Source organism: Equus quagga, chromosome 18 (assembly GCF_021613505.1).
Source record: "Equus quagga isolate Etosha38 chromosome 18, UCLA_HA_Equagga_1.0, whole genome shotgun sequence".
Taxonomy (NCBI): domain Eukaryota; kingdom Metazoa; phylum Chordata; class Mammalia; order Perissodactyla; family Equidae; genus Equus; species Equus quagga.
Genome location: NC_060284.1, coordinates 44543288 through 44831645, shown reverse-complemented (window position 1 = coordinate 44831645; position 288358 = coordinate 44543288). Strand labels below are relative to the sequence as shown.

The following is a 288358-nucleotide window of genomic DNA, read 5'->3' as shown; positions in this document are numbered from 1 at the left end:
TGGTGTCACTTCTCTTTGGCCCTCAGTCCCCGCTCCTTCACATTCCTCACTGTGGCATTTAAGGCCAGTGCCATTTGGCCTTACATGTCCTCCTCCTCTCTCACACAGGCTGCATTTCCTAAACACCTACGCATTTCCACTTCTCCATGACTCCGCTAACACTGTTCCCTCAACCCTAGAGTGTTATTCCATCCCTCCTTTGCCCCTTGAAACCTTTCTCATTCTTCATGTTCCTGCTCAAATGTCCTTTTTCCATCTTCTCTGGATTCCGCACCTCCCAGGTCAAAATTAACAGCTCCCTCTTCTCTGTGCCTGTAAATCCAATGTTTGTATCTCCTTTCTAGAACACATTTCATTCTGATGTACGTTATAGTTGGGTCTTCCCCATCAGAGTAGAGGCTGCTTGAGAGCTGATGTCCCCTCTGTACTTTGCATAGTGCCTGGCACATGCAAAATATCAAGTAGGTGCTTGATAAATGTTTGTTGGATAAATTGGAATGCGAATGAATGCATTGGTGACTTCTCCTACAGGCTGAAATCAACATCACCACAGTGACCCAGAATTATCCTACACCCTCCACAGAATACAGGGTCATTTCTGGGAGAAATAGGCTAAAGAGAACACACAGTTGGAAGGTTCTCTAAGTGCTCCCACTGCCCCCATGATCTACTGTGGCCACTTAGGACCACAATGGCCACTATCTTCCAATAATACTAACATTAATAATAGCAGCTATCATCTGTTAAATAATTATGATGTGCTAGTCACCATGTCAGCTTCTTTACATGCATTACCTGATTAGTTCTGACATCACTCCTATGAGGCAGGTACTGTTAGTATTGTCTCATTATAGATGAGAAAACAAGAGAAGTAAAGTGACTTGCCCAAGGCCAAGAGCAGGAACTGAGATTCAAACATAGATGAGTCTGACCCTAACTGCTCTATCAGGCCTCTGGAGGACTCGGCGCCCCTCAGCCTGCACCCCATTGGCTCTCCCTGAGCCATCAGCACAGACAACAGGTTTATCTCTTGCCAGGGAGACTGTGAGTTCCACAAGGCAGATTGGGCCCAGGCCACGAAGGACAGACCTCTGGCTGCTTGCCCTGCGGAAAGTACAGCTTCTTCCACAGGCCCCCAAACACTGCCCAGGAAACATCTTCCTTTCTGCCCTGGAAACCTGGGCCCATGCTGCTGAGTGTTACCCGACTGACAGCGCTGCTTCTGCCCCACGCCAGCCTTCTGCCCTCTGCAAGGCAGTACCTGGGATTGGGTGCCTCCTAGGATGGAAGCTTTCAATATTTTGGCCAGTCTCACTAAGAAGGTTTGAAAATAAACTGGGCCGGCAGGAAGAGGTAATTAGGTAGCGCTTTCCTGATGAGGTGGGAGGATGAGCAGGTGTAAGATCAGGGATCTGAGTCCTGGTGTGCATTTAATTAAGTATCGCTGTTCTGTTCACACATTGGATGGCAAAGCTTGAAAAAATCCCAACCAACCTCTTCCCTCATAACTCCAGGTGGGGGTAGAGGAAGGAGGCCAAGGTGCCGGGGAAAATCAACGAAACAAAACAGAGCAGCCAGAATGCCAAGCCTTCTTCTTCTATTCTTTTTCTACATGCTCAGCCCTTGATTATGAAAAGAATAACCAAGAAGGAACAGAGAGAGCCTTGGGGAGACAGCGCTCTAGACAACCCCCTGGCAGACAAAAGGGCTGGAGGGAGGGGAAGGAATGCTTAAAAATCAGTTAGGCAATAGCTGCGAGCCTTCCCATTTGAATTCTAACAAGGCCGGTATTGGGAGATAACAAAGGCCGCTGTGTTTAATTAAGGGTATAAATGGTAGAAATATGAGACGGGAGCTTTTACGGGCTGTTAATGAGGTGGATGGGAAACTCTAAAAATAAACCAGGCAAGTTGAAAGGGTAATTAGCGGTGCAAAAATAAACAGAGGATGTCAATTTGAGTGAAGTTAGCTGGAAAGACTCCTCCAACACGGCCTCAGTAGGTAGGGCAGGCAGAGGGGGTCAGGGCCTGTGGCAGGGCAGCAAGGAGTCTCTGGACTTGCCTTTTCTCCTTCCCAGACTTTTGAGAGCGATAATGAGCTCCCCCACCTGCCCCACCCCACTCCAGCCAACCACAGCCTGCAGGGCAAGCAATGCCTTATTTAACAGGGAGACCCCAAGGAGACCTGAGCAAATATTAGGGGATGAGAGACCTTAAGAGCTAAGTGATAAAAATCAATCTGGTTCCTGCCTTTGAGCTGATAGCTGGGAATTGTGCCTACGTGCGTGGGTGCATGGACACAAGCACACACCGACCACACACACACACAAACCCCCACTTATCCATCGAGATATCCAGTCAAGGCCAGTTGCTCGCACATAGAGAGTAGGTGGTTGCTAACCCTTGAGCAGCATTTGAGACGTTCTTGCAAGCCTCCGGCCTCCCACCTCCACAAGATCTTTCTCCCCTTCCCGGCTACTGCTTTAAACACTACCACTTTCGAAGCCATTCTGTGGTCAAGCAAGTTTGGAAAATTCTTCCCATAATATGCCCCTCGGGGAGATGCACATTAACACATTAAATGCTCTGAGAAGAACTGCGGTGAGGAAATCTCTTTGTGTCTGTTTAACTCAACATTTCCCAAACCATCTGATGGTGTAACCCTTTCTCAACAAAATACCATTTACCATCCTGCCCCATGACCCACCTCCAACTAGTAAAATTTGGGGACATTAAATACAGCCCCGAGGGAGTGGGAATTGACTTAGGGAGGGGTAATTTTGGAGCCCAGGCCTCTCCCTGCTCTGATGATGGGGCATTAGCGGTCTCCCCTAATGGTGCTGTAGAGCAGCAGCTGGTCATGGGCGCCAGAGAGGAGGAGACCCACAGAGGGAAACAGGGGCTCTGAGGGTAAACAGCCCTCATTTCATCTAATCTCTTGCCAACCTCTCTGCAAATATCAGGCAATGCCGGTTCTTAGAGTTACACGGTGGTGCCCACCTCAAAGGGAGAACTGTTCCTCCAGATTCCAGTCCAGAGCAGATAGCTCGACCCTGTGAATCCCTATCTGTTCCTAATGGGAGCTTAAAAATGGATCAGTCAGAAGACAGGGCCCATCACTGCTGTTGCTATAGGCTGTTTGGCCCAGGGAAAGTGACTTAGGGCTTTTTATCACTTTTCCTTATTTGTAAAATTAGGAAAATAATAATAATAGCTACCTCGCAGAGTTGTTTAGAAGGGTAAGTAAAATACTATACACAAGCGCTTAGTACCCTTAAAGCATGTAATGTGAAGTATTTATAATGATCAGAAGAGCAACATTTTCTGCTTCCCTCTGTACCTTCCTTGGGTGATTTCATCCACTCCCAGGGTCTTGACTCTACGGAAATGTAGATGGACCTAAAACCATATTTCTACTCAGATCGCTCTCCTGAACTCTAGATTTCTGCTACAGTTTGGGATTCATTGTAAGAAAGCAGAAATCCAATGAACTCCAAGAGCAGAATATAAAATATTGCCAGATCTGCAAGGATCTGGAATTAAAACCAGGGGAAATCCTTTAAGAACAGAAGCAGCAACTGTCTCTCCCTCTCCGGGCCTGCCCTGTTCTCCTCCCGCACCCCGACCCCCCACCTTCCTCTGCCCACTCATCATCCCCTAAGTGTATAGGACCCAACTCCAGAGCCCACTCCCAATGGCAATAGGCTTCATGTCTCCTTGTTCAAGTTTTGGGAAAAATTCTGCTTGGATGAGTCTCTCCATTCAACCTAGACAACAGAAGTCATAGGACTGGCTTCTGTGGCTTAGGTGGCCGTTGCACGTCCAAGAGCTGTGGCACGAGAGAGGGAGGGGATCATGTGGTATATAGAGCTGCCCCTTCCAGCAAGCATCACCAGACAGGACAAATATTAAAGGCTGCCAATTTCATTCTTCTGCTTGGCTGCCTGGCACACATCACCTTTTCCCTGTTGAGAGACTTCCAAAGATGCTCTCATCCAACTTAATCACATTTACAACTACAAATCATACATCTCCCCACCAGAAACAACGTGAAGTCACATTCTGCTCCTCAGTCAGGGTCACTGAGTGTCACAAGGCTGTCTCAAATGTTTCTTGGTTGCCTCAGAATCCACAATATTCAAGTTCTGTCCATTCCTCTTCTATTTCTGGCAGATCCTGTCCAAACGTAACTGCTCACCTTCTTACAACATCTTAGTCCTATGAACTAAGTGGTAAATTTAACCTCTGCCATCCCCCAAAATCCAACAATGGAGCAAAAACAGGGTGACAGCAGGAAAAAAAATCATTAGAAAAATAGAGGAAAGAAAGAGACCTCTAGGACAAGAACCACACAGTGGCTCCTGGCCCAAGAATATGTCAAATCCTAAAGCAACAGGGGACTGCTGGCTAGCACAGTAAGGCCAATGTCCTTGGGAGTCTGCCTATTCTTAACAGTCCAAATGAATCCTGGGGCCCAGGCCACAGATCTTCTGTTGTTCAGAACCCGGGATTAGCTTCTTCCATCTGACTGTCCTTCTCTCAATGGCTAATAACACACAGTACAGAGGGAATGTAGCTGAAAAGTGCTAGGTATGTCTTTCCTTATCCGTACTCCAGCCCCCTAGCTGTGAGACTTGCCTCTTAATGGGAAGATTCTTCTTTTGTGGGGAAGGCTAAGTAAGAAATGCCTGGGAAGAGCTTGTGGGGGTGTTATGCACCCAGGACCTCTTTTTCCTCCCATATAATCATTTTCCAAAGGCTTGAACATCCATCTTTGTCAATCAGAACTGTAACTTTGGCAACTAGAAACTCAATGAGACAGAAAATTAGGACCAGACCAGTTTGGCAAGGCCCATTGGTTTCTGCACTTGGCTGTAAGTAATCAGAGCTCCAGCTACAAGCAAACGGGATTCCTGCCCCGGTTACATAATCATCTGCTTTTTTATTTGCTCATAGACAGGCATTCTCGACAGAAACCTGTCTCTTTGCTCCTGGACTTTATCTAAAGTTAAAAGCAATAAATAATCTGCTTCATTATTTTTACATTCAGCCATCCGGCTTCCCAAAGCTTCACCTTTGGTGTGCATGATGGTCTGGGTCTCAAGGGCTAGCAGGTGACAACATAATTAGTTGTTTTTCCACTAGAAATCACAAACTGCAAAATTCCTATCCTATAATGAAAATTTTTTTGTTACATCTCATCCCAACGATGCCATAGCTAGTCTCATGTTTTAAGGCTTTATCACTTGAAACCCCACTCCTGGTACCAATTTCCCTCTTGATTATGGCTTTTCTCATTACACACCTGAAAGAACTAACATTTAAAAACTTAAATATAATTTTATTTAACATTCAAACAGAGAGAGGGAAAGAGAGAAAGAGAGAGAGAGAACAGGGACAGGCAGGCTCAAGGAAACTAGAACAGAAAAGTAGAAAATAAACCAGGCATCTTTTCATCTTTTATTTCTCTGCCTCTGTCTGTCTGTCTCTCTCAGGGGTGCTGACATGGTCACCCAGTTCTTCATCAATCTGTGTCTGTTTCATTCTCCTCTCTTTTCAGGCCTTTCAGGAAGACAATGGGGAACCAGTTCACCGCCTCTCAGCAACTCACATATGGCCTCAAGGGCTACCACAGCCCCTGACCCTGTAACACCTTCCAACACCAATGTCTATTAATGACTTGCACCACTCGGTGGCTTGCTTGAAATTCTCCAAAGACAAAATCTGATTGGCGTAACTCATTTATTTGAGCCAGATCACACACAAAAAGTTACTGGTCTGCCAGTGTATTCGCCAACTTTGTGTCTGACATCTAATCCATGTCTAGTCAGTATCAGCAGTCATATGAGAACCATATAGTCTGTAATTCTGTCCCTTCCTGGAGTTATGAGCAGCCAAGTGTCATAAAACATAAATAGCAGAATATACAAATACTGTGTATAGTTCTACACGGAATCCATAGCTGCTGAAAATGAGGCACAGCCCAAACTAAAATTATGATCTTTGTATACCCCAATCTTTCTCCTCCTTCCATGATGCTCATCTCAGCAAATGGCACCACCATCCATAAAGTTCTCCAAGTTAGACATGAGGGTGTTACCCTTCACTGTCTCTTCTATTTCAATCCCCATATCTAATTAAACATCAAATTTTATTGATTTTACCTCCCAAATATCTCTTGTATCCATCCACTTCTCTTCAACTCTCTAGCACTATGTTAGATCATGCTATTATAATCTCTTAACTAGCTTATCCCTTACCAATAGCCTTCTGATTTTTCTCATTCAGTCCTTCTTCCTTCTAAAAATTCCCCATATGGCTTCCAGACCAATGTGATCATGTTACTCTTAAAATCTTTCAATAGTGCCCCAATATTCCAAAACCTCCATAATCTAGCTTCTGCCTACCTCTCCAGCCTTGCCACTTGACTTCACTCTTAGAGCCATACTGAAAAATTCACAGTTCCCAGAAGCCACTATTTTCCTGTCTCTCTTTTGGCTCAGCTTTGCACATGCCAAACACTTCTTCCAGAAGGCCTTCTCTGACCTCTCTTAGTAGAGATTAGATGTGTTTTCTGAGCACTCTCATAAGGGATTTAGCATTACCAAAGTTCTTATCACTCTGTATTGTACACATCTATTTTCTTATCTGTATACACTACAAGACATTAAGTTGCTTAAAGTCAGTGCCTGTGTCATATTGATCATTGTGCTGGGCACATACATAATATAAGTATGTTGAATAAAAAAGACACACTTACCTGTTGCTGTATATATACCTCCCACCTCCTATAGACACTTCTTTGTTATTACAATGTTTGCTAGATTTTGTACAGAGTCTTATATTTTGCAAAGGATGTTCACAAATCATATCTCATTGGATCATCTCAGAAAATTCCCCACAAAGGCTTCCCGGCCCTGGCACGATGCCAAGAAAGAGGGACAGGAGGAATGTTCCTCTTCTTTGCCTAAAAAGGAAATATGATTCAATTATATGAAGTGACTTGACTGATGGCAAGCAGTTAAGGCTGCCTCCTGTTGGGGAAATCCATAAGCGATGGCCGGGGAGTAGGTGCCGGTCACTGGTAGCAGAGAAATCAAATGAATGAGCAAGTTCCAAAGAAAAATATGCTATGAGTAGTGAGATTTGAGACCCTAACTCAGGAGACACTGAAGTTGTTAAGACAATGGGGGATCTATTCCAGAAGCTCGCAACTGCCACTTGGACACAAGGGAGGGGATGACTTTGTGTTCTAACCACTAGAGTGGATATTATGGTCCTTCAGTGATGAGTTCTGGTGTTCTCTAGTGGAAGCACACATGGCTGGGCTGAGCAAGGATCAGATACAACACAACGAGCTCAATCAGCAGCTAAAAGTCATTAGCCAGGGAAGAGTTAGGCACAGGGTGACCTGATTTTCTAGGGAACAACGCAACTAGGTAGGCCAAGTGGAGGGAGGAAATCAAAGATCAGGGAGAATGGCAGAATCTAGAGCAGACTAAGCAGCTGCTGCCTGTGAGGGATGAGGTCTGCCCATCTCATATCGCACCGTCCCGGCTGTATTCCAAGCACCATTCAGAGCCTCTGCTCTTGATGATCAATATGAGCACTTTGTGTTTTTCTAAAACATATTTTAGTGCCAGGACATCAGAGCACTTTAGCAACCGAAAAAGTGCTTCACACATAGGGAAAAAAACTCGGGCAAGAAAGATCTGGCTCCATTAAACAAGATTACCTCCAGAAAACCCAAGCCATTGATAGATCCACAGTGACAGATGCACATCTCCATTTGTCTTACCAGTTGTACAGAAAGGAAAAGAAAAGAGTGACACCAAAAACAAATAACTACTAAAAAACAGCTTTGCCTCTGGGCAGATTGCAGGCAGTCGGGAGCTCCTTTGCCGGGACCAGTACTTGTGGCTGAATTAAAGCTCCCTAAATGCTGACATAGTGGTTCCAGCAGCTAAACACTGTTTGCATAATTGATCTAACCAAGAGTAAATATAACATCTGTGTTTCTGGGATCCACTGCTAAAATGCACTGTGGTACGGCCTAGTGTGGGAAAAATAATTTATTCTGGGAGCTGATAAACCAAGGGTGTTACCTAAAAGTTAAGAACTACAACTCCTGATGGGAAATGATTTCTTCCAGTTGCCCACCTTGTGGAATTACAGAAATTCCAGCTATTCCAAACTTCTAAGCCAGCCCTCCAGTACCCCTGCCTCTTTGCTAGCTCTCCACAGTGTTGCTAACTTGGGCTCAGCCCTGCCCCAAATCCAAGAACATAAATTTGACCTGAGAAATAAACAGTTTGAGAGGCTTAGTTCCCCATTTTCCCACCCCAATCTGGTGGAGATTAATTTGAGAATATAGGCCCTGGTGTGGAAAAACGGGCTCCCTCTTTGTCCCCAAAGTCACTTTCATGTTAGTCTTACCCGGGCTACTACCATATCCGTTACCTCCAGTCTGCAAGCTCTGTGGGCTCTATCTCTAAAATCTCTCTACCTTCTTTTCCATCTGCACCCCCACTGCCCTATGCTAAACCGCCAATCCTCTACTCGGATTGCGGCCCAGACCTCCTCGCCGCTCTCTTCGCTTCCACTCTTGCCTCCTGCAATCCATTCTCCACACAACAGCCAAATTCTTTTCTTTGTAACTTTTAATATGCGTTTTAAAAAAGAAACCTAAGTAGAAAGCATAGCATATTGGAGCCCTGGTTATTTGTGTGTGGTGTGTGTGTATGTGTGTGTTTGTGTGTGTGTGTGTGTATGTGGAATATGTCAAAGCAAATATTAGACGTCATGGCATATCGCCTATAAACACTTGTGCATTATGCATCTGAAACTAATACAGACTTTCTTTTAACCTAAGAATCGTGCTATTATCACACGACAAAATTAACAATAATAATTTAGTAGCATCTAATATCAAATCTATATTCAGATTTCCTGGGTAGTCTCAAAAATCTCTTTTCATAATTAGTTTGTTTGACTAAGGGTCCAAACTAGGCCTATAGGTTGTGTTTTTTTACGTCCTTTAAGGCTCTTTTATTCTATAATAGTCCCCCTCCTCCTTTCTTTCCACTCTATTGACTGGTCTCTTTAAAATATAAATCAGATCAGGTCATTCCGTGATCAAAACCCTCCAACAGCTTCACCTTGCGGTTAGAATAAGTCCAAACCCTTACCAGGCCCAAGGCCCTGCCAACCTCTCCATGTTCTCTTATCACTTGCTCAATTCAGTCCAGCCCCAGTGGCCTTCCTTGAACACGCCAAACCTGTTCCCACCTGGGATTCTGCAGCCACTGCCCGAAATGCTGCATCCTCCCCCAGCACACACACCCAGGTTTTGGCAGAACCGGCTCCTTGTCCTTCATGTCACAGCTCAAATTGCGAGCTCCTCAGAGACAGAGGCCTTCCCAGATCACAACTTCTGAATGAGCTCTTCTTTCTCCAGGCCACTCTCCATCACATGACACCGTTTCATTTCTTCATGGAGCTTATTACTGTCTGGAATTACCTTCTCTTTAATTTGTTTGTTTCCCTGTGTAACAGGACATTAAGGCAGAAGTTTCCACCAAAATGCCAAGAGACAGTAGATGTGAAGTTTCAAAGCTAGATAACCACATATAAAACCTACAAAGGAAATGGTCAAGAACATCTCCATGATTGTTGGTCCCCTTAGCCAGATCAAGTACATAAAAAAGAGATAAGAAAATGAAGAAGGAGGGATTTATAGAGGATTTCTTTGGAAGGAGCTGTCCTTCGAGAGACAACTCCTTCCGCCCAAGGGGAAGGGGTAAGACGGGGAGTGCTACCTCCTTCAAGCCTGGAGAGAGAGGGTCTTAGAGGGCCACTTAGAGAGCTTGCTCTGTCTTCTCTTAGGTTGGTGAGAGTGGGAAGGGGTGTTAGATCTTGGACTTATGCCTGACTCTCACCTGAGAAAACTTAAGTGGTTAGCCTAGGAAAACAGGATAGAGGGTGCTGTGTTGGGTTCAGTCTGCATTTCCAGAGCCTGTTGGGATGAGAGATGCTTGAGTATTTCCTATGGACCAATGTGAACCATGCAAGAAAAATCAGAGAGAGGCTGTCTTCAGTTCTGCCCAATGGGGGCTTCTAGAGGATGCAGTAATCCCAGCAACAAGACACTGAAAGAGAAGACGAGTTCCTAGTGGCTAAAAAAGAAAAGCAATTAAGATGCATCTACTCAGAACAAAGGAAGTTTCTAGGATAGCTATACTAGGTAGGATACGCTGACTGCCATAACAACAACCACCAAATATGACTGGATTAACACAATACAAGTTTATTTCTTATTCATGGAAAGTCTGATGAGAATGTTCCTAGGCTGCTCTCCTCCAAGCAGTGACTCAGGGATCCAGGCCCCTTCCCTGTTGTCACACTGCCATCATTAACATGCAGACTCCAGGACTGCTGTGGAAGTGAAGGGAGTCGGGGGAAGGCACAGCTAATAATCAATTGTCTCAGCTCGGAAGTGACACACATCATTTCTGCTTACATTCTTTTGGCCAGAGCTAGTCCTGTGGGCCCAGCTAGAGACAAGCGGACTGAGAACCATGGTGTCTGGCTGCATAGCTGCATCCTAACAACATCTCTACACTGTGGAAGGAGCACTTGAATCTGTGGTGGTCGGGTATCTTTGCTGTCACAGTAGCCAGTCACCTGGAAGGACTGACTAAAGCCTGTCTTACTTGCATAAATGAGACCTCCTTCCGGCAGAATGGAGTCCAGTCAATGACCCCAACCAGGTATCTGGGCCCAACAAATCCCAGACTCGCCTCCCTGATACCAGCTGTTACTTAGTCCAGCTTCCCCTCAGGATTCTCTACTATCCATAAGAACCCTGCTATTTCATCAGGGGTCTCAGAACTGAATATCTGCCTGCTACATCAGCAAAGGAAATAAAAAAGCCACATCCATCCCCATAGCTGGGTCAGCTGCCAAGCCCTAGTTTCACCTAGGCAGGCCCCTCCACTCTGACCCATACTACTGTGAGTAAACACCTGAGCCTCCAAGAGCCCTGAAATTCCTCCTTCACTTTACAGGTGAAGAACTGGGACCTGGCACTTGACTTGCCCAAGGTCACACAGCTGGTCAGTGGCAGAACTGGAATCAAAGCCTGGACTCCCGTCTACTCTTTCCATCACACCACACATCTTCAAAGCCTCTACCTTTAAAGACTGTCATCTCCGCTCAATCCTCAAATCACCTACTGTTCTACACAAGTTTTCCTTGACCCCATATCCCGGGAGCCTTTCTACATCTTTTACCTCAGCCGCACATCTTCCACTTGACTCCCAAGGCACCCCTTCCCCAGGAAGACTGCTCCTCCCTGGGATCTTACCCACCCTTTCCCCTCAGATCACATTTGGAAGTTTTGTTCTATGCAGAATGTGGGAATCAAAAGGGGCCTTAATGGCTGAGATTACTGTCCCATCTCCCTGCCCTCCCCCCACCTTTATGGATGAGGAAACCAAAGCCCCGAGGCCTGAAACGACCTGCCTGAGCTCACACTGCTGGTGTGGCAGTTTGAAGAAGGCAGGTACTGCATACACTCCTCTTCAGATGCTCTTGGCTGTACCTCTCTCTCCTCATGCAGCAGTCAGTCCCACGGCATGGGAAGTGGGCTAAGACCATCTTCATGCTGTTAAACCTGAGAGCCATCACCCAGCTCTGCTTGCTTCCCAGCCAGGACTTCTCTGCCTATATGGAGGGGAACCTGAAAGTGCTGAGGAGTTAACTTTTGGCCAGTTGGTGGAAGGATGGACCTCTGATGAGAGAGGAATGGGAACTAATGGATGAATGCTTTCTCTGCCTTTCCTCCAGATAGACAGTTCTGAGGTGCCTGTCAAATGGCTTCTCAGACAGTCCCACACAATCAGGCAACCAGGAAGTAGCTCAACTGATAACATATCTTTGAATTAGCTCTCTCCATCACTGTTTCTCTCCCTGACTCTCACGCATGCCCTCTGGTTCCCACTCTCCAGTAAAATCTCACATGTCAGCCTTGGTCTCAGGCTCTTCTTTTTGGGGAACCCAGACTCAGATAGAGACAGAGAGCGTGACCCTTAGGAATGCTTGGCTGCCCAGGTGGATCGCATGAGAGGCCATTGGTCTTGGTTAATTCACCATTCTCCATGTCTGGTCCTCAGCCTTGTTGGTTGAGAAATTTGATTTTTTCAGAACCGAATAGAGGAATTCCCCCGGGGCAGCTTATATTACCCAAGCTCACCAGGATAGGATACCCATCTACTTAGTTACCATACAAAATAAACTGTGAAACAGGCTGGAGACTTGAGTGCCCCTAACCCGTGCGTCTTCTCTCTGTAGGGAAGAAACTTGAGAGGCCACGTGACCAGACAGTCCCTCGGTGAACAGTGAATCTCCTAGCAATCCTAGGAGCTCTCATCATCTCGGAACATATCTCTCAGCTAAGTAGCTTGAGGACCTCTCAAGGCATCAGAAGTAGCCTTGTGAAAAAGATCTTAGCTGTAAGTCTGCTCGGCCAAGAGCTTCTTTCCCAGACAGAACTTAGATGGACACCATCCATATCTGCTCTTGTTGCATTCTTATTTTATGCTTTTATATCATTATTATTGTTTTTATTATTATTATAAAAAAGGCAATATTTTGAAAAATTTTTAATATGCATTTTTTCTTTTGCTTTTCAGACAATGTGACCGTCCCCCTCGTTAGCCCGAAGTATCCATCTGCCTGGAGAGACGTTAAATCACTACAGAAGAATGCAAACAGAAATAAAGAATTAATATTCTGCTATTGACATTAAAAAATGGATTCTCAGCAAGACACTAATCTTTAGATCCAGGCTATTGTCTTGAGAGAGTTAGAATTGCCAATTGGCTAAAATGACAGACTCAGAGACACAATATCTGGGCTCACATCCAGGTTCTGCCATTTACCAGCTGTGTGACCTTCAGACAGTTACTGAATTTCTCTGTGACTCAGTCTCCTTCTCTGTAAAATGGGAGTAACAATAGTACCTACCTCAGAGGATTGTTATGAGAATTTCACAAGCTAACACACATAAAGCATGCGTTCAATAAATTGGATTCCTTCCAGATACCAAGCACTGTAACACTTAGAAGTAGCTAGAAAGTGTCTGGAATGTAATAAGTATTCAATAAACATAGGCTATCATTTCCAAAATTCCTCTACCTTCCTCTGTAGTGTATCCAGAACAAGCTCTCAGAGGGCCAATGAAGTTCTCTCTGAGGTAGATGCAGAATCTGACATACAGAAAGTGATGAAAGCCTTCCTTTTCTGTCCTGCAGGATTATGGGGAAAGGAGGTGAGAAAGAGAGAGAGAAAGGAGAAAACGTCCCCCCTTCTCATGGCACAAACCACACGCACACACACCATACAAAACACACCACACACACACCACACACACCATACACACACCCCACAACACATACACACAAACACACACATGATCTATTGGCCCAGCCAAGTTGGCAATGACGTGCTGATGCTCTCACAGCACGGACACAGATAGCTGGAATTCCTGCAATCTGGGTTCATCATACTTTATTGTCAGTGCTTCATCAGTGTTGTTTTGAATTGACTGGGTTTTTTTTAAAGATTTTATTTTTCCTTTTTCTCCCAAAGCCCCCTGGTACATAGTTGTGTATTTTTAGTTGTGGGTCCTTCTAGTTGTGGCATGTGGGACACTGCCTCAGCATGGCTTGATGAGCGGTTCCCTGTCCGTGCCCAAGATTCAAACTGGTGAAACCCTGGGCTGCCAAAGCAGAGCGCGCGAACTTAACCACTCGCCCATGGGGCAGGCCCCTGACTGTTTTAATAGCTTAATTACACTGATCATTAATTATAAATTTGGCTTCTTGATTATTTTAGCTTTATAATTATCAGTTTAGTTTATTGTGGTTGTGTATAGAGATCTTTTGAACCTATCATTTTTCAAAAATTAGACTTTATGCATTGTAATTCAAATAGCATCACCATGCCCCTATATATACCTATCCATGCATAGTCCCCCTTGCAATTTTATTAGTACAGTAATAATTCACACAATACTGACTTTTATCCTCTGGAACTTGGGGATAATTGTAAGGTTTTGAGGTTTTTGCCCCTCTTCAGTGAGTCACAGTGAAAAACGTGAGACCTCTACTCTGGAGGACGGACCCACACATATCTCCTGTTAAGTCCCAACAGCCACCCTATTCTTACCCTTTTAGGCGGCTCAATGAGTCAGCTCCTTTTTTGATTCCATGATGCATACGATAAGTTTTTGTTTTGACTTAAACCAGCTTGAGTTGGTTTTGGTTACGTGTATCCAAAGAACCTTAACTAATAATTTCATTATATTTTACATAGGGACAAAAATATTAATGTATTCACAGTCTTTCCCCCTCCACCTGCATTCTAAGGAAAATTCTCCTACTTTTTTTTTGATTAGGGTGTGGGTGGAATGGCAGAGGTAAAAGCTAATCAGATTTGTTACAAGAGGCATGGCACCAGGAAAAAAAGAGAGACTCAGAGGGCAAGGGGCGGGAGGGTGAAATAGAGAGACCTGAAGAAGGAGCCAGATGAGTTGGGAGATTCTGGGAGGTGAGTGAGGAGAGTTTTGTAAAGAACAGCTGCCATAATGAGTAGGCAGATATGAGGACTTTTTAGGAAGTTTTACTGTGTGCAGAGACCACTCAAAAGTGGCCAGTGGTATTCAGGTTTGAACCTGACCAATCCCCTTCAGTGTACATAGATTTTTCTTAAAATGAGTGCAATAATTAGAACCTAATCACTAGATTAATACCCCCTAAATTACACTCCCATTTTAGTGTTTCTTCCCTGAGATTCCTCCCACAACACCTTGAGTGGTGTTCCAAGATTCTTCAACCTCACATTATTGACAGTCTCTTAGTTTATTCCCACAGACATACAATCACATCCATTGAAAGTTGTTTTTAGTAGTTTATCTCTGAGGCAACCATAATTCCAAGTTCTTATGGGGTTTTTCATTCCTGCTAAGTTGCCACTAGACCCTTTTTTCTGACTTCTGGACCTAAATGCATAGCTTCTGAGCCCAACTCTCAGCCTGGTGCTCTCTCCACTACCCACAAGGCTTACCTCACCTTTTGCTGATTACCAGAGTGTCTGTTTTCTCCATCTAGTCAACTAGACATCACCATGAGGCCAAGACCTATTAGATCAGCTGTTCCTGTCATGGTGGTAAATGAAAATCAATTAGAGGGCTTTCAAAAAGCATAGATTCCCAGGCCTTTACTCAAACTGACCAAATATGAATTTCCCTGGGAGAGGCTCAGTCATTTGGGAAAAACAAACAACAAAACCTTCCTTGCTGATGCTGATAGGTACTCCTGATTTTAAAACACTGAAGTGTGGTGCAGTCTTTAAGAACATTTCAATGTCCATGGTGTCATATATCCTATCTATAAACCGTGGAGTGTTAGGTACATTAAAATGTCAGCTAAATAAATTCTTGTTTGTTTGACTGAACAGCCTGTTCACTAATAAACACTCCTTTCACTTAGTAAATATTTGTTTACTACATTACCTAGCAAAGCAGAGGCCCTTGTGAAAGTGAAATGTGTGCGGAATTACAATATCAACAAATATTTACAATGGCATCATAAGGAATATAAAACAGACAAAAATCAGTGTTCTTAGTTGCAGATAACAGAATCCATGCTAACTAGTTTAAACAGAAAAGGAAGTTGTTAAAGAATCTTAGATAATTCAAAGAATCTCTAGAAGAGCCAGAGAATGGGCTCAGAAGCCACACAGTTGAGGACACTCCCCAAACACCCTCAGGGTGTTCCTATGAAGACACCACTGTCCCGGCCACTGGGAGGCTCTCAATGACGTTGCAGAGGACTGGAGGCAAGAAGTTCCACGATTGCTGTCCACGAAAAGCTGAAATCTCTGCCACCACTCTCATCCAAAGAAAAAGAAGTAGGTTCTCCTTTCTCCTGTCATTCAGTTCTGAACTGAAGCCTCACATAGGTCCAGCTGGTTGGTAGATTCACATGTCTGTGCCTGAGCTACATGGGAGGCTAAAAGAGGGAGTTGAATTTGTGGCTTCTGTCTTGGAAAGGGAGGACTCAATTTCCCAATGACAGAAAACCTGTCTGAAAGTTGATAAGGATCCCTCTTCTTCTTTCCACTCGTCTTCTCCTTTCCTTCTCTTCCTGAACAATTCAGTCCAAAAGCCATTAGATAGGCCAAACAAACTTGATGTGTGTACTGGGGAAGTGGGGATATCTGTGGTGTCACAGAGTGGGATGTTGGAACCTGAGTAAAATGAGGTCATCTACACTGGGAAGGAGGGGGCTGTCCAGTGCAGGGTATCAGAACCTGAGTGGGATGAAGAAAGCATCAGCAAGTGAGGGCAGGTAGCATGGGATAATGGAGCCTGAGCCGGGTAAAGAAGGAGGTGTCCATGCAGGAGAGAGTGTCAGAGTCCAAGAGAGTGAAGATGGCATGCATGTGGGTTACAGCCTACTGCAGGGTGTCCAAAGCTGAGCAGGATAAAGGGGGCATTTGCATAAAAAGGTGACCTGGGGCAGATGTCAGAGCCTGAGAGGCATGAGAAAGATATTCACATGGGAGCGGAGACATCCTAGCATGAGTATCAGAGCTTGAGAGGAATGAGGAGGGTTTAGATATAGGGGGTGATCCAATGTGGAGTTTTGGAGCCCAGGCAGGCTGAAGAGGGCGTCTATCCATGGGGCAGGGGGCAGTTGCAGTGGCTCAGTACTGGGTATCAGAGCCCAAAAGGGGAGAGGATGGGATCCTTGCTGTGGAGGTGCAGCAACAAAAGCCTGGTTACATATAGGGAAATTGATCAAATAAGTAAATTAATATCAAGTATAATGAAACTATGTTTCTCACTTTCGGAGATGGGAGTTACAAATATGAAAAGGGAGAAAACTAGAATGAACACTGTGGTTGGACTTGAAATGGAACTATTGGCTGAATTCATGGTTTTCAATATAAACAGATAGAGAAATAAATACATATGTAAATGTGTGTACATACACACACATACATGTGAGCATGTTCGTACATGCACTCTCTAGCTCTGCCTTCTGGGAGGGCAGCAGCACCTCTGTTGTACTGAGCATATATAGCACCCAGATGGTGGTTTCTAAACACCATTCTCAAGTAAAAACAACCAGGGCTTCTTAGAGAAACTGTTAATTCCATGAAGTCTCAGTCTACCTGGGCTGCCATAACAAAATACCACAGACTGAGTGGCTTAAACAGCAGAAATTTATTTTTCCACAGTTCAGGAGGCTGAGAAGGTCAAGATGAAGGTGCCAGCTTTGGCTCCTGGTGAAGTCTCTCTTCTTGGTTTGCAGGTGGCTGCCTTCTCACTATGTCTTCACACGGTGAAGAAAGAGAAAAAACGAGCTCTCTGGTGCTTCTTCTTATAAGGATACTGATCCTGTTGGGTCAAGACCCTACCTTTATGACCTCATTTAACCTTAGTTATCTCCTTGCAGGCTCCGTCTCCAAATAAAGTCAGATTGGGGGTTAGGACTTCGACACCATGAAATTTGGAGGAACACAACTCAGTCCATAACACATAACTGGAGCAGGGAAACTACAAGATGAGCCTGGAATACCACTTTTTTTGGTCAAAAATAAGGAAGTGCTCAAAGAATAATGGAGATGTGTCAAAAAAGACACAAAAGCCGGACTGAAGGGGATCTTAATGACCAAATCTGGAAAAAAAAATGAGCATGAAAAGAAATAATCATAGCAACATGTTACAACCCTTTGAATAAAATAGAAAACACATCACTATTGACATAATAAATAAAAGAATTGAAAGCTTGATAGGAAAGAAGATGTTTATAAAGTCTCTAAGTACCTCCTCACAAAATATTTATTAATTACAAAAGGAAAAAAGAGTAACTTTATAGTGAAGAAGGCTGTTAGACGTCACTGTAAGTAAGTGATTAAATTTAACGTCATCAGCAGTGGAACAAATAGAAATCATGTGTCACCTGAGAAGATGCAATGAGAAGAATATAGCTTTGCTCCTGTGATATTTGTACCAGAGGCTCATAACCTCTTCATATAATCATGGAGAAACAACAGACAAAATCAAGTTGAAGAACATTCTACAAAATAACTGGCCTGTAGTCTTCAAAAGTGTCAGGATCATTAAAATCAAGGAAAGACTAAGGAAACTTTTTCAGATTGAAAGAGACTAAAGAGACAGGACAAATAACACAACGTGATCCTAAAGTGAATCCTTTTGCTCTAATGAACACTATTGGAACAATCAGTGAAACTTTAATAGGGTTTGAGAGTTAGATAGTAGCAATGTATCCACCTGAGTTTCTCTATTTTGTGGTTGTGTTTATATGGGAGAATATTCTTTTCTATAGAAAATACACAGTAAAGTATTTGAGGGTGATGAGGCACCATGTTGACTATGCACTCTAATGATTCAGAAAAAGTACTTTGAACTGTACTGGCAACTTTCCTGTGTGAGATTGTTTCAAAATAAAAAAGAAATTTTAAAAAAGGCACCAGAGAACCGTAGCATGGCAAATGTGTACTCCACCCTCTATGTCATCACTTTTCTCTCAGATTCAGCAAACAACCTTACTTCCTCCTCAACAGAGAATATAGAGGCACCAGTACGACCTTCCTCCACCTCCCATGCACCTCCTTCGTTTCCATCTGGGTCTGTGAAAGCAGTGTCCCTCCACCTGTCCATAGCCTGTCCTGCCACGGCTGCCTTAGATCCCACTTCCCCACCTCCTCTTCCTCAAGAACATCCCTCCATCAATCATTCCTTCTCAACGCTTTATCTTCAGCCTTGTCTCTCTGTTGGTTCTTTCCCTTCAACCAAAGCCATGCTCACATATCTCCCACTGTTAAAAATGTTTTTTCAAATCCCTCTCCCTTTGTCCACAATTGCTATTTCAGATCTTCATCATTTTCCTCAAGCTTGCTGTTCCATCAAGGATTCTTAATTTTAGGCAACAGAACCCACTCTAGTAGTTAACTAGAAAAGAAAAAATTGTTATCAAGTATTATTAGATAACTCAGAGTATCTTTGGGAGTAACAGAAAGTAGGACTTCAAAGACATGTGACTAGAAACAACTCCTGCATTCATTCCTCTCTTACTAACCCCTCTCTTTCACTTCACAACCAAACTTCTTGCAAAATAAGTCTACACTGACTGACTCCACTGCCTTTTTGCCCCTTTACTCTCTGACCTCACATTCCCTTGAAACTGTCTTTGCCAAAATGGCTTACACCCTCCTAGTTGCTAAGTACATGGACTCTTTTCCACTCTTAACCCCTCAGAAATCTCTGCAGCATCTCAGACTGTTGCTCTTGTCCTCCTTCCTAACACTTTCTCTTCCTTGACTTCTCTCATCCCCTCTCCCCTCCAGGTTTTCCTCCTACTTCTCTGCCTGGCCTTTCTTATTCTCCTCCACAGGCTCTTCTTACTCACCCAGCTCATAAATTCTAGTGCTCCTCAAACTCAGCCACTTTCTTTCTCCTGTCAGTGTGTACTTTCTCCTAGGTGTACATCGACTTCACTGGCTTCAACTCCTACCCACACACTGTTGGCTCCTAAGTTTTTGTCTCCAGCTCAGCTTGTCTTGAGTTTCTGACTCATATATGGTATCCACCTGCCACCTAACATTTCTATCAAGATGGGTCCAAAAGATTTTGGCATCAGTGAATACTCTTGGTTACAAGTGAAAGAAAATCCAAAATGTTTTAAATGAAAAGGAAATTAATTGGAACAGCCGTAGGCAGTTTTGGGCTCACATACAACTTGATCCAGGAGCTCAAATGATGTCACCAGGACTGAGTTCTCTGTCTCTCCCTCTCCTCTCTGTGTTGGATGCGTTCTCATACTGACTTTCCATTTCTCATCAAAAGAGGGGTGTCAGCTGTGCTACCATCAAATCCGTCAAATCCAGTAGAAACATGATAGAGTCTGTGTTCCAGTATTCCCTTCAGAAATCATGAAATTCACTCTGTTTTGGCAAACTAAAGTCACAGACCCAAGCTTGAGTCCATCACTGTGGCTAGAGGACTATGAAGCATTGACCAATTTAGGCCAATGTCACTTGTAATAAAATGGGTAAAGGATGTATTCCCAAATAAAAATTGAAGCTCTGACAGAAAGAAGAGGAAAGGATACTGGAGTAAGCAGATAATATACACTACAGTGTCCAGATCTGAACCCCCACTCAGGAACCTTGAAATTGTCCTCATCTCCTCCTTTACCCTCAGTCCTACTGTTTCTCACTCTTAGAATATCTCTCCATTCTACTTCTTCCCCATTGCCACTGCTACTGTTTTTTTTTAGACCCTCATCATTTCTCACCTGGATAACTACTATAAGCCTTTAAATTGATGTTCTTGCTTCATTTTTTTCATTCATTTAACTAATCTATGCAGAGCAACTGCTACTCACCAGGCGCAGTCCCTGCCCTCACAGACCTCATAGGCCTGTGGGAGACAGGAAGAAAATAAACAAGTAAACAAATAAATAGAAAAATTGCAACTTGTTTAAGTGTTATGAAGGACACAAAGGGATTCACGAGAGAGACAAATGGGGAATCCGCCTAGATTGGGTGGTAAAAAAAGTCTTTCCATGACATAACACTTAAGCTGAGATCTGAAACACGAGGATGAAACAGTCACATAAGGAGATGGAGGCAAAGAGAGGAGAGGATCCAGGCAGAGGGGAAAGCCTGTGCCAGGGCCCGTAGGGTGTGTGAGAGCAACTGAAAGGACACGAAGATGACTAAAGCTTAGAGAGGGAGGGGGAGAGAAAACCAGAAGAGCCTGGAGAGGCAGGCAGGAGTCAGGCAGAAATTTATGGGTGTGGTAAGGAATCTGGATCTTGGATTTTATTCAAAGTAAAATGAAAATCCATTGAAAGGTTATTATTAGTAGCTTTATTGGGGAATAATTGACATGCAATAAACTATATACATTTAAAGTACATCATTTCATTCATTTACATGTATACCCATGAAACCATCACCACAATCAGATGTGAACATATCCATCACCCCCAAAAGTTTCCTCATGCCTCTTTGTAATTTCTCCCTTTTATCTCTCCCCAAAGACTCCCTGCCACACCCCTCCCCAGGCAACCACTCATCTGCTTTCTGTCACTATCGATTGGTCTACATTCTCTAAAGTTGTATAAGTGGAATCAGACACATGTATTCTTTCATTGTTTGGCTTCTTTCACTCAGTATAATTATTTTGAGATTCATTTGTGTTTTAAGCATCGATAGTTCATTCTTTTTTATTGCTAAGTAATATTCCATTGTAGGAATACACTACATTCACTTATCCACTCACTTATTGACAGATATTTGGGTTGTTTCCAGTTTTGGGCTCTTACAAATAAAACTGCCATGAACATTCATGTACAAGTCTTTGTATAGACATACACTTTTTCTTCTCTTGGATAAATACCTAGGAGTGGAGTGGCTGGATCATATTGAATGTGTATGTTTAACTTCTTAAGAAACTGACAAACTTCTTTTACAGAGTGGTTATATATTTTATAATCCCAAGAGCAGTGTATAAGAGTTCCAGTTCTTCCACATTCTTGTCAACACTCTGTGTGGTAAGTCTTTTTAGTTTTAGCCATTCTAATGGGTAGGTAATAGTGTCTCATTGTGGTTTTAATTTGCATTTTCCTAATGACTATTAATGTTGAGCATCTTTTCATGTGCTTATTTGCCATCTATACATCTTCTTTGGTAAAGTGTTCAAATATTTTGCTCTTTTATGATTAGGTTGTTTTCTTATTATTGAGGTTTGAAAATTTTTTATGTATTCTGACTACAGGTCTTTTATCAGATATATCATCTGCAAAGATTTTCTCTCAGTCTGTGGCTTGTCTTTTTGTTTTCTTAATAGTGTCTTTTGAAGAGAATACCTGAATTTTACTGACATGTAATTTATTAATTGTTTTCTTTTATGGATCGTGCTTTTGTTGTTGTATCTAAAAAGTATTTGTCTAACTCAAGCTCTCCCAAAGATTTGCTTTTATGTTTTTTTGTAGAAGTTTTATAGTTTTAGGTTTTACATTTCAGTCTGTAATCCATTATGAGTTAATTTTTGTCTTTGGTGTGAGGTATGGATCAAAGTTCATTTTCTTTAATGTGGATATCCAATAGCTCCAGTACCATTTTCTATAAAGACTATCCATTCTCCACGGAATTGCCTTTGCACATTCATCAAATATTAATTTTCCATATATGTGTGGGTCTATTTCTGGACTCTATCTTGTTCCATTAATCTATTTGTCTGTCTTTTACATCAATATCATGTAGTTTTGATCACAGCAGATTTATAATAAGCCAAAATTAGGTTGCATTAGATCTCTAACTTTGTTCTTCTTTTTCAAAGTTGTTTTAGCTATGCCACATCCTTTGTATCTCCATATGAATTTTTGGATCCATTTGTTATTTTCTGAAAAAAGAAAAGGTCTGCTGGAATTTATTTTTATTGGAATCTCACTGAATTTATGAACCAATCTGGGGAGAATTGACATCATAACCATATTGAGTTTTCTGATCCATGAACAAGGCATTTACTTAGGCCTTCTTTAATTTCTCTTAACAATATTTTACAGTTTTCACAGTATAGGTCTTTCACATCTTTTCTCAGATATATCTCTAAGTATTTCATATTTTTGATGCTATTGTAAGTGGTGTGATTATTATATATTTTCTTTTCCAATTGTTCATTTCTAGTATATATAAATACAATTGATTTTTGTATATTTGCATTCTACAACTTTGCTAAACTCTCTTATTAGTTCTACAGCTTTTTTTGTAGATTCCATCAGATTTCCTACATAGACAATCATGTCATCTGAGAATAAGGACATTTTCACTTCTTCCTCTCCAATCTGTACACCTTTTATTTCTCGTTCTTGCCTGATTATACTGGCAGGAACTTCCAGCACAATGTTGTGTTGACGAAAATAATCCATAACCAATCTATAAATGAAAATTTGGGTGAGTTTATTCTGAGCTTAAATCTGAGGATTATAACCCGGGGCCTTTCTTTCTGGAGAAAGAAAGGGCACCAAGGAAGTGGGGTGCACAGACTGGTTATATACCCCCAGAGAGGATGTTTCACATAGGATTGAAATGTCCCTTTTACAATAGTCGAGAGACTGCTCTGTCGGCACAGCGATTGATGGAAACAGCAGGTAGGTCTTCTGTCTCAGTGAACACAGCAGGGTGGCAGTCTGTTGTCTCCAGCTGAGTGGTCACAGGTGAGCTGGGTGGTCAAAGGTGAGTGCAGCAATAAGTTCCTAGCCTAAGGAAAAATGCTTATCCCTAAGGAAATGCTAATGTGGGGGGAAGTTGCACCTTTATCTCAAGGGCCTTTGTTCTGGCCATAGGAAATGTCTAAGCAGATATGCAATGCGTGCTCAGTGGCCAGTCAGGCCCTTTTGGAAAAAAAAAACAAAGTCAGGTCGAATTAGGTTTATACCAAATGGCTTCCTCATATACTCCAATACATCCTATTGCTTGCCATTTTTATTTGTCAGTTGGATAGAAGTGGTAAGAGAGGATGGGGATGGAATATTCTACAAATGTAGCTAGATCAAGTCAGTTAATAGTGTTATCAAATCTACTGTATCCTGACCTTAATGAGAAAGTGTTTGGTTTTTCATCGTTACGTATGATGGTAGCTCTGGGATTTTCATAGGTGCCCATTATGAAGTTGAGAAAGTTTTATTCTATTGCTGGCTTTTCAGAGTTTTCCTACACTTATTGAGATGATCATATAATTTTTCTTTTCAGTTTGTTAATATAGCAAATTACACTGACTGATTTTTTAATGGTAAACCAATCCGGCACTCTTGGGATAAAATACATTTGGTCATGATTTATTATCATTTTTATATATTGTTGGATTTGATTTGCTAAAATTTTAGGAATTTTTACATATATGTTGATGAGGGATATCTGTCTGTAGTTTTTTTTTCTTACGGTGTCTTTTTCTGGTTTTGGCATCTGGGTAATACTGGCCTCAGAGAATGAGTTGGAAAGTATTCCCTCCTCTTTCATTATGAAAGAGTTTGTATAAGAGTGGGATTATTTCTTTCTTAAATGTTTGATATAACTCACCAGTGAAACCATTTGGGCCCGGAGTTTTCTTTGTAAAAAAATTTTAAACTATAGATTCAGTTTATTTAGTATCTATTTCTTCTTGTAAGAGATTTAATAGTTTCTGACTTCCAATTTAATCTAAATTGTTGAATTTTTTCATATAAAGTTGTTCATAACAGTCCCTTGTTATCCTTTTAGTATCAGTAGTTATATTTTTAAGAGATCACTCTGTCTTCTCTGTGGAGAATAGAAAGGTGGGGGATGTTGGAGCTTGAGGGGGTAGAAACTTAACATTTGTTTACTCTCCAACTGGGTTCTGAATTATGTGAGAGACTCTAGAGTCATACATACAATAGGAAATCAAAATAGCATCTGCTTTTTGATAAAAGGAGGGTTGGAGAATGTGGTTTAAGTGTGGCAACAATGAGCTTTCTGATACTCTATCCCAGAATTGTAGTTACCAACTTCTTACTCCCAGGAACAGTCAGCTCTCTATGACAGTGGGTCCCCTTTGGGAGGCCATTCCTGTAAACTTCCGGTAGAGAAGCAGAACACAATACATGTCTTTTAGCAGTCAAACCCTAAGGTGACCCTCAGTGACTGCCTGCCTCCTAATGTCCAAGCTTTTGGGTAACTCCTTCCTTTCCCCTTGAGTGCAGGTGGAACCTGTGACTTGCTTCCAAGCCACAGAATGTGGTAAAGATGATAGTGTGTCATTCTGTGGTTACATTACCTTATATAAGATCACAGCAGATGGGCTAGATCAAGACACTCTCCTTACTGGCTTGATGAAGTCAGCAGCCATGCTGAGTAAGCCCACATGGCAAGGACCTGCAGGCTGCCCCTGGCAGCTGAGGGTGGCCTCCAGCTGATAGCCAGCAAAACGCCAGGCTCTCAGTAGTGCAACTCCAACTAAGTGAATTCTGCCAACAACCTGAATGAACTTGGAAGTGGACTCTTCCCCAGCCAAGCCTCCAAATGAAAACACAGCCTGGCTGATACCTTGATTGCAGCTTTGCAAGAACCTGCACAGAGGACCAAGCTAAACCATGCCTGGACTCCTGACTCACAGAAACTGTAAGGTAATATAAGTGTGTTGTTTTCAGCTGCTAAGTTTGTGGTAATTTGTTACACAGCATTAGAAAACTAAGACAGCCTCCCTGAGGCAGGCAGATCAATTCTGAAAGAAAGCTAAACTCCACTTGCTATTCCATTTCTTAAACTCATCACTCAGATTACTAAGAGAGGCCAGGACCACTCATCCAATGGAGGTGCCTCCACATGGAAACGTGAAGCCAATGAGAAGGAAAATTTACTTCTTCCCCCCATCCCTGTCTCCAGAGGAAGAAGAAGGAAAGAGAACTGTTAAGAGGTTACAACCATAGTCCAGACAAGGATGATGGTGGCCAGGATAAAGAGAAGTAAAAGGATCTGAGACACATTTGGAAAACACATAAATTGCCAGAGTTGCTAATTGACTGGATACAGAAGGTGAGAAAGAAGGGATCCGGAATGACCTCCAGGTTTCTAGCTTGAAGAACTGGAGCTATGGCGATGCTGCTAACCAAGACGGGAAACCCTGGGAGAGGCACAGTTTGGGGGAAGAGTGGAAATCAAGAGTTTCTTCTGGACATGTTAAGTTTGAGCTCCTGTGAGAAATCCAAGTGGAGATGTCACTTAGGGGGTTGGAGACGCCAATCTAGAGCTCAGAAGAGAGGATGGTGCTGGAGATAAAAATGTGTGAGTCATCAGCATAAAGATGTTATTTAAAGCCTTGGAAAGGGATGGAATCCCCTAGGGAGGGAATGTAGACGCTTGTCTTTCCAGTCTCTCCTTCACAGTGCCTGCTGACTCTCATTCTAAAATGTAAATCCCATCTTGTCCATCAGCTTAAAATTATGCAACAGAAGTCAGAGGGGGTTTTTTTTCTTCTTTTAAGTTTCAATTTTAGTAAAATGTTGTTTAAACTGTGAAAGGAAAGTTATGTTAACACGTTGTACATTGACCTAGTTTCACAGAAGAAATTATATAGCACTGATTAAAAGCCAGTACAATATTTGGAAAGTGGAGGAGAGACAGAGAACGCAAAGAAAATATAATGAAGGCAAGCGAATAATTAAATTACTGCAAATGTGTTGCTTTGAACATTCCTTTCTCAGAGTAACTGTGATAATTTATATACCCAGCCAAAGATTTTAATTGCTTCAAAGGCCACTTGCTAGCTGTGTGACCCTGTAGACTGCTTTAACCTTTCTACATCTCCTTTTGCTTTTTCTCTGAGGTGGGAATCATGATGTTTGCACTAGTTTCCTGGAAAGGTTGCTGAGAGGGCCAAATGAGATCATGGAAATAAAAACATCGAAAAGTTTACAGGAGGAGGAGGAGGTTACAAGCTCCTTAAGTTCAAGGACTGCAACATATCATGCTTACATCCTCTCTGCTCAGCAGAGTGCCTAGAGTTCATTATAGGATTATTATCAGAAAGGAAAAAAATGCTTCAAGGGCTCCCTATTGCCTTCAGAATAAATCTCAATTGCATTCCTTGAGAGCAGAGTTCAAGATTAAGACTTGGGTGCAGATAGTTTATGAAATTGTCCAGAAAGCAGGAGAGGAAGCAGGAAGAGAGAGACAAAGAGAATAAGCCAATGTGTGTTTACAATAGGGACACCACTGATGAAGGCAACCGGGCTGTCTGCTCTAAGATCCAAAACCTTTCACCTGACATCTACCCTCCCAGAGCTCGTAGCCCCTGCAAAGGGGATTTTCCTGCCATCACAGTCTCCCAAAGAGGCAACCCTATGAGGTTTTATACTTCATAGCCCTGCCTGCCTCCCTGTGCCAAGGCTGATTAAACCAAGAATAGGCACCTGTCCTGTCTTAGTCGACTCTGGCTGCTATAACAGAGTACCATAGACTAGGTGGCTTAAAAAATGGAAATTTATTTCCTATAGTTCTAAAGATTGAGAAGTTCAAGATCAAGGTGGTAGCCGATTCAGTTCCTGGTGAGAGCTCTCTCCCTGGCGTACAGGTGGCTGCCTTTTCATTATGTTCTCACACAGTGGAGAGACAGAGAGCTCTGGTCTCTTCTTATAAGGATATTAATGCCTTCATGGAGGCCCTACTCTCATGACCTCATCTAAACCTAATTAGCTCCCGAAGGTCCCCCCTCCAGATACCATCACATTGGAAGTTAGGGGCTTCAACATATGAGTTTTGAGGAGACACAAACATTCAGCCCATAACACATCCCAAGGGCAGCCAAACGTTAGGCTTACTGGTAACCTGTAACTAAATAAGACTGACCAACCAGTTTCTCTCTCTGGGGAAACTGAGCCGGGGAAAGCCAAGAGAATGAGCCCATCTGCAATGGGTATTGAAACTGACCAGATGAAAGGTAAAGATGGGGCTATAACAATAGATCGATTTTACCAGGGGGTGGGTTGATTAGGAAAATTTATCATAAAAGAGATGATTCTTGAACTGAATCTTGAAGGGCCACCATGTGTAAGGGTAACCATTCAGACAAAATGAACTGAAATTATGAGCAGACCAAGATGATGAGAAAATAAAAGGTACGAGAGAGAAAAGGTGAGTAAGGATGAGAATAAGCCAGTGGTGGTGGGTGGAGTGGAGATGCTTAGAGAGACTGAACTTCCAGAAAGGCCCAGCACTATCCTGAAGAGTTTCTTCCTGCTGCTCCTGAGGCCAGGTCAGGGGGCTTCCCCATGCCTGTGTCTTCTGACCACCCCTCACTCCTTCAAACAAAGGGGCTAAGGAGTTCCAGATACCCACAACTCTGGCGTTCTCCATATATCCCACAGTCCATCATGCCAGCCCTGCCTCAACTTCCTGGGCTACTCTGCTCATCCTTTAAAACTCAGCTCAGCCTTCAGAGCCTTTCCTGACTCCACTGTACCCTTAACACCCCGAGTTACAGGGCTTTCCTCTGTCCTCTCTAATACCCCATACTTATCTCTAATATAGCATTTTTTGAGTTCCAGTGATTAATATTCTTGTCTGCTACCATTACATTGAGAACTCTCTGAGGAGAGGAACAAGCAATTAATTATCTTCATTTAACAAATATATATTGACTGCTAACTGTGTGCCAGGCACAGTGATAGACATTGGGGACATGAAAATGAATGACGCAGAGAGAATTCTTGCTCTCATGGAGTTTACACTCTAAATGTTTTTTGAATGAATAGATTAATGGGGAGTTTGATGGGTGGGTGGATGAGTGGGAGGATGGATGTATGACTGGATAGATGAATGGACAGATGGATGGATGCATGGATGGACGTGTGGGTGAATAAGTAGCTGAAGCTTTGAGGTGGGTAGGTCCCCTGTAAAGGAACAAAAGAGCCTCTCTTCAATTAAACATTGTGAGCCACTTCTTAGTCCCAGGCCAGATCCATCTTCATCCCTGTATTAGTTATCTATTACTGCATAACAAATTGGCCCACGACCAAGTGTCTTAAAACAACAACAACCAATTATTATCCCAGTTTTTGTGTGTTGTGAGTTTAGACAGGGCACAGTAGGAATGACTTATCTCCACTCCACAATCTTTGGAGTCTCAGCTGGACAACTTGAAAGATGATCTTGAAAGGTCATCCTGAGATCATCTGCAGGTTTGACTGAGGGTGGAGGATTTGCTTCCAAGGCAGCTCGCTCACATGGCTATGGCAAGTTAGTTTCCCTCCAGGTGGGCTTCTCCTGGGGGCTGCTTGAGAGTCCTCAAGGTATGGCAGTTGGCTTTCCCCTGAATAAACAATTCCAACAGAAAGCAAGGCAGAAGCAGCAATGCATTTTATGACCCAGCCTGGGAAGTCACATACTGTCACTTTTGCCACATTCTAAGCATTAAAAGGAAGTTACTCGGTTTGGCCCACATTCAAGGAGATAGGAACTAAACTCCATTTTTTGAAGGGAGCAGTGTCAAAGAATTTGTGGGCATATCTTAAAACAACCATGATCCCTCTTCCTCAGGCCCCAAAATTGATGTGTTTTCTTTTTTCTGGCTGCCACCATCTACTGTGAGACTCCTCTCCACAGACTTCCTCTCAACCAGTAGGATGTAGTCTCCCCAGTTTCAGCCCTATGAGCCTTCTCTAAATAACTCTTTGCATTTTAAGGGTTTTATTGCTAGTTCCTATGGAAAAGCAAAGCAAATCGAGGTTAAAAATGCCAAAACTAGGGAAATAATAAAGTTATAAAAAAACTGATAAAGAATTGGTAAAGAGGGGTCAGACTCGGTGGCCTACTGGTTGAGTTCACAGCATTCACTTCAGCAGACTGGGTTCAGTTCCTGGGCACAGACCTGCATCACTCTGTTAGCAGCCATGCTGTGCTGGTGGCCCAAATACTAAAAAATAGAGAGGAAGATTAGCACGGATGTTAGCTCAAGGAGAATCTTCCTCAGAAGAAAAAAGAATTGGTAAAGAAGCTATTATCCCTGGGATTCCCTGAAACCACCATGAGTTCAGATCCGTGGCTCTTGGTGCCCCCCATGGATAGCCCCACAGGGAGTCAGTTCCCATCCTGGGGATTTGCCTGCAATTTCTGTCTGATTGGATGGCCGACTAAGCTACTTAGTCATTATCCCAAGAATATCTATGTTGACACCTCTTCTATATCTGATGGAATTTTTGGTCTCTTCCAGAACCTTCTTCCAAATCTCTTCACTCACTGTGGGCACCTCTAGTCTTGAGTTGTTCTGCTTTTAAATTCTCCAGCTGCCCATGCTGGCTCTTCTGGACTGTACCCTGATCCAGGGACACTGGAAAAGGAAGGCCTTCTCCAAAACAAATCTATAGACTTTTCTCCCGGTTTTGGGGAGTCCTACACAGACCTGAGGATCTCAGCACCAACATCTCTTGCTTGGAAAACTTCAACAGCACCCTAACTGGTCCCTCTCTAAGCTACCCTCCACAACTTAGCCAGGGTGACCTTGCTAAGTATGTATCTGATCTCACTCCTGCCACTCTTAAGACTCTTCAGTGGTTCCCCATTGCCCCAGGATAAAGTCCACACTCCTTGACAAAGTCTACACAGCCAATCATGATACTGCTTTGGCTCACCTTCCCTGACAGCTTTCAACCAGGAAGGACTAGGTTGTCCAAGTTCTGTCCCACCCATGCCTTCACTTTACGCATGCTGTTTGCCCCACCTGGAAAGTTCACCTCCCCTGCTACCGCCCCCAATCCTAGGCCTGCCTCACTCCTATTCACTTTCAGGTGTCAGCTTGAATATCACTGTTTCCAGGAACTTATGCCTGACCTCACCCCACGCAAGCTAGCAGACTAAGATTGCTCCCACTTTTCACACTTGATTAAATTTTCCCTGTTTGTTTATGTGCACTGTTAAAGCCTTGATGGCATAAAGCAGGTCCTGTATCTTTACCACTGTCGACGAAAATAATCCATATCCAATCTATAAGTGAAAATTTGGGTGAGTTTATTCTGAGCTTAAATCTGAGGATTATAACCCGGGAGAGACTTTCCACAAAGGAACAGAGCACTCCAAAGAGGTGGGGGGGTATACAGGGTCGTTATATACCCTCAAAGAGGATGTTTCACATGTGATTGGAATGTCCCTTTTACAATAGTCGCGAGACTACTCTGTCAGCACAGCGATTGATGGAAATAGCAGGTAGGTCTTCTGTCTCGGTGAACACAGCAGGGTGGCAGTCTGTTGTCTCCAGCTGGGTGGTCACAGGTGAGCTGGGAGGTGAGTGCAGCAATCAGTTCCTAGCCTAAGGAAAAATGCTAATGTCGGGGGGAAGTTGCATCTTTATCTCAAGGGCCTTTGTTCTGGCCATAGGAAATGTCTAAGCAGATATGCAATGCGTACTCAATAGCCAGTCAGGCCCTTTTGGAGGAAAAAAAAAAGAAGTCAGGCTGAATTAGGTTTATACCAAATGGCTTCCTCATATACTCCAATATATCCTATTGCTTGCCGTTTTTATTTGTCACCCCCTAACACAGGGCCTGGCTCACAGTACTCGCTCAATGAACGTTTGCTGATTGAGTGAATCGATGAACAGTGGTCCTTCACTGCTCTCCTCCAAGTGTCCATGACTGTTCTCTGGAAGACTTGCCTTGGCCCTGGCCTGTTTCTGTCACATACAGCTGCCTGAAGAGTGCTGACTTAGTAGACAGATGGCTACTAATGCGAGCCCAGCTCTTTTGTGACCTTTGCTGTCCTGGGTCACTATAGGAGCTGAGTCTTGTTCAGTGCCATGTGATGTGAGGGACTGGCACTGCCATCACCAGCTAGGTCCAGCTCTGTAATCCATGTGACAGGTCCCTCCACATCCCCAAGTGGCAGGAGAATTACCTGCCATCTGGTCATCCTCTCTGCCTGGGCAATCAAAGCTGTTGACTGGGGTGTCAGATGACCACTGGGTGGACTCTCCCTTTCATAGCATGGCCTGGGCACTCTTTGCCAGACTATACAGCACATCTCTGCTGGCAGTTGAAGCAGTTCTTTACCAAAGGCATCCAAAGCTGGAAAGACTCCAAGCTGTGGGGTTGCAACCATTTTATTTCTGTCTCCTTTTATCAGTACAGTGGAGGTTTGAGCACTGAGTTCTAGATTCATGCGGCCCGAGCTGGATCCTGGTTATACTACTGCCTAGTGGAGTGACCTGGGGCAAGTCACATGAGCTTTTTAACCCTTTGATTTCTCATCTATAAAATGAGATAAATAAGAATAGGGCCTTCTCTTAGAATTGTTGTGAGGGTTAAGTAAAGAGCTTAGAACAGACTAGGGCCTCAAAGAAATGACAGCTACTATTATTTGCACAAAAAGGGAGGCAAGGCTTGGGTGGAATGTTCCTCTTTCTCTAACTCTCTTCCTTGTCTCACTTCTTCCCCCCACCATCCTCCCTTCAAGCCTCTCCTCAGTCAGGATATTCTTACCCTCCCATAGGATGATGACAGACCCAGCCCAGTCTCTTCTTCGTGGCTACTGCAGGCTGATGTCAGCACGCTGTTCCTCTACCGGAAGCTCTGCTGGTCCACTGACAACTATGCATATCTCTGTGTGTTGAGGGAGAGATGATGAGCAGAGAGTGGGTATTTCAACCCCATTTCAGCTTCTCTCCATGAGCAAATGCCGCAGTCTGCTTTTCCCTGAATGACCTAAAAGCAAACACCCCTTGCTACAGCAACAATTAATTGTCTTCCAAAGACCACAGTGTAGGATACAGAAGGAGTGCATCTTCTTCCCATTAACACAGCTTTGACCCTACTCTTTGGTAAGTAATTACCCTAGCTTTATTATGCTAAAGGACCATTTGCCCACTTCCTGGCCTGGTTTTTATTACAAAGCATCTCTCTGTTAACTGAAAAGGCTTCCGCCTGAATCAGAAGACTAACAGCACCATCTCCTCAGTATAATCCCTCTTATCCCCAAATTTCTCTTTTAATGATAGCTGTTTTTCTTTCTGTTCATCCCACTATCCACTTCCATCTTGCCATGTGGAAGATACAGCCCCCTGTGGCAACTCCCACTCAGCCAGTTTCCAGCCTGAAAGGCACCTCTTGGGCCCAGCTCACTGTAGAGATGACTAACACATCCTAAACCCAAAGACGAATCAATCGCTCAGGGTACCAGCTCCAACCAGTTTTCCCACAGACCCTGTAACCTCCTTGGGCACCCACCTCATCCAATCCCTGTCCTCCTGGAACCGTGGTTCTCAACTTTGCCCTGGTCCACTCACCCTGTATGCATTTATGCCACATTCCTAGCACCAGGGCATCCCCACATGCTTTCCTTTTATGCTCTGTGGCATTACTAAGACAATCTTGAGGTAGTGCTCCATCCCCAGTTCAGACTCCACCTCCAAATCTTCCCACAGCCAAGCAACGCTCCCCGGCTGTTCTCAATTGTATTCTAGTGCCACAATCGCTACAAATTTCTTTCTTTTTTTTTTTTTTTTTTTAAAGATTGGCACCTGGCCGAACAACTGTGGCCAATCTTTTTTTTTTTTTTTTTTTCTGCTTTATTTCCCAACCCCCCCTGGTACATAGTTGTATATCTTAGTTGCAGGTCCTTCTAGTTGTGGGATGTGGGATGATGCCTCAACGTGGCCTGAGGAGAGGTGCCATGTCTGCACCCAGGATCCGAAACCTGGGCCGCCACAGCAGAGCGCATGAACTTAACCACTTGGCCACGGAGCCGGCCCCTACAAATTTCTTAAATATGCAATAACTACAAACATAATTCCTTCCATGGGGAGACAAGGCCCTCCCTATCCTCTAAGTCTCCAAGAAATCAAAGAGAGTTAATGCCGCCTAAATCCCAAGCCCCACACACTCCCAGAGGCTGCCAATAACCGGGGGCCCTAATGGGCACTCCAGCTCACCCCACCCCACCCTCCACCCCAATTTTCTAAGTCTGTTCAGCAGCCAGCGCCTTTAAACCTAGAAACTAATTTGCAAGGAAAACAATGAGGAGAGTAGTAGTCTTTCTGTAGGATTCCAGTGAAAGGTCCCCCTGGGACAGGTGCTCTGTAAAGAACGGAGAAGGGCCCTAGAGAGAAACATCTATTAACATTCAACGCCCCCCCCCAGTGGAATGGAAGCTGACCCTCTGCGAAATGGACATCTGCTCCAGCCCACAGGAGTCAGCGCTTGGGTTCACATTATTTATCCTGCAAACAGAGTTGCTAATAGGAAGCAATCGCAGGCCTGCTCCCACAGCTCAGGGGCAGCATGCAGAGCCGTCCTCAGGACACGTGCCTGGGTTGCTTTGGAGCAGTGCTATTTGAAAAAGGAGAAAAAGAAAAACAAAGTGGGAAAGTGGGAGGAGGAGACAGAGCAAGAAAGGGAGAGGAGAGAGTCAGGGGGCGGGCAGAAAGGGCAGACTTGTGGTCCTTGCAGGGCCCCTGAGGAGACAGCCAGCCTTGCCTGGAGGGAAATACTGATGTTATCTTCTGTGCTACATGGATGGGGGCCGGGGACTTGGAGATGGGTAGAGATTCACCTTGAGTCATCCCCTGAGTCATAGGCAGGAGGCAGAAATAGATCTTATGACCCAATGTTCCTTGTCACAGATGTCTTGTAGCATCTTTAGCTAGGACTCCTGAGTGGGGATGGATTCAGGTGCTCCTTGAAGCCAGTTGGTTCATTTGATGAGATGTCTCTCCTCTTCCATTCCAAAGGCAAGTGATTTAAAGTTAGGAAGGACCAGGATATTCAAACAAGTGTCCCTGGCCAAGCCTACCTCTCTACTCACATCACGTCCATCTGTTTACCATCATCGTAAGGTCCAACTCATTTGTTTCCTGTTTCTCCTTCGTGTCTACTGCCTTTTTGCTCCCTGCTTCCACATACCACACACACCAAGTCCATCTAGGACTTCTAGATCTCACTGGAAGCCCATGCACTCCAGGAAGCCTTCCCTGATTAGACCAAGCCAGTTTTCCTCTTTTCTCTTACTTGTATTCCTTTAGGGATCGTGACAGATAGTGTGGATGGCCTATGCAACAGCCAAGAGCCCTCATTGCCTTTGTCATCGGAACTCAGATTTAGTTCTGATATTCCCCCTCCCCCTGTGCTCAAGGAAGGTGTCCCTTCCTTAGTCCATTTACGTTTTGGACTTGTCATGTGAGGATATTACTGTTTTTAAAATGTAGATTTTTATTATTTTTCGTGTACGGTGAGGTCAACAGATCAGGAGACAATTACCATAGAAAAGACAGTTTGTTACTTACAGTTCCCAAGAGGAGGAAGCACACCACACCACACAGGCAGGAGGGCCACATGGGGAGGCACCAGGATCAGCAGGGAGGGAGAGGGACAGGGGAAAATGTAGATAAGAGCCTTTATTGCAGTTTCTGCAGGACAGAACAGGTGAGGTAGTGTAAGCAGGTTTAGGATTGGCTAGTTTGAATAATTTCAGTGGGCTCTGGGGCACAGTGGCTGTCCCTAGTTGCCTGGTACCTGGCTCCAGAGCAATTAGGCCAGATGGATGGTGGCCCAGAGTGTGAGAGCCTTGTGAAAGCCTGATAAATGAGGGTGATGGGGTATGGGTTATGGGCTCTGGATTGTTGGTTTGCACATGAAAGGCATGTTTTCTGGTGAGGAGTTTACTATCTTTAGGAATTAGCTAGCCCTGAGAGGTGCAGTGTCTCCAGGACCAGCAAGGGACCAAGAGATCAAAGTATCAGAAATGCAGAAAATAGAAAGGCATGATTAATACAATTACCCTTGGAGCTGCTGCACTCCTCTCATGACCACAGGATTCCCAAGAAGCCATTTCAGGCCACCTGAACTTGTTGAGCTCCTAAGTTAAGCTATCTTGAATTGCCTTGCTTTGGCCACTTTCATTCAGCTATTTTGTTACTTGCAGCTGAAAGCATCCTAACTGACATGACATTGAAGCCTTTGGTTTACTGTAAAGGTAAAAATTCTAAGTCCAACTTGCTTTGTTACACTAGAATTGCTTTTTTAAAGAATGAGTTGCTTGAAATAACACCATTCCCAGATTGCAGGAACTATGGATGAAGTCATAATAACTCATCACATTTGTTCAGAGTTTTATACTTTACAACCTCTCGGTTGCTGCCTAACATCTCCAGCGTCACATAGGGAGTGAAAAATAAATGTTCTGAATCCAGCTGAAGAAGCAAGGAGGTATCTTTTACCTCTCCTGACCCTTGGATCTTCTCATATGCTGTTTCCCTTTGGAGATAGGTTTGGACCTTAGGTAGGTGAGACGATTGGGAGGGGAAATGTTATTAGGAAGGGGAGAAGATAGTGAAATTCAATTGCTATTTGACTGTAGGACCAAATAAACATAGAGGGAGAAATATCTTAGAAGGGAGAAGACAAGCTTCCCAGACTTGGCGTAACTGCTGTCCAGATATGTGCCCTCTGCCAAATCACATCACATTTCTAGGCTTCAGTTTTCTCAATCACAGAAGAAGAAGCTGAACGAAGTTTTTCCTGGTCACTTCAAACTGTAAAAATTTCATGATTCTAGGTAGAAATAGCTCATCTCAACTCTCTTTCTGTTAAAATGCCAACCATATACACTCAAGTTCTTTATTAGAGACAAAGACAATTACACAAATTGGAAGAACTTTTTGTAAGTGGTTCTGTTTGGCAGGACCCTCTATCAAGATACAGAAATAACTTATCAGTGATATTATTAATACTACTGTTAACGGGTTGAATCATGTCCCTCTCCCTAACCTCTAGTACCTCAGAATGTGACCTTACTTGGAAATAAGGTCCTTGCAGATGAAATTAGTTAAGGTAAGATCATACTGGAGAAGAGTGAGCCCTTAGTCCAATGATTGGTGTCCTCATAAGAAAAGGAGACAGACACACACAGAGGGAACAAACACCATGTGAGGAGATAGAGACACACAGGGAGAAGACAGCCGTCTGACATCAGAGGCAGAGATTGAAGCGATGCATCTACAAGCTAAGGAAGGCAAGGATTGCCAGCAAACACCAGAAGCTAGAAGGGGCAAGGAGGATTCTCTCCTATGGCTGTCAGAGGGAGCATGACCCTGATGTTATCTCGACGTCAGACTCCCAGCCTCCAGCACTGTGAGACAATAAACTCCTGCTGCTATCTCGAAGCCACCCAGTTGGTGGTTCTCTGTCAGGGCAGCCCTGGAAAATAATTACAGTTACCAAAAGCTGACGTTTATTGAATGATTACCGTGTTCCAAGAGCTGTGCCAAGTAGGCTATGTGCAGAATATGTTGCAATCTTCACTACAGTCTTAGGAAGTTGATACTATTTGAATGCATGTTTTACAAGAATATAAGGTTTTAGCAGTTAAGTGCCCACAATTATTCAGCCAAACAGTGGAGTCGGAGCTCTGAGGTACAGGACCCTTTGTTGTAAGGATCTTATGTATTAAGGGGACTTTAGAGATTCGAGGCCTCTTGTGGATACCAAGCTTTCTATACTACTTGAGTTGTTTTGTCTGTTTATGATGTTTGTCCAACCAAGCTGTATAATACAGCACCTCAAATTTAACGTGTCCAAAATGGCACTCATCATTTTCCCCTCCAAACCTCTTCTTCAGTTTCCCACTAAAACATCTTCTCCCTTCTCCCCAGGCTTATTTGGTTGCTCTGTGCATTTGCTCAGGCTGAAATCCTGAGTCTTCCTCAACTCCTCAGTCCATCCCAAACACATGAACATCCAGCAAGTCCTGTCCCCTCAGGCTGTATATTAAATCCAATCATAGCTCACTGTCCCCACTGCCATCACCCTCGTCCTAGTCACCAACATCTCTCTTCTGAGCTTACTGCTCTAGCCTAACTAGTCTCCTTACTAGTAGCTTCCTCTCCTCCTCTCCTGGAGTCCATTCTCCACAAAGCAGCCAGGGTGGGCTTCCATATTTTAAAACAAGTCAGATCATACTGCTTTCCTGCTTGAAACCCTCCAAAGGCTTCTCATGACACTTAGAATAAAATCCACTCTTTCCATGGTCCGCGAGGCTCAGATGGTCTGGCCTTTACCCCGCTCTGCAGCCTCATGGACTGTCACTCCAGCTCTGCCACTGGTTTTGGAGTCCTCAGATATTCCCCAGCCTGGTAGTGTTTCTTTCACCTGCCGTGCTCTCCTCCAGGGCTTCCCTCAGCTGCCTCCTCCTTCTTCAGGCCTCAGAGATCCACCCTGACCACCATATTTAAAACAGTCCCTTTCTCCAACCCCATTTCACCTAGTTTAATTTCCTTTGTTCTCTGAAAATTAGCATATGTTTATTTTTTATTAACTTACTTTCTTGCTTGGTTTTTGTCTCTCTCCATTAGAATTTAAACTCCATGGGAGCAGGGGCCTCATCTGCTCTGGTTCGCTGCTTTATTCCAACACCTAGAATACTGTCTGGCACATAACAGGTGCTCCAGAAACGCTGGCTCAATGCGTGGAGGAAGCCTTAGGATTCTCAATGTGGGACCTGTGCTTTTGGTGACTCTGTCATGTCTTTTTCTGCTTCTGGTTCAGTGCTGTGGCTCAAGCAGGTGTTCACCAAATGCTTTCTGTTAGATGACCAGAGAAACTTTCTTTAGAGAATTTCTGATCTTCTTGAATATAGAACTTTCTGGGTGGTCCCAGAATTTCACATTCTGAAATCCATCACACAGTGTGCATAGGCGAGACTCAGAAATTTGTCCTCAACTTCTCCTCTAGAGGAAGTCCCTGTCCAGTGAGACAGATTCACTCTCCACACACGTGGGCTTGACCTGCCCCAAACTTGGGACCTTGCTGTCCTAAGAGAGCTCACGTATGTAAATATTTTCTGGATTTTTAATTACTTCCAACACAGAGAACACATTTGAGGCCCCTTGACAGTCATTCTGCATCATTTTCCACTCCAGACTGCTTGGGAAAATGAGTTTTTCTGCTGCAGGGGACGTAGAAGAATACTAAGGATTTTTTTTTTAATGAAGTCCATACTTGGTGCTGTTCTCAGATACATTGAGTCTATTTGTACTAAATGGAAGTGGACTTGTGTTTCTTGGAAACTGATTTCTCCATTCCCTTCAGTATTCTTTTTTTGCTGGTCATTGCCTTTTAAGCCCCTCCAAAAGCTGTTCTTAACTCCTGATGCCCTGGTAGGGGGGTGTGTCCAGGTCCAGCAGTAAGAACTGTGGCAGCAGCTTCCTTCAGACCCTTGAAAAGTCTGCAGGAAGCGGTCAGATGAGGGGAAACTCTGAGCCTTGGGTGATGAGTCCTGGGCGGCCACTGCTTTTCTGAGAATATAGCGTCACACAGGACATCAAGCCTCCAATACAGCTGCTTGTATCCTGTCCCCATCCCACTGTCACCACATTCACCCATTCCCATTCCAGGCTAATTACTCCAGATCAGGAAGGAGAAAGAGGGAAGTGATTTAAAGAAAGGTAAGTAAGTTGGCCATTAACCCCGAAGAAGGCAGCAGCTGTGTCTGTTTGGGGCACTATTACCTCTCAAAAAAACAATCCAAATTCCCCTTCCTTTGGTGAGAGGTGTCGGGAAAACAATCTGACTGGGCGATGTGTTTTGGTTACAGTTCTTTTGGTTGCAAATAACAAAAGCTCATTTGAGCTAGCTTAAACCAAACATGAAAATGGATTGTATGGGTATAAGAGTATCTCACAGAACCCAAGATCAGGGAGAGGATATGAGTCTCAGGAGAGATCTAAACCAGGAGCTGGAAATCCCTCAGGCACCAAATCGGCCCTCTTCTCTTTTCCTTCCACTCTAGGATCACATAGATGCTCGTCTCTGCTTCTCTCCGTACTTCTATTTCCTTCTTCTCTATCTCTGCAGACTGGCTCTTCCTGCTTCTCTCTACCTGATAGCCATCATTCAACAGTCAAGTTTACAGGTTCTCAGTTTAAGCCACATGCAGGCACTCACCCAGCCTGATCACAGCTCCAGGTTCCCGGGAGAGAGTCTGACTGGCTCAGCTCGAGTCTAGTACCCACTCCTGATCCATTCCAGTGCCAGCCAAATGAACCTCTACATATTGGGAAGCTGTCCTGACAAGTAGACAGGGCGGGGCAGGGTAGGTTCTCAGACACAGGGTCACTGAGGGCTAGGCTGCAATCCCCAGAAATAGCTATACCACATTATTATCCGGCGTGAACAGAGAGCCACCTCTTCATTTCACCACTGTTGCTGTTCTGTTTCCTTAACTCCAGTATTAAAAATGACTATAATCTGGCTCTTTATTTATGGCTTTTCTTATCTGAGAAAGTGTCATTTGTTATTAGAACTTTGTAAGGAATCCTAGAATCATTTTTTCTGGAGTAGTTTTTCCTTCTGTCTGAATGTCTGAACAGGGGTCTCCGAACCCCTACCTCATAATTACTCACTCTCAGACACTGGGAACTAAGGTAGGGGTCCTGGGATCATTTTAGTCAAGACTAAGAAATCATAACAAGAAGAAGAAGCAGGAAGGTAAAGAAGAAGAAATAGACAAGGGAGAGGAGGAGCGAACGTGTATTGAATACTTACCATCAAGCATTGTGGGAAGCATCTTAGGGACTCAGTAGCCACTCCTTTCCTCAAGCAAGTTAGAGATGCTGAGAGCCGTAACTGTACTATCCCCCCCACATTCAGGGCTGCTGCTCTCCCCTAGAGGCCCCTGCAAGTGCTTGGCTTGATTGCACAAAATACTACTGACTATTTTCATCTACACAAATAGCTTTCATTTGTACCTAATCACCATGTAGCACAAAGATGAATATTTGTTGATTAACTTTGCTTTAAGATTAATTTCAACAGTAAACTCTGCCTATTATTTTCAGGCTTCTTCGTTTATTGTTTGTGCAGAATTTATTATCTACTCACACTTAAAGATAATTAGAAGAAACATCATTTCTTGGGTTACTAGGCTGTAATATAGATGGCACATGGCTCCTTCACCGAGCAGCAGAGGATAATTGGATATTCTGGCGAATTGATCTTAACATATTTGGATATCTTGTTTGAAATGGAAAGAATATTAGTGTCCTGGAGCTATACGGTATGATCTAGTTGCATTTTAAAGGTACCAAATAAAGAGGTGGGCAGCACCAAGACTGTGGGAGAGTATTGGTTCTAAAGTCAAAACAACTCCTAGCTGTGACACCTAGGGAAGTGGGTGTGTGTAGAGGGAGTTAACATCTGTGGAATGTATACTATTATAAGTAATGGTACTGCAAATATTATTTTAGATATTAAATTTATTAAATATTTTAAATATTACTTTAGTAATAGTAGTGATAATAATGACAATAAAACAGAAACATTAGAAACAAGATCTATTGAGCTCTACGTGCCGTGCAATATCATATTTAATCCTCAGAATAGCCCTAAGGAATTGGTGCTATCATCATCCTCATTTTTCCAGAAGAGGAAACTAAAGCTCAGAGATGCTAAGTAACTTGACAAAGATCATGTTGATAATCCGTAGGTGGGTCTGTTGGGCATCAAAACTTAAGGTCTTTCCAGTCCTCCTGGGCTGTCTCCAAGGTTCAAAGATCCCTGATCTCCAAGAATCTCAGCTCCCTCATTTGTAAAGGTGGGTGGTAACATTTTACTTAAAATTCAAGGTCTTGAAGAGGGTCAACAGGATCACACACCTGAGAGCACTTGGTGAAAGCTAACAAACGTAATTTTCACAGAGTCTTAGAAAATTGACGTGTTTTCCTTGAAGAAAATAGGTAAACTTTGCTTCCTTCCTCCCTTTCTTCCTTCCTTCTTTTTTCCCCCTTTCTCGCCTTCTACTCCTTTTGTCCCTCTCTTTTGTTCTTCCTCCACTTTCTTTCCATCCTTCAACCACTCCACCTCACCTCTCTCCTTGCCTGGTTTGGGAAAGAATTAACCAGGAGCCCAGGAGAGCATGCATTTTAATTTGTCATCTATGATTCGCTGGGAGGTGGCTTTGTCGCCCTGAGGACAGAAGGAGACCTGAAAGTTTCTCACTTACACAGAGCTGGCTGCACACCCGGCAGGGGCTCGGGGCATAGTTGCTAAATGATGGATGATACTGTTGCTCCAGTTAGACTACTCATTGGATAGATATGAGCAATTTCCTTTTATAAGATCATCTTCCTGCTGAGTCTCGGGCATCAACCTGGAATTCTCCTAGAGCGAAACCTATCTGCCCTTGATGGGGTATACAGGATAAGGCATAGCACCTGTGATCAGAAGGTCTGGATCTGAGTCCCAAATGTGCTACTTTTTTGCTGTGTGATGTTAAGTAAGTTATTTACCCTTTCTGAGCCTCAATTTTCTCAACTTTGAAAAGGGGAGGGTGGTAAGAACGTGTGTTGGAGATGTGAGTATTAAATGATGTAATAGATACTCTATAAATAGCATGTTTGTGATTAATCACAAATATTAGTTGTGACTGGAATTATGTATTTTTCCAGTAGTAGGGAGAGGACGGGTGAAAGCAGTGGCCTGAGCCCCTGGAAACTCTTCCTCATGAGCAGCAACTAGAGAGATTTCACCTGGCTTTTTCTGGGAGGTTCACTTATAGTCCTTTATAATTTTTATTATTTAGAAGGACAAGCACAGATGTCACTTAGAACTTGCAGAGCAGATACCTGCACCTGAGACAGAGGCAGCGACAATGGCGAGCACTTAGGGTGAATTTAGGAGGACTGGGCTTTGCGAGGATGGTGGCCATCTCCTTGCAGGCGACTCAACAGTGGCTCAGGGAAGTAACTGACGAAGGGAGAGACAAGTGCCCGTTATTCACAATGAGCAATCACCCCACAGCCCTGGCCCCCATGAATTCCAACATCCCCAAAGTCATTGCCTTTACAGTGTCTCCCTTCTTACCTCCACTCCCGGCTGTCCAGACATCGATTTAACCTGACTAAGCTGAGGAGGCAGGAATGTTGGCAGGAGGAAGACATCTAGTGAGGTTTGCCCTGGGCCCCTCCTGCCCTTGACCATCAGGGCAAGCGCAGCTCTCCCACCTCCTTGGATACGGCAGTGACCACAGCGGGGCTGAGCAAGGGGTGCAAGCCTTGAGCATTCACTGAACTTGGTGTTAGAGGAAACGGAACTCCACTTGGGCTCTGCCACATAAATGCTGTGTGACTTGGTCAGGTCACTTAATCTCTCTGAGTCTCAGCTTCCTTCTGAGTAAAATGGAGATGCTAATATATGTCCTGACTTCCTCACATTGTTGATATGAGGATCAAATTAAAAAACAAACAAAAAAATCATGAGAACAAAAAAACCTGTTTAAATGTTTATTTTTCGGAGAACAATGAAGCAGTTAAAAGCAATAGGCAATATGTACGGAGTAACATGGTTGGGACTTAAAAATATGGCCTTGAATAAATGTGCAAGAAACATAATGAGCTATACAACACAATACTATTCACATAAGTTGAAAATATTTTCTCACAAAACAATCATATATGTTTTTGAAAGATTCAACATTAAACAGATTAGAACAGTAATAGGACTAAGGAATGGGAATAAAATGAATGAATGAATGAATAAATGAATGAATGAATGGTAGGGGTTTTGCATGGACCAATAGTGTGACATGAGGGGAGGAAGAGATTAATTCAACCCTGTGCACCTGAAATTCAAGGAAAAAATTTTGTTACTACGAAGAGTCAGCTTTGTGAAGTAAGAAGGGAGTATTGCCAACACCTTCTTCTGCAACCTACGTAGTCTTTCATTTACTCATTCATTCAATTAACATTTGTAAAACATCTACAACAGGCCTCATCGTGCCAGGTTTACAAAGCTCTAAAAACACAGGTCCTGCCCTCACATCCCTTGTTTACAGACAAGGAAACGAATGAGGACAGTGTGCAGCAATGGCATCTGATAGAAGGGAAGAGGGAGGACCCAGAGGAGAAGGCCCTCACCTAGCCTGGGCGCATGGAGGGGCTGGGGCAGCAAAGGCTGGAGAGAGCGCTTGAGCTGTGCTGGAAGGCTGAGTTGCCTCAATCTGGTGAGGAAGGTGGGCAGCGAGACTTTAGTTAGGTAGAAGAAACAGACTTCAGTGGCATTGAGACTTGGAGGAGCGACTAGCTCGTAACAGACTAGCGCAGATGGTGTCAAGCTCCTGAGAGCTGAGGGCAGAGATGCAGGCAGGACCCTTCTCTAAAGGGCCTTCGAGACCAAGATGGGGAGTTTGGATTTTCCCTAAATGCCTGGGAGCTGATGATGTGGCTTTACAAAGGAGAACATCACATCCAGATACAGATTTTTAATAAACACCCTGGACACAATGTAGAGACTGGGTTATAGGAAGGAAGCTTGAGGGTGGGAGATCATTTAGGAGGTTGTAGGAGCATTGGGGGCAGTGGCCACAGGGATGGAGAGAAGAGACCAAGGGCGTGAGATCGTAAGAGGTAGAATCCAGGATTATGTCGATTGGTGTCTGACTGGATGTAGGGGTAGGGGAGAGATGAGCGAGGGTCAGGGATGATTTTCCAGGTTCCCTGTCAGAAACCAAGGTAGCTGACCACGCCATTCTCTAGAATAGGAAATCCAGGGGGAGGAACAGGCTTGGGCGAGACGATGAATTCAGTTTTGGAGGGACTGAGTTGAGGGTGCAGAAGGTGGTTGTACACACATGTACACAACTTTGGAGAGGGCCCTGGGCTGGAAATATCTATTTTTGGCAGCACTGAAATGTAAAGCCACCGGAGGAGATGACACATGAGGGAGAACTTAGAGGTGAAGAGAGAAGAGGGCCAAGAATGGATCATTCATTTAAGGGATGGGTGGAGGAATTGGAACTGCAGAAAGAAGGAAAGAAGAGACCAGAGAGGAAGAGATGAAGTGAGTCATGGAAATCAAGGAGGAGGGAGGATTCAAGGAGGAGGAAGCAGAGGGCCAGCAGATAATGCAAACAGATCAAATAACCTCAAGACCGAGATGACAACAGCAACCCAATGGCCACTGGGCACAACAGGGAGTAGATCCACCCTAGAGTGGACTGAGAAACAGAGAGAGAAAGCAGAAGCAGCAGGTGCAGAAATCCTTTCAAGAAATCTGACTGGGAAGGGAAGGAGGGAGACAGAATTGTGACTAGGGAAGCAAATAAGGAATTTTTAAAGCATGAGAACAACTTGAGTATCTACAGAGAGGAAGAGATTGAAGATATAGAAGAGAAGCAAGAATGGATGGAAGGGGATCCTGGAGAAGGTGAGGAGGGTGGAGTGCAGGCCCCAGCTTCACGTGACTGGAAGAAGGGGCCTCTTCCCTGGATGCAAGCAGTTTTTCAGCTTTCCTAAAACAATACTGCATACACAGCTTTCTGCTCCCTGTAAAATAAGACTGGTATCTGTTAATGAGATTACTGTGAAGTTTGTTCCACTTCATCCTTTCCTCATTTCCTCACTCTCCAACTTCCTCCAAGAATGACAAGAACCAGCAGGTACCTGAGAGACCCAGAGCAGGACCAGTGGGGGGCCAGAGCAGGTGGGGAGGGAAAAAGGAGTCTCGCCTGTAAGGGGACACAGAGAGGCATCGACATCCCTCATAATCCCCAACTCAATGCCTCTGCCTAACCATAAGGCAAGCCGAGAGTCCTCACTAATTTACGGGGAGACTGTCCTGGTTTGAATCAGCTCTTACTTTCCCTGCCTCCCAACTCTGGATCCACCTCTCCATTTTTAACTTACTCCTGCTCCTTTGGCTTTTGGTGTTCTTTCAGTTCTGGCCGCTGATTCGTGGTTCCTCCTCAAGAGTTTTGCCTTGTATTCAGTACTTTGACACTCTAGCTTCTGTCTTTCTTGAGTAAAGGAATTTGAGATGGCTAATAAAGACATATTGAATATAACAAGATTTTTAAAAAATGAGATCACAAATAAGAAAAAAAAGCAAAGTTAAAAGAAATAGGATATATCCAAGGGTAAGGTGAAAATGCCAAAAATACGTTCCATAGGTTTCTGTGTACCTTACTTTAAATGGTCCTAGATTGAGTTCTGAGCTTCCTGGCAGCCAATGTAAAGAGGAAACATGATGAGGTATGCAAATCACTGTGGTTTTAAATAAAAATCAATGTATTGAGATACAAGAAAAAGGGAATCCAAGATAAGGAGAGGCAAAGGAAACCTCCAGAATGAGAGTGAAGGAAAGTCCTAGCTTATTAGCCATGTGGCAGGCCTAGAGAGCACCAGAACATTCCAGGAGCTGTCTCCAAACAGCTGTCTCCATCGGAGGAAGCTGATGGAAAACCTGATATGTTCGAAAGTATTGAAGAGCTTAGACAATTAGGGGAAAGCTCAGCATGAAATAATGATAAATACATAGAAATTAAGCATACAGAAAATAATTGCCCCCAGTATAAAAAAATAAAATAGTGCAAGAAGGAAAAACTAATAGCTCTGCTATAAATAGCATTTATATGGTCATAATAATGTAATCATTGAATATCAATATAAATGTTGTCAAATTTATGCTATAATATATTGAGAGGAGAAGAAGAAAGTGACTGTGAGAGATTATAATGTTTATTGTTTTTAATCTAAGTCTTCTTCAACATAAAAATGAGAAAGGAGAAAATCAATAGATAAAGCCTCAAACAGAAAGTTCAGGAAGTAGCTGTATAAGCTTGTTCTTTAAAGATATCAAAGCTAGTACCAGAAAAAAACAGCTTACAAAAGTTGGGGCTGGAGGATCAGCTTCCAAGATGATTTACTCACACGGCTGGCAAGTTATTGCTGGCTGGACGCGGGAGGCCTCAGTTCCTCACCACATGGACCTCTCCATTGGGCTGCTTGAGTGTTCTCACGACAAGCAGCCAACTTCCCCCAGAGTGCGCAGTACCCGAAAGAACATGGTGGAGGGTGCAGTATCTTTCATGATCTGGCTTCAGAAGTCACATCTGTCATTTCAGGTATATCCTATTGGATACACAGGTCAGCACTACTCAATGTGGGAGGTGATTACACAAAGACATGAAGTACCAGGAGGCACGGATCATTGGGGCCGCCATACAAGTATGCAAAAACTAGGAACTTGCCTAATAAAGAGAACCTCATCCTTAACATTCTTATAATAAGTACATCGTTGGGCCAGTCGTGCAGCAGAGAAGCCCTGTCGTTAAAAGCTAGCCAATCAGAGGCTAAAATTATGTGTTCAGGCACTCAACTATGAAGATCTCTGAAGGTCTGACTTAACCATGGATAAGACTTAGGGAATCCGGAGGAAATGGTGGGAATGCATGTCTTTTGCCTCCATTAAAGCTATTTTTTGCAACCGAGCATTTGGTAAATGTTGAGCTGCAGGGAGCTTGAGGTGATGCTATCTGACAAGTACACGGAGTTCGGCGCCACCCTGCTACCAATTAAGGGCAGATCCACATTCCTTAAGAGGCTGAGCTGGAGATGGGCTGTCATCCACCATCACCGTCTACCCTGTGCAAGTTCAGAAGCCTGGCTGGCACACATGCGTGGCTTGAAGGAGAGCCTCTTGTGCGTAATACTTGTCCTAGGCGCAGACGGCCTCGGCATTTAGGGCATCCCAACTTTAAATCCACACCCCTCCTCCTTGCCCAAGAGCAGAACAACTATCCATTCCCTCTTTTAAAGTTCTATCAGCCCTTCGAAGTCCAGCTGAAAAGCTCCCTGTCCCTCAAGCTTCCCTTGTTCCCTCCATACCTGCTCTTCCACCTCTTCCAGACCGGTGTCCAGGCCTCCCAGCCCCTTCTTTGCTCCCCCGGCCAACCTTCCTGACCCATACTTACTGACACGGAGGGAATTAACCAAGACTGCGGAGGAAAAGTGGGTACAAAGTGTGGTTAACAGGGCACACAGAGGTGGACGTATTGACCCCAAGAAACTCTACTGTCTCAGTCAGGTATGGGACAGGCCTCATCCACGTACCACCGGGTCAGCTTGTACCTTCCCAGACCTCAGGTCTGTTCACAAGAAACCCTTGTCACTTTTGTCTTTGCATAGTGTGCCTTTAGAAAAGGGTGACTCCAGGGGCGCAGAGATGCCCACAAAGGACATCCTCAATTTTTTGTTTGTTCAGGCATTGTTTTTCCCCAAGAAAAAGACCACAGTTTCATCACATTCTCAAGACCCAAAGAGGTTAAGAATCCTTGTCAGAGGACAGAAATCATGGTCTTCAGGCCAGATGTGGCCCTCTGAGGGTATTGCTTTGAACTGCACAGTGTTTGGGGGAGTTCTGGCAACATTTAAACAAAAATACAGATTTCTAGCTTTTAAAAAAATCGGAAAATGGGGCAACCCTGAGCCCACATTCCCTGGCGTCAAGAATTGGCTAGATGGGGGCAGCAGCTGCCCTTCAGATGGGGCACCAGCTCCCCACAGTCCCCACCAGACCAATTTCTTTTTGATGACTCTGCCTTCTTCACCACGGTTTAGGTCCTTTGTTTCAGATCTTTAAAAACGGGTAATATTTCTCTCCCAGCAGTTGGTTTTTACCGGTTTCGGGCCACTGCTCACCATTTTTAGTAACTCTCTCGACCTGGCGCCTGTGCTCTCACTCAGGAGCACACACTGATGCACACTCCCATCTGTCCCTGGGGAACTCTTCCTTCTATTGCCGGCAATTCCTTACCTGGGGTGGGACCTACCTGAGCTGACGCTCCCGCCTGACTCCGCCCCCCATTCCTGATTGGCCGGTGCCCGCCCTACCTTCCCACCCTGAGAGCCCTGTGTTTGCCTCGGTTTCTTCAGGCTGTGGGGGCCAGGTCCCCTGGTGGGAAGACCGTTAACAACCCCATTTTACTCTAGATGTAAGAGCTTTAATCTGTAATAAAGGTGACACTTTGTCCTCCATCAGTCTACACTTGTCTTTTTCCCTTTAGATTGTGGATTCAGGAATCACATTGCTCTTCACTAGCTGTGTGACCTTAGGCAAGTCATTCACTCTTCTCCTTCAGTTTCCTCGACTGTAGAAAGAGGATGCTAAGACTTGTGCCATCCTCAGTGAGTTGTCATGAGGAAAAAATGAGATAATCCAGCTTTAAATACTTACTTAGTCTAGTATCCAGGACATAATAAGAACTCAATAACCATAATCTATTATAATCTCTGATCTTGGTGATTTAAGTATTAAACCAGACAAAACAAGGAAACCAAACACAAAATAGATAAACGCAGATTTTCTCTTGTGGGAGCTCTCCCCTTCTTCCCTTCCAAGGTCTTTGAAGTGGTGCCAGGAAACCCCCAGGGATTCCCCCCACCACTCTCCCCCCCATCCCCCACCCAAGGATTTTCCAAACATAGTTAACACCACTGTGCTAGCTGCTTGAACGTTCCTCCACCAACCCAGTGGTGGAGCCAACACCCGAGTCACCCTCAGTTCCTCGCTCTCCCTTACCCACTACATTCAGCAACCCCAAGTCCTGTTGACAATCCCTCCTAAATTTCTTCCCAATTCTTCCCTTTTCTCAACCCCACTGCTACAACCTCTGCTTTCATGAATTTTTTCTTTCATCCATGAATTCAATATTCACTTATTTAGGAAATATTTATTGATACTGACTACTGCCAGGCACGGCAGTAAATGCTACAAATATAACAGTGAGTGAAACAGACACATCCCTGCCCTCAAGGAACTTCCATTCTACTGGAAGGAGACAGAAAATAAACAGGTAAGTAAAAGATACAGTGTGGTGGATGGAAAAAAACAAAACATGGAAGTGGGACAGGGCGTGGAGGATGGGGGAACTATTTTAACTAAAAGGACTGGGAAGTCTTCATTGAAAAGGAGACTTTAAGCAAAGGCTTGAAGGAGATGAGGGAGTGAATCATGTGAACACCAGAGGAAGACCATGCCAGAGAGAGGAAGACAAAGTGCAAAGGCCCTGAGATCAGTATGACAGGTATGTTCTGGGATCAGCCATCAGGTCAATGTGGCCGAGCCAGGAAAAACCGAGTGGGAGATGAGGTCGTTGAGGTAATGGCTCAGCCTGTGGGGGCCTGGGAGGTCATTGAATGGCTTTGGGCTTTCCTCTGAGTGCAGTGGGAAGCCTTAACTGAGCCCCCCTCCCCCCCGTTTTCACCTACATTGCTAACATAGCCTCCTGTCTGGCTTCCCTGACTCCAGTCTTCACCACCTGTCAGCGCTGCCAGAGTCAGCTTTCGGGACACATCACGCCCATTCTTACCCTTTAACAGGACCCCATTGCCGCCAGAAAACCTGTTTCATTGTTGAGGCTTTAAAGCTTTGTGATTTAGGCTTAGACTCGCCTCTGTAATCTTTCTACAGCCGCTACCCAAGGAGCAGCTCCTGCCCTCCCTAACGCGGAGCCGATTCTGATTCCCTGTCTGGGCCACCGCCTCTCGCCCTCGTTTGTTCCAGCTTCTTGCTCTGCATGCAGTGCTTCTGCCCTTCTCTCCCCTCTCTCATGACTGCTCACGCACTTCTCTGACCGCCCCGGAGGTGGGAGGGGACGTCCCCACTGGCCGGAGTGTCCCATCTTGTGTGTATCTCGACTGCTGTGCTCTTCCCTCTGCTTTCTCGTCCGTTCATTCCTCTGCCGGCGCTAGCAGAGCACTCTGAAGACCAGACAGCGCCTTCTTCATCTCAGTATCTCCAGTGACTGAACAATTCCTTGCACGTAGTAGCAGCTCCATTAGATTTTAGTTTAAAAATGAATAATCTCTTTCCTGCCCTCTTCAAACCCAGCCCATTAAGCTAGAATTAATCTTCCCTCTGCTCTTAAGCACTTCCTTGTATTTGATTTTTAGCAATCACAGTCCAACCTTCATTAGCGGTGTGTATACATGTGTTATAGCTCCTCCTGGGTTATAAACTAACCAACCAGGAACGTTGGAATTAATTTTTGTAACCACACTCCACCCTCATCCCTCCCCACATCACCTAGAAGGATGCCTCTCACAGATAGGTTCCTATAACATTAAGAGTACGGGCTTGGGGATCAGACTGGCTTTTGCATCTTGGCTTCCTGGGCAGTGTGGCCTTGTCCAGCCATTTTACCTCTAAGCTTTTTTCTCCTTTTTTTGAAAATGGGGATGGGGATGGTAATGCCTATTTCAGAGCGCTGTTGAAGGAGTTAAACAAGCAACTGTGCATGGTTTGCCATGGATTCAGGGCTCAACCCAGGCAGCTGAGATCATTAGAGGCACTGTGTAGTGTTTCTCAAATTTGTGTCAAGTTCAGTCTCTTTTAAAGGAGAAAAATTTTCATAACATCCCTGAGAACACATGCAAAAACACTGACAAAAGAAGTTTTGTCTTTGTAAATGGTGTAAAAAATTTTGTAAAACCTATCATAAAATTGAAGTAAAAATTCAAGCAATTCTTGAAGAACTTGCAGAAGCTAAGGCTGTGTCTGTAGATCCCAACCTTAGTAAACAAAGTTGACTTGGAGCAGAACCAAAAACAGAGGAAGGCAGGAGGCCACTTCCATGGCAGGCAGTGTGGTTTCCCTCCAGAGGACATTCTTTGTGGTGGTCTGCAGAGACCGGAGCCTTTTGTTCTTCCCTTGGGGGTGGGACTAGGGAGGAGGAGCCAAAAGGCCAGTGGTTTGTCCCTGGCAACTCTCCCCTGGTGTGGGTCCAGCCCGTGGGTGTGAGCAACCTCCCACCAGAGCCCTGGAGCCAGCAGCGCCTTGCATAAGACTGAGGGGAGATGGACTGTGGGGCAGAGGCAGAAAGTTCAGGGAAAACAATGTAACTCAGAAATTTTATATCTCCAGCAGATGGGAAAATCACCAAGGCAAGACAGGGTCATCCAAGCAGAAAAGAACTATAGCAAATAAGTATAAAGATGGACCCCATCCGCATTCCCTCCCTGCCCCAGATCAGGCTCGGCTGAGGATCCTTTGAGGTCTGCCGCACAGCTGGTCTCCAAATGCCACTTCTCAGCCCCACAAGGCCCAGAACACACTCCTCACCTCCTCCTTTCACCTAGCAGAAGCCAGTTTTTACAGACCCAGAGTAGAAACATCTAGAGATTTTCCAACTTGAATTTCTAAGAGATCTCGAGAGCTCCTTCCCCACCAGCAGCATATGGCAGCTTCTCCCATGTAGTCATACAGGCCGAGACCTCAGCAGTAATCAGACCAACCATTCACCATTTCCCTCTCTCAAAAACCTAAATAAAAGTCTAAATGATCATAACAGCAACTGGCAGACTCCTGCAAATGCAAACAGACATCATTTACATTCGGAAGGAATCTGCGGAGGGCAGCAGCCCCTCTGAAGCTCTTTTTCTCATTGGAAGAGGTTATCAAGCTTGGAATGTTATTTTCCTCCCCACAGGAGATTCTGGAAAGAATACAGACATTAAGCCGAGCCTAGCCCCTAAAATGTTCCCAGTGGCAACTTCGCAGGGGCCTACAGTGCCCTTGACCCACAGCAACCGAATGTGAAGCAGCTCCTGGAAGCTCCCCCTTCCCCAAGGCTGTCTGACACCCTGTGGCGGTGCTGGTGGAGGCAGAAAGGGCTGGGATGAGCTACCTCCCGGCCAGAGGCAGCAAAGGATGGGACGAGAGTTTTGAAGTAGTGGAAAAACAAGCTCTGTTCTAAATCACTGTAGTGCTCCATGATTGGAACGTATAAGAAAGAGAAACCCAACTGTTCACCCACAGAGCCCAAGGATCCCAGCAGAGTTCCTTCTTCTTCTTTCATTTTCCTCTCCTTCTCCCTCTGCTGCCTCCTTCCGCCCTCCCCCACAGCAAATTGGAACAGTTTTCCAGAGGGTGATTTGGTGATGTGTGCCAAAGGTCTTACTAACCCTGATTTCTAGGAATCTATCCCAAGAAAATAATCTGTCTTATTTTATTTTAAACTATAAGTGTTCTCTTTGGAATGTTATTTATAATAAACATAAATAAACCAACAATGTGGAATTGGTAAATGATGGTATCTTTTTACAGTACAATACTATAAAGGCCTTGAAAAAAAATATGAGGAGGGGCCGGCCGTGTTGCCAAGTGGTTAAGTTCACGCGCTCTGCTTCGGCGGCTCAGGGTTTTGCAGGTTCGAATCCTGGGCACAGACATGGCACTGTTCGTCAAACCACGCTGAGGCGGCATCCCACATGCCACAACTAGAAGGACCCACAACTAAAAATACACAACTATGTACTGAGGGGCTTTGGGAGAAAAAGGAAAAATAAAATCTTTAAAAAAAAAAATGGGGAAAAGCTCATGTTATACTGGGAATTTTTTCAAAGCATTTTCCAAAACATTATTTCAGCATACTTCCAATGATATAAAGACAGAGGAAGGCAAAAATATGTACAAAAAAAGACTGGAAAGATATGTTGTTGTGTGGTGGGTGTATGGATGATTTCTCCTTTGTACTTTTCAATTTTTCCACAATTAACATGTATTAGTCTTTAATCGGGTATAAAAAGCAATAAATTGTCCATCTTGCTAAAAGACAGACACAGACTTTTACCCAGTACACATACTTGAAGAGCAAACTTATGATCACTTTGCCCCCTGAGAAAAGCTGGAGTTGGAAAGGGCCAATGAACACAGGGCAGGTCATTGACCAGCAAAGGATCCCTTGGCAGGGCTGGCTACATGATTTGCAGGGTCCAGGGCAAAACAAAAACAGGGGCCCCTTTGTCAAAAATTAAGAATTTCAAGACAGCAACAGGAGAACATTAAACCAAGTTGGGGGCCCTTCTAAGTGGTGGGCCCTATGTGACTGCACCAGCCACATGCTCAGGAAGCTGGCCCTGCTCATTGGCCTGGAGCAGTATACTCTGGCCCAGTACGTGTGGGTTTGCAGACGGCCACCACGCCCGGAGGAGTTGACAGGAAGTCCCACTGCCTCCTCACTTGCTGCTGAATAGATTTTCATTCTTCATGAGTCCAGCTTCCCAGCAATCACCCTCTGGAACAGCGGCATACTTTATCATATATATGCAAATCAGAAGCCCGCCAAGGTTACTTAAACCCTGGATCATGACCTCCCTTTTCTTTTTTTAAGGTGATTGCTTATTTATTCTAAGGATACCAGAAAAAGGCCAAGCCATCTTCTACTCTGAAATTAATGACAGTTCCTACTGAGAACAGAATATGGGATTTTTTTAAAGAGCGATTTCTGATTATTTTCTTTCCAGAATCATTAAGAACCCTGATTTGCACAGTACCATGGTCTTTCTCTGGCCCGAGACCCTTTTTTTGCCAAACTCTTCTTTTTGGGAGCAGAGAGGAAATTCATTAACAAATTCACTACAGAACATTATTCATTCCACATGTCTCACACAGAGGTTTTTAATATCAGGAGTTACAGTAAATCACCTGAGTTGTGATCACATGAAGCTAACGAGGTGCGCAGAGCAGCGTGCCTGCTGATGACCAAGAGAAGGCAAGGTTGGAGGAAGCGTGTTGATTCCCCTTGTCTGGGGTGGAGAGCAAACTCATTAACTAACCCTTGGATTAAATTATGTGCAAAGCAAATCTCTCCCTTTGCAGCCAGTCCCAGACACTGCCTGCTGCAGAAATGCAAACAAATCAGATTCAAACTATAACCAGACACTTGTCTGAGCCAGAGCTTGTGAAAAATGGATGCAGAGTTGCTTAGGCAGAAACGCACACATTAACTTCTTCTTCCTCTAACTTCTCCAGGAGACTTCACCTGCCCAGATCGGGGAGGGGGTGGGGCAGGGTCGAGTTCTACCCCTCACCCCAGTGGCCAGAAGAACCTTATATCAGCATCTCCTCCTCCTGGACAATATTTGTCAACTGGTAACAGCTTACAGCTGCTTACTTTTTTTGAGCCCTTACTAAGTGTACTTGGCAGGTATCTTCCCACTTCACAACCACCTCTAACTGAGAATGAACCAGAGCTCTATTATCATCCCGGCCAGTCTCAAAAATAAAGCTGAGATTTAAAAAAATTGCATAAATGTATTTATAGAAGATATGTTTTATGCAAATTTTAAAACATACAAAATAATTCTACAAACCATATTGGTTCAGACGTATGCAATAAAGATATTTTTTTAAACACACGGGAATACAAACAAGGATGATGTGAGGGAGAGAGGAGAAGTTAGAATGGGGAGGGAGTTAACTGTATCTGTAAGCTTATAAGTGTTGTTTTTAAAACAGAGACGAAGATCTATAGCAAGCATCACAAATATTAACATTTTAAGTCTGAGTGGTGATTCATAGTTGCCAATTGTATTATTTTCTGTATATTCAAAAGATTTCATAATTAAAAGTACATTAAAAAAAAAAGTCTGCCAACCCTGCTTCTCCTTCCCTCCTCCCCGCTGCCCTCCTTGTCTGCCTGTTGATCATCAAGTTTCTTGCGTGGAGGAGCTGATGTTCCACTGCTGCCCTCTCCTCACTGACTTCCGTGCTCCACTGCAAATGCCCTCCAGACCCCTGAAGCTGTTGCCCTCTGCTTCCTGACCTCTCTGCATGTTTGCGACTCCTGGCTGCCTCTTCCTTCTTAGACGTCTCTCCTCTCTTGGATTTAGAGAGGAGAACTTTTCCTGGTTCTCCTCAGTCTCTCTCCCTCACCGCCTCCTCATCATTCCCCCAGCCCCTGAATACACATCCAGGCTTCCCTGAACCTCAAAACTCATTTTACATCCCTACTTTCTCCTTCGATGAGCTCACCCACTCCCATGCAGTTACTCCAGTGAAGGGGTCAAGAGCATGACCTTTGGTATAAGAGCCAGACAGACTTTGGTAGAATTCCTGGCTCTGCTACTTTCTAGGTGACAGGGAGGAAGGAATTTTCCTCTACCCTTCTAGGTTCTTCAGGCTGGTCTAAGAATTAAATTGACATGAGACAGATTAACAGGAGAAAATCAAATTTAATTTCAAATGTACAGGAACCCCACCTACATGAGAGGTTCAGAGACAGAAAGGTAAAATGAGGTATTCATGCCATCTTCAGCTAAGGAATGGGATAGGGACCTGTGGTTTCAGAGGGGAGGAGGGTAATTCACAGGACGATAAGAAGAGCAGATGCTCAGTAATTAGATGTTTGCCCTATCATACAGAGAAGTCAGAAAGTTATTTTTGGTAATAGCTCTCATTATAGGCAAGGCCCTCAATTTAAATTCTTTGAGAGAGAGGTAAAAGTTTCTCTTGAGCCTGCAAGGTCTCAAATGCTTTCAGCTCAAAATACTACACATGCCACCCAAAGTGACACATCTTGGGGCAGCCTGCCCTGAACCTCACCACTAGGTGTGTGACCTTAGACAAATCATGTATTTAAACCTCAGTTTTCTCATCTGTAGAATGGAGATAACAGTCCTAATCTGTAGGGTTGTTGTAAGGATCAAATGAGACAACATATTTACTGTTCATTCAATAAATGTGATTATTTACATAGCTTCTACATATTCACCTTAAATTGAAAGAGCTCCCTCAGCAATACGGCCCTGATTGGGTTTGTTTGGCTTTTATTTCCTTATATACCCCTAGAGGCAATTTACACTCTCACAAAACTAACCTATTAGCTGTTTCCTGGCTATGCCTGTGCCTAACGACTTCCACCCCTTTGCTCATGCTAGTCCTTCCTCTCGGTCCTTCCTCTAAGGGCGGCCTCAAAGGCTACCACTTTATGGAGCCTCCTCACATCTCTCTCATTGCAGTAGGACCACTTCCTCCTTGGAATTCTCATGAAGTGCCCTTCTCTTAAGCACTTACCTTAAACTACTCAGCTAGCCTTAGATAGTAGAGGGAAACTCATGCCTGTTTTATCATCCCACCCTTAACCATACCCCCCCATGTCCCCATCCCAACTGAGTTGTCAGTTCCTGAGACACAGAAGTCATCACCATGTCCTCCTCAACCGCCAGCACAAAGCCTGGCTCTCATTAAATATTTGTTGGTGGGATCAGTTGTTTCGAGGGTTAAGTGAAACCACTGTATTTGTCCTGTGCCTGCTGAGTGCAAAGGGCTCAGTAAACAGTGTTGCTGTTTATTATTTCTGTGCAGTGGCAGAGCGCGGAGGTGAGTGCCCTGCAGAAGCTACAGCCCAAGGCAAATGTGAATTCATGGGTGAATCCAGTGAGTCTAGGCTCCAGGTGACACAAGGCTAGCAACAAGGTCCTTTTCCCAGGAGACTTGCAAAGAAAACTGTGTGCAAAAGAACCCTGCTTGGGTTCTGGCTCTCTGGCTGCTGGTGTTCACACATATTTCTTTGTTTTTTTTAAAGATTGGCACCTGAGCTAACAACTGCTGCCAATCCTTTTTTTTCTGCTTTATCTCCCCAAATAACCCCCGGTACATAGTTGTATATCTTAGTTGTAGGTCCTTCTAGCTGTGGGATGTGGGACGCCGCCTCAACGTGGCCTGACAAGCAGTGCTATGTCCATGCCCAGGATTTGAACCAGTAAAACACTGGGCCACCACAGCAGAGAGCGCGAACTTAACCACTCGGCCACGGGGCCGGCTCCAGGCATATTTCTATGCTCAGGAGAGGGGCAGCTGCTTCAGGAGGAGCTTACACCTGTGAAAAAACGTAGTGTCTGGGGCACTTGCCTCTCAAGCTCATGGAGAACATCCTTGGAAGGAGAGACAATTCCTCCCTCTTCCTTTTTGTCTTCCAGCCTTTTCATCTCCTTATTCTCTTCAAACATCTGTTGAGCCAGAGCACCAGGTACTGATGCTGTAAGAGAAAGTTACTCTCCTGGCTCGCAAGGGACTGTTTTCCCACAGAAAAGGACAGTTTCACAGTCTAGTCTGGGGAGTTGGGTCCATGATTTGTTAAGACAGACAATGAGACATAATGACACATGTGCTGGAGCCAGGAGAGACTCTTGGGTAAGGAGGTCAATTGGGAGCCTCCTGAAATGGTCCAGTTGAGTGGTCATGACAGTGATGGTGGCAGTGGTATGGAGAGGAGCCCTCATGGCTGTCCCTCCGGCTCAGGCTGAGGAGCCTCCAGAAGCTGCTCCATCCCCCACCCCAAGCAAGGCTGGGGTAGAAGGTCCTCCTGTCACAGAACTCCTACCACGCTGTAATGCAATTGCCTACTTATTCATCTCTTTATCCCACCAGTCCGAGAGCTGTGAAGACGTGTCAAAGTCTGTCTTATTCACTGTTTTGAATAAGCACATAGCACATAGCAAATACTTCATCAATATTCATTAAATTTTTAATTAATAAATTGTCTGTCCCAGTTGGCTTTGACATTGAAGTGTTCCCACCGATGCTCTCGCATCTCCCCTCTCTCATGGGCTCCATTCAGACTTCAGCATCTCTCAATGGCCTTCCCTGACTCGGACCGTGTCTCAGCCCTGATTTTCTTCCTGCCCCATGAACTAGGCATCGGGCCACCCTCTACACTGTCATGGGGTTCTGACTTTGCAGTCTAAACACCATCCTTGGCTTTGTATTTTCTGCCTGCTGATGACCACTCACTGAGGTTCAATCCCACAATGGGGTCCAGGCAAGACAGACTTCAGATCCCCTTTTTGAATCTGGGATATCTACAATTTCCTTTCATCTGTAATAATTGACTCCCCTAATTATGACTTTTCATTTGTAGAGCTTCTCTTTGCTCCTTCTTGCTGGACAGGTTCCTCGGCTTGTCCCGTTCTTTGGCTGCTTGAAATCCAGCACAGATACAAAACACTCTGTGCTAAGTATGAGATGAGAAATGTGAACAGCTGGCATTTGTGTAGCTTTATGATTTACAAAACACTTTCACATACATCATCTCATTTAGTCATCACACCACCCCTGTGAGGGAGATATTAATGTTGTTGCTATCTTACAGATGAGGAAACTGAGATCGCACAGGCAGAAAAGAGCTGAACTGTAGTTCAGGTTGTAACTTGAACCTTGGATGTCTGCTCCCAGCCCTTCTGCGGCACTGCCTTCAGCAAGAGAGTAAGCCAGGCTGATACGATCCAGACCATGAATCAATAAGAGTGTCGAGCTGCCTCACTTGTGCTCATTAAAAACCCACAGAACATAAATCCCAATTTATGGCCGATAATTTGTCTGCAATTCACAGGCTTTCAAATGAATACTGAAGTTTGGTTTACATGAGATTGCTCCTATCTCAATTTAAAATCTAGAGATACAACTAACAGTTCCTCTATGCCTCCCCTTATCTACTTAATTATTAAACTAGTGTTTCTAGTTTACATCTTTAAAGCTTCCTCTAGATATGTAAGTAACATCCAACAGTAAAATATATCTCACCTCAATCAGGACTAATGAAGGCTGGAAAGGACCAAGAGAGGACGAGACGGGAATTTGCTAGATCATAATCAAGAATAAGAGAAATCCACATCCATGTGTGTTTACCTCCCATGTGCTGGGAGGGAAAAATTCTTAAGAATCCAGGTCACTGGGTAGAGATTCCAGGGGGTAGAAACTACCGCATCTTCAGCCACTACAAACATAAGACATGCACCTGCTTCACAAGCCACTGAGCAAACTGATCACACCATGTGTAGAACGCCCTGTACAGGGGTCCAGTGAGTTAGGAAATACTCATACGACCTGAGGGGCTAGACCCGTTGACTTTAAGTCCTCTTCAGGCTTAAAATAGGCTACGCTTCTGGTCTGTGGAATACTCTGCCACACATCTTGTGACTCCAATAAATGCAGCCGGCATGTATGCCAACTTTAAATCTTTCAAAGCCCTTTCACTCTTATTTTGTCCCAACCTAAAGTGGACAGCCGATTAGAAACAGTGACGGAGAGTTCTCAGAGAGGACCCAATGGCTACAGGGAGAGCTGACAGGTGACAGTGAGAGAGGAGAGAGAAGACACACGAAGTAGAAAAGCATAATAGCCACATTCTACACAGCATAATTGGTTCTGAATGGTATAGCAGCACAGTATAGTAATTAATATTGATAATAACTCTGAGTCATCACGAGAGGTTAAATCACAGATAAGGCACTGCATGCTGGTCACTCAACTCATTTACAAAATAATTATTGGACACGCAGTGTGCACCTGACTCTGGATGCCAAGGATAGAAAGATGTATAAGGCTGTCCCTGCCCTGAAAAGGCTCTCTGCACTTCAGTTTCTTCAATTGTAAAAGAAGAGAGCTGAACTCAGTGATTCCTAAGATTCCTTCCTGGAGGTCCTAAATGCTTGAATCTCAACAATCCTATCAGATGGTATTCAGGTAACAGAATCCTGTTTTGCAAATGAGCAAACTGAGGCTTGGAAGGGTTAGCATCTGGCTCAAGGTCACATAGTTAATGAGCAGCCTCAGAGCCAGGACACTCAGCCACATGGACCAATCACACTGAAATAGAAAGGCCTTCTTACTCCTATTCCTGTGCTCTTCCCACATCATCTTCCTTCCTGCAAAAGGGCAATCAGAATAGATGGAGAACAGCTCATGCATTTGATAACTGCATGGATGTACAGGTCTGGAATACAACATTCAGCAAGTACAAAACAAAAATCACATGCAATTCAACAGCGATAAACATCTGTAAGACCAAGGCAATCAAAATGGCATTGAAGGATCTGTCAAAATCAACAGCAAGATAAATCAAAAAAGTCAATAGTGGGGCTAGCCCAGGGACATAGCGGTTAAGTTCGCACGCTCCACTTTGGCAGCCCTGGGTTTGCCAGTTCGGATCCCGGACATGGACCTGTGCACTGCTTGCCAAGCCATGCTGTGGCAGGCTTCCCACATGTAGAGTGGAGGAAGATAGGCACAGATGTTGGCTCAGGGCCAATCTTCCTCAGCAAAAAGAAGAGGATTGGTGGTGGATGTTGGCTCAGGGCTGATCTTCCACACACACACACAAACACACACACAAGTCAATAGTGATGGCTACTAGGGACACGTGCTGAACAATTAAAATATCTTTGAGAGAAAATGCAGTAGAAGGAAAAAGGCAGCTGGGGAGCACTATGTTTAAAAAGGGAAGAAAGAAACCAAAAAACCAAACACACACATCACTGCTGGTAGAGTTGGTTCAGGCACAGAGAAAGGGGGATGCTTCCACATACCCTGCTTTCTTCCCCAATGGCTGGCGCAGGATGCCTGTCAACCCAACTGTTAACTGATAACGTAGAGATCTATGGCTGGAAACAGGTGCCATGTCTTCCCACAGACAATGTACAAAAGGAGAAAGAAGGGAGCTGAAGAGCCGCTGGATCAAGACAGATGGTTATAACACCAAATGGAGACGGCCACCAGCATACTGTCCAATATAAGACAGCAAGAGTCATAGCCCTGGGAATGAGCACTCATTGAGCACCGTTATTGTTCTGGATGCTCTGATAGGTATTTTTAAAACATTAGCTAGCCTATTCCTCACAATAAGTCTCTAGGGTAGGCAAGATTCAGTGAAGCTCAGAGAATTGATTTGCCCAGATTTATACAACTAGCAAGTGGCAGGGCAAAGACTTGACCTCAGCCTGAGTTCAGATCTCCAGCTCTCTCCACTCCTCCACACAGCTTCCAAGACATAGGTGTTGGCCCTTATACTTATTAGCTATGTGGCTTTAGACAAATCATTTTAATCTCTATAATCTTCAGATTCCTGAGAGTGCCTATCTCATGGAATTCTTGTAAAAATCAAAGGAGATAAAATGCATGAGCATTTTGCTATCTGAAAAGACGTCTGCAATCATGGTAATATTAATAACAATAACAATAATAATATTTATTAAGCATCTACTGTGTGCCAGGCACTGGGCTTACTGTTTTACAGGGATTATTCATTTAATTCTCACAACAATAGCTGAGATTGGTACTATTACCCACATTGTATAGATGAAGAGAGTGGGGCTCAGAGAAGTGAAGCTACTTGCTAGCAAGTGGCAGGGCTGGGGTGGAAGCAGGTGTAACTAACCCAGAACCTGTGCTGGGAGCCAAATGCTGAACAATAAAGGCCTTCCCACTACCTCCTGTGGTTTTATTGCCTTCCTCCCCTGTGGCCACAGGGCTTAGATGTGCTGGCCTAGTTTGAGACTGTCCCCTTAGATGCTGGAGTTAGAAATCATCACTGTGGGAAGGCCAGCATGTTCTGCAGTTGAAAGGAGAATTCTTCCAGTTTTTATCTGTAGTTGTCTTTGTCTAATTGAATTGAAAAATGCCATTAAGAACATTTATTCCTTGCTGGCAAAGTGCCACTCCTGAGTTAGGACCTGAGTTAGAAGACAAATATGCCCAGCGTTTCAAGGTTCACAGTCTAATGGGGGAAGACAAATACAAGTACTTATTGAGCCCCATCTATGAGCCGGGCTCTGTATTAGGCCTTGAGGACCCAAAGATGAGCAAGACACAGCACACTGTGGTACACTCCAACTGGGATGTGCACAAGGTAAATCAGGGCCTGCAGGAAAGTCACCTGACTCTGTTGGGTGGGAGTGGAAATGGTCAGAAAAGCCTCCCAAAGAAAGTGGGGTTTCAGAGCTGCATACTGATTGTCTGCACTGCTAAAGAGTTTGCATATATTGTCTCTAATTCTCACAGCATCAATCCTATTGGGCAGATATTATTATTACTTTATAGATAAGGTAACTTGCTCAAGGTATCATAGCAGTAAGTGTCAGAAGCAGACTCTGATCCTGGAAGCTCTGACTCCAAGTTTGCCAGACTCTAAAGTTTGTGCTCTTTCTAATATGTCTGCTTGCCTCAGAGGAAGAAACAACACACCATGAATGAACAGAACAGGAAAGGGGAACCAACCAGGGCATCTAGACGGCGTCATGGAGGAGGTGTGACTTGAGTGAGCCATGGTAGAATGATTCAAGACAGGCCTGCACAGGTTCTTGCACTATTCTAGTGAGTCCTTCGGGTCATGTGCAGAGAGGAACACTCTAAAGGGTTAAGGCCATCTGCCAGCAGTCCAGGGGATGGGGTGACTTTTTTGTTGGGGAGTCAGGGTCAAGATGAGGAGTTGTCTTTGGGTTGCAGGAAACAGAAACCCACTCATACTAACTTGAGCAGAGAGAAAAACAAACAAATAAGAAAAGGGAGTATTTATTTGAAGGATTCAGGCATTTGGTAGAACCCAAGGACTGGAAATGTACTGTGACCACAGAAGGGATGGTCAGTGATAGGACATGCACACCAGCCAGGATCAGCTGCCCTTTCACTCCTGCCTCTGCTGCTTCTGTACACCTCATCCCTTTCCCTCTGCAAGTCTGGCTTTCGCTGACTCCCAGTAGCGCAAAAGATGCTTCTAAAGACTTTCTCAGATCTAACATCTCTAATCTGCAATTCTAAATCCCCACGAGAGAGAATGTGACTTGTTCCCCTTGGGCCAAACAGCCTCGGCCAGGGAGTAAGGGTGTCCATCCTCAGAGAAGGTGGGTTTGGGCTGGGCAGACCCGCAGAAGTCATGCTGGAGTGTTCTGGAGATGTGTCCAACCCAAGATATTGTCAGAACCCATGTTCTGGAGAGAGGGTGCTGAGAGGTCTTTTTTCTACTTTCTCACTCTGTCTTTTAAAGTAATACATTGGCTTCCACATTTATAATTCTTCTATGGAGTTATTAAATCCATAAATAAAGATTTAATCTTTTAAGCTCTGCAATGTCAGAGCAGAAGTTAAAGAGCAGGCAGAGGAGAGCTTATCAGCCTTCGTGGCCGGGGTAGCAAAGGAGGAAGCTTCCGGGCTGCTGGGGCAGAGGGGCCAAGAGAGGTGGCAGCTGCTGATAGGGACTTGCCCTCTGGCTGAAGGAACAGAAAAACCCTTCTGGACCAGGGACCACTCTGCCAAGGCAGCCACAGAGAGGCTGGACAGCAGGTCCTAAAGAGACCTATCCTGAAGGCTAGAAGAAATGCAAGACAGTCTGAACAGCTCTCCAAATGAGCATGTTTTGACATAAACCAGGTAGAGAAATGGGGAACAGAGGAAAGGGATGCTCCCAGGAGCCTTGGGGAAGGGGCGCCTATACAAGGAGAGGGATTGAGAAGGGATCCAGAAAATCCGAGACTGGAGGAGGAGGAAAAGGGCAAGGGCTCTGGTTCCTATTTAGCTCAGAGCCCTATCAGAGGAAGCACTGACAGCTGAATCAACAACTTCATTCCTTACATCTCTGCTCTCTCCCTCCCCACCATCCAGGGTTCGGACAACATTGGCTTGGGTTCCTTGATGAAAATGACAAGGTAAACGCTTTGGTTTCTCTGGCAGACAGACACAAAGATCAGCTCCAGGGAGGAGAGGATATTGAGAACAAAGAGGAGAGCTTGGAATGTAGGGCAGGAAACTCCAGGGGCTAGAGTTGGGGCGAGTCCCTCCTGCTTCTTGACGCTATTCTGCATCCCCATCCCAGCTGTTTACTGTCTTGGGGCCAGGCGTTGGGGCAGATGTGGAACTTCTCTTTGGGCTTTTAGCTTCTCTTTCACATTAGGGCCTCTGCTTTCTACTGTCTTTTGTTCAAATCAAACCAGAGGTCATACCTGTTTCTGCCAAGTGATGGGCTGTGGAGGGTGTGAGATGGGGTCGGGAGGCTTGGTTTGATGGTAGGATTCAGCTACTGAGGCTCTCTCCTCGAGCAGCAGACAACTTAGCTCAATGAACTTGGACAGTTCCCTGGATCTGCCAACACAGTTCCACTCACCTTCCAAAACGCTTCCAAAATAGCACCAGCTATTGTACAGGAGCCAAAAAGAAAAAAAGCAAAAAGTAATAAATGACAAGGCCCCAGGGATTTCTGCCCTTTCAGAAAAGTCTGAGTGAACTTTTCCAAAGAAATTTTAAGCCCAGAAGAAAAAAGATTACTTTTTCGTTTCTCATTGAGGAATCAGTCAAAGAAAGATGCCACAAAGACAGGCACACAGGTGTGAGGCAGAAGGAGCCAGATTTTATACTCTGCTCCTCGCACTGATGTCATTTACACAACAGGGTCTCAGAGCTGTTCTCTCCTTAGGGTTGTCAAAAAGCCCTTCCTGATGTTTGGTGCTATATCAAGATAACTCCATAGACACAGCCTACCCTCTAGTAGCTTTCAGTCAGACACTGACACAGTGTCACACTAGGAAGAAGACAGGCGCCCCCCCATGTGCTCAAACACACACACAAGGCTGTGCCACCACCCCTCACGGCTTGGACCCCTCTCTCCAGGCCTCCACTGAGTGCTCCCTCCCTCCTCCACACCCCTCTGTGTGCACCGGGCGCTGGAGCCAGATGTGCCGTGGGCAGACCCCACTGTGGGCTGACAGGCAGTGATTACTGTTGCCAGCCCCACATTAGGAGAGAATTGAATGGGAGAGAGCCCCCACCCACCTCGGGCTCCCTACAATAACGCCTTTGTGAGGTGCCTCACTGTCTTTCTTTTCCCCTTCCTCACCACCCGACATCAGGAGCCACTCTGCCTGAGGAGAGAAAAAAAGAAGACAAAAGGAGGCTCACAGGGCCCTGACTGATCCACTCTATGCTGAGGTGGGAGGAGGGGTGTACTTTGGGAAGAAGACTGTGTTCCTTTCCCCTCCTCCACTGTGGTGAATAACCAGGAGGACTTCCAGGGCTGCCTGAGGTCAACTTACCCATAAAAGCCGTGGATCCTGTCCATCAGACAGCCCTGCTCCAGAGTGCTGAGCATGGAGTTGAGGCTGGGGTGGGGCCTGGTACAGAGCTCACAGATTCCTAGAGACTGAAGCGCAAAACCCAGGTTTTCCTCTTCCTGTCCCTTCTCCCTTCCCCAGACTGCTTTCTGTAATTCCAAACCAGGGGTCAGAGTACTGGGCAGGAAAGGGTTAAGTTTCCAGGCCTCCTGGACAGACTTCAGCCAGGTTCCAAGACTGGGGTGGGTAGGTGGGGGTGAGGAGGGTGGAGAGAGGCATGTGTTGGGAAACTGGTAAGACTAACATCTGGGATACGGTCTCTGCCCCTCCTCCTCGCCCAAACCGCAGACGCTGTGGCAGCAGGAAAATCAGAGCGGTTCAGACCAAGCACGATTGTGCAAGCCGGCCCTGGGGGCCAACCCAATGCTGGAGATGGGAGTGGGGTTCAGGGTTGGGGGCAGAGTCCACTTCAGAGGTGAGACTTAAATAAAGTTCTTACTAAAAACACATGCCTTCAGGGCTCTGGTTTCCACACCAGACTTCAATGCGACTAAGATCCATTTTCTGGTTCAAAACCTCTGAGAATTGGAACTGGAAGCTCTGCTCCTGGGCTCGAGTCTCATAGCCAGAGGCAGGGTGCCACTGGTGGTTGTGGGAGGGCTGCTGCGGATGACGTGGGTGTGGACGAGGTCTTTCGCCCAGCCTCCTAAATTGGCGGGATTCTGTCGTCTCACCAGGAGCCTCACAGTAAAATCTGTAACTAAACAAGTCCCCTCTCCCTCAGCAAAGAGAGCCCAGCCAAGTCCCTAATGTGGCCTAAGGAGTGGGGATCGGATAGAGGAAGAAAACGGAGGGTCACGGGGAGAAATTTGATCTGAGGACTACCCCAAACAAACACAGGCGAGGAGCAGTGGATTTTCCTTTTAATGCAAAATGTTGCAATACAAAATGATGTGGGGATAGTCCCATTCTTGAGAGTACTGAAGGGAGAAGGAGAGAGGGCAGAATTGAAAGTCTCTTTCTCCCAGTCCTCTCTCTCTCCGACTCAGCTGGGCAAGAAATATTCTGTTGCCTGTTCGCTGGGGTTGCCCCCATAGGGGGGTCAGAGCTCTGGGTCTGGGTCGTCTTTGGCCTGCAATGTGTTGACACAGGACAGGAGAGAAAGAGTGAACGTTCAGAGTTTTCTTTCTTTTGGCTCTAAAAGGATTACTCAAGATCTGGAATTCCATATGAAATGAAGGGACTATGAGAATTTGGCTTCCGTTGGCTAAAAATACAGGATTTGAACCACAATTTGCTCACATTTGGATGAGGAGCAGGAAATTTAGTGAGGATATAAATGTATGGAGGTGAAAGAGATACAAAAACCAAGGCTAGCTCTTCAAATTTCTTCCTCTTTCTTCCTCATCTCCAGCTTATAGACAATCTGGTAGCCATCATCCCAGGCATAGAGCTGGCGCTCTCGGGGGTTATAGCGGAGGCTGGAATGGGCACCATATCGGCGTGGAAAATAAGGGAGTGCTGCTCTTTCAGGCGTCAGGGTGCCACTGGCATCAAAGGAGCACTGGATGCGGGCCCGACTGGCAGGGCGGGTGTTATAGACGACGTATAGTGTCCCACAGATGACAAACGCAGCCTCAGCATTCTCTCTGGGACATGGTGTGTCCCACTGTTGTTCTGTGTCCAGTGTCTGAGGGTCTAACTTGGCCAGACACAAGTGCCTGTCATCCTCCCGGGTGGCATAGATAGCCCAAAGGCCCTCCTCATCAGCTGCCAGGTCAATGTACGTGTCTGCTGTCAGCCCGTATGGGGGAATCAAACCCTCTGCTGGGAACACTGAACTGTCCACCACCGTTCGGTTTGCCAGGTGGAATTTGATGAGCTGCAAGGTGTTCTCCAACTCACCACCCCCTCCAGGTCCTCCAGGAGGCCTCCGGGCATAATAAAGAAAGCCACCATATACCAGCTGCCCTGTGCCCACCCAGGGGAAAGGCACCCGGACTCGGGAAGCTTTCCGGGCAGCCATGGCAAGGGTGAAGTCACGCAGCCTTGGGAAGACAAAGGCTGTGTCATTCTGTGTCCCATCTAACACGTAGATCTTCTCTGTTGGCCCCATTGGATCCTTGGTCCATAGACCAGCTGGGCCACCGAACCGCTTCAGGATCTTCATTGATCTCACCTGAGAGATTGTGTAGCCACAGTCTGGTGGGGAAGGAGAAAAGCACAGGACAAAGAAATATAGGCAAGAGTTAGATGCCCATCGCAGGACCCCCCCTGGGTGGGGCATTTGGAGAACATTGGGACAGTGGATGCCTCCACTCTTATGGAAGATTGGGGAAAAGGGTATCACAGAGGCCTGGGTCCCCAGAAACTTTCCTTAATGGACCAGTCATTACAGAGCTTTCCCTAAAATAGATCCCAGAAGATAGAGGATAGAGCCAAGGTGGACTGGGACAAGGAGAAAAAGGGAACAAACCAAGGAAGAATACTGGTTCTGAGAGTGTTAGGGGTCTGCTCTCAGATTGCTTACCTGTCATCATATCATACTTCTCATTTCTTCTGCCCTTGCCTTTGGTCCCAGGGCCTCCGCTCACCTTCTCCTCAACCTCTACACAGGGTAGAGCTGGGTTCTGGGTCTCCAGGTAGTCCACTTCCCGCTCCAGACGGTCCACTCTCCCCGAGATGGTGTCAGCCTCAGTTCTAAGAGCCTCCCGCTCCTTTTCAGCCACCTCCAGCAGCGGCAGCATCTTGTTCTTGAAGTCCCGCAGCTCAGCAGCATGTCGACTGCTCTGGTCCTGGCACTGGGCCAGCCTTTCCTGAAGGGATGGGGGAGCGGGAGGGAGGGCTGCAGGGTTACAAATCCCAGGCAGGGAGAGGCCCAACCAGGGAGTCAGGAATGGGAAAAAGCACAAACGCAGCCAGGCATCAACATCCCCTTCAATCCCCACAGAAAGGAAACCAGATGTTCAGAGATGCTAAATGCGCAAAGAGCCCAGCTCAGATTCACCTAAGTCCCTACCCCCACTTCCTGTCCTCCAGCCTGTGTTCTCTGTGAGCAGTGCCACCGAGTCATCTGAGCCTCTAGGGCAGTCTAACAGTGTATGAGAGAGGGAAGGGGTCTCTGCTCCATTATACAGTTTTCCTTTTGGGAGTTAACATGCTACAGACTTTAAACTGTTAAAAAGGCAGAAAGTTTCAGATTCTCTGGGAACTCCCAACATTAACAGAATTATCATCTTGTCCTAAGATACATCTCCACAATCTTAGCTCTCATTTCTACTCTGTCCCCTTTTCCTATCTAATCCCAGGGGTAAAATACAAGGTCTGGTTGCTTTAGAATTGCTCTAAGCATGTAAGAAAAGAGGAGGGCTTGCAATTTTAAGGATCCTCTTATTAAAGATGCAGTTTTCTGTAGATTCTTACAGAGCCCTATCTTGTCATCCCTAGATCCTGACAAACTGGGTGAATCCACATATGTGGAATCCTTCCAGGCTGGGCTAGAAGAGAACAGGAGTTGCTCACCTCTAAGGCAGCTAGTCGTCGTTCCATGTACTCCACAAGGTGGTGCTGCTGTCCTTGAAGGGGTACTGACCACCACAAAACGAACAAGATGAGGAGAGGAGTGCAGGGCCCCATGGCAGCGGGAGAGTGGGGACAGAGAAGAACGAGTGTGCAGTAGTGTGCAGTTGGCCTCTTCCACTCAAGCCCGCGAGTTAGCTTTGGAGGCGGGGTGGGGGCGGTGCCTTCTCTCTTTCTGGATCTCCGGGTCTCTCTCACTACTCTGGAATGCTTTCAGTCTCTGTACAGCCCCCACCCGCTCCTTTCCGCCCGGACTGATCAAACACAGATGGCCCTATTGCAGAGCAGCCAGAAGCCTTAACCACCTCCCGCCTAGACTGTAGGCTCCCCAGGAGAGGAAAGTAGATGGAAACCCTAGGGCAGAGGCCTTCTGGGCAGTCACCCAGGAAAAGGGGCTAACTGCCGGAGGCAGAGGCCCCAGAGCAAACTCTATTCCCATGTGTTAGAATGCTTCCAGTGCTGACTTCTTAAGAAATACCCTTCACTAATCCTTCCCTTTCCCAGTAACAATAGTGTGGATTTTTTCCCCCTATTTCAGTGGAAGCTGGAAGAAGGGAAGATGAGATTTGAGGGGAAGAGGTAGAGAAAAAAGGCAACATTGGTCAAGTCTGTACTCCTTTCCTTTCTAGCTCACTGGCGCCATCTTGTGCTAAGCACCTGGTGTCATCTCAGGATTAATAAAGGAAACCAAGGCTTTCATTCACCTTATGTGGAAAATTCTCCACAAAGCAAGCCAGACTGAATTTACAGAGGTTTTCATCATTAAAACGCAGATTTCCCCATAGACTACCCAATTACTTAAGGGGCTATCCCAATTTCTCTCTGATTTAGCCTAAGGAAGAAAATATAACTGAGACAAAAACAAAACAAAAAAACAAAACCAGGTTATTGAGAAGTTAGTAAACTCTTGATTACTTGGCATTGAGATTGACAGCAGAGCCTCTCTATATAGCGTTCCTCTGTCTGAAAGCTTCTAGATGTATTCTCTTATCAAAACTGAGGAGTGTTCAGCAAGTTCACACTAATTTTACATTCATTTCTTTAGGCAAAAAATCTGAAAAATATACATGTTACAGTCTAAATCAATAAATGTATTCTCACTCCCCTACTAATGGGAGAGAATAGACTACTGATAATTTCTCTTGGTTATGGTCTAAAAAGGTGTTTCTAAATGTTTCTCATTTCTGTATACCAACTATGACGGTAGGAACTCAAAAGGAATTAGTGGCCAGTGTAGGGTAGACTTGGCTTTAAACACATGTGTCAAAAGAAGTCAAACAAATACAGCATTTATTCAGAGACCTGCAGTGATTAATCTAGATAAATCTCTAATTCTTTATCAGGAGAAATTTTCTTCACTTTAGAATCAAGAGAAATCTGATCAGAAGTGCTCCTTCTCTAAAAAGGACTATGCTTCTAATGGTGCAGCTTGAAAGGAAGGAATAATAGCATCTTCTTCTGGTGATTATTTTCATTCTGCTACTTTAGATGTTTGGTGGAAGGTAGTAAAAATAAAATTTAATTAGGGTGTGTCAGAAGTTTCTGCCTCTTTCAAAGGGCCAGATCCAGGTGATGTTAAGTTAGAGGGCTGGACACTCCATTCTTGGGAAGTGCTCCCTACCAACCCCTATTCATTTCTGTTGTGGAGGTTTGTGTGAAGAATGAATTTGTCTCTAGTACTCTACTGATGTGCAGATGCAATGCATTTAAACACTCCAAAGATGCCATTTGTTGATCCCCTTTGTACCCCTAAAACAGAAGTCAAAAACAGCCACATGAATCAGAAAATTTACCCATTTTATTGATGCATTGCAATTGCTCTACATTTTACCATATTATGTAGAAAATACTGAAAATACAAGCTACTTTGTAAAACCAAAGACAAACATTGAATCCAAAGATAAACTATGTTTTACACAATGGACCCTTTTCCCGTAGTTAGTATTAAATTTTAAATATCTATTTCTTTTGTTAAAATGATTATTTTACATACTCCCTAAGTACATCTGCATTACAAACATAGCTCAGTAATTCTCAGAAACTGTTTCTAGAGGCTTGTTGTAAAAGGAAGCGCACAACCAGAAAAGGGAGAAAGCAAAAGAAGTTTAAATCGCACACAATAACTAGCATATCAAATACATTTAGTAAAGTTGGGATTCCATTGCAATATCAAGGATTCAAAGCAGAAATACTAACATTACATATAATGTACATATAATGTACTGCTACATGTAGTGAGATTATTCTTCAAGCTGAATCAAAACCACACATTATATAAAGTTTAGCAACAAACAACCATGTAGACATGCTGCACCATCCATCAGTTAAAAAAAAAAAATCAAAATAGGAAGCAGGCTTGGGCCATTCCTGTCACCAAGAGGCAATTTCATTTCCTATCCTAAAACAAACCATCCTAACCAGTGGGGTTTTGCATAATAATGCTGAATAAAACACACATTACTGTGCTTGCCTGGCTAAGAGCAGTCAAACTTAGCCCCTCTAGTGGAGGTTGATGGATGGCCAGAACTGTTTGAAATGGAGTTCTCATTCTTGGGGCTGGTATTTTAGCTGAGCACTGACAGTAGATTCACCTCCTGGGAGCTATTAAAAACTCTGGAGGGGTCAAGTGTTCTGATGAGCCTAGAGTGGCTAGACTTAACCCTTCCCCACTTTCTCTCTCATTCTGAAGGGGAGAAGCTGGAAATGCAAGTTCTGAGAGGACTTAAAAAGCTTTAAGCCGGTCTGAGGTCAAGGCACGATGACCCAGGCCAGCTGCTCACTAAATTCACGGGGCTTCCCCCATCCTGTCAGGGCTGGCAATGCTAAGCCCCAGGGACAGAATCTAGAGCCACACTGAGCACACACACATTCAGTAGACACAGGTGGATTTTTAGCTTCGTAAATGTGAAATGCCAATTTGTAGACTAAGACTGTAAATCTCTAAAATTCTTAAAGCCACACACTGCTAGTAAGGTGATTAAGGTAACAATACAAGCTCTTGGTATTGTCTTTTCCCCGAGAAGTTAAGACTCTTATCTTAAACGGTATCTACTAATTGGACTGGGGGAGGAGAGCAGGAGTGGAGTGGGTTTTTTTTCCTGCATCTCATTTCTTACAAAAACAACAAATCTTATCCCTTGTAGAGGAAGGATAAGGAACAAAAAATGTTTCCATTAGAAACTAGGTCTGCCTTTGAGCAAGAAAATCAGAATGTGCTTGGCAAAAAAGGAGACACGATGATCACACACACTGACCAGAAAACTGTATAACACTAGTGACAGAAACTATACAAACTGCTTGGGTATCTTGACCAACATAGTGCTGAAAACACAACTCAATATAATGATAAAGAAAAATACACGGAAAACAGCGACATGTTCCTGGTAGGCTGTACTGACCATCTGCCCCATCTTGGAAGCCCTTACTCCTTACAATGAAGAAACTCCAAATACCTTAACAGCTCCTCGGTGTTCAACCTGGTACAGAGCTTGCTGACCAGGCTCCAGAAATCTCCCATCTCCATCCTGCACCTCCTTGACACCATCTCTACAAAGAACCAGTCCTAGACTTCTCTCTCAAATATGTAATTTTCAATTCAGATGGAACACATCTGTATCTTAGGGTTAACTTTCCTCTCCAAAATCTTTTTATGGGCAGGAACATCCCCATCCCCAGTACCCTCTACTTGACCCAGATCCATGCAGGAGCTGAGAGTACAAGGACAATTTCACAGTTTGAAGGGCCCCAAGAATATACAAGTTGTTAAAAAGAAACCTCAAAAGCCCAATGACTCAACAGGCTTTGGTTCCTTCTCAATATTCTTCACTGGCTGAGAAACCTTTCTGTGAGTTAGTTCCCTGTCACCAGCGGCATCACAAAACTCCTCCTCATAGTATGGGGACACGGCAAGTAATACAACAGGCTCTTTGGTATAAATACATCTGTTACATGTTTTCTTCAACGAGCAGATATTTTACTAGGAATGTCAACTATTTGCAGGAAGGACTGCCACATGGGAAAGGAAAAAAAAAATCTCATTCTAAAAGTGATTGCACATACCTTAAAAGAAGGAAAAAAAAATGCATATTTAATATTGGCTTGACTCCTCTCACCGGCTTCCTGAATTCTCACAGAAGCAAAGTAGCAACATACAGTGAGAGAGCCACATGGGGAAAATGCTTCTGTGAGAAGTCAGCTGAGATTCCAAAGTGGAAAGGGGTAGAAGTGATGGTAAAGGAGAAAAGCTGCTGTTTTTATTTTTCAATGTCGGCAGGAAAACTGAAAACAATGCATTTACACAACACAGCTACTAATCCTGTTCTGATAAATCCCAGTGAACAGTTTAGGGTCCCCGGGGGCTTGCTGGTCCATCCTAAGGCAAGCTCACTGTAAACTCTATTAACCACTATATTATCATATAAGGCACTACAATAAGGGAAGGAGGAGAAAGGGAAGGAAGAGACACACACTGAACAACTCCTCACCAGACACACCTGTGCAAAACAATTTGAAGGGTCTCCTCTCCTTGCAGGCAATGCCCCTGCTCATTCAGCACTACAGTAATATGCTCTAATATAATTGCAATTAGTTCACATACATTCCAACAAGTATCAGTTCATTTTGGTTTAAATACAATGGAGACATCAATTCCATCTCCGGGGTAACACTGGAGGATCAGATACACACTAAATACACAATTCAAGTGTAATCACTACACATTTGATTACAAATAACATGTTAGGTTAGCAGTAAAAGTTGCTTGTTATATTTTTCTAATCAATATGTACATATTTAATTATGCAAAATATTAAAACACCACCATTACAAAACTTCTAAAATATTTTTAAATTCAGTAATAAATTTTTAAAATATTTTTTGCAATTCCTACATGCACTTATTGTATAAGTCTTAATAAGAGAGCATTCAGTTTGCTGCTGGCATACAAAGGAAGCTACTTTAAAGTATAAAAGCTATACACAACGTTCTTATCTGGATTCAGATTCTTTAGCTTTCTCCCCAAATAAATCACATAGAACAGAAGGGAGAGATGAGGCAAAGAGAGAGAGGTGTATTATTGAAAATTCATACTAATCTTCAGGCAAAGCTCATCAATGCCAACAACCTTTAGGCATAGCTTATCAACGCCAGTATCGCATAATACAAGGAGATTTTGCATATAATAAAACCACCGCCACCAAAGAATAATAACTTCCTTCACGGCTTTTCCAATAATAAAATTTAAGCTGAACCAGAGAGAGAAGGACTTTTTAAAAATAATTTAAAAAGAACGCACGGTGCTTCACTGAAGAGAATACCTGGTGCTGTCACGGTAGGTACAGATTCTCCCACACTAAGTTATCAACAAACGGTGAGCTGCTTCCTACCATTACTTTACAATAAACACAGGAGCAACTGAGAGATCCCAATAGTAACAGGGTAGTATGTAACCAGTTTTGCAAAATAACAATCGTCCATTGAGTATAATGCAACATGAAAACAAAACTAACACGCTGTAAGTTTAAATGTCCCATAAACAAAAGTAAAATTTTAAGGAGAAATGCCTGATAGCAAAATACAGACTTGTGTAAAATGCTCTTAAAATAGGCAATTAAGTCTTGGTTTTTAAACAAGCAAAAAGTAGTAATTTTTCTTTTTTTACTTGTTTCCAGATTTCAAGTCCTTCTATCAGCATTTTCCCTTTGACCAGCAATTACAATAAAACAAACTTAAATAAAGAGGGGCTTCACTTGTTTTTAAAAGCATTTATAGAAATCACGTCAGAGAGAGAAAATATTTTTCAAAGGGTAACTTCAGAATGATCTCTCGTCCTTGGTAACTGAAGAAGATGGGCATCTGAACTCTTCCAAATACCAAAAATGCTGTCACAAAAATAAAGAATTAAAAAATAGGGCAGACTTTGGGAGACTACAATAATGCAGTCAACACTGAGACAGGTTCCCCAGAGAAAAACCTTCTGCTTCAGTGGGCCCCTGCAGAACAAGTTGCTGGCTAAGGAGTTTCAAGACAGAGTAAAGGAGGAGCTTATCCTTGCCCATTATTAAGAACTCAGGGCCAGGAACAGGCAGCCATGACCCCTCCTCCCTCATGGTCACCCACTACAAGTAGGAATACTGGCTGATCTTGGTAGGACTAAGTGGGTATCCAGTGTAAATTGCTGAGCCTCGGGAAGACCCAATGTAGGACTGGGTGGCAAACTGGTGTTGGTACTGAGCAGGGGCCACACTGGCAGAAGTGAGAAGGCTGGGCCCGACACTGACAGGGACCTGGTGCACCAGAGTGCTAGGGTGGGTGGTATAGGCTGCAGCATGCCTTGAGGAGCCCTGGGGGGAGAAGAGATGAGCAATGGAGCTGGTAGAGCCCAATGCAGCAGCAGAGGTGGGGGCAGCATACGTATACAGGTGAGGCTGGCTTGGCAGGTGAGCAGGGGCTGGGGCCAGGTGTGGGTGCCCCGTCGAGTGCAGTGGGCTGCCATGCTGGAAGGCGTAGGGGGCTTGGGAGAGTGGGGCCACAAACGCCTGCTGCCTGCGGGGGGCAGGGTTGCTGCTTCTCTCCTGCGAGGTTGGAGCTGACGAAGATTGCTGGTTCTGGAAGGAGGAAGAAAGGAGTGAGGAATCTTGAGATCACTCTGGTTCAGGACACCACAGGCCAAGTTGAGAGTTGAGGTTCTAACTTGCACTGCTTCTAGGCTGCCACAGCAGAGAATCTCCCAGGTTGGCAATGTTGTCAGAAGTCAGCCATCCATCCCTCTGCCTCTTGGCAGAATAGATCCTAACCCAGCCCAGATAGCAGCAGTTCGACAGAGGAAAGGGGGAAATCAAGAGTTCATAGGGTTACCCACTCCTGCAAGTTAGTAACTGTTAACCAAACTCACCCTATTCTGGCGTCAGTGAATTTGAATTTTTTCTAACCTTTCTTTCTTGCCAGTGTTTTCTTTTGTTCTCCTCTAAGTTCTTCATGTCCCTCTTGCAATGTGGAGCCTAAAACACATGCACTAACTCGAACTTACATTGGCACTTGAACGTGCTTCTCTCTCTCACACAAACACAAACACACACACACACAGTTACACATTCATATTTACACTACTGGTAGACATCACACAAGCATCAAAATTTTAGCTGAGGAAAGAGTGAACACAAACAGAATAGTGATCTTCCCAATCTCATCAGTGGATCAGATGGAGGGAAAAATCCCCAAATCCCAGACTCAACCAACAGGCAGGACTACAACCAGTTGATTAAGAGGCCAGAAAGCTTTTCACTGTCTCTTGCCTCAAATAAATAGTGTGAGGCTAGTTTATGACCTAGGAGATAAAGGAAGAGAATCTCGTCTCAAAGCATGTGGTGGGGCAGAACCAGGCATGGACTAAAGCATCTTAAGTTCTTTCTGAATTCCAGACATTTCTCTAATCTTCCAAGATAGACTGGGGAGGTCTGATGGAAAATCCAAAATGTACACTGAACACTTCCACAGAGAGTGAAAAAACACAGCACATGCAGATATGACACAGGCCACAGAACACCAAATTGTTTGACACAAAAGGGGCTTCATCTGGCTTTATTCAGCAGTCTAGCCAGAAGCAGGGTTCTCCAGAGAGTAATAAGAAGGGAGGGCCCAAACAGAAGGCAGCAGCCCCTTGCGCTTACCTGGCTAAGGTTGAGCGGCTGTGCTGCGCTGGTCCCCCCACGTTGAGCTCGATACCCTGTGGGGGTGATACAACATCCAGATGACTGCCCACTCACTGAGGCCACTGGCTTGGTCTTACTGCTCAGGAGACCTAAAAAAGGGTCAGGCCTTAGTAAGCTATGAGTAGACATCTGCTCAGTATCACTGAGCTAAACCTCAGATGGCATCATATTAATCAATCCAATTGCATGAGGTTTGCAAGAGTTAAGGTTTTACGTGTATCTTATTTCCTCAATTACATTTACACCAGAAGTTACAGTCACAAAAACTGTATTATCCATTTCTTTTCTGTCTTGCCACAAAGCTCCATAAAGGATCTTTAAAATGTTCACTTCAATAAATATTATCTAATCGCCTGCAACGTGCAAGGTACTACTGGAAATACAAACATGAGTTAAGACACAGTTCCTATCACCAAGGAGCCTGGAATTTTATGTAGGAAGTGATTAAACAAGTATAAAAATGACAGTGTGAAGCTGAGTAAGACACTGGCAATTCTTAGAACATTTAAGTGTCAAAAGGGTTTAAAGGAAGGCAAGATTATATCTTGCTGGGCACTCACTGTTTTCAAATTCTAAGAAACTGCAAGGCAGTTGAACGTAAGATCAATTTTCAAAATTTCGCTTCCTTCTGTATTCCCACTAGGAAAACCGGAGCATTTATTCAGAGACTTGCAGAGTAGCTTATAGTCTTTGGACCCAACAGTGGACAGAGTTCCTAATAACGTTGTTTAGTAGCCTGATATCAGGAAGTTTTGCCTTGTCTGCAATGTGACAGTTGCCTACTTCTGAGGAGGAGAACCTCATTGAAGCTGAACACAATATCCTCAAATGAGAACCCTGTTTACGTCTCTGGCAGTAACATAATTCATGGTAAAGCACTAATTTAGACAAGTATGGCAGAGATGGCTATACTGACACCAAAAATTCACGCTCCCCTCCTTTGATGTATGGAGTTGCCACTGGAAAACAGCTGCTTAGACAAGGACTACATCTCCTGGGCCCCCTTGCAGCTAGGTGGGGCCATGTGATTTCTTTTCACTGTTTCCAGGGCTAAAGAGGTTAAGAACCCTATGTGCCTCCTCCAAACTTTCTTTCTCCTTCTGATTGGATGCCGAAGATTCCAAGGCTCTGATCCTTAACTCACTGCAGGCCTACCCACAAGGAACACTTGCACTGGGAAGTCATGTGAATAAGAAGTAAACTTCTATTATGTCAAGCGAGGGAAATATGGGGCTCGTTACTGCAGCTAGCATTACCCAATAACTGAAGCAGGGAGCCCAAGCCCAGCAACGAACAGAGCAAGAAAGACGGAGATAACTAGGTTGATAATAAAATCCAAAAAAGCATCACTGCTATGACACTGGGTGAGAATAGATCTAAAGGACATATTGTTTTCCAAAACACTTTTGCAGTCTTTTTAATTTTTTTGTAAGGAAGACTGTCGCTGAGGTAACATCTGTGCTAGTCTTCCCCTAATTTTTTTTTTTTATGTGGGATGCTGCCATAGCACGGTGTGAAGAGCAGTGCTAGGTCTGCACCTGGGATCCAAACCTGCAAACCCTGGGCCACCAAAGCGGAGTGTGTGAACTTAACCACTATGCCACTGGACCGGCCCAGTTTTGCAGTCATTATTAATATTACCAGTTCCTGTCCACTCCTGGATTGTCAAATTTGAATCACCTGTGGCAAAAAAATCACCTGCTAATTCTCCCTGCCATACAACGTGTGTCTTATTCACCTTCTCCCATCAACAGTGAGTATATTTCTGAGACTAGAGATTTATTTTTATATTAATCCAAGCAAAATAAACATAGAAGGATAAACTATGGCCAAAAATAATTCACATCACAAGGAACTGATTTCTGAATTGAGTAATTTTTAAAGATTTTATTTTTTTCCTTTTTCTCCCAAAACCCCCCAGGTACATAGTTGTGTATTTTTTAGTTGTGGGTCCTTCTAGTTGTGGCATGTGGGATGCCACCTGAGCAGGGCTTGATGAGTGGTGTCATGTCCACACCCAGGATTTGAAATGGCAAAACCCTGGGCCACCAAAGCAGAGTGTGCAAACTTAACCACTTGGCCATGGGGTCGGTCCTGAATTGAGTAATTTTTAAGAAAATCTATACCACTGGTCTCTACCATTGGCATAAATAGATTATAACAAAATTTTAAGGCTACACGAATCAAAGGAGAATTCAACTCTAGCTGTGAAGATACTTACCTGAGGCCTGGGTTGCTACAGTGCAGTCACCAAGCTGAGTTTTCAGTGGAGGCACAATGATGGTGCGGGTGCCAGTGCCATCTCCCACGACTCTGCCGGGCCCCTCCAGAAGGGGTCCACTATTCCCCCGGAGTGCACTCAGGGTATCAGTGGAATACGGGCTGCTCAAGGAAGAGTCAGAGTCCGGAGAATCATTGACAGTGACATAACTGATGACATTAGACCTTGCCTTCAGGCCAGAGCTGAGGAAAAGAAAATACATGAAAATTCACTACCCTTTTAGCAATGTTTCTTTGATGGTCTCTGGTCCTCCCATGATAACAATGATGATGATGATGTTGATGACTGTCATAATAACAATAATAGCAGCAGCAAACTTTGGAGTGGTTATTATGCATCAGGTACTATTCTTACACTATACACACATCTCATTGAATCTTCACAACACTTCTATTATCTCCATTTTGCAGATGAGGAAACTGAGGCATAGGGAGATTAAGAAACTTGACCAAGGTCATACAAGAAGACAGAATTCAGATCCAGGACAGAATGACTCCAGAGGATACACCTCTAACAACTACTCCATGTTGTCTCTCAGCCATTCCCATTCACAGTTATTTCAATAGTTTGCTTCAAACGCCACTTTTTTTCCTTATCACCCTGCTGGATTATACACGATTCCTTATTAGATCTAATCAAACTTCTCACCACATGTTTCTTTTTGAAGAGTTCCTTCACAAACTGATCCCCACCTTATTAACTTCAGTTTTTCCTTATTTTTTTAATGTGCTTGGCTCCAGTGAAAGCAATCCTGCTGGTTACATAATTTTTGCCACTACTAGGCTACTTTTCCTCACTGGAAAGTTTACTTTTTCTCTTCCCCAAATCAGTTCAATGACCACTTTCAAAACTTAGTTTCAAGCCTACTTACTATTTGTAAATACCACTTCGTAATTGTAAATACCATGTGTAAATAGCCCTTTTGAAGTACTTCATTCTAAATTTACTGTTTCAAGTTTAAAACTTCATGCATGTATGACTTTGTAAAGTCTCCTAAATTACTTTCATGTGTGAATCCTACCTCCTCAGGTAAAAGTAGGGTTATTCCTCTTCTATATGCCTAATACCAAAAGCCCAGTGAAGAATACAACACAGATCAAGGCAAGTGACTATGTTCACACTGAGAGAAAGCTATATATCACAGTTCTTAAATGTATCTACTCTTACTTAGTTAACTGCCCAGTTAAAGACTTGGATTAAGGTGCTGGGATAAGAGAAAATAATCTGGTACTAAATTCTGAAGTTTTTGGACCATATAGCTGAGGGGAAACAGAAGGCAGCCCTACCTAAAGTGAAGAGGTGTTTCCAGATTAAAAAATTATACAAATTTCAAATTATCTCACATCTACTGACTCGTCCCAATTAACTGTTGCTTATACGCTTCTGTTATGGTATCTGTTTTCAGATCTAAAGTTGCTCAAAGGCAGGGGATCATGTTTGTTGTGTAATGTGCATTCCAAGCCAGAGTAGCTTGGCAACTTAATACATACCTTCTATCTAATGTATCTGAAAAGACTGATTTAACTAATGAACATGTATAATATTAAGAAAAACTTGTCAATGCTCAAGATACAGGAAACTTGAGTGTTCTGGCTCATTCATCCAAGGCCATCTGTTTTTAGTTGTTCCTTTCATAGCCCAAACTAGGCCACTTGCCTGAAGCTAACAGTCTAAGCCAAAGGGTAGGAACCACCAACCCAGGGAGCTATTCACCTGTCTTACCTACTGGGCTTATATTTGTTGTCCTCTTCCTCATCAGTGTCACTGCGGATAGTGATGACACTCACAGGAGGGCTGGGAGTATCTGGAATGATGATTGGCTGATGCTGATCTTGGACGGGGACTAGAGAATTATAAGAAGATGTAGTACGGAGGGGACTGCTCCCAACCAGAGAATAGACTTGAGAAGGCAGAACATCCAGAGAGGACCTGTAGGAAAGGTCATAAGAAAGACTGTTCAGTGCCTGGCTCCCAAAACTATACATCTTTTCCCCAAAACTCTTTGCAATTTGCTCTTTGATTCCTTTTTACCTAGTCATTAAGCCAATACACTTGACTATAAAAGTTCCAATAAAAAATAAACTCTGGCCAGAGTTTCCAGTGACAAGAACACCAAAATACAACACAAATTTTATTTTTGTATGCCCTTTACCCCACAGTTAATTTCACTCTGTAAAGTGGGCAGAAAAATAAATGCATCAGCATAAAGAAGGCCTGGATTCAAAGCGGCAGAGGGGAGAAAGGTTTAGCATAACCAGGACACACCTGTATGCATGTGAAAAAGAAAATGTTAGCTCCTCCTCAATTTGGCAGCTACTTGCTGCTTCACACCAAAAGTGTCTATACCACCACCCTCTAAATACCAGGCAACACGTCTCTCAAACTGGCACAGTATTAACTATCAGCTCTAACAGAGACTTACTTGGAAGAAACCGGAGCAGCCTGCTTATTCTTCTTTGAAGGGAGGGAACTGGATTGTTGTTGTCTGACAACATGGGCAACACCAACATTCAGGGGCTGAGCAGTGGCCAATGTCACATGGTTAGTCAGCAGGGATGGCTGCTGCATGATAGTGCTGTACTGGTTACCATGAGAGTGGGCACTCCTGTATCAACAGGAAGAAATAGAGAACAAATGCCTAAAACACTAGGAAATCAGGACCAAATAGGTATTAAAAGCAATTAAAACAACCAGATAGAGCTGCATTTTATTTTTAAGGCTAGGCACCTGGATTACGAGGTTTTCACTGTATGGTTTCTAATTGCATAAGACTTTCTTTAAATCTGAAGTAGGGGCTGACCCCGTGGCCGAGTGGTTAAGTTTGCGCGCTCCACTTTGGTGGCCCAGGGTTTCGCTGGTTCAGATCCTGGGCGCAGACATGGCACCGCTCATCAAGCCACACTGAGGCAGCATCCCACATGCCACAACTAGAAGGACGCACAACTAAAAATATACAACTATGTACAGTGGGGCTTTGAGAAGAAAAAGGAAAAATAAAATCTTAAAAAAAAAAATCTGAAGTAAATGATTTTTGATCTTAGAATCTACTGTTTTCCTGTATTCAAACTTTCCTTATCACTCCATCTCTTAGCCTGATAGGGGTTCTTTTTTTAAAGGATTTCACACAGAGATAAATCTCTCCCTTCTTTCTTTTCTTCTCAGTCTCCCCAAATCATCAACTGCTCCTACCCTAAGGGATCTGCCCTTACAAATCTCCCAGAAAGGAGCATAGGCCACTTGCCTCCAGTCCGCGAGCTGCTGGCCACTGCCCATGGCCTCTGGAATCACTGCTGTGGGCTGGACAGAGTTGTGGAGAGCTACCCCAGGCAACTGTTGCCAAGTTGAAGGCAGGAGAATTTGCTGGGTTCCTCCAGGCCAAGCCTGCTGTAAGGAAACACAAAAAGATCCAGACTTGACTCATTCTTGGTTTTTTCTCCTGTTTTTTTCAGATGAAAGAAAAATTCATATCTTAAAAGAAGTTGCTTGTAGATTGTTAACTTGCAGAGATTAAAAAAGAAAAGTCAGAGGGGCTCAAGGTTACAAGTCTTATGAATAGAGAAAGAGAACATGCTGCTTTCTCTTGGCTACCTCCATAACCTGACCACCAGGGTATTAAAGAAAAGATCCCCATGGTTAAGAGTTTCTATTATACTATAGAGTCAAGGAGGCTGAAAGTTCACAGGTAAGCTCTGGTTAAATGCTCCAGTATCATTTTTGCAAAGATTCTAAAAATATCCCTAGATAGAGTTAAGACAGCTCTCTTGAGATTAAAAATGGGAATTTTAAAATTTGAGTGCCAATCAGATAAGACATCAGGTCAATTCCATCTAGAAAACAAAGGAGAGAATTGTTCTTTTTTAAAAGGGTAGTACTTAGAAAATGGAGCCAGATGTGGATGACCAAAGGCCAAAATCCTTTGGCAAACAAGCTTATGGCAGAAAGAGAAAGCTGACTTCATCATTTATAGCCATATGATAGAACTTAATAATAAGGCAATAAGTAAAATATTTATGAAATAGATGCAGAGAGCACCAGATTTTGTTTCTAATAGTTACCTAAAATATATCATTTTATGTATCATTTATAGAAACATACTTCAACATAAAAATTAATCACTACAAGAAAATATAGCATTTCTAGTTTTTAACAAGCCATGTCACTTGCAATAGACAGCAACAAATATGTTTTCTGTACTTCTCACAGAAATTCTGAAAAAATGGGAACAGATTTGAAAGTTTCCTTTTTAAACTTGAATTCTACAGTACAATCACCTACAATGCTTGGTTACATATGGTTCTGTTTCTGGAATTTCAAACTGCAAGGCCATCAACACACTGTTTTAAAAATATTTCTGCAAGTAACAGATCCACTTGTTACAAATACCGGTTCCAAACAAGAAGCCTTCAAAGCAGAGAAACTGCAAACATGTCTGCTACCATAAGCAGAATTTAAAACAAAACAAAACTAAACAAAAAATAAGAGAAGTATGTTAAGTCACACCATGCGTCTTTCCATAAGCCAACACCTGCACAAGACAAAGCATGTAGTTTAATACAAAGCAAGAAATAACATTCCAATGTGAGGCAGAAATCTGGCGTTCCAAGCGACGAACTGTTTTGACAGAGGAAGAACAAAAATATGCAAAGCTTAGCAAATGGCTAGTGCAAACTTAAGAAAAGCAGCAAAGGAGAGTGTCAACTAACATTTCCAACCTCAAAACCATAGGTGAGCAAGTTAAAACTAGTGGCTTGGATCAATCAAATTGGAAATATATCTGACTCCCTTCCACTCAGGTTCTATGTTTATGATGTAATTAATCTGGAGGTAACAAAGGCTTTTAAAGTGAAAACCAAAGAAATTTCAACAAACAAAGTATGTTTCTGGAAGTGTTTTCACTCACATGAGTCCTTGAGAAACAACAAAAGAAATTCAAAGCTACTTTGAAAGACATAGAAATATCAGGATTCAATAGTATTAATTAGGTTTTCAAACGTTTAATTTTAAATTGCAAATAATGAAATGGTGGATGTCCAATAAACAATTCTAACTCCCCCAAATAAGCCAAAACACATCCAAAAATCACTCTTAAGGTTACAAATCCTGAAATACACCTCAAAGTCCTGTTTCCTTGTTTTTCCTATCTCTAAGGCCCATACATTTGCTACTGTATTTAGTAACTTTTCCCCATGACTTTTAGTAACAAAGATATTGTATTTGCATCAAGTTTTTCAGTCATTTTTTTCATCTTTTAATAAAGACTTATTTGCAAAATAATTTCCCCATAAACCCCTAGAAAGGAATTCACCTTTAATTTCAACCAACAAATGAAATACGATCTAAAAGAATTTTAAAGGGAACATATTTAAATGGAAGCTATAAGGTGCCACTGATCATGAGTGGCCAAAGAGTTATCTTCATGTGTTCAGAGAAGGAAAGTTAATATCAACTCATAAAGCAATAAATTAAGAGCATCTTTTAACATTTCTACATGCACAAAAGTTTTAGAAGTTTAAAACAGCAAATAAAGAAGGAAGCTAACTTGCCAAGGAGTTCAAATTTTGGCCATCCAGGTACCTGTAGCAGAGCCAAACTAAAGGCCATCTCCTTCAATCTCAAGGATCAGAGAGTACAAGATAGGGCAGAAAACAGGTAACAGTGTTGAAGCTCTTCTGAGGCTACACCAAGAGCTTTTATCACACTAGGCTGGCAAAGAAGAATCAAGGGATCTGGCTCCTCACAGAACCACATGAACATCAGAGTCAAACAGTGCTTCAGCAATGTTGGGGAGGAAAACAATGAGACATTAAAGATGTAGCAAGAACACAGCCACAAAATGGCACATGCTTCCATGCCCTCTGCGAAGACTAAGTTAAAAATTTTTTTGAAAAATGAGAAAACCAGAAGAAAACAGAACAAAAACAAACAGGAAAAAAAAAAGAAAGAAACCAAAGAAACTCCGTTAGTAACACAATCAAGTGAGGGGAATTACCAGTACAGCGGCAGTCTGTTCAACCAGCGCCGGCCGGCCGGCTGCGCAGCTCAGAGTAAAGGGCACCGCATACTGCGGTGTGATGGTGGCTACTTGAGGGTGGAGAGTTGCTACCATTAGTGGTGTACAGCTTCCCTGAAACGTAGATTAGGCAGGTGAGTGAAACAAACACGGAGGCAGGTATCTGGATTCAGAAGGGTTCGTTCCCCCCAGTTATTACCAACAATAAGCAGTAATTTCATATCACCTAAAATGCTTGTAACCAAACACAACTTTCCCCTTCAACTCTGCACAGCATCGGCCAACTAGGTCAAATGTCAATGGCCTAAAGCAAAAAAGTATAGGAATCCTTCTTGGGCCAGATTCAGTGATCAGTTCTACAAAACTCAGTTAACAAAAGCATGTATTAAGAATTTCTCTTCTTCCTACTCACAAAATAGGGGTTTTGGGTTTCAGAATTTCCTATGTGTCACGCGCCACAAACATTTACAGATAGAACTGTAAATACAGGGGCCAGCCCGGTGGCATAGCGGTTAAGTTCATATGCTCCGCTTCCGCAGCCCACAGTTCACCGGTTCAGATCCCAGGTGTGGACATGGCACCACTTGGCAAGCCACGCTGTGGCAGGCATCGTATGTATACAGTAGAGGAAGATGGGCACAGGTGTTAGCTCAGGCCCAGTCTTCCTCAGCAAAAAGAGGAGGATTAGCAGCAGATGTTAGCTCAGGGCTAATCTTCCTCAAAAAAAAAAAGAAAAAGAAAAAGAAAAGGAAATATAATATCTGTTGCTTATATGAATACTTCATGATTTTCTTGACCATCTTGGTTGCATGTTCCATGGCAGATATAAAGTTTTAAAGCTTTCTATAGCCGAGTTAAACATAAGTAATGAAGGAATATAATACTTGAAGAGGCATCCTGATATGATCCAGCCTCTCAACCATGATGAAATTCTGAAAGAGTGAGCAGAGGGGACTCTGAGGCGGCAAAATGGGATACTTTTATTTTTAGAATCAAAATGTTGTTAGATGTGTATTCTACCTTTAAGAGCACCAAGATAAAAAATTAACTTCACCCCACAAAATTAGAGTAAATTTACTCAGAAGACAATTTCTCAAAGTCTGCATATTTATCCCTGCAAGTCCAAGGAAGACATTGGCAGAGTTGCAATAGCGTTAAGAATGAGTATGTTGTTCCTTTATAGATGTTTCATTTTAAGTCCACTGAACCATGACCAAGAAAGACCTTATAGTCAAAGCAAATACCATTTCCTAGGACAAAATATCTGATTCTCAATAGTGCTTCAGCAATATTGAGTATCCAAGTTGCTATGGTTCTTACCTGTGTAAGAACTCCCGGCTGTATCTGTAGTGGCTGAGCAGCTGGCGCCTGGGGTACAATTGGCACAGCATTATCCATCCTCACAGGGAATCCAGAATGCTTTGTTGTTGCTTGTAGTCCAGCTGTAGAAAACAACATCACAGTTAAACTGTTACAGGGAATGCTGGTTTAAGAAAATTCAAAAAAAATTTTTTTAAGATTTTTTTATTTTTCCTTTTTCTCCCCAAAGTCCCCCGGTACATAGTTGTGTATTTTTAGTTGTGGATCCTTCTAGTTGTGGCATGTGGGATGCCACCTCAGCATGGCCTGATGAGCAGTGCCATGTCTGCACCAGGATCCAAACTGGCAAAACCCTGGGCCGCCACAGTGGAGCGCGTGAACTTAACCACTCAGCCATGGGGCCAGCCCCTCAAAATTTTTTTTATCCTACAAAACTTAAAACACAACATTCATCCCATTCCTATGAACAGTATAAGCAAAAACAAACAAAAAACCTTCACTTAGTAAGTTACGTTCACCTTTTAATCAACTAGGGGGGAAAAAAACGTGTTTTTAAAATGTAGTTTATTAAAAGGAGGACAAGTATAATTATAACTTGTGGTTAATTAGATAAGAAAAAATTATGAAAAACTCAATAATTTATCATCTAAGTTACCCTTTTGTTTAGAATATTTTAAGGGGATGTTTCACCCCACCCCTAAAAATATATAACCTAGTTCACAAATTAGTTATGTATTTTATCTTTAACCAGTATGTGAAAGGAACAAAATATGCCTAGGATAAAAATATTTAAAAAGTAGATATTTTGGTTTACAGAAACACTTCTTTCTACTTATTTTAGAAATCTGCTCATCATTGACAGCTTTCTAATGAAGCTCTTTTGTAGCTAATGGACAGCCAGGAAAATCAAGAATTTTTTGCTGCCTTTAAAACAGTGACCGTGTCTCATTTACCTTTTTATTCATTATGCTCTCACACAAATGTTGAATAAATATTTCCTACAAATAAGAATATCCCATTCTGGGCAAAAGAGAGGGTCAAGATATAGTTCTCCCTTTTGCCAAGAATTGAGAAGAGAGCCTTCAAAGTTTTCTTTTCAACCTACCCTATCAAAACTGTCAATGTAGAGAACTTTTCTATTTTGCCTCTAATTCACTAATGCCCACAGTTTGAAGTGAACATACAAACATTTTAATTAGAATACTCCTTCAGTGACACTTTCTTAGCTACCAGCCGCTAATTTCCCTAAATATTACTATGGAGGTATCAAATGAGCAAAACTCATAAACTCTAATACTGCTGTTTTCAGCAAGTTAAGTCTTCCAATTTTCTATTTCAGTAATTTACAAGCACTTTAGTAACAAGTTGTCATATAGGAAAACACGCTCCACAAATGTACAAAGTAAGAGAGACTAGTAAAATCAGAATTAAAACACTCTACTAACTTTTTTTAAAAAGTGCCACTTACATAAAAACAAAAAGTAACAAATCCAGATATCGGATTTATCTGATAAAAACATTTGTCAGCCTTTCTTCCTAAAGCAATGCTATCTAATAAGAAAGCTAAGCAACATCAAAATTCTTATCTACATGGCTAACTACAAGACAGTGTTATTCTAATAGCCTCCTACAAATTGGTAGGAACTGAGGAAGCAAAATTTAGGAAGAAATGTTTACTATAGAAGCTCATCTATGCATCCCAGGGTGATCAAGTAAAAGAGGACAAAATTACAGAATAACAGTTTCCACTGAGCAAAATGAGTATCTATCTTAGTCAAGTGGAATAGTATAGAAAGTGGTATTTATAGTACTGACCTACAAATGTGACTCTAAGTAAGTATTAGATTGCTATAGTAATTTAGGCTAAGCCACAGCAGTCAAGCTAGTTTAAAACTAGCTTCTTCAGGGAACTCCAAGTGGAAATAAAGAATTAACAAAAGGCAACACTTTTGGAAGGTTCTCCTTGAACCCTGAACTGAAGATTGAAATTTTGTTTTGTTTTGTCGTTTTTCTTGAACATAGCCCTTTAAATAAAAAACCATGGAAGTATAGAAAGAAGAGTAAAACTACCTAACTGATGAGGGTCTATTTTCCTTTAAGTATAGACATCTTATACAAGAGCAGATGGTGAAAGAAAAGTAGGCAACCTGGAATAGAGGACTGTTGGGCAGAAACCAGCATATGGATGTGGCTGCCATATCAATTGACAACACTTTATAGGTATTTGAGTTTAAATTCTGAGAGGTAGTATAGAATAATACTTCAAAATACATAAGCCCCATTGCCTGGCTTCAAATCATGGTTCTACCACTAACTAGTTACAAAGACTCTAGGCAGATGAGAGAATCATGATCAATTTTCTCATCCATAAATTGGGCATAATGACATTACCCACTTCCTAGGATTGTTTGTAAGAATGAATGAATACATGTAAAAGCACTTAGAACATCATCTGGGATGTAGTAATACATATCAGCTTTCATCATTATCATCACCTTAATTTTAAAACTTCCATTCATTTGGAAATTTTAAAATTTGCTCTACCTAGCTCCTCAGGTTATTTAGACTTCCTAAATAGGAAAAAAATTTCCAAAGCTCACAATTACCTGATTATACCAAAAGGGTATACCACTTTCCCCTCTACCTTTTCAGTTTACATTTTGTTTTGTTAAATGAACTAAAAAGTTCTTCTGCCTCATCTCCTAAATATCATCTGAGAAGAAGCACAAAACTTCAGAGTCCCACATATGAAAACTGTTTCAATGAAACTCACTTTGGAAGAGGTGAGGGGGAGTGGGGTGGCTATTTGCTAAGTTCAGCAGAAGATCACTTAATATAAGACAACCCAAAGTACAGAATTTACTATTATGAAGTATATGCAGAAAATAATTTGGTAAGTTAGGCTAAATTTGCATTTACGGGTTTTGAATCTGCTCCTCCGCTCTCCCTGTGGTTTCTCCCTGGTTTACATCGCTATCGCTCTCCTGTCCTCCCGGTAATCTCTCAGTCTCCCCTAGCCCCTCTTTTCCTTCTGCTTGCTCCGACTCTGTCAGAAACCAAACAAACAAAAGAGTCACAGTCAATAAGTAGCTGAAGTAAAAAGATAAAAATGCTATCTGCTTCTATGTAAAGTCCTATGAGAAACCTGAATCCTGGTTTATTCCCAGAGCACTGACACTGACTTTCTACTGGGAAAGTCAAGAGTGTCGTCAGAAAATATCCTTAAAATGATTTTAACTTTTTAAATGGCTCACCAGATCAATAACCACACATTTCCCATATTTCAGGAAAAAAAGGAACTATACAGACTGGATTAGAGAACAACAATGAGAAAATGAGGAAGGATGGGAATGTGAAAATTAAAATCTTATTGCAACACATCAGGTCAGAGCCTCCTTCTTCAGCTACTCAGCTCCTCTGCTGAAAGGAGTTTGCAGGAGCAATATGATTCACAAGCTGAAGCAGATAACCTTAGTGCCTTCCCCACACAAGTACCTCAGCTTGTAGAATTTTTCAGTGCAATAATGATCTTTATATCTGAATGCAACTTAAGAGGTTTCTACATTCTTAAATATGATTTTTACATTTTAGAATAAAATTACCTTTTATTTGGAACACTAATTTTATTTTAGGGTGAAATGACACAGGAAATAAGATTTAATATACAGCAATTCTATTTACAACAAATTTTTTCAAGATGTATATATTCTGCATATTGAGAGAGACACTTATACTAGATACATGACATTGGTACAAGGTCTCAATGGGTAAGAAAACTGGTATCAGGCAGTTCAAATAAAGAAATGTTAATTGAACGCCAATGTGTCAGGTAGTATCATAAACAGATAACCAATGTAAAAAGGGTAAATCCGCTTTCTTAATTTTAGTTACCTTCATAATCAGAGACAGAGTTTAAACTTGTCAGAAATCAAAACTAAACAACCAGATACCTAATAAAAATCTGCCTAAAGCAGGTAATTCTGATATAACACCATATGATACAGGAGTTTCCCCACTTACTCTGAAAAGCAGGTGGACATACTATAAATGTTTGTTGGAATGGATCTGTCTGAGTGCAAATCTGAGTGGTTCCAGGCTGCAATGAAACACCCTGCTGGGCAACTCCAGGAACTGGTGCTGCAGATGATGGGTACAAAGCCGACTGGTAGTTTAGCAGTGAGACATCTGAATTAGCCAGAGAAAGGGTAGCAGCTGCGGCAGTAGAACTGGAAGCTAGAACACTGGCCTAAAAACAAAAGGATTATAGTTGTATACTGGTATAAAGTGGAGATAATATTTTTACACACAGAAAACCTATCCAGAAAAACTGAGAGCGAACTTTTTAAATATGATGTTAACTGTCTTTGAAATAACTCTCTGCTTAAGAAATTTTCTCAGTCTCTAAACTTAAGGAATATTATAAGGTTGAGTAAGAAAACAAAGAATAAAAAATGGCCCTGGATGGGTTGAGACTATACAAATCCCTACCTCTCCTTTCTGTGCAAAAAGTTGCTGGATGTGAAATTCTACCAAATCTCTTATGTTCTTCCATTTAAAAAGCAGACCTAGCTAAGAAATGAGGAAACTTACATCTTCAGAAACAAACTTAAACGTAAATATAACTGTTTAGCAAACAAATGCAAAGCCACCCTTAAAGTTAATTACTGGAATCACCCAACCGAACTCATAGAAATGAAGAGTAGACTAAGGGGTTGCCAGGGGCAGGCGGTGGGGGTTGGGTGAGAGAACAGGTGAAGGTGGTCTAAGGGTCCAAACTGCCAGTTATAAGATGAATAAGTTCTGAGGATCTAATCTACACCAAGGAAAAAAAAATTATTGGAAATGCTTCAATACATGTAACAAGACATATAAAGTCCTTCTAACAGAAAGAAAGTCATTTGGCTAAAGTCAGTACAACTAACAGCAGTAAGTAGTTCAATAGCCAGGTGCTATTTATTTGACTATGCTAAGACTATGAGGGCATGGATTAGGCCTTTGTATTTAATTTTTGTCAGCAGATGACTGATAGGTATTATCAGTCTATCCTGTCTTCCATCACTTTGCCAAATAGAAAATTCTTAAGAAGCAACCTAGACCACCAAAGGAAAGACTGATTTCTTTACCTCACCCTGTCCTCTTGCTAGTTTCTAGCCCACTTAGGTTTGGGTTTCCAAAATTATTTACTAAATACCTGATTGTGCACTGTATTGAGCTGGTTGCTGAAGCTCATGGTTAGATTTGTGCTTGTATTTGGGGCAACATGAGTAGTGAAGGGACTCTTGATCTGACTCACTGTATCATACATGTGAACCCTCCGCTTGCAGATCTCCATGTTCTGAAAACAAGACTTAACACTGAAAAAAAGAAATTAAAGATCTATTGAAATGAATACTGAGATTTAAACAGATAGCAATTAAGATGAATATGAATCAACCTCCCCCTACCAAGTACTGTCAGATAAAATGAATCAAGAGGTTTTATAACCATAAAGAGGAAAATCACATATCTAAGTTTTAATCTCATGATTTTTCAATGAGAAAGGAAAGCATCAGTGAGCCGAACATGCAAGTACCAAAGCTGTAGCTCATGTGATAGTTTCATTTAGCTGTAAGATAGTAACTTAACAGAGAACCACATCATGGCAAAATGCCCCAGACCATACCATACTCACTGATTGCTATGTGGAAAATCCAAGAGGTGAGTCATTGTCACAAATTGATGGTTTAGAGTTTTCAGAGGAGTAATTCTCTTATCTGCATCAATTGTTAGCATTTTTTTTAACAGATCAATGTATTCTCTTCGATCTGCCTTCTCTGCCAACATGTCTGTTCCCTCTAAGTCTGTGGACATATTCACCTTCCGAAGAAAATTTAGAAATATTATGCTTCATGACTTAACCTTTAATGCTGACATTAAATATCTGCACTATATATACAGCTGAAGAGAAAAACCTGAGGAAATTCTTTTTATTACAGTATAATCATTTTCACAGGTGGAAGTTCTTCTTATGGTGTTCAATTAAAATCTTCAATTTGGTAGAGCTTGTTGGTAGAATGAAGGTGAATAAATTCTTTTAATTCAAAATTGGGACCAAACAAGTTAAATAAAACTGACTACTACAACTTAAATGTAAAAGTTTCTATTGTTGAAAAGATTAGATGACATACTAAGTGTAAAGTGTTTAAACAGAGTTTGGAACACAATAAGCATTCAATAAACATTAGCTCTTACTAAGTATTTAGTTAGCAGAGAAAATGGACAAGAAAGAAACCTTCATAAACAGTATTTCAAAATACTGACATGCAACAAGACCAGTTAAGCAAAACCAAAGGAGAAATATATCATTATAAAAGTTTCCTTTGGGGCCGGCCCTGTGGCCGAGTGGTTAAGTTCATGTGCTCCACTTCGGTGGCCCAGGGTTTTGCTGGTTCGGATCCTGGGCGCAGACATGGCACCACTCATCAAGCCATGCTGAGGTGGCATCCCACATAGGAGAGCCAGAAGGATCCACAACTAGAATATACAACTAGGTACCGGGGGGCTTTGGGGAGAAGAAGAAAAAACAATGAGAGAGAGAGAGAGAAGATTGGCAACAGATGTTAGCTCAGGTGCCAACGTTAAAAATAAATAAATAAAAGTATCCTTTGTTAGGATGCAAACATTCTTTTTAATACATAGCAGAATATTAGTGCATTTTTTTCTGTAAAAAATGAAAATATATACTAGAAGATAACAGATTGAATCTATCTTTAATATAACCAATGGAAGGAACTGTGTCTCTGATTAAAGAGAAACATAAATGTCTGGTTTTCTGAAACTTTCCATACTCACCTGAGCCATGTCATCTAAACAATTAAAAATGTACTTTCGGGCTTCTTTTGATTTGATTCCAGTCTCCAATTCATGTTCTTCAGGTGTCTATAAAGTACAGATTTTTAAAAAAATTCCATCTGTATGTTAGTTTCACATTTTATTCTAAACTAAAGCCAGAATACAAAGAAAGAAGTGTCATCACCTTGCCAACCAGAGATGGCAAACATGAAAGTAACTTACATCCAGAAAATCTTCCGGTAGAGAGCTGGGACCTTAATAGTTGGCCACCCTTTCAGTGGTGATAAAATAAACATGCAAGCAATAATGTACCACAGCTCCGGAAGAATGTCAGTTAAGGGACATTACCGTTTTTCTCTTAAAGCTACTTGCAAGTGAAATATTTCAAATGCTAATTATTCAACAGGCTCAGAGGCAGAGTCACAGAGTTAACCAAGTTACTCAGAGATCTCTCAAGTTAAAGGAGTAGGCCCAGAAGTAAAAAGCAGACATTTGTTTCAAGAAAATATATAAGCCCTTAAAGTGGGCAGTTAGAAAATTATGTCATTTTGTCATATTTATTGAAAAGCCTCTAAAAAAATAATCATTACTAAATTACTCTAGTTCTTCCTGTCACTTAATGGTACTACACCTCCTTCTCAGTTGCTGATTCAAATATACAAAATAATCTGAGCCAACTAAACTGTCATTTAATATTTTGTTTTGAACTAAGGATAAGGCCAAATGAGTACACTGAAATAATTTTTCCAAGTATTTCCTCCTGCAAACATACATCCACACCTTTTCCCTCCTCCATCTCAAGAACTTAATGACTACACTTGGAAATCAAAGTTGGGAGTGAGGAGTACAGGAATGGGTAGTATAGTAGAGGAGACAGACCTTAAGCCTCCACAGTGGGTACCCCAAATTAGGATCTCTGTTGAAAAACCTGGTTGTTTTTGTCCCGGCACTGAGAAGATATTCAGCTGGCAGGCCTTGTGTTTGTGAAATGTAACGAATCTGAAATGTCAAAACCATCAAAACATTGATTTGGAGTAAAAAGGGAAATTATTAAAAACTTTTACACAAAAACATTATTAGCTCTGCAATAAAAAGGTACTGCAAAGAAATTAACTTTGATCTATACAAATTAAATTTATCTATAAATACATATATATGCTAACCCACTCACAGGTTATTCCCAAATATTTATTCATTAACTTCCTTCTTACTATATCTGTTATTTACATAGAAAACTCAGTTTTGAAAATTTTGTGTGTAACTTTTTTTGCTTTTTTTGTAGACTTCTGATAGAAAGTTCAGAATACTTTAGGAGATTTCTAGGACAGAAGAGAATTGTTTCCAACAAACTATTTCACAGATTACCAAGTTTTTTTTGTTCATACATTATCAAATTTAAAAGATTAGGAAAAAATTTCCATAAACCTTTCTTCCCTGGCTACTCTAGCTCCTGTCAATTGTCCCTACTCTAAATTGCTACAGTACTTATCTTTCAAACCATAAAATTAAGCACTTAATTTAGCTTCTCTATCCTCAGATCAGTAGAGAGCAGGTACCATGTTCATTCATTCAACATTTATTGAACATCCACTATGAACTAGGCCAGCAGTTCTCAAAGTGTGGTCTGGGGACACCTGGCGGTCTCCAAGATCCTTTCAGGGAGCCTATGAAGTAAAACTATTTTCATAATAATACTATGAAGCTATTTGCCTTTTTCATTCTCTTCTCGTGGGTGTACAGTAGAGATTTCCAGAGGTGATGTGTGATGATGTCATTACCCTGATGGCTAATGAAACACGTGCTTGTACATCCTTGTGTTCTAAAAATTTCCCAGATTTACTGTTCACACTTTTTTTCAGTTTGTTTTTTATTGTGATAACATTGGTTCATAATATTATACAAATTTCAGGTGTACATTGTAATATATTTCAATTTCTGTGTAGATTACATCAGGTTCACCACCCAAATACTAATTACAATCCATCACCACACACACGTGTTCACACTTCTGTTTGCTTCCACAATTCTCCCTACCTAGAAAAGCAATAGCACAGGTAATTTGATTCTCTCCCAACTATTGAGAGCAATGCAAGAGGCAAATTTTTTTTTACCATCCCCCACATATATGAATGGCTATACTCAAGATGAAATGAGAGAGAAAGAAATTTATAAGGAAATAAATCTTACTTACCACGTCTCCCCAAAAAATCTTGTTTTAATTTCTAATACAGCATATATTAATAGCTCTAAGCTACATTAACAGAGCTCTTTGGAGTCCTCAACAATTTTTTAAGAGTGTAAAGCAGAGGTCAGTAAACTATGTCTTTCAGGCTAAATTTGGCCTGCTATCACAAGACAATTTTAGACAACAGCAGGCTATTATTCTGAATCTGTGGGAGCTGCATAAGTGGAAACCAAAATACAGCATTAGCAAAATAGAAAAAAAATTTTAAATGTGAATAAGAACATTTTAAATGTGAACTTCTTCTGCATACAAAAAGGGTGAAATGTCTTTTAAAATCCAGGATAAAAATCTGTACAAGCAAATACTCTGCAAACATTTAAAAGGATAGGATAGAATTATATTTATTGACATGTAAAGATATTTCACAACATATAGAAAGAGAGATTACAAATTAAATATAATCTCATTTTTTTAAAAAAAATTACTACATTTCACTGATTCTAAGAGGCATATTTTTTTCACATTAACATCTTTGAAATTAGGACATGTCTTAAAACTGACAGCTATCATGGTTTAATCGGCAGCATTCTTTCTTAGAGGTACAGAAAAATGGTGCATCTTTCAATAAATAGTGTCTCAGATTTTAGGAAATACAGTATATATGCTCCTCTACATCCATAAGTTTATATTTGGAACATAACTATATATAGTACATATTCATTCATTCTTTCAAAAAGTACTAATTGAGCCAGGCAGTGGTAACTTTAAAAAGAGACATGGTGGGGCCAGCCCGGTGGTGCAGCAGTTAAATGCGCATGTTCCGTTTCGGCTGCCCAGGGTTCACTGGTTTGGATCCCAGGTGTGGACATGGCACCACTTGGCACGCCATGCTGTGGCAGGCGGCCCATATACAAAGCAGAGGAAGATGGGCATGGATGTTAGCTCAGGGCCAGTCTTCCTCAGCAAAAAGAGGAGGATTGGCAGCAGTTAGCTCAGGGCTAACCTTCCTCAAAAAAAAAAAAAAAAAAGAGAGACATGGTTCCTGCTCTCACACACCCTGCAGCCCTGCAGGCAAGTGAGACAGACACTAAATACATAATTCAAACTGAGTTGGTATTCTGAAGAAAATAAAGAGGCTTCTATAAAAATACATAACAAAAGAACCTGACCAAGACTGGGGACTGGTGAGGAAAAGCTCATTGAAGAAGTGATACTTTAGCTAATAAATGAGTAAGCATTGACTAAATGAAATGAATGCATGGTGGAGAAGCATTCCAGACTATGAGAACAGTATGTGCAAGGGCCTGTGCTGGAAGGAAGCATATTCTTAACCAGTGCTGAAATGATGCCAATGGGGCTAGAGTATGAAAAGCAAGAAGAAATGGTGTAAGATCAATCTGGAGAAAGAGAAAGGAAGGGGAAGGACAACCCTTGTGGGTGCTCAGAGACCCTATTAAGTATTTAGCACTTTATTCTAAAAGTGATGGGAAACCACTAAAGAGCAGGAGAGTGACATGATCAAATTTGTGTTTTGAAAAAATTGCTCCGGAAAAAGACTGGAGGGAGGCCAGAGTAGATAAAGGGAGATTGCCTAGTAGCCTAGGTAAGTGATGAAGACAGCCCAGACTAGAGTAGTAGCAATGAAAAGAAAATCAGTATAATCAAGTCGCATAGGACATAATGATCAGAAGATATGTGCATGCACACACATAGCAAACGACAATTTTTCCTTCATCGAATTTATCTCCCACAACTAAAATGTACAACTATGTACTTGGGGGATTTGGGGAGAAAAAGTAGAAAAAAAAATCATACATTGAAGAAAAAAAAAATTTATCTCAATTGCATTATATAATTATTTGTATGATTAATTACTTAATGTCTGTTTCCCATCACCAAACTATAACCTTCATGAAGGCAAAGACAATGTTTTATTCAGCATTGTATCCCCAGTGACCAGAGTACCTGACACAAAGTAGCATCAATAAGCATCTGATGAAAATTAACAAATTATACATATAAATAAAATACAAAATAAACCACAACATAACAGGTTACCTCTGAGGGGTGGAACTACTGGAGGTTGAAATTTTTGTCTCCTGGCTTAATGCATCTTTTCTCATTTTTCTACAATGATGCACTTCTAAAATTAAAATACTTCAAAATTTTAATATTAAAGAATGAAAGAGTTTCATTGTGAAAGAATGGGAAGCTATCATCCAGATACTGCTTTTCAAACAGCTTAAAATAAAGCAACAAAAGCCCCACATTTATGCAAAGAACAAGTATTAGTGTCATTTATTTTAAACAATTAAAATGTCCCCACAAATTTGAACCCATTAGCTAACATCTAGAGAGGGTACACACATTTGACTTCAATACTCACAAACATCTGCTATAAAAACTCAGCTACAGCATTTATCAAAGAGCCACAGCTGACATCATACTTAATAGGGAAAGACTGAACGCTTTCCCTCTAAAATCAGGAACAAGACAAGGCCGTCCACTCTTGCTATTTCTATTCAACACTGTACTAGTGGTTCAATGCAAAGCAATCAGGCAAGGAAAAAAGGAAATCCAGATTGGAAACGAAGATGTAAAATGATCTTTACTTGTAGATGACCTGATCTTGTAGTAGAAAACTGCAAGGAACGCACCAAAAAAACTATTAGAACTAGAGTTGTATAAGAAAACGAGTGCAACAAGGTTGCAGAATACAAGATCAATTACAAAACTCATTGTATTTCTTTACACCAGCAACAAACAATCTGCAAATGAAATTAAAATAATTCCATTCATCATAGCATCAAAAAGAACAGGATACTTAGAAATAAATTCAACAAAAGAAGCATAAATCTTGTATTATGAAAATTACAAAACACTGCTAAAGAAAACCTAAGTAAATCTGATCATGTTTATGGATCAGGAGACAATATTGTCAAGATGGTGATACTTCCCAAAGTGATTTACAGATTCAATGCAACCCCTATTTAAAAAACCAATGATTTTCTTCGCAGAAATAGAAAAATTCACCATAAAATTCATACGGAATCTCAAGGGAACTTGAACAGCCAAAACAATCTTGAAAAAGAACAAAAAGGACTCAATTTCCTGGTTTCAAAACTACTATGAAGTTACAATAACCAAAACAGTGTGGTACTGGCATAATGATAGATACAAGATACATACCAATGGAACAGAATTACAGTCCAGAAATAAATCATTAAATTTATCATCAACTGATATTTGCTAGGATGCTAAGACAATTCAATGGGGAAAGAACAGTCTCTTAGCAAATGCTGCTGGGAAAACTGCATATCCACATACAAAAGAATGAAATTGGTCCCTTTCCTTATATCATATTTAAAAAATTAACTTAAAATGTCTCAAAGACCTATACGTAAGAGCTAAAACTACAAAACTCTTAGAGGAAAATGTAGGAGAAAACTTCATGACGCAGGATTTGGCAATGATTTCTTGGATATGACACCAAAAGTAAAAGCATCGAAAGAAAAAATGGACAAACTGGACTTAACAACTCAACAACAACAAACAACCTAATTCGAAAATGGGCAACATTCTTGAATAGACTTCTCCAAAGAAGATACACAGATGTCCAATAAGCACATCAAACAATGCTCAACATCACTAATCATTCAAGAAATGCAATCAAAACCACAATGAGATATCACTTCACATCCATAAGGATGGCTATTAAAAACGACAGCAGAAAATAACCAGTGTTGGCAAGGATGTGAAGAAATTGGAACTCTTGTGCCAATGTAATGTAAAATGTTAAAGGAATGTAAATGGTGTAACCACTGTGGAAAACAATTGGTTGGTTCCTCCAAAAGTTAAACACAGAATTACCATGTGACCCAGCAATTCTACTATATACCATTCTCCCATATACCCAAAAGAATTGAAAAGAGGGACTTAAAACACTTGTACGCCAATGTCCATAGCACCATTATTCACAACAGCCAAAAGGAGGTAACAAGCCAAATGTCCATCAAGAGACGAATGGATAAACAAAATGCAGTGTGTGTGTGTATATATATATATATATGTTTATGTATGTATGTATATGTATACACACACAATGGAACATTATTCAGCCATAAAAAGAAGTTCTGATTCACGCTACAGCACAGATGAAAAACACGCTAAGTAAAAGAAGCCCATCACAAAAGACCACATATTGTATGTGATGAATATGATATGTTAGAAAAGGCAAATCTAGGGACAGAAAGTAGATCACCCTAGTAGCTGCCCAGGGTGAGGGGTTAGAGGAGAATGGGTATTAACTGCTAATAGATATAGGGTTTCATTTTGGAGTCATGAAAATGTTCTAAAACTCATTGTGGTGATGGTTCACAACCCTGTGAACATACTAAAAACCAGTGAGTTGTACATTTTAAATGGCCGAATTACATGGTATACAAATTATATCTCAATAAAGTTGCTTAAAACTCAGCTGTGAGAACAAAGACGCTGCCATAGGAATCTTTTTGTATAACCAGAGATGTATCAAGATAAACTATCCCCAATCCAGCTCTGCAACAGCAGCATCCTATTTATTTAGCATGGGAAAAAATGACTTCTTCCTACTATCCACAGTTTTACATCTACGCACCAGGCAAAAATTCTCAAAACTACTCTAACATTTCTTTACAAGGAAAGCCCTAGTTGTACCTCAGCTTCTAAATCTAATTGCATTTGGTTCCACTCTGTAGCAATTTACAATACCAATGTATCTACTAGGGTTGAAAGGATGCCACAAAACACTTGGCCTAGGAATCGCATTTTGGAGGCTGTAATTGCTCAGAGCAATGTTTCTTAATCAGGGATCCATGAATCCCATAAATTTGTACACAAAACATTGTGCACAGATTTTTCTGAGAAGATCTATAGCTTCATCAGATTCTCAAAAGGGTCTAAGACGCAAAAGGAAGTATCAATGGCTTGATTCAGTCAACTGTAATTTTGCATCATACAACCTCCCTCACACTTCTTTGTTGTTGTCGTAAAATACAGAAGCTAGCTTGTTTCTCATGAGGTAAAAGAAAGACTAAAACTCACAAAGCTCAATGTAACTGGTTACTTATCACATGAGCAACCCATTTTTTATGTTTCACTCAAAAATATGCCCAAAGAGTCAAATTTTTGGAAGTTAGTAAATGTTCTATCACTCTAAAATGGATCAACAAGTCAAAATTCTAGGCCGAATAGGTAAAACATTGTTTCGCTCTTTTTTCCTTTTAATAATTACAGATAACCATTTACTTCTCTAAATAAATAAATAAATAAACAAATGTCACAATGTCAGGAGCTGAGGGTACACTGGTGGAATGAAACAGTCTCCGCCCTCAAAGAGATTACAGCATAGTCATTAGAACCATTTTTTTAAAGAACAAGAAATGAGAATTCATAAATTACTTCCATGGCAAAACTTCTTCCCTCAGGACCAGCTGCTTAAGAAATTATAGCATATCTTCTAAAGCTCATCTGTTTTGACACTTGACACATAGATCATTTATTAGAATACTTTTCAACTCATATGATTTGCCTCCTAAATCCTATTTTACAGAGACTCAATATACATTGCAGCTTCTGGGGTCCAACTTGTTTCAGTATGCAGAGAGTATTTATTCAGTGTGTGTCATGTATAAAAGGAAAGAATAGCTCCAAATGAGCCAAAGTTCACTCTTAAAATTCAAACTCTACATCTTTATTTTCATATCTTAACTCAAGACACATTAGTTAACCAAAGTCAAGTCTCCAATAAACCATTACAGATCTGGAAAAGTACCAATCTAAGGTAATATAAAATAAAATCCTTTTTTAAATGTAGAATTGCAAACATAACTTCAGACTAAGAAGCAGGTAGAGAAAATTCTAGTCTTTAAAAAATTCTTTCTAATTGGACTACTCTTTCCCTACTATCTAAATACTTCACTAGTACTTCTCTTCCTCCAGAATCTATTTCATTAGTAACTGCTTGCTTTCCATTTGCATCCAAATAAACACTCTTACCTGATCATATTCTGAAGCACCAGGATAAAGAGGCCATCCCAGGAACAGCTCAGCTATCACACACCCCAGTGACCACATATCAATAGCTTCACAAAATGGTAATCCAAGAATAATTTCAGGGGCTCTAGCAAAAACAAAAACAGCAGATAAAAAAACCCAAAAACATTATTTGGGGAAATTAACTAAGTCAACTAAGTCCTGTTTTACTACAGCTCAAGGTATGCTGATTTAATGAAAGTGAAAAGATTTTTAGCATAAAATCCATCATCTGAAACTCTTGGAGCCATACTGTTTTGGAATTCAGAATTTTTTGAATTTCAGAAAGGTACTACCATGCATAAACTACATATTGTATAATAATCCCAATGGAGTTTAGGGAAGCATCCCACAACCAAACACATTAATACTTCTACAACAAAATATATGAGCAGCACAACCAGAGGGACCTACAACTAGAATATACAACTATGTACTGGGGGGCTTTGAGGAAAAGAAGAAGAAAAATATATATATGAGCAGTCATACTAAGTCAGCTAAATAAAGACTCTAAATAGCCTACACTGGTCCAAGTCAGGTCTTGCCAATAAATGAATTTATACCAAACTTAGAAAAGGATTTCCAGTTTTGAGAGCTTTCTGAATTTTGAAATCACTTATAAGGGATCATAGATTTATTCTTTTTAGTCTTAGCATCTTTTTAATTATGAAAAAATCAATTAAATGGCCTGATCAACAAATACCCCTTTGTGACAGAAATGCCTTCTATGGAGACACGGTGGTTAACAGCACAGACTTTAGAGCCAGCCTATCAGGGTTCAAATCCTAGTTCCATTATTTAATAGCTGTAGGCAATTACTTAATCCCTTTGTGCCTCAGGTTCCTCATTCATAAAGTGGAGATAAGAGTACCTACTGCATAGGGTTGTTATAAGGTTTAAATAAATAAGTACTAAATAATAATAATAATGTTTAAATATTAAAGCTCTTGACCAGTGCCTGGCACATGGTAAGCACTATGTAAGTGTTAGATATAATTATTATTATTATTATATTATCATTATTTTAAAACTCTGAATACTTTGTGTGCTTTTAGAAATAGCAATCTCCATTAATATTCCAAGTGAGAAACCTAACACTAGGGGAATGTTAAAGAGAAGACTAAGGTAACAACATAAACTAATAGTTTTATATATATGAACACATCTAAGGCAAATTACTATCCCCATTTGTAGAGGAAGAAACTGAGACAAACACATCAAGTAATTTGCGCCAAATCACAAAGTTAATAAGTAGCAGAGCTAGAATTTGAATCTTGTCAGTCTGGCTCTGGAGTTGAGTATATCATACTGTCTCTAAATAAGAAAAAGTTAAGTACATTTATTTGCCACGGTAGTATACATGGCATTTTTCAGACTGTGACTAAAATTATGAGATAAATGGGTTCAAAAAGGGGATTATATGGGGCTGGCCTGGTGGTGCAGCAGTTAAGTGCGCACATTCCGCTTCAGTGGCCCGGGGTTCGCCGGTTCGGATCCCAGGTGCAGACATGGCACTGCTTGGCAAGCCATGCTGTGGTAGGCGTCCCACATAGAAAGTAGAGGAAGATGGGCATGGATGTTAGCTCAGGGCCAGTGTTCCTCAGCAAAAAGAGGAGGATTGGCGGCAGATGTTAGCTCAGGGCTAATCTTCCTCAAAAAAAAAAGGGGGTGGGGTGATAATAATAGGTAACACTAGTATTGATAATAATAATAGATGACACTGATATAGTGCTTACTATGTGCCATGCACTATTTTAAGTTCTTTATAAATGTGGTCACTTAATCCTTACGACAATCCTATGAAAGCAGGCATTATTACTGTTAAGTCCTCAATTATAAGATGCCTATTTTAACATCTCTGAAATTCAGAAGATTCTGGCAAATGAGGGTATATTTTAGTTTAATGACAGTGCTTTTATTTTCTTATTGGTACATAAATAATGTTTCATCTTATAATCAATGGTATCTTAGATTCTATGTAATAAGATATAATTTCCATTTTACAGATGAAGAAACTGGGCACTGAGACGTTAAGTAACTTGCCAAAGGCAAGACAACTACTAAAAGATGGAGCCCAGGCAGTTGATCCAAAGTCTGAGCTCTTAAAGACTTCATCATCTTCTCCAAATAATTTCCTTTCCTTCTTACAGGTCACAGAATTTGAATCTATAAGGATACTCTAGATCCAGAACCCTCATTTAACAGGAGATAAACGGAAAAGCAGATTTCACTATTAGGAAACATCTAAGAGGCTGGGTCTCCCCTCATGGAGTGCGTAGGTTTCTCAAACTTTTCTTTCAGGTAAAATGTGCTTTTTGTTGTTGTTGTTGTTGCTGGTGTGTGTGTGTGTATGTAAGGGAGGAGATTAAGCGGGGAGGGTATAAAGATATTTCCCTAAATAAGAATATCATCCCTAAGTAATTTTCTAAATAAAGAGCTCTTAGAAAACAGGGTAAATTAGACTCCATAGGGTCTGGAAGCTTTCCTGATCCTTGCACAAAAACAGCAGAAGATCCAGGCCTGTTGAGACTTACACTATTTGACAGCTATGGGTGGAACCACCACTATCAACAGTCTTTGTACTATTTGATGTGGACTGTGGTTTTGTTAGCCAAAGAAACAATCTTCAAAAGTGATAATCCTGTTGTAGGTGGCTAGAGGCACATATGACTGATGGAATTTCAGAGTTTAATTAAATCTCAACCACTGTGGCATGTTTTTAGGACAGCACAAGTTTGAGAACATTAACAACTAGAGGGTAAGAGTACCCAGAAACATAAAAGGCTTGCTAAAATTGAAAAGGAACAAAATTTTTACTTTGCGAGCAGAATCATTAATTTCCATGTTCATGACAGTGCCAAAAATAGCTGGCAGGGAGAACGCAAATGGCTTTGTGCCAAAATAAAAACTGGGCTTAGAACATTCTGAAGCATCAATTGAAGAGCAGCAGATTGAGTTTGCTATTCCCACTATAACAGGAAGACATTTTAAAATCCCAAAGGTAGGTCACAGGGAGAGGCCAGGCCACCCAATAACTTACTTCTTTAAAAAGATAGCAATAATATGCAATAAACCGTTAGGATTCTAAAGCTTCAAGTTTCAGGAAATAAAGAAAAACACTAATTCAGCCCCCAACTCCCAGTAAACAAAAAACCCCTAAGACTGGCTGGAATCAGTTTTTCCATTGGTCTCATCCTGCTTCTGGAGTTAGAAAAGCAGCTGAGGATTTCCAGCAAAAGCTCACTCAAAACGATAACTCTACCACACAAAAAGGTGAGTATCAAAAGAAAAAAATATGAAAGCAGTGAAAATAAAACAAAATAAGTCTTCTCAGTCTATTGAGAGTTTATTAGAGCCTAGAAACGTTATACATCTAAACTCTACGAAGTGAAAAAACTGGTTATTTTCTTTAAACAGAAAGAAATCATTTAGAGCAGGTTCATCTCTAAAGACTGAATATTTTAAACTGAATTCAGTTTATAATTCTTGGTAATATTTTCATTACTATATCATCTTTCCCCTTGGCCTCCATTATTTCTCAATCCCTCAATATACACTCTAGACACTGAAATTCTGGTTCTACTTCATCTGTATAATAAGAAGCCTGAGTTGGATAATTATTCTTCTACTCCCTTTCCAGCTCTGATATTCTAACACGCGGGCAGTAAAAAAGGTTACCTACTGAAGCACAGTATGGAGGAAAAAACCCACAAAACTGGCAGTATTCACTTTAGTAGGAAAATGGCATTAATTGTACTTTGGACATGGGGGGGGGGTGGTCTATCCTTTTTTTTTTTCTTCTCCCCAAAGCCCCCCAGTACATAACTGTATATTATAGCTGTGGTCCTGGTTGTGCTATGCAGGACATCACCTCAGCATGGCCTGATGAGTGGTGCCATTTCCATACCAAGGATCCAAGTGGGAGAAACCGCAGGCCGGCGAAGCAGAGCACGCAAACCCAACTACTCGGCCACAGGGCTGGCCCTGGGGCGGGGGGAATGGGGAGGGGTCTCCTCTTTGAAAATATATCCCACTGTTAAAGTAAAGATACTAAACAGGCTTTAATTACTATAACTAGGTGGTAGAAATAGCAATCCCTGCCTTTTGATTTCCCAACTTCAAACTTCTTTAAACTGAAAAATGCCTCCAAAGTCATAAAGCTTTATTTCACTGGAACCCAGAGCAAGCTGAGGTTAAGATCACTTAACAGCACAAATCATTCTCTGCTCATTTTCATGAACACTCTTATTTCTTCCTGCCCATCTCAGAGGCATCAAACTTACTTACCAGATCAGAGATGTTACATAAAGTATAACTTCCTGCATCTGTGGCTTAGGTGAAACTGTAGTTTCAGATGAAACTGGATTGTTTGTTGTCTAGGATAAAGTGAAAATATGCTTTGCTTCTCTAGACCTTGTCCTTCTTCACATAACAAATAAAGTGATCTCAACTTTAGATAAAGGCCAGCTAGTTCGTTCAGAATGGAAAAGCACTGAGCTTATAAGCATGGCAAATCTTTGTGCCTAAAACTCAAGCCCCAAAGACAACAACTTTTCTTGGAATTAGTCTACTTTTACATACAGTGGGCCAGGAAATAAAGTATATTATTTCCAACGCCTGAGTCACTTAGCCATGCCCATGGCCAAGAGAGGCAGCATGGTGGCAAAAATTTATGTCAACTGATAATATTTTGGCATATTATCAGCAAGATGAAGCAATCTAAACTAAAAAGAAGCATAAGAGAAAGGCAGCCTTTGGAGCCAGAATGTTTCACTAGCCAAAATGATTTTACAGAAGTTTTCTGAAAGACAAGAGGGCGAGGACTTAAAGGACTCTAGTAAGACCACAAAACAATATGAAGAGGACCACTGTGGATAAAACTAATGATGAAGAAGGAATGCCTTAGCTGCTATTCCATTTGCCTTAGGCTCATTATCAAGTATTCCTGTGACACAACAGAACACTCACGTTAAATCCTAAACATACTCAAGCCGTGGATACTGAACCCCAGTTTGCAAATTATATATCTGATAAGGGATTACTATCCAGAAAATATAAAGAACTGCTAATACTCAACAAAAAAACTAAACACAGGGCCAGCCTGGTGGTGTAGTGGTTATTAAGTTTGTGCGCTCCTCTTTGGTGGCCTGGGGTTCACAGGTTCAGATCCGGGGAATAGACCTACACACTGCTCATCAGGCCATGCTGTGACAGCATCCCATATACAAAATAGAAGAAGACTGGCACAGATGTTAGCTCAGTGATAATCTTCCTCAAGCAAAAAGAGGAAGACTGACAACAGATGTTAAGCTCAGGGCCAATCGTCCTCACTAAAAAAACCAAACACAATTTATAAATGGACAAAGAACTCGAATAGACATTTCTCCAAAGAACATATACAGATGGTAATAAGTACATGAAAAAATGCTCAAAATTACTAATCATTAGGGAAATGCAAATCAAAACCACAATGAGATATCATTTCACACACATAAAGATGGTTATTACTCAAAAAAACAAAAACTAACAAGTGTTGGTGAGGATGTGGAGAAATTGGAATCCTCTGCACTGCTGATGGGAATGTTAAATAGTGCAGCAGCTGGAAAACAGTTTAGTGGTTCTTCAAAAAGATAACAATGGAATTACCATATGATCCAGCAATTCTACTTCTAGCTATATATGCAAAAGAACTGAAAACTGGGACTTAAACACTTGAAGGCCAATGTTCATCACAGCATTATTCATAATAGCCAAAAATGTGGAAACAACCCAAGTGTCCATCAACAAATGAATGGATAAACAAAATGTGGTATATACATGCAATGGAATATTATTCAGTCATGAAAAGGAACAAAATTCTGATACATGCTACAGCATGGATTAACCTTGAAAACATTATGCTAAGTGAAATAAGCCAGATACAAAGGGACAAACATGCTATAATTCCACTTATGTGCAATATCTAGAACAGGCAAATTCATAGAAACAGAAAGTCAAACAGAGGTTATAAGGGGTGTGTGGGGCGGGGACAGAGTTACTGCTAACAGTTACAGAGTTTCTGTTTTTGGTGATGAAAAAATTTTGGAAACAGAGAGTGGTGATGGTTACACAACATTGTGACTGTACTTAACAACAATGAATGGTATACTTTAAAAAGGTTGAAATGGTAAACTTCATGTTAGGTAGATTTTACCACAATTGGAAAAAAAACGGAGATGGCATATTTTCTGAGTCCTTATACAGGTTAAAATATCCTTACATTATTTTCAAACGTAATATAAAATTCTTAGTTCAGAATTTCTATTTCCTCAAAATTAATTACAGACATTTGGAATGTTAGACATATCTCCCGACAAACATATTTCATAAGTTACCTATTTTTTTGTTTATTGTTTCACTTCTTGATTGGGTGAATGTACTATTCATATCTAGTGCATGAACATTAGAATATCAGATTCATTAAAATTAATAACTAGACAAATAAATAAAGGAGATACTAAGATATAAAAGCTCATTTAAAAAAACTTTCCCCTCTTCTTTCAGTAATACTCCTTGGTTACAGCACAGACAAAATTGTATATATAAGCATTTAAGTACTGTCCCAATAATTACTATATATTAAAAAGGTAGCTTTGTTAGAAGTATCAATCTAGGAATATAGGGGCTGGCCCCGTGGCCAAGTGGTTAAGTTCCTGCACTCCATTTCAGTGGCCCAGGGTTTTGCCGGTTCGAATCCTGGGCGCAGACGAGGCACCACTCATCAGGCCATGCTGAGGCAGCGTCCCACATAGCACAACCAGAGGGACCTACAACTAGAATATACAACTACATACTAGGGGACTTTGGGGAGAAGGAGGAGGAAAAAAAAAAGAAATTAAAAAAATCTGGAAATATAAATCACTAAAGTAGAAGATACTTGGGTCAAGGCCATTCTCAGATAACCAAGTAAGTTCAAAGTATTATGGAGAATGATAAAACAGAAAGAAACCTTAGCAATCATCTAATCTAATTCTATTACGTAAGAAAGAAAATGTAAAAGAATAAAATGTTGCTAAAGTTAAACCTGAATTATTCCCAAGGCATCTTACCTGCAAAGATATGAACTTGGAAAAAATAGCAGCATATGCCCAAATTCATTACAAATAAGTAAACATCTTTAATATTTAAAGAGTCTTTAAAATGAGAAAATTAGTTATAATGGTACTAAGGAAAGAACCAGATGCTAGGATAATTCAACTAGGAACAATCTTCAGAATCAGACAATTAACTTTTCTAGGGTTAAATAAAATTTCAGAAATAAAATAATGTTACATATAGGAATGCCACACACATGGAATGAACCAAAACATATCCTATTTTTATCCTGGAATCTGTAAATAAATTCATTGTTATATGTAGTCCCATGTAATATGTTAAATGAAAACACAGACTGCTAGTCTAAGATTTGTTTTTTAGCATTTGCCACTTGCCTGTAGTAACGTGACTGTAAGTAGGTTGAGCACACAGCTTTGGAAACATGACTAGCAGAACCAAAGTCAATGACCTTCACTCGGTAGGGTTGGCGCACTGGATCAACCAGCATTATGTTTTCAGGCTTAAGGTCAGCGTGAATCAAACCAAGGCTCTTGAGCTTCATCAGGGCTGTGGCCACCTGCTGCAAGATTGGTCTGATGTACTTGAGTGGCAGTGGGCTAAACTTGTTCTGCTTTAGAAAATCATATAAGTTCTGCTCCAGCATCTCGAACACAAGGCAGGTGTGATTCTTATGCTGAAAACATTCATAAGAACGGACAAAATTATACTCATCAGCATTTTCACTGCTTAGGCGGGAAAGGATGCTCACTTCAATCTGTCCTTGTCTGGCATACGAGGGATGGTTCTTCAAGATTTTAATAGCCACAATTTCCTTGGTGCTTCGCTTCCAGCACTTAGCCACCTGTCCAAATGTTCCCCTGCCTAGGAACTCCAAGACTTCATAGCTGTTGGTCATAGAGCAAAGGATCTCATGCTGGACCAGCTGGTAATCCCCTTCTCCGCTGGAACTGCTACTCTTTGTGGTCACAGTGGTGGTTGTGGCAGCAGCACCCACCACAGTCCTGTTTTGCAGCATGAGAGGGGGATGTTCTTCTATGATTTGCACACTACCGTTGCTGTCAACTTCTTCACTTTTCCTTTTCAATCCACATTTTTGATATGGCTCAAGCAAAGAAACGTTGCTTCTGTGAGTCAGGGTCTGGCTGCTTTGGAAGGTTGATGTAGCAGCGCTGGCCGAGCTATCAGCGGCTGTTACAACAATATGCTCCACTGCAGGGGCTGGGAGGAGGAGGCCCTGGTCGTAAGCAGGGATGTTGAAATTTGCTACCTGGTGAGAGGAGTTGGCTTGCCCTTGTGTGGTTGGGAGGGTTTTGCTGTGGGTATAATATTTGTCGTTGCTGCTCTGTCCAGAAACATCCCAGCCAGAGGGCTCTATTTTCAGTTTCTTCGCACTGCAGAAGGCACTCGACGACACTGATGGGGGGGAAAACACCTGCAGCTGTGATGCCATACCTACGTTGAGAGAGAGAGGAAGAATTAGACCCTCAATTTCATACAATGCCTCAATTAGATTATATAAGAAAACTTTTGGTTTAGAAAAACCACAAGTAAACATATATCTGGCTGGGGTTTTATTTTATACATTTTCCAAACTATGTTTCCTATTATAGAAGGATAAACTTTTTGGTCTAATTACATATCCTTAATCACTCTTTGAGACTCAGCAATAATAGGACACATTGTTAAAAGAGTATGAACATCTATGATGGTTTATAAAATAATCATCATGATAATATAATAATAATAGCTCAGATGACTGATCACTTCTATGTGCCAAGCAGCAGACTAAGCACTTCAAATGCATTACTCATTTAATTCTCACCACAACCCTTTGAAACAGATACTATCAATATTTCCATTTCACAGATGAGGAAACTAAGGCACAGAGTGGTTAAAGTAATTCACCCAAAATAACACAGCTATTAAGTGTCAGCGCTGGAATTCAAATCCAGGCTCTTTGACCCCAGAACTCATTCCAAAGCTCTGTCTTCATTCCTGCCCTGATTAACTTCTTAATCAATTATTTAAATTTAGACATAGATGGCATACTTGTAAAATTCACAGATGAACCAAATTTGGGCAGGATACTCAATACTGTTAAGCAACAGGTCCAAAAAGATCACAATAGGGTAGAAACAACAAGAAATATCTAGCAGACAAAATTTAATATAAATATAGAGTCCTACTTAGGTCCAAAATACGATTAGCACAAAGCACAAGGATATACAAGGTTTACCAGGAGCACATACGAAAAACACTTTCAGTTGGTAAGAAAAACATTACACAATAACGTTCCCCTCCCCTCACGAGTTAATTCAACCTTAAACCACAGTCACAGAAATCGTGTCCAAAATGTGGAAGACAAAGTGAAGGCTATCCACTCTCTCAGATCGGACATAAAATCGGGTCTAGCTATGTCCAGTACATTATAAGGGGACCACTGACGAACTGACCAGAAGAAAGTAATCAGGATGATGCGAAGCCTAGAGAGGATATTTTGAAGAACCACAGGATGTTCTTCCTAGAAAAATATGGGGAAAGGGAGTGAGAACAGCCCAGCTCTCCATCCCCAAATGTCCCATAGACATCGCAAGCTCAGTAAACCCAAGGACTAATCCCAAAGCTAATACTTTCAGAATAATGTCCAAACATTTGAAATAGTATACAAACCATTTCAAACTTATCTTTTTTCTCAACCACATAACCCTCAGATGACTTGGAGCTCTATACTAATCCCTTTTCTCTTGCTCCACATTTTCCCCCTTTTCAATAACTACTTCCCAGGATTAGTCATCTGTAAAAGATTCTCAAATCTCTATCTCTAACCTAGACTTCTCTCTCGAACCTCAAATCCTTATTTCCAAATAACCACTCCACACTGCAACTTGGACATCTTACAGACAACTTAAATTCAACATGTCCAAAATTAAACTTATGAGCTTCCACCGCATCCCCAGTCTTCTATCTCAATTATGAGATACCACTATATACCTATACCACAAGCCAAAAATCAGGGAGGCAGTGAGTCTCAGTTTCCTCATCTGTAAAATGGCGCTAGCAATATCTACACCTCACACTCCCCACAATCACCACCACTATTAGCACCCCCTACCCACCATGCAATCCCATAGCACCCTGTTTCTCCTTTATAACTTGAAATTATTTATTTAATGTTACATTCCCAGCTACAATATAAGTTCCATGAGGGCAGGTACCGTATCTGTCATGTTCTTAGCTCATGGCACAAGAACATACCACAGACTCTAGCAATATACAGACACTCCGTATTTGTTGGGTGATTTGACCTCTGCCAACCAACCTTATATTTGCCCCCTACCACTCGGATTAAACTGCAGGATTTTCAAATGTTTGTTTGTTTTTTCTGTCCCTCACTTTTATCTGTGCGGTCCTCGAGATATGGGGGAAGTCTCCAACACACACAGTACAAATTTACTAGTCATAAGAGAATAAACACACAACTAGAAAGGAAGGAAGCACGACAAAGGATGTTACAGAACATAAAAAAGCAATGTATACATTTCTTTGTGCCTAAATGCAACTAGAAACCATCTGCACCGGACTAGACAGCTGGAACAAAGAATAAACCCTGAGCCTTCGATTTCTAAAATGCAGTCCGGATTTACTTTAAACAAGAGTTTCTATAATTTACATGAACCTTGAAGAGAAAAAAGTGTAAATTAAAAGCTAAAGTCAGTACAATATAACTCTGAGGCTACGAATTTACAGATCATCTTGTTCTACCTATATCACTGATGTAATACCAAAGTATAATAAAAGAAAAATCTGAAATCAAGTAGTACCTTTAGAAAATTTACCTATTAAAATATATGCAAAAATACTTCTTGTCATCATAAAATTGAACCAATTTTTGAACAATGAAAAGAAGCAAATTTTCAAAATTTGTTTTCCATTGTACATCTGTTGAGCTACTAATTGTAACAATTCATCAAAAAACATGAGCACAAGCATACCTAAAAGTATCTAGTAAAAGAATTTGAATACAAAATTTGCAGTTTGTAGCTATGTCTAGGAATATGGGGGCTTAAAGTAATAATACTAAAAAGAATTTATGAAATACCAAATTTTTAAAAGTATATTCATAACTAGACACTTTTTAAAAATATTGCATTTACTAGAGTAATGTTGCTGACAACTTTTCACCCAATAAACAAAATAACAGGTATTGATGGTTTCAAATCTTCACACTGAGCACTGCAAAATGTACAAGTTCTACGAAATTTTTCTGAAAGTTTAAGTATATAAATGAATATAATTCTTATTCAGTAAGACAAACTTAAGTCCACCCAGAGGGAAAGAGGGAAAGAACCACCAAGAATTTCACTGGCCTTCCCCACAGCAAGGATGTGCAGTACTTAAGTCAATATACGCCACCAGGACTCTTACGGTGTGGCTGAAACTCATCACGACCTCAACTAGCACAAGGTGAGAAGAAAATAACGAACCAAAATTGCCTCAAAAAACCAACACTGTTATTTATATAACACTGAAATTCAGCTAAAACCAGCCATTTCTAGACACAAGATAAAGACATGTTCCAAAAAATTTGCCTTTGCAAATGGGGAGGCAACTGTCTTCCTAGGCTGAGACCTCCCAAACAAAAGTACTGGACGGAATTAATATCTGTGAATAACTTACTACGTATCAGACTCTGTTAAGCAAATTACAAATATTTTCAATTCGCATGAGAACAGCTTCCAATAAATTCAAAGCTATTTCTGACTTCCTGAAAATGTTATACCTCTTGACTACAGCAATAAACTAGTTATTTCATTTCAAACCTGACTTTCCAAAGATTTAACCATCTAAATATAATGACAAATTTGCCCACTGCACTGACCCCAACTAGAATAGGCAAAAGGCTACTGGTACTTGAACTTATTGCTAAAAATAGAATTGCCTTGCTAGAATCCTAGGCTTGCAAAAACAGTCAAATTAACAGCACCCCCACTCTCTGCCATGGTCACATCTATTTAACAACATTTACTGGGTGCCCACACTATGGGCACTACAGGCAGACAATCTTATCACAAAGAGTTCAAATATTATAACTATGAATGGAAAAGCTGGGTATGACAACCAAGGTAATCATTCGTCTATGTTTTGCCCTCAGTCTTCTGTAACTTCCATCTTTTCCCTGACACACCAATAATAAATTCCTCCTGCTTTTGCTTAGTGTCATCTTTGCCTCTTTGATACAATTTAACAACTGGTGACCTAAATAACCTAAAATTAGTACTGTATATTGATTTCTTTCCTCTACCACTTGTCCTTAGCTGACATGCACAGATATGTACATAGTCTCCAGCACACTGATATATAAAGAGTATTCATATCATTAAAGTAGGTAAGTAAGAATACATGTTTTTTAAAAATAAAGCAAGACAATGGGGCCAGTTCCGTGGCCGAGAAGTTAAGTTTGTGTGCTCCACTTTGGCAGTCTGGGGTTCACTAGTTTGGATCCTGGGTGCAGACCTACACACTACTGATCAAGCCATGCTGCGATGGCATCCCACAGAGAACTAGAATGACATACACCTAGGCTATACAACTATGTTCTGGTGCTTTGGGGAGGGGAAAAAAAAGGAAGACTGGCAACAGATGTTAGGTCAGGACCAATCTCTCCTCACACAAAACAAAACAAAAAACCCAAAAACAAACAAAAAAAAAGAAGATTAAAAAAAATAAAGCAAGACAAGTTTGGGAAGAAAATTCTTTCAGCACAACACCAAATTGCTCCCTACTCCAATCATTTTTCTCCACCCCTACGAGTGCACTACCCTAGATACTTACTTCAATAGCCTAACTTGTCTCTTCCAAATGATACTCTTAAGCCCTCTTTTTAAGCTCCCTTCTCCCAATTCATTCTTCACCTCATAAGTGAAGCTTTTAAAAATGCGTATCTGTCCCCTACCTAAAACCTTAGGATAAAGGCCAAAACCTCTAAGTTGGATTGCCAGGCCTCAGAACATCTGGACCCTGATTATTTATTTACTTATTTTTTTGCTGAGGAAGATTCACCCTGAGCTAATATCTGTTGCCAATCTTCCTCTTTTTGTTTAAGGAATATTCACCCTGAGCCAATATCTGTGCCAGTCTTCCTGCTTTATGTGGGTCACCACCACAGCAGAGTCGCCAATGAGTGGTGTAGGTCTGCACCCAGGAACCAAACCTGGGTTGTGGAAGCAGAGCCCACTGAACTTAACCACTAGGCCACAGGGCCAGCCACTGGACCCTGATTATTTTTGTAGCCTCATTTCATCCACTCTTTCCCACAGGCACTCTCTCTTCTAGTAGTACTAAATTTCTCTGGGTTCCTAGCATAGGCCTTGCTTTCTCCTGCCTTAGTTCCTTTACACATAATGTTCCCTCTCTGAACTTCATTTTCCCCTCTTAGCCTTCTCTTCTTCTAACTTCCACTTATCCTTTTAGTCTCTTTTTAAAGCTCACTTTTTCAGTATGGCACCGGCTGTTGGTCTGGATCAAAATCTACTCTCTCCTTCATCCCAGGCACATGGCTAGACTATGTTTACCAGTGTCTCTCTCCAATGGAAAGTGATGTGTGGGTGAGCCTTGCGTGTTCCTTTCCCTTTCCACCAGCAGGAACCTGTGGAGACCCAGCTTCCACCATGAAACAACATCCAAGGGATGTTGTAGAACAGAGCTGCCATGAGCTTCCACCATGAGACAACACCCAAGGGATGGTGTAGAGCACAGCCGCCTGCCCACCAGGTATGCTCACTTCAACCCTGGAACATTTACTTTAGATTGTTACATGAGAGAAATACTATTTTTTTTCAGCCAGATTATTGTTTAGTCAATCTTATGCTGACAAATACACTCAGAAAGCCTTCCCCGGACCACTTCTTAGGGTTCCTGGTAAAGGCTCCCATAGCATCCTCTATTACTTCTTAGCACCTATCCCACTCATACTTACTTATTTCATTTATTCATTTAACAAACATGCGTTGGGCACCTAGCATATCTGCCTAGCACTGTTCTAAACAGTAGGGATAACAGTGGTGTTTCAGATGTACAAGATCCTTTATCTCCTGGAGTTTACATTCTGCTGAGGAGACACTCACACATCCCAAGAAAATAGCAGCTAGTGATAAATGCTATGGTGAAAATTTAACACAATGATATGATAAAAATGGTGGGATGGAGAGAGAGACTCTAGATTTGGTGGTCAGGGAAGGCCTTGTAAGGTGGTGGCATTTAAGTTGAGACCTAATTGACAAGAAGGAGCCATTCCAGTGAAAGAGAACAGTTAGTGCCAAGATGCATTCTTGGCCTATCTGAAGAGGAGACCAGTATGGATGGAACGGATCAAGGGAGAAAAGAGTAGAAGTAGGACCCAAAGAGGCAGACAAGGGCCAGATCACATACTGACTTGTGGGCTATTCTTGATTTTATTCTAAGTATGACTATTTGTAATTATTTATTTAAAAGTTGATTTCTCTTCTAAACTGCAAGTTCCATGAGGGCAATTCTCAATAACAGAGTAGGCGCGTTTTTTTTTTGTATCACCAGCATCTATCACAATGGCTGGCCTACAGCATGTGTCAAATGTTTGTTAGAATAAAGGACTACAAAGAGATCACAGTAATTCTCCATGTATAAACATAAGGGGATCTCAGAAGTCATTCTGACTAAATTAGAGAAATACGTGATGAGATAGAAAATATAGCCTCTTGTCTACAAGAGAATATATAGTTTTCTAAGTATAGTAATACAGAAGGAAAAAATAAGCTTGAAACTCTAATGACACCATTTGAATCAAAGTTCCCCACCCCCTTTCCTGTAAGCACTTCCTTCATAAAGAGCTACGTGAAACAAGCCAGTTCCCTAACTAGTATGCAAAAATAGGGTGTGGAATAGGTGGAGCTAGCTGACATAGGAGTAACTCTACAATTCTATGTAATTTCCAGCCATTTAAACCAATTTTGTAATATTCTGGTAAACTGGTTGAGGGGTGCTCTCCTTCCAGGTAGGATATTTTTCCCTAAATTTCAATAGCTCTCAGATCTATTTGGAATGACGAATCTACAACGTATTATGTGCACAAGGACCGTCCACAAGGTCTATAAAGTTTAGAATAAAGAAAACTATACCTTGAGGATTTTCTAGCATGAGGAAAATGTCACATTAACAAAGCATAAATCAATAAGAAACATAAACACTGAGAGACCTCTGTTTAGATCAGCCAGCAAAGGCCTAAGGAAAATAGGACTTAAGGAAGGTAATAGCAGTTTGGCAGATGGAAGGTGGAAGTTCTTTCAGATGAATGAGATAACTTTTGCTAGAATGCCAAGGGATGTGGCAAAGTGAAAAACTGTTTAGATTAAGGAGATGTATTTGCCTGGAGCAGAAGACACTGGCAAAAAGGTACAGGGATTCTTACAGCTAAAACGAACCTTAAAAGATACTCTAAAGCTCCCTAATTCCAAGATGAGAAAAATGAGACCCAAGAAAGCCAAACAAGTTTTACACAGAGCTAATGAGTAGCAATGCTGGCAAAGAATTGAGGTCTTCTGATTCTTTTTCGTTAAACACTCTGGGACAGCACTATACCAGGTGCCCTTGAAGAACCCAAAAGAAACACACATAAGTTTCCCTATCTTCAAAGAGCTTAGGAAGTTGCTTAGGCGATATGAAACACAAGAAAAAGAAAAATATAAAAACAGGATGTGAATTTTTTTTAAGTGCCAAATTATGCTCTACAAAAATACATAAGGCCTTTAGGGAGCTGGGATGGGAGATGAGAAGCAAAAAACAAAAAAGGAACCAAACAGCAAATCAGTAATTGTTGAAGTGGTACCTGAAGGAAAAATGATTTTTATGACTTGTGTTCAGAATGGCCTGAAGTGTAACTTAGGAGGAATTAATAACTGTAACCTAAAAAAAAACTAAAAAAAAAAAAATATGGATTGCTTTATATAGTTATGAAAATGAAAATAAAAGGGCAGATCAGGAAGTCCATGTTTGCAAAATTACTTCAAATTACAAAAGGACCAGTTACAATATATAACTAACAACAAGTTGCACAAGTTCCAAGAGTAAGACGTTTACAAGGCAGATTTGGCTCTCTGATTTCTACCAACAACCACTGACTGAACTGTGCTGATGAAAACAAAACCACAGAATGAAAGAATTCTATTTTCCAGAGAATTTTGAGATCTTTTTTTCTTTTAGGAAAAAAAAATCAACTTGCTCTACAATCTACCAATCAACCTGCTATACAAACCATAAAACTACAATGTCCAAAGACATGATAAACTATTCATGAACATATCACCAGCAAAAGTCCTACTTACCAATCAGAGCCAGTATATTTACAAGATCTCATTCACCATTTACTCATCAGACACTTTACTGGCTTGGCTGCCTCCAATTCCAACCACAAGCACTTTACCAAAATATCCTTCAAGCCAGGCACAGTATCTTAAAGTCAATGTTACACTTCATCATACCAGTATTATACAGAACCCTAAGATAATTACATGAAAATCTCCAAAATCACCAGCTGAATAACAACTCTTAGGTAAAATGACTTGTTAGATTTGTAAACGGTTTACAGAAAGTTTTAGACCTATATATGAAAAAAAGCTGATAATGATTTGCATTCTCTATAATCTTAAAAAAAAAAACACTACAGACCAGGAATCAAAAATAGCTTTACACAAACAAGAGCAAAATTGTAGGTTTTGCTGAGGGCATCAGCAACTTAATTTAACCCCACTTCATCAGGAGCAGGAAGCCACGCTGCTGTTTTCATCAGAGTTACTAGGAAACAAATAAGATAAAGGATAGATTGGTGGGCAGCAGAGTCCACAATTGAAATGAATATTTTGATGCAATTACTGAAAATTCCCAAAGTGTCAATAAGAAAACCCATCCAGGGCTGCCTCAAAAGGAGTATATCTACAACTGAGTCAGTAGTTTAAGGGAAGGAAAGACATATTGGAGCTTGGGATTGTTTTTTCCCCTTGTCTCGCCCCTCCTCCCTTCCCCCACCTAAACAGGAAAGAAAGCGCGCCCAGCAATAAACACAGGCCAGTGCTCACAGTTTGTCACCACAACAAACTGGAGGTTAGACCAGCGCTCCTGGAGACCGAGTCCCACGTCTTGGTTGCTAGGCACAAAAAGGGCCTCCTTCCCACAGACGTGTGAGCAGTGCAGGCCTTACCCAAGAGTTTTGGCTGTTTCCTCACCTTTCCTTTCTTTTCTTTTCTTTCTTTTAATGAAAGCTTTGGGAAAGTGGCGACAGACAGCCAAAGTTTCCCTCAGAGCCAGATCTCCAGATCTGCCTTGCACAGACAGACATTAGGTGGGCTGGTCCCACGGAGTCTCCACCATCATTACAAATTACAAACCACGATGAAGCGCCTTCGCGGGAGGACGGGGAAGCTTCCACACCCACCCCACCACCTCCGTCCTTTCCAGACAGCGCTTCCTGGTCCCAAACCGCACAAACCACCCACAACCACGGTGATAAGCAGAGCGGTGACATACACACGCACAAGCCACACACTGGGAACCTGCCACGACAGCCGGGGAAAAACCGGCCGGGTGAGGAGACGCAAGGCGGCCCCCTGTCACTTGAGGACAACAACACGCCCAGCAGAGAAGTGGCAGGAGACTGGGGGAGTTGCCCCGAAAACGGGCCCGGAGCCTCCCCAGTTTTCTGGGAACGCAACCCCTCGGTGGCCGCGAGCGGCGGGCCGCCGACGCGGCGCCGGGTCCGGGGGGGGCCCGCTGAGGGAAGCGCCCCCCACAGGCCGGGCGCCCCCGGCCGGCCCGGCCCCGCCTCAGGAAGGTCGCTCCCGGCCGAGGCCTCTTCCCGCCCGTCCCCACTCACCGCCGGTGTGTCTGGTTCTCAGCCGCGAGCTGGGGCTGCCGTGAGGAGGCGGCGGAGGAGACGAGATCCGGGGCCCCGCCGCCGGGTCATCATACCCCCCGCGCGAGCCGGCTCGGGCCCCGGCCCCCGCCCCCCGGAGCCGTCCCCGCGCCCGTCCCGCGGGGGGGAGCCCCCCCAGCCTCCCGCCCGCTCCGCCGCCCGGCCCCTTGCCGCCGCCGCCGCCTCAGCCCCGCGCGCTCCCGCCTCGGCCTCCCGCTGCCGTCCGGGGCCACCTCCAGGCCCCTCGCTCCGCAGCCGCCGTTGTCGCCAGACCCGATGAGCTGAGCGCCGAGCGGCCGCCCCCATCCGGCCTGCCCCGCCTCGCGGGAACTCTTCACCCGCTCCGCGCCATGACACCTACTGAGGCGGAAGTGCCGAAGAGCGGGCCGATGAGGACTACCGCATAGTACTGGCGGGAGCGGGAGTGGGAGTGGGTGGGCCTCCGTGGGGAGCCAGCCTGGAACTAGTGCGGTGGCAGGATTCCCCGCCCCCTCCGCACGGCGGACTCCGCGGTGATTTAAAGGTGCTTGGTGGCGGTAGGGGGATCCAGCTGTAAAATGTCATCCCAGCCAGTGTGACATCACCACACTCTAGTGTGACACCCCCAGAGATTGGGCAGCGCGCGGGGAGGCAGTGCCTACCCGGGAAGCCCCCCTACTGGTTGAGGAATTACCCCCGTTTAGGCTTTAATGTTTCGTTGCCAACTAGAGACGTTCTAGCAGAGTGACATCCGTGTACGGGATCTGTAAGCCTCCAAGTCCATCAAGAGCCCCTTAGGGGTTCGCCCATTGCCGTCTTGGGAACCTGTGTTTGCATTAAGAGGTGAGAAAGCATAGCTGTGCTCTGAACACAACCCCTCAAAACATGCAGTGAGCGAATGCTGCCGTAATTTTCTTGCCTCTACCAGGAGATGGGAAGGCTGGGTATTCAGGAAACGGACTGCACTGGGCACACAACATTAAGGAAAAATGGACACTGCGTGAAAACTAGGTTACCCTAATAGAAAGACACTTGCCATCTCCCAGGGTCAAGAGATTTTGTAGGACTTCAAATATACCTCCCGCTGTGTAAAATGTTCTAATTCCTAAAGTGGGGGACATCTTTAGGGAGATAGTAGTATGATCTGTTTATTTTTTCCACCCTGCAAGTGCTGGAGGCAGCAATGATCTGAGCCCTAGAAAGTGACTGTCCAGAACCATGGGTATTTGCATGTACTCTTTCAGGAGGGGGGCAGGTGTGGTTAAGACGAGATTCTATCAGGCTGTATTTCTCAGATCTCACTCTTTATACATCCTTGACCTCTTTGGGTCCCCATCTCCTCACACAAAAAACAGATAAGGTTTGTGAAGATGTGCTAAAGTGGTTGTAGTACCTTCGGGTTTCTCTCCTGGCTTAACAACACTGGGAGCAGTTATGTTTTACTGGGCACAGGGAAGGTTATTTCCCTAGAGGACCAGGGCTAGCCAAAGTGTTCAATCCCACAGGGCAGTTTTGTTTGCTTATTTTCACAGAAACTTAGAAAAGGTTTGGGGTAGATATACACTGGGATGACCTGGGAAACATCAAGACATATGGAATGGGTGACCAGGCCTGTGTGGGGAGCCAGGAAAAAGGCAGAACTTGAGTTGTGGGGTAGAACAAATCCTGCTCAAAAAGCAGACTTCAGACACATTGCTTATCATCCCTTGGTTCAGTCCACCTCCATGACAGGCCTCTAAGCTCCTACTCTTTTCCAACGCATCTCAAAATTGTTTAGGGAGCCTTTCCTGATTGACCCCCACTTTATTCTAATTGTTCAGTTCTGCATCATTATCTGACTACTTAATTTACTTATTTGTACCTTATTTATTTATACTTGTTGATCTCTATTTTCATTGTTCTTAGGTCATTTCCTCAGTCTGTCTCACTATAAGAACGTCTTAAAATCTAGTAGTTTCCCCTCTGTAATATCATTCATTCATCATCTAACAAACTCCTTGTGTGCCTGCTCTATGCTCGGTATTCTCCTAGACACTGGGTCAGATGTAAGATGAATAAGACATTGTCTTTTCTCGCAGAGAGCTTTTCTCAGAGTAGGGGAAAAAAATGAGTAGAGACATATATAAGACGAATGATGGAGTCAGGGAACACCTTCAGAGAGCATGATATGGCCAAAGAAGTTTCAAAATTTAATGTAGCTGGAGTTCATTTGTCCATTCAGCAGATATCTTTTGAGTATCTTCTGTGTGCCAGGCACTATATTAGAAATTAAAGATACAAAGAAGAAAAGGCATGGTCCATGCCCTGAAGCAGCTTACAGTTCAGCAGAGAAGTGGCAGAATATGGAATTAGTAAAGGAGGTTGAGTCAGATTTTGAAAGACAATAAAATGCTATTAGAGGTTTGATCAGACAGCTAATATGAAGGAATCTGTGCTTTAAAGAGAGAACTGGTGGCAGTGAGGTGAATGGCTGGCTGGAATGGGTGAAGACTAGAGAAAGAGAGCCTACCTAGGAAACTATGATGAGGGTTTCATCCAGCAGGGAACATGGAGAGAAGGGGCAGAGATGTGAGCTATTTCCTCCCAGACAAAGTCAGGGCAGCTGGAGAGGGGGATGGAGCTGTTGCCAGTTGGAAGCACTGAAGTCTCATGTAGTGTGTGACATCCCTCTAGGACCTGGAGCCTAGATTCAGTGTTAGAAGTCAAGAAGTCACTTACTCAGGAGCTTCGGTACTTAAAGCCAAGTAGAAGTTGATCGAAAGGCTGTGTCTTGAGGGAAGCTGAATCAAAAAGCTAGGCAAACTATCCAAACAAGTAGTGAACCCAAGGGGCCAGGAAGAAAAAGAAAATTCAGGTAGAAGCCAACAGCTGTAAAACTGGGAAAACCAGATGAGAGTGAAGGTCTGAAGTAAAAGATAGGAGGCAGAACATGGAAAAATCCTTTGAACCAACAAGGGGGAATCCTCAATGATTTTTTTAATCTAGTCTCCAAAAATCTTTTTATTTGGAAATAATTTCAAATGTATAGAAAAGTTGCAAAATAAGAAAAAGAGCAGCCATATAACCTTCAGTCAGATTCACTTAACATTTTTCCCCTTTTGCTTTAACGTTTGCAATCTCAGATACGTAGATAGATAACACATGCATACTCACACTTTTTTTTTCTGACCATTTGAAAGTATATTGCATACATCATGCCCCTTATCCCTTAATACTTCAGTGTGTTAAGAATAAGTACATTCTTTTACATACACAAAATATACAATTATCAATTCTACGAAACTTAACATTGATATAATACTTTAATCTACCACCTATCTTCCAAATTTTGTCAATCCAACAATGTCCTTCTTACCTTTTTTTTCCCTTCCAGTACAAGACCCAGTTTAGGATCATATATGCACTTAATTGTCACGTCTCCTTAGTTTCCTTTAATCTGAAACAGTTTTTTTAGCTTTTCTTGGTATTTTTAAGAATACAGTCTTTGATATTTAAAAAAATACAGTCATACACTGCATAATGACATCTTGGTCAATGACGGCCTGTATATACACTGGTGCTCCCATAAGATTATTACCATATAGCCTAGGTGTGCAGTAGACCATACCATCTAGGTTTGCATAAGTACACTCTATGATGTTTGCCCAACGACAAAATCACCTAATGATGCATTTCTCAGAATGTACCCCCGTTAGAGAGGGTGTGACTGTACAGGCCCTTTTGTTTTTTTTAATAATAGAATGTTCCTCATTTTAGGTTTGTCATTTATGTTTGTCTCTTGTTTATTCATTATTAGATTCAGGTTATCCGTTTCTAGCCAGAATACTACATAAGTGTTATTGTGTCCTTCTCAGGATATCACATCCAAAGTCAGATGATGTCTCTGTCCCTCATTGGGTGATAATAATTTTGACTCACCTTGTTGAGGTGTCTGATTTCTCCACACTATATTTAATTTTTTTTCCTTGTAATAAGCAATCTGTTAGGAGACACTTTAGACCATGCAAATATACTGCTCCTCATTAAACATGTTCCCCTAGATTTACCATCTATTGATGATTCTTGCCTGTACCAATCCTCCCTTAACTCTTGTTAATGAATAAATTAATTTAAGGGCCGGCCCGGTGGTGTAGTGGTTAAGTGCGCACGTTCCGCTTCGGCAGCCCCGGGTTTGCCGGCTCAGATCCCAGGTGTGGACATGGCACTGCTTGGCAAGCCATGCTGTGGTAGGCGTCCCACAAATAAAGTAGAGGAAGATGGGTACGGATGTTAGCTCAGGGCCAATCTTCCTCAGCAAAAAGAGCAGGATTGGCAGCAGGTGTTAGTTCAGGGATAATCTTCCTCAAAAAAAAATTAATTTAGTTGTCTAGTTACTAATGATATAGACTGGTTTATAATTCCTTATTCTCCTTAATTATTTGGTTGCTGAAATTTTCCCAGATTCAGTCAGTGGGTGCCTTTTCAAGTTCCTGGATTTTTTTTTAGCATGTCCCCATAATGAGATGTTCCAGATTCATCTTGTACTTTCCCTCCGCAAGTCCTATAATAGCCATTTCTCTGAGAAGTCCTGGTTCCTTTCATGAGGAATTATATTAGAAAACAACATCTGGGCACCAGGCCCACAATGATTTCTTATAGGATGTTTTTTGCCTTGGGTATGAATGTCAACCCTGAATGGACAGTTTCCCTACTCATCCCTTCTCCTAGGGTAGCAAGGCTGAGGTTTCCCCAGGATTTTTCTTTCCAGGACTCCTTAGGGTATCTTTAGCAAAGAAAGCTTGGGAAGGGGTATGTGGCAGACATTGTTCATTGCCTATTCACTGAATAGTTAGGGTTAACTAACTGCTGTAGCAAACAACCCCCACATCTCAGTGGCTTAACACAATTAAGTTTTATTGGTTGCCCACATTGTCAGTCTATTGTAGGTGGTAGAGCAAAGTACCAGGGAGAAGAGGGTTGCTCTGCTCCATGAAGTCATTCAGGGGTTCAGGCACCTTCCATCTAGATTCTTGCAACTTCACTATTCCTTGGAACCTTGGATTTCTCCACTGCATGCTTAGCATCTGGCCAGAAAAAAAGGAAGGAGGAAATATAGATGACTTGTGTGGGAAGTTTTTATAGGCCAGGCCTGGAGGTAGCAAACACATACATCTATTCTGCACACATTCATCGGTAGGAACTCAAGAACATGGATGCTGCTAATTGCAGAGAGGTTAGGAGATGATGTAATCCAGCTGTGTGCCCAAGAGGAAAGGAGATATGAGTTAGTAGAAATTAAGCCAGTCTCTGCTATACTTATCCAATAGCCATTCCCTATTTTACTTCCTCCCTATTAATAGAACACAGTTTTGTTCAGATAGAATGAAGATCCTTTGATTTCAAGGAAGGTAAGTTCCTTCCCCCAAATCAGGAGATAAATCACATTTGATGTAAACCAATCCTGGTAATTCCATTTCTCTTTCCCAGTGATTAGTCTAGGAGTGGGTATAGGATTCAGTTCTGGTCAATGAAATATGAAAGGAAGTCTGCTGGGAGGCTCCTACAAAAATTTTTCTTGTGTGTAAAAAAGATAGCACCTTAAGAGAAGAAATTCTTTTGCTCCTGCCTCTGTCTTTTTGCTGAGACAAAGTAATGAAGACAAGAGGCCTGGAACTACCATGGCCATCTTGTGACCATAAATGCAACAGCAAATAGAGATGAAGATAAACAGTCAACATGCTGATGACAACAGAGGAGATGGATAGAAAGAGTTGGTCTTTGATGACATAGTTGAGCTTCTGATTAAACCTGGAACTACCTACTTCTGGACTTCTTTTTAAGTAAATGCGTTCTTATATTTTAAGAATACTGTTAGACAAGTTTCTATTATTTGCAGCCAAAATCAATCTTAACTGATACAGGAGAGAACTAGGAGAGATTTTCTAGAAGAAAGAGCTAATCTCTGGTGTCCAAATGTTCTGAGAAGTAAAGGAGAATAAGAATTGAAGAGTGGCCAGTGGATTTGGCAATTAGAAGTCACTGCTGATCTTGTTTTAGTAGCATAGTGGGGGCATAAGCCAGCCCTGGTGGTCTAGTGGGTAAGATTTGGTCTCTCATTGCCACAGCCTGGGTTCATTTCCTAGTCAGGGAACCACACCACCCTTCTGTCACTTGTCATACTTTGGCAGCTACATGTTGCTGTGATGCTAAAAGCTATGCCATTGGTATTTCAAATACCAGCAGGGTCACCCATGATACCAGCAGGGTCACCCATGGTAGACAGGTTTCAGCAGAGCTTCCAGACTAAGACAGACTATGAAGAAGGACATGCCACCCACTTCTGAAGAAACTGGCCATGAAAACCCTATGAATAACAGCAGAGCATTGACTAATATAGCACCAGAAGGTGAGAGGATGGCACAAAAAGACCAGGGAGGGTTCTGTTCTGCTATATACAGGGTTGCTAGGAGTTGTAATCAACTCGCTGGCACTAACAACATAAAGGGGGCAGAAGCAATATGGTTCCTACATAGGATATTTCATGGTATGAGGACTGACAAACTGGGAAGGATGGTTTGGTCCAACTTGGTGATAGAATCTATTTTGGTCATTTCCATATTCAGTTCTCAGTATCCAAGGAGGCTTCTTGGGTCTGCAGTCCACTTCAGCCACATCTGGGAAATCATGAACTGAATCATTTTGACTGCTCTATCGCTTCTTACAGGAATAAGCCAGGAAAAGTTGTTCTGGTCCCTTACCTGGTTTCATGAAGGGCAAATCCAGCATGCATGAAGCGGGTTAGACTCGGACTTTTAAAAATTTTGTATCTTCCAAGATTTACTGACTGTATAATAAGTCCCAGGCACTGAGTCGGACAGAATAAAACATGAATAAAGCACATTCCTTGCCCTCAAGGGCCTCACAATCTAGTTAAGAAGACAAATTAGGAACAATTATCACAAGATTGGTCCTCAAAGTGGTATTATAAAAGCTGAGGGATGTAACGGTTAACTGTGTTTGAAGGTCACTGTGGAAGCTTCCAGAAGTATCACCATTGACTGAGCAGGGACTTAAAGAAGATAACACGACTTCTGCTGGGCCATCAGTGAGATGTGGTTTGTTTTTAGTAACTATCTTAAGTATATTTTTCATGCAAAATGTGAACAGAGAATAAATATGCCATTGTATTATCATACACAAGGGACATGAGCTCTTAAGTATGACAGGTACTCTCTTGAGAAGAAGAGGTTATTGGTCTGTGCTAGGCTGCCAGAGAGCTGTGGGGTTAGAAACTAAAATCAGGGCAGAGATGAGTGTGGTATACAAAGCTGAGAAGTGAAGCCCCCACCTGCATAGGAACCCGTCCAGGGTAATCAGGTGAGTGAGTACTCTCCACTTCAGCAGGAAGGTCCTCTCTATTGTGAGAGGGCTTTGTCTCCTCACTGCCTCCATGCTTCCCTCCTCCCCCAGCATCTCCCCGCCAAAGCTGGGTTTCTTGCTGGGTGTTTGACTGCAGGTAGGAATCTGACTTGCCTGCTCTCAAGTTTAAGTTTTGCTCGTCTTTTTCCTTTTTGCATCAGAATAGGACATTTTAGGGACTGGGTCCCAGCAGAAACGATGGCTTTGGTGGAATAGGAGTCTGGATGAAGGCCATGCCTGTGGGATTAGAGAGGAAGAGTCAAATACAAGTAATTAGAAGAAAAAGAAGGTGAAACTGGAGAGGGGTGGTGGTTGCACAACGTTGTGAATGCACTAAATGCCACGGAATTGTATACTTTAAAAATGGTTAATTGTACGTTATGTGAATTTCAACTTGATTAAAAAAAAGGAGAGGATGGGAGGTTTTCAGGATTTAGAGATAATGGGCAAGAGACTTTACCCTGTAATTTTCCTAATTTTCAAGGGTCAACCCAGAGACTATTCTGGGGGAAGAACAAATACCTTGAATACTCATACAACCCATGTTTACTCCTCCTCAGACCCTCGTCCTCCCCACTTAATCATTTCTGTTTCCCCTCTCATCCACACATAACCATCTTACTCTCTCTCGTTTTCTTCATATACTAACCCATTATTCAGCAAAACCAATGAATAGTGCTTTTCTCTCTCTTTCCCTGGATCATCATCATTTCTCATTATCCTGCCTCTGCCATTCTCTAGCTTCTTACCTTTTCTTTGACCACTCTTACACAAGCTATCAGCACCTGCATTTCATATATCTTTCCCTATCATCTCTTCTAAGCAAAATCCAAAGGCAAAACAAATGCTCTGGGAAGGCACAGAGAGACCCACAAGGGAGAGGGCAATGCATCAGAACAGGAACTCAAAATTTAATAATGGAGTATTTGTGCTAAGTCATTTTGGACTTCCTACAAACTCGGAAATCAAAAAGCCCTAATGAAGTGTCCCTTGCCTAACACAATTCCTGACATGTGGTTGGTACTAATAACTATTTTGCTGAGTAAATTACTGAGTCTTTATTCACAGTGCTCAAAGCATCAGAATTCAGTTAACTATAGAACAGAGTTTAAGAAATCTCAAAATAACAATCTTCATCTTTGGCTGTGAATTCAACTTAAGTTTTTTATTAGTACTTTTGGAAATTCACTTTTATAAAGTCTGTAAGCTGTCACAAGTGGTTAGCAAGTGGTTCTCTCCGCTGGGGTGGGGTAGAAGGAGGTGCCCTATCAAAACCCTAGACGGCAGATTCTCTGATGTGAAATAGGCTTCTGTCTGAAAGAAAAAAATTGTATGCTGAGTTTGCTAAGATCTGCAGTAACTTTTATTACAGTATATTGCTATAATTGTTCTATTTCATTATTAATCATTGTTAATCTCTTGCTGTACCTAATTTATAAGTTAAACTTTATCAGAGGTATGTACATATAGGAAAAAACATAGTATATAGAGGTTCAGTACTATCCATGGTTTCAGGCATCCACTCGGCTTCTTGGAACATATGCCCATGAGAATAAAGGGGGACTACTGTATTACAACTTGGTGAATTAAACAAAAAGACTCAATTCAGACTGAATTTGACTATGCTCTGTTCTCCATTGTATCTTATAGATCTCTCCTCATAGATGCAGATATTCAAAGATCAAGACTAATGTTATTCTCTATAAAATTTTATAGTTAAAACTTCAGAGGCCAGCCCTGTGGCCAAGTGGTTAAGTTCCCACACCCCACTTCTGTGGCCCAGGGTTTCGCCAGTTCGGATCCTGGGCACAGACGTGGCACCATTCATCAAGCCATGCTGAGGTGGTGTCCCACATAGCACAACCAGAAGGACCTACCACTAGAATACAGAACTATGTACTGGGGGGTTTTGGGGAGAAGAAGAAAAAAAAAAGATTAGCAACAGATGTTAGCTCAGGTGCCAATCTTTAAAAAAAAAAAAACAACTTCATAATAATTTAAAAAGTAAGTAGTCTTTAATAAATGAAATTTTTTACTAAAGAGTCCTAGTCACTCAGGAAATGTAACCTCTAACCCCAAGGCTTGTGTTGACTCAAAGCAAGTAAAACATTTTTTCTCTTCAGTATGTAGTTATAAAACATGTCTATTATAGGAAATACTGTTAATTCATAAAATATTCCGGTTATTTACTTGTATTGTAAATAAACTTGCTCATTTTTTCTTATTCCTTTCTTCATTCCCCCAAAATATGTGTATCTGTCTCATATCTTTGGGTATATATACATATAGAGAGAGAGAGAGAGAGAGACAGAGAGAGAGAGAGTTATATATACACTTCTCCTTTGTGAAAGCTTCAGTGGAGGAAAAAGTATGTCTTTCTCCCTGTAGCTGCTCATGCTAAAGACGTAACGCTAATACATTTGTATCTAAACACATTGTAAAGCCCGTCTTCTAAAAATCCCAGTTCAGCTCACCAATATCTCTCATTGCGGCAAAAACTTCCTAACTGGTGTTCCTGCTTTCATTCCTGCCCCATTCTCCATCTGTTGCTTTTAAAAATATATATCAGATCATTTCACTCTCATTAAAGCTCTCTAATAGCTTCCCATTACACTTAGGCTAAAACCCAACCTTCTTACTTTAACCTCTAAGTCACTTTTTTTTTTTTTTTTTTTGAGGACGATCAGCCCTGAGCTAACATCTGCTGCCCAATCCTCCTCTTTTTGCTGAGGAAGACTGGCCCTCAGCTAACATCCGTGCCTGTCTCCCTCTACTTTATAGGTGGGACGCTTGCCACAGCATGGCTTGCCAAGTGGTGCCATGTCCGCACCCGGGATCCGAACCAGCAAACCCCGGGCCGCCCAAGCAGGACGTGTGCACTTAACCGCTGCGCCACCAGGCCAGCCCTCTAAGTCACTTCTGATCCAACTTCTGCCTCCCTCTCTGAGCTCCTCTCCTCTTCCTTTCCCCCTCTGACACATGTGTTTCTTGACATTCCTTGGGCACAAAGCCCATTCCTATCACACAGTCTTTGCACTGATGCTATCCCCAGGTCTTTACCTGGCCAGATCCTTTTCATCACTCAGGTCTCAATTTAAGTGTCAGTCCCACAGAGACACCTTCTTTGACCTGTATCTGAACTCCTCCCTACCCCCATTAGCCAGTTTTATTTTCTTCTTAGCACTTACCATGATCTGATATTTATTTATGTAAACTGCCTGTCTCTCTCCTTTAAAATGTAAGCTCCATGTGTGCAGGACATTTTCTGTCTTATTCACTATTTTATATCCCCAATGTCTAGAACACATGCCTAGCACATAGTAGGCATTCAATAATTATTTGTTGAATGAACAAATGAATGAATGAATTTATGGACACTAGTTTTCTCATGGGACAGTTGTAAGATTTAGAGATAATAAAGTGTCTGCCAAGCTAAGCTTTCAATAGTTGTTTGCCCCTTGAGGGCTAAGAACTCTGCTTTATTCCCTGTTTGAGTCATCTAGAGTGAAGACAGGGTTCTGAAGGAGGAAATGAAGCCGTGGAGATGTGGGAGAGCATGGAAGCCCCTTGCTCTTTCCTCATACCTTGCCTTATGCATCTCTTCCATCTGAGGTATATCCTTTTATAATAAACTAGTGATCTAGTAAGTAAAATGTTTCTCTGAGATCTGTGAGCTGCTCTAGCAAATTAATCAAACACAAGGAGGGGGTTGTTGGATCCTCCAATCTATAGTTGGTCAGTCAGAAGCACAGGTGACAACCTGGACTTGCGATTGGCGTCTGAAGTGGGGGAGGGAGGGCAGTCTTGTAGGACTGAGCCCTTAGCCTGCGGGATCTGATGCTATCTCCAGATAGAAGGTGTCAGAACTGAGTTGAATTACAGGACACCCAGCTGGTCTTGGAGAATTGTTGGTTGGCGGGGCACCCCCACTACCAATTTAGGAATTGGGTGCTCAGAACCTTTTAGCAGGTTTTCTCCAAACTTTATATCCCTGACTGCCTACACACCAGGAGTCTGATCCCACCCTGAGGCTTTGTTTAGACATAGTCTGATTAGTAGAGTGATTGAGCTTGACCCAATTTTCTTGGTTCCTCAAAGGGACCTTTCAGTGAGCACATTAAGAATAGGATTGTAGCACTGGGGATAAACTCTTCATCCTCCACTCCCCCTAAACTTACTATAAATTGATGAGAGGATTCAAGATTGGTAAAATAGCTGTAATACAATAGTGTTTTCAATATGTGAATATGGTAAGGGAAAGGCTAACCCAAGGCTAGCTAGAAGTTTTGTGTGATTGAAAGATGAATCAGTAAACTATCTGTCCAGGAAAAGAACAAAACCCAAGATTCTGGGAGCTTTCTGTGATCCAGTGGGTCAAGGATGTGTTCGAAGAAGAGAAAGTTCCCCAGGAATGAGAGAGTCGAGGTGGAAGAGTATAGTTAAATAAAAGCATTGTGGTCAAAATAAAGGCAAGCATAACCATTCTGAGAATCCCCCCACAGGCAGTCACAGATTCAGATAATTACAAGAGCAAGCAGAATTGTTCTGTGCCAATGTAGGTGGGACGTCATGAGGAAGAGAAATGGGGAAGCGCCGGGAACACAAGACAAAACAGCTTGTTGTGGTGGCAGAAAGGTTGAGGGGTGGTAAGCAGGCTGGCAGACTGACAGCTGCTCACTAACGGGAGCACCAAAAATATGTGCACATGGACCTCCAGATGGAATTTCTCCTGCTTGAGAATCACTCCAAGAAGGCAGAGAACTGTCTCCCTGGGAGTGGACTTGAGATAGAGAACCCAGGTCCAAATCCCTTTTCTTGAACAAGCAAACTCACTTATCTCCTGTTTCCTACCACAAAGGGCAGTCTGGGTCAGGAGTGATGGATGGGCCCCCAAAGCCAGCCAGGCAGATTTTCTTCTCTAAAGGGACTTAAGTCACTGTAGTCTCATTGTGAAAAAGTACAAGTTTTCCCACAGATCATGAAACAAATAACTAATTGATCTCTAGGGAACTTCCTTTCTCCCAGGATCTTCAAGCCTAATTGCAAGATCTTAGATCTATGGGGTCATCCTTAGATTCTAAAAATAAATTAACTACTTAAAGATATACGCAATGCAGCCTTTTTATTTTTTATTTTCTTTTGAGGAAGAGTAGCCCTGAGCTAACATCTGCCGCCAATCCCCCTCTTTTTGCTGAAGAAGACTGGCCCTGAGCTAACATCCGTGCCCATCTTCCTCTACTTTATATATGAAGACTGGCCTTGAGCTAACATCTGTGCCCATCTTCCTCTACTTTATATTTGGGATGGCTGCCACAGCATGGCTTGCCAAGCGGTGCCATGTCCGCATGCGGGTTCTGAACCAGCGAACCCTGGGCCGCTAAAGTGGAACGTGTGAATTTAACTGCTGCGCCACCAGGCCAGCCCCCAATGCAGCCTTTTTATATGAGAGTGTTGAGAAATCAAACAAATAAGGAAACTGCTAATGTCTATTATAAGAAGCCAGACATTTACTTTAGAATAGTATGGAATTTTTCTGTTAATAAAACACAAACATGCCACCAACAACTAAATGCCTCAAAGCCCTTTGCTTCTGTTCCCCCATCTGAATTCACACAGATCCTACTTCAAGGAATGCGTGTGATACAGCATGTGCCAAGAGAGGACAAGTTCCCTTGTTCCTAGAAGATAACACCAATCTGGGGACCCTGGTACTGAGGGCTACCTTATCTCTCCCAGACACCTTGGGTAGCACAGAACTGAGGCAGCTAGAAGTCAGGCTAAGCCTTGCCCACACAGCTTAGTAAATATTTATTAACTTATCACACAAGGTGGTTTTCCATGTGTTTACATGTACCATTCTAATGATGTCCTCTGAACTTAATGAATCTTCAAGGTATTTGAATACTAGCCTCTTCTTCAGAAAGGATGGTAAGGAATCCTTTCTGAAGGGCAATTTGCATGATTTGCATCAAGAACATAAAACTGTAATCCCACTTCCAGTAATTTACTCTAAGGAAATAAACAAAATGCCATGATATATGCATAAGGATATTCATTGTAATATGTAGAATCGTGAAAACGGGCACACAAAATTTTGAATAATATGGAAATGGCTTAATTAAGATATACTATGATAGGGTATTATACAACTATTAAAATCATATTTGAATAATACGAAGAAATGCTTAAGATACTGTTAAGAAAGTAAAATGCAGAATATAAAATTATATACAGTATTACCCCAATTTTGAAAAAAATTTACCTATTTAATATTTACATCCACAGAAAAAGACTGGTAGAAAACAACTGATTTACATGGAGGAATTATAATTGATTTTTTCTTCTTTATATTTTTATGATGTCCAGTTTCTTGTTTTATACACAGAATAATTTTTTTTTAAAAGAATTAGAGGCTAAGAGAACCAATATTTGAATTACCCCTCATGTGGTAGGCACTCAGTTAGCAACTTTACCAATCATCTAACCTCCACGACAATCAGAGAGGGAGGTATCAGTCCCTGGTTACCAGATGAGGAACTGGGGCTCTGCTATTTAAGCATGCTCTGTCTGCCCAGGGTGCCCTGGACTCAGGCCCAGGACAATGGCCATGTTTCCTGCTGCCCCACATGCCTCCCCTACTGCGGCTCCTAGTGGGCCCACGGGAAGGTCACCGACAAAACAGAGCTGTATATGGGTCGCCCAAGAACACGGCCTTATTTTGCTTTCTAAATTCTTCCTATCTTCCTCCAAAAGTAGAAAACTTCTTTTTCCTGAACAAGATACAGAGGCTTCTTCATTGCAAAGACTCAAGGCTCCATTCTGAAGCACTTTTTAATCCATGTGCCTAGTTCTACATGCCTGTGCCCCCTCTCTGAGCCTATGGTATCTGCTGTCCTGCTTACTGGTTTGGCATTTTGTCAGGCTGTGAGCAGAAGGACAGGGTAGAACTGCACACCCCCACCCCTTCCACCAGCTGGCTCTTTGGTCTCTGCCCTGGATACTAAAACAAACAGGCTGTGTGCTCTGGCTCCCTACTCAATCCGAGGGGGGTGCGGGGGGAGCAGCAAATATCCCAGCTATGTGAACAATCAGGAATATCTGGCAGCACATTTGATCTTTTGTAACTTTATTTCAGCCAAACGGTCAGGGCCTCTAGGCAGCTGGGAGGCCTGACGTATCCTAAGCCTAATGTTCAGCTGGGTTCCAGGTACTGCCCTGGTGAGGGGTGCCCAATGCCCCAGCTGGCTCTGTTCCAGATAGGTCCCCAGTGATACTAACTGCAAACTCTCATACAGGCAGACGTGGAATTTTTCTCCACTGTTCCAAGGCTCTTCATCACTTCCTGTTCCCTCCCAGAGGTAGAGACAGGAAGTCATTTGAATGGGGTCACAGCAAGTCAGTGACATTCAGAATTGGAACATGCTGCCTGGATCATCACTTTATCCTCCAGCACCACAGTTCCTAACTTAAAAAACAGACCTACCTGGGGACTTTTATCTAGGAAGAGGGAAAGGGGACAGGGAGAATGGCACATGACGCTCAAAATAACAATGGGAATAACTTGGTCCTTTTTGATTCAGACTATCTCTTTCTACAGCTACATAAGAGGATTCCATGTTCCAAAAAGTTAGAGAAATACTGGGTTAAACAGATTAAGTTACTGCAGGACTTCTCAGAACCTTTAATGTGCTCATGCATATTGTGAAGGAGTTATAATGAAAGTGTTTCCTAAACACAGTTAACTATAAAACCAAGGATCCCATAGGCACTAGGATGAACACACGTTGAGAAGTGTCACTTCCAGGTTAAGCCCGTAAGGATCCTGTGAAAACAGAAAAGTAAGGCCCAAAACAAACTCCCCAGCAGCCAGCAGCCACTATCTTCCAAACTGCAGTGTTGGATCAAACAAAGTTGTCATTCTGTACGCTCCCATCTATACTTCAGCATAGGGTTTATGGTATTTTTCTACTTGCTGGTCAAAGCCCCTGGAAGAGAACCTTGTGTAGAAAAAGTTCACTGGAGTCAGAAGGTATTTTAGTGCCAGGCCCCTGAACTCAGGAGCCAGAAGAGGGGCAGCCTGGCTGCTGTGAGACAGGGGAGAATCCTGGCCCATCGAAGCGCTCTGGTTCCCTGTGGGTGCTGAGCCGTCATTGTCTCCCCCGGGTACCACGTGGGACCCTACACCAATTGCCTCCTCAGTTTCTCGAGAGAGAAATTCCTCATCTGTAGACCTTAAGTGCAGTGAAAAACCCAAGGGGGCAGTCAGTACAGTCACCAACTTCTGGGACTCAGAGAGAGAGGCTGCCCCATCCCATTCTTTGCTACAGAGGTCTGGGAATAGCTGCTGCTTGATCTGCAAAGGCTGGAGGGAGGGTTGCTTCTCAAGGTCCCCAGAAAGGTTCTCATTCTTGGCCTTCTTTGAGTCCCTGTCACCTTGAGATTGATCAGAATTTTCCTCAAGGGGTTCAAACACGACACCCTGGGTTCTCGGCCTCTTTAGTCTCCTTTTTAATAACAGCCAGAGAAAGCCTGGTTTTCTAGAGGAAGAACTCATGTATTGCTGCACAGAGTCTGGAATCCGGGGCACAGAGAGCCTGGGGCTCAGGCTATCTTGAAAGTAGCCCTTATAGGGCTGTCGACTGACAATGGGCACCACCTGGCAAGGCTTTAATGCTGAGACAAAGGCTCGGAGCTCAGAGTAGGAGGAATGGTCAGAGTAGGGGATGATGTGGATATCGGGGTGGGATCTGCAGATTTTCCGGCTTGTGGGAAGGATGGCAATGGTAGGGTGGGTCTGGTTCCAGTGCAGCATGGCAGAATGGCAGATCTCTACGTGGTCCACAGCATGAATGCGGCCAGCCTTCTCCTCCACTGTGAACACATCTGCCAGGCCCAGCAGCTGCACCAACTCCAGGCGCCGAGGACTCAATACCACCCAGGTCTGAAACTCCAGGGCCAGCTGCTCCAGCAGTGACTCTTTTCCCAGGCTATAGAGTCCTGAATCACGTTAAAGGGATTGGGGAAAGTAAGAGAAGGAAAAGAATGAAGCTACTGGGGAATCCTAATAAATCAACCAAATGTTTAACTAAAATACACGAAATTAATTGGGCAATCAGGGAGGAGGTGGCATTTGAGCTGAGATGTATGGAGAATGGAGTACAGGGGGGTTAACACAGAATCCACTCATTCATTCAGTTCAACAAAGGTAAGCATCTATCAAGTGTTAGGCCCTGTGAAAACAAACAAAGTTTCAGTCCTCAAGGAGTATAATCTACATGGGGACCCAGAAACAAGGTGGTTAAGGGCCATGTTGGGGAGAGGCACACAGTATTAAGAGGGCATAAAAAAGTATCCACCAGTTGATAGAGTTAGGGAAAGTTTCCTGAAAAATGACAACTAAGCCAAGTCTTCAAGGATGAGTTAAGGTGGCAAGAGAAGGGATGGTAGAGAACATTTTAAGACGGGTCAGTTTGGCGCCACTGAAGTACAAAGGAGAAACTGGTAAGAAATGACACTGGAGAGGGAAGCAAGGGCCATAGAGTAGAGGGCCTTGTATGTACTGCTGAGAAGCTTGGCCTTAATTCTGTAATTGAAGGGGAGCCATTGAAGAGTCTGCAGCAGGAACATGGCTAATTCTAATCACAGGATTAATATGACCAGAGCAGGGCTTTAGGAAAAAAAACTGACAGCAGTGTAATTCAACGGCCTGGAGGAGAAGACACTGAAAGCAGACACACCAGTTAAAAGGCCCAAACAGTACTTACACAGAAAGAAATGGAGGCCTAAATTTGGGTAACGGTTATGGTAACAGATACGGGACATGTTGTTTAATAGTTGTTTTCAGGCTTTTTTTTTTTTTTTTTTAAGGAAGATTTGCCCTGAGCTAACTGCTGCCAATCCTCCTCTTTTTGCTGAGGAAGACTGGCCCTGAGCTAACATCCATGCCCATCCTCCTCTACTTTATATGTGGGACGCCTACCACAGCATGGCTTTTGCCAAGCGGTGCCGCGGCTGCACCCGGGATCCAAACTGGCAAACCCTGGGCTGCTGAGAAGCGGAACGTGCGCACTTAACCACTGCGCCACCGGGCCGGCCCCTAGGCCTTTCCTGAAGGTGTATTTCAAGTCCACCACCAAATGGTGAACTCCTTTAAAGAACTTACAGGTTTTTTAATATCCATCTTGTTTCTCATCATGGTTCAAAACCTCACTCTTTGGGCACACATGTAGCTGATTTTCTTTTCCCTTTCCATTTTCCTCTCCACTCACTTTTTTTTTTTTTTTTTTACTTTTTGTAGGTCCTTTACTACTAGACTGTAAGCCCTCATATCTTATTCATCTTTCTATTCCCACTGCCTATCAGAATACTTGGCACATAGGAGCTTATTATATATTTGCAAAATTAAGCCCTTCTACAGCACCCTCCTAGCCAGCTGTGCTTGTCTGGGAAAACTCTGCATTGAAAACTCCAAGAATAGTTAGGATTGATATTTCTTCATGAGCAGCCAAACAATCCTGAGTAGGGGATATTTCTCAACCAATTTGCTAGTCATGCTAGAAAGTATACAATTTTTTTCAATGCCTTTGTTTAACCCTACTTTGAAACTCCTTTCAGAATTGGGGTGTATCTTTTTAAAATATTCATCATGGTGTTAAAATTTTTCCCTTTTGTGGATTCATTATAATTTTGGAAAGAGTCAAAAAAGTCATTTAGGGGGGCTGGCCCGGTGGCACAGAGGTTAGGTTCACAGGCTCCACTTTGGCAGCCTGGGGTTCGCCAGTTTGGATCCTGGGCACGGACCTACACGTCCCTCATCAAGCCATGCTGTGGCAGGCATCCCACATATAACATAGAGGAAGATGGGCACAGATGTTAGCTTGGGGCTAATCTTCCTCAAAAAAATAAAAGTGATTTAGAACCAAATCTATTACATTTTAAAAACAAAAATTGATTTTCATAAACTATCTCAAAAGCCAATTCCAAAAGAAGAGTCTCCAAGTGTACTATGTGGAATCACTAGAACAAGCATCTAGTTGGTTTTTCAATGTATCTAATTTTAAGCATAACATTCACTTGAATATCTACATAGTGATAAATTTCATTCACTCATATAACAAATATTTATTGAATGCCTCATCAGGCAATAATCTAGGCCTCTGGGATATATCCATAAGTAAAACCAAGAGCCCTGCCATTGTGGAATTTACATTCTAGCAGAGGACACAGATAATAAAAACTAAATACAACAAATATGTAAATTATGGAATACATTGTTAAGGTGATAAGTGCAATACTGTCCCTCTCCTACTTAGAACTCTTCAATAGTTCTTTGTCCTAAGAGCAATGGTTGCGTTTAGGATCAAGTTCAAAATGGCTTATGAGTACTTCAGTCCCTCCTGCCTTTCCAACCTCCTCACCCACTGTGCCTCTGTCATACTGGCTGCTGCTTCTCTGTTCCACAAACACACAAGATTTCTTCTTACTTCTGTCCATGCTTTCAAGGAATTTATATTTCTCTGTGTGTGAGTGTGTGTGTGTGTGGCAGTGGAAGTGGGGCTAGACAATAAACAATAAGCAACAGCGTATTAAAATGTATAGAATATATTGGAAGGTGATGAGTGCCATGAAAAAATGAGAAGTTGAATTGGTATAGATAGCAGGAGTTGGGAATGTAGGAGTATGGATGGTGGGAAGATTGCGATTTTAGATAAGGTGGTCGGGGTAGGTTTCAAGGAGAAGGGGAGATCTGCACGAAGATTGAAAGATGTGAGAAACCCCGAAAGAATCTAGATTCACTAGCCACGGGAGAGAGAAAAAGGAAAGGAAAGCACTCACCAATCTTTATGTGATGTTGTGGGTGCTTTCGAATGAGCTCGACAATCTGGCGGGCAGCTTCTTGTTGGGAAGGAAGAACCAGGGCTGGGTTGCAATTGGTGTTATCTAGGTATAAGGTATGGATCTGTTTCCCCACTCGCAGGGCTGGTTCCTTTAGCATGGATGGCGTATACCGAAAATCACCTGAAGAAGAACATGGGGTGGGTAGAGAGTTAGAGACAAAAGAACAGAAGACAAGCCTCTCCCACCTCAAACAACAAACAGATGGGCATTTTCTTACTGGCCTGTGGAAAAACTATCATGGAGTCTGGTACTGAACTAATACAGTATAGCTTCTCTGTGGAAATGTCTCCATCCTGTTCCTGTTTTTGGATTACTCTTTACAAAGTGTGGACTCTTAAATGAGAAATCAGTTGAGAAAGGGTCACTGTGCTCATATGGGATGAGGCTAGGAGACCTCCAGACTTCCATTATGAGTTAAGGCTGCTCAGGAAAAGTAGTGTCTAGGCTGGGAGGGTAGGAGGGACCCCTCAGGAGGCCCACCTGTGTAGAGGATGGTTCCAAAGTAGCCTTCAAAGAGAAACATGACAGAGCCAGGGCAGTGATTGGCATCAATGAGGGTTACAGTCATGGTCTCTCGCCCAGTTTCATCTAGAGGCAGGACATGGCTCTCACCAACTTCCAGGGCTCGGATCCACCGCTTGGATACCTGAGGAAACAGTTGGGCATCCCAATGAACACAGACTCCCCTCCCTGATACCTCCCTGGATCAGGAACCATCCCTTTCCCCAATCACGGAAAGCTGACCAAATCTTGAGCTGCCCAGGAGCCCAAGCTGTAAAAGGGATTCCCAAACAATTCACCATTTCTCCTCCCACTCTCCACCCTACCCTTTGTACAATTTTAAATAAAGATCCAGAAAACAGTCTAGTCAGCGATTTTCAGACTTTCCTGATCATCATAATCCTTTGGGGACACCTGTTAAAAAAATCCCAACCAGGTTTCCAGGACCTGCACTAGCTATAGCTACTGAATCAGATGGGGTAGGGGGAGGGGCTGGAGAATCTGTATATTTACCCAGCACATTAGGTGGATTCTTAGGATGAGGCAAGTCTGGGAAACATTGGCCTAGCTTATGTGCAAAGCCAGGAATAGTTCTTGGCTGGACTCAAAGATCTCCCCAACTTGGTGCCGAAACATCCCAAGTCGGCCAGTTGGAAGCCACACTCCTATTCTGTGCTAAAGATGCATTTCTGGTTTCAAACAATTCCTGCATTGTAAAAATCAGTCCTCCTGGCCCCTACTCTGCGACTCCACGGCTGTGACAGATAGGAAGTCCCCACTCAGACGCCTGGACCAGCTCTCGGAGGCCGACTGTAGCCCCCCATACCTGTAGGTGACGATGCAAGAGGTAAGCGCTGATTGGGGAGCAGTAGAGGGGCCGGGCCCAGGTGCTAGACAGACCCACGGTGTGGTCCGAGTGCATGTGGGACAAGAAGAAGAGCCGTGCGCAACCAGCCCGGCGCAGGCTCCAAAAGTCCACGGCGATGGGCGTATTGGGGATCAGGACCCCGTTCATGGTGGCGGGGTTGGAGAGTCACCAGTGGGATCTTCATGGGAACAGACCTGCGCGAGGCTCCCACAACGGCGCCCTGAAAAGAGTCATGCTGGGGCAAGACCAGGGCCAGAGATCCTGAGAGAAAGCCAGCCCAGTAGACGAATAAGTTACTAGAGTGGCAGAAAGAAGGAAGTGACGGTGCTCGCGGGAGTCGGGGGAAGAATCGAAAATCGCGCCTCTAGCCGCGGGCGGGACCTGGGGTCTAGGCCCGGCACTCAAAGCGCCCACTGCCGGGCGAAGACAGGCCCAAGTAGCCGATCTCCGACTGTCTGCCGCAGCTCCACCAGAGGGAGCCGTGCGGCTGCGCCGGGAGGCGAGGGCCTGTGGGACCGACACCCTGAGGTCGGGGGCCGCGCCGCGCTCCGCGCTCGCCCAGAGAGGGTGAGTGGCAGCTGCTCGGCTCGCGGGGGAGGCGGGACTTCCTCAGAAAGCGTGATTGGGCCTAACCGTGACGGCCACCACGTGGAGGCGCCAGAAAGGCTGGACCGGAGAGGGCGGGGTCTGCGGACTGTCGGCTGCCGGGCTGGAAATCGGGCCGAAGGCCTAGAGGTAGCCGGAGAGGTCTATGCGCGGAGCGAGGCAGCCTGCACCTCCCGGGAGGGAAGCGAAGAGCCCGGCGGGAGGCTGGCCGGGGAGCGGAGGGGGCTGAAGTTTGAGTGTGCTGGGGCCTGGGGCCCGGCTCTGGGGAAGCTGTGGCTGGGCGAGGTCACGCCTTTCGTCTCTTCACTAACTGACGTTTCCTTACCCAGGTTCCCACAGCAGGGCTAGAAGGAGCCCGCGAGTTACCTAGTGATCTGGGGGAACCGACCCGGGCCTGTTGGAGAAGATGCCGTACCTTGGCTCCGAAGACGTAGTGAAGGAGCTGAAGAAGGCTCTGTGTAACCCGCACATTCAGGCTGATAGGCTGCGCTACCGGAATGTCATCCAGCGAGTGATTAGGTATCCCCCAACACCCTAACCCCCCACTGCAGCCCCCGTCAGGCCCTCTACCCCTGGCCGCTCTGAGCGAGGAAATGCGCTTCCATACTTGATGGCAGTTGTATGGTTTGGTCCTCCTGCTTCTCTGGAGTGCCATCTCAGTCTCCCCTGTGGGACGTCTGTTAACTTCATTTACTCGGTTGGTTTCCTCCGTATCTTGAACTTAGACTGCTGACACCCACATCTATAATACTATATCCAGTACAGACCTCCTTTGTATCTTCGGACTCACATATCCTGCTGCCTGTTTGGCATTTCCACGTGGATATTTCTTCAAAGACATGCAAAATAGCACCTACATCCTTCCCCCTCCCCAAACCTGCTCTGCCGCTTATATTTGTGTTGATGAATGTCCACACCCAGCTGACCAAGCGTGGGACTCAGTCTTGATGATACTTGATTTTCACTTCTCAAGCCAGATGGTGTGAATTCGTAGTTCTAAATATCCATCCTCTTATTTACTTATTTTTTACTAGCACTGCTGTCGTTCTGGTTTCATTACCACAACAGTTGCAGTAGCTTACTAATAGGTCACCTTGCCTCATTTCAGCCAGAATGAGTTTTCCAACATATGTATTTGAACATATAACTCTTGCCTACAGCTGTGGATCACAAACTTTAGTATGCCCCAAAGTCCCTTGGGGTGCTTTTAAAAAAATGTAAATATTTCATCCAATCCAGTGCTTCTGATTTCAGTGGGATGGAATGGAAGCCAGGAATCTGCATATTAAGTGTCCCATCAGATTGCTGTAGGAGACCACAGTTTGAGAAACAGTGATCTACAGAGCAAAGTCCAAGGAAGACCCAGCTAACTCAACTACCTGCACACTCTCAAAATAGTGTACCACGTAGACATGCCTCATAGCATATATCATTACCTATCTACTACACTTGCCTGGCAACTCCTGCTCGTTCAACTAAAGTATTACTTCCTCTGTGGAAACATTTTATGACTTCCTGGCAGTATTAGACCTCTGGATCCCCACTGCACCTTCTCTGTTACTTCAGTTATGATACTTATCTATCGTAGTGTAATTAGTGGTGTTTTTGTCTGGTTCCTTGAGCTCCTAGAGATCTAAAACCATGCCTTATTCAAAATTATGTCCCCAGAGCATATCCCTGGAATGTAAAAGCTGAATTTCACTGGAATGTACTAGGAATTCAGTAAGTGTTTATTGAATGAATAGAAGAACGTTTATTGCACGCCCATGGTGTGAAGTATTGTGTGATATAGTAGACCTGGTTGCTTCCCTCTAAGAGATCACAATCTAGTTGGATAAGCAGGGCGTGCATAAGTAAAATGCCTTCTGTTGTATGTTGGCGATTATATATTTTACATCTTCCTGCTATGTATGTTGGTTTTAGGCACATGACTCAGGGCTTGGACATGTCTGCTGTTTTCATGGAAATGGTGAAGGCCAGTGCCACTGTAGATATTGTTCAGAAGAAGTTGGTGTATCTGTACATGTGCACATATGCCCCCCTGAAACCAGATCTGGCTCTCCTGGCCATCAATACATTGTGCAAAGACTGTTCGGACCCCAATCCGATGGTGCGAGGGCTGGCCCTACGGAGCATGTGTAGCCTCAGGTGAGCACCCTCTTCCCTGCCTGTTTCTCAGTGGCTGATGACTTCAGGAGCTCATGGGACAAGTTTTTAATGCTGACAATTTGTTTGAGCTCCTTAATATTGGGGGAAACACTGTTGTAACTTGAACTCAGGTTCTGAGCCATTGCTTTGGTTTAAGAAACTATATCATGGTTTCATTAAAGGGAGTTTTCCACCCTCACTCTTGGTGAAATAGTTCTTGGTTTTGGTTAAAGATTTCTAAACAATTATGTATATGTATATTTTTGCTGCCAATGCAGCGTGATTCCAAATGAAAAGTCAAGTATGGCTTTTGAAGTATGGCAGCAGCTTTCTCCAGTTCTTTATGATCTGATAGATGCACGTTCAAATATCTGCTAAACCCTTTGTTAAGTGAATAGAGGCTGAATTATGTCAAAACTAGTATTTAGGATTTGGCTGACTTCAAGATGTGTTGTTCAGGATGCCTGGTGTGCAGGAGTATATCCAACAGCCTATTCTCAATGGTCTGCATGATAAGGCTTCGTATGTCAGGAGGGTGGCAGTCCTTGGTTGTGCCAAGATGCATAATCTTCATGGAGACTCTGAAGTGGGTGAGTTTCAGTGTAATCCATCATGATCAACATTTTTTTGTGCCTCCATTCTATGTGTACCTTTGTAAAAGATTGTAGCTTTGGTAGAAAATAATAATGTTGCCCTACTTCTGTACCTGTCTCTTTAAGTAGGATGCAGGGCTTGGTATTTTCTGAGATTAGAGAAGTCCTTTCTTTGGGGTCCAGGTGAGATCCTTTGCATTAGTTACAACAGCCTGGAGATGGCAGTTTTTTTGCCTTGCACTTTGTTATTGCCTTTGTTATTTTTGTAGCCGAGTTCAGCTTTGTCTGTCTGGAGCTGTTACACTCTGGCTTTTTCCCTGCGACTCTGAAGCTTTTCTTCTTTGCCTGAGATGTTTGTTCTCTTTTACAGATGGTGCCCTGGTAAATGAATTATACAGTTTGCTGCGTGACCAGGATCCAATTGTGGTTGTGAACTGCCTGAGGTCTCTAGAGGAAATTCTGAAACAGGAAGGAGGTGTTGTCATCAATAAGCCCATCGCCCACCATCTCTTAAATCGGTTTGCATGCTTCAGTGCTCTTTTTGCTATGATGAGATCTGCATCCCAGGGGGATCTTATCTATGTGTTGAGTTAAGGAGAGGTCTTGAACAACTTCTGTAGAGTGGTAAAGAAAGTTAACTATAACTATTAACGTCCTCGTATTTCATTGAGAAGATTTCTTTTATTTGTCTTAGTTTCTTTGGCTGATACCAAGAGATGGCAGGAACATCCTGAGGGGATAGATTCTGTCCTCTAGTCATTGTGTTCCCCAAACTAAGCCGTTTATGCTGTCTTAAAATGTAGAGAGTCTGGATCTAGGGTATAGTGATCATGTCTTTGGCCTTAGATGAGTGTGCATTTGTACTGTAAACTGATCTTGGAATTGAAAGCCTATTTTGTATAAAATATTTTAAATAGTATGTAAAAAGAATAATTCGATTATGGCACAGCCTATTTTCAAGAATTCTCCCCTTGTTACGATGAATAGATGACTGGTAACATGGCAGTAACAGGGAAATGATCCTAATTTTGTTGCTGAAACAGCACTTTTCTTTTCTTTTTTTGGATAGAATGTCAAAACTGGACCAGTGGGGCCAGGCTGAAGTATTGTACTTTCTGCTACGCTACCAACCCCGCAGTGAGGAGGAGCTGTTTGACATTCTCAATCTGTTGGACAGCTTTCTCAAGAGCAGTAGCCCAGGCGTGGTTATGGGAGCCACCAAACTCTTTCTGATCTTGGCAAAAAAATTCCCCCATGTACAAACTGATGTGCTTGTGCAAGTCAAGGGGCCTTTGCTGGCTGCTTGTTCTTCAGAGAGCCGCGAGCTCTGTTTTGCTGCCCTCTGTCATGTGCGCCAGATCTTGCATAGTTTGCCAGGTCACTTTAGCAGCCACTACAAAAAGTTTTTTTGCTCCTACTCGGAGCCCCACTACATCAAGCTACAGAAGGTGGAGGTGCTGTGTGAGCTGGTGAATGATGAGAACGTGCAGCAGGTGTTAGAGGAACTTCGAGGGTACTGTACTGATGTGTCTACTGACTTTGCGCAGGCTGCCATCTTTGCCATAGGTGGGTATCTGCTACTTTTTCGTTCTGAGAGCCTAGACCAACCAGCTAGAAAGCTGTGGAACCATAGAGAGCAAGGGGAATGAATCTTGCTTCAGAGACAAAGTACTGTGCACTGAAGAATTGGGTCAATGACTACAAATAAGGGGGAGAGGGACAAAAAAAGTTTTTTTGTCAACACTGGTATTGCCATATCTTCCAGAATAGAGAATACAGATAACTCAAACTATAATACTTAAAGTTTATATTGCCTTTGTTGTCTACTCTCCAGAATGCCTTCCTGTGTATCGTCTCAACACAGCCTTATGAAGTGAGGCAGTCAGGAAAAGTGGACAAGTGTTATTAACTTTGTTTTAAAGATGAAAAAACTCAAGTCACAAAAAGGTTATTAACTTATCAAAAGGTCATACAGTTCCGGACCTGGGCCTGGAACCCAGCTCTCCTGACGCAAAGTCCTATGTCACTTCACCCGTTGTTTGTTGGGTTTCTACTATGGGCTATGTATTGTGCTGAGTAGAGACCAACACAGAATAAATCCTGAGTTTTACAGACTTATTCATACTACTCTGGAATTTAAGAGGCTAGAGTGACTCACAAAATGAAAGCAGCTGGGCAGCTAAGTTTTGGAGAGCTTCATGGGGAGGAGGAGAAGGAACCCTCATGTGTAGAATAAAGAATTTTTTGGGGGCAGAGAAGAGGGAACAAAGAGGAAAGTAGAAATCCTACAGTCAGGAGACTGCTGTCACATGTTCCCGGCAGGAATATTCCTGTGCGGATGTGCTGGAGTGAACAGTACCTCATATCGCGCTGGCACATAAATACCTTTGTTACTGAAAGTTTTCAACCTTGTTCAGTGGGAAGTTATTTTACCGAAGTTCCCCTAATAGCAAACTTAGATTCTTATTTCATCAAGCAAGGGATGATTTTTTAAGTATCTTTGGTCCTCTTTGTCTTTGGCTGGTGGGAAATTATTTTAGAATGAGGTGCTAATATTTGACTTAACGCTTTTCTTTCCTTTCCCTTCCTGTGTAGGCGGCATTGCCAGGACCTACACGGATCAATGTGTGCAGATTCTAACAGAGTTGCTGGGGCTTCGACAAGATCATATTACCACAGGTAATGACTACCTCCCTAGGTTTTTTTTTTTTTTTTGTCAATTGCCTGGCCTATAGTAGTTGCTCAAAAAGTATTGTTTAATAACAAAGAGGTTTAAACTTTTCTTTGCATCATCATCTCTTGCCATCTGAGAAGCAGAGAGTCTATAAATCTAACACAGTAGAGGGTATGCAAGGCTGTTCTATAGATAATGAAGGTACTAGGATGACCTTGCTTATTATTTCCCCACCTTTACCCCTCTTTTTGCTTTAAGGTAGCATACTGTAAGCAGTGGCTTCCAGGGCTGGCACTAGGGTGAGGCAGGCAAGGTGCCTATGATGCAAAAGTTTAAAGAGGCACTCACTCTCAGGCTCGTGCAAGTGCTGACCCTGCGTGTCTTCTTAAGTTTTACACCCTTGGCACCTTGCTTCACCCTAGTCCCAGCTCTGGGGGTTCCATTTATTCTGTCTTTGGAGTATCATTCAACAGCAACACTACCCCATATTTGCATACAGCTTTGCATTTTACCAAGTGCTTTTGCCTACATTAGCTCATTTATCCTCATGGCAATCTGCTAAGAGCAGCGTTCTTTTAAGAAATTATTGCCCATGTCACACATTTCTCAGATAATCATTGACCACATCTCCAACACCCATTTTACAGAAATCCACCCAGCAATCTAGTCTGAATGTATTACTTTTCTTTAGATTCCTTCCTGCGTGGAGACTCTAATCTTGTCCTTTTGTATCCTGAGCTGTGCTGTAGTGGTGGTGCAAACTTTCCGAGACCTGGTTTGGTTGTGTCCTCAGTGTACGGAAGCTGTGTGTCAGGCCCTGCCCGGCTGTGAGGAGAACATTCAAGATAGTGAGGTAGACTGTAATTCGCCTTTACTTCCAGGCAAAGGGGGAATGCTTGGGACTGCTCTGTGAGATGGAATCTAATTATTTTTTCTACCCAGTATCAGAAGTAGAAATTCTTAGAGTTAATTGCCACCTCAGATTCTATTTTGGGTGTAAGTGGAAAATAAATTATAAAAACATTAGGATTTAGCTATAGTTTTTATCACAAATACTTTAATTCTGTTGTTCTCTTGAACAGTTTTGAATTAGAAATTTAGGCCATGGAGTTTTCAGCTGAAATGAAAATGAGAATCATTTGTGGGATTTTTACAAATATCTGGGCTTCACCACAGGTCTACTGACTTAAATATTCAGGAGTGGTAGACCTAGACACACACACACACACATTTTTTTTTTTTGGTGAGGAAGATTTGCCCTGAGCTAACATCTGTTGCCAATCTTTGTCTTTTTGCTGGAGGAATATTAGCCCTGAGCTAACATCTGTGCCAGTCCTCTATTCTGTCTGTGGGACGCTGCCACAGCATGGCTTGATGAGCAGGGTATAGGTCTGTGCCTGGTATCCAAACTTGCAGACACTGGGCTGCTGAAGCAGAGCATGTGAACTTCACCACTACACCACCAGGCCAGCCCCTAGACACATAGATTTTTAAGAAGCTTCACAGCTCATTCTGATATGCACTCTAGGTTAATCACCACTTTCATGAAGTAATTTAGAGAAATCTTTCAGTAGCTTCCACTGAAACATTAAACTCCAAATTGGGTCAGAGGCCCCAAAGCTGAGGAAGCCTTACTGCTCAGTCAACATAGACTATGACAGTCTTGAGTCTTCTTTTGTGCGGTAGAATTTCATTCCTGTTTGTTGTAGAGAGTGTGGTAGGCGGAATTGATACAATCCAAGTTGAAGTAAATAAAAGATTATACCTTTTCTGCTGACGCTAGGGGAAAAGCAAAACCTGCAACTGTCTACTGTCTTCTGTGTTTTGGACAGCCAAATGTTGAGCACCTGTTCTTGTTCCTTCATTTCCTAGGGGAAGCAGGCACTTATTTGGCTACTTGGTGTCCATGGGGAAAGAATTCCCAATGCTCCTTATGTCTTGGAAGACTTTGTGGATAATGTGAAGTCAGAGACGTTTCCAGCTGTTAAGATGGAGCTACTCACTGCCCTGCTGCGCCTTTTCCTCTTGCGACCTGCTGAGTGCCAGGACACGCTGGGGCGTTTGTTGTATTACTGCATCGGTAGGTTCTTCAGAAGGAAATATCACTTGCCATAACCAATAGTAAAAATTCTCACAGCTTGCATTGTTTGTTGAGTCATGTCTGGGACCTAAGGATAAAATGTTAATGTTTTCTAGCGTTTCCTCCCTCCTTCATTTTTTTCTCCTATTTTGGTTGGCACAGGGGTAAAAAAGGAGTGTTTTTGTTTTTAACTGACTCAATCTGTTGTCGTACCTCAGAGGAAGAAAAGGATATGGCAGTACGGGACCGAGGTCTCTTCTATTATCGCCTCCTCTTAGCTGGCATTGATGAAGTTAAGCGGATCCTGTGTAGCCCTAAATCTGACCCTTCTCTTGGACTTTTGGAGGATCAGGCAGAAAGACCTGTGAATAGCTGGGCTTCAGACTTCAACACACTGGTGCCAGTATATGGCAAAGCCCGCTGGGCAACCATCTCTAAATGTCAGGGGGCAGAGCGTTGTGGCCCAGAGCTTCCTAACACTGCATCCTTTGCCACATCAGGTAAAAATAGTCTTTACTTTATATCTTGTCATGAAAAATCTTTATTTTTTGCAGTGACTGGTAGAGAAAGTAGAATACCCTAGCTAAATCTTAGACTGTTGCGTAAATTTGAAGTCTTTGTGAGCAAGAAAGAAGTTCATCATTGGTTATTTAAGCCATTTATCCAAAGATAAAAGTCATATTGTGTACTTCTGGAAATCTAGATGAAAAATGTACTTCCTATAGATTAAGAACATCTCTTACACAAGCTTTCTGACTCTTTTAGGACCCCTGATTCCTGAAGAGAACAAGAAGAGGGTACAAGAACTCCCTGATGCTGGAGCCCTCATGCTAGTCCCCAAATGCCAGCTTACTGCTGAATGTTTTGAGAAAACTTGGCTTCACCTCAAAGTTGCTCATCAGCAAGTACTCCCTTGGCAGGGAGCAGTCCATCCTGACACCCTCCAGATGGCCCTGCAAGTAGTGAACATCCAGACCATTGCAATGAGCAGGGCAGGGGCTCAGCCATGGAAAGCCTACCTCAGTGCACAGGATGATACTGGCTGTCTGTTCTTAACAGAACTGCTGTTGGAGCCCGAGAACTTGGAAATGCAGATCTCCGTGAAACAAAATGAGGCTAGGACTGAGGCACTGAATGGTTTTATTTCTGTATTAGAAACTGTGATTGGAACAATTGGAGAAATAAAATCATAACAGATTCTTGCTGCCTTTTCTAAGTGAGGTGAATAGCTGTGAGTGCCTTAATTTTTCTTATTAGAGCTGCTTGTGAGTCCAGATAGCATCAAATACAAAGGAGAATGGGAAATCTAAGAATGAGGGTTGTTGTGTTTTTGTCCAAAGACCATTGACTTATTCCTCTCATACCTATTGGTGAATGACCCCATTTTTCCAGGTGATGTAAAGGTTAGTGTTGTTGGTAAGGGGATGGGAATGGGGTAAGAATAGGATTTGGATTCTTTTCTAATCAGTTTGAGCGATTGTGTTACTAATTAAAGATGCCTGATGTGTGTGGACACTGATAGAGTCATCATTTGTAGGAGTCATCTCTTCTTTCCTTGATTATTTCTATAAATTGCTGACTGTTCTTATATTTGTAATCATGCTTTTTTAGGCCATAGTTCAAAGTCCTTACTGTGGCATCTGAAGTACCTCTTCAGTGTCATGTCTCCCCACTCCCCAAAACACCCTCTCTTCTGGCAAAAGCAAACCACTTACAGTTTCTTGAATGCACTAAGCTCTCTCTCACCTCTGTGCTTTGGCACCTGTTTTTATTTCTTGCCTAGAACATCTCCTCACCCCTATACCTTCTTTGTTTAAGTAACACCTAGTCTGTCTGTCAGTATGCAGCTCGGTCATGAGCTCTTTCAGGAAGTTTTCTGTGACCCTCACTGCCTTCATTAAGGGTCTCGTTCAAGCTGTCAAAGCAGTCAGTGCATATGTCTAGCAGCACTATTGTAGCTGTGTTCTTGTCACTCTTCCTCACTTTTAATTTTATCCATAACTGACCACAATTTTATATGTTAATTGAAACAACTTATGGCAAGAACAGATGTAATAAAATGATGGTAAAGTATAAATAACTAGAGAATCCAGAACAGGGAAAATGAAAATACCAGTTAAGACCAGCTGAGTTAAGGGATGAGGAAGTACCCAAATGTTCAGGCCATAAGGGCCTAGATAGCTGATAGAGCTGAGCCTCAGATTTAGCTCTGTAAGTGATCTGGCAGTCAGAGAAAAGAGAAATGGTTGTATAGTTGTCATCAGAGAGGAAGAAACATTCCAATTCTAATTTCTAAAAGAAGTTTACATGTAGTCTCACATAGGTGGCACTGTGATATATACAAGATTCCTAGGGGAAGTTAGTAAAGGGTTTCACGTGACTCTCTTATGGTCTTCTTCAGTGAAGGCAGAGAGCATAACTTTCACATGGAGCTTAGTGAACGCATTTCTTCAAGGACTTGACATGATCCAAATATCATCCAGCTGAATTCAAGGACTTCTACTGCCTGGATATATAGATGGACTGCATATCTTTCAAATAATCTTCACCCATCCCTTCTCTCAACTAGGCTCTTAATAGAAGTAGATAACAGAAAGTATTGAATTTTCTGGTAAGCGCCTGGATTTTGTGAGTTGTTTGTCCGCACTGGACAATTTCTAAGGACAGTGATTGTCTTTCCTTCTATCTCCACAGTGCCTGCCACATAGTGGTTACTCAGTAAATATTTATTGAATGAATAGCTCTAAGTAATTAGATTCTGATGATGTTTTGGGATTGGTGTTTCAAATGAGTTTTGTTATATTTTATCAACTATACAGAAAATAATAGATGGAATTCCATCTAGACTGGGGTTTCTCAAAAATGGCACTATTGACATTTGAGGCCAGATAATTCTTTGTTGTCGAGGGTTTTCCTGTGCACTGTAGGATGATTATTAGTAGTATCTCTGGCCTCTACCCACTAGATGCCAACAGATCCCCTAGTTGTGACAACTGAAATTGTCTCCAGACTTTGCCAAAGGTGCCCTGGAGGTCAAAATTCCCCCCAGTTGAGAATGACTGATCAAGGCCGTGCATCCCCAGGGACTGGAAGTAGAGGAATCAGAGCAGCTTCAGAATTGCTTTTTCCATATTTTGACTTGGTTGGTTAAACCATGAATGTTCAATTAGGCACTAAAAGAAATAAAATCGAAGTGTATAGTGCTGCCAATTTGAAGTGTTACAAGGGAACAGGATGTAAGTGGTATAAATTTGAGTATATTGGATTTTTTTAAAATTAAAGACTATAATTGAAATGTTGACCCTTTCCTAATTTGTAAGCAAAATGACTAAAACTTAAATATCCCATGAAGTTAATTATTTAATATCTCTTCTCCCTAGGAGCTCTCTCTAACCTCTGCAGATATATGGTTTTATGATATGATATAAGTAGATGCTCATCTTTAAAATCCATAAGGGTAGTTAATACTGTGCCCTTAGGAAAATGGCCTTCTAATGTCTGTCATAGTTGGTAGGTAGTATGTAACATGTAATGAGTGCCCACCAATGACCGTGGTGCTTTGAAACATTGCAGAGACAATCATTTGCACGGTTCTTGACCATAATTTTATTACTATGGACCAGTGGCTGTTATTTGCCTCCATCTCTCCCTCCTTTTTTACATGGGAGTTCTGTTACAATTATTCTATCCCTTTTTCATATATTGGGTGTCTAGGGGAGGGGAGACGAATAACTTAATTTCCTATTTATAGGTCTCCACATTGAGAGGAGATGTACCCAAGAATCCTCATTCACACGCATACCTGGTGCAGATAACAAGATCCTGGACTTTGAGCCAGTGATATAATGAGATGAGGCTTTTGTGAGAGGCATGTAAATTGTTGTGGCCAGAGTGGCAAGAGAAGCAAGTGAGAGTGAAAAAATCCTGGCCTTATTTTTCAGTAAAAATTAGGAGTACTATATTTGAACTGTAAGAGTGAAGGGTGTGTAGGCTGAGCGGGAAGGGATGGTTTGGGAGGGTGCTACATTGAAGGCCTGAAGAGAAATAAAGGGGGAAAATTTACCACACATTGCCCATGAGAGGGTATACTCTGTTTCTATGGCCTTATAACATTGGTTGTAAAGATAATACAAAGGATAGATAAGATAATGCAAAGATTAGATTCCAAAGATGGCATATTCCCATAAGCGTATCAGTACTGAAATGAGGAAAGTGGTTTATTATTGTGGGAAAAGGCTAATTATTTGAGGTCAGACAGACATGGTTTTAAATTTCTGTTCTGCCACTTACCTTGCGTAAGCTATTTAACACAAGTTGGATGGTATTTAATAATTTTTTTTATATTATTTTGGGGATATATTGTAAGAGTATTTGTTGGAATCCTTAAATCGTCAATAGCTAGCTCTAGTATGAAAGGAGGTTGGCCTAGAATTATCTCTGAGGGACCTTATAATGTTAATGGTCTGAAGTCTGCTTAGTAGAAACTGAAGTTTCAGCTCTAGTGATAATGACAAAGGAAAATGGCCCTTTAGCTACATAATTCCTAACCTAGTCCAAAAACAATTTATGATCATTTGTTTTTTTAGAATTGAATAGAAAATAGAAGATTGGCTCTAATTGTTTTCTAAGGTAGAAATTCCATTTTGAACAACTGATTTATATTTTATGCTTGAATCTCTTATTAGTTCACCAGGTCAGACTACCCTGGAAGGACTGATAGGTTTGATTGCTCCTTCTAGACCCAAACCTAAAATCTAGATGTAGCTAGATTAAGAAGGCGGCTGGTATGAGTAAGTGTCCAATGCTGAGATCTCGTAAAACAATGATGGAGTCCAACCCTGTTTGGAAAATCCTAAATAATCCTGTTAGAGATTGGATCCCAGATCCCTTACCAGCACAGGGACACAGATATCCTCAGTATCAAATAGGTTTAGTGAGAAGAATATTTCAGGAGGCTTCAGATATTGTACTGTGATGACTGGCTTGGTTTCCTGTCCTGACATATTGGGCAAAATCTACCTTATCTACGAGATCATCATCACGATATCCTCTGTCTTGAGTCTGTGCAAGCACTTAAATATACCTTTTTCTTACAGATTCTGAGGAACCGGCCTACCTGCATTCTAAAAGAATTACTGCAATATCTAGCTTTCTCTCATCAGATACCCTGGTTTTTGATGGTTTAGAGGAATTTATACACTGAGGCTGGACAGATGGAATGCATCTACAAACCCTCAAATGAAAATGAATTTGCTGCTACACAGAAAACTTGGCCATTCATGGGGTGTGGGACTGCCAAGGCACAGCTTTGCTTCAGGGAAACATGCAAGCAAGGTAATGGTAGAGGTGTTTATGGTTGGTTTTCAGGTGACTTCTTAGGAAGACAAGCCAACCTAAAGGAGATAGAGAAGGGCTAAGAATAATGAACCCTGGGTTGCATCTTTGACGAATAGTAGACAAGGATGCCAGTTGCCTTTGGCAGGCATAGAATCTAAGAGATGTGATTCAGGTATGAAACTTATAGCACTGAAGATAAGTTAGGAGGTCTGACGGATGCCTATGCTTGTGCTGCAGAGGTAAGTTGAGGTTGTCATGCCTGCCTTGGGTACAAATAGACCCCAGGGTCTCTCTGGGAGACCAGTTCAAGCTTTATCATCTTGACAATGGAGTACTCATTGGGTACATTCAGAGCAGAACAAACTTCCATTTCCTCAAATAAGAAGATGGTGGCACTCCTATAAGGACAGTAGGAGTCAGATAGGCCAGGAAGAACCGAAGAAGTCAAACAGCATTCATCCAGTGAGTCCTATGGGGCATCATGCTCTACCACCTCTGGCAGCTCCCTGATGAACCTAGTTGGGTAGGGAGGACTGAAGATTACAACAAGAAGGATAGACACCACAGCATCCTAGCTGCTTTTGATGAGAGGCATAGAAGTATAGTCACAGCAAAGGCACAGACCCATTAATGAGAGAAAAAACTAACCTATTTCAGGGGCAGAGTGTGGCTGCCTTGGGGGAAGTAGAGACAGAGAAAAAAGGAGACAGAGAGAGAGAATAGAAGGTGTTCAGTGCATTAGCCATATAACTAGCTTATGAGCATGAACTATGATTGAATGGAAGTCATGACTCCCAGCACATGTGGAGAATCATAAAAGTGGCTTCAACATTTTTGCATAAATTTTGTTGATAATTACATTCAGTGACCAAGTCAACACACACTTTAAAGGTATCCTTAGGGACCGGCCCCGTGGCTGAGTGGTTAAGTTGGCATGCTCCACTTCAGCGGCCCAGGGTTTCACTGGTTCAAGTCCTGGGCATGGACATGGCACCGCTCATCAGGCCATGCTGAGGCAGTGTCCCACGTGCCACAACTAGAGGGACCACAACTAAAAATACACAACTAGGTACTGGGGGGCTTTGGGGAGAAAAAGGAAAAAAAAAATCTTAAAAGAAAAAAGTGTCATTGACTCATTGTAACTTATTGTAGTATTAATTTATTTCCCTGATGACTGGGTAGAACATCTTTTCATGTGCTTTTTGGCCATTTGTATATCTTTTTTTTGTGAAGTATTTCTTCAAGTCTTTTGACCAATTCTCTTACTGCATTGTCTTATCAGACTTCATGATATATTCTGGAGACAAGTCCTTTGTTGGAGATTATAATTTCTTCTATTCTGTGGCTTCCCTTTATCTTCTTTTAATAATATCTTTTTGGGATATATATGTATAAGTGTAAATAAATATATATGATAATTATTTATAAATATATTTCATTACTATATATTTGTATACATATATAAATATATTTGATATTTTCTCTAAGAAATAATTGCCTAACTTAAAGTTGCAAAAATTCTTTTCCTATATTTTCTTTTGAGGAGTTTTACAATTGTAGCTTTTACATTTATGTCTATGATCCATTCTTAGTAATATCTGTGTATGATGTGAGATATGGATTGATATTTTTTAATATGGATATGTAGTTTTTCTATCACCATTTGCTGAAAATAATTAACTTTATCCTTTGAATTGCCTTGGTACCTTTGTTGAAAATCAATTGACCATATTGATATGGGTCTATTTCTGGACTCTCCTTCTGTTCCATTGATTATATGCTATTTTTTTCACCAATACCACACTATCTTGATTTCTCTACTTTTATAGTAATTCTGGATATGGGCAATATAGCTCATCCACCTTTATTCTTCTTTTGTAAAATTGCTTTGATAATTCAAGATCGTTTGCATTTCCATATAAATTTTAGAATAAGCTTGGAAATGTTTACCATTTCTGCTGGAATTTTGATTGGGAGTGCATTAGATCTGTTGATCAATTTGGGGAGAATTGACATCTAAGCCATATTGTGTCTTTCAATCCAGAACAAGTTTTATCTCTCCATTTATTTAGTTCTTTAATATCTCAAAGTAATGTTCTGTAGTTTTCAATGTACTGTTCTTAGACACATTTTGTTAAATTTGTCCTTTCATGTTATGTTTTTAGATACTATTTTAAATGAAATTGTATTTTATTTTGCTTTTCAAATATGCATTGCTACAATATGGAAATACATTAGATCTTTTTTATATTGATCTTATAATCTGAAATCTTGCCGAACTTATTAGTTTTAGTAGCTTTTTTTGTAGATTTCTTAGGCTTTTAAAAATATGCAATCAAGTATTCTATGAATAAAGATAGTTTAAATTCTTCCTTTCCAATCTCTATGGATTTGTGTATTTGATTGTCTTATTTTACTGGTTAAGATCTCCAGTATAATGTTGAATTCAAGGAGCATCAGCAGACATTCTTGTCATTTTCCCTGTCTTAATAGAAAAGCATTCAATATTTGACCATTGAGTATTATATTATCTGTAGATTTTTCATATATGCCCTGGGTTAGGTTAAGACAGTTGCCTTCTATTCTTAGTAGGGAGTTTTGTGTGTGTGTGTGTGTGTGTGTTTTAATCATGAGAAGGTCTTTCTTTCCTCAAATGCTTTTTCTGCATATATTGAGATGATGATATAGTGTTTCTCCTTTATCCTGCTAACATGAAGAATTATATTGTTGACTTTTTAAATATAAAAGAATATTTAGTCATCATCATGGTGGTGTGAAAGGATCCCTTTGTCTCTCTTCAATCTACAGCAAGTAAAACATCCATAGCCCAACAAAGGCTACATTGCCCAACACACCAGGATTCTGGAGAGATCACATATTGGTACATACAAAGGTGTATGGATTGGAACACATAGAGGAGGCAAAACAGGAACAGCACAGGCATTGCCCAGGACCCTGGTTGCCCAGCTGCCCACTTCTAGCCCCAGAGAACCCAGTAGGCAGTAATGGAGATGCATGTGCAAATCCAGCCAGTCAGCCATGGTGGCACCTGCAGCCATGGGGAGTGGAACAGCAGTGAAGGTGAAATCAAATGATTCCAGGCCCCTGGCTGCAGCTCAGAGCCTGGTAGCAGCTGTGGAGGTGCATGCAGGACTCTGACATCCCAACTTCAGCAGCCCCTGTGGCCACAAAGTAATGGGCAACACAGAAACAGTGTCCTGTGAGCCCAGCTCCTACCCCACCCATTTCTTCTGCCTCCTATCATCACAGTGGCAGACCTTCTGACCCAGGTGATTCCAGACGCAGTGGAAGCATTGGCCATCCCTGTACTCCTGGCAACAATATCAGCAACTGCAGCAACTCCAGCAACAGCAAGGCATCAGTGGCCCCCTCCCCCAGAGGTGCAAGCAGTGATGATGAGAGTACCAGCGACACCCCAAATAGAAGCATTGGAGGGTGGAATGTGGAGATCCTCAAACATAGCCAGAGACAGCTCAGGTAAGAGAAACCAAAAATTGGGGCTATAGTGCCACCTATTAAAAAACAAAAGAAAGGTCTCTAATCTCCAACCACTTAAAAAGTTTGAATCAAAACAAACAAAGCTATACCTAAGTAAGAGAAGCACTTGCTATGACAAATGTGATGGCAGGGGAATAACTCAGCAAGCACCAGAAAAAGCCATGGTAACACGGCATCACAAAAAGAAAATAATGATTCTCCAGACACCAAACATAAAGTCATGGAAGATTGTGATCTAACTGATAAAAAAAAAAAAATTGAAATAGCTGTCATGAAGAAACTCAACAAGCTACAAAAAAACTCCGAAAGGCAGTTCATTGAGCTCAGGAATAAAATCAATGAACAGAAGAAATACATTCCCAAAGAGATTGAAACTCTAAAAAAGCACCAAATAGAAATTCTGGGGCTTAAAAACTCAATAAATGAGAAGAAGAATGCATTAGAAAGCACTGAAAATAGAGCAGACCATATGGAAGAGAGAATTAACAAGCTCAAAGATAGAAAACTAAAAATGACGCAGGTAGAAGAGGGGAGAGACTAAGATTTTTTTTTAATGTGGAAATTCTACAAGTATTATCTGACTCCATTAGAAAGGGAAACGTAAAGATAATGGGTATCCCAGAAGGAGGAGAGAGAGAAGGGAACAGAGAGCTTATTTAAAGAAAAAAACAGCCAAGAACTTCCCAATCCTATGGAAAGTACTGGATATACAAATCCATGAAGCTAATAGAACACTCAGTTATCTCAACACAAAAAGACCTCCAAGATGCATGATGATAAAACTCTCAAAAGTCAATGACAAAGAAAGAATATTAAAGGCAGCCAGGGAGAAAAAAAACAATAACCTACAAGGGAACCCCCATTAGGGTGTCAGCAGATTTCTCAGCAGAAACTCTGCAGGTCAGGAGAGAGCGCAATGATATATTCAAAATAGTGAAAGATAAAAACTGCCAGCCAAGAATACTCTATCTAGCAAAGTTATTTTTCGGATATGAAGGAGAAATAAAGTCTTTTCCAAACAAAAGCTGAGGGAGTTCATCACCAGTAGACCTGCCTTACAAGAAATGTTGAAAGGTCTTCTACCTGAAATGAAAATGCAAAGGTATACAAAGCTTTGAGCCAGGTGATAAATACGCAGAATCAGAACATTGCAACTCTGATATCAGAATAGATTAGTAAACAATTATAACAAAGGTTAAAGGGAGGGAAGCATTAAAAATGACTATAACCACTTCAATTTGGTAATGAACTCACAATACAAAAAGGGTCAATTTGTGACAACAAAACATAGAAGGGGAAAAGGGGAAAGATGGAACCTGCATAGGTAAATGAAGATAAGATGCTATCGGCAGAAAAAGGGCTATCTTGTCTATGAGACCTTTTATACAAACTTTATGGTAACCACAGAACAAAAATTCAGAGCAGACACATGAAACATAAAAAAGAGGAAACAGAGAAAAACATCACAGAAAACCACCAAACTGAAATGGCAGACAGAAATACAACAAAAAGAAACAATGGAAATATAGACCGACCAGAAAACAAAAGATAAAATGGCAATATTAAGTCCTCATATATCAATAATCACCTTAAATTTAAATGGATTGAATTCACCAATCAAAAGACAGAGTGGCTGGATGGACTAGAAAACAAGACTCAACTATATGCTGCTTCCAGGAGGCCTATCTCAGCTCTAAAAACAAACATAGGCTTAAAGTAAAGGGATGGAAGATGATACTCCAAGCAAATGACAACCAAAAGAAAGTGGGTATAGCTATACTTATATCAGATAAAATAGACTTCAAGCCAAAAAAGATAACAAGAGACAAAGATGGACATTGTATAATGAAAAAGGGGACAATCCATGTAGAAGACATAACATTTATTAATACATATACACCTAACATAAGAGTACCAAAATATATAAAGCAATTATTAACAGACCTAAAGGGAGAAACTGACAATACGATAAGAGTAGGGGACTTTAGTACTCTACTTAGATCAATGGATAGATTATCCAGACAGAAAGTCAACAGGAACCATTGGCCTTAAATGAAACATTAGACCAGATGGACTTAATAGATATATATAGAACATTCCATCCAAAAGCAGCAGAATACACATTCTTCTCAAGTGCACATGGAATGTTCTTAAAGATAGACCATATGTTGAGAAACAAATCTCAATAAATTTAAGAAGATTGAAGTCATATGAAGTATTTTTTCTGACCACAATGGTATGAAACTAGAAATCAACTACAAGAAGAAGGCTGGAAAAGTCTCAAATATGTGGAGACAAGACAACCTGCTACTGAGAAACTGTTGGATGAATGAAGAAATCAAAGGATAAATCAAAAAATACCTGGTGACAAATGAAAATGAAAATACAACATACTGAAACCTATGGGATGCAGCAAAAGTGATACTAAGAAGGAAGTTTATAGCAATACAGGCCTAGCTGAAGAAACAAGAAAAATCTCAAACAGTCTAACATTACACCAAAAGGAACCAGAAAAAGAACAAACGAAGCCCAAAGTCAGTAGAAGAAAGGAAATAATAAAAATCAGAGTGGTGGAGCTGGTCCCATGGCCAAGTGGTTAAGTTCGTGTGCTCAGCTGCAGGCAGCCCAGTGTTTCGTTGGTTTGATTCCTGGGCGCAGACATGGCACTGCTCATCAAACCATGCTGAGGCAGCATCCCACATGCCACAACGAAGAATATACAACTAAGTACCAGGGAGCTTTGGGGAGAAAAAGGAAAAAATAAAATCTTAAAAAAAAAAATCAGAGTGGAAATAAATGAAATAGACACTAAAAAGACAATAGAAAATATCAATGAAACTAAGAGCTGGTTCTTTGAAAAGATAAAAAAAATTGGCAAACCTTTAGCTAGATCCATTAGGGAAAAAGAATAAATAGAAATGAAAGAGGAGAAGTTACAACAGGTACCACAGAAATATAAACGATTGTAAGGGAATACTATGAAAAGCTACACACCAACAAATTAGATAACCTAGAAGAAATGGATAAATTCTTAGAATTATACAGCCTTCCAAAACTGAAGAAGAAATAGAGAATCTTAATAGACTGATCACTAGTAAGGAGATTGAAACAGTAATCAAAAACTCCCAAAAACCAAAAGTCCAAGACCAGATGGCTTCTCTGGTGAATTCTAACAAACATTTAAAGCATATTTAATACTTATTCTTCTCAAACTTTTCCAAAAAATTGAAGAGGATGGGATGCTTCCTAACTATTTTACGAGGCCAAAATTACCCTGGTACCAAAACCAGATGAGAACAACACAAAAAAGGAAAATTACAGACCAATATCACTGATGAACGTAGCTGCAAAAATCCTCAGCAAAATATCAGCAAATCAAATACAACAGTATATTAAAAGGATCGTAAACCACGATCAAGTGAGATTTATTCCAGGGATGCAAGGGTGTTTCAACATCCACAAATCAATCAAAATGATACACCACGTTAACAAAATGAAGAATAAACATCACATGATCATCTCAATAGAGGCAGAGGAAGCATTGACAATATACAGCATCCATTTATGATAAAAACTCTGAATAAAATGGGTATGGAAGAAAAGTACCTCAACATAATAAAGGCCATGCATGACAAACCCACAGCTAACATCATACTCAATGGTGAATAACTGAAAGTTACCTTTCTAAGAACAGGAACAAGACAAGGATGCCCACTCTCACCACTCCCTTAATTCAACATAGTGATGGAAGTCCTAGCCAGAGCAATCAGGCAAGAAAAAGAAATAATTGGAAAGGAAGAAGTGAAATTGTCACTATTTGCAGATGACATGGTTTTATATATAGAAAACCAGGAAGAATCCACCAAAAAAACGATTAGAAATAGTAAACGAATAAAGTAAAGTTTCAGGGTACAAAATCAACATACAATAATCAGTTGCAAACACTAACAATGAACTAGCAGAGAGGGAAATAAGAATACAATCCCATTAACAATTGCAGCAAAAAGAATAAAAGACCTAGGAATAAATTTAACCAAGGAGATGAAAGAACTGTATGCTGAAAACTATAAGACATTGAAAGAAATCAAAGAAGATACAAAGAAATTGAAAGATATCCTGTGCTCATGGATTGGAAGAATGAACATAGTTAAAATGTCCACATTACCTAAAGCAATCTACAGATTCAGGGCAATCCCTATCAAAATCCCAGTGACATTTACCAAAGAAATAGAACAAAGAATCCTAAAATTTATACACAGCAATGAAAGAGCCTGAATAGACAAAGCAATCCTGAGAAAAAAGAACAAAGCTGAAGGTTTGAAATCACTCCCTGATTACAAAATATACTTCAAAGATATAGTAATCAAAACCGCATGGTAGTGGCAGAAAAACAGACACACAGATCAATAGAATAGAGTTGAGAGCCCAGAAATAAGCTCACACATTTATGGACAGCTAATTTTTGACAAAGAACATACAATGGAGACAGGAAAGTTGCCTCAATAAATGATGTTGGGAAAACTGGACAGCAACATGCAAAAGAATGAAAGTAGACCACTATCTTATATCATACACAAAAATTAACTCAAAATGAATTAAAGACTTGAATGTAAGACCTGAAACCATAAAACTCCTAGAAGAAAACATAGGCAGTATGGCCTTGGACATCAGTCTTAGCAATATCTTTTTGGATATGTCTCCTCAGGCAAGAGAAACTAAAGAAAAATAAACAAATGGGACTACATCAAACCAAAAAGCTCTGCACAGCAAAGGAAACCATCAACAAAATGAAAAGATAATCTACCATTTGGGAGAAGATATTTGCAATACATATATCCAATAAGGGGTTAATATCCAAAACATATAAAGAACTCATACAACTCAATAACAAAAAAACAAACGATCCAAATTGAAAATGTGCAGAGGATCTGAACAGACATATTTCCAAAGAAGATATACAAATGGCCACCAGGCACGTGAAAAGTTGTTCAACATCACTAATTATTAAAGAAATGCAAATCAAAACCTCAATGAGATATCGCCTCATGTCCGTCAGAATGGCTGTTATAGAAAAGACAAGAAATAATAAGCGTTGGAGAGAATGTGGAAAAAAGGGAACCCTTGTAGACTGCTGGTGGAAATGAAAATTGGTGCAGCCACTATGAAAAACACTATGGAGATCCCTCAAAAAATTAAAAATAGAACTACCATATGATCCAGCTATTCTACTTCTGGGTATTTATCTAAAGAACATAAAAACACTAATTCAAAAAGATATATGCATCCCTATGTTCATTGCAGCACTATTTAAGCATCCAAGATTTGAAAATAACCTAAGTGCCCATCAAAAAATGAATGGATACAGAAGATGTGATATCAGCAAAGGAAACCATCAATGAAACGAAAGACAACCTAACAACTGGGAGAAGATATTTGCAAACCATATATCTGATAAGGGGTTAATATCCAAAATATACAAAGAACTCATACATCTCAACAACAAAAAAACTGACAACCTAATTAAAAAATGGCAAAAGATCTGAACAGATATTTCTCCAAAGATATACAGATGGCCAACAGGCACATGAAAAGATGTTCAACATCATTAACTATAAGGCAAATGCAAATCAAAACTACAATGAGATATCACCTCACTCCTGTCAGAATGGCTATAATTAACAACACAAGAAACAATAAGTGTTGGAGAAGAAGTAGAGAGAAGAGAACCCTCATACACTACTGGTGGGAGTGCAAACTGGTGCAGCCATTATGGAAAACAGTATGGAGATTCCTCAAAAAATTAAGAATAGAACTACAATATGATCCAGCTATTCCACTGTTGGGTATTTATCCAAAGAACATGAAAATACAAATGCATAGAGATACATGCACCCCTATGTTCATCGCAGCAATATTCACAATAGCCAGGACTTGGAAGCCACCTAGGTGCCTATCAAGGGAAGAATGGATAAAGAAGATGTGGTATATATACACAATGGAATACTACTCAGCCATAAGAAATTATGAAATCCAGCCATTTGTGACAATATGGATGGATTGTGAGGATATCGTGCTAAGTAAAATAAGTCAGAGGGAGAAAGTCAAATATCATATGATCTCACTCAGAAGATAACAACAACAACAAACACATGGAAAAAGAGATTGGATTGGTGGTTACCAGATGGGAAGGGGGGAGGGAGGAGGGTGAAATAGGTGATTAGGCACCTGTGTGAGGTGATGGATTGTAATTAGTCTTTGGGTGGTGAACATGATGTAATCTACACAGAAATCGAAATGTAATGATATATACCTGAAGTTTATATAATGTTATAAAACAATGTTACCGCAAATAAATAAAGATGTGAGATATTTATATATATGATGGAATACTACTCAGCCATAAAAAAGATGAAATCTTGCCATTTGTGACAACATGGATGGACCATGGGTATTATGCTAAGCAAAATAAATCAGACAGAGAAACACATATGTCGTATGATTTCACTCATATGTGGAAGATAAAAATAATAACAAACAAAACACATAGATACAGAGAAAAGATTGGCGGTTACCAGAGGGGAGAGGGGAGTCAAGGGAAGGCAAAAGGGATAAAGGGGCACATTTGTATGGTGACAGATGGAAACTAGAATTTTGGTGGTGAACACAATGTAGTATATACAGAAGCTGAAATATAATGTATTCATGAAATTTATATAATGTTTTAAAACAACGTTACCTCAGGAAAAAAAGGTGTCATCAGAAGAAAAGAAACTTTGTAACTACATATGGTGACGTGTTAACTAGAGTTACTGTGATCATTTCACAATATATACAAATATCAAATAAATATTCATTGAATTTTAGGTTATGAAAAGTAATTTTCTTTCATTTAAACAGTTTTAACTGCTATATTGAGGTATAATTTACATCCAATAGATTGTGAGTAATTAAAAAATACAATTTAATAAGTTTTGACATGTATTTATATATCTTCCAATAGAGATAGTGGATTTACTACCTCCAAAACTTTCTTTGTGTCTCTTGTAATTCCTCCTTTGCACCCTTTCCACACTCCAGGCAACCACTGATTTGATTTCTGTCACAATAGATTAATTTGCATTTTACAAGGCCTAATATAAATGATTTCATATAGTATTAACATTATTTTGATTTGTCTTTTTTCACTCAGCATAATTACTTGAGATTCACCCATATCATTGTGTGTATCTATAGTTCATTCCTTTTATTGCTGATCAGTGTTCCATGCTATGGATATACTAAAATTCCTCTTATTCATTCACCTCTGCACGGATTTGAGGTTTTTTTTTTATGATATTAAAAATAAAGCTTTGGGGCTGGCCCAGTGGCATAGCAGTTAAGTTCGCATGCTCTGCTTCGGCAGCCTGGGGTTCATGGGTTTGAATCCTGGGCATGGACCTACACACTGCTCATCAAGCCATGCTGTGGTGGCATTCACATACAAAGTAGAGGACAATTGGCACAGATGTTAGCTCAGGGACAATCTTCCTCACCAAAATAATAATAATAATAATAATTATAAATAAGTAAAGCTTCTATGATCAGATTTTAGTAGACATATCCTTTCTTTGCATTTGAGTAGAATGGCTGTATCATATGATAGGTATGTGTTTAACTTTCTGAGAACTTGTCAAACTGCTTTCTAAAGTGGTTATACAATTTCGCATTCCCATCATCAGTGTATGAGTGTTCTAGTTCCTGCATGTAGAGCCGCCAGAATCTAGGAAGAGGCAAAGAAAACTACCCAAGAGCCTTCAGAAGGAGTATGGCCCTGCCAACACCTTGATTTCAGACTTTTAGGCTCCAAACTGTGTGAGATTAAATTTCTGTTGTTTTAAATTTGTGGTAATTTGTTATGGCCACCCTGGGAAATTAATACACTACATGTCCTTGACAACACTTGGAGTAGACAGGTTTTAGTGTTAGCCTTCTTTTTTTTTTTAAATTGAGGTCATAATAGTTTATGACATTGTGTAATTTCACATGTACACTATTATTTGTCCATCACCATGTATGTGCCCCTTTACCCCTTATGCCCATCCCCAACTCCCTTCCTCTCTGGTAATCACTAATCTATTCTCTTTGTCCATGGGTTTGTTTATCTTCCACATATGAGTGAAATCATATGATGTTTGTCTTTCTCTGGTTTATTTTGCTTAACATAATACCCTCAGGGTCCATCCATGTTGTTGCAAATGGGACGATTTTGTCTTTTTATATGGCTGAGTAGTATTCCATTGTATATATATATATATATATATATACACCACATCTTCTTTATTCATCGATAAGTGGGCACTTGAGTTACTTCCAACTCAACTAATGTTGGCTATTGCGAATCATGCTGCAATGAACATAGGGGTGCATAAGTCTCTTTGAATTATTGATTTCATGTTCTTTGGTAAATACCCAGTAGTGGGATGGCTGGGTCATAAGGTATTTCTATTTGTAATTTTTTGACAAATCTCCATACTGTTTCCCACAGTGGCTGCAGCAGTTAGCATTCCCACCAGCAGTGTATGAGGGTTCCCTTTTCTCCACATCTTCTTCAGCATTTGTTATTTTTTGTGTTGGTGACTGTAGCCATTCTAATGAGTGCAAGGTAATATCTCAATGTAGTTTCAATTTGCATTTGCCTGATGATTAGTGACATTGAGTATCTTTTCATGTGCCTATTGGCCTTCTGTATGTCTTCTTTAGGAAAATGTCTGTTCACACACTCTGCCCATTTTTTGATTGGATTGTTTGGGATTTTTTTTGTTGAGTTGTGTGTGCTTTTTATATATTTTGGAGATTAACCCCTTGTCGGATATGTGACCTGCAAATATTTTCTCCCATTTGGTGGGTTGTCTTTTCATTTTGTTCCTGGTTTCCTTTGCCTTGCAGAAGTTCTTTAGTCAGATCCCATTTGTTTATTTTTGCTTTTGTTTCCCTTGCCCAAGTAGACATGGTTTTTGAAAAGATCCTTCTAAGACCAGTGTCAGAGAGGGTACTGCCTATATTTTCCTCTAGGAGTTTTATTTTCAAGTCTTTAATCCATTTTGAGTTAATTTTTGTGTATGGCAAAAGATAATTGTCTACTTTCTTTCTTTTGCATGTGCCTGTCCGGTTTTTCCCAGCACCATTTACTGAAGAGACTTTCCTATCTCCATTGTATGTTCTTAGCTCCTTTAGCGAAGATTAGCTGTCCGTAGATGTGTGGTTTTGTTTCTGGGCTTTCAATTCTGTTCCATTCATCTGTTTCTGTTTTTGTACCAGTACCATGCTGTTTTTATTACTATAGCTTTGTAACATATTTTGAAGTCAGAGATTGTGATGCTTCCAGCTTTGTTATTTTTTCTCAGGATTGCTTTGGCTATTTGGGGTTTTTTGATGCCCCATATGAATTTTAGGATTCTTTGTTCTATTTCCATGAAGTATGTCATTGGGATTGCATTGAATCTGTAGATTGCTTTAGGTAGTATGGACATTTTAACTATGTCAATTCTTCCAGTCCATGTGCATGGAATATCTTTCCATTTCTTTATGTCATCATCGATTTCTTTCAATAAGGTCTTAGAGTTTTCATTGTATAGGTCTTTCACCTCCTTGGTTAAATTTCTTCCTTGATATTTTATTCCTTTTGTTGCGATTGTAAATGGGATTGTATTCTTGGGTTCTCTTTCTGTTAGTGCATTATTAGAGTACAGTATTGCAACTGATTTTTGTAAGTTGACTTTGTATCCTGCAACTTTGCTGTAGTTGTTGATTATTTCTAATAGTTTTCCAATGGATTCTTTAGGGTTTTCTATATATGAAATCATGTATGCAAACAGTGAGAGTTTCACTCCTTCATTGCCAATTTGGACACCTTGTATTTCTTTGTCTTGCATAATCGCTCTGGCCAAAATCTCCAGTACTATGTTGAATAAGAGTGGTGAGAATGGAAACCCATGTCTTGTTCCTGTTCACAGAGGGATAGCTTTCAGTTTTTCCCCGTTGAGTATGATATTGGCTGTGAGTTTGTCATATATGACCTTTATTATTTTGAGGTAGTTTCTTTCTATACCTGTTTTATTGAGAGTTTTTATCATAAATGGATGTTTGATCTTGTCAAATGCTTTCTCTGCATCTATTGAGATGATCAAGTGGTTTTTATTCCTCATTTTATTAATGTAGTGTATCACATTGATTGATTTGTGGATGTTGAACCATCCCTGCATCCTTGGTATAAATCCCACTTGATCATGGTGTATGATTCTTTCAATGTATTGGTGTATTTGGTTTGCCAATATTTTGTTAAGGATTTTTGCATCTATTTCATCAGCAATATTGGCCTGTAATTTTCCTTCTTTGTGCTGTCCTTGTCTAGCTTTGGGATCAGGGCGATGTTGGCCTTGTAAAATATGTTAGTAAGTGTTCTATCTTCTTCACGTTTTTGGAATGGTTTGAGAAGGATAGGTATTAAATCTTCTTTGAATGTTTGGTAGAATTCTCCTGAGAAGCCATCTCGTCCTGGACTATTATTTTTTTGTGAGGTTTTTGATTACTGTTTTTTTTGATTACTTGTGATTGGTCTATTCAGATTTTCTATTTCTTCTTGATTCAGTTTTGGGCGGTTGTATGAGTCCAAGAGTGTATCCATTTCTTCTAGACGGTCCAATTTGTTGGCATGTAGTTTTTCATAGTATTCTCTTGTAATCCTTTGTATTTCTGTGGTATTGACTGTAATTTCTCCTCTTTCACTTTCTAATTTTATTTATTTGAGCCTTCTCTCTTTTTTTCTTAGTGAGTCTGGCGACGGGTTTGTCAATTTTGTTTATCTTCTCAAAAAACCAGCTCTTCATTTCATTGATCCTTTCTCCTGTTTTTTTGGTTTGTTTCAATTTCATTTATTTCTGCTCTGATTTTTATTATTTCTGTCATTCTGTTGACTTTGGGCTTTGTTTGTTCTTCTTTTTCTAATTCTGTTAGGTGTCGTTTAAGTTGCTTATTTGAGATTTTTCTTGTTTTTTAAGGTGGGCCTGTATTGCTATGAATTTCCCTCTTAGGACTCCTTTTGCTGCATCCCACATGAGTTGGTATGGTGTATTTTCTTTTCATTTGTCTCCAAATATTTTTTGATTCCTCCTTTAATTTCTTCAATGGTCCATTGGTTGTTCAGTAGTGTGTTTTTTAGTCTCCATGTATTTGTCACTTTCCCAGCTTTTTTCTTGTGGTTGATTTCTAGTTTCACAGCATTATGGTACGAAAAGATATTTTATATGGTTTCAATCTTATTAAATTTATTGAGGCTTGACTTGTTGCTCAACATATGGTCTATCTTTGAGAATTTTCTGTTTGCACGTGAGAAGAATGTGTATTCTGCTGTTTTTGGATGGAGTGTTCCATATATATATCTATTAAGTCCATCTGGTCTAGTTTTTTGTTTAATTACACTATTTCCTTGTTGACTTTCTGTCTGTATGATCTATCCATTGATGTAAGTGGGATGTTAAGGTCCCCTACTAGTTTTGTGTTGCTATTAATGTCTCCTTTTAGGTCTATTAATAGTTGCTTTATGTACTTTGGTGCTCCTGTGTTAGGTGCATATATATTTATAAGTGTTATGTCTTCTTGGTGGAGTCTCCCTTTTATCATTATATACTGCCCCTCTTTGTCTCTCATTGCTTTTTTTATCTTGAAGTCTACTTTGTCTGATATAAGTATGGCAACACCTATTTTCTCTTTCTTTTTTTGCCTTTAGCTTGGAATATCATCTTCCATCCCTTCACTTTGAGCCTGTGTTTGTCTTCAGAGCTGAGATATGTTTCCTGGAGGGAGCATATTGTTGGGTCTTGTTTTTTAATTCATCCAGCCACTCTGTGTCTTTTAATTGGAGAATTTAATCCATTCACATTTGGAGTGATGACTGATATATGAGGGCTTAATGCTGTCATTTTGTCACGTGTTTTCCAGTTGTTCTGTATTTCTATTGTTTTTCGTCCTGTGTATTTCAGACTGCCAGTTTAGTTTGCTGGTTCTCTATGATGGTTTTCTCTTTATTTATCATTTGTGTCTCTGTTCTGATTTTTTGTTTAGTGGTTACCATGAGGTTTGTATAAAAGATCTCATAAATAGGATAGTCCATTTTCTGATAGTCTCTTATTTCCTTAGTCTAAGCAGTTTCCATCTGTTTCCTCTTCCCTGTCTAATTTATTGTTGTCACAACCTATTCCATTTTATGTTGTGAGTTTGTGGTTAAAATGCAGTGATTATATTTATTTTTTATGTTTTCCTTCCCTTTATCTGTAATGTTATAATTAAGTGTTTGCTAACCTGTTCTGATGGAGAGCTGCAATTTTCTGATTTTGTCTGTCTATCTATCTCCTTGGTCAAGCCTTTGTAAACCCTTTCTTTTTTTTTTTTTCAGGTATGAGGGTCTTCTTGATCATTTCTTGTAGAAGGGGTCTTGTGGCAATGAGCTCCCTCAGCTTTTGTTTATCTGGAAAAGTTTTCATTTGTCCATCATATCTGAAGGATATTTTCACTGGATAGAGTGTTCTTGGCTGAAAATTTTTGTCTTTCAGAATTTTGAATATATCATTCCACTGTCTCCTAGGCTGTAAGGTTTCTGCTGAGAAATCCACTGAAAGCTTAATTAGAGTCCCTTGGTAGGTTATTACCTTCTGCCTTGCTGCCCTTAGTATTTTTTCTTTGTCATTTACTTTTGCCAGATTTACTAATGTATGCCTTGGAGAAGGTCCTTTCACTTTGATATACTTAGGAGTTCTATTAGCTTCTTTTACTTGTAACTCCAGCTTCTTCCCCAGGTTTGGGAAGTTTTCAGCTACTATTTCTTTGAACAAGCTCTCTGCTCCTTTCTTCCTCACTTTTCCCTCTGGAATACCTATAATCCTCTTGTTACACTTTCTAATTGAGTCAGATATTTCTCAGAGAAATTCTTCATTTCTTTTTAGTCTCAGTTTTCTCTCCTCTTCCATCTGAATCATTTCTATATTTCTGTCCTCTAAATTGCTAATTCTGTCCTCCATAGTATCAGCTCTGTCATTCAAGGATTCTAGATTTTTCTTTATATCATCATTGTGTTTTTCATCTCCAACATTTCTGATTGTTTGTTTTTTATAGTTTCAATCTCTTTTGTGAAGAATTACTTCTATTCTTTAATTTTATTCTTGATTTCATTGAACAGTCTTTCTGAATTTTCATTGAGTTTTTAAGTGATAGCTATTTTGAATTCTCTGTCATTTAGATTGTAAATTTCTGTGCCTTCAGGATTGATTTCTGGGTGCTTTTCATTTTCCTTCTGGTCTGGAGTATTAATATACCTCTTCATACTATTTGATGGAGGTGGATTTGTGCCTTCGCATAGTTGAAGTATCTGGTCACCCATTCCACCTACCATCACTGGGGCATGGGGCAGGAGCTGTGTATTCTGAGCCTGCTGCAATCCCTGGCAGCTGTGCCTGACCTTTGGTAGCTATGTTGACAGAGCCTGTCTCCATTTGCCTGCTCACCACCCTTGCTTTACATACTGTATGCAACCATGCTCTGGCAGGGGTTCCTTGCTCTGGCTGACCCACAGAACCAGTGTGCCAGGCTAGTGGAGGGTCATTTTCTTTCATGTGTGATCCCAGGGGCACTCCTGCTTTGCCCTCACTATCTACCCTCCTGGGCTGCTTGGCTTCATGAATACACCCCCACAATTGCTTTGTCTCCTTGGTGTGGAGCTTTCCTATGTGCTGTGAGGGAACTTGGAGAGTGAAGGCATTCCTGCAGAGGCCTGCTCCCTCCCCCTCTCCTCTCAAGGCTGAGCACAGTCTCACACCCTAGGTCACTGCCATTGGAGGAGGAAGAGGATATCTTCTTACCTCCTTCCATTGCCTTCTGGAGGGCCAAGCACCTCCACCTTCAGACATATGGCTACATGGGCCTCTCAGATGTCTATTGTGTTGTGTGAGTGTCCTCTGTTGGTTTATGAATGTCCTTTTCATTGTATGTTAGGGGCGAGAGTCTAAGGGAAGAGCTCACTCTGCCATGATGCTGACATCACTCAAGCAGTTTTAACCATTTTAATTGATATGCAGAGCTATCGCATTGTGGTTTAAATTTACATTTGCCTGATGACTGATGATTTTGACATCTTCTCATGTTTTTGTGTGCCTTCCCTATATCTTGTTTGCTTAAGTATCTATAAAAATCTTTTATCCAATTTAAAATTGATTTGTTTTTCTTCTTATTATTCAGTTTTAAGAGTTTCTGTACAGTCTAGGTGTAAGTCCTCTATCAGATATGTGATTTAAAAATATTTTCCACTAACTGTGGTTTGAATTTTCATTCTCTTACCAATGTCTTTTGAAGAACAAAAGTTTTCAATTTTTATGAAGTACAATTTATCAATGTATTATTTTATCGTTTATATTTTTGGTATCAATCTAAGAAATCTTTGTCTAACCTAAAGTCACAAGTATTTTCCTCTATGTTTTCTTCTAGAAGTTTTACAGTTTTAAGGTTTACATTTAGATCTATGATCTATTTTGAGTTAATTTTTATATATGGCATGAGATGGATTCTGTTTATTTACTTAACTATTTTTCATACAGATATAGATATTTATTAGTTGAAAAGGTTGAAAAGATCATCCTTCACCATTTGTTGAAAAGATTGTCTTTTCTCCTTTGCATTTGTCAAAAATCAGTCTCTTTACAGGTATTAGTTTATTTTGGGGCTCTTTATTCTGTTTCATCGGTCTATTGACTTATCATTACACCTATATCATATTGATTTGATTACTATAACTTTATAATAGTTCCTGAAATCAGGTAGGGCTATCCCTCCAACTTTGTTCTTTATTTTAAAGTGTTTTGAGTATGTTAGGTCTTTTGCATTTTCATATTCATTTTAGAATCAGCTGGCCACTTTCTACCAAAGATGCTGACTGAGATTTTGAGTTGAATTGCATCAAATCTGTAGGTAAATTGGGGAAAATTGAATTCTCAAAAATAGTGAGTCCCAGCCAGCCCCAGTGGCCTAGTGGTTAAGTTTGGTGCACTCTGCTTTGGTGACCCTAGTTTGGCTCCTGGGCGTGGACCTGCACCACTCATTTATCAGTGGTCATGCTGTGATGGTGACTCACATGGGAAACAGAGGAAGATTGGCAACAGCTGTTAGCTCAGGGCAAATCTTCCTCAACAACAACAAAAAAATAGTGAGTCTGACTCATGAACAAGGAATTTATCTCCATTTTTTAGGTCTTCATTAATTTCTTTCAACAATATTTTTTACTTTTATTTGTTTGATGCTATCATTTTCCACATTTCAATTGTGCATTGAAATTTTATCGACATAAAATGGGTTTTTGTATATTGACCTTGTAACCTGGTAGGAATAAATGCTTTTCAGATTCAAGATAGATCTGGCAGTGACCACAGCTTTGGGGACTTGTATATTTGCCGGGTGAGAAGAATCTTCTTCAATTTAATTGGGGCTTTATCATCTGTCCAAGGAAGAAGATTGAAACCCAATCAAGTCCTGTGGCTGGGTAGTGTTTGTAGGAGGGCTTTTGTGGACCAAGGAATGTGAGAGGTTTCATATGCTCTTCAGTAAGTTTTTCTTAAGAGTAACCTTTCAGTTGGTGAGGCTGCCAATTTATCCTTGTGTTCGGCTGCAATACCAGTTGAAAGATGTAGGAGCTAATCTTCTCCTTTATTTTTAAGTTTAATTTTCAATAATCTATTCCAGCATTATGTAGTCAGAAGCTTTTGAATGATATGCAATGATATATCCATTGAATATCCTGAGTTTGTGCCAAGTTCTGACTAGTCTTATTTCTCATGTGATCTATTATAAAAATGACACCAAGAGCATTGAAATAATTAATAGTGGCAGGCTGAGTGGGTTTGGTTGTGTGACACTCAGAGCCATAGCATCCATTTGTCATTATGTGTCTCTGCTAAAGTTTACTCTTGATGGGCTAAAATAAGGCTTACAAACAGCTTTAAATGTGTTTTCTTTATGTCTGTCTAATGGTTTTCTAAAGGCAATGACACAACTGACTTTCTTTGTACCGTCCAATCTTTTGTTTTCCAAAGCTCTGCCCATTTGACAGGACCCAATAAATAAACATATATTTATTCCCATTGGTTTGTTATCATCAAATGATAGTTGTGTATATTAGATGTAATTCTACACATTGAGCTGACTGTCCCCTCCTTCTTTTACCTGTTTTCTGTTGAGTGTCCAGGTGTTGTAATGTCACTCACTACTTCCATTGACATCCCTGGATGACAGGACTGCTATCTGTAAAAACAATTATTTTACATTGTTATTCCTCAAAGTCATCATAGGCTGTGTTTAAATCTGCATATTTGTCATCATCATTAATAGTTAATATCTATGGTAGTCAATTCTTCAGTTAGGTCAAAGACTAAAATTTGAAAATAAGAAATAACTTCATTATTTTTAGCTTTTTTGAAAAAATATACCTTTTCTGTTTCAGGTGTGTGTGCTGATGTGCAGATTCCTGACCTTCTTTAGAAATGTCACCATTGGTCCAAGACAATACAGCATAAATTATGTACAGAATGATTGCTGATCATGGGCTAAATATTTAGGGTCCATGGAGTCCAAAATTTTGCTAAACATATTTTTCTAAGATGTAATGTTCTTCTGAGCCAACTCATTTGCAGCTCTAAAAACCTCAAGACATTTTTCCTGTGTGGCCATCTTGTGGCCAATGTCATAAAATTTACTCTGCCGTTTCCTGTGTCACTGACCATGAGATCTGTTTTGCTCCATGGTCCTAGAGGCAGAGCCATTTTTCCAGCCTATTTAAGTGCATGAAGAGCCTCCTGTTTCTGTAAGATCAATGGAAGTGAGTGGCGCTCTTTCTTATTTGATATGTAGGGCCATCATTTGAGTCACTCAGGGAATATGCTGTCTCCACAAGTCATTGGTTACTGCCAAATGCAATAAATTTTCTCTTACTACATGACACTAAACCCCACCCATGCATTGTATTCCCTAAGACTTCACTTATAAGTAGATCTTGAACTCTTTTGAGAGTCATTGCCCAACCACACATTATTCAGTATTTTCCAGTGTATCCCTCTGCTTTTTCTCTTGATTTTGCTACTATCTAAATAGGATCTGTGAAATGAAACACAGGACAGGGGTCCATGCCAAGAATTTGTGACATTCAACTATGATAGTTGGCAGCCAGGACATTCTCTGGAGGAGATTCTCCAGATGCTTTTTGACCTGACTCTTCAGGAGGTATAAATCCAGGGACTGCCATCACTCCTCCTCATTGTCTTCTCTTTCCCCAGGATGAGGCCACTGTGTCTGCTACTGATGTTCTCACTTACAGAGAACTCAGGCTGAGCTGGGAACAGACATCTTTCAGCTCTCTTGAGTAAGAAATGTATCCTCCAGTGTAATCAGCACAATGCTTTCCCCACAGGGGCTCAGTAAATGCATTCATGTAGCTCAACTAATTTAGAATCCACGTGATCTAGATGAGCAGAGATGTTATATTTTACAGAACTTGATAGGATAAATAGGGGAGTGACACAGGGAGGGTTAGTTTATTCTGTTTCTAAGAGAACAAAAGTCATTGGGTTTATTAACCACTTCAATATCAGAAAACCAGGATTTTAGTCCCAGACCACCCCTACCTTCTCACTACAAACTTGGAAGTTGCTTTACTCCTTTTTTACTTTAGTTATTTGATCTAAAATTTGAGGATAAAGTACCAAGTTATAAATGTATAGGAATTTGGTCAATATTTAAATTATTTTTGATGTGGGGAGAGACTCTTGAAGTCTGGAAAGCATTTAACTTATCAGAGAGAAGACAGATCATCATTGATCACTGTGGCAAGGACAAACCTGTAAGACTTATCAAACTTGCCTCTGTATTTCTCCAGCTGGCGAAGACATAGACAGTAGCTACTGATATCAGTAGTTTCCTCTGGAGACCTTGGTAGTGTTGACTGCTTTGAGCCAACATGGAGCACAGGTGTTGGTTGTACCCAGAGGGGCTGATTTCTGGCTGAGGTCCAGGGTTGTTGAGCCAGGACAGGTCATGCAGGCATTGGACAAAAACAGAAGAGGGACAAGGACAACCACTGAAGTCATAGCTAAGCAGCATTGGCTACTTTCTCCAGTGACCCACCACCACTACACTTCACATCACTTCCTGGGTACTAGACTGAGGGCTCTGTGAAAGGTGGAATATTTTATTCATCTCTGCATTCATGGCTTCCAGCACCAAGCTAAGCACTGAGGAAGCTCTCAGCAACGTTTGTTCACTGATCAAATAAAATAATATTTTCTATTGTCTTACAAGAGTCAAAAACACCATTCATAACCCTGACCCTAAACCACCAGGGACTCCAATCGGTTTGCATTTAGCCAGGTCTGGGAGCCACACAGCAGCTGAGGGGTCAGCAAAGACCATGCACATAGAGGAGAGGACAGCAGGGAGGACCTGCTCCAGACGGAACACAGGGAAATTCTCCACAGAAAGAAAGTGCAATAAATGCAGAGCAGGCCTGAGACCTGGGACTACAGCTCTGGCTGCTGGGGAATTGAAAGGAAGGGGTTCCATAGTGCAGAGAACCAGAGGTGACATTCTTGGAAAGGCGCAATTGCCAGGGCCAATGGGGAGGCCTGGATGAAGGTAGTGTTTTGGAGCCTTGTGATGAAGAAAAGAATAAAGCGGGCCGACCCTGAGGCATAGTGGTTAAGTTCACGCGCTCCACTTCGCTGGCCTGGGGTTTGTATGCCCCCATCCCAGGCGTGGACTTAGTGCCGCTTGTCAAGTCATGCTGTGTGGCATTCCACATAAAGTAGAGGAAGATGGGCACAGATGTTAGCTCAGGGCCAATCTTCCTCAAGTGAAAAACAAGAAAAAACAGGAAGACTGGCAACAGATGTTAGTTCACGGCCGATCTTCCTCACAAAAAAAAAAAAAAAAAAAGGAAAAGGAAAGGAAAGAGAAGAATGAAGCAACTGGTAGAGATTAAAGGTCTTCCTGGAAGAAAACAGAATCCTCGAATCAGAAGACACACCATGCCTATCCCCAACCTCACTTCTATTAGAGGAACTGCACCAAAGAGAGAGATCCAGAACTAAGAAATCGATTAAGTCTCTCAGAGCACTCATTCCTTCCTACATAGAACTTGTGTTTCTTATTCAGGTAAACCTGAGCATATTAATGTGAAAATCAAATAGCAGACATGTATTCCAAGGGGACAGAAGATAAAACAGAAATAGAGTCAAAGATTTCAGTTCATGATATGACACCCCTCAAAATCAATCACGAAATGTAGGAAAAGTGTCAAATGGCATTCCAATCTGAATTAAATGTTCCTAACAAAGTATTTGTAGATACAAAAAGTACCTAAAACTTCATATAAGAAAAACACAACTAAAAAGAGAAGTGGACAAGAAACAGGAAATGAGAAATTAGAATTGGCAGACCTTAGGAAAAAATTTAAGAAAATTCTCTGAAAAAGAGGCTAAATGAGAAGGTTTGTGAGGGCAACATGATTGTCTAAATTGTAAGAGACATTAATTAAGAAATGATAGCATCAAACAGAACAGAAATGAATAAAAGATAATGAGAAAGGATCAGAGAGAAAATCATAGATACCTGGGAGAACTAGAACTGGAATGGTCAACTCTAAGACCTATCCTCTTAGACTAATAGATTTTAAAGAAAAAGAAAAAAAAGGTCCTCAGAAGTTCCAGCCTTGTCCCCACACCCCCCAAAAACCCAATTCACATACAATACAGAGAAAATCAATTTACTTTCTACAACTCAATAGAACACACAAAGCAAGACAATATTTTATCAAAATTCAATAAAAGCCATTGTGGGCAAGTACTTTATATTCCACCAAGCTGTCCATGCATCAAGGCAGTAGAACAAGAGTATTAAATACTCAACACTCAGGGAGTCCTGACTCCATCACAAGAAGTCTTTTAAGGATGGGCTCCACCAAACAAGAGATGACGGAGGAAATTTTATTTACATAGGAAACTTTAGCATATAAATATGAACAGGAGAAACAAGAATATTTATATTGATTTTTAGCCATATCCACCAAAATATATCATGATTATAATGGATTATAGTTTTGAATGTAAAAAATCCATGATTCCACATTGATAGTCAAAACAAAAATGTTAATGATACGGAAGGGGGAGGGAATGTTCTTTTCCACAGCACAAGGCCAGCAAATACATGTATATAGGAATGATAAAATTGGAAGATCTCCAATGTGCGAACACCAATATGACAATCGACACACAGCAGGGATCATGAATGGATGGTAAAAGTTTTAGAAAAAGATCTTTAGAGAAGAGGATATTCACACACTCTCAAAGTACCTTTCCCCAAATTACTGATTATAGAAAGAATAAAATGTGTCTTTACAATGGACAGATCTCCTAGGCCCCTCCATAACAAAGTGATCAATGTTCTCACAGTAATGGTGGTGGATAAACTGGTCATTCTGGTCTCTGGGTGGGCTGCGCTAGGAAGCACACAGCATTAACTGTGAAGTGTTCTCGGCAAAAGTGTGAGCCTGAATTTAATCATGAGGAAATGGTCAGACAACTTGAGAATGTAGACCATTGAGCCAGACGACTGACCTGTCCTCTACAAACAAGGCAACGTCACCACCACCGCAGGCAATCACAAAAAGGTGAGGAACGTCTTCGGCTCAAAAGGACTAAAGAAACATAGTAACATAATCTTTTCAGTCCTTTGGATCCCAACATATCTCTTCTCCTTTTTGTCGTCTTACTTGTGGTAACATTGACTGTTTGAAGAAAGACAGGCCAGTTGACTTGTTCAGCGGTCTAAATTCTGCCGTTGTCTGATAATGACCTCACGATTAAATTCAGACTAAACATTCTCAACAAGACCTCCGCACAGTTAATGCTGTCTGCTCCTAGCACAGCCCTGCTGGTGGCAAAGAACGTCCAGTTCCTCATGTTGTCTTTTTCCAGTTGCTCCTGATTTTGGTGATGGACTCTCAAAACTGTGTGGATCTAGGCTTTTGTCCCCTTAGCGATATAGCACAATTGGAGGCTGAAGGGCTGGGATTTCTCCCATCACACCTGTTTTTTGGAGTAAAAATTGTGGAGAATTTTTTGTGGTTGTGATGTTGACTCTCTGTAAAGGATCCCTCCAGTGGTCCATTTGGGCTTTCACTTGATTTGCTGTTTTAGATTTTTTTCATCAAGTGGAGAAGCTATTTTTTATGAGGCAGTTTCTTTCAAATCAGTAATATTTTTTCTTAATTCCAGAAGTACTTGGTATCTGAGAGAGAGAAAAAAAAATCCAATGTGAGAGTTTGTCAGGTCCTGCTGATAGCTGAGCCTGGAGGGATGGCTACCTGGTGACAGAGGCCAGGAGCAAGCTGAGCTCCCATTCAGAGGAGGAGCTGAAGGGGAAGCATCAGACTGGCTGAAGGGGAAAGTGAGACCCACAAGACAGAAGTGAAATCTCCCTAAACTTACATTAACCTGTGGTGCGGGATCCAGGGAGCCCTGTCCTCACCCACCAGGAGCCTGGTGACATCCCAGCTGAGAGCTGCTACAGAGCCTTAGCCAGATCCCCACCACCCTGTCCTCAGCAGCCACTTCACTCCTGAATCCCCTTCCTCTGGAGCAAAGTGGTGGTTTTCTCATACTTCCCAGGGAGGGATGTGCTTAGTAGCATCCATCACACACATTCAGAACCAGACTGCTGTCAGAAGGAGAGGACCCCGGATAGAAACACACCTCTTTTTCTTTATGTCTCAGTCCTCTGAGAAGGAGGGGCAGGTTATGGGAAGAGCCCTAGAATGTGAGAGCCAACAAGGACCCCAGAATATATTTAAATCTAGTTCCACCTTTTACAGATGAGGAGTTGTGGTGCCAAGGGGCTAAGGCCTAACTAAAGCCACGTGACCTGTTATTGATAACCCTGGAACTAGAACCCAGGTCTCAGGCCCTTTCCATACATTTGGTGGAAAGGAGAGGAAAGGCTCCAACCTGGAGGTGTCAACAGCCAGTAGAAGCTGTTCGGTCACCGTGGCTGAACAGGAATAAGGTTTTACAGAGAAATTCTGCTCCAAAGGAGCTGAGGAAAGACCCAAAAAGGGAGAAACTCAAATGGAAGCAAAAAGAGAGCAGGGAGTGGAACAATGGCCACACTTATTTTCATTCCATGGACACCGACATTCTCTGAAGGTGATTTCAGGCCAGGATACACCTCAGGGCATTTCCAGGAAGAGTCTCAATAGGTGACCCCAAAACTCTGAAGTGAAAGTGGGAGAGCATTAGTTTTGCTCATAGTAGATTCTCATCACTTTTTTCCCAAACTTCCCCCTAAGGAAAGGGTCTCTTCATATTGTACGCTAGGGTAAAGAAGGGCACGAGAAAGGATAAACATAGGAGAAGGAGACCTAAGAATCTCTATTGGGATTTTGCATAAGGACAAAATTTGATAGAAAATAATTTTTTCAATCTGCAGTCCGAACCAATTTGTGAGCTGTGAAATCTGTTTAGTAAATAGTGATCTGCAGGTTTCATTTTAAAGCAGAAAAAGAAAGCCCTCAGTTCCATTACTTGTAATAAGAGGAGGTATTATTTTTTGTACACTGGGTTTCTATGTAATATTTATTTCTTACTGTATCTTGTCCTATAAAAATTGTGAGAAACTTTGATCCAAGTAGAGAGAGCATATGTCTAACCCATCAATCTCTCTTTTTTCTTTTCTGTTTTCTCCAGGCTGTACAAAGAGTTTTGTTGAAGGAGGAATGCTAAGTCCATCCATGGCTGATATTCAGCTTTTCTGTGAAGTAAGCACACACATGGGACACTTCTATAGGTGACTGAGATCCTGCTAGATCCATGGTCCTTCTAATTTCTAGATGCATCCTGGGGATGCTTTTTAAAAGTACTGATACCCAACCCCACTCCAGAATGTTTAAATCAGAATTTCAAGGTATTGGGCGAAGGCTTCCTGTCAGTTCAAAGCTCACTCAGCGTTTATTTTATGACAGCATAATATTGAACTACTCACTAGACCTCCTCTGTTTCACATCACTCTTTTTTCTTCTCCACGTCTCTTCCGCTATGAGCTTCCTTCCCACTGGCCCTAAAGATTTTGGTCTTCCTGCTGACAACCTCAGATGAATCACAGTCCTTCTCAATTGGACTTGTCTTATATTCTTGTGTATCTCCTTGGGTCTTCACAAAGCTGGCCTAAAGTTATTCCACTACAGTGCTCTTCTATATGCTCTGACCTCAGATTCACCTCAGTTCACTTTTCCAGATTCTTCACTGAACATGTAGAAGTGGTAATGGAGTGAACAGGGGAGATGCCTGAATGCCAAAGCAGCTCACACTCTTTACATTTTGGAAACATGGCCTCTGCATCAGTTTCCCTTTAGGGTGCCATCTACTGTCCTCCACCTAAAGCCAGCTCCAGTGAGGCCCTGAGGTGGGGACACTGAGTCCTGGAAGCCCCATGTAGATTAGCAGAGGCCTGCACATCTGGGGCTGAGGAGAAAACTGAGTGCAGACCAGTCCAGGACTCCCACCTGTGACCCAGGTTCTAATTTAGTTTTGGTAATCAGGGCTCTTTCTCCTCAGTGTTAACACTTCTTATTCACATGGAGAAGTTGAGGGTTAAGGTTTGTCCTAGGTCAGGTTCCCTAAAAAACCCAGGGGGAGGATCCATGTGCAAGTGATTCATTAGGACAATACTCCCGGTAGAAAGAGGCACTGGAGTCGGAGAAGCTGGGAAGGGAAGGCGAAGAAGCCAAGAGAGTGCGTGATTTCAGGCAAAGTGCCGTGTGTTCAGTGGCTAAATGATGCTCTTGTGTTGAGGAGGACCATGGGGCCAGGCTTCCCCATGGCTAAGAGGAAAGTTGAGCGAGAGTATCAGGACAGTAGCAGTGGGAACACAGCAGAGTTCAGAGTGCAAACAGGAGATAGAGATGGAAGGGCCTGGAAGAATTGCAGCCCCCAGGAAAACGGAGGTGAGACCAGGCAGAGGTAGCCTCAGCTGTTAGAATGAACAAACGAAGAAAAGAGTGGGAGACTGATCTATAACCTTAGACAGAGAGCAAGAAGGAATAAGTGCATCTGAGAGCCCCAGATGTGAGTACCTCTGGACCCTAAGCTTGAAGGCCAGGGAATCTGCATGCTAGTCTCCACTTGCTGAGCTGGAATTTTCTTTTGATAATCCTCTGTTTCAGGTCTCTTAAGAAATTAATGTGGCCAATGACTTGACATCTATGCTTGCTGGCAGCTGAGCCCTCAAGACAATCACCCTCCAGCTTGGGAGCATTCTTCATTCCAAGGTAAGCATCAAACTCAGCTCTGAAAATAAAACCACAGCCAACAGGATCCACTGTTATTCATGATCTTACTGTGACTTACTTCCTGTTGTCTGTAACATTTTACTGCCCTTCCACTCACCCACACATATATATTCTATTGCCACTTGGGGGTAATAGCAGCTATAAGTAATGTAGTAGAGGTCCAAGTCTATTATTGGAAACTTAGGGGCCAGAAGTGCTACAGAATCAAACTTTGTGGTTCTTCAGGGAGGTGATACAGTGCACAACCCTTTTATCACACTCCCAGCCGTGAAGTCTGGGCAGCACTTGCTAATCAAACATGTTTATTACTACTGTGAAATGAAGACATATTCTCAGAAAGTAGGCTAACCAAAGACTTCAAAGAGCCTCATGGCAATCCAGGTTGGGCTCAGGCGGGGTGGGGGCCCACAGGGCCTGCTCCACCCTGTTGTGGACTCTCCCCTCCCCTCCCCTCTACACATCCTCATTCTCACCAAGGTTTGTTTAATTGTTTGTTTCTTTCTTTTTTTTTAAGATTGGCACCTGAGTTAACATCTGTTGCCAATCCTTTTTTTTCCTTCTTCTCCCCAAAGCCCCCCAGTACATAGTTGCATATTCTAGCTATAGGTGCTTCTTGCTCTGCTATGTGGGACACTGCCCCAGCATGGCCTGAGGCGTGGTGCCATGACGGCGCCCAGGATCCGAACTGCCAAACCACGGCCGCTGAAGCGGAGCATGCAAACTTAACCACTCAGCCACGGGGCCGGCCCCTAATTGTTTCTTAAAAATGTCTTCATGTTTCTGTTACCATTTAGTCTTCCAGATCACATACTTTATCTGACTCTTATCATTGATTTACCCAACCCTTCTAAGTGCTTTCTCTGACTCTGTTCTCTCCATACTATCAAATGTCTCACCCATCTTATTACCCCGAAATCCTGTTTGATCAGAGGTCTACTCCTCTGTGAGAACCACTTCTCCCTCTCTGCTTCACATACTCTCCACTCACCTTCCTTTCCTGTCCTTTTCTCCTCTGGCCCCTCTCTTTCTTCTCCAGCATCACTTCCCACGGCACCGTTATACAGTCCTCCAGAGTCAGGCTGCCGCTCCCTGACCCCAGCCCTGCACCAGATGCCCTTCTAGCCTCCAGGTCTTTTCCACCAGCTCTTCTCTCGGGCTAGTGTGCCCTCCATATTTCCTTGAGGCACAGTTTATTATTCATTATTCATCATAATTTAGGACATTTAATAAGATATTATAATTCATATTGGGCTAAAGAGTAATCCTCTTAAATTAAAAAATCTGGTTGGTGAAAGAATTGTCAAAACCAGGTATCCCCATTCTCAAATGTTAATTGAATCAAGGTCTAAGATTGTTTTTATCACTGCTTAATTTCATCATGTTTTTTTATCCCTCTTTTCCTAACTATTGGTTTTTATTAAAACTATGCTTTGAAAGTTCTTTGCATTTGCAGGAGAAAAGAGAAAACATTTTATCAACATCTGAAGTGTCATCCTATGTTATTAGTCTGGCAGGTGGGGGAAAGCCCTTAATAAAAGATCAAGTTATAATTTAGGTTGTGTTTCCACCGTTTCTACAGGGTTTCTCCTTGTACAGAGAAGACAGGGTGGAGCAGACTGCCTGTGGCCCTGCTGCTGCTGTACACACTGTTCACACATTGTCATCTGCAAACCCATGCACAGCATAGTCCATGTATAATTTAGACGTTCCACTCCTTCATCTCAGCCCATTTGTGTGGGGAAATTTGGCCTCTCCTGGCCCATTTTGAATAATGGGTGAGTAAGGCCATGCCATATCACACACATCTCACTTCTGAGACATGTGTCTGAGCACTTCTCATCTCCTCATGGGAACCTAGACCTGGCCATCGGTGTCTCTGAGACACAGCTGGGCAGCTTTACAAGGACAACTCTGAGTGAGGGCAGAAGACCCCTGGCAGCAGGGGATGGTGGGGACACAGACTCCAGCCCCTGACTGATTTCCCACAAAGAGAGAGCCTTAGGAGGTGTGGCTCCTCCTGGAGGAACTGGATGAGCCGAGGTTCTGCTCACACAACAAGACTAGACTAGAGACTAGAGTTGATGGATCTGTGCAAGGGGCCACAGGAGTTCTTTGGACTAGTCTTATGACTTTTTTCTTTAAGTTTAAAATTGTTTCAGTTAATTTGGTACAAAGCAAAGAAGAAAGGGTGAGCACTGCCCCTGCTGAGTCTCTGAGTCAGAGTACAGGGAGCAGTGAACAGAACTTGAGCTGGGAGTCAGGCCGATGAGGGGCCCATGTCCCACTGTGCACTGGCCAGGTATCCTGGGCAGGTGAAGTGATGTTGCGGAACCTCAGCACTCTCGGCTCTGAGAACCATACCTACTTGAGAGTGTCTTTGTGAGGACTGAAAGGGTTATAGCAACACAGAGCTCACTTGGTACAGGCATGGCAGACAACAGGTGCAAAAGAACTGCGTTTCATTTCTGGTTTGAGGATTGCTGGGATCCTGAGAAAGCCTCTGTTTCTTTGCACCTTAGGGACAAATGGGAAACTGGGAAGAGGATGGTTCCAGCGTGAAAAGGCACTTGCTGACCCAAAAAGGTTGAGGGACAAAATTGTTCATGGCCAATTTCACTATAAAATAGTCAGATATACCAAGGAACATCACAGAGTATCTTGATCTTCCTACAAGATGATTTGATGAATAAAGTCTCCTAACATTACAACTGCTTCTCCCAGAAGAGAAGTCCAAAGAATAGCCTCAGTGGAAGAAGCGACAATTGAGTTTTAAACTGCACACCTTATGAAACTGCTGCCCTAACGGGCTCTCACTCATCAGAAATGACTTTTCTGGACATTATGGAGAGGGGAACTGCTGTGCTTTGCTCATAAATTAGGGCAACACCCCCACTAGGTACACAGGTCGTTGATAGTTTGCATGAGATTATACCACTGAGACTAGGTATATGACTGAAACTATAACCCACACATAGAAGAAGTCACTGGTGCTGCACAGAGGATGAAAATCATGGCCATTTGTGGAGGATGGAAAACCAGAGCCAGAGATTTGGCTTCATTGAAACCATGGGCACAGGCAGGGTTTGGTGTTCATGATGTGGTATCTAAATGCTTCAGAGGGAGGTGGGCACCCAGGGGAAAAAACTTGAGCTTGGGAAGAACATAACAGATGCTGAACATATGGAGCAGACTGTAAACTTGTGAGGAAAACTAGAGAGTCTGCAAGAAACTACTCAAGAAATACAAGTAGCAACACCATTTCATGAGTATGAGAAGTCTTATCTTGAAAAAAAGAGGCCTGTTACACAGGACTGTTCTCCAGGTGAGATAGCAGTGGCCGAGATGTTGCCATTATCCCTCCATTTCCCCTCTCTAGCCTGCCTTGATACCAACAGCCTACACTTGTAACAGGAACCAGGTGATAGGAGGGTAGCCTGGGACAAGAAGAAAAGAAAGTTGTCTGACCCACATGATGCCTTTTTAAAATTAAATCCAAGAGCGTAATTCGAACCAAGACAGTCTACAGAGCCTGTTTACATCTTTCAGCCTATACAGGTTGTTGGAGACAAAGAATATAGAGGCCACCAGGGACCCACTAGGAACTTTCTGCCCTTTACAGTAGGAGCACTCACTGTGTATATCCAGAGCTGAGAAGACTTCCTGTTCATCAAATAATAATGAGCCCCTTCTGTACAGCCTACAGTAGGCTGACAGGTCATGGCCAATTGAACGAGTCAAATAACATTCATCCAGTGAGTCCTGTGGGACTTCATTCTTTCTATCGCTGGCAGCTCCCTGCTGAGCCTTGTGGGGTCAGGAGGACTGATGATTAAACAGAAGGGATTAGGAAACACAGAATCCTGGAGCTGGTTTTGATGGGAGGTCTGGTCACAGAAAACAAATGGGAATGCCCATCAAACGAGATAAAACAATCCTCCTTTATCTGGGGCTAGAGTGTGGTTGCAATGGGAAAGGAGAAAGAGGGAGAGAGAGCGAGCAGGAGGTGCTCAGAGCACTGACCAGAAAGTGAGCTCCCGAGGAAGAAGACTGAACTCCCCTAAACAGAACAGTCAGGACACACAGTGCACTCAGAAAACCATAAAGGTGGCTTCAACACTTCTGCATAAATTTTGTGTAAATATACACATATCAGCCAAGTGGACACAGGCTCTGGCAGCATTATAGACCTCTAGAAATTCTGTGTTCTTTAAGGCCTGGTTCTCCAAGAACTAAGACATAATAGGAATTTTTATTTCTAGTCACTTTCCTTGCCATGAAATACCTGCCAACATGGTAATGCCAAACTGGCAGAGGCAGATAAGCATCATATGTGGTTGTTATAAAAAGGAGAGAACAGGAGAAAAATCCAGTGAGTAATTAGTTCACCTGCATCACTGACTTCAGTTACTAATTGGAGAGGGATAAATAAAGGGGCCTGTACACGTACCACAGTGAAAACAGACACCATTGTAGAAGGGACACTTCGTGGGTGTCTGAGTCTGCTAAATAGGTCTATTCAGCCCTTTCTGAGTTCCCTAGATCTGAGATCACCAGATGCCACCATTGAATGAAGACCCACAATTCTGCAGAGTTACCTGGAACATATATGCGGACTTGGTCTTCTTCCTCCTCAAGATCAGTATGTTTTTCTACAAATAAATCCAGACAGGGCTGGTCACATTAAGCAGTCCCCTTTGTACATTAATAATCCAGTGTTCAGTACTAGCACAGGGACATAAATATCCTCAGTGGGACAACGGGATGCTCTAAGAGAAATATTCCAGAAACTCTCAGGTTGTGTGTGTGAAACTGCCTTGGTTTGCTTTCCTGAGCCATCGGGCAATATCTCCCTAATCTGGTAGAGCCTTATCACAGTGTTCTCTCCTGAGTCTGTGAAAACAGTTAAACATATCTTTTCCTTACAGATTTTGGGGAACTAGCCTACCTGCATTCTAAATGGATTACTTGAATATTCAGCTTTCTCTCATCAGATCAGCTGGTTGTTGATGGTTTAGCGGAATTTATACGCTGAGACTAGACTGATGTATGGAATCCACTAACCCTCAAATCAAAATGAATCTTAGATGCTACACAGAAACAGTGGCCATTCGTGGGGTGGGGGAAAGCCAGGGCTCAGCCTTGCTTCATGGAAACAGAAAAGCAAGGTAACAGTAGAGGTGTTTATGTCCTGGTACTCAGATGAGTGCTTAGCTGAGATAGCCAATTTAGAGGAGACAGACCTGGGGATGAGAGAAGTGAAATCAGAACAACAAATCCAAAGATGTAGATCAGGCTGCCCGTATCTCTGGAAAGGTATAGAAATTCAAGGGATATTTTTCAGGTATGAAAATGAGAGCATTGCAGGTGAGGAGAGACATTTGATGGAAATCAGAACAAAGACAGACACCTTTGTGCTTGTGCTGCAGAGGAGAGTGTGAGTTTGTCACACTTGGCTTGAGTCCAGTGTGCTAACTTGGAGCCAGAAGTAATAGGCATAGCCTGGGATGAGGAAGAGAGGGTGGCTCCCAAACCCATCTGATGTCTGTGCTTAAAACTAAATCCTAGAGCCTGATTCAAACCAATATGTCTATAGGTCTTGCACACAGGGATGGCAAATCTCAGCACAGGCAGGCAGAGGTGAGGGATACAAAAATATGAGGTCTATCTGGTGGCCTAGTTGGAGCTTTATCATATTGACAAGGGTGTACTCACTGGCTACATCCAGAGCAGAACACACTTCCATTTCTTCACATGAGAAGATGGCAGCTCTCCTGTAAAGACACTAGGAGTCAAAGAGTCAGACTGGCCAAGAAGAACTGAAGAAGTCAAACAGCACTCATCCGATCAGTCCCATGGGCCATTATGTTCTACCATCACGAGCAGCTCCCTGCTGAGCCTGGTGTGGTAGCGAGGATTGAAGATTACAGCCAGAAGGATAGACACTGCAGCATCCTAGCTGGTTTTGATAGAAGGCATAGATGTGTAGCCACAGCAAAGGCACAGACCCATTAATGAGAGAAAAACTATCCTCTTTATTTCAGGGGCAGAGTGTGGCTGCCTTGAGGGATGTAGAGAGAGAGAAAAAAGGAGGCAGAAAGAGAGAGAGACAGAGAGAGAGAGAGAACAGAAGGTGCTCAATGCATTAGGCATATAACTAGCTTATGAGCATAAACTATGGTTGAATAGAATTCATGACTCACAGCACATGTGGAGAATCATAAAAGTGGCTTCAACACTTTTGCACAAATATTGTTGATGCTACATTCACTTACCAAGTAAATACAAGCTTTAAAGCATCATTAACACCTAGAGATCTTGTGTCTTCAAAGCTTCTTTCTCTCAATATTGTGATGTGATGTGAATTTTTTTCCAGTTACTTTTTTGCTAGAGTTTATCAGCAGTGTGGTAACATAAAAGAGGCAGAGGCAAATACGCCTCTCTGGTTTTAACAAAAGGAGAGAACAGGGGAATTCAGGGAATCCCTATGATTGATTAATTCACCAAGTTCAACTGATTGCAGATTACTGATATTGAGTGATCAATAAAAGGAACTTCTGCACATGCCGCAGTGAGGATAGACAACATTGTTAAAATGGATACATGATGATTGGAGAATGGATGAAATAGGTATATTCAGCACGTTCTGTTTTTCCCTTGAAATGCAGTCTCCACATGTCACCATTGAAATTACAGCCTATGAGTCTCCAGAGTTACCTGGGGCATATTGGGTCTTGGTCTTCCACCTCATCGTGATTGATTTGACTTTCTGCAAATAAGTTCAGACAAGGCCAGTCACACTAAGCAGATCCCCCTTCATCTATTAACATCCAGTGTCCGATACTTTCATCCTGGTCATTAGGTCTTTGATTAAAAGGAAGACATTTAACGTTTATTGCATGTCAGCCGGTGCTGTGTCATTCCACATAACATTATCTTATTTAATCATCATAATTTCCATGTAAAATACTTTGTATTATCCCAAGTTTATAATTCGTCAAATGCCCAAGGTTTTTTTTCACTTTCTCAGCTTTTATATATCCCATTCCTTCCATCTGGAATGGTCTTATTCCTCCTCTTTGCCTAATGGATTCCTAATGGAGTCCTTCAGAGCTCGTTTCAGATGTTACTGCTTCAAAGAAGACTTTCTAAACCCCTACGTTTGTTTCCCTGTTACACGTTGTAATCACACACTGTATCTCAATAAGCACAAGAAATTATGTGATTAATCATGTAATATCTGTCATTCACACTGAAGTGTAAGCTCCATGAAGATAAGAACTGTGTCTGTGTCATTTTTGTCGTTTTTCTGTATTATTTGTGGCACCAAGTATAGTTCCTTACACATAAGTACTCAGTAAATAATCAATGTAAGATTATGGCAAATAAATGCCATAATCAGGAGTTGAATGCTCGTCTATTATAATTTCAAAACCTTCCTTCTTTAAATTACACCATACACAAAACCTAACAGGAAGTATTTCTTAAAGAAATTACACAAGAGGCTCTTCCTCAACTCTATTTCAGTTCTAGATTGGCTATCTAACTATAAAAGTTACTCATTAATCTTAGGCACTGGCTAGAGTATAGTTCTGGGATAAGGAACTGAAAATCTTCAAGAAATCTCTCCAGTTTTGTGTGGGTAGGATCTTCAGAGACGTCCTACCTTTTGGAGCAGCTGTTGTTGAAGAAAAGTGGTGAGACAGGCTCTAGGACTACATGTCCCATTAGGAAACTTTACCAGAATTAGACACACCTGCTGGTTTACCAGTTTCTGACTTCCTGCTCAGCTAAAAAGACTTGTTTTGTGAAAAAGCAAAACTCAGCAGCAACCATCTAAAATGAAGAGCCCTCAAACTTTTGAGGAGCAAACGGAATGCATTGTGAATTCTCTACTCGCAGACTTCTTAGGCACCACGTTACAGGTTGCTAACCGGGAGCTACGTGGTGTAGACATACCAGATTCAGGTAAGGCTCCTGGCCTGAGGTGGTGATTGCAGGCCAATGAAAGAATCTGAGTAAACTTTCTCATTTCCTCTTAAGCTTCAAAAGGCAAACTCTAAGCTTTCACCAATACCTGAAGTCTTCATGGAAGGGAAGGAGATTCTCAGTGAAGGGAGATTTTCTGACTAATGGTGTTGACAGAACATTGAAGATGTTCTTGAGTGAGAATGATGCCAAAATTGTTTAAAGGTCTAGAGAACTTTCTCCAATGCCCCAATTCCTGGGACTTGCCATCCCTTCAAGCCTTGTGACAAATGTGAATGTGTTCCCTCTGTCTTAGGAGAGGAGTGCTCTTTTGACGTGGCCATCATTGCTGGCCGCCTGCGGATGTTGGGTGATGAGTTCAACGGAGAATTGGAAGCTTCTGCCAAAAATGTCATTGCAGAAACCATTCGGGGACAGGTCAGGTTTTTACTACTTCTTTCTATTGTTTGCTGCTTTTTTCCTACTTCAGGCACGCTTTTCTTACTATTTACAACTGTGACTAGAAATGTTCTGTGAAAGATTGGGGGGCTTACATTCATCCAAGGAGATACAGCAGGAATTCTCCAATTGTCAGTTCTTTAGGAGTTAATAAAAGCTGAAGTGGTATTGAGATGGAAAGCTTTTGGCACAGGCTGATCAACCTTCAGATTGTTTCCATTTGTTTTTCATCAGAGCTGTGCTTAGTGGCATACAGCACATCTATAGCAATTTATCTGTGGAAAAGCACTTTATTCTTTTATGCTCCTGTTTTAATATTTATTTTGCCGGAAATGGGCATCTTTGCCCCCCACTCCCAAGGTCCAGCAATGAAACTATACAAGAAGGATAGGCAGTTGACAAGTCTGATGCAATGAAGGGTAAGTACTTAAAGCAGCCCACTAGGGTTTTCATCAGAATGCTGATTACTGGCAGTAGAACTTCAACTTTGTATTGCATATAAAGACCATAGACAATGTTCTAGAAGATGTTGCTGATTAGTATCAACAATGACAGCTAATATTAACTCATCACTTACCATGTACCAGATAGTATTCTAAGTGATTTACACTTATTATCTCATTGAATCCTTACACCTCCTAATGAAGTATTACAGAAACTATTATCCATAGCACAATCTCTCCTCATCTGCATATAACACTGTGAGAGCAACATCTAACCTCTTTTGTTCGTTGTTATATTCACAAAAGCTAGAATAGTACCTGATATACAATAGGTGCTCAGTAAGTATTTTCTGACTTGATATCCATTTAAGCAGATAAAGAAACTGAGGAATAGGGGAACAGATAATTAGGTTATTCAGAAAGTGCTGAAATTATGATGTGAACCCAGACTAATTCTAGAACAACACTCTTGACCAGTATGCTTTACTCTTTCTACTGAGTACAGCTTGGGTGGTGTGCCTATTCAGGCAGAGCTAGACTTATTACCCCTAATTGTTTGCACTGAAGATTTCCTAAGTAGCTGATGGCTGAATCTACCTTTTTTTTAATTAAAGCAATTTTTTTGAAACAGCCTGAAACTCATAGAGAAGTTGCATGTATATTATACAAAGAATTTCCCTTTTGAATCATTTAATAGTAAGTAGCCAACATGATGTTCCATCACCCCATAATACTTTTATATTTCCTTTAAAGAAGGACATTCTCTTATATAACTACAATCTTGGGGCTGGCCCAGTGGTATAGTGGTTAAGTTTGCATGCTCCATTTAGGTGGCCTGGGCTTCGCAGGTTTGGATCCTGGGTGTGGACCCAGGACTGCTTGTCAAGCCACGCTGTGGCGGCATCCCACGTAAAATGTAGAAGAAAGCTGGCACAGGTGTTAGCTCAGTGACCGTCTTCTTCAAGCAAAAAGAGGAAGATTGGCAATGGATGTTAGCTCAGGGCCAATCTTCCTCACACACACACACACACACATAAACTACAATCTACCCATCAAAACCAAGAAATTAACACTGATACATTATCATCTCATCCTCAGATCCTATTCAAACGTTTTTCCAATTGTTTCAGTGATGTCACTTATAGCAAAAAGATCTAGGCCAGAATCAGATATTGCATTTAGTTGTCATGTCACTTTAGTCTCCTTCAATTTGGAATAGTTCCTCAGTCTTTCCTTGATTTTCATGACCTTGACACTTAAAGATTATGAGCCAGTTATTTTGAAGAATGTTCCTTAACTTGGTTTGTTTAATATCTACTCTTGAATAGACTCAGGATATGTACCTTTGGTTGCAATACACAGAAGTGTTGCTGTGTTCTTCTCATTGCATCCTATCAAGGGGCATAGATTTCAATTTGTCCCATTACTGGTGTTAACTTTAATCACTTAAGATGGTGTCTGCAAGTCTTCTCCACTGTAAAGTTAATTTTTTCCTTTTTTAATTAATAAGTGTTTTGTGGGGAGGTACCTTGAAACCATGTAAATATCCCATATCTCATCAAAATTTCAATCTATTCATTTTTTTATATAAACATGGACTCATGAATTCCTACTTTATTCAATGGGTTATAATCCATTACTTTCATTATTTATTTGGGTTCTCAAATTGTCCCAGCTTTGGCCAGTGGGAGTCCTTTCAATCTGGGCTGTGTCTTTTCGGCATATTCCTCTAATTTTCCGAGTACTTCCTCAATTTCTGACAGATTGTCTTGTATTTTCCAAGCACCAGCCTGAAATCACCCATTCTCCAGGAAGCTCTGGTTTCTTTTAATGGAGAACAATATTTGGAAACCAAGATCTAGATACCCTCATGTGGATGCCCTTCTCAGCTTATTTGGGCTGTGACACTCTGCTCTGACCACCATGGACACTCTACACTACGCCTCAGAAGATCTTGCTTGGTCCCACATAATACCTTTGAACCAAATTTTTTCAGGAGGGAAAGAGGAAGAGGAAAAGCTAATCTCTTTTTTTTTTTTTTTAAATTTAGAGTTCCCCAGACTTCAGTCATTCAAACAATACCTTCACAACTTGACCAGCTGTACTATCATGTACTTAATATTTTTGTTTCAAATGATTTTGTTTTTCTTCCAATCATTTTGTTCATCCTAAGCAATAATATCTGAAATCATGGATTTGATGGGCTACTTATGTTTCTTTTTAATACCCATTACAATCAAGAACAAAATAATAAAATGAGAGAAGTTTATCCAACTACTCCCTAAGATTACCTCAGAAACAACAAGTGGCACATTTGCCACTCTTTGGGGAACACTTGCTTTATTGGATTCCTGCACCTGCAGCCTCCTGCACTTTTTTAGTGATACTCCACTGATATATCCTGTGTCTCTCCCCAGGCAGGAGCCATACTTCAGGACACAGTAAAATCTCTCAGCCAAACCTGGTGTGCTCAGGATTCTAGTTTAGCTTATGAGAGAGCCTTTCTGGCAGTATCAGTGAAACTTCTGGAATATGTGGCCCACCTGGCCCCTGAAAGGGCAAGACAGGTGGCTATCCCCATGACAAATATGATCAATGGGAACAGCGCCGTCCGGGAGTTCATCCAGGGCCAGGGAGGTTGGGTAAGTATGTTGGGGCCCCTGGCTTTACTGGCCATTTGCATTGTTTTTGTACTAACACCTGGGACTCCACTTCATGATTCTTTCTGTAAGTTGGAAACTAAGTAGGAAAACAGGCCTCCCTACTTTGCTGAAAGTGGCAGGATTTTTTTTTTTTTTTTTGCCATGGAAAAAGGTAGCAGTCAGAAGCTCAGCCTGTGGGTGTTGGACTCCAGAGTCATGCTGCCTAAAATGTTGACTGCTAACTCCGTAAAACTAGTTTCCACTTCCTACACATAATCATCTATAAAGTATATTGGTGATGGAGATCTCATCTCAGCCTGGCTTCACTCTGTTCTCTGGTAAATTTCTGGGTCTTCTTTCCCTAACATCTTTGGTTGTGTTTTGAGGAAATTCAGAATCATCTTACTATTATCTAACAGAAAACAATTAGTGTCATCTGCTGTAGTGATAACTATAGGAGGCATTCTAAGCCCATGTCTTAGTAATCATTAGACCATCTGCTCTTATAGAGCATGCCCCTCCATTTCTAGGATCAGCAGAAGCCTTAGTAAGAGCTGTATTCCTTGGAGATATCTGCAGATCGTTCCTCATTTCTTTAGGAAGTTCCTGAAGACCATCGTTTTGACTGCAGGATATTCATTTTCCTTCCTAGGAAAATCTGGAGAGCTGAAGGAGAGGTGGAACTGTTTACCAGCCTGAACACTGCTTCCTCTTTGACTGATCGGGTGATTGATTTCTGGCAGTTAAAACAGACAAAACAACCAAATCAAAAACCACTTTCTTTTGGACAGAACTAAACTTAGCTGAATAATTTATTTTCTACTCATTGTTAAAGTTGGGAGCAGCTCCCAGAGGTCTATTGAGATTTTATACTTTCTGTTTTTATGTGAGTTTTAATGAGGTTCTGTTGAAGCAAAGACGTCCAGACACAAAATAATGACTTGTTAGTAGTGGAATTCCAGGCAACTGGGCAGGCCTTTACTGGAGATATTTTGGAGAAAAGGGAGCATACAGTAAACTATTCCTTCAGATTTAGCCTCGTCCTTTGGTAAAGATCTCGTCTGCTAACTTTGTGGTCTAAAGGATTTCAGGGAGATTTTTGGTTGGAAAATCTTATTTTAAGTTGAGGATTTTCTTTTAAATTCAAAACCTGAATTTCATGTTAATTTCACCTGAGCAGAATTATTTTATGCATTTTCAAGTTGGAAGCAAAAAATAGCAGTTTGTTCATGTGCTCTTCTACCAGAAGGGCCAAAGAAAAATCAAACAGTTACTGCATTTTTACTGCCACAGGATGCAGGAAGTGCTGACCCACATAGACAACAGTAGAGCCCATCCCAGCTTAGATGAAGTGAGCTGCATACCACAGCGTTTTTCAAAGTGTGGTTCGCATACCACTTGTGGACATTATAAATTGCTGATTTCCAGTCTCCATTCCCAGAGATTCTGATTCTGTAGGGGTGACCTGGGGCCCAGGATCAAATCTTTCTAACCAGTTCCACAGGTGATTCTGATGTACGTATACAGAGTTTGAGAACTATCACTTTAGAGCACGGGTTGGAAAATTACAACCCACAGATCAAATCCGGCCTGCTGCTTTTTTGGTGTGATAAAGTTTTATTGGAATGCAGCTACACTTATTTGTTTGCATATTGTCTATGTCTGTTTCAGCACTGCAACAGCAGAGTTGAGTAGTTACAGCAGACACCATACGGCCATAAAGCTGAAGATATTTACTATCTGGACCTTTACAGAAAAAGTTTGCAAACTCTTGCTCTAAAGCTAAATGAACATTTCTCCTTAAATAATTTAAACTCTGTTGCAATCCTGATCATTCCTGCCAAACACAATTGTAGATAGAATAACTGTTTTTTCAGAATTTAGTCTGAGAATGTTAGTTCTTGTATAGTCCACACTTTCTCTAGGACCTTTGGCAAATCAAAGAGTGCTGTGACTCCTGAGTGGTCAATAGAAGATATACATTTCCTTGGCCCTACCACAAGTGATTGAAAGTGAAGCATATGGTCCTATAGTCTGCGTATCTCATAATAGTCCTTAGTAATCTCATGCATTAGGAGGCAATCATCAAGTAGAGACTCTTTCATCCATAAGCCCCCAAACCAAACTACTTACCTGATTGTCAAGAAGAAAAGCATTGCTGTATCTATTTTTGAAGAGAGGCATTAGTGGCTTTGGCTAAAGTTTAACAAAGCTAACCACATCCCCTCCCTTCAGCCAGCCAGCCATCTGATTCCCCTAAATGCGTAGAAATAAAGATGTAGTGCTGCAAATGTATTTTGACTTTTTCAAGTTATGCTGTTTCCTCTATTCTTGGATAAATCATAGTAGGTTAATAATACAGAAATGAGATTGCATATTTCTCTTTAGTAGAAATTAGCAAAATTAGCTTTTTTTGCTACAACTTAAGACACTTGATGTATTCCTCTGTGTTTTATGTTACTGTAAACTCAACATACGGTGAGTTTTGTGGTATTTGACCTGTTAGGCAAAATCACTATTTTCACTTTGACTGACATTTATAATGTTCTGTTCATGAAATAAAATTCTTCTGTCTATTCCTTTGAACTAATTCTCATTAAGTGCAATCCAAATTGAATGATATAGAAACAGTGAACAGTGTGGTGGTTGTCAGGGGCAGGGGTGGGGGTGGGGGAAATAGGTGACTGTGGTCAAAGGGTACACACTTCCAGTTGTAAGACAGAAAGTCCTGGGGATATAATGTATGTTATGGCGACTGTAGTTAACAATACTTTATTGTATAGTTGAAAGTTGCTACGAGACTAGATTTTTGAGGTTCTCACCATACATACAAAAATTATTTAACTAGTTGTGGTGATAGATATGTTAACTAACCTTATTGTGGTAATCATTTCACAACACATACATGTATCAAATCATTACGTTGTACAACTTAAACTTACACAATATTACATATCAATTATATCTCAATAAAGCTGAAAAAATATATCAAATGATAAACGTCAGAGGCGAGCAGCCTCCTCTTTCTCTTTTCTTTTCCCTCTTAGCCATACCAGCTCCCTGTTTCATCCTATATTACCCACAAAACATCAGAATGTGAATCTAGCTCCAAGTATACTGCAGTATTTTGAGACTGAGGATATGATGCCCCTGGGGATTAGACCAAGCACGTGAGTAAAGCAGCTCCTGCCTAGGGTTGTGCTTGTTGCTAGGCCACCCTGTCCTAGGAGAGCTGCAGTGATTGGGCTGCAGGAAGAAGATACTGTAGCTCAGAGATTTGAGCATACATTCAGATTGTCTGATTTTCACAATTTAGTTTCACCATAGACTAATCATGTGACATAGGGTAGGTAATCCAATTCCTTTGTGCCTTAGTTTCTACATCTTAAAATAGAGATAATTTGGTAATTAATTCTCAAGATTGTTATGAGGGATAAATGAAACAATACACCTTGTAAAGGGCTTAGCCCAGTGCCTGCAAATATTTCAAGGACTGCACCATTAACAATTTGGAGCCCCGGTGATTTGGACTTCATGAAGTTCTAGCTTGACATTTTTCTCTCCATTAACTCTGTCTCTCACAAAAGCAAGCCAATCTTATGGCTTTACCTTTCGCCTTGATGTGGGTGATTCCTAAGTCTGACTTATGTCCCTTCTTCCCAAATTCATGTCCACAAACTCTAATCCTTTATTCGTATACATCTTTCTTATCCCCATACTTTCCCAGATTGCCATCCAACTAGCTCAAAATCTCACTCATTTTTCCATTCTCCCTCCCTCCAGTCCTACTCACCTAATTAGTCTTTCTCACTTATTCCTTCCTTTTTGTCCTGATTCTTTCTATGAGAGTTTATTACCATCTGCCTGGACTATTGGTAAAGACTCTCAGTTAGGCTTTCAGTTGATTGTCCTATTCCATGCTTACCCCATTCCAGTCTGTCCTATATACTGCCACCATATTGAACAAAGCTATGGTTTCTTTGCCCATTGTTTTGATAATTTTTAGATATGGTATAATTTATTTTGAAATTTTACATACCACTGAAGGAGATTATGAGACTTTCAAAAAACTTATCAGAAGGGGGCATTTATTATTTTAAAAATCAAGAAAAATTTTCCCAAAGCATTGCTTTGATTGCCATTTCTTAAAATCTTTCAGTAGAACTTTTGAAGGTGACTGGATATGTTCATTATCTTGATTGTGGTGATGGTTGCATAGGTGTACACACATGCCAAAACTTATCAAACTGTACACAGTTTACTGTATGTCAATATTACCTCAATAAAGTTGTTTAAAAAAAAAACCCAAAAAACAATAAAAAACCTTCAGCAGTTTTTCATTGCTCATCAAATGAAGTCTGACTTTTCAGCTTGGTGTTCAAATTCCCCCAGGGTCTGGCCCTAACCCTCCTTTCTAGCCTTATCAATCAAGACTCTCCTCTACATAGCCAATGCTCCAGTCAAACTGAGCCACTCACTAAGCTACCTTCCTCCTACTGTTTCCTATGTTTCATATTGCTTTCTCTCATGCTCTATAGACAGCTTCAAAACCCAATTCAAATGGTACTTCCTCCATGAAGGCTATCCAGATAACCCAAATCAAAAGTGATCTTTGCCTTCTCAAAATTTGGTTTGCATCACGTTTATGGTCTTTATCACAAATGGCCTTATAGTTATTTGTGTACTTATCTTTCCTACTAGAATAAAGGATCCTTGTATGAAGACAATTTCTTGTACACTTCTGTAGCACCCCTCTTTCCCATTCTCTTACATGTATATGGACTCATAAATATTCATTAAATGAACGACTCAATACTGAATGAACAGTCAAACAAAAGATGGGACTTCAAGTTTGATTATATTTTGAACAAGATGCCAAGCCTCACGAGGAGTCTTGACTCTCCATTAAAAAAAAAAAGGTAAATTGCATCAACTGAAAATTATCAGCTGAACTTTGCCTCTTGAGGATTGTGTTTCTGAGGCCAAAGGCAGAGTATGATTCTCTGTGTGGTATGTGGAAGGCTGACTATGAAGTTCACAGCAAGTGAACCGAAGAGCTTGAGGAGGTCTCAGAATGCCATAGTGACAAGCAGCAGACTGGAAGAGGGTAGGGGACTTTCCTGCTGTGGATGATGTGAAAACATGAGCAAAGCAAACAAGCTTCACTAGAGGTGTTTCATAAGCCTCTTTTGTGTCCATTTATAAAAGGAGAAACAGGTCTATTCTGGAGATAAAGGAGGTCATTTTTTTCTGGTCACTGCAGCTCTTCAGGCCTGGACTCTGTGCCTCAGTAGCAGCACCATTCCTTTCATAACAATAGCCCTGCTGCTTGGGCAGCAGCATTCAAAGAAGTGTTCTTTGCCAGGTCCCTGAACCTTCCCGTAGGGAAGGCCCATCTGCTCCTGGCATAGGGAAAGTGCCTAGCCAGAGACAAACATAGACTGTGCAGGCAAGAGACCTGGAGTAATTGATGCAGTGAGTACCAAGTCAGAGTGGATCTCTCACCAAAGCCTAACCACATTATATAGCGTATTTTATCACAGTAGACTTGTTTTACATATGCTCAAGACCATGTTAAGCACTGTGGGTTATACAAATGCATAGAAGACACTATCATCGCCTTTGATAAACTTAAAACTACAGGAGGCATTTTATGTGTTTTCTTTTGAATAAATTCCCACTTTAAATAAATTTATAGGAGACAAGGAACATGTGAAGAAACCAAGAAAACTTCCATAGCTGAATATAAAGATTGATACCGAAAGGATTCAGACTAAGAGAAGGTCATGGTGAGATGGTGTTAGGGGCAGGATTTTTTGAAGAAAAGAGTAACTAGGCTTTATGGCTTTATTTTCATCTTGGTGAAAATTAGGGGGAAAGCTGAGAAAAAACAAGTGGCAATAGAATGAACAAGGTTGTCTATGGGTGATGTGGTTGGATAGGCTGGGTGAGGACACTTGATGGGAAGGGCTTGGTGACAAGCTGAGGAATCTGGACTTGTTCCTGTAGATTATCAGTAAGAACTTTGGTTCCTTAGCATTAAAGAGGAGTTTTAAGAACTTTCATCCAGCCTTGGTTACCAGGAGATTACTAGAATAGAAGATATATAGATAGGAAGATAACTGAGTTTATTGCTGCAGGAATACAGACGTGAAAATGGGAATGGTTAACATGGGAATGGAAAAGACAGGTTGATTCTAAAAGACATTGAGGAAAAAAGACCAATAGGCCTTGGTGGCCAAGTGGATGCCTACAGAGGACTGAGTGTTTCAGAGATAACACATATAGCCCATATCAAATTAATGACCCTGGGATGGAGGGAAAGGTAGGAATAGTGAAACCAAAGCAAAGATTGGTAAGTGGCTTCCTCAAGGTAAAACATGCCTCCTCACAGAGAGAAAAGGGTGTTCTGAGAAACCTGAGGGTCTTTCCTATTGACTAGTTTATCTTGTCCTAATAATTTCCCCTGACATTCTCTTTGGTTAAAGTTTTTCGTCGTTTAATTCCAGACCTCCATGACACTGATGTTTCCCCTTAAACTGGCACACTCCCCTCTTGTTGGGGCAGGTGACAGTGTGATCGGCACTCCTCTCTATTATCATTTTCCTTCTGAGCAAAGACCAGAGCCACGTGAGGCAGCAGTAAGATGTTCCTTCCTACTCCTCTTCAGGTGCTTATTCAGTTTTACTTTCCACAAGAACTTACCCTTGATGGTTCTGATAAAGTGTTTATGAGTCTTTTACTGCATGGAATTGTTGTGTTCACTCAGGGTTCATGCCAGACTGGTTTAAATGTTTCATTGTGAATTCTTAAATTCTTAGGTAATGCCAATCTATGCTGCATGACTTGTTCCCCTCCCCAGCTCTTGATCCTCCCACAAGATACAAATGAGTCAACAGAATCTTCATCAAAAACCATTATGCTTCTATTGCCCTCCACTATCTGTAGAAGGAAGTGTGAAAAATTAAGTAGTAGCTTAGATTTGTTAAAAATAAAACTGAAGTTTCTTGTTTTCTCCTTTAGTTTGTTTTTTGCTTGCTTGAGTGGTCTGCTCAGGAAATGGCCTTTTAGCTAAGTGGGTTTTTGAGGTTTGGTTGTTTCACGATGTTTCTATATCTTTTAGTTTTAGAGTAGAACAGACTCCTAAGAACTGCTGCTTGCTTTTAAAAAAGATCTGCAGTTCTGCTGAGATACTATTTTCAGATCCTCACATTTTGGGTAAATGGACTACGGAGGCATCTAAGCAAGTTTTTCTTTCTTATCTCATGTCTATCTCTATCTTATCCCTCCCTAAGAAGAGAATAAAGTTAGAGACTGTTCTGAAATATGGGCTTGAGAAAAATAGATCTAAATCTTATTTTATTAGGTGTCGTTTTGTGTATTAATTAGTAAAGTTCTAGCTTTGATGGAAGTGAAGACATTCTAAGGGGACAGAGAGATTATGAAATGGTTTCTCTCTTATTTGTCCAAATAGAGAAAATTATTTTTCTTTTAGGGTGATGCATTGCAACTCTGCAAATAAGTAAGTTAGTTTGGAATGTTTTTATTTTTATCAGTAAATATGTCTATATCTTTAGTCCTGAGATGCTTTCTTAACTGGTTAAGGGTGTTTTTCACCGTATTCTGTCTTGTTCACTATTGTTTACCCAGACCCTAACATAGTGCTTAGCATTTAGTGGGTACTACTAAATTTGTCAAACAAATTAATGGATTTTTGTGTTTTTTTCTAATTTAAAAAATGGTATAATAATTTTAAAAGAAGAACTTTAAAAAGCATCCTTAATCCCAGCACATACACCATTGATTTTTTTTGCATCTTTTAAGTCTTCATTTAACTATGTAAATATTTTTACATGGTTTTAGTTATTGAGAACCTGAAATTTTGTGCTTTTAAAAATTTTCCCATATTTTATATGTTTTAAAATAGCCAAATTAAATATTGCATTATTTAAAGCAACAAGAAATTATCCTTTAAAGCCAGATGGGGATAATTTGAGAAATACTATCCTACTCTCAACAAACATTATTGAAGAATTATGGTTCGTTTTAATTTATTATGTGGATTGGGATTGAAATTCTTTATTGGCTTCACATTGCCTATAAGCGAGATACGTTAATGACCTTTCCTTTCCTGTTATAAAGCTCAATAAGGTGGATGCAGCCTAATAGCGTTCAGAATCAGGATTTCCTAAAGGGAGTTTGAATAATGTTGCAAAACAGAAAGGATTGCTAATATTTTAAATAGAGGAAGTTCTAACACCACATTTCCCAGTTTTCTTCAGGATATTTCAGACTAATTTTATTAACATATTATTTATTGAACTTCTGTCCTCACACAGAGATGACATGCTGATTTTCGTTTGTTCTCACTCTCAGTGAGACACGTTCGGGGAGTTTGTGCCCACTGAGGAGAGAATTTATGCAAGCTGAGACTTGGGAGCTTTTTCTAGAGCAGCCTGCTTGTCAGACAGGGCCAAAATGCCACAGGCACAGCGTGGCTTCCTGAAACAATGGCCTTTTCCAAGGCATTGGTTGCAAAGTAGAAATGTCTCAAGAAATAGTTCTCCAGGATTTCTGCCCTGAAAGTTATACTGTTGCCAGCAAGGTGGTTGATTTTACTCTTTTTCCGTTCCTTCATTTTTTACTAGCATTACATAAGGGGACATTGTGCCAACTTCCTGATCAGGTTCTCCTCACAGGGAGGCCACTGTGCTCCTGGAACCCATATAGACCAATACTCTCAGTCTTTATATCCAGAACCCAACTGAAGCTCAAAAAGTCCTGGAGGGTCGGGGAGGTCCTGAAATTAACAATACTTCCCTTAATGGAGGTCAGCACTTCCTCAGCACTGGGGGAGACAAAGACTGTCAGAAGCAGCTGACATTGTTTCATCCGAAAGAGAGTTTGAGGTCTATGTGGCAAACTTAAAAGTTCTGAATAAAAATGCCTTCTTTGATGAACAGAAGTTTGCCACTGCTCACACTGACAAGAAACTTTTGAGAGAACAGTAGAGGTAGAAGATGTCTTACTCCAAACAGTGTCTGTCTCCCTTTCTGGGCCTAACTGAACTTTGCAGTTTATTTGGGACATGACGAAACAGAAGGTGTCAACGGGGCGTTTGTGCTCACTGGGGAAACGGGGAGAGGCAGCACTCACAAATGAGACCTGTAATTACTTCCTTTTCTCTAGGAAGCAAGAAAAGAGGTGAATTTTACTTGACATTGGGAGAGGGGAGCAGTCTCAGAGCTAAGCAGACCACATGTTATGTTCTGGTTAGCCTCTTGTTTGTTAAAAACTTGAATTGTAACCAGGCTCCTTCCTTAAGAAGGAAGGCACTAGGGCCCTGGAGTCAGTTGATGGCTTTGTTGTGTGACCACAGAGGCTGGTTACGTACTAATTTCCTCTAGGGCTTGTGATGAAGTCAGTAAACCACAGCCTTCAACATGCTCTGTTCAGGCGGCAGCAGTTGCTTCTCAGTGGTGTCTCGGCCATGACACACATTTGACATGCCCTCCCTTAACCCACTCATAGACTGTCTCTCTTGCCCTGCAGCATGGACCAAAGAGAAATTCTGCAGAAGTTCCTGGATGAGGCCCAAAACAAGAAAAGTAACAAAGAGGAGTTTGCCAATGAATTTCTGGTGAGTCCTACGTGTAACAATCTCAGGGTAGTTACATAGACGATTTAACTGACTATGATGGCCCAACGCTCCTAGACCAAATTGCTCTTGGCATAAAGTGAATATTAGACCTTGCAGGAGGAGAAGCGGGGAAGGCAACCTCAAAGTTTGATTTTTCTGAGTGGTTTGTGTGTGTCTTAGAAAGTCTCTCCAAAATACTGTTCTCAGTATTTTGTTTGCTGGTTCTTAGAGTTTGACTAGGAATCTTACAGAAGACATATATAATTCCAGGTGTGTAAATACTAGTATTGATTGAACCTTGGGGTTCTCAGGTATTTGAGTTGTGGTTTATGCTTCAAATGACTAATTTTAATTAATATTAAGAGGAAAGAGACTAAGATTAACTTTTCCTAAAACATTATGTTTCTAGCCTCCCCATGGGATTCCATGTGGTGCCAATGGCTCTTGAAAAGCACCAAATCTACCTACCAAATTTCTTTATTTTTTCTTTCCTTTTTTTTCCTATGGAAAAAAACAGAACATGTTTTTACAATATCAGGGTTTTCTTAGCTTTCTTTTGCTTGGAGAGGTAGAATGGCTAGGATGGGGAGTAGAGACAAGTGAGGGACATGGAGAGAAACCTAAGTATAAGGTAGCCTAGGGTCAACTAGATTTGATTACCCAGAGGAACCCTGAATCTCCTCTGAGGGAACTGTGCTTATTGATGCTTGGCAGCTGGGTAGGCCTCATTCATCCTATAACCTAGCACCTCAGATGACATTGGATATCTGATAGTACCTATTATGTATTTGGGAATACGTTCACCTGGTGTTTCAGAGCTGTAAGAACTTTAAACCTTATCTCCTCATCTATGAAGAGGGAAAAATAAGGGAAGTAAAGTACAAAACCTGAAATTAAATGATGATTCTGTCATCAACCAAATTATCAACTATTTGACATGTTCCTTAATCTCACCATGTCTGTTTTCTAACTTCTAACATGGGGACAACATTTCACGTCCTGCCTATCCTCGCAGGATTGTTTTGATAATTAAATATCAATATTAATAGTAATTAAATGTGGTCATTCATTCAGTAATATTTATTGAGCACCTACTATGTACAAAGTTCAGTTCTAGGCATTGAGGATACAGTGGTGAACAAAACAAAAACCTTTGCCCTCATGGAGCTAACATTCTGCTACCAGATAGTAGATGTGAAAACACTCTATAAAGCCTCAAGTGATTAGATATTATGATTGAGTGATTATATATTATGATAGAAACCCCTATGCCCGCTCATATTGGTTAATATCATGGTGTCATAAAAAATGTGCTCTCATTGCCACTGGCTGGGCAGTCTGAGTCTCTCTGAGTAGAGTTACCATGGAGGGAGGCAAGGGGAATATCCTGGCCTATGTGCCTGTTCAGACATGTGCCTGCCCCTGGAGTACAACTCCTGAGCCAAATTCACCCAACACATGGAGGTAGAAAGTGACCTGAAGGGGTAGTGCCAGCCTCTGTTTTATTTTGGTTCTGTTTTTTAAAATAATGTAGACAACATCTCTAATACTTTACCTTTTATTAGCTCAGTCATTATAATCTCTCACCAAATTATGGCAGCCACATAACCTCCTGTTTCTCTGTCTCTGGCTTTGCCCCACCTTCAATCAATTTTCCGTTCAACACCCAAGTGATCTTTTAATAATACAAATCTGGTCATTTTTTCCCTGCTTAAAAACTTTTTATAGTTTGTATTTTTTTCAGCTGTTCAAAATTGTGAAATATAATACACATTTAGAAAAGTACATAAAATATCGTAAGTATAAAGCAATCACCACCCAGGTCAAGGAATAGAACACTGATGGACCCCAGAAGACCTCTATATATTCCTCCCCTGTAGGTCCCTCAGCCCCATTCCCACCACCCCGCCTCATCACCCGCCCCTCCACCGTCCTACCCTGCCCAAGGAATAATCACTATCCTGACTTTTATATTAATCATTTCCTTACTTTTCTAGCTCCTGATTTTAAGGACCTTGTTTTTGGGTGGTGATTAAGTGGAACCTCACTGTTCACTGACTCATGTCCTCCAGTGGAAAAACAGAGTCTTGCTCTCAGCCCCATCTAAAGGTTCAGCTGAGAAACCAGAGAGAGAGTGGCTTTGGGGGTATTGGGGAGGAGTGAACAGGGCTAGGTTGCTTGCTTGGACAAGGTAAATACTGCCATTAAATTGGAGGGCTTTCCACCTGGTCATGTCCCACATCCCACCTAAGCTTTTTAATATATTCTCCCAGGATTTAATGTTTCTGAGGTTTGAGGACTGATTCTGTGACACTGAGCCACCGCTAGCCTAAATGGGGGTGGCTTTGTGGGAATTACTGAAAGTTGTCTCTACTTCCAGGTAGACACTCTGCACCCTGCCCCCATCCATGACTTAGATTTCAGTTCCAACTTCCTCCTTGGCCAGGTATCTTTGTGCAGAGCACACAGCCCTGCTATGACAGCTAAAGCCAATATTGTGCTGCTTAGGTCTTTTCCCTGTGCCAAGACTAAATTCAATAACTTTTCTATAGCTAGAACTGCTGCTACCACCTTCAAAAGGTTTTCATGCATTCATTCAAATATTTATTGCTTAGTATGTGCAAAGTATTGCGCTGAGGCTGGCAATGCAATGCAATGCTCTATGCTTTGGTGGAGATTATCTTCTAAGACATTAGAGGATGTTTTAGAGAGGCAGACATTAAACAACTAATTACTCTATTAAATGATTATAATCGCAATAGTCTTGGTGGGGTGTCAAGGAAGCATCACATTCATTATCTTATATACTATTCAATTAAAAAAACCCTATGAGGTAGTTATGATCTCTGACTTACAGGTGAGGAAACTGAGGCTCTGAGAGGCAAAGTAGTTGGCCTAAGCTCACCCAACTTTTCAGCCATAGACATGAAATTTAACCCAGATCTGTGCTTTCAGAGCCTGTGAAATTAAGCTTTATGCAATAGTGTCTTGCTATAACACTGAGTCCCTTAAAAGGTCTAGACTGAGGGTAAGTCCCTAGTTAGTATAGTTTCTATATAGCAGAAACAACAGTATGCAACCACACTATTAAAAATTTCTTTTTTTAAAAAAATTTGTTTTAAAGATTGGCACCTGAACTAACAACTGTTGCCACTCTTCCTTTTTTTTTTCTTATTTTTCTCCCCAAATCCCCCCTGGTACATAGTTGCGTATTTTAGTTGTGGGTCCTTGTAGTTGTGGCATGTGGCATGCTGCCTCAGCATGGTCTGATGGGCCATGTCCTCACCCAGGATCCAAACTGGTGAAACCCTGGGCCGCCGAAGTGGAGTGTGCGAACTTAACCACTCGGCCACGGGGCTGGCCCCAAAAATTTCCTAAAGGTACTTTAAAAAAATACCTGTTATTGTTACTCTTATAAAACTATATTACTGCAAGTTAAAAGAAAATAAATTCACTATAGTACCAACATCCCAACATACGCGATTTTTTTGGTGTGGAAATTCTACTTTTTGTCCATTTATATAATGCCTTTTATATTATTGTGATTATAGCATAGATAGAATTTTGTATTCTCATGTTTTCACTTAACATTATTTCAAAATTATTTACCATGTTAATTAAAATTTATATTTATGGCTTTTGATGCAGCATGGTATAATGAAAGAATAATCATAATGATAGCTAATACTTCTATACCCCTTATAGAAACTCTTCTAAACACTTTTATATATCAACCTATTTAATCCATTGAGGAAGGTACTTTCCATTTTATAAATGAGGAAATTAAGACACAGAGAGGTTGACTGACTTGCTCAGGTTCACACCGCTAGTAAGTGGTAGAACTGAGTTTTGACTTCAGGTATTCTTGCTTTATCATCTGTACTTGTAACAACTTTGGAGTCATATAAATCTGAGTCTGAATTTAGGTTCTGCCCGTTATTAGCTGTGTGACCTTGAACAAAGTCACTAAAAGGTAGGAACAAATAATATTCACCTTGCAGAACTGCTGTGAAGATAATAGAATAAATATACAAAATACCTGACATATAGTAGGCACCCAAATAATTTAATTATTTCTCTATTTTTGAGCATTTAGGTTATTTCTAATTTTTCATGATTATTGATAACACTGCAATAAGTATATTTGTTCATGAGGTTTCCCCCTTCTTTTGAATTATTTCCTGAGGCTAGATCTCCAAAAGTGTTATTACTAGGTCAAAGAGTATTAGCATCTAATTGGTTAAGTATTGCCAAATGTATTTCCAAAAGAACTTTTCTAATTTGCAATATCTGAATTTATCATCTTTACCACCTTGCTAGTCTTAATAACTATCAAAGATAATAATAGATAAATTTTTTTGACTGCTTACCATATGCTAGGCAATCTAAGTGGTTTACTGTATATGATCTTAATCACTACATCAACCCAGAGAAAAAAGTACTATCTTCATTTTACCTATGAAATGGCAAAGCCAAGATTTGAAGCTCTGGTCTGTTCGATTCTAAAACCTCTTAACCTCTGCACCTATACTGCATCATAGTATGTTTTATTTTTTCTAATTTAATCAGTGTGAAATGGTACTTTGCTACATTAATTTTATTTATTTTATTCCTGACTGAAAATTTTCCATGATTATTTTCAGTCTGCATTTTCTCATATAAATTTTCCGTTCATCTACTTTCGACAACAGCTAACCCATGGAACTGCGTTCTAGACTCTATGCTAAACTGCTTCACAAACAGAACCTCATTTACTTCCCAAAGAACCCTTTACAATGGCTAACAAAGTCCTGCATGGACCAGTCCGCAAGTCTCCTCCAGCTTCTTATAGCTTGTTCAGTTTCTTGCTCTTGTCATGCTTCCTCTGCCACATGGCCTTTCTTTGGATGCATGCCGTTACCTTTACTTGAATATTCCCTCCTATTCCTCCTTACCTAGTTAACACTTCATAATTCTTCAGATCTCAATTTGGTGGTGATTTCCTCAGAAAAACCTCCCTTGACCTCCCTGAATAGATCCAATCTCCTATTATAAGTTCTCATTAGCACTGTCTGTCATTTTTTTTAAGTTTCTTTCCCCCTCGCCAGATTTATTAAGGTGTTCATAGAACTTATGACAGCTCTAACTTTACATTTATTTGTGTGATTATTTGATTAATTTCTGCTTTCTCATTAGACTGAAGCTCCACAGACACAAGGCTTATATTGAGTTCTACTTATCTTGGTATCTTCAGTGACTAGCACAGTGTTTGGCATGTAGCTGACACTGAGGGACAGAGAGGTTAAACAACTTACCTAAGGCCATCCAGTTCATAACTGGTGGAACTTGGATTTGAATAAAGCTATCTAACTTTCGAGACTGTGCTCTTAGTTCTCTCCCACGCTCCCCACTCTGTTGTTTCCTATTTATCCATTCGTCTCAACTTTTTAAACTTAAAAAAAATTGCAGAATATAACACATACACAGAAAAATGCTTTAAACACAAATATATAATTTAACAACTAGTAATAAAGCAGGTACCCATATAAGCACCATTCAGATCAAGAAATAGAACATTGCCCACACTCCAGAAATCGCTTGGGTGTCCTTCCAGATCACAACTCCCTCCAACTCCTACCAGACTAGAGGTAAATACTATCCTGAGATTACTTTTTTCTTTGTTTTTCTGCATAGCTTCAAGACCTATGTATATCACTAAACAATTGAGATTAATTTTACCTGTTTTTGAACTCTATGTAAATGAAATCATGTTCTATGTTTGGTTTTTTTAATGTCTTATTTCTTTCACTCTACGTTATGTTTATAAAATCCATCCATTGTGTTGCATGTAGCTGGGTCTTAATTTTTTCTTGTCATTTTTATGAATTCTGTCAAGGTTCAACATATACAATTACTGTTGTGATCACAGAGTGCCTTGAGAGGTCAAGCAGTCTCTTAGGATGGTATTAACTATTTGGATCACAATAGTCCAGTGTCTTGGCCTTAGCTTTGCTAGTCTAAAAATTCAATTTTGTCAGTATGCCCAGAGTTGATTAGGATCAGGCAAACACATAAGAAATTCTCCAGAAACAAACATGCCAATTTATTAATTTTCCAGGAAGAAAAATCACTGTCAAATAGAGTAGAAGTTTGCATTGACTGGTCAGCATGTTCCCTAGTTTGGAGAAAAACTTATATGAGAAGCCAACTATAATCCGAAAGTTGCTTGATGAGCATGGTGATTTTAGTGGCCTCAACTGTGATGGTATGAAGTCTCCATCTCCTTGTTTGAACCCTCAGGATGGTCGTCACTATTCTTTTCTGGACAGCACTAGGGACACAGTGACAAGTGCTTGCTGTCTTACTTTTCTTCTTCTAAGCTTAATGAGGACTATCCTCTTCCATTAGTGCATTCTTTATCAGATAGATTAGAATTTACAAAGGAATAGGTATTCACTTTGGCCAATTACTGCAACTGATTGTGGATTTATGACATGTACATTTCACCCATTGTATTAATACGGGATAAGGCTTGGTTATATATTATATGCTGGTCAATTTGCTGCACGTCTTTATGTTTAAAACTCCTTAGATATACTTTCTCTTTTCTACATTGAAGGCAGTTGAAGTATCTTCATTTAGAAAGCATGTGTAAAATATGAGTTGTGTATGAAAAGTGACAGCTTAGCAAATGTCAAGCATGGTGCTAAATAGGCACGTATGAACTCGTTGGATGTCTATATGTATTTGTATAAAGACTGGATGGGAATACAGAAATACGAACACAGCTTCATGTGACAGGGTAATTTGATTACGGTGTATCTTTTTCCTTCTGAAAATGTTTTGGAGTGAAGAAATTGCAAATAGAAGTACAAATAACAAAATACCCCTAATAACATTTTACCTGTCAAATAGACCTGTACTTAAAACATTGTAATCCTAATATTGGCCAGGTTTCAAAAGTATGCAGTCTCATATCTTCCTGGTACAGTCTCATACGTTGCTGTTATAATCTTTGTAGATGCAAAATTTGTATATTGTTTCTGATATATATTTGGTAAAATGGATCAAAAGCCTTTAAAATGGGCAAATTTTTTGCCCACCCCTAAGATCCATCTGAAGGAAATAATGAAGAATATTTATATAGATTTTGGCTACCCATTGTAATATTGTTTACAATTATTGTTTAGGAAGATTGGAAGCAACTTAAATGCCCAATAATATAAAGGCACAGGTCAAGTAACTTACGTTAAAACCCATACATTGAAATACTCTGCTATCATTAAAAATAATATAGAAGAACACAAACTGATAAATAAAAAGAGCAAGTTAAAAACCTTATATACAATGTGATCACATCTTTATGAACACATATAAAAGACTGGAATGTAATACTACAAAATATTAAGAATGATTAACTCTGGGTAGTGAAATTATAGGAGATTTTTACCTTTTTTTTTGTTTCTCTGTATTCTAAAATTTCTCCAATAAATATGCATTACTTTTTTATTTAAAGAATCTATATTTAAAATTTTCCTTTAGTGTTGTTGGATTCCATTTAAATAATAAAAAGCGAAAAAAGTGAATTTTATGTTTCTAGGGGATGAGGTGCTTTTATAGAAAAGGTAAATATTGTATTTATTAAATACAAAGACAGATTTATTAAATATGAAGGATTCAATGGAGCTAGAAAGAAGATACCCAATTCTGAAGGCCAGGTGCTACTGTTGGTTTATAACGCACTAGAAGTCAGACAGATGTTGTAGGAACTTTTGAAGATTTATCATAAAAGACCAGAGAAGACCTGGTTATATTTTACTTCTGGAGAGAAGATCTAGATACATCCTCATTCTATATTTATTTATAGTAACAATACTAACCAAGCAGTCATGAACACAGTACCTCCTGCATAGCAGGTACGCAAACATCTGTTGAATTGAAATGATTCATTTATGTGAATCAGCCTATCACTTGAACATACTCTTGACTTTTGTGCACATTTAGGTGCAGTTGTGTTCTGCTACCACTAGAATAAATACATCAGATCACCCATAAAGCTAATTTCTCCCAACTCCATCTCCAGTCACTCACTGGGAACCCTCCAGTCCCATGTTTTCAGTTATTCACAGGACATTTTTAACACATTTCTTGCCATATCTTCAAATTTTATGTATCTAAAGTTGAACCTCTTGGTTTACTCACCCCAATTTAGCTATTGCTTATCCACCTACTCACTTACCTGACTATTGGACTGCGATCCAATCCCTGTAAGTTTGCCTGTCTAGCTGGAGATGATTGTGGGCACACTCAGGGCCAGTTCAGTCTTGTCCCCCATTCCTACTAGTAGTACTCTTGTTTACTGGATTTAGAGGCTGAAGATTTTAATTCCATTCCTTAGCATTCATGCTTTCTCTATTCTGTTGGAGGCTTAGAATAGATAACGCTGACTTGAAGTTGTAAGGCAGTGAGGAACTACCTTGAGAAGCTCTGGAGACAGCCCAACTTTGATTTTCCTCTCCCATCTTGCACAAGAGAGCCAAGTTTGATTTTTTCCCCATGCCAAAAATGGAACTTATGCTATGTCTTCTACACAATAATGTAGTCCTTCAAGGCAAAGATGTGGTGGTCTTGTGCTATCTTTTCTTTTTGTGCTTTCTTTTTTTTTTTTTTCTGTTCTCTTTAGGGAGTGACCTTAATTCAGTTACTAGTAATTAATTTACTAGTCAATGAGAAGAACATGCAAAGGACTCAGCTCTAACCTCTAGAGTTTTATGGTTAGGACCTCAGTTCTATTTTCATCTTGAAAGGAAAGGAGTAGTGTAGTCCACAAACCAAAAAGAGTACTATTAGCTTATCCAGCACAGGCAGAATCTGGTTTGTCATATATTCCAACCTATCAGGGCCCAGGAGGGATGCTGGCCCTCTTTTCTTCTTTCTTCTTTTTTGGGGTGTTGGAGCCTGGGAGTCTGGTGGGGAGAGAAGGTGAATTAAAAAAAATTTTTTTTAACATAAAAATTTTAAAAAATTGAGAAAAAATTTAATAAAAGGAGGTCTGACCTCAAGGTAAGACATCTGAAAAAAAAACCTTTCACACTTTCCAAATTAACAATTCTATAGTCATTTCCTATGTGATGCTTTACTAAAGTAGTGTCTCTCTTTGTCATCCAGCCACAAGACTCCAAGCGGAGGAACAAAGTAGGGAAAAAAAAGCCATCCTGTCCCACCGTTGAAGGTGGCAGTCAAAGCAGCTAAACAAGCATAGGTTTACACACACATACAATCTTTATCTGTGTCATTTTACCAAATTAATTGAGGGATATCTTACAAAAAAGGCTTTGCCTATAGTATTCTCTCTGGAAAACATTCCATAAGTAAGCAAAGCAAGACAAATAAAAACAGTACAACAAGGGGCTGGCCCCGTGGCCGAGTGGTTAAGTTCGCGCACTCTGCAGCAGGCGGCCCAGTGTTTCGTTAGTTCGAATCCTGGGCGCGGACATGGCACGGCTCATCAGACCACGCTGAGGCGGCGTCCCACATGCCACAACTAGAAGAACCCACAACGAAGAATACACAACTATGTACCGGGGGGCTTTGGGGAGAAAAAGTAAAAAATAAAATCTTTAAAAAAAAACCCAAAAAACAAAAAACAGTACAACAAGGAGTATGCACTAGGCTCGGTTCTGGAGATTTCTAGAAGGAATTGTTCTGGAACTTGACATCTTTTCAGCAGCCCTGGAATCAACGGCAACTTGAAAATGATCATTGTGAAGGTGCATAAGAGCAGAGAGAGCTGAAAAACTGATATAACTTGAGTGGAAATGTTTTATAGTCTCTCATGTGTCGGTGTCATGTCTTTAATTAAATTCCAGAACTAGCCCACTTTCATCTATCTTGGTGTAAATATATGCTATATAGTTATCAGTTCAGCATCTCTCTTCCTTTGGGAATTCTGAAAATCCAAGAATTCAGACCATGGTAAGAAACTAGGGTTTAAGAACTGACAGTATACCTGCTTTTTAATAGATCACCTATGTCTGATCTAATTCTAGAAACAGAAAAAAATGGTCATTAGAAGAATACATGTTGGCATCTGTGGTCTAGAAAGTAAGCAGGCAGTGGCTGTCTGTTTCATTTGTCATCCTTACTTGGAAAAAGCTTATATTCCTATACAGTATGTTGTTATAGTAGTTTAATAATCTACTTATTATTTGGAAGGTAGCAATTTAACTAGATTCTAGATATTTGATAATTCTTTGTTATGAACTTCCAGCTAAAAAACACCTCATGACTCCAACTTTTTTTCCTCTCCTTGCAGACTCAGTTATCAAGTTATCCTGAAATCCAGTGATGGATTTGGATGATTTGTTGGAACAAATTTCTATTCTTTACTATCTCTTTTCTCTCTCTGTGTCATACCTTTATTTTTGGCTCTCCTTTCCTCACCCACTTTTTTTTTTAACAACTCAGTTATAAGTGTCCTTAAGTAAACTCCTACAGATAGACGTACATCCTAATCAATCATGTGAAAACACTATATGAAATATAAGTACCTTAGAAACAATAATTAACAATTCCCTTCTTTTTAATTTTTTCTTGTTGCCAATCACTTGAGAAAAGTTCTTTCTCTGTTTCCTTATTTCTCTTTATTAGTGTACCCTGTGGAACAAGATAGACCATAATCATGGCTAAGACATGCAAAAGCAGTACCAGGTATATATTTATGAGAAAGAAAAGGAAAGCCATAGTTTTAAAGAAGAGATGTTACACATAATTGTCAATGACATCAATTTGTACAGTCTTGAAAGAACCTAGAAGTCAATCTTTAGAAACCTCATAATCGTAGGGCAGTGGGCAATATGGGAAAATTAGCTTGGGGTCCAACTGGGGAGAATCTTAAGTACCTGACTAAGAAGTTCGGACTTTTTCCTAGTAGCAAGGGGGATTCACTGAAGTTGTTTTGAGCGTGAGAGATAAGGAAAGCATATTTTAGTAAGGTTAATTTGGCATAATTATGCCTAATGGATTTGAATGGGGAAAGACAGAAAAGAGTGAAGGTGAGTTAAGAAGCAACTGTAATAGTTCAAACTTTAAGGGAAAGGGCCTGAATTAAGGTATCTGTAGTGGGCATAGGAAAAAAGGTTGATTCAAGATATTGCATGGGAAGAATCAGTTGAACTTGGTGACTGAATTTGAGGTGGGAAGGCATGAAACCAAAAGTGACTCTCATCTTCTAGAATATGGTTGCTTGGGATAAAGATAGTACCACTGGCATTAATGGTGGGGATGATGATGAATTTAGTTTTAAATGTACTGAGTTTGAGGCTGTAGTAAGATACTCAAGTGGAAACATCTAGGACATGGTTGGGAATTCAGGACTGGAACTTAGTAATCAAATCTCAATGTAGAAATTTGAGAGTTATCCAATAGGGGTTGGAATTATAATTCACTTTGAATCAGTTAAGTAAATTTAAAAAAAAAATACTGATATGCCTTCTATAAGAGTATATGATATCCCTAAGCAAATGTATATAGTAAGAGAAGAGCAGAGAGTTGAGGACTTAAATTTGGAACTTTGGATAATTCACAACTAAAAGATAGAAACAAACCGAGAGCCAGTAAGAAAGAATGAGAAATGGGAAAGAGAAGTCAAAGAACGAGGAGAACCAAGATAATGTAGCCTAATAAGGGCCAAGGGAGGAGGAAATTTCAAGAAGGAAGTTAAAGAGAATGAAGACTGAGTAGATGCTGCGGGATCTGACCCAGAGGAAGTAATTAATACTCTTCATGTGACCAATTCACCATTAAATAGTGGGCAAATAATGAAGATTATTTTTTGTAGTTCAATTCAACAAATATTTATTGGCTATCACAGATGTTTTCCCTTTCACTTTCTTAAATTGAGTAAGGGTTCACAAAGCTCAGATCTGTTAAATGTGGTTTCTTTGAGTGATAAAGGAGTTAAAATTTGGGACAAGGTTGATTCCTAAGAAGGAGCTAAAGAGGAATTATCATTTATCGGTATTTATCATTATATGGTATATATACCGTATCATTTTGGTATATAGTATAATATTGAAAAATGGGAGTAATTTCAAGGAGTTATCACTATCTTGAGGAATCCTGTTCAACCATATTATACTAGCCCATGCCTGGCCCAGATCATATTCTACCAACTGAATATGATACTATTTTTAAGATTATTGTTTGGTTAAGGGGTAGGCTTAAAGTATAGGTCATATAAAAAAAATGACTGCTTTTGGAATGGAAATCTTTGAAATTTTGTTATATATAGAGAGATTTTATTCAGCTTAAGTTCCATTTCTACTTAAAAATAACCCTGTACTAGCTATAAAGAAACTAAACTTTTATAGCTGATCCTCTGGGTGGAGCATATAGTTTGTTATCAGAAGATACTGGTTTTTAAAATATTCACCAGTTTCACCTCTAAGTTTTAATTATTCGTTGCTTAGCAGCACTAAGTGTGATCTTTTCACTTCTCCAAATGTCACTGAACTCTGCTCTCCTTATGCTCTGTGGTTCTGTCCTGAATAGAATCAGCCCAGGAGGGGCTTAAAAGGACTGGAGTGGAACGTTTGGGCAGTGGAGAAGGAAAGCTCTCTAGAGATAGCTTCTTACCTCTTTTCTCTGGGAAGATTTAATTCTTGGAATTTTATTACAGAAGCTGAAAAAACAATCTACCAAGTACAAGGCAGAAAAAACCTATCCCACAACTGTGGCTGAGAGGCCCGAGAATATCAAGAAAAACAGATATAAGGATATCCTGCCCTGTAAGTTTCATTTCTTCCTGTGAACTTATGGCTTCTCCCAAATTCAATCATTCCTATCTCTTTTTACCCATTACTTGCTGTTCCTAATCCTGGAACACGGCTTTGACAAATCAGTTTGTGCTATTTATGATTACAAAAGAACATTCATTCATTCATTCACTCACTCACGCTGATCAAACACTTACGAGTATCCATTATTCACAGTTAGTCCCTCTGACTAAACCCTCTTAATTATACTTCGTCTTTCTTTTGTATTGTAGATGATCACAGCCGAGTAGAGCTGTCCCTGATAACATCTGATGAGGATTCCAGCTACATCAATGCCAACTTCATTAAGGTACACTCCGTATTCCGTATTTCTCTAGGTACCTAAAAAAGGGCGGGGGTAGAATACTAGACAAAAAAGAGGATATTATTTGTAGTCACGCATGTAATTTCTGTTCTCCTTTAGGGAGTTTATGGACCCAAGGCTTATATTGCCACCCAGGGGCCCTTGTCTACAACTGTCCTGGACTTCTGGAGGATGATTTGGGAGTACAGTGTCCTGGTAAGTAGTGCTGTGTTTGTTACTATATTCTCTAGCTTTTAGGGGTGGAGAGGGTAGAGTATCAGGATATGTGACTGAAGTTTCCTATGTATTAAAATCCGTACTTTTTTGGTCAGTCACTAGAATTGCGGGGTTCAGGCACCTTTAGTCAAAATCACAATGTCACTCTTGTTAAAGGAAATGAAAGTTCTCATCTTGACACGCTCACTTGTTAACTTTATTGATTTGAATACAGAAAAGGGAAGTGAGGACAAAAAGAAGGGTAGGAGCAACATTTTATAATTTATGAGGATTTCTTTTTTGGTTAAAAAACAAACAAAATAGGGGCCAGCCCAGTGGCATAGCGGTTAAGTTCGCACACTCTGCTTTGGCGGCTGGGGTTCTCTGGTTGGGATCTCGGGCCTGGACCTGTGCACTACTTATCAAGCCATGCTGTGGCAGGCATCCCACATATAAAGTAGAGGAAGATGGACATGGATGTTAGCTGAGGGCCAGGCTTCCTCAGCAAAAAGAGGAGAATTGGCAGCAGGTGTTAGCTCAGGGCTAATCTTCCTAAAAAAACAACAAACAAACAAAACCAACCAGAAAAAGAATAATTAAGACTTTCTGACCCTGGGACCCAGGTATTAACTGCTCTTTCTAACTATATTAATGTTTAAGAGTCTATCTATAATTTTGTCCCTCCAGATCATTGTTATGGCATGCATGGAGTTTGAAATGGGGAAGGTGAGTTGCTTTCTAGAACACCTAAAGGTAAAAGAAGGGAGAAAATTGGTAGCAGAACTTTTCTTAAGTGTGCCAAGGTAAAAATTATGCTCAGCCTCCTAGTTTTCAGTTTGAGAATGCCAAATGACTCTCAGGGCTTTTTTACCCTATGAACACCTTTTGTCCATTTTCCCAGTAGACTCTGTTTTGAAGTAAAAATAAGCTATTCTTTCTAAAGTAACAATTCATTTTCACATTTGTATTAATCAGACATCTTTAACTAGTCAGAGCTTCTAACACTATGCTGTCCAACGAGGCATCGACTAGCCACATGTGACTGTTGAGCACTTGAAATATGACTGGTGTGATCAAGGAACTCAATTGTTTTATTTATTTTATTTTAATGAATTTAAATTTAAAAACTGATACCCAATTCAGTTATTGGAAAACTTTAAGTATGTTTGGAACAACTTGGGTATGTGATTCTTTCAACTATAAATTTTATGAAGTCTAAATGGAATAAAATATTTCCAATGAAAATTTAGCATATTACTTGAGATTAGCTGTAAATATAAAATATATACTGGATTTTGAAGACAGGTAAAAAAATGTCAAATATCCAGTAACTGTTGATATTGATTACATGAGGTTTTTTAAGTCAGTACTTTTTTGTGTGTGTGTGAGGAAGATTGTCCCTGAGCTAACATCCTTGCCAATCTTCCTCTATTTTGTATGTGGGACACTGCCACAGCGTGGCTTGATGAGCAGTGTGTAGGTCCGTGCTGGGGCTCTGAACCTGTGAAACCCGGGCCACCAAAGTGGAGCACACAAACTTAACCACTATACTACTGGGCCAGCCCACATGTTTTTTGATATGTTAAAATTTCACCTTTTTTCTTATTTTTGAATGTGGCTATTAGAAAACGTAAAATTACATATGTTGCTCACATTATATTTCTATCGAACAGCACTCTTCTAACCTACTGTTGCCATTTTGAGTTGATATAATTCGAGTTAAAACCAAGGGAATTTGATGTTTCAGTTACCTCATGCAGCTTTATTTTAGTGGACATATGATTTTTGTCAATGCTTTTGAAATACTGAAAATGTCAGATCCCTATTTCTACTTATTCAGACTTCTAGGAAGTCTGTAATTTATATATCCTTTAATGTTTGTCTTCCCATCCTTGGAGGTTCCAGACCATGATGTTGGGGTTGAAGCCCACGGGGGTTAGAAGTTCCTAAGGTGAAGGACACAGAGCTGAATTTGCCTCTGAATGAGGGAGGGGTTTTGTTACTCAGAAGAGACTAGAATATACGGAGGGAAATCACTACATTCTGCTTTTGCAACAGAAAAAGTGTGAGCGCTACTGGGCTGAGCCAGGAGAGATGCAAATCCAACTTGGCCCTTTCTCCATATCCTGTGTAAGTATGATGCCTGTTTCCATTGTGGCTAAGCAAATGCTCCAGGATCTACTTTATAGTGAATAATCTTTGAATATTAGTCTTTGAAATAACTAATATTTGAATTTACTTCTTAGGAAGCTGAAAATAGAAAATCTGATTACCTAATCAGGATTCTAAAAGCCAAGTTCAACAGTGTAAGTATAGAATAGGAATGGTAAACTCAAAAGCCTACAGAGGTCAGACAGGTAGATGCATATGTGTGTGACTCAGGCTGGGCATAACACAGTGGGGAGTTGTGGGGTCTTTGATGTTCTGGATAAACTTTTATTTTCAAAAGAGACCATTGGTGTAATCTGTGCTCCCCAATCTATTTCACATCATGGCACACCTCTAAAAACTATAATATTCATAGGGTAAATAGAGGCTGTACAGTGACTAAAGGCTGGGAACCAACCTGAGAGGTCATGCTGCCCACTCTTTCTAAGACAAAGGGATTTAATATATCAGCATGCCTGTGACCCATTTGAAGCAGACCAGTTGGGAAGCTCTGGTTTGGACTATCTTCATATATACCTCCTCTTGTGAGTGCGGCAGATAAGGACAGGCCAATAGTAAGTGACTTGAAATCACTTTTACTTGTTCTCAGAAGACACATCATCACCAGTGGTCTAGAGGGAAGAAAGCAGCATAAATTGCAAAAAAAGATATAGCTGCTATTTAGTCAGAGTAATCTTGTAGTAGAATGAGGTGAAGTTCTAACCTTGAACTCTCCTTTCATCCTGGCTATTTTTTATAGGAAACTCGAACTATCTACCAGTTTCATTACAAGAATTGGCCAGACCATGATGTGCCTTCATCTATAGACCCTATTCTTGAGCTCATCTGGGACGTGCGTTTTTACCAAGGGGACAACAGTGTTCCCATATGCATTCACTGCAGGTATGATGCTGTTGTATGAACCTTCTATGAAGAATAAACCAGTGTCACAGTCTGGCCAAGACTCCTGCTGTAACTGAAAAAAGATTGACTTTGTTGGAATTTAAAGTGGTATGAGCACATAGGATGTAGGCTTCTGAAATGAGAGTGGCTAAAAGAGAAAGGTCAATTACAGAAACAAACTATAATAAAATCAACCTGAGCATTAAATTAATATTTTTATGATGTTACTTGTGAACAGTACAGCTCTAGAGACTCTTGCTCTGAGAAGCTCCTTAGGATCTGTCTTGAGGCTCAGTGTGGCATGTGGCAATTGACAAACATGCTCTGGGAAATGGTAGGGTTTAGAAAGTTTCAATGTCTCCAGGTTTCTTCTTCCTCAAATCTGTTGGTGAAAGTTTCCAGGTACTGTCAATGATTCACTCTCTGCAACTATACCTGCTACTGTGATCTTTCATTTCAGTGCCGGTTGTGGAAGGACTGGTGTTATCTGTGCTATTGATTATACATGGATGTTGCTAAAAGATGGGGTGAGTTTCTCTCAGCAGGAACTTCTCATTTTCTTACCCTTCTACTTGTAGACTTAGGAAATGTTTGGTTCTTCAAAACATCTATCTCTATGATTTATCTTTTCTAGAATATTCACTTGTAGCCTCACTTTGTCAGATGATTAAATTAGTTCTTAAGTTGGTGGTTCTCAAAGTGTGGTCCCCAGACAAGCAGCATCAGAATAACCTGAAAAATTGTTAGAGATGCAAATTCTTGCGCCCCACCTCAGACGGACTGAAGCAGAAACTCTGCAGGTGGGGCCCAGCAAGCTCTCTGGGTTGTTCTGATGCAGGCTATAGTTCGAGAACCACTGTCCTAAATTACATAGTTACCTTCCTTTATCTAAATTGCTTTAGATGGACTTAATTTACCACAATCAAACTTTGCATTCCAATCTATAAATCATTTTTTAAAAGTCTAATAGAAAACTGGAAATTTAAAATATGGACTTTAGACCTGTCCGCCAACTTCTTTTATTTCATAAAACTCTCATAATTTCTCATCTACTGAGCCTTCTCCCTCATTATATATTTAACTTCAGCCATTTGGTCACCTATGTGAAATCATTCTGAAGAGTTTCTTCAGTCTTTTCTAGGGAAAACACCAGGCTCTAAATCATGATGCAAGTGATGAGAAACCTCATTAGTTTTAGAAATGAATTCTTTTTCTGATATTATTCCATGTTAGGGAGCAGATACCTTGGAATTAACCAGACTATGAGAGCATGGCAATAATTTATAACAAAGATAGGAACAATAGAGTAAAACGTTTTTTCCTTTTATTTGATAGATAATTCCTGAGAACTTCAGTGTTTTTAGTTTGATCCAGGAAATGCGAACACAGAGGACTTCGTTAGTTCAAACTAAGGTATGGACTATGGCAAATGGGTCATAACAGATGTCTCAGTCTTGTTGCATCTCTCTGTTTAATACTAAGACATCCAAAAACAGCTGACTGCTTAGCTATAACACCAATTTGTTATTAAGTGTGTTAATCCTTTCCCATTTCCTCTAACTCTGAATATCCCAGTATTTTTCCTGTATCCCTTGCCTTAGGTCAAATTCCTCTCATTCCTCACATTTTGTTGTCTGTTCAGAAAATATTAAGAAACCAATATAGGGGTCAGCCCCGTGGCTAAGTGGTTAAGTTCATGTGCTCCTCTTCGGCGGCCTGGGGTTCGCCACCTGGGATCCTGGGCGCAGACCTAGCACCAGTCATCAGGAAGTGCTGAGGCGGCATCCCACATAAAGGAACTAGAAGAACCTGCAACTAGGATATACAACTATGTATTGGGAAGCTTTGGGGAGGGAAAAAAAGGGAGATTGGCAACAGATGTTAGCTCAGAGCCAATCTTCCTCACGAAAAAAAAGGAAACCAATATAGTATTTCTTACAAAGGAATTTGAAAAAAATGTAACAAGCTGTTTGACATATTAGAAGAAATATCGGGGTCAGGTTAACTTGAAATATTGTAGTAGTAATTAATTTCTGAAACCACAGAAAATCAGAGATTTGTAATTTCTACTTCAGGAGGTGGTAACATAACCTGGAGAATACATTCTCTATGCTCATTTTAGGAAATAATGAAAAAATAAAAATAAAATCAACCTAGAAGTAGCCACTGTTACTATTTTTCTATAGTTTCTCCTGGACCTTATTGTATGCATATTTTAAAAAAACCATAATTACAGTCATACTATATGTATAATCATATATGTATCACAATATTTTAATCCATCCCAAATCGCTCATACTTGTTCACTCCATTAGGAATGCTCTTCCCTATTTTCTCCTCTCCCCTCTAGCTCAAGTTATACTTCTTAGGTGAAACATTCCCAGCCTAATCTCTCACTCTCTACAATATTAATTTCACCCCTATTTCTACACCAACAATTTTACCCACATTTCTAAATGGTCTCCATCCTTAAGATAGAGTTTAGCATTCATCCATTCATTCATTCACCAAAAACTTATTGATATTTATGAGGTAACAGACACTTTCGTGTAATTTGTTAGAACTACTTTTTACTGCTTAAATAGCAAGACCCTAACGTGCTTAAAGCACTTACAAACAAGCTTGCACATAGGTTTAGAGGTAAAACAACTGACAATGGCAGTTCAGGTATTTTCATCTAGAAGTTGTGACTTAAGGAGAAAAAATGAAGAGCTTTTAAAATACAAACTTTCTATTTAGCCCACACAGGTTTTCCACTAATAGCGCGTGGAAAAAAATAATTTGTTTTTCATGTATTGACTGTAGGTGTTTTCTATATTCAACCTGTGAGGGGGAAAGTTTATGTGAAATCAAAGCACTGGTTGGGTTAGTGCTGTCAGACTTCAAAGGAGGCTGATCCACATAAATGTATAAAGACTCCAGGAAGTATGCAACCTAGTTGTACAATATTAAATTTTAACACTGAATCAATAAATAAAACAATACCCCATTTCAGAAAAAAGTCCATTCAGGCCTGCTTCTAAGAGTTGGAAGACAGCTGAAACAATTTTAAATTAGCCTTCACATTCTGACATTATCAACAACTAGCTGAACAAATATCTTACAAGTTCCAGCTAGTTTTTCTGACACTAACCAGAAAATAGCACCATAACCAGATGACTGCTTCCTGTCTGATTTTTCTCACTTCTTAAAAAAATTAAAGAGTGTATCAATGGCTGTGTTGGGCATTATAGGCTCTGCATTGTTCGCCTGTTAAAATTATCTTTGGAAAAAGTTGTACTTTATCTGTACAAGATTGTGTAAAGTGGCAGGGAAAACCATGAATTGGCCCATACAGATGAAGAGTAGATCCAAAATAAAGTGCTTGAGCAGGTACAGAGGCAAAAACGTAGTAGTGAAAACCCATAAACCTTGTAATTGTAGGGGTCTTATTTCTCTATGGTGAAGTCCTTTCATAACCACAAACTATTCAGCAGTCTACTTTTCTTTGGTATCTTTGTTAGGTCAGGATTTCAGCAGCTTGATCTGAGTGCACTAAACTAAGGGTCAGAAGATTCAGGTGCCAACCCAAGTCCTGGAAATTATTTCTGAATGATCTTGGACAAATTGTAAACAGAGATAATAGCCTAGCTACTGTATACATCAATTGTGAGTCAAGTTAAATAATACATATCGAGGCTATCTGTCTACCCATCAACCACAATCTATCTACCTTTTTCCAGAAAAGATGAAAGTGACTTACAAGAAAATGCATCCAGGATGAAATAAATTTTTTAAAATGTGAATAAGGAAAACAGAGGGATGATAGTGTAGGGAAAGATAAGTAAGAAAGTGGGGTTAGAACACAAAAAAACATGCTGCAAGGTTCTTGTATATTAGCTAGAAGTAGAGCAAATATTTAGTTGTTTCTAGAAGTCTAAAAGTGCTCTGAAATCTGAAATGGGGTACACAAACATAAGGCATTGTAATTAAACGGATGTTGATGGTCTTTTCAGGTCTGCTACTCTAGGATTTGATTGGTGTTCATATTCCTGAAATCTGGTTCTGTAGTTCACCAAGTTTTTTGTTTGTTTTCATTTGTTCTGGTTTGTGATGCTGTTCAGGAACAGTATGAACTGGTCTACAATGCTGTATTAGAACTATTTAAGAGACAGATGGATGTTATCAGAGATAACCACTCTGGAACAGAGGTAAACTTTCAACTTAATATTTTGTCAATTATTTTCATATTTGATTTTGGTCACGGGATCTTAGGTTAGTTGCAGGACTTAACTTATTATTTATCATCACAACTAAAGTGGAGTGTCAGGTGTGCATGGGCCTGCATTGCAAATCTCTGGTGGAGAAGGACAAATTAATTGAAGTACATTAACTTAGAAAATTAACCTCTTGGTTAACCTATTGCATACAATTTTAAACTAAATTTAGAAACAAAAGGAGTGAGCAAAAGGGAAAGTGTATATTCTGCTCCCACGTTTTAGACAGTTGTATGGTGAGTTAGAAGTAAGAGTGACAATTACAAAGAGAAATCATAGTTGAATACTGATGTGATTTTTCAGGTTACTCTAGCCTCAATTTGATTGCATATGTCTCATCAAATTTTGAGAATAGTTTAGAATATCCAAAAGATTTTTAGTAGAAGTTATTAGGCATAAAACAATTATGATTTGACCAAATTCCAAATAAAAAATATTGAGCTTTCTAGAATATGCTATTTTGATCTCATCACAGAAAAGTGTAAGTCAAATCCTTACTGTGTAATTATAAAGTACTAGGTTCTGAGCAAACCTTAAGAAGACAAACTTACTGATTTACCTGCCTTCCACATATTAGTTTAATTTTTAATATCCATTTTGGATTATTAATCTGAAAGTATTCACTGAGGACCTACTGTTTTCACAACATCAGCAATACAAAGTATATAAGACATGACCCTGATCATAACTCCTCTCAGTTGAATGATGAAGCATGGGGACGGAGAGAAAGTCAGAAAAACTGTTGAGGCTAGGGAATGAACTAAGCAATCTTATAGTTGTCTACTCTAAGGAGAAACAATGTGGTAGAAGGACATGGAAACAAAGAGTACAGTTGCCAGAGATTGTTACTTATATCCTATTCATGCCCATTTCATTGGCTAGTACTCCCAGACCATGATTAAATAATAAAAGTGATATGGACAACCTAATTTTAATGGGAAAGATTCTCATGTTTCGTTACTAATTATGATGCTGACTTGATTGGAGATATTTATTTTTTAATTGTTTAAAGAAAGTATTCATTGATTTCTATTTTACTAAGAATTTTTTCCAGAATGTTGAATTCTGTCAATGGCATATTTTTGTATTTATGGAATGATCACATGGATTTTTCTCCTTTGACCTATTAATACAGTCATATCATTGAATTTGTTAATATCAAACTATCCTTGTAGTCTTAGAATAAACCTTTCTTGAACAAAGAATATTCTTTTAATGTGTTGCTGGAGAATGTGGGCTAATACTTTATTCAGGTTCCAGGAAGTGTCAATACTCAAATTTAGCCCAATAGCAGTACCATGGCTCCATATGGTTGGGTTTTTTGGAGTGGGCCCTTAGTCAGTAAATGGGAACATAGGAACATGGTTCAACCTCCCACAGAAGGTAAATGCTAGCCAAGGAGGAATTCTGTTTCTGGGAAGATCTAACAGACATACTTTTCCCTCTACCTCCCACTAAGTGCCAGTAGAAACATTGGATATTATATATAAAACAAATATAAAAAGACTCTGAAAGATGGAGAGAAGACAGACTAGCTAGGGACTTGGGACCTGAGGAAAAACATGATGGTGAGTTCTTTAGGTTTTCTTTTGCCTCATATATCCCAGACTTGGAACTGAAGAAGTCAACAACTTGGAAATGCCAATGGTGCAGACAAAAAAAGCCCAAACAAAAGCCTGCTCTCTCTAGCCAAAGGACCAGGAAAGGGGCAGCCCAGCAAGACAGAAAACTTTTAGATAACAATCACTCTACTTCAGTCAACACCAAAGAAAAAAATGGCCCCTAACCCTACCCATGCCAGCAAAGGCTGAGTGGGGAGCCTAGATTCCCACTCTCACAAGACTGTAATAAAGTGCTGGAGTGGTATCAGAGAAGGTCAAGTAAAGAGCTAGGACTTTCATCTCCACTGGCCTGCAATGAGGTTTCCCTGCAGTGTCAGTGGAGACCCCATGGGGAGCCTGAGCTTCCACCTGGCAGTAACATGGCACCCCAATGCCTCCCCACTGAAGTAGTATCAGAAGAGACCTAGTGGAGAGTCAGGACTTTCACCAGCATCCAGCAGTAATGAGACCATCTCCACCACAGTGTCAGTGGAGACCACATGGGGAGCCTCTCCCATGGTGTATCCCCTTGGGTGTCAGCATAGGCTAAGTGAGGAAACTGGTGGAGGTAGACTCCACCTGGCATTAACAAGGCAATAAAAAGGCAGCACCCCTCCTTTTCTTTCCCCTGTCAGAATGGAGTAAGAAAAAAAAAATACAGCTGAAAGAGAAGGTTTAACTAGGATCCAGAGCCTCGTAACAATACAAAAATGTCTAGGTTTCAACTGGAAATCACTCATCATACCAAGAACCAGGAAGATTTAAAACTGAATGAATAACAGACAATCAATAGATGACAACACTGAGGTGACAGAGATGTTAGAATTATCTGACAAAAGTTTTAAAGCAGCCGTGATAAAAATGCTTCAACGAGCAATTATAATCATGCTTAAAACAAATTAAAAAATAGAAGAGATCAGTAAAGAAATATAAGGACTCAGCAAAAACCTCAGTAGATATAAAAAGAACCAAATGGAAATTTTAGAACTGAAAAATACAGTAGCTGAGACAAACAGCTCAATAGATGAACTCAACAGCAGAATACAGAGTACAAAGTAAAGAATTAATGAAGTGGAAGACAGAGCAATAGAAGTTGCCCAATCTAAACAACATAAGTAAAATAGACTGAAGAAGAAAACAGAGCCTTAGGGAACTAAAGGACTATAAATATAATTAAAAAAAAACAACCAACATTTGTGTCATTGAAGTCCAAGAAGGAAAGGAGAAAAAAGGTGGGGCTAAAAAAGTACTGAAAGACTCATCATAATTAAACTTCTGAAAACTAAAGACAAAAGTTCTAGGAAGCAGCCAGAGAAAAATGATCTTAACTATAGGGGAAAAACAACAAGAATGACAGTGGATTTGTGATCATAAACCATGGAGGCCACAAGGAAGTGGCACAATACTTTTCAAGTGCTGAAAGAAAAGGACTGTCAACCCAGAATCCTACACTCAGTGAAAATATCCTTCAGGAATGAAGGGGGGTAATGAAGACATTCTCAGATGAAGAAAATCTAAGAGAATTTGTTGCCAGTAAACCTACTCTAAAAAAATGGCAAAGGAAGTTTTCTAAACAGAAAGGAAATGATGAAAGAAGGAAGAACATGATAAGCAAAAACATGGGTAAATGTAATAGGTTTTCCTTCTCCTCTTGAGCTTTCTAAATTGTTTGACGATTGAAGTAAAAATTATAATACTGTCTGATGTGGTTCTAAATGTATTAGAGGAAATATTTAAGACAATTATATAATAAACAGGGAAGGGTTAGAGATGTAAAGGGAGGTAAGGTTTCTATACTTGAACTAGTAAAATGATAATACCTATAGACTGCGATAAGTGTGTATATATATATATATATACACATACATATATGGGGAGAGAGAGAGAGAGAAAGAGAGAGAGAGAATGTAATACATACAGCCACCACTAAAAAAGCTATACAGACATACCTTAAAAAACACTATAGGTAAATCAAAATGAAATTCTAAAAAATTCAGCAAAGACAAGAAGGCAGGAAAAAGAAAAGAGAAATGAGAAACAGAGAGAACAAAGAGAAAACAAAAAACACAGTGGCAGACTTAAGCCCTAACATATCAATAATTACATTAAATGTAAATGGCATAAATACACCAATTAACAGACAGATTGGCAGAGTGAACTGAAAACATGTCCCAACTATATGCCGTCCATAAGAAACATACTTCAGGGGCCAGCCTGGTGGCGCAGCAGTTAAGTTGGCCCATTCCGCTTCTCAGTGGTCTGGGGTTCGCTGGTTTGGATCCCAGGTGCAGACATGGCACCACTTGGCAAGAGCCATGTTGTGGCCGGCATCCCACATATAAAGTAGAGGAAGATGGGCATGGGTGTTAGCTCAGGGCCAGTTTTCCTCAGCAAAAAGAGGAGGATTGGCAGTAGTTAGCTCAGGACTAATCTTCCTCAAAAAAAAAAAAAAAGAAAAAGAAAAAGAAACATACTTCAAATATATAGGTTGATTTAAAGTAAAGGATTGGAAAAAAGATATAACAAGTAAACATGATTAAAAGGAAAATAAGAGTAGCTATATTAATATCAGATAAAGTAGACTTCAGAGCAAAGAAAATTATCGCAGACAGGGAGGGACATCATATAATGATAAAAAGTCAATCCACCAATAAGACATAGCAGTACTAAGTGTATATATGAACCAAAAAGAGCTGCAAAATATGTGAAGCAAAAACTGACAGAACTGAAAAGAGAAATAGACAAATCCACATTTATAGTTGGAGACTTTAATACCCCCTCTCAACAACTGATAGAAAAATTTGACAGAAAATCAGCAAGAGGATAGGAGAACTCAACAACAACATCAGCCAACAAGATCAAATCAATATTTTAGAACACTCCACCCAACAACACAAGAATACACATTCTTTTCAAGTGCTGATGGAACACATAGCAAGATGGACCATATCCTGGGCCATAAAATAATCTCAAAAATTTAAAAGAATTGGAATAATATAGAATGTATTCTCTGACCACAATGGAATCAAATTAGAAGTCAGTAACAGAATGAAAACAGGAAAAGATCCAAACAATTGGAAACTAAACTACACCCTTCTAAACAATCCACTGAGTCAAAGAGAAAGTTTCAAGGGAAATTTAAAAAAAAAATACTGAAGTGAATAGAAATGAAAATACAACATATCAAAATTTGTGGAACAGAGCTACAGCAGTGCTGAGAGGGAAGTTTATAGCACTCTAAATGCATACACTAGAAAACAGTAAAAGTCTGAAATCAATAATCTAAGCTCCTACTTTAAGAATCTAGAAACAAAAAGAGACCAAGATAAACCCAAAGAAAAAAGAAGGAAGCAAATAATAAAGAGCAGAAATCAATGAAATTGAAAATAGAAAACAATAGAGAAAAAATCAGTGAACTAAAATGCTGGTTCTTTGAAAAGATTAATAAAATTGACAAACCTCTAGGAAGACTGATACAAAACGGGAGAAGATAAAAACTACCAATATCAGGAATGAAAGAAGGGATGCTTCTACAGGTTCTTCAGGTATAAAGAAGGATAATAACGGAATATAGTATGAACTCAACACATACAAACTGGACAACTAAAATGGATTACTCTTTCAAAAAACAAAAACTACCACAGCTCATTAAACATGAAATAGATAATTTGAATAGCTCCATAACAATTAAGGAAACTGAATCTATAACCTAAAAACTCCCAAAAAAGAAATCTCCAGGCCCACACACTTAAGAATTCTACCAAATGTTTAAGGAAGAATTAACACCAATTTTACAGCCTGTAACAGAAAACTGAAGAGGAAGAGACAATTCCCTATTCATATTTTTATATTATTTTACCACAATGAAAAAATTACCATTTAACTATTTTTTTATTAATGTTATGATAGATTACAACCATTTAACTATTTTTAAGTGTACAATACAGTGGCATTACAATGTGTGTGACCAACCCTATTATTTATTTCTAGAAGTTTTTCATCATCTTAAACAGAAACTCTCCATGACCCCTACCCAAATTCCTAATAACTTCTATTCTACTTTCTGTCTCTATTAATTTGCCTATTCTATTTATTCTTTTGTATCTGGCTTATTTTGTGTAGTATAATGTTTTCAAGGTTCATCCATTTTGTAACATGTATCAGAATTTCATTCCTTTTTACGACTGTATAATATTCCATTGTGTGTGAATACATTTTACTCATCCATTCATCTGCCAATGGACACAGGTTGTTTCCACCTTTTGGCTATTGTGAATAATGCTGCTATGAAAATTGTTATACAAATATTTGTTCAAGTCCCTATTTTAAATTCTTTTAAGTATATACCCAGAAGTGGAATTGCTGGATCACATGGTTAATTCTGTATTATTATTTTTTTGCTGAGGAAGATTCACGCTGAGCTAACATCTGTTGACAATCTTCCTCTTCTTTTTTCACATGAGCCACCACAAGCATAGCCACTGACAAATGAGTGGTGCAGGTCCGAACCCAGGAACCAGAACCTGGGCTGCTGAAGAAGAATGCGCCAAACTAAACCACTAGGCCACTGGGGTTGGCCCTTCTATATTTAAATTTTAAGGTACTCCCATTCTGTTTTTCACAGTGGCTACAAAATTTTACATCCCCGTTAGCAATGCACAAGGGTTCCAATTTATCCACATCCTTACCAAAATTTTTTTTCTGGTTTTTGGTTTCTGTTTTGTTTTTACATAACAGCCATCCTAAAGGGTGTGAAGTGGTAGCTCATGGTTTTGATTTGCATTTCCCTAATAATTAGTGATGTTGAACATCTTTTCATGTGCTTATGAGCCATTTGTATATCTTGTTTGGACAAATGTATATCCAAGTCCTTTGCCCATTTTCCTCCCAATTTTTTATTGTGGTAAAATATATATAAAATTTACCACTTTAACCAATTTTGTGTGTACAATTCAGTGATATTATGTACATTCACATTGTTGTGCAACCATTACCACCCTCCATCTCCAGAACTCTTTTCATCTTGCAAAACTGAAACTCTACACCCATTAAACAATAACTCCCCATTCTTCCCTCCCTGCAACCCTTGGCAACCACCATTCTACTTTCTGTCTCTCTGAATTTGACTACTCTGGGTGCCTCATGTCAGTGGAATCATATGATATTTGACCTTTTGTGTCTTGCTTATTTCACTTAACATAATGTACTCAAGGTTCATCAGTGTTGTAACATGTGTCAGAATATTCTTAAGGCTGAATAATATTCCATTGTCTGGATATGCTACATTTTGTTTATACATTCATCTATCGATGGACACTTGGTTTGCTTACACCTTTTAGCTGCTGTGAATAATCCTAAGAACCTATGTGTATAAATCTCTCTTCATCTCCCTGCTTTCAATACTTTTGGGTGTATACCCAGAAGTGGAATTGCTAGATCATATGGTAATTTTGTCTTTAATTTTTTGAGGTACTGCCATACTGTTTTTCACAGTGGCTGCACCGTTTTACATCCCCACCAGCAATGCACAAATTTTCTAGTTTCTCCACATCCTCACCAATGCTTGTTATTTTGTTTTCATTTGTTTGTTCGTTTGTTTTTCTGAGGAAGATTAGCCCTGAGCTAACATCTGCTGCCAATCCTCCTCTTTTGCTGAGGAAGACTGGGCCTGAGCTAACATCTATGCCTATCTTCCTCTACTTTATATGTGGGACGCCTGTCATAGCATGGCTTGCCAAGCGGTGCCATGTCCGTGTCTGCACCCTGGATCTGAACTGGCAAACCCCAGGCCGCTGAAGTAGAACATGCGAACTTAACCGCTGGGCCACTGGGCCAGCCCGTTTGTTTTTATATGGTAGCCATGCTTATGGATACAAAGTGCTATCTCATTGTGGTTCTGGTTTGCCTTTTCCTGATTAGTGATGTTGAGCATCTTTTTATGTGCTCATTGGCCATTTGTATATCATCTTTGGAAAAATATCTATTTGAGTCCTTTGCCCATTTTTGAATTGGGTTTCTGTGGTGGTTGTTGGGTTTTAGTTAGGAGTTCTCTCTATATTCTGGATACTAATCCCCTATCAGATATGTGACTTGCAAATATTGTCTCCTATTCTGTGGGATGCCTTTTTACTCTGTTGATCATGTACTTTGATGCTCAAGTGTTTTTAATTTTTATAAAGTCCAATTTGCCTATTTTTTCTTTTGTTGCCAGTGTCTTTGGTGTCATACCCAAGAAATCATTGCCAAATCTAGTCATGAAGCTTTTTATGTTTTCTTATGAGTTTTATAGTTTTAGTCTTATGTTTAGGTATTTGATCCATATTGAGTTAATTTTTGTATATGCTATAAAGGTCCAACTTTATTCTTTTGCATGTGGACGTCCGGTTTTCCCAGCACTATTTGTTGAAAAGAATGTCTTTTCTCTGTTAAATGGTCTTAGCACTCTCATGTAAAATCAACTGCCCACTATGTGTTTATTGTTAGGCTATTTGATTTCTGTAAAATTGGTAGTAGTGTCCCCACTTTAATTTCTGTAATTTAAGATTTTAGTAATTTGAGTCTTCTTTTTCCCTTAGTCACTCTAGTTAAAGGTTTGTCAATTTTGTTGATATTTTCAAAGGATCAACTTTTGGTTTTGTTGATTTTCTCCATTGTTGTCTTAGTCTCTATCTCTGCTCTAATCTTTAATATTTCCTTCCTTCTGCTAACTTTGGGTTTATTTTGCTCTTTTTCTAGTTCCTTAAGGTGCAAAGTTATTGATTTTCTATCTCTCTCCTTTTTTAATGTAGGCAATTACAACTACAAATTTCCCTCTGAGCACTGCTCTCAATATATCCCCTTCATTTTGATATGTTGTGTTTTCATTCATTTCTAAGTATTTCTAATTTCTGTTGTGATTTCCTCTTTGATCCATTGGTTGTTTAATTTACACATATCTGTGAATTTTCAAGTTTTTCTTCTGTTATTGATTTCTAGTTTCAACCCATTATGATTGGAAAAGATACTTTCTATGACTTCAATCTTTTAGAATTCATTAAGACTTGTTTTGTGGCCTAACATATAGTCTATCATGGAGAATGTTCCATATATGTTTGAGAAGAATGTGTATGTTGTTGGGTGAAGTGTTCTATGTGTGTCTGTTAAGTCTAATTGGTTTACAGTGTTGTTCATGTCTGTCCTCTATTTCCTTATTGATCTCCTGTCTGATTGTTCTATCCATTATTGAAAGGGGGCTAGTAAAGTCTCAGTTTACCAGGCCTGCTGTAGCAAGTACCACAAACTGAAGAGGACTTAAAACAACAAATTTATTTTCCCTTAATTCTGGAAGCAGGAAGGCCAAAATCAAGGTGTTTTAGGAGCCATCCCGGTGGCACAGTGGTTAAGTTTGCATGCTCCACTTTGGCAGCCCACGGTTCACCAGTTTGGAGCCCGGGCATGGACCTACCCATTGCTAATCAAGCCATGCTGTGGCAGGCATCCCACATAGAACATAGAGGAAGATGGGCACAGATGTTAGCTCAGGGCCAAACTTCCTAAGCAAAAAGAGAAGGACTGGTGGTGGATGTTAGCTCAGGGCTCACCTTCCTCAAAAAAAAAAAAAAAAAAAAAAAAAAAAAATCAGGGCCACAGTCTCTCTTATAGCTCTAGGGAAAGACTCTTCCTTGCCTCCTCCTGTTATCTGGTGTTTGTCAGCAATTCTTGGTGTTCATTGGCTTCCAGATACAATACTCCAGTCTCTGCCTCCATCATCACATAACATTGTCCCTGTGTGTCTCGGAGTCTCTCTTTTCTTTTCTTATGAGGATACATGTCACCCTAATCCAGTACGACCTAATCTTAATTACATCTGCAAAGACCCTATTTCCAAATGAGATCACATTCACAGTATCAGGGGTTAGATTTCAACATATCTTTTTGAGAGTCACAATTAAAGCCATAACAGGTGGAATCTTGCAACTGCTGATGACTATTTTAATATTTGAACATCACTGAAATCAGGATATATTTTATAATTTATGATATCTTACATTCCATGAGCCACAGTAACAAATTCCATAATATGATAATTGCTATGAAGAAAATAAAGATTGAGAGTGGTTGGACAAGTGTGTGGAAGTTTGATTTTAGGCTGAGTGTTCAGGGAAGGTTTCCTTATGCAGGGGACATTTAAGTAGAGAATAATTACTTAGATGGAGCCAGCCATGCAAAATTTGGAGCAAGAGTATTTCAATCAGAGGAAATAGTAAGTGTAAAAGTCTTGAATTGGAAATGGGTTTGGTATACTTAAGAACAAGAAAACCAGTATAGCTGGAGCACGGTAAGGAAGGAAAAGGTAGAACAAGTATGAGGACCTGATAAGCACCTATTAACGTCAAGGGTTGAGATGATGAGATTTCTGAAGGTAGGGTGTTCTTGAGAACAAAGTTACCCCCAAGAACATTTTAAAACTTCCACATTTGAAAAGATGATGCAATAAGCAAATCCTTTCTATTTTCTATAACAGCATTAATCTTTTTATTCCGATCCTTTTGATCTTAGTATGTTAACAAGTCCTTGCTGGGTTCAATATTTTAGAAATTCACCTCTTTAATGATTTAAAATCTTTACATTTTCTGAAAAATAACTTCTTAACCTTATGAATGTTGAAATATCTCATGGCCGTTGCTTCATTGAAAAACAATCTCCTACTTATTTCTCTTGAAGATTCAAGCAAAGTATTCACTTCCTGAGCAAAATCCCACTCTAGGAGCAGACTCTTGTTCTCCTAATTTATCAAAAGGGTGAGTACAAATTTTACACATCTAAATGTTGTCTAATTGTGTCTGGGAGGCTCGTGCTTATAATTCATTGTGATACTGAAAGAGAATAAGAGAAAAGGCCTCTTTGTGGTATGGTATCATCATTACTTTCTTTTTGTTTCAGCAGCATAAATGAAGCAAAAATAAAGAATCAACAGAGCAAACAAAGGATAAGGGGGGAAAGTGCAGAAACTTCTTCCTTTGACCTCAGGACTTCTGAAATAAGTGAAAAGGGTGCATTAGTTTTGCACCCTGCTAAACAGTGCAGTTCTTTTGACTTTCTGGAGCTAAACTGTGGTTATAACAAAAATGCTGACACAACTACGAAATGGGAGACAAAGGCATTTCCAATAGCTGGGGAGCCTCTTCAAAAGCACCAAAGTTTAGACTTGAGCACCATTTTGCTTGGAACATGTCCTAATTCTAAACCAGTAAATGTAGCAGGAAGATATTTTAATTCAAAGAGGCCAATAATGCGGACCAAATCAACTCCCTTTGAATTGATACAACAGAGAGACACCAAAGAGTTGGACATCAAGGGAAGTTTTTCTCATTTGGAATCTCAGCAGCATAATTCTTCTCTTGAGCAGGCTCAAAAAGAGATGCATGTTTCTTCAGCAGAAGTGAATTATTCACTACCATATGACTCTAAGAAGCAAATGCGTAATGCCTCTACCACAAAGCAGCATGACTCTAGTGCTTCTAATGTATATTCTTACATGTCTTTAGTAGAAGATCCTTATTTTTCATCACTGTCTCCAAGTAGTGCTGGATCTAAGATATCTCTTGATTTACCTAAGAAGCAAGATGGAACTGTTTTACCTTGTTCTTCATTGCCAACATCCTCTACAACCCTCTTTACTTACCACAATTCACATAATTCTTTAGCTCTGAATCCTCCAACCAATTCCTCCTCCTCACTGAACCAAGACACAGCAGCAGTAGGTAAGCTATTTTTAGAAGTTTGTATGACATTTTAGATTTCACTTTGCTTCTATAGAAGACTTGGTTTCTTCTCACCCTCCCCCTTGTCATTCTCTGCTTCCTTCTTTTTCTTCCTTCTCCTCCTCAAAGAAATAAATTCCAGGAGTGTTTTTAATGATGTGATAGGTTAAAATAGCAATAACAAACATGTAATATTCTATGAAACAGGGGGCAGTGGAGGCAGTCAGATCTGGTATAGGATCTATGCCAGCAGGAGTGCTTCTGAAGGAGGCAATCCTCATTCCTAGAAATGTATACCAAAGGTCCATAATTTACCCGTAACATTCAGAAGCAACTTCCAAAAGAACAGCACAAAAGATTTGATCAACAGCACCACATGGTCACTTAGAACTGATCTCCTCCTGTTTTTTTTATAACAGTAGATGAGAATATGTATTCAGTATTCTCTGTGAGGTTTTAATCTTATATACCCCTTTACTTTCATACTTTATCTCTTTCATAATTCTGGATTTTTCCATATTAAGCATATTGTTTTGTTTTATTGAGTGGCTTGAAAGTTGAAGTAAATATCCTGTTAGAGATGATTATAATTGTTTGATGTGGGAGAAGATGAAGGAAAGCAAAGAGCAAGTTTAACTCTCTTAGGTAGATCAACAGACATTTATAAAGAACATTCTACCTGAATAGGAAGTAGAGAAAGCTTTTGTTCTATAACATTATTTATTGTGTAGAGCTTCTTAATAGATAGATACGTAGATGCATAGCTTTGTTACAAAAATATTTTAACTGGATCTAGTTCTTTCTTTGATTAGATTATTTTATATACTTTAAAATTTAAAGGAATTTTATTTTTCTAGATACCCATAATACCTTAAACTTCCCACAGCAACCAAAACCAAATCCTTATCTTCAAGAATTGTGGCAACATTGACATTTGTGCCATCTGGTGGCTGTTTCTTATAATAGCATTTGAGGTTTTCTATAAAAAATCCGAATATATCTATAGAAAACCCTGTTATTCCATTGTTTTGTAAAAAGCAAAAACATCAATATTCTTCATTCTTATAAATGAAGAAGAGATAGTAAAATCTTTATTTTACCTACTATAACTGAGTCTTCAGCACGTCAAAGTGCTTTATGATGCTTTATTATATATTCTACATTAAAAGAAAGGAGTAATGTAGAAAACAATCCAAAGTTTTCTAAGTTAATATAATGTTTTATATTATATTAACTGATACTCAGCTACTCAATCAAAATGCTTCTGGGCTTTTCAAATAAATTTTGAAGCAGTAGCAGCAAATCTTCCTGGGTTTGTAACTTAAGATGAGAGAATTTGTTTTTTTCCTTGAGTGAACAGATATCAGCTTAAATAGTGTAATGATGCTTGGTGGAATTTACAGCAAGATTAGAACATAGAAATTTTCTTTGGATTTTTCTAATTAAAAATTGTGATTATGTTTCTGACATTTTGGATAGCAACTCCTCTAAGGATAGATGATGAAATCCCCCCTCCACTTCCTGAACGGACACCTGAATCTTTTATTGTGGTAGAGGAAGCTGGTGAGTACAGCTCAGTAAGTGTAAAATAAAGTGTGGATTAACTAGATTACTTCTCAGGTCCTTTCAATGTTCTGTGTGCTATGGCTGAGTAACATTTGCTTTCTGAAAGAACTGCAACACTTCTAAGAACTGGACCATATTTACTTTGTTTCAGGAGAATTCCTACCGAGTGTTCCCAAATCCCTATCTCCAACTGTAAAGGTAAAAATTGGAACATCATTAGAATGGAGTGGAACATCTGAATCAAAGAAAGTTGATGACTCTGTGAGACTTAGACCAACCAAGGTCAGTAACTTTTTTTCTGACTCTACTCATTGGATTCAACAGGCTACAGACCTACTCCTTGTATTTTAAACACCTATCACTTAATAAATACTAAGGAGATACTACTTATAAAACAATGTGCTAGAAGATGTGGGGGATAAAATGATGTAAAAGACTACAATTATTGTCCTTAAGAAACTTAAAGTCTAGCAGTGGAGATAGAGGATGTGTACACAAGTTTCTATTTTTGTCTATCCTTATTCATCAAGGCAAATATAATCAGTGCCATATGAAAGATGAGATTTAGAAGTGTGGGAGATCCGTCCAGGTTGGAAGTGATCAAGGAAGACAGTCAAAGAGGAAACATTTGAGCTAATAATTCTTGAAGGATAGTTAAGGCAAAAACAAATGTTTCATAAGTAGGTAGTTTGTTCAGAGTAGTCATTTGGTAGGCTGTATCATGTTAGCTGTGATAACATATTATAGAGAGTAATTTTTTGAATGGCAAATGTCCATCTTATAATATAAGATAAACCTTTTGGAATAATGTTCCCTGCTTCTGGAAGAAAAGTCTACACTCTCAACAATGTCATGCATTTGTATATATTCCATGAACCAACTATCTTAAAATTCCAGAGATCAGAAAATAATTAATTAACCATTTAAAAGTGCTTAACACTTGCAATGCTGGTAGGCAAATATTCCCTACCTTTTTAATTACACTTTTAATTTACTAGTAATTATTATTATTGTTAACAATACGCACACATATAATGGTCTTTTATCTTTTTTTTTTTTTTTAAAGATTTTATTTTTTCCTTTTTCTCCCCAAAGCCCCCCGGTACATAGTTGTGTATTCTTCGTTGTGGGTTCTTCTAGTTGTGGCATGTGGGACGCTGCCTCAGCGTGGTCTGACGAGCAGTGCCATGTCCGTGCCCAGGATTCGAACTAACGAAACACTGGGCCGCCTGCAGTGGAGCGCGCGAACTTAACCACTCGGCCACGGGGCCAGCCCCTAATGGTCTTTTATCTTAACAACTCCCAGAGCAAAGAACAATCACTCCTTTTCTGTTGTCGTGAAGTAACTTCAATGTCAACAACTTACCTCCAATTAAATTTCTTCTGAATAGGAAGGAAATAAATTAGAAAAAAGGATCAATTTAGGACCACTTGCCATGATATATAAAAATCACTCTAAGAATTAAGGATGCCTTTTCATAATTCAGCACACAGAAATTAGGAAAAACAGGGTCAACATTTCATAACTATCTCTATAGATATAAGAAATATAATTTCAAAAATGCCATTTATTGCTTTGAGTTTGTGAATCTGTGTACATATTCCTCTTTCACTTTTCCTTCTTTCTTTTTTTAGAGTGTAAAACTCCGGAGTCCAAAATCAGGTAAATTATTTCTCTTGGCTTCAAGATGACATTTAACCCTAAAAATTTGTACTGTAAGAATGGCTCATTAGGTTTAGAGAAAATCACCTCAGGAGAAGGCATGGTTCCCATAATAGCTTCCACTATTTATTGATTTATTTCTGGTTTTCCCAGGCCAGGAGTTTTGTTTTGTCAAGGGCAAGGTTTTTAGAATTCTGCTCCTTGATATAAAATCCTTTAAAAAGACTATTTCAAGGGGCTGGCCTGGTGGTACAGCCGTTAAGTTTGCACATTCCACTTCAGCCACTTGGGGTTCACTGGTTCAGATCCCGGGTGCGGACCTACGCACTGCTTGTCAAGCCATGCTGTGGGAGGCGTCCCACATATAAAGTAGAGGAAGACAGGCACGGATGTTAGCTCAGGGCCAATCCTCCTCAGCAAAAAGAGGAGGATTGGTGGCAGATGTTAGCTCAGGGCTAACCTTCCTCAAAAAACCGAAAAAACCCCAAAAAACCCCAAACCTATTTCAAGGGCTGGCTCTGTGGCCGAGTGATTTAAGTTCACACACTCCACTTTGGCAGCCTAGGGTTCTGCCAGTTTGGAGCCTGGGCACAGACATGGCACTGCTCATCAGGCCATACTGAGGTGGGGTCCCACATAGCACAACCAGAAGGACCTACAACTAGAACATACAACTATGTACCGGGGGGCTTTAGGGAGAAGAAGAAGAAGAAGGAAAAAAAGAAGATTGGCAACAGATGTTAGCACAGGTGCCAATCTTTAAAAAAACTATTTCAGATAGAATCTCTTAAAATTTTGCAGCATTTCTACTTTATAGGCTTTACCACTGTTAACAGTGGAATTCTGAAAAATTATTTCTGGCCACTTAAAACTTGCTGTTGCTTCTCCTGTACTTTCTTGAGCTTTGCTTGTTTTATACATTGAATAACATCAGCAGCTAACATTTACTAGACATTGATAGGTACTTTAGACACATTAAAACAGAGATGGTAGTTTCCCTTAATTTATTAAGTTTTCTGCTTAATTTATTCATATTAACATATTATTCAAATACATACATAGGTAATATAATATAGAGGTCAAAAAGCATGAGCTTTGGGGTCAGATAGGCTTTAATTCAAATCCCCAGTCTACCAAAAGTTGTCAAAATGCATTACCTTGATTAAATTATACACTTTATTAATTTTTCTCATTATAAAATGAAGATAATAGAACTCCTTTCTTAGAGGATTTTTGTGAGGATTAAGTAAGATAATGCATATAAGGTTTTTATCACAGTGGTTGTCAAATAAGAAGCTTTCATGAAATGTTACCTATTATAATTTTTATTAGATAATTGTTAAACAAGCATTTCCTAAGCAAGTTCTGTGTGCTTTACATAGTGTTAGAATAGGCAGGATATATAGGGAAGGGTACTTCGTAATGCTTATATTCAAATTGGGTAGAAAAAATTAATGGTCACTTGCAACCATTAAGCGATAATCTGTGTGGCACTGATTATAATCACCTGGAGTCTACAAAAAGGGAAAGTATCACTGGAGGGGTTACAAAAGGCTTCATTGAGTAGAAGAAATTCAAGAATTGATAGAGGGAAAAGAAGGGAATTCCAGAAGCAGGGATCAGGATAACAGTGATGCAAAGGTAGAAATGAGCATGATGAGTACAAAGAAATGGCAAGTAGATTAATTGTAATAGATGTTCTATTTTTGGGAAATATGGAAAATAAATTTCAAAAGATAAAATGTGGGAAGATTGTGGATTTAAAAGCCAGGCAGATGAAATAGCCAGAACAAGCAAATCTACATAGAGAGAACGTAGATTTGTGGTTGCCAATCTAATCTGGGTATGGGGAATGATGCTAAATTGGTGTGGAGTTTCCTTTTAGGGTAATGAAAATGTTTTAGAACTAGATAGTGGTGATGTTGCCTAACACTATGGATGTAGTAAATGTCATTAACAGCAAATTTTATGTGTATTTTATCACACACACACAAAGCTAGGCAGAAGAATTTAGATTTAATGCAGTAGTAAGCATTGTAGGTTCTTCATCAGGGGAGTATTAAGATGAAAATGGCATGTTAGGAAGATATTTCGCAGGGTATTGTCAACTGAAATTTAGTTTTAGTTCTCAGAATATTTCTTTTTTTTTTTTTTAAAGATTTCATTTTTCCTTTTCCTCCCCAAAGGCCCCTGGTACATAGTTGTACATTTTTAGTTGTGGGTCCTTCTAGTTGTGGCATGTGGGACGCCACCTCAGCATGGCTTGATGAGCAGTGCCATGTCTGCGCCCAGCATCCGAACCAGTGAAACCCTGGGCCGCTGCAGCAGAGCACTTGAACTTAACCACTCGGCCACAGGGCCAGCCCCAAGTTCTCAGAATACTTCTTGACAGCAAAATGGAAGATGATAGGCTACTTCAGGGTAGTTATCAAATATTTAATAAGTGCCTACCATATGCCAGTTATTGTATTAGGTGCCATAAATAAGTATTATACTTTACTTTGCATATTACTTAGCACAAAAGAAATAAACAAGTGAATTTACTTTACAGACAAATCCTAAGGCCTAAAGAACCCAATGACCAAAGACAGCTGCTCTAATACTTAACCACATTTTCATTTTCAAAAGACATTAATATAGTATATAATTATACTCAGCACTGTATAATGAGAATATTATACACCATTTGTATCTTTAGGACTTACATCATGGGAAAATAGCTCCAATATTTAAAATTCTTTATTATGGAAATTTTCAAACACATATTTTAAACCTACCTTAATACTTAATAGCATTATCGCACCAATAAAATTAACAATAATTCCTTAATATTGTCTAATATCCAGACTTTGTTCAATTTTCTCAAACTGTCTCAAAAATGTCTTTTTACAGTTGGTTTATTTGAATCCAGATTCAAACAAAACATCCACATTACATTTGGTTTATATGCTTCTTAAATCTTAAAATCTCTAACAGTTCTCCTTGCTTTTTATATTTTCTTATGCCATTTATTTGTAGAAGAGAATGGGTCATTTGTCCTAAAGACTGTTACTATCCTGAATTTGGCCGTTTGTACCCTCATGGTTTTATTTAACATGTTCCTTTACTCCCAGGATTCTCTGTAAAATGATAATTAGAACTAGAAGCTTAGTTAAATTCAGGTTCAATTTCTTTGGAAGAATACTTTTGTAAGTGACCTGCAAGTTTTTAATTAATCATAGGCTCATTGGCTAAAGAGCTAGGAGAACAAAGTTCTTGAGGATCTAGTCTTTGTTCAGATAATTTTTTATTTGGTTCTTGTAGGTTAATATTGAAAAACTGGAAAAGTTACGCCAAACCAAAGGGGTCTTGACTTATGACTTTTAATTGATGGATTTTCTTTTGCTTTGTTATATACTCTTCTTACCACAGATCTGCATCAAGATCGTTCTTCTTCCCCTCCACCTCCACTCCCAGAAAGAACCCCTGAGTCCTTCTTCCTTGCTGATGAAGATTGTAAGTGGCAGTACTTTCCTCCAAAGAAAGTTATAAAAATGAGACTGTTAAAAAGTTAACAATAAAGTAGGACCTAAATGGAGAAGGTACAAAGAATGATTAAATAAGATAAAAATAATACATTAAAAAAAACCCATAATGTATTGTAAAAATAATGCATAAAAAAGCCAAGCTAAGAATTACTGAATATATACCTACATATAACCTGAAGGCTTAAGGAGGTATGCAAAACACACTTTTTTGTTTTAGGTATGCAGGCTCAATCTATAGAGACTTATTCTACTAGCTGTCCTAACACCATGGAAAATTCAGCATCATCAAAACAGACATTGAAGACTCCTGGAAAAAGTTTCACAAGAAGTAAGGTAAAGAAGATTGGAGTTTTAGGAAACATGGCAGAGGCTGTTCCATTACTGAAGGTGTCTCCTCCACCCCACATCACCAGCATTAAGATAGAAAATTAGATTAAAATTAAATCAGATTATTTGTAAGAAGAGACGATTTAGGAACAATTTAAATGTTAATCATTAGGTGAACTGATTAAATAAATCAGAAATCATAGTGTATGCATACAATGGAATACTATGCACCTAAAAAAAGAATGAGGACTCTCTCAATATATTTATATATAATTTATTAACTTTTGCTCAAAAGGGAGAAAATACAATCTATATTTGTATTATATATTCACAAATAGCTCTAGAAGGATACATAATGGTCATAATGGTTATCTGTAGGGGAGAGTTAGAAACTGGGTAGACGGTGAAAAGCATGGGAGCATTTTTACTAGAATATTTCGAATTATAAATAATGATCTATTTTTTTAATTTAAATTTTTCAAAAAAAAGAATTTATTAGAAGAAGATTGGCACAGATGTCAGCTTAGTGACAAGCTTCCTCAAGCAAAAAGAGGAAGATTGGCAACAGCCATTAGCTCAGGGCCAATCTTTCTCAGCCCCCCCCCCCCCAAAAATTATTATCAATTATATAAAAGAGTACATTTCTGTTAGGTGTTAGGAAAATAGAAATGTCATAAAGATTATCTACCTGTCCATGAAAAGAGTATAGTTAATCTATTTGAATCGATTGCCTATACGAGAAACATGAAAATTATCAATAATAATAAAATACTATGGAACAGATTAAAAACATAAATGCTGAGGAAATGTGAAGAAACAAAAGAAATCTAAGTAGATTCCTAGTAGAGACAAGTTAGACTCTACTATAAAGGAGGCAGAGGACATGGGTTTGCTGAAAGGAGGGAGAAGGAAGTAGCATGGCTAACAATATAGAGCAGATTTTAGTGAACTGAGTACAGAATATGATTGTCAAAAATTCTTGGCTAGAATGGGAAGGGCTATGTACCACAGCTAATTTCAGAAGCCATTGTGGGTTCTGAAATGTCCTAATAAAGAAGAGAAGTAGGAACTCCACCTTTTCCCCTGATATTGTGATAGCACTATTTCTAAACACATAGTATGATTCTTATGGTGGGAAAAATAGCAAGATAAAATCAAGTGGAGATTTTTCACTGAATTAAAAATGACAAGATTGAAAAAATTTTGTGTATTTTGATGGCTATTTTTCAGGAAATTAATCCTTTTGACTGAACTCTATATTTCTACTTGATTGAAGTATTTTGGATTTGATAAGAAAAAAAACTAACACTTTTCCTTTCTTCATTTTTGTAGAGTTTGAAAATTTTGCGAAACGTGAAAAAGAGTAAGTTTCTTTATACTTATTTTCTAATATATGCTACTTTCACAATTACATAATTTTTCCTTATATAACCACTCTGTGAAAAAATTAACCATATTATTCCTAAATAGAACCTAACAAGGGTCCTACGGATCAGAACAATCAACTGCAGGCTTTGTACTGTGTTGGGCTCCACAATGCTAATGTTGGGCAGGGAGTAATGGGAGGGAAAGTTTGTGTTTAACAGACAGGAATAATAGTATGTTTGGCACTTTCTACCCATTCTAACATGCTGTCATACAAGTGTATTTAAAAATTCCCAACAGTCTAACCTCAGACGTATTTTCTTTGAAAATAGTCACAGTGAAGCATATTGTGAAACAAATGTGTTGATTTAATGAAATAAGCAAAGTACTGACACATTTCCATTTTCCATTTCCATTTGTATTATTAGCAATAAAAGTCTATTGCTTACTATTTTTGCTATATTTTAATGAAAACAAAGCCCAAAGATTCCTGAAACTGTGGGAAATTATCTAAGAAATCCTTATTTACAACAACAAAGTATATGAAACACAGTGATTAGACTTTTTACAAATTTGATCCATTTGGGTAATCACCAAGGACCAAACAACTACTTGGCATTTAACTGCTGTTATAGGGAGGGATAAAGAACACTGAGAAAACTTGATTTAAGGCATTGTCTAAGTAAGAAGGTTTATAGCTGAATCTTACACTTTTCTCCTGAGTTTTTACTCTATCTCCCTAGAGATGTGCTAGTCTGCTTTCATTGCCATTATACTTAATCTCTGAAGTGAACTGATTTCTCACCTATGATGGCTTAAAGTATGATTGGAAAATATACTCTTTCCTCTAAAATCGGTCAAAAGAGAATTTAAACATTCAAGCGGAAATTATAGTATAAAACAGGGGAAATAAAAAAGAGCCAAAAGCAAAGAAATGAGTGACTTGAATAGCCAACTACAGATTGGTCTGATCAACTTAATTTATGAAACATCCAGTTTTCTTTCTCTAAAAAAAAAATCTTTCTTGGGCCAGCCCTGATGGTCTAGTGGTTAAAGTTTGGTGCTCTCACCACTGTGGTGGCCCGGGTTTGTTTCCCAGTTGTGGAAACACACCAACCCTTGGTCAGTTGCCATACTGTGGTGGTGGCCCGCATAAAGAACTAGAAGGACTTACAACTAGGATATACAACCATGTACTGAGAGGCTTTGGGGAGAAGAAAAAAAAAGAGGAATATTGGCAACAGATGTTAGCTCAGAGCAAATTCTTCCATGCAAACAAAACAGAAAAATCTTTCTTTCTCTAACTCTACCCTGTCTTGGGGGTATCAAACAAAGACACAGAAACTTCAGGCAGACTTAGGGTGGAACAGATTGCAGATGTGGTAGAACTCTCAGAGACCCTTAGTCTTATTTCTAAGTAAGACCTCCCAGATCATTCTCTAGGTCTAGGCTAATTTCTGTTTCTCACCTGCCTTCATCGTCTTATCTTTTGTCCTTAAGTGAAGAACAATATCTGGCTCCCAAAACTGATCCTGAAGCTTCAGACTTATCTGCTTGTACTTGCATATGTGTCTTCTTCCCGTTCCACATGGTTCATGACTCCTGAATTCCATACGTTCTCCCATTAGCCTGGATCTCTTACTGGTCTACAGCTAAAGCTGGTCCTACTTTTAATGAAATTAGGATTCTTCATCTGTTGTTTTAAGCTAGCATCTAAGCCTAGTGTCTTTCATTCACTCATTCATTCACTGAATATTCATTGAGTGCCTACTATGTGCCAGGCATTCTGCAAGGCACTGACTAGGTACATGATGGCAAACAGAACAGATATTTGGCTCTGGCTTTGTGTCATTTATGTATTAAATGACATAATATAGTTCTACTGGAGCTGCCATAGGAAAAAACCAAGACATTCCAGTAATAAGAAAAGCAAATTGCAGGATAATTGGTCCTGTTTATGTAATAACTTAGCAACAAAACTAAGTACTTATATTAGGTTCAACCATACAGCATTGCTATTTTGTAAAAAAACCTATGATAATTTAATAGGCAAAACAGCAGTTCCCTCATATATATATATACACACACACATATAAACAGAATCTTTGTCTCCTGTTGTAAAAAACCCAATATTCCCTTTTGGGACAACTGTTTTTTTTCTAAGGGATGTATACAACTCTCAGCTCATATGCAGTATAGAGATGATATCTCCTGAACTTTCTCACCTTCACTAACTTCTTATTTATGTTTCTACCCTCAGTGCCTAGCCCAATGCTTGGCACATAGGTATTCAATAAATATATATTCTAATTGAATCTGATTGAAATTCGCTATGTACTCTAGTGATTCACCCTCCAAGTACCTCCAAGGAAGGTGTAGGCATTTCTAGAATGCTAGTGTGTACAAACATATACAGCAGTCCCCACATTGCATTCTGAAAACGTTGAAAGTAAAAAATAAAGGGTCAATATTTAATAATTTCTCCCCAATTATATGTTGTTTTTAGAAAGTTTATACAAACCTGAAATTATCTTTTTTGCCTGCTAGACAGTGCACTTGCAAAATGTAGAACACGTTTTCACTGGAGTGTTTTCAAAATTGGGCAGAAACTGATACATGAGTATATTAAGGTGCTAGGAAGAGAAATATATTTTAGCCTACCTATAAGCAGCTAAAACAGCAAAACAAAGCAATATAACAATGCTTTTGGGAGGTTCTGGGCCTAACTAGAATCATCTATAATGGAAAAAAGTAGGCTGAAAATTGAAAAAAAAAATTCCAGGAGTAGAGGATGGTGTAAGAAAAATCACAGACTTGCCAAGGAAGAACTAATGTGGAGAAAACATGATTTATAAGTGTAGTCAGAGTGGTCAGAAGGCAAAGTAAGATGAAGTCGAGTCAAAATGCGAATCCCCAAAAAAGTTGACCTACAGTATAATGGATCTTATTCCTGAATCCTTTGGTGATTCTCTTTTAGTGTTGGGCTTTACCATACAATCTGTTGCAAAGAAAAGAAACCTTTTAAAAAATATGCACACAAAAATGAGATTATAGTGCCAATCCATTTGTAAGCATCCATATTTTGTTACATTTGATAGTGATATGTTTCTGTGGTAGTATTATTTTGGAGGAAATGTTTAATCTCAACAATTATGTGGTCTGATTAACAGTAATCTGAATCTGTCTCCATTCCTTCCATTTTTTCTTTTGATTCTAGGTATCTGTAATTCTTCCCCACCAAACAAGCCTGCAGACTCTGTTCAGTCTAATAACTCCAGGTCCTTTTTGAATCTTGGTATGTGTGTTATTTTCTAGTAGAGTTAAAAAAAATTGTCCATCTAAATTATTCACTTACACTATAAGAGATTCAACTTTAAATATAATTTAAAGTTGCATGTATAGGTCTTTGTGTTTACATTCTTTTCCACGCAATTTATCTTTTTATTTTTGACCTCAGCTACCTCTTAACATCTTAGCTAGGACTGAATTGCCTAGCATATGCAGAAAATAAAACTAGGTAACCAAATTATTACGTTGGCATGTAGTAAATGAATGTGACTAGCCAAGTGAAGAAATTGAGATACTATAAGACTCCAGTTTATATCTAAGAAAAATTATAAAGAATACACAAGTGTGATAACAGCAGTTGTTGCTATCTAATCTTGTATAACTCACTCAACAGTAGGAGCTGAAACACAATTTTGACAGTTTAAAAGAATTAATTGCCAATCATTTGCCCCTAAGTATAAGCTATAAGTTTAAGATGATAATTTTATATTATTTTAAGCATTCCATTCTATATGACATAAATTTGTGATACTGTTCAAGGTAGTATCATGTATACTATAAATTTTTCTAAGAAGTGTAGCAATTAACGTAGGATATTTCTACTAAAAATTATTAACCAAAAAGCAGACCTCCTGGAAGGGCTTTGGGGACTCCCAGGTGTCCCTGGGACCATGCCTTGAGAATTACTGCTCTGCAGTATTGTCCTAATCTGTATGGTCAAAATTGGGTTGCTGCCACGTCCAGATTGTAGGTGGCAAGATGAGAGAAAAAGGTGTGGCCTCCTCTGCTGGTCTTAAGGTACTGGTCCAGAAGTGACAACATCACATTCGTTCACACTCCCTTAAAGAGAACTTAAACATGTGCTATATCTAAATTGCAAGAGACAGTGGGAAATGTAATAATGCCGGGCAGACGGTTGCCCACATGCAATTCTATTCCTGATGAAGAAGGAAAGATTTTGGTGGACACGTAGCAATCTGTGTCACACCTGGGTTATGGACCCTATCTCACCTTGGCAAAATATGTAACTAGAATCTCTGGATATGTTTCTTGGGCAGTAAAATTTTATTTGGATTACATTAACTCTGTTTAAAATGTTCTAATTAGAAAAAAATGTTATTCTTATGAAGTCATTTAGTTAAAATAAATTCATATAGAATATTGTACAACCTATGAAAAAAGCACCACATTTTGCCTGGAACAGAAATGTTCCCTGCTTCCTCAGTCAATGATACCACTTGATTAACTCATGGCTCATCTAACTTTTCAGAGTCTGTGATCTAATATGAAGATAAAATATGAGAGAGCTGCCTCCATGTTGTTTCTTCTCAAATATGCCTAGATTCGAACATTTTACCTACTTAAAAAGCAGCACTTAACTTTTTCATTGGTTCTCTTTTATAAGGGAGTGATGTAAGGATATTTTACTCAAAAAAGTACTTAAATTTGAATGAAAAAATCATGTGGTTTATAAACATTTTTATTTTTCCTGAATTGGCCTACATCCAAAAAAAGGTAGCTCACTACTGTTCCAAACTATTGCAAATTGATCAGTGAAAAAGACGGAATGTAGGTATTCCTCAAATTTCAGACACTTAGTACTTGCATATTATATTCTTACTTTTATTCTCAGTCCACTTGGGTTACAATCAAGCTATCTGGACCCGAGGTATGATTTTATAACTATTGTGTGAAACTATTTAACCTGAAATATTTTTCCTTCTATCTTCATTTTTACCACTCAGAGGAGTAAAATGTACATGAAATAGGCTGTGTGCCCCTCCCCCAATTTTTTAACCACCACCATTAATAAATGTAATTTTAGTATATTTCTTGTTTTTATCTTCTTTTCTTTTCCTCTTTTCTACTCTCCTTTTCTTCCAGTTCTGGCATAGTTTTTTGTAGTTCAGATTTAAGCAACACTGGAGTAGTTATTAGGTGCCAGGAATTGTGCTGGATGATTTAACAAATATCACATCTGATCCTTTCATCAGTTCTGTAAGGTATATAATACCCACAATTTTGTAAGATGATGAAATTAAAGGTTTAGGAATATCTTTGAGTTTTCCATTCTCTGTTCTCCCTTTGTATTTCAAAGCTTTCATTGCTCAAATTGAGCCCCTAAAGTTGTTAAGTGTAAGGGTACCTTGAAAATATACCTTCATCAAAGAAAAGTCATATGTTGCTGCAGTGATAAGAAAGCAATGTTATCAACCTACAAATCTTCTCAAAGTACCCAGAAATAGCCTTTGTTAGTTGTGCAAAATTTCCTCATCTGCCTTCTTTTGTGCAGCAGGGGTGGAGGGGAGTGGGTGGGGGGAGAGAGAAATAAAAATGATTAACTACTTAGTTTTTCAGGATTGTTTATTATTTTATTTTTTCTAAGCTTTTCAAACATAATCTCTTAGTAAATTAAGGGCTTTTTGAGCCAAAGCAGATGTATAACTGGATTTAACACAAAAATTTTGTAAAGCAATAGTTCTTATATTCCTGAAATAGAAATTTCCCAGTTTTGTTTTTTTGACGTGTGGGTGGTGAGTGAAAAGACATAAAGGATATTACTTAAAAAAACAAACAATCTGATTAAAAAATGGGCAAAGGACTTGAATAGACCTTTTTCCAAAAAAGACATATAAACAGTACATGAAAAGATGCTGGACATCAGGGAAATGCAAATCAAAACCACAATGAGATATCACCTCACACCTGTCATAATAGCCATTATTAAAACGACAACAGACAAGTGTTAGTAAGGCTGTGGAGAAAGGGGAACCCTTGTGCATTGTAGGTGGGAATATAAAATTAGTGTAGCCACTATGGAAAAAAGTATGGAGATTCCTCAAAAAATTAAAAATAGAACTATCATATGATCCAGCAATCTCACTTCTGGGTATATATGTGAAGGAAATGACATCATTATCTTGGAAGAGATATCTGTACACCATGTTCATTGCAGTATTATTTACAATAGCCAAGACATGGAAACAACTAGGTGTCCATTGACAGATGAATGGATAAAGATAATATCTATATATTTCATATACATATTCATATATATTCGAGTATTATTCAGTCATAAAAAGAAGGCAATCCTGGCTTTTGCGACAACATGGATGGACCTTGACGGTGAGATAAGTCAGAAAGAAACAGACAAATACTGTATGTTCTCACTTAATTTGGGGACTCTAAAGAAGCCAACTCATAGAAATACAGAGTAAAATGGTGGTTGCCAGGGACTTGGCGGTGGGGGAAATGAGATGTTGGTCAAAGGGTACAAACTTCCAGCTATGTTGTTCTGGGGATCTAATGCACAGCAGGGTAGCTCTAACTGCTGTTGTTAGTGCCGTGGAGTTGATTACGACTCCTAGTAACCCTGTGTACAGCAGAGTGGAACCATGCCTGGTCTTTTTGTGCCATCCTCTCTCCTTTCAACGCTATATCAGACAACGCGCAGCTGTTATTCACAGGGTTTTCATGGCCAATATTTTTCGGAGGTGGGCAGCCAGATCCTTCTTCCTAGTCTGTGTAGTCTGGAAGCTCCCCTGAAACCTGTCCACCATGGGTGACCCTGCTGGTATTTGAAATACCCATGGCAAAGCTTTCAGCAACACAGCAACATGCAGCCTGCACAGTATGACAACTGACAGACAGGTGGGGCAGTTCCCTAACTGGGAAAGGAAGCTGGGAAATGAATCTAGGCCCTGGCAGTGAGAGCAGGGAATCTTAATCACCAGACCACCAGGCCTGGCCATAATTAACAGTACTGTATTATATACCTGAAAGCTGTTAAAGAGTAAATCTTAAATGTAATCACCACAAAAAAAATAGCAATTATGTGAGGGGATGAAGGTGTTAATTAATCTGAACGTGGCAATCATTTCACAATATGTACCTGTATCAAATCATCATGTTGTACACCTGAAACTTACCTATGTTATATGTCAATAATATTCCAATAAAGCTGGGGAAAAAAAAGATATTATATGCTGAATTACCAAAGGTTACTATAACCAGGATTCTTCATCTAATTCTTACCATTATTAAATTTGTAAGTGTTCTACAAATTTAAAATATTATTAGTATTCTATTGTTATCATTTAAGCATTAAGCTAATTACTATGCCTTTACAATCTACTGCTAAATTGATCAAAGATGCTGCCTAACCTTTCAAAAAAATCCATGTACTTGCATATATTACAATACACTCTAAAATCCAAGTATTAATTTCATTAAAAAACCTTTCTTTTTTCATCCAATTTTATTTTTGTTCCCAGGTTTTGCAAATCGTTTTTCAAAACCCAAAGGACCAAGAAACCCACCACCAACGTGGAATATTTAACACAACTTTGGAATATAGGCTGCAAGTGCATCTGTAAATAAAACTAATAGAATATTGCTAGCTAAAATAAGTACTCTATATTCATAACTTCAACAATGAAGATATGGTAACGAGGTTTTAAAAGAAAAGCAATATACAAATGTGTCAGAAGTTTTACATTTTCATTGGGTTGGAAACCCCAAATAAAAGTCTGTCACTTGAGCTTACGTAGGGAATGTTGTATGAGAAACTGTTTTAGGATGGATTTATTTTTCATTTTTGGAAGTTATTTTTCTTCTACTTTTCTACATAAAATTTAAAAGATTTATAAGAATTGGATCTCAAATGTTTACATTGCCAGAATTTACTATAAAAAGTGTTTTAAAAAAATCTTACCTTGTAGTTGCAGCACAAAATTACTGCTTGTGACAATGACTCTTCGCTGGGAGTTATTTTTGCCTAAATGGAGTATACCTTGCACATCTTCCCAAATGTTGTGGGAAACTAGAGTCGTAAGAAGTTATATTTAAGAAAATAAAATATGCAACCAATGACAATCATTATTTTATTTGGATATACCAAGTAACAAGATGTGCAACTACATTTCTGATTAAGTTTTAACCAAAATCATTCAATTACCAAATCTGGAAGAATAAGCGACAAAATAGCTATCTGGCAGCATTTTCGTCATTTCGAAGGTCATTTATAAAAACGTACAACATATATATTCAATCAATCAGAGGCACTACTAGTTTAAGAAAATTTCTATATGAATATAGATCTGCCTTAAGAAAATCTGATCTTTCAAATCTAATTTTATGTAACAAATAAGTTAGTGGGTAATTATTATTACAAAGGATTCCCTTGAGTTCTCCTAATGATTTAACTTTTTAATTAAAAAAAAAGTTTGTAACTTGTAGAAACATGAAATACTTAAAACAGCATTGTACTTCAATATTTTTCATTAGGCCTAATGACAGCGCAAATTGGGTGAAATATTATTACCTGTTTATTGTAGTACAATGTACACAGCAGGTGCTCAATAAACCTTTCTGTTTTTAAGCTAAGTTTACTGTAGTGTTGATTAAGCTGAATACTTCTCCAAGCACTAGTGGAATCAAACCCCAGTAATTTTACTTGAGTACTTCATTGTAACCAAATTACTTCCAAATATCTTTTTCAAGGACCAAATATGTTAAAAGACTCTTAGGTAAAACCTGAAGTGACGATGAAATTGTAAATGAATTTCAGAGCAGCAACCTTGGTGAACAGGGACGATTTTTGGAGTGTTCTCTGGCAGACACATTTTTCAAATTTATGCAAGCTTATACTTAGGATTTGAAAAAATTTTATTTTAAAACATGGTTTTCCACCTAGAATCTTTTCCCCTAACTGTAGGGACGTATTCAAAGTAAACGACGGACTCTACCTTTGCAGGCGTCAGAGAGGACGCGGCTGGACGGCGAGGCGGCCGGCGCTCACCAGGCTCCCCGGCGGTTGTTGCACCTGCCTCGTTACGCCGGTGCTTGTAACCACAGCAAGGCCCATGAAGCGGATCAAAAAATTTCTGAATTGCAGCCCCATTCGATTTTAAAGCAAACTAACCCTCAGTTTACATATTACTAAATTCCCCTGTCCTCTTCATTTCCTCGCTTGTCCAAGAGTAAAAGGCCGGAGATTCTTTTACCTCACAAAGGTTAGGAGAGGCATATGAAACTTAAAAGTAACTATGGAGACCACCTACTCCGCGTAAAACGACGAAGGGGCAGACGAAGCTGATAATGGGAACGCGCCGACCGACTCCGAAACCCATTAACATTGTTTCGGCCGTTAAGGCGGTTGGCGGTAACTCTCCGCCCAGCGGCGGTGGCGTCGCAGCCCGAAGCGTGACTCGGCGCACGCTCTCTTTCCGCTCCTCCACTCACCGAGCGGCGGGGGGCGCCGAGGAACTACGGCTCCCATGAGGCTCTGCGCAGCCCAGTCTGCTCTACCGTAGAGCTCGGTTGGAGAGGCCTGCGGAGAAGCGCTGAGAACTGCCGCTTCCGGTATGTTCAGCTCTGGACGGAGAACGGCCGAGAAGTGGAGGGCGGGGGAGAGACTCCAATGCCCAGCGGGCCGTGCGCGGGCGGCGCTTGCGCGATACGCGGACGGGGGGGCGGTCGGGCCATTTAAATGTGTGTTTGTGGGTGAAATGGCTGCGCAGGTCGGAGCGGTGCGCGTAGTACGGGCGGTGGCGGCGCAGGAGGAGCCGGACAAAGAGGGGAAGGAGAAACCTCACGCTGGGGTCTCGCCTCGGGGAGTGAAGCGGCAGCGCCGAGCGAGCAGCGGGGGGTCTCAGGAGAAGCGGGGGCGGCCGAGCCAGGACCCCCCTCTCGCTCCCCCTCACCGGCGGCGTCGCAGCCGCCAACATCCCGGGCCGCTGCCGCCAACGAATGCAGCCCCAACCGTCTCAGGCCCTGTTGAGCCTCTGCTCCTGCCGCCTCCGCCGCCACCTTCGCTGGCACCCGCCGGGCCCTCTGTCGCTGCCCCGCTCCCGGCCCCAGGCACCTCGGCCCTCTTCACCTTCTCGCCTCTGACGGTGAGCGCGGCCGGGCCCAAGCATAAGGGCCACAAGGAGCGGCACAGGCACCATCACCACCGCAGCTCCGATGGTGACCCCAGCTCCTGCGTTCCGGGCGAGCTCAAGCACAAGGACAAGCAGGAAAACGGCGAGAGGACTGGAGGGGTGCCTGTGATCAAGGCCCCCAAAAGAGGTGAGAGCAGGCGGACTGCCCCGCGCTTGAGCTGGAGGTCTCTCAGTCCCGATATCCCGCCCCTTTAGTACTGAAAGACGCCAACCCCTGCTTACCTCCGGCTGCTCTACTCCCCTAAGCCCACTGGGGTGGACCCTGGATCTCAAACGGTTGACACAGTCTGACCTACTTGAGGCTCCTCGCTTCGAGGCCGAGCTGTCAGTTACTAACTGCTTTACCAGTGCTCCCCCCGCACCGAGCCTTTGCCAACGTTTGTTTTCAAATTCGCCAGGGTTTCCGCGCCGCGCCGTCCTTGGCGTGGGATTAGTAGCTGGGGTATTAAAAAACTGCCTTTTTAAGGTAAAGACTTGTCACCAAAATCCTTTCTTCCTGTTTTCCTTGATGGAAAGCTTTAATATTCACTATCCTCTGCTCCAGAATATTCACGGGTATGGTTTGGGGCTTTGAGTTTGAATTCTTAGAGGTTATTTGACTAACTGGTTGCCTTAGCTTCTGCAAGAAAAAATATCAGATGCAGTCTATCTTGGTTCTAAAAATCATTTTTAATTTTCATGTTAAATCTTAATTCCCAGAAAATGGTTGGGGAAGGTTTTCTCTCCCCTTTGATCCTAGGAAACAGGACCAACTGTGGCTCTGAAAGTGAGAAGCGTGTAGTAAGTAGATAGTAGAGGCAAGCATTTCAGTTGCATTTTATTGTTTGGCACAACAAATTGAGAATTTATTTAATTCCAGTAATCCTCGCTAAAGTCCAGAATATTTAACCCAGAAAATGTAGGACTACTTAATTAAGTGTAGGTTCTAGAGAAATTAGATTCGCCAAAATTGGTGTCTTCCCAAGCACATGTAACATTTTTATATTCTCTGTAAAAGAAACGGGAGTATGAATTTTGAATTTGCCGTGTGTTTGTACTTTGTATATGATTTAATACAATTTGTTAGTTGTGTCTCCTCAAGAAGGTTTTAAGATGCTTCTATGTTTCTTAGTACTGGGCCAGCTAGGTTGCTACTGTACATGTTAATGAACCAGTCTTTCAGTCTCAAGTTTTGTCAGTCTTGGATTCCTCCCACGTATTTGGTCTTAACTTAGGGTTAATCAGTTTATTTTTGGTGCTACTTCCAAATAGCGTAACTTGTTGCAAATAATTGCTCAATAAATATTTAGTGAATTGAGTTAAATCTTTCTTCCTTTGGTGGTATCTGAATCTTATCCTCAGGATTAGAATGTATGCCAAGCTGATAGGAGAGCCAGTGTCCACCGCCAATATGCAGTGATGTTGCTCTCTTTTATTTTTACGTTTATTTCTCACCCTCTCCTTTTGTTTGTGTTTGTTTTAACCATATAGAGCTAGAGAGAATCTTAGAGATCATCCAATTCAAATTTGTATTGTAGAAGAGAAAACCAGGGGCCGAAGTAGTGAAGAGACTATCTAATCAAGTCACAGTTACTTAGCACAAAGGACAAAAAATTTTTTAAAAACATTTTTTAATGAATCATTGGCATAATAGGGAGTAGAACCCAGATCATCTGAATCCCACTTCAGGCTTCATCCCCCAGCTGCATGATGTTGCTTTCTCTTTTTGCTATTCCTTTTTTCCACTTCTTTGCTCACCCTTTCCCTGTGCCTTGGTGTCAAAATGGCAGTAGCCAGCCCCATCAAGCATTTCTGACCTGACCTCCTTTTATGGGGAGATAGTGGCAATTACAAGTATAATAATTCACAATATGCTTCTCTGAAAATTGCACAGGCCCCGTGTTCTTTAAAAAACAAACTAAAACAAACCTTTAACCCAGCGCTGTCCAACAGAACTTTCTCCACTGATAGAAGGGTTCCATATCTGTGCTGTCCACTACTGTAGCTATTAGTCATATTTGGCCCTCGGAACAAGTCTCGAAACTTGAAATGTGGCTAGTGTGACTGAATTTTTTATTTAATTCTAATTAATTTAGAATTAAATAGTTCCTTTTGGCTAGGGGCTACCACATTGGACAGCGCAGCTGGGAGCATTAGTAGTTTGCCAGTGTGTGAAGAAAAGTGGGTTAAGATCAGGTCATTTAAACATTTTAACTTTTTTTTTAATTGAGATATAATTGACATATTAGTTTCAGGTGTACAACATAATGATTCGATACTTGTATATATTGCAAGATGATCACTACAATAAGTCTAGTTTAAACATTTTAACTTTTGAATGAGAAACTGTTGGGTGATATATTCTGGGAGGAAAGGGCTCCCTGAAACTGTGCTGTAGCCTTCTAGATACGTGACACCCACTGACATTTCAAAAGTTCTGAGACCCCTATAGAAAGTAAACTGGGTTAACCTTGTTTAATTCAGGTTTTTGCACACGTTTTGATGGATACCTTTTTTGTCCCCTGAACTTCTTTATATTCTTTACAGTGGTATGCAAGAGGCATGCCTATGGAGTCAGCCCGAGTTTAAATCATCATGGCTCTACCACTTACTGTGTGACCATGGGCAAATGACGTTAACCTCCTTCAGCTTCAGTTTTCTTGTCTTTAAAATGGGATTGTGGTATTTCTTTTATGAGATTGTTTTGTAGATTAAGTGGGGCAATACGTGGAAAACACTTAAAACACTGACTGCTACTAGGCACTGTTAAAACTACCTTTTGTTATTTTATCAAAGTTGGTTCTTGAAACAACTCTAAGATTAATAAGGAAAGTGGCTAGACCCTTTTTATTTACAGAGCTATGTCTTCCCTTCCCTTCTCAGATTTTCAGAAACTATTTTAACTTTTTATTTTTGGATAATTATATATTCACCGGAAATTGCAAAAATAGTGTAGAGAAGTCCTTACCTTTCGCTTGTTTCCCCCCGTGATTACATCTTACATAACTATTGTGTAATATCAACATCAGGAAATTGACATTGATACAATGGTGTGTGTATAGTTTTATGCCATTTTATCACCTGTAGATTAGTTTAACCCCCTCTGCAATCAAGGTACACAACTATTCCATCACAAAGATCCCTCTTGTGCTATCTCTTTATAGTCTTAGGCGCCTTCTATGTTTCTCCACCTTCCCTAACCCCTAATCTAGCAACCACTAATCTGTTCTCCAACTCTGTAGTTTTGTCATTTGAGAGTGGTATGTAAGTAGAATAGTAAGTATGTGTTCTTTTGAGATTTTTTTCATTCAGCCTGATGTCCTTGAAATCCATTCAAGTTGTTGTATGTATCAATAGCTCACTCCTTTTCATTGCTGAGTAGTATTCTATGGTATGGCTATACCACAATTTAACCATTCACCTATTGGTGGACAGTTTGGTTATTTCCAGTTTGGCTATTATGAATAAAGCTTCTGTGAACATTCATGTTCAGGTTTTTATGTGGGTATAAGTTTTCATTTCTCTGGGAATGTAATTGCTGAGTCGTATGGTAAGCATACGTTTAGTTTTTTGTGTTTTAAGATATTGACAAATTGTTTTCTGGACTGTGTATCATTTTACATTTCCACTAGCAGTTTATGTGGGATCCACTTTCTCCACATCGTTGTCAGTATCTGGTATTGTTACTATTTTTGTTCTATCTGTTCAATAGATGTGTAATGATACCTCGTCACGGACTTAAGTTGCATTTCCCCAGTAGGCTAGTGGTATTTAACATATTTTCATGTCATCATTTGCTGACCATATATCCTCATCAGTAAAACGTCTCTTTATGTCTTTTGCCCATTTTCTAATTGAATTATTTGGTTTTTTACTGTTGAGTTTTGAGAATTCTTTGTATATTATTGATTCGAGTCCTTTGTCAGATATATGATTTGCAAGTATTTTCTCCCTCCCTGTTGCTGAAGTTTTAAATTTTGTTGAGGTCCAGCTTATTGATTTTTCTTTTTTCTTTTATGGAGCATGCTTTTGGTATCACGTCTAAGGTCCCAAGACCTAGATGTCCAAGATTTTTCTTATTTTTTTTCCCTAGAAGTTTTATAATTGAACTTTTACATTTGAATTTGTGATCCATTTGAGTTAATTTTGTGTAAGTGTGAGGTTTAGGTTGGGGTTTATTTTTTTGCCTATGGATATCCACTTGCTCCAGCACCTTTTATTGAAAAGACTATTCTTCCGTTGAATTACTTTTACCTGTGTCGGAAATCAGTTCCATTGCCTAGTTTTGTATGACCTGAGCTGAGAAAGTTTTCTATATTTTAAATGGTTGAACCCATGACACATGAAAATCATGTGAAATTCAAATTCACTGTCCAGAAATAAAGTTTTATTGGAACACTGCTCCACTCATTCAAATGTATTGTCTGTCGGTGGCAGTTTTTGTACTACAACAGCAGAGTAGAGTAGTTGAGACAGACCATATGGTCTACAGAGCTTTTTATAGAAAGACTTTGCCGACTCCTGAGATAGATCACTCAGCTAAGAGTCATGTCGCTGCACACCAGCCCAACAGTACTCAATCCAAATTCATGTATAGGTTAATCACAAATTTCAGATTCCTGATGTTTGGAATTGCTCATAAATAGAAACAAAAATTTAATCTGTGAAAGTTAAAGTAAACTGCCTCATCTGTAAAATGGGAAGTAGAGTGATTTTTGACAAGGCAAAGTGACATGCTTAAAATTTTTTAGTTAGTAAGTGATAGAACTGAATCTAGAACCCAGTTTTTTTGCCTCATGGTCCAGTTGGCTTTTGCTTTTCACTAAGCACATTTGGATTGTTAAGTTAATAAAGAGATAATTAAAATTTTTTATTTTTGTAAGCAACAGGTTTGAGTCTTAACCTGATAGTTAACGTATGTCTTTTGAAATCTTAATATTTTCTCTTATTACTCATAAAAATCATAGTAATGCTTCTTAATTATTCTTGGTTAGCAAATTTATGATTTTAGTCATATTTTAATATTTTTTTTTAAAAGGAAAGAGGGGCGTTGATCCCCATAGCTATCTTCTCCAATGTCATTAAGTGACAGGATTGCTCTTATGTATTCCCTTGTGAGTCAGCTTTCCTTTCTCATGTTTTTTCATCTTTGACCAGCTGCCCAACTGCTGTCACAGGGAAAGTGTCCCTAAGTCAGACAACTAATTGAAATTTTCTGTAACGTCGAAAGCTATTGGCAGGAATTTTAAATCTGGAAACTATTGATTGTTTTTGGTGATAGGAGTGGGGAATTATTTTGGGATTATACAGAGAACTAAATAAACAATGTCATTTATCAGAGACTGATATTTTTCATTACCCATAGAAAGGCAAAAAAGCTTTTAAGTGTATGAAAAATTTTGCATAACAAATTATACAATCTTTGTGATCTTGCAGAGTTATGTAGTAGGCACTCTAAAATATTTGTTGAATAAAGTAATGTTCCCTTTGTTGGAGGGTCTTCTAAGCCACCTCAAGTCTATTAGTTGTAACAAGCTAATTTTAGTTATCTAATCTAGTGGGAGTGTTGCAAGAGGAGTAGATAGGCAGAAAGGAAGAGAGTGTTGGAAGAATTTGAGTTTTAGAGTCAGGTGAGAGTTTGAATCTTGGTTGTTACCTGCTAGCTTTGTGACCAGTATAAGTAACATATCTTGTTTCAAGCTTTGTTTTCTTTTCCGTAAAAAGGATTTATATATCTACTTCACTGGTTTGTTTGAAGATTAAAATGAGATAACATATATGATCTCTAGCAGACACTTGGTGAATAATAGTTTTCTTCCATCTTTAAGAGATTTTTTTCCTTTTTTATGTGAGTCTCTTGTGGGATACTACATGTACTCTAGATTAGTAATTTCTCCCTCTAGTTTTGATATCCTAGAGTTATTGCCAATTATTTCAAGGAATGTATCACATATTATTATTCTGAAAATGATAATAAACATGGTGAGCACTTATTGTGTGTCAAATACTGTGATGAGGACCTTATATTCATTGGCTCATTTAATCCTTACAATAACTCTGTGAGATAGATGCTAATATTAATAACATTTTAAGATGAGAAAATTGAAGTTTAAAGAGGTTAATGAGTTTGCCAGAGACTTAGTAGGCAGTAGAGTTGGGGTACTAACCTAGGTCTAACTGGAGCACATGCTCGTAAGTAGCACGCTCTACTGCCTTTACACTTCACCTGGTTTGGGGTCATAACAGGAGTGAACATAGGTTGAATATTTGTTACGTTCTAGGACTATTCTAAGGACTTCATATGCTTTGTTTCATTTACTCTGCACACTGATTTTTTGAGGAGGTACTGTTACTTTTCCCCATTTTCCCAATGAGAAACAGGCTACAAAGAAATTAACCTGCAAGGATAATACTGCAGGAAGTGGTAGGACAGGAATTCAAATCCAACACCGCAATGTAGGGGGTGCGGGTAAAGTGAGGCAGTGTTATAAACGTACAGTGATTTATTTACTAAAATAATGGCCTTGAAAATGAGCAGTTTTCGTTTTTCTTTTTTAATCAGGTTTTTGTTTGGAACAGAAAGAATTCTTAGTAAGACCAAAAAGAATTTATTTTCAGAAAACAACTTCAGCCATTTTTAAATTATTATTAATAAATTATTTTTAAAAATGTAATTGTTTTGCTTTTGCTTATCTGCCATGATTTTTAGGACTTGAGGATATGACATTTTTTTCAGTTCTAAGCTATAATTCAAGTGTAAGAATGATATTATGAATTTAAATTTTTTTGTAATGTGGCAAGCTAATTTTTTTTGCATTATTGAAAATTTTCAATAGTGATAAGTATAAATGATGCTATTTGATAGTTGATAATATTGATGATATTAGCACATATGAGGATTTTATTGAAAGTGTCTTGTATTAATCTAGTTATAATGACATTTTCTAAGACAACCATTTGTCTCTCAGATGAATGTTTGTATTTTCCTCTGTAGACTTACATACATCTCTTAATATTTAATTTCAGAGTTTGATATCTGAAAGCTTTCCTTAATCACAGATATAATGTAGCTTGGCTCTTTTTCTGTAAAAGAACTGATATCAGTAAATTTTAGCTTTTGCACTATAGGGAAAAACTCAAATGTTACTTATACATTTTCTGTTGGAAAGCTAAAACGCTCCACAAGAGATGGAAAGACTATGAAGACTTTAGACATTTTTTTTAATTGAGATATAATTGACATATAACATTGTGTAAGTTTAAAGTGTGCAACATATTGATTTGATACATTTATATAGCAAAGACACTGACTTTAAAATAATGTTTTTTAATTCAAGGCAAGGCAACTTCAGTATCATTCTTATAAAGCAATAATGGCTAACTTACTATAATAACCTTTAACAACTTTGTATGCCATTCTCAATTGGCACCACCACAATAATTCAAAAATAAATTTTGTTTATTCATGGGAATTCATTAGCCACTATGACAAAAGTAGTCTCAAATTTCTCTGTAAACAGAGGTGAGCTTTCTATGTCTCAGCCTTAGATAGCAATCAAAATTTGAATAACAGGATTAGTGAGGAGATAGGTTGAAATTTATTTCGTATTTTAAACTTTTATCATGGTGAAATACGAGATTACAATCAATTTAAGGTCCTTTTCATTTCCTTGTACAGTGGTTTTTTTGAGATTGGCCGTGTTTGACTAATTGAATGGTTTTCATACAAATGAGGGTTGGAATAAAACCCACAGAGACTTGGCCATGTTAGAATTACCATTAGTAAACTGATAGTAATATAGAAAATGTGTTACAATCAAGGCAGCTCCTTCTTGGTGTTAATTTCAGTGGCAGATCTAGGTCACAATTCATCTTCTGCATACTAAATACCTCCTCTGAAGCTTAAAATAACAGGATCTATTCAGAGACATTTTCTTTTCTTTTTTTCTGTGAAACTGCTAAAACATTTAGCAGAGGGTAATTAGATGACTACTTTAAAATTGGTCTAACCTTTATATTTAATGGCATTAACATTTAGCTGCTTGGGAGAATTGCCTAGATTACTAATTTGATATATGGGAAAAGCATTTAGATTAATTTTATTTGGTAAGAAATATAAATGACTGTTACCAGGTGTTTTAACGAATTCTCAAATGTTTAGTTGTATATCAAATAAAAGATTGACTACTTTTTCTCTCTTGCTGATTTAAACAATCTGATTACATGTATATTTTGGTAATGATCTCAGTTTAATTACAAGTAATGTTTGCAAAGGAATGGTTTTCTTTTTGTTGTTTAAAAGCAAATATTAAACGGAATGAAAGTTATTTAGTATCTGTACACTTTAAAGTCTGTGCCTTGCACTTTTAAATACTTTCTTTAGAATGTTTCATAACTGTTGTACTATCTGGTGATGTGGAATAATTTTGTGTAGAGTACTGCAACTATCATATATTTACATATTATCCCAGGTAAATTCTTTACTGTAAAATTTATTGAACTTGTTCTTCCCAGATGTAGTAAGAGGATTAGAGTATCTGTCTTAACACTGAACTGCTTGAATCATGTCAGAAATACTATTCTTGGGTGGATAAATTCTGTACAGTAAATACCACACCAAGCTTGAAGGTTGGTCAGGACCACACATGATATTTAATCCTAAAGATTTCTTGCTAGGTATATTTTCCAACTAGTAAATAAGAGATGCCATTCTATTTTGAGTTTGTCAATCCATGATAATCCTTTAAAAATTAAAAATAAAATTTTAAATTATAAAAGTAATGTGTACTTATTGTAGAAAATTAGAAAATACAGATAAACAAGAAGGAAGAAAGCTAGGTATTTATAATCCTGCCAGCCTAGGCAACCCCCTGCCATTAACACCTTGGAATATATTTCTCCAGATATTTTTCTGTGTTGTATGTACAAAATATATATAGATGAGTCAGACTTTTTCCTCTCTTTAGGTCCTTTTCTTCTTCCTGAAATATTTGTCCGTAGAAAACATGCCTGGCTTGTCTTATTATTTAGGACTCAGCCTCAGTGTCGCCTCCCAAAGACAGCTTCCCAGCATCTAGAGTAGCCTACTGATACTTTGTTTTTCTTGCCCAGCTAGATTGTAAGGTCCAAGAGAGTAGGGATTGTGTCTGGCTTAGTTAACACCATACCCCTATTCCCAGAAGTGTCCCTGGCAAATAGGTACTTAATAAATGTTTAAATGAATGAATGTTTAATATTATAAAAATGGGATCCGATTATACGTGTGTAAGATGCTCTGGGAAGAAAGGTAAGATATATATTTCTGATGTTAGATTGCTTATAGCCTGTAGGAAAGGTGGAAAATTAAGTATGTAATAACCCAGAATGTGGTAAGTGCTATGATAGGGGAAGTTCAGTGCTAAGGAAGCACATAATAGGAGTAGCTATCCAAATTGGGTGGGGAAGAATTACTAGAGAAGGCTTTCTGGAAGAGTGACAATGTAAGCATTTTGTCACCTTGTAATTTGTCAGTTCTTTTCATCTATAATACAATATGTAGTGGCTGGGTAGTATTTTATCAGTATGTAAGTGTCAGAGTTTAATCAATATCTTCTTATTAGACATTTGGAGGAGTCCCTAAAAAACACTGTCATGGATATCTTTATGCTTCTTCAGTTATTTTCTTAGGTAGTTTTTACTTGAGAGTGGACTATCTGAGTCTGAGAATTATTGTTTTCAAGACTTTTGGTACATATCCATTTTGGAGAGTACCAAATTGCCCTCTATGAAAGTTGTACCAGTTTGTATTTCCAGCAACAGTATAAGAGAATGCCAAAAAAAAAAATCTTGCCAATTTGGGTGGCAGAATGGTGTCTTACAGCTTACTTTGCCTTTGATTCACCTATATGTGTCACAGTAATTTGTATACTGACAGCAAAATATGATAAGCTTCAATTTAGATTTTACAGTGGTTTCTAAACAGATTTCCATACAGTATGGCATATGTGAAATAAGTGATATTTCCTTTAGTTTTGGTTGCAAGTCATATTAAGTTATATGCTTATCTTTGTATTATTTACTTTTTAGCATAATCTTCAATCCAGAATATTATTGTATTTTAGGATCTTTGTCTTATTTTATAAATATGTAAGTTGTAATGGCAAATGCAGAGAAACTGAGAATAAGCTATTTAATTTAAGATCAAGTACCTTAAGAAGCTTGTATGTTGACATTAGGTCTAGCAACTAACTTCTTTTTAATTATTGTGGCCAGAAACACCAGATGAAAATGGTAAAACCCAGAGAGCTGATGATTTTGTCTTGAAGAAAATAAAGAAGAAAAAGAAAAAGAAACACCGAGAAGATATGCGAGGAAGACGCCTTAAAATGTACAATAAGGAAGTACAAACCGTCTGTGCTGGCCTGACTCGCATCAGTAAGGAAATTCTCACCCAAGGACAAATAAATAGCACTTCAGGAGTTAATAAGGAGTCCTTCAGGTATCTGAAAGATGAACAGCTGTGCCGATTAAATTTGGGCATGCAAGAATATCGGGTACCCCAGGGAGTACAAACACCTTTTATGACTCACCAGGAACATTCTATTCGTAGAAATTTCTTAAAAACAGGTACTAAATTTAGCAACTTTATTCATGAGGAACACCAGTCCAATGGTGGTGCTCTTGTCCTTCATGCTTACATGGATGAACTCTCATTTTTGTCTCCAATGGAGATGGAGAGATTTTCTGAGGAGTTTCTTGCTTTGACATTCAGTGAAAATGAGAAAAATGCTGCTTACTATGCTTTAGCAATAGTGCATGGAGCAGCTGCTTATCTCCCAGACTTCTTGGACTACTTTGCTTTTAATTTCCCCAACACTCCAGTGAAAATGGAAATTCTGGGCAAGAAAGATATTGAAACAACTACCATTTCAAATTTTCACACTCAGGTAAGGTAAAATCATTGTTAAATTATTTAGTAAATACAGTTACAGTATCTCAACAGTATTAACCTCATTCTGTTGCATAGCACATACCAGCACACTTTTGATAAAAATTCATGATGGTAAAGGTGGTTCAAGTTGTTTATTCCTCTAATTGAAAAATCTTAATTGCTGAAGTTCTTTGGGATTTGGCTTGTTACTTGCTTGATCTGAGAAATACTTATACATGTTATATATCATTGCAAGTCTTTTTGGAAAACCAGCTTGAAAACTAATCTAGTCTTTCACAACTCAGGTAATGTTAGTATGGAGGATGTGATTTAGATCTGGTAGCCTCAAGGTAGTTGACTTACCTTTTATGTCATAATAAAACACATGAGGGCATTGGCCTGTTCATTTGCCAGGTTTTTGCTGTTTTTGTTTCTCTTCTTTCAGTAACTTGTTGGCAGTCTATCCCAGAAACATACCCCATTTATGTGAGTTGGAAGTGTCACTAGGAAGACCGCCATAGCCTCTGCTCCTTCTGCCTGTGCACTGTTGTAGGGGAAGACATTTTCTGAATCCTTGCTTGGGCAGCTAGGCTTAAGTCAGCAGGGAAACCTCTCCTTCCTAACTAGTGGTTTTTAACTAGATATTTTTTCAGTGAAGTTATTTTAGGGCATAAAAAGAAGTTGATAATGTGTCCTAGTTTTTTTCTTCCTTGCTTTTCTCATAAGGATTATGAATGTGAATGGTCAGCTATAAGTTTATATTAGAGATAGAAATTCTACACAAGTTTAGTGGAGAATATTTCACTTTTTAGAGATTTATGATTATATAACCTGTTTTTTTAATGTTATCTAGTAATTTGCTGCCATTCTTTTCCCTAAGATTTTTTAGGTAAATAGACTGTTGCATAATCAGACTCTCAGCTGCCTGCATTATGGTGGTTTCAAGCCACTTAGATTTATTTGAAACCTCCTCTAACTTGAATCTTTTTAGTGATTCTTACCATCCTTGCCTCCACTGAGGGGAGTATCCAGTTTAGATTTATGAGCTTCAGAATTTCTCTAATTGAAGTTCTCTCTGCAGTAGAGAGAGCAGGAGCAGCCAATCTGGAGAGGTCGCAAGATGGGGCTGCCCAAGATGTTGGAACACGATGTGCAATAAAGGGCTTCGTCTTGGATTTTGGCCTTATTACCACAATCAGGTACCGAAGTGCTGACTTTTGTAGTAGATTTTCTTTTTTCTTTTTTTTTTTAAAGGAGTTTTGCCCTTTGAAAGTTAAGGAATCCTATTTTTATAAATATTGCAGAAGGAACTGAAAACAGTTCTCCTGATATAGTCCATAATCCCCATAAGTCCCTGTTTAACAAAGAAAGATATTGCTGAGAGAAGAATTAACATGCTCCTCTATCACTTTTTTAGTTTAGAAAAATGCAGCAAATTTTCTCTTCTGATTGATAGACCAGCAAGCGTATCTGAAATAAGCGAGAAACTTGGGGGCAAAAAGTCTTGGTTGTGTAATGGTGACTTTTTAACCTTCATGTTAGTCTATAGTAGATCAAACTTATATGTCAATAGACAGCACCTGATCTAAATAGTTAATAAAAGAAGTTATCTCTAAATATTCCCTGCTGATTTTTGTCCTCCAGTTTTTTTAAATGGAGCTGAAATTTAAATGACTGTACCAACAACTTACCTTGATATTTACTTTGAGATTTTATGAAGTAACCACTTTTAAAGAACCTATCAGATTATTATTAAACATCGTTAAACACTTCAATTACATAAGAATATTGAGGACTCGTGAATTTGAGTTGAATAAGTCTCATGCTCTGGTGATCCTGAAACTAAATTACTTATGAATTTTCAGTCATTGGAGACAAATGTGGGGTGGATATGGGACCTTGGAGTAGCCTACGAAACTTTAAATTTGCTCCTGTAAGATCTTTGGTAGATGTTGGGATGGAAGCTAACACAACAGTTCAGAAATATTTAGCACTTCATGCTTTATAGAAATGCTTTCACATTCGTATCTATATATTTGAAACAACCTTTGGGGTATGTAGGCAATTTTATCTCTGTTTTCCATCGAAGAAACTGAGGTTTGGGGATGTTTACTGTTATCCAAGTTTGTGTAGCTAGTAAGTAGAAGTCAGGGCACACACCTAGGCCACCTGAACAATATATGCATCATTTTACTGTACTCCTTCCCTACTTCAGCCATTGGAAAAGAGATTAGTGCTTTTATGTGTCTAATGCTGTAGTCAGTGAAATTAAAATATCTCAGTTTAACACAGTATTCAAAAGACTATTCTAATATTTTTAACAAGTGCCTTTAGGTGGTTGGGAATTAAGTAAAAACCTTATGTACTTTGAACTTGTATGTTTCGTGAAGTTTTATAAAGTTCTATCGAGCCTATAAATAAAGTGAAGTAAAATTTTTATTAGAGACACAGTTATTGGAAGTTATTTGTAGTTTAAATATGTAGCTGTAATAATTATTTATGACTATATGTCAAGATAGTTTATTCAGCAAACATTTATTGAGAATCTACTATGTACTGGACATTCTGTTCTTAAAAGGACTAATTGATCAGCTCAATCTAGTGGAGGAGATGAGTAAACCAGCAGTTATAATACAGTTTGATAAACACTAGAACAGAAGTAGGCATATGGAAAACCCTGTAATAGACGGAGCACAGTTTGTGGTGTTACCTAATTCAGGCATGAGGTGATTAGAAAAGGCATTTTATAGCATGTGATGCTTGAGTAGAGTCTTGAAAGAAGATTAGTACTTAGCTTAATGAGGGCGTTTTAAGCAAAGGGAATAATAACCTATGCAAACACATAGGCGTTAGAGGATGTGGCACTTTCAGGGAGCTGCACATAGCTTGACATGGCAAGAGTATGTGCTGACTGTCAAGGGATGGTGAGAGTTGAGACCAGAGAAAGACAGAATCAAGATGTGAAGAGCTTTATATTATGTGATAAAAAACAATTAGTACTTTTTCCTAAAGTTAATGGGAATCATTGGTGAATTTTAATAGGGGAGTGCTATCAAGTTATATTTGCAAAGATTACTCAGTAGTGTGGAGGATGGGATTGAGGGACAAAATGAGATTGGAAGTAAGAAGACTGGTTAGGTTACTGTGGTAACCAGATAAGCAGTGATCTGTGTCCAGGCTGATCTTGACACTAGAGAGGAAGGAATGAAATTTGAGAAATAATTAGAAGATAGGATTAATTGCACTAGGTGAGGGAGAAGGATAGAGTCTTAAAATGTGGTGCGGATAAATGGGCCAATGGGTAGTGTTGGTCACAAAGTCAATACAGGGTTGAAAAAGCTGGCTTCTAGAGGTAGAAGGTATTGATGAGGAGTTCAGTTTGAGGTATTTTGTGTTGGAGGTACCTGTGAAGACAAACGGTTAAAAATGTCTGTTAGGTAGTTGAATATATGGATCTAAGATTGAGAGAGATGTCCAGGCTGGAGATCCAGAAGTTGGACCATTAGCATATAGGTGACCCAGGGACAGCATTAGAACGGAAAAGAGACGAAGCTAAGAATGGAATCCTGTGATGCACCCACATGTAAGTATGAGGAACATGGGAAGAGATCAAAAGAAAGAGGTAGAAGGAAGATTAGGATACAAATTTTCTAGGTTTTAAGAATGATGGAGTGTTAAGTATCACATCCATATGAGGGATCAAGTAACAAGTAAGATAAGGATGGGAAAATGTTAGGTTGCTCAGTTAGGAATTTATTGGAAACATTATCAAGACCAGTGCTTTGCAAACCATGGCCATCTGAATATTGTAAGTTATGCTAGTTTTTTGGGAAGCTTGCTACTTGCTCTGTGTATGAATTTGGCATCACCAGGGAGCTTGCTAGACATGCAGACTCTCGGGCCTCTACTCAGATCTTCTGAATCAGAATCTGCATTTTAAGAAGATCTGCAGGTGATTCATATGCTCATTAAGGTTTGAGAAGCACTACTTTAGGATTCATCTGCACTAGCTAGAGGAAGTAAAATATATGTTTGTTTTGTGCAAGAAAAATTATAGCTTCTGTTACTTTTGTATTTTTAAATTATTGTAGTAGCAAAGCCAGGATGCACACATAAGTAGTTTTTTTCTTTTAATATTTTATAAAACTCAAATATTCTAGCACCGAAGAAGGTAAGTTCATGATAAATATCAATTGAAGCACAAAGCTGATCCTCAAATTTGATTATTTACGGCACTTGATCCAGGATAACTTTGTAAATTTGAGTTTCTAGCCTAAACAACTACATATGTATTGACACTGTATGGTATTTTTATAATTCTGTAGGATTATTCAGGTCTAATTAAGTTTTAAATAGTCATTGGCTAAATAATAATTTTGACCAAAAAGTTTAAGTGTTTGTGGAATCTCTTGGTCAGTTAATGGTGAAAAATTAGTGTTCACTTAGAAATGTATTTCTCCCTAAAATATAAAATATATATATATTTTAGGATTAAATATAATTTATGATTTCTTTGCTTAGGTGGTGTATCTTGCAATTATTGGGTACTTGAAAACCTCTTAAATGGTTTTAAACTTTCAAGTGTGATAGTTCTGTAGTAAGTGTGTAATCCTTGTCTTCCCTTCTGATAAAAATCCTATGGCACCTGATAAACTGATTAAAAATTCAAATATTCTTCTAGACATCTTATGGACTAACAGAATTTTAGAGCAAGCAGGGGCCATTTCCAAGCCTTTGTTTTATAGATAAAGGAGGTCACGTTTTGGTTGTGACCTTCCCCGAGGTTAAATAGTGGCAGATCTTCAAAGAGGAATTGTTTTTTCCTCTGTCTCAGAGTGGTACTAAATCCTATAGGTGAGAGTTTAGCAAATTTTAATGTGCATATAAAATGCGGATTTTGATTTTTGTAGGTCTGGGTTGAGGCTTTATAGTCTACATTTCTAACAAGCTCCCAGATGATGCTGATGATGCTATAGGTCTTAAGTTCTATACGTGAATTGCAAACAAAAGCAACAAAAACCGCTAAAAATATAATGAAGTTAAATGGAGAGTTGTTTTAAATATCACCTTCTGAGACCATTTTCACCTTATAGCAACTCAGTAATTGAAGGGTGTGTATGCAGAAAGGTGTATATATATGTTGGGTAGGGAGGGGATTGATTGAAAAAGCGTATCTACCATAATAGAATTTTGTTCTCTTTTTATCTGGCAAATGTGCATATTTTAAGTTCTACTTTTTTAAAAAAAGTTTCTGTATGCATGCATATTAAAATCTTTTACTGAGGATCATAGTTCTTTAACTTTATTTAGGTGGTGGTTAAAGGTCTTATAAATTTTACTTTTATTACTAAAAAATGGTGTCTGCTGTTGCAGAGAAAATCAACAAATGTTATTTCTTCATTGTGTTGTGGCAAGTCCTAAAATGGACTGTTAGGTGCTCCTCATCTTTAATTAATATAATCAACATTTTCTAGTGAATTGGTAGTACTAGTTAAGAAAGTAGAACTAGTAGAGTGCTTTGTAGCTTGGTAAATAACTGAGAGTCTTTTAAGGAACTACCCGTCAGTGCATTATATACAAGAAGTATTTTAAGTAAGCTGGTTTATAATATAAAAAAGCATAAAAATGGTAGGTTTGATTTTTTTTCTCTCTCATTCTAGGTACAACTTATAGTAAACACATTTTGACTCACTACTTTTTCACTATATGCTTTAAAGTAGGAATGCCTTTCTATTCACAGGTCACAAGGTTAGGAAAATTGCTGGCTTTCTTTTTCCTTTCTGTTTTTTAAACAATCGGCTTGAGTAGGCCTCTTCCCGAACATGAGTTCTGTGCAACAGTTACCCCACCTCCACTATCAGGGGCTCCCATATGGTGTACTTCTAGTTTGGTATTCTTCTGAATTTTTTTTCTAAGAATTTATTTTTTTAGACCAGTTTTAGGTTCACAGCTTAATTGAGGAGAAGGTAGAGAGATTTCCCATATACTCCCTGTCCCTACATATGCACAGACTCTTCCATTATCAACATCCCTGACCAGAGTGGTACGTTTATTGCAATTGATGAACCTACATTGACACATCATTATCACTCAAAATCCATAGTTTATGTTACAGTTCTCTCTTGGTGTTGTACATTCTAAGAGTTTGGACTAATGTGTAATTACATGTGTCCGTCATTATGGTAGCATACTACCTTAAAAATCCTGTATGCTCTGCCAGTTTATCCCTTCCCTCCTCCCCCAACCCCTGGCAACCACTGACCTTTTTTACTGTCTCCCTAGTTTTGCCTTTTCCAGAATGTTGTTGGAATCATAGTTGCAATCATAAAGTTTGTAGCCTTTTCAGGTTGGCTTTTTCCACTTAGTAATAAACATTTAAGGTTCCTCCATGTCTTTTCATGGCTTGATAGGTCATTTCTTTTTAGCGCTGAATAATATTCCATTTTCTGGATGTAGCACAGTTTGTTTATCCATTCTCCTACTGAAGGACATCTTGTTTGCTTCCAGATATTGGCAATTATGAATAAAGCTACTATCTTCTAAGTTTTTAACTGACTTGTGACTGTCTATTAAAAGGTGTATGTATTGGGGGCACAGTTGAGCTTATTTAACTCTCAGCAATTGATACAAGATGACTTTGGTAAGTTGAGTTTCTAATCTAAAGGACCACATAACATATTGACACAGAGCAATGTGTATATTCAAATATAAATGTTTAAGCTTTTATAGCTATTATAAATATATTAAATTTTTGTAATGCACGCAAAGCTAACTACTATTTTTTTATAGGCATTTCCCCCCTTGGTTCCACAATCCTTCCCCCTCCCCACTTCGCCTTCTGATTTTACTTAAGGCTGAGTTTACTGCATTTGGCATTTTGTCTCCTGTTTCCATGGCAGCCTTACTTTTTTCTGTTATTTGGTCTCTACTATCTCTCCCTCTAATCCTCCTAACACTTGTTTCTTCCTCCACTGTGCCCCCAATACCTACACTTTGGGAGGTGGTAGAACTCAGCTTGTTCTTTGCTTTTGAGTGGCATTTGCAGGCCAGAGTTTCTCAGATTTGTCAGATCCTAAGAATAATCCAAAGTTGCTAGTTCCACATACACACTTAGAGTCTCAGGTTCCTCTCCTGGAAATTCTGATTCATTAGGTGTGGAGTGAGGCTGGAGATAAATACCTCAAGTGATTCAATTCCTATGATCAGGCAAATTTAAGAAACACTGTTTTAAACTGTGTACTATCTACCATTACTTTGATTCCCTTCATTTGATCTGTAGATACCATCCTCTTAAGAATTTCATAGAATCATAAGCCAAAGGCTCTTTGAGATAATCTTGTGTAAGCTTGACATAGTGCAAATGTTTTAGAAAATCATTTTTGGATTGATTATTCAGGAGCTTGTCTCTTCATAAGGTATCGTAAGGCTTCCAGTGGGCCCTCAACAGTGTTTGGGAAGCTTACTTCTTTTCTGTAGTCAACTTGCTTACCTATTTTTCATGATGACTTTTCAAACTTTTTATCTGTTTACATACTTTCTGCATTCCCTCCTGTTAGAATAGTGAAGATATCCCACCTCCTCCTCAAAAGCTAATCTGCCTGTGTTCTGGATTCCATCCCTCACCACAAAATATACATGACGTAACATTTACTATTTTACTAATTTAAGTCTGTAATTCTTTGGCATTAAGTACTTTCACAGTGTTGTACAACCATCAGCACTCTTTCATATTCTAAACAGAAACCCTGTACCCATTTTTGTCAGCTTTTCTTCCCCTTTTGTGTTTTTTAAGTTGGAGCTTTCCAAGACCTCTCCTCTTTGAGCTCTGTATTTTCTCTAGTTGTCTCTTTTAAGACTAACATTGCAATTACTGCCAATGACTAGGATTAATATCCTTAGTCCAGACCTCTTCTCATTTCAGACTCAGCTGCCTTCTTGATGTATCTGCTTGGGTGTTTCAAGAGTACTTTGTATTAGGTCCTGTTGCTGCTGTAACAAATTACCATAAATATAGTGCCTTAAAACAGCATAAATTTAGTCTCTTAAAGTTCTGAAGGCACTGAAGGAGAATCTGGTTTTTGTTTTGTTTTGTTTTTTTGACTTTTTAAGCTTCTAGTGGCCATCTGTATTTCCTGGCTTGTGGCCCCTTCCTCTGTCTTCAAAGTGCTTCACTCCAGTCTCTGCTTCTATCCTCATATTTCCTTCTCTCTGTAGTCGGCGCTCCCTCTGCCTCCTCCGTATAAGGACACCTGTGATTACATTTAGGGCCCACCTGGATAATCTGGGATTATCTCCGGATCTTAAGACCCTTAATTTATTCACAGTTGTGAAGTCCTTTTGCCATATAAGGTAACATTCACCGGTTCCAGGAATTAGGACTTGGGTATTTTTGGGAGCCGTTATTCAGCCTACCACACACTTTAAGCTCATCCTGTCCAAAACTGAAGATACTACCTCCCCACCCAAAGCTGGTCCTCCTCCAGTAAAAAGAGTGGTTTTTCCATCAGGTTGCAAAGGGCAGACATCCTTGACACTCCCTTTTCTTGTCTATCATGTCCATTCTTTCCCCAAGTCCTGAGAATTTTATCTCGTGGATATTTTACAAATCTTTTTTAAAAATCTTTTTAAAATCAGCTCCACTGCTATTAGCTTAGTCTGTCGTTTTCTTATTTGGAATACTACAGAAACCTCCTAACTGGTCTCTTCTCTTTAAATGCCTCTCTGAGAAAACAAAACAAACAGAGTGAAGCCTCCTTCTTCCTGAAAGAAACAAAGACAAATGTGATAACTTTCCTTTTACTACTTTAGATCCTTTAGTGATTTCTCAGAATCCTTAATGTGGTCTTTAAGGCTCTCCATAATCTAGCCACAGCTCATTTCTCCAGACTCATCTTTATTTTTCTCATTTATTTTCTGTGTTTTGCATCATTAGTTTTCTTTTAGATCCTGGAAAGGGTGATACTTAGGAGATTTTGTTTCCTTTAAACTTATTCGACAAGTTTTAGTTCAATGTTACTTTAAGGAACACTTTATCCTCTAGATCAGGATCCCATGTTCTCTTTCATAACGTCTTAAATGTTCCACTCTGAAAACTTGTCACAGTTTATAATTAAATATTTGTTTAGATTAGTATCTGCCTGTAAGTTTCCAGAGGCCAAGAAAGGATTTGATTCTCTATATCTGTGTTTCAGACAGTGCTTGGCATATACTATACAGTAAACTTTTATTAAATGAGTGATACCGGCTTTCCTTTAATTCCTGTTCTTTATTTAAGGTTATATAAGTTTACTCTTCTGTGATAAGCCTCCAAGTATTTGAAGATTGGTGTGTCTCCACTTTAATCTTTTCAAGTTAAATACTTTTGAAATACTTTTACTTTCTTGATTCTGCCTCCAATTTTTATGGTTTTCAAGTCACTAATCATCTCAATTGTTCTTTTTTGGGTGTGCTCCAGTTATAGACTTTTTTTAGCCAAGGATAGAAGATAATACTCCAGATGTCTTCTTTGCAATAGAGTATTGCCTCCCTTGGTACAAAATATACAAGATATAGGCTAAACCACCGTAAGATCTTACGTACAGTGGCTAGAACAAAATAAGTTTTTCTCTTGAGTAACAAGCCCAGAGGTAAGCAGCTCTGTTCCGTGATGTCACACAGGATCCAACTTTCCTTCTATCTTTAAGTTTTGCCATTCCCTTTGGTGCTGTCACGTGTATGGTTGAACCTAACCCTTAAAAGAGAGAGAGGGGAAGTGGAGAGCAATCCACTTACTTATAAAGGCATGCTCTGGAAGTTACCTATGTAACTGATGCTTACATCTCATTGGCCAGAACTTAGTCACAAGCCACACTTAGCTGCCAGGGAGCCTAGCTCATTGGCTACATGCCCAGGAAGATTTGTTACTAAAAAGAAAAGTAGAATAGATAGTAGGGGATAGTTAGTAGTTTGCTTGTTTGGCATTAGTGTCACGCAGTTGGTATACGTTGAATTTCTAGTCATAAATGCTGTCTATCTTCTAACTTGTGCTGTTAATTATTTAAATGCATCACAAATGATAGCATTTATTAAATTTTTTTACACAAGTGATGGATACTGTTAATCAGTTTTACTACTACTACTTTTTTTATGGCCACAGTTTAGTGACAGATTATTTCGTTTCTAGCCCCAGCAAACATAAATTCAACAATTCCTCAACAAATTCCCAGGTTTACTTTATTCCTTTTTCCAAATAGAAAAGGATGCTTTATATTTATTCCTGTCACATATTCATTATCCTAGGTTTTTGCATTTTTAAGTTGTCTTCAAGTTCAGTGCTGTTGAATTTAGTGGTATTTAAATTAGGCAAACAGTACTGTGATATAAAAATATTAATTCGGTTTTACTTTGTGTGCAAAATTTAAAGTAATATGAATTCTTTCAAATTAATAATGCATTAAAAGTTGCATAATCTCGAAGCAAGCAGGCCAAGTAAATAGAAAACTGACACATGGCAGTGTACTTCTTCAGGAGTGGTCTTGGGTTATGTGAGCTTTAAATCGTGATAGGTCTTCAGGACATTTCTCACCTAAAATTCCACTATCCTGTATAGTTTGAAACCTTTCTTGGCAATGGAATTGCTGATAATTGGAAATAGTTGAGGGAGGTGTTGGGGGAGACATATTTCTTATTACTTCTGAAAGCATACGATTCCTAGAGCTGGTACTGAAGCTTAAATCTGTTTAGTTGTTTTAGGGTGCTTGGCGTAGAAAGGCTAGAATAATGCTGGGAAAAGTTCCTTTACTTCCCCTTCCCTATGTCTGTGTCCCATGATCATCGTCTTTCCCAGTCTGCCTCCTCTGGCTTTTTATAGCATGATCATACAAATGAATGGAAGGTAACTCATACAAATAGATGCAAGGTAATCCTGGCCTGGACAGTTGCTGCTTAAAGATCACCTGAGGTGATTGTTGGGGAAAGATTTGTAAGGAATTAAGAAATCTCTGCTGTTTGAGAACAAAATCTAAGACCTTTTTTTCTGTGTATATGTGTACGTGTAGGGGTGATATTAAATTGTCTGTGGAAGAAAATAGCAGTTGATTCTGCAAATGCTGCTAAAGAACTAATAGTAAAGAACTGTGTAAGAAATACTAGGTTGTCATTTATGCTTTCTATTGAGGCAACATAGGTGGTATTTAAAAAGTAACAATTGATTCTTAAAAAATTTTTTTGTATGTTTAAGACCCACCTTATAAAAGTATAACTATATGTTAGGCTTTTCAATGTAATCTACATCTTAACTAAGGTAGAAAATGGAGGGTTATTGGTTTGAGTGGAAATCCTGAGTAGAATCCAGTGTTTTCAGTCTACTCATCTGTATGCACAGGATCTGTCTGTACCGTTGAGATACATTCATTCAAATTGAAGGTAGGAGTATAAGAACATCCATTAAACGACTAATGAACATCAGATTATATTAAACAAATTGGTAGATTCCATTTGAATGCTAGGATTCTCTGGGCTACAAATTTGTATAGAATATGTTCTAAATTCACTAGAGAGTTAATAAAATGTCTGTGTGCTTGTAGATAACATTAGACTTCAGAAAAGGGAAAGATCATGAAGGGTGATCAGTAAGCCTTCCAGAAGAGAAGAAGTCTTGAACGGATCTTTGAAAAATAGCTAAGATTTGGGTTGACAGAAAAGAGGACTTTCCAAATAGGGCAGATTCAAGAAAAAAATCATTGCAGTTTGGCATAAGTTGGGTAGAGAAAAAGATAGCCTTCCTAAGGTGGGGGAGCTACATGGAAGTGATGGGAGATTGTTTGGTAACCGTCAGCCTGGTATCTGGCCTAATGTGGAAACTTTCAAGTTAGGGAGTACAAAATGAATATGGAAGATTGATCTGACCATGGTCTTTTTTTTTCCCCCTGCCCTGGCAATTTCACTGTTAATTTACTTTACTGATTCTTTTTCTAAATAAAGATCACTGTAAAGTGTTTGTTACAAAGTTAAAAAAATCATCATTCTCAGAGAATTTAAGTATGTCTTAAAGTCTTCAATATTTCTTTGAGATGTTGGGACCATGGACTAACTTAACTTGCATCTTGAAATCTCTGTTTGTGGCACATATCAATGTATTTGGCGGTGTGCTAGGGTGCCTTTCTGTAACTATTGACTTTATCCAAGGTACTGACCATTGACTTCTTAGTATATAGAAGAAATAGCAACATTGGAAAAAATACCCTATTCTAATTCCTTAATTATGTTATAGTGTACTTCAGTCCTTTCTTCCCCATCTTTCGTTTTATCTCAGGTCAACAGGACATACTGCTGTGGCACCTACCGGGCAGGTCCTATGCGGCAGATAAGTCTTGTTGGAGCAGTAGATGAAGAAGTTGGTGATTATTTCCCAGAGTTCCTTGATATGTTAGAAGAATCACCATTTCTGAAAGTGAGTGTTAATTCAAATTATTCACATTCTGATCATTAGTTAAGTGGACACTCTCCATTAAGCTAATCTTGTCTATTAAAATTAAATTTTATCCAATATTTTGAGTAGAAATCTTTAGAAAATTATTGGTACAAAATACTTCAATTATTCTTTTTTACGTATGAACTACTATCTGATGTAGCATTTATTTCTTCATATACACACACAAAATAAGCTTCCTAGGGCCTTCTTTTGGGTGAGTTGTGGGGGGGTTAACTTGTAAGTAGTCTAAAAAAATTTTTTTTAATGTGACTCATTCATCTGACTTCTAGATGACTTTGCCCTGGGGTACACTTTCCAGCCTCCGACTCCAGTGTAGATCCCAGAGTGATGATGGGCCTATCATGTGGGTAAGGCCAGGAGAACAGATGATCCCTACAGCAGATATGCCAAAGTCACCCTTCAAAAGACGACGGTAAACGTTTATTTTTCTCAAATAAGCAAAAGCAGTTTTTTTTAGTTGATTGCTTATGAAAATGATTGCGACCTGAGCACAGTTTGAAAACCATTTGTCTACATTATTTGAAGAGCTATTTTAAGTAAATCTTCTAGTGGTCAGTTCCTCAGTCCAGTCCACTCATTACACAGTCATTGGAGTGAGGCATCCTCTTAAAAAACAAATTTAATTTTTACTTCTTTTCTTAAAACCTGGGTCCTAACTGCCTGAAAGATAAAAGTCCAAACTCCTTTGTGTGATCTACAAGGGTCTTCTTCTAGCTGTATCTGCTTCTAGTTCACTGCAGCCACACTGAACTCAGTTTCCACACCATGATCTTTCACAACTCTGTGCTTTTTCACTCTTCTTACTTGGAATGGCATCCCCTTCCCCATTTCCTCTCTACCTGACAAACTTAATAAATTTTCAAAACTTAACTTTGATGTTACTTCCTTTGTGAAGCTTCTCTTTGTTCCCTTGGACAATTAACTGTTCCCTTCTCTCCACTCACACATCATTCTGTTCATTAATGATCTGTTTACCTGTTTGTTTTTTACTAAATTTTGAGCTCTTTGAGGACGGGGACTGTGTTTTATTCCTGTCTGTCTTCATGACACATAGCAGGTGATAAGCGGTTGCTGAATGAAACCGATAATGTATTCTATAGTAATTCATATTGGGCTAACGTATTTTGTGTTTCAGACACTTAAATGAATATTAACTTATTCTAGTATTATGAAAAGTGTCGTTTAATGAGACTGAAAATGATTTATATTTGCTTGGACTTTGGAAATAGAACTCAAAATAAGTGTCCACAGTGAGTATTAATGGACTAGTCTCGAATTTACCTTAAAACTCATAGGAGAATGATACTAGAGCTAAGTATGGAATAACCATAGGTACTTGAGATACTGCATGAAAATACTTTGTAAAAAGTATATGAATGCAAAGTGATGGCATAGTAAAACCTGGCAGTAAATCAAAACTTCTGCACATTGCTAGACCACAGCACTTTTTGTACATTATAATGATGAAACTTGAAATTCTAAATTCTTAAGTACTGTATACACTTTCTGCTCTATAATCTTTCCAAAAAGGAAATGACCATTATTTGTTTCCTGATTGTTACTAACTTAAAAAAAATCAGATGATAGAAAAAAGTAAAAGAAGGCAAAAAATATCCATAATCCCACCCATTTAGGCATATTAATCTTTCAAATTTTAGTCCATATATACTCATAAATATTCTGTTTACACAAATGAACTCATTCTTTACGTGATGTTTACTTTAAAACTTGGATTTTCTTTCCCTCGGGTTTGTGTGTTATATTAAGATGCAGCCTTATCATTATTTCTAAATGACTATGTAGTTTTCACTATATAGTTGTATCGAGATTTATTTAACCAGTTCTTTATTAGTGTAATTTTTTTCCAATTTTTCATTATAAGCAGTATTTTGTGTTGGAGCTGGTTTGTACCAGCTTACAGGGCTGTTATTTGCCTCCTAGTTCCACACTGAGCGAGGTCACATTAGTAGCTTCAAATTGGCCATGTTGAGAGTATTTATACCACAGAATTAAGGAAATCAGCCATCTCCCCCCAAATCCAGCTGTTAAACATGTACACGTGACTGACTGTGGCTGGTTGGCTGGCTTGTTGGCTGGCTGAATGATTGGTTGGTTGGTAGGTAGATACCTATCTTTGTTTGTATACATGTTTATTTTCTCGGTAGAAATTCCTAAAGGCTCAAAGTATATATACATTTACATTGACTTCCAGAAATGAACCAATTTATACTCCCACCAATAGAGTAAGACAGTACCCTTTTCCTCACACCCTCCACTAACATTCTTTCTTATTTTATTAATCTGACTGGACAAAAATGTCTCATTTTAGTTTGCTTTTCTTTGAGGTGTTTGTATTTCTTTTATGATTCCCTTTTAATTTCCTTTACCCATATTTCTATTGAAGTGTTTTCCATTTGTAAAAATTCCCTATGTACTATGACTATTAACTTTTTTTCTTATGTTGCAAGTTTTCCTCATTCTTTTCTTTTAGCTTCAGTTTTTTCTTTACTCAGTTTTTTCCTCTTTACTCACAGGAACACTTGTTTATATGTTGTCAGATCTGTCTTTTCCTCTGAAGTTTCTCTCTTAGTGGCAGGCTTATAGAAAGGCCTTCTCTCATTTAGTATTATAAAATAATTCACCTACATTTTCTCCTAGCATTTCTGTGATTTCAGTGTTGACATATTTTACCTACCTGTTGTTGATTTCAGTATAGAGGGAGAGATTTAACATTTTTTCCAAGTAGTTAGGCAGCTCAAACGTCATTTACTTAATGGTATATTATTTCTCCACTAATCTGAGGTGCTATCAAATTTTATTTCTGTTGAGATTAAATATTCCTAAGTGAGGCATTCAAAAGCGCTTTGATTTAGAGTGAATAAATTAGAAGTGAAACACTAATGTCATCTTTTTGTGTTAATGAGAATGCCCTATTGCCGAAAATGGTGGAATCAATGTGAGAAGCTGTCTAGTTATCAAGGGCACTGCTAATGAAGATGATCTTTGAATTTATGAACTCTAGAGTTAAAGAAGTACATGCACAGGGTTTTAAAAAATCAAATAGTACAGTAGGGTTTATAATGAAAAACCCTGACCACCTTTCCCTCCAGAGGCAAGCACCTTTTTTCTAGAGGCAAAAAACTATTTCTGATTTTAATGTCTTTTTTGTTTTGTTTTGTTTTAAGGCTCTGATGGGAAATTTGTCAGTTTCTTGTTATGATGGATAGGGATTCCTTCCCTTTACCTGTTCCCTAAATAGTTAGATGACCCCTACTTTACTCTCTTAATACCCACTTCTACTTTTTGTCAGCTGTTTCTTATACATTATTGAGGTTAATTCATATTCTGCTTTAAAACCATAAATAGGTTTTTATATGCTTTGTCAATAGGTATATTCTAAAATTTGAAAGCCAAAAAATGGCATTTATAATATTATGGTAGATAAGTTTATTGCAGACCCAACTAGTAGGCTAAAAATTCATATTCTAAGGTTCCAATGTTATCACTCAAAGGAATAATATGCAAAAGGATCTTTCTTTTCTGTGTTTTACCTAGATACTGAAAATTATGCCACGTTTTAGTTTGTTTCATATTTGAATCATGCTGCTGCTTCTTTTAAATTGTTCTGTTTTCCTTGCAATGTTTGATTGCCCTTTTCTGAGGAGGGACATATACTTTTCTTGACCATATCCCTAATCTTGATACATTATTTTCTTCTAGAACCACACTGACTTTCTCTTCTCTGACTATGACTTTGACCTTTGGCTTTTTTATATAATAAGCCTTTTTTTGGGGGGAGAGTGTTGGTAGTTACCTTGCATTCTGTGTTCTGTTCATCTCCTCAAGAATCCAGATTTTTAATCATACTACCTGCTCTAACACATCAGTTTTTTACCTGGGAATCTTTTGGTGCTTTGTGTTCTCTTACTTCAATGTGAAAAGCTTATTTCACAGTTGTCAACGACAACCTAGGACTTCCATTTCACGCTTTTCTGCATTAATCTATGGTTGTCTTCTTTGTAGATTTATTTCCTTCTCTTGCTTGAGCACATTCTCAAGTAATAGTCTTAAGAAAAGAAAGGTATTCTGAGATACTATCTGTCTGAAATTTCTTTTTCTGTAATTAAATATGATTGGTAGTTTAGCTGTAGTCCAGAGGATGTATTTTCCCTTAGAATTTTTAGCATTGCTCTAGTGTCTTCTGGTATCTGATATTGTTGAGGAGAAGTCTTAATGCTGGTGTAATTTTTGTTCTTTTGTAGGTAACCTATTTTCTTTTCCTCTCTGAAAGCTTAATTTCACAATGATATGTCTTTGTTTGGGTCTTTCATTCTTATTCTTATTTTTTAATCCTTTTTTTAATTTGGTAAGTCCCTTCAAGATTCATGTTTCTCTTCATTTCTGGGAATTTTTGTCGCCAAATTGCTTTGGTAATTTCTTCATTTTTCTCTGTTTCTTTCTGAAACTACTGTTGGTTGAATAATAGACCTCCCAGTTTGATGAGCCTCATATTTTCTTTTTTATTTTTTTTTAATTTTTTTTAAAGATTGGCACCTGAGCTAACAACTGTTGCCAATCTTTTTTTAAAATTTTTTTAAATTAATTTTTTATTTTTCTGCTTTTTCTCCCCAAATCCCCCCAGTACGTAGGTGTGTATTTTAGTTGTGGGTCCTTCTAGTTGTGGCATGTGGGACACCACCTCAGCATGGCTTGATGAGCAGTCCTGTGTCCGCGCCCAGGATCCGAACCAGCAAAACCCTGGGCCACTGAAGCGGAGTACACAAAACTTAACCACTCGGCCACGGGGCCGGCTCCGAGCCTCATATTTTCTGTTACTTAGCTTTTTGCTTTTGATTTTGGGACATTTACTTGATTTTTGTTTTCTAACCTTTCTTTTGAATTCTTACATTTCAGGATTGGTTATTTTGGTGTTTGTCAGGCTGCTACAGGCCATCTTCACATGTCTTCGTGATTCTGGGTTGACCCATTCATATCTGGGAGTAAAGCTTTTGACCTACTGGTCATTCTGTTAATATTTCAGTGAGGCTTGTCAGGTTTCCCATTAGAGTTAACAGGCATAGGACTGGACATTAAAGGATGTGTCCAAATGCCAGAGGATTACATTAGTTCTATTCATATGGTAAGTACAATGTTTTTTGTTTATTTGTATTTTGAAGAAGATTAGCCCTGAGCTAACATCTGTGCCAATCTTCCTCTATTTTATATGTGGGAGGCCTGCCACAGCATGGTTTCATAAGCGGTGCGTAGGTCCACAGCTGGGATCTGAACTGGCGAACTCCAGGCACCGAAGCGAAGGGCGCGCACTTAACTGCTGCGCCACCAGGCCGGCCCCAGTACAATGTTTTTAGAGAAGAACATGCAGGGGTTTTTTGGCTGAAAGTTTATCAGGATGCTTTTGGCTACAAACGGCAAAAATCTTGATTCAAACTGGTTCATAAAATAAAATGTTATCCTGTATATCAAGAAGTCCAGAGAGGCTGGCTCTGGGTACCATATGGTCAGTGACTCAGTGCTGTCATCAAGGAACCGGATCTTTTCCTTTTCTCTGTTCTGTCACTCTCTTTGCCTAGGCTTTGTACTCACAAATGGCTTTCTTTATGGATGGCTAAGGAGTTCTAGGCATCAGATCTGGATCTGGTTATGTCTAAGAGAAGAAGAGACTGTCTTTTCTTCTACTTCTTTCTTAGGAGCTAGGAAACTTCCCAGAAGTCTCCTTAGCAGATTTCATCTCTTACTGCTAGCCAGAATCAGTTCATGCCTGTTCCTAAATCAGGAACTGATTGCCTAAAACTGGCAAGGAACATTAACTTAACACAATTTGCCAGGACTCACTTCGGGGCTTGTGAATGAGGTCCCGTATAGGGTAGGAGCAGATAGCTAATGAAAATCAGAGTTCTGTCAGGGAAATAAAGATGAGGGATAGATGCTAGATGGGTCACCCATAGTCTTCTCCATGGGGGTAAATGCCGGAACTGTCCACATTTCTGCCGACAAGGTTGGTAAGTGACTGGTTTATTTGTAGAGTTTCACTTTAATTTCCCCTTTCTCAGCCTTACTTCATTTCTGTCCATTATCATCATTATACCCGGGAAATTTTTTTTGACTTTTAGGCTTCTTCTCTAAGGTCTATTGAGTAGGCCTACTGCCTTTTTAGCTGCCATTCCTTTCTTGTGTATTCTAGGCCTGTGGCTTTCTCTGCTCCGTTTTATCAATCCAAGACACTTTTAATAATTTTCCGTCTTGCAGAAGTTTGTTGATATTGTTCATTTACTAATTCATTTCCTTTGTTGCTTATTCATTTCTTTACTGTCACCTTTAGATTATTATATTTAGAAACTTTTGAGCACATAAAAAAGTCAGAAGATAATCTAATAAACTCCCATGTATTCAATATCAACAGTTATCAACTCACAGCCATTTCTCTTTCATCTGTACTCCCATCTATTCCCCCATCTACTCTCCCTCACACCTACCATGTTAGTTTGAAGCCTTTTACTTTCTTTTTAATGTGGAAATAGATAATGTAGATGTTCAGTTTGCCATCTTGAATCAAGTCTGGTAGAATGTTTTGAGAGTTAAAAAATGACTCAGGGTAAAGAAACATACAGCCTTGAACTTTGAATTGTATTTTCTGTTGCTTAGATAACTAAATTTTCTGTATTCAAACACTAGATTTGAGCCAAATCAAAGATATAACTTCCCTGTTATCATGACAGACTGAGAGAAGGCAATCACATTAAACATTACAATAGAGTGTGTTAAATGCTAATGACCAAAATCATTGAACCCTTCTCAGCCATCATCTTGTTTAAAATTTGATATTTTAGCAGACTTCCCCTTATTGCTATTAATACTTTTCCCCCCCCTTTACTTCACAACCAAATCAACTCCAGATCAATGAATGAAATTAAAAATCTCCAGTACCTACCTCGGACCAGTGAACCCCGTGAAGTCCTCTTTGAAGATAGGACAAGAGCTCATGCAGATCATGTGGGTCAGGGGTTTGACTGGCAGAGTACGGCTGCTGTTGGGGTTTTGAAAGCTGTACAGTTTGGTGAATGGTAAGTTAATGAACTCAACTGCAAGGTTGGTTAATGTTGTCTAAGAAAATGTGGACTCAATTTAAAATGCTGGAGACCAATTTTTTTAAAATTGTGGTAAAATGCATATAACATACCATTAAAAATTAAAATCATCATCATTTTTAAGTGTATAGTTCATCAGTGTTGAGTATATTCACATTGTTGTGAAATAGATCTCCAGAACGTTTTCATCTTGCAAAACTGTAACTATACCCCTTAAACAATAACTTCCTTTTCTCCTCTCCCCTCAGCTCCTGGTAACTGTCATTCTCCTTCTGTTTCTATGAATTTGACTACTTTAAAACCTCATATGAATGGAATCATACAGTAGTTGTCTTTCTGTGACTGGCTTATTTCAGTTAGCATAATATTCTCAAGGTTCATCCATACCGTGTGTCATAATTTTCTTCGTTTCTAAGGCTCAATAGAATTCCATTGTACGTATATGCTACATTTTGTTTATCCATTCTTCCATCAGTGGACACTTGGGTTGCTTCCACTTTTTAGCTGTTATGAACAAATCTCTCTTCGTGTCCCTGCTTTCAATCTTTTGGGTGTATACCCAGAAGTGGAATTGCTGGATCATATGGTAATTCTATTTTTAATTTTTGGAGGAACTGCAAAACTGTTTTCCGTAGTGGCTGCACCCTTTTACATTCAGTTGGGGCCCAGTTTTAACAAAGCTCAGGACATAGAATGTAGCTTATTTAAAAACTGTATTTTACTTTGTTTTTCATATTTATGACTTCAGAGCCTTCAAAATTACTGTAGAGTTTGATCTGACTTATTTTAGAAGTATAGTTCAATCACAGCTTGACAGTAAGTATTTCAAGTTAAAATCATTCAGCTTTTTTTTCCCTTTCTACTTTGAAAGCTGGTAGATGTGATATTTGTGTGGTCAAGATGTGTTCTCTCTACTTCATTTCAACCTGATGATGACGTTACAGGGTGGCCTGGAGGTGGTGGGGCATAGTGGTGAGAGGATGCACATGCAACTAATTTAGAATAAAATTATTTGTTTTTAGTCATTGTTTTAGTTTTGTAACAACTAATCTAATTTTTTTTAAAAAAATCAGCTTTATTTTATTTTTTTAGAGTTGATTAGAGAAGCAAATATATACTTTATCCTTAGGAGTCATGCATCTCTTTCTATGCTAGTAGTAGCATTCCAGGAACAGGAAAACTGAAATTTGTCATTATTTTCCATTATGAGATGCTTGTTTTAGTCTAAAACTTAGTTTTGTTAATCTTAGGAGTGACCAGCCTCGCATAACCAAAGATGTGATTTGTTTTCATGCTGAGGATTTTACCGATGTTGTGCAGAGACTTCAGTTAGACCTTCATGAACCTCCAGTTTCCCAGGTAATAACTCTTGCTTTTTTTATTGCCCTTGGAGTGTGGTATTGGAAGTAAGTATTATTGCAAATTTTATTTTGCATTTTATGTTAAAGTTGGATACATGGGCTAGTGAATTTAATTTTATTACTGTTACAGGCTGTGTCTGGAGAGTGTTGAAAATCATTAAAACAGAGCTTCCCAAGCAGCATGCTTAAGATCCCTTCAGTCTTGGGTATACCAGGTGGGCCTGGGATGGTCAGAGGACCCAGGCTGCTCCGTTCTGGCCATAAGCAGGTTCAGTTGTTAACTCCATTGCACCGGGTGCCCTCACCTGTAAAAAGTTGAAAGACACGAAGAAGCAGATAAATGTTGCCCTCATTTGTGGCAAAGAATATTGGTATTTAGCTGCGTTTTGAAGTACTTATTTGAGTGATTCCCTAGGTCATCTTGATTTAAACTGTACTTTGTTACTAGAGAGAGGTAGTAAAATAAAAGGAAGAATGTTTCTTGAGCATTACAGGAAATATTAGAAAGTTTTGTATATCATTGAGTATTACTTAGCTTTATTGGCCCAATTTTTTCCTGTGCTAATTATAGTATTTCTTTTCTACTAAATTATTACATATCTTAAAGTCTCATGCAACTTTTTTCCTCTCTTCAGTGTGTACAGTGGGTGGATGAAGCTAAACTAAACCAAATGAGGCGGGAAGGCATTCGTTATGCTAGAATTCAGCTATGCGACAATGATATCTACTTCATCCCTAGAAATGTCATTCATCAGTTCAAAACAGTGTCAGCAGTGTGCAGCTTAGCCTGGCATATAAGGCTTAAACAGTACCACCCTGTTGTGGAAGCCACTCAAAACACAGAAAGCAGTTCTAACATCGACTGTGACTTAACTGGAAAGCGAGAATTAGAAGTTGACTCCCAGTGTGTGAGGATAAAAACTGACTCTGAAGAAACATGCACAGAGATGCAGCTTTTGACAGCTGCTTCATCGTCCTTCCCACCTTCATCAGAACTTAATCTGCAGCAAGATCAGATGACTCAGCCTATTCCAGTTTTAAAGGTGGAAAGTAGACTGGACTCTGACCAGCAACACAATCTACAGGAACATTCAAGCACTCCTGTGTGATATGTACATATTCAAACACATTTTTTAACTTTTTTAACTTTTGATGTGAAGTTATAGTTTTATAACTGGCTTAAGTTAAGTTTTATTGGAGAAATCTTGCCTATAATTCTATAAAGAGAAATGACATTCCACAAATGTCAAGCATATCTTTTTTACACAGATTATGCAAAGTTAAGAGTTGTATCTTATCCCGTTAGTACAGTATGTAATAGTGGGTCTGCTGCTACTTTCTGTTTTAAGGTGTGAGGTAACAATTCAGTCTCTTCTTCAAATTGAAATGAGAATTCTCTGGAATAACAGATTCTTATTTGCTAAATTATTCACTTCCCTTAATTTTATCTTGCCTTGTCTCTTGCCATATTTGCTGTTTTTATGATAGAAGATCAGAGTTTTGGTTTAGGACTTGTGTCTTTATGGCACAGATTCAATTTCTACAGTAAAAATGGCATAGGTTGCAGGAAAGAGTTCTTGCATCTTATACGTGGGCAAGTAAGTTACTTAGTTCCAACCATAAACAGCAGGTAGTTTCTAAGGAAAATTCAGTGGCTCTCTGGTTTCTTAACAAAAGAGAAAGCACAGCACTTTCTGATCCAAACTTTTTTGTATCTGTTATTTAAAGCCCAGTGGATATTTCAATTAAAACTATCTAAAGATGAGTAGTCCTTGGTCATTCATTATCCATGGTTCATTAATCTCTTGTAGAATATGTGGTAACTATGGACGATATTTTGGGTAAATGAGATAATGTTGACACGATACTCTGTTGAGTCTGCTTCCTAGCATCCTCACGTTTTGTGTGGATACTTTTGCTTCCTAAAATGATCACGAGTATCAAACTTAGTGAATGATATCAGTCTTTCTGATGAGGCTGCCGTATGTTGTGCATGAAACTTAGGAAAAACTACTTTTGTCACCTGGCATCAACCTCTTTGTGATAAAGATCTGTTGAGACACATCAGTTCACAGTTTTAACTGGTGAATACCTGGGTTTATTTACTGTTACTCTGTTGCTACTGTCTAATCAAGAATATGGCACTAGACTTCATCCTCGATTTTCGGGTAGCCTAATGCTTAGTGCCTGAGTATTTAAATTTTTTTTGAAGCAGGCACAGTTCATATAGCTAGTGTAGTCTTAACTTTCTATTATTTTAGAATGTTAATGTGATACACATTTCACTTTCTCTTAGTTAATAATACAGTAGGCCTTTTGTTTATTAAAGGAAGAGTACTCCCCACACCTAAGACCAGATTCTTGTATCTACCTGGTTATAGTGCAATTTGGAGATTTTTTTTCCTGGAGGGTGAGATTTGGAATATTTACGTCAACATAGGCAAAAAGGATGCTGCTTTATTATGTCTGTCACCATGAAAACTTAGCTGCATCTTTTGAAATGTCAAATATGAATTTTCTCTAAAATATTCTGAAATAAGTTAAATCTTATATAAATATTACTTTGTGCAATATTGTTGTGTAGTTAAATGCATATTAGCAAAGTATAGAGGTCACTGTGTAAACCGATAGGAAAGTAACCATCAGCAAATACTGCAGTGATTAGTTAGAATCTGTATTATTCCTTATATATATGTATATGTATGTATTCTCTGTTACAAAGGATGAAGACAAATAGAGAAACATTTCAATGTAAACCATTTATGAATTGGAAGTGATGTTGGTTTTAGTTATCTTTGTAAATAAGGTAATTAGAATGGTATAAAAAGTAATGTGATTATTGCAGGGGTGTTTTAAAATCTTGGGTATAAATTCTAGGGTAAATTCTAGTTTATCAAGGCTAGTTTTTAAGGGACCTGCCTTTGAGGGTGTTTTTTGTTATTGGGGGGGTGGGCTGTTAATCACAAAATATGTGGGTTTGGGTTATTTCTTGTTTTTGTTTTTCTGTCCAGAAGAATTTCATAGAGCTTTACTAGGCTGTGCAAAGTAAAATTCTTCTCAGGCAACATTTGCTTTTTAAAATAATCATGAAGAACAAGGTTGTTAAAGCAGAAACTTTTTTTATTTTTATTTTTCTTGTCTTCCAAAATCCGATTTCCCCACCTCCCACTCGCCATCCAGCAGATGCCATCTGCCATCTAAGCTGGTCATTGCTAATAAACAAGGAGACTGTCTCCTGACAGCCAGCACTGTGTATAATCACTCAGGAACCAGCGGATCTGCAAAGACCTACAATCAACAGCAAATCCCAATTCTCCTTTTATAAAATATTCTACCCTCACCTCCAATATAAACACATTAAGAGAATATAAAAATGTTTAAAATCATGTACTAATAAATTCATTGTATGTTAGAATTGCAATAGAATGGAGAGAGAAACATTTAGCTAGTAATGTATCTGGAAACTCTGAATGTCCTATGTGAGTATTAGATTTTAATAGCATGCTTTAAAGACTGATGAATATAAAAGCTCAAGTTTTGAGTTTCTTACTGCTTTCAAAGCTGTATCCTAGTTTAGTGATACAAATGATTGCAACTTTTCTAAATCATTAAATTATTTGGTTTGGTGGAGTAAGGCATGGAGCAATCTGGCGTCTTCTGATTTGTAAAGTAGTGATGGCAGTG

General features: G+C 40.0%; 7 protein-coding genes and 2 long non-coding RNA genes across 19 annotated transcripts; 4 read left to right on the top strand and 5 right to left on the bottom strand.

The window, feature by feature from the left end:
- Positions 1-65930: 65930 nt before the first annotated feature.
- On the bottom strand, positions 65931-68787 carry OLFML3 (olfactomedin like 3). Its single transcript, XM_046645466.1, has 3 exons — positions 68548-68787; positions 67556-67841; positions 65931-67227 (listed from the first exon to the last, which is right to left on the bottom strand). Exons 1-3 carry the CDS (start codon positions 68659-68661, stop codon positions 66407-66409), a joined length of 1221 nt encoding a protein of 406 aa, XP_046501422.1. The 5' UTR covers positions 68662-68787; the 3' UTR covers positions 65931-66406.
- Positions 68788-70384: 1597 nt separating this feature from the next.
- Positions 70385-119212, bottom strand: HIPK1 (homeodomain interacting protein kinase 1). Of its 6 annotated transcripts, none has more exons than XM_046645112.1 (17): positions 119008-119212; positions 108482-109559; positions 100977-101100; positions 93635-93754; positions 92756-92842; positions 91596-91780; positions 91116-91278; positions 89945-90170; positions 85925-86046; positions 84584-84718; positions 81836-81978; positions 81017-81199; positions 80317-80523; positions 78535-78776; positions 76272-76327; positions 75534-75602; positions 70385-75209 (listed from the first exon to the last, which is right to left on the bottom strand). In XM_046645112.1, the coding sequence occupies exons 2-17, from the start codon at positions 109555-109557 to the stop codon at positions 74721-74723; spliced, it is 3627 nt and encodes a 1208-aa protein (XP_046501068.1). In that variant the 5' UTR covers positions 109558-109559; positions 119008-119212; the 3' UTR covers positions 70385-74720. The 6 variants fall into 6 exon arrangements, with proteins under 6 accessions (XP_046501068.1, XP_046501064.1, XP_046501063.1 ...); XM_046645108.1 differs by having other exon boundaries at positions 76272-76402; positions 81836-81975; positions 119008-119211; XM_046645107.1 differs by having other exon boundaries at positions 76272-76402; positions 119008-119210.
- Positions 119213-134075: 14863 nt separating this feature from the next.
- Positions 134076-172962, bottom strand: DCLRE1B (DNA cross-link repair 1B). Of its 3 annotated transcripts, none has more exons than XM_046645194.1 (4): positions 172887-172962; positions 138802-138967; positions 138259-138441; positions 134076-135420 (listed from the first exon to the last, which is right to left on the bottom strand). In XM_046645194.1, the coding sequence occupies exons 2-4, from the start codon at positions 138887-138889 to the stop codon at positions 134357-134359; spliced, it is 1335 nt and encodes a 444-aa protein (XP_046501150.1). In that variant the 5' UTR covers positions 138890-138967; positions 172887-172962; the 3' UTR covers positions 134076-134356. The 3 variants fall into 3 exon arrangements, with proteins under 3 accessions (XP_046501150.1, XP_046501148.1, XP_046501147.1); XM_046645192.1 differs by lacking the exon at positions 172887-172962 and adding an exon at positions 140904-141165; XM_046645191.1 differs by lacking the exon at positions 172887-172962 and adding an exon at positions 139649-140137.
- On the top strand, positions 140290-149101 carry AP4B1 (adaptor related protein complex 4 subunit beta 1). The gene is made up of 11 exons (XM_046645190.1): positions 140290-140425; positions 140626-140815; positions 142220-142444; positions 142904-143034; positions 143408-143555; positions 144107-144603; positions 145633-145716; positions 146461-146564; positions 147584-147791; positions 148010-148291; positions 148557-149101. Exons 2-11 carry the CDS (start codon positions 140703-140705, stop codon positions 148982-148984), a joined length of 2220 nt encoding a protein of 739 aa, XP_046501146.1. The 5' UTR covers positions 140290-140425; positions 140626-140702; the 3' UTR covers positions 148985-149101.
- Positions 172963-174494: 1532 nt separating the features above from the next.
- On the bottom strand, positions 174495-188056 carry LOC124229785 (uncharacterized). 3 transcript variants are annotated; one of them, XR_006885990.1, is made up of 6 exons: positions 187768-188056; positions 186766-186835; positions 185649-185702; positions 180838-181051; positions 177797-177998; positions 174495-174716 (listed from the first exon to the last, which is right to left on the bottom strand). It is a non-coding gene; the product is annotated as an uncharacterized LOC124229785 (long non-coding RNA). The 3 variants fall into 3 exon arrangements; XR_006885988.1 differs by lacking the exon at positions 174495-174716 and having other exon boundaries at positions 176396-177998; XR_006885989.1 differs by lacking the exons at positions 174495-174716; positions 185649-185702 and having other exon boundaries at positions 176396-177998.
- Positions 188057-188235: 179 nt separating this feature from the next.
- BCL2L15 (BCL2 like 15) lies at positions 188236-190118 on the top strand. Its single transcript, XM_046645195.1, has 2 exons — positions 188236-189018; positions 189335-190118. Exons 1-2 carry the CDS (start codon positions 188892-188894, stop codon positions 189553-189555), a joined length of 348 nt encoding a protein of 115 aa, XP_046501151.1. The 5' UTR covers positions 188236-188891; the 3' UTR covers positions 189556-190118.
- Positions 190119-190928: 810 nt separating this feature from the next.
- PTPN22 (protein tyrosine phosphatase non-receptor type 22) lies at positions 190929-251634 on the top strand. The gene is made up of 22 exons (XM_046645189.1): positions 190929-192562; positions 202115-202202; positions 214861-214969; positions 215230-215306; positions 215421-215516; positions 216204-216242; positions 217575-217646; positions 217763-217822; positions 218425-218567; positions 219028-219094; positions 219903-219980; positions 222671-222757; positions 233128-233204; positions 233347-234167; positions 235647-235730; positions 235885-236015; positions 237369-237396; positions 240808-240891; positions 241141-241256; positions 242583-242613; positions 245833-245910; positions 250178-251634. Exons 1-22 carry the CDS (start codon positions 192516-192518, stop codon positions 250240-250242), a joined length of 2478 nt encoding a protein of 825 aa, XP_046501145.1. The 5' UTR covers positions 190929-192515; the 3' UTR covers positions 250243-251634.
- LOC124229786 (uncharacterized) lies at positions 250178-252110 on the bottom strand. Its single transcript, XR_006885991.1, has 2 exons — positions 251651-252110; positions 250178-250725 (listed from the first exon to the last, which is right to left on the bottom strand). It is a non-coding gene; the product is annotated as an uncharacterized LOC124229786 (long non-coding RNA).
- Positions 252111-252268: 158 nt separating this feature from the next.
- RSBN1 (round spermatid basic protein 1) lies at positions 252269-286436 on the top strand. Of its 2 annotated transcripts, XM_046645605.1 has the most exons (8): positions 252372-252974; positions 263078-263303; positions 264817-264934; positions 276028-276165; positions 276477-276619; positions 283122-283289; positions 284564-284672; positions 285310-286436. In XM_046645605.1, the coding sequence occupies exons 1-8, from the start codon at positions 252413-252415 to the stop codon at positions 285781-285783; spliced, it is 1938 nt and encodes a 645-aa protein (XP_046501561.1). In that variant the 5' UTR covers positions 252372-252412; the 3' UTR covers positions 285784-286436. The 2 variants fall into 2 exon arrangements, with proteins under 2 accessions (XP_046501560.1, XP_046501561.1); XM_046645604.1 differs by lacking the exon at positions 264817-264934 and having other exon boundaries at positions 252269-252974; positions 263078-263751.
- Positions 286437-288358: the final 1922 nt, after the last annotated feature.

Coding starts and splice junctions, on each gene's coding strand:
- PTPN22 (XM_046645189.1), top strand. CDS start 192,516: ATGGGAACAGCGCCGTCCGGGAGTTCATCCAGGGCCAGGGAGGTTGG. Junction 202,203..214,860: donor AGTTTGCCAATGAATTTCTG/GTGAGTCCTACG, acceptor ATTTTATTACAG/AAGCTGAAAAAACAATCTAC. Junction 219,981..222,670: donor CTTCGTTAGTTCAAACTAAG/GTATGGACTATG, acceptor GATGCTGTTCAG/GAACAGTATGAACTGGTCTA.
- AP4B1 (XM_046645190.1), top strand. CDS start 140,703: ATGCCGTACCTTGGCTCCGAAGACGTAGTGAAGGAGCTGAAGAAGGCT. Junction 146,565..147,583: donor AGAACATTCAAGATAGTGAG/GTAGACTGTAAT, acceptor TTCATTTCCTAG/GGGAAGCAGGCACTTATTTG. Junction 147,792..148,009: donor TTTGTTGTATTACTGCATCG/GTAGGTTCTTCA, acceptor GTCGTACCTCAG/AGGAAGAAAAGGATATGGCA.
- OLFML3 (XM_046645466.1), bottom strand. CDS start 68,661: ATGGGGCCCTGCACTCCTCTCCTCATCTTGTTCGTTTTGTGGTGGTCA. Junction 67,842..68,547: donor GACGACTAGCTGCCTTAGAG/GTGAGCAACTCC, acceptor CCATCCCTTCAG/GAAAGGCTGGCCCAGTGCCA. Junction 67,228..67,555: donor GAAGTATGATATGATGACAG/GTAAGCAATCTG, acceptor CTTCCCCACCAG/ACTGTGGCTACACAATCTCT.
- RSBN1 (XM_046645604.1), top strand. CDS start 252,269: ATGTTCAGCTCTGGACGGAGAACGGCCGAGAAGTGGAGGGCGGGGGAG. Junction 252,975..263,077: donor GATCAAGGCCCCCAAAAGAG/GTGAGAGCAGGC, acceptor TATTGTGGCCAG/AAACACCAGATGAAAATGGT. Junction 276,166..276,476: donor AAGAATCACCATTTCTGAAA/GTGAGTGTTAAT, acceptor TCTGACTTCTAG/ATGACTTTGCCCTGGGGTAC.
- BCL2L15 (XM_046645195.1), top strand. CDS start 188,892: ATGAAGAGCCCTCAAACTTTTGAGGAGCAAACGGAATGCATTGTGAAT. Junction 189,019..189,334: donor TGTAGACATACCAGATTCAG/GTAAGGCTCCTG, acceptor CCTCTGTCTTAG/GAGAGGAGTGCTCTTTTGAC.
- DCLRE1B (XM_046645191.1), bottom strand. CDS start 139,837: ATGAACGGGGTCCTGATCCCCAATACGCCCATCGCCGTGGACTTTTGG. Junction 138,968..139,648: donor TCTTGCATCGTCACCTACAG/GTATGGGGGGCT, acceptor CTGTTTCCTCAG/GTATCCAAGCGGTGGATCCG. Junction 138,442..138,801: donor TGGAACCATCCTCTACACAG/GTGGGCCTCCTG, acceptor GTTCTTCTTCAG/GTGATTTTCGGTATACGCCA.
- HIPK1 (XM_046645107.1), bottom strand. CDS start 109,557: ATGGCATCACAGCTGCAGGTGTTTTCCCCCCCATCAGTGTCGTCGAGT. Junction 101,101..108,481: donor TTACAGTCACGTTACTACAG/GCAAGTGGCAAA, acceptor TGTTTTTGCTAG/AGCCCCTGAAATTATTCTTG. Junction 75,603..76,271: donor AGCCGCTCAACCTTAGCCAG/GTAAGCGCAAGG, acceptor CATGTGTTTTAG/GCTCCACATTGCAAGAGGGA.